This window comes from Hyperoodon ampullatus (genome assembly GCF_949752795.1).
Source record: "Hyperoodon ampullatus genome assembly, chromosome: 13".
Classification (NCBI taxonomy): domain Eukaryota; kingdom Metazoa; phylum Chordata; class Mammalia; order Artiodactyla; family Ziphiidae; genus Hyperoodon; species Hyperoodon ampullatus.
In genome coordinates, this window is record NC_136926.1 from 63,005,409 (window position 1) to 63,255,940 (window position 250,532).

The 250,532-nt window shown below is 45.8% G+C and overlaps 1 protein-coding gene across 3 annotated transcripts; it reads right to left on the reverse strand.

Moving 5' to 3' along the window:
- Positions 1 to 12,623: 12,623 nt before the first annotated feature.
- Positions 12,624 to 221,858, reverse strand: LOXHD1 (lipoxygenase homology PLAT domains 1; the record flags this gene model as incomplete). Of its 3 annotated transcripts, XM_079717300.1 has the most annotated exons (41): positions 12,624 to 13,104; positions 18,459 to 18,617; positions 19,986 to 20,118; positions 26,425 to 26,595; positions 41,702 to 41,887; positions 43,677 to 43,851; positions 45,013 to 45,130; positions 51,628 to 51,755; positions 54,534 to 54,719; positions 55,580 to 55,788; positions 79,677 to 79,812; positions 79,935 to 80,144; positions 84,163 to 84,317; positions 87,520 to 87,682; positions 88,416 to 88,532; positions 92,932 to 93,113; positions 94,166 to 94,330; positions 95,468 to 95,596; positions 99,377 to 99,481; positions 100,235 to 100,398; positions 110,142 to 110,275; positions 112,369 to 112,523; positions 112,983 to 113,451; positions 115,767 to 115,927; positions 119,775 to 119,967; positions 122,384 to 122,580; positions 124,765 to 124,841; positions 135,748 to 135,908; positions 137,315 to 137,469; positions 149,070 to 149,205; positions 149,635 to 149,721; positions 150,737 to 150,897; positions 151,425 to 151,560; positions 161,101 to 161,351; positions 163,719 to 163,842; positions 172,758 to 172,906; positions 179,086 to 179,184; positions 200,181 to 200,365; positions 202,268 to 202,348; positions 208,960 to 209,074; positions 221,729 to 221,858. In XM_079717300.1, the coding sequence occupies 41 exons, from the start codon at positions 221,856 to 221,858 to the stop codon at positions 12,624 to 12,626; spliced, it is 6,828 nt and encodes a 2,275-aa protein (XP_079573426.1). The 3 variants fall into 3 exon arrangements, with proteins under 3 accessions (XP_079573426.1, XP_079573427.1, XP_079573428.1); XM_079717301.1 differs by lacking the exon at positions 54,534 to 54,719; XM_079717302.1 differs by lacking the exons at positions 112,369 to 112,523; positions 112,983 to 113,451.
- Positions 221,859 to 250,532: the final 28,674 nt, after the last annotated feature.

Genomic DNA, 250,532 nt, shown 5'->3' on the forward strand with positions numbered 1-250,532 from the left:
GCAAAAAATTAACCAGATGCTAAAGATAAAGTAGCATAGGTGATGGACACCTGGTCTTGGCCAAAGTGCTCTCAGCTAGCACGCAAGGGCTGAGGTCAAACACCGTGGACCTCGAGGAGGACCTTGAGCTTCCTTTGGCATGTCTCAAATCCTGATGGAGTCCCTCAGAGATGGCCCTGGCCCAGAGACCACCTTGGCTGGGTTTGGGAGGCCCTGTGTTCCTAGCCTCTGGCTCTTTCTCTCTTTGATAACCTTGGGCAAGTCCCTTTCTTTCTCTGTGCCTCAGTTTCCTTCTCCTTACAGTGGGGAGAAACAACAGTGCATCCCCATTTCCACCTCTTCTACCTCACCTAGATGTTGTGAGGATTAACGCTCTCTGCCCAACGCATTCTGTGCTCTCCTGGGAACCTCCTTGGGGTTTAGGGATGGGGGTGGTGGGAGACAAGACCTGGAAGTTCCAAGTGACACCATACAGTGTGTTTTTCTGAACCACTCCATAACTTTTCTGAATCTCAAAGGGAGCAGAGAGATGGGAGGACAAGAGAATGGAGATGCGAAAGTCCACCAAATTCCAACCCCAACCCAACTTTCTTTGTCCATCTGTGGAAAACACCAGCTCAGCTAGAATTCTGCTCTCTTCCTCTGCCTCTCCTGCTCACTCCTTCTCTCTCTCAGTTGCACTGCCCTCAAAGCCTCCCCCTCCCCTCATCCCTTGCCCCAGTCTCAATGCCTTTATATCAAGAAGAGAAGACTAAGGGGAACAGGATACTTATCACATATATGAAGAACTACCACAAGGTTAAGAAAATTTGAGTCTGCATTGTTTCTTACAAAGGGTAAGACCAGGACCAATGGGTAAAAATGATGGGGAGGCAGATTTTGGCTTGAGGTAGAACCTTCTAGCACATGTGGAGCTGTCAGGTGGAGGGATGGCTGCTCTGGACACCTGCAGGCAGAGAGTGGGGGTCATGGCTTCTGGAAGGAGGGTTACTCAAGGATCTCACTCAGCCCAAGACCATCTGTACCGAGTACCTGCCAGTGCAGGGGCTGGAGGAGACAACAGCCAGGGAGACGACATCCCTGGCCTCCAGGAGCTTACAGTCCAGTTGAGGAGCGAAGGCGATAGTGCGCAAAGGGTGACTAGTCTGATCCCAGGTTGATGGCACGAGCATTATACTGTCCCATTCAGTGGTTCCAGCGTGTGAACGGTGTCTCCAGGGCCAACGGCTGGAGAGCCCATGAGTGGGAAAGTACTTGTCAGGATTTTGGAGAGAGCGAGTTACTAGCAGCCCCAGGAAGTCGGGAACTCTCCCTACCCTGCTTTGACCCAGAGGTAGGCAGGGCGGTCCAGGGAAGGTCACTCCCCACTTAGTCTCAGTCCTTTGTTCTTCTCTCCCAGGCTGGCTTGCAAGGCCAGCAGGTGGTGGGTTGGTGGGGAGGCCGGAGGCAACGGGAGCCGGTGTCTGGCTTCTGTCTTGGCTCTTGACCGACAAAGTGGGCAGCTCTAGAAGCTGCCTCCTTCTCTCTGGGCCTCAGTTTCCTCAGCTGCACACAAAGAGGTTGGATTGGATGCTTGCTAAATTTCCTTCCAACAATCACCTTCTCTGATCCTCCCTAACATCAACACATTTTTCAAGGTGGGAGAGCTGTGTGCCCACCAAGCTGTTGACAGCAACCTTCCCCAAAGGCACTAACGCCTATATCATAGGCTGAGAGTGGGATGGGTCCCCTCCTCCCCCCAGTTCTCTGCAGGCTCCCTGAGTGCCCCGGGCTAACGTTAGCCAGTGACTGGGGTGAAGGTCACCCAGAGGGGAGAGGTCAGCTCTGACTTTGGGGGTAGATCCTGGAGCCCCCCCATGCCCATCGCTCTGGGGCCCTCCTACCGTGCAGGTGGGCACCTCCCAGCCCCCCCGGCTTCCTCAGCAGGCAGCCAGGCGGGGTGAGAAGAGAGGAGAGGGGTCTGTGCTTCCCCTCCCTCGACGTCTGGGAGCCTGGGAAGACTGCAGAAGAGGCAGGCTTTGGCCTCGGCCCCCTGTCGTCCTCCTGCTCAACTCAAGGGACTCAGACCCCTTCTTGACTGAGACGCATGAGTGCCTTCTGGGGCGAGAGCTGCCCCAGGATTCCAGTTGGGCCTCCAGCCGCATCGCAGCCCTGGCCGCAGCGGGTCGCCATGGACGCCAATCTTCGAAACCCACAAACCCAGGCCACCTGGCGCGGCGGGGGCGGAGCCTGGGCTCCTCCTCCAGCTGGGCCCCCGGCCCAACCCTCGCCCCCTACCCGTGGCGGGACTCAAGCTCCTCTTCTGCAAATGTTTCCAGCCTCCGTGCAAGTATTCTTAACTCTTTACGCCTAATGAACAAGCACAGTTTTTTCAACGGTGAAGAAAAAGCACCAGATTTTTTTTTCCTGAAGAAACCCCCCAAGCCCCCGCCTACCGGCGGGACAGACACTCCCCGCGTGGGGCTGTAGCAACGTCTGTCAGGTCCCCCCCTCGTGTTTCATCTCCCGCGCGCGCGTAGAGCAAATGCTAGAGCGATTTCAGCTGATAGAAAAACAAAAATGAAAAAAAAAAAAAACACAAAAAACAAAAAACATGGCACGTTGCTAGTTTACAGGGTTTTGTGAGTTTAAATGCCTTATATTTAACAATCATAATTTATGACTAACTTGTAGATATCGTGGGTTCTTATTTAATTATTTTTATAGTTGTTTTGCATTTTTAATTATAATTTATTTATTTAGAAAGGATACTAATTTTTTTTATTACTCCTATTACCTCATTTTGGCGTTGTTTCTGGGAGTGGAATGCTTTGCATGCATTGGTACGATGACAAACAACTACGAATACAAAAAAAAAAACTTAAATAAAATTCCGCGAACTTTATTTCGTCCAGACTATCAGGGTGTGTGATTGCAAGCTGTCCTACTGTGGTGCTGGCCTCTTTGGATACATTCCATACGAAATGCAAACCTTTGATTCTGTATGCTGTGATCCTAGTGAAAAACTCCAATATAGTGACTGTATTTAGCACATATATAAATATAATTTGCACTCGTCAGCAGACTGGGGTAAGCCTTTCACTTGCTATCCTTGCCCGTTCTCCCCAACCCCCCATCATTAGCCTGTTTTTTTCCTCCTTCTCCCTGTTTCCACACCTCAGGCCACCCTGCCCCCATCCCCTGAGGAAGGTCCGGGGGCACCCTCTCCACCTGGGCTGCAAATCTCTCTGGTTCCAGAACTGGGCCCTTTAGACATTACCAGCAGGAGCGTCTGAGAGCCAAAAGCCTGATTTATTAGAACGAGCTCTGAACCGGGGTTCAGGAGGCTTGGGTTTTCAGCAGCTCTTCTGCAAACTTCCCCGTGACCTTGAGCAAGTCACTTGGCCTCCCTGAGTCTCAGTTTTCTGGGCTGGGGTGAGGAAGGTGAACTGGAGGGTTTCTCTAGGGTCCCTCAGACTTGGATAGAATATGACACAGAGCCGGTGGGAGCCCACCACGCTGTGCTCCCTCATCCTCTTAGGAGAGAAGAAAGGGAGAGTGCAGGGAAGGAGGGAAGGAGAGGTGAGGAGAGGAACAGAGTGGAGTGAGAATTTATTCAGCGGATTTGCTCAAAGAAGAAACCTGGAAGGATGTCTGTCCTTTTACATGCAGCAAGATGGGTGGACACATCCCTGGACATGCGCTTTCACAAGGTTTAGTGGTCATTTGGAGAGTGAGCTGAAATCTGTGTCTTGTTAGATATGGGGATGGGGTTGGCAGACTATAAGCCCCAGACTATGGCGTTTGGGATTGGCACCCCCATCCTACCCTCTCCAGGAGGCTTTGTTGTTGAGGCATTGCCCTTGACAGCAGATTGGGGCACAGATTTTGGACCCATGGTCTCTCCTCCCAGCACCTCCTTCACCCTCTGCCATTGCTCCAAGGGGGCTGTGGGCAGGAGGGACTGCTGTGGAGAACGGGTGTGGGCCTCCAATCTCACTGCCCCGCAGGAGGAGTGGGAGGGGAGAGTTTGAGGAAGCAGTAGCTTCAAAGCCTGGCACAGCGGTGAGCCCAGCAGTTTTTGAGCCGAAAGGAAAGAGGAGGTCCCTGTCCTCAGCGGCAGCCTCTGAGCTGCTCCGACTCTGCATGTCAGCCTCCTCCCGTTTCTTTCCAGCTCATCCTTCCCTCTTGCCTCTTGACATCACTGCCTTTGCGTGGTGGAGAAATCCACCCTCCACATGAGGCCCCTGGGATGGTGCTGACTGGGGAGGGAGCGGAGGCCCAGATTCACCACGCTGCCTGGCCAGGCTTGTAAGAGTGGCTGGGCTGTGCAAGGTGCCTAAGCCCAACTTTGCTCTGGCTGGACTGTGGGTCCCATTCCCTGGGCTTCCGGCCTGCTGCCTGCCCAGCTTCCCCTCTGCCTCCACCCTGGAGCCGTGCTTACCCGCTTTCTGTGAAGGCAGCCTGTGGAGTTGCCCACTGGGGCATAACCACCACACTGCCGGGCCTGGCGGACGCTGCCCCTTGGCAGGGTGCCTGGCGGATGCTGCCCCTTGGCAGGGCTCCTGGACAGACATGCCTTATGCTGCTCTGTGGGGTCGGAGTGGGAAGTGCCCTTTGTCCTGGCTGGCCTGTCCCCCGCCCTTCCTCACCCCAACCTTCCCCTTCCCCAGCCCCACCCCTGGCCTTGGCAGTGGCTCATTTCTCAGCTATGGAGCCAGCGACACCAGGCCCTCGAGGGGGTAATTTGGTTGCCCCTGGTAAGTGAAAGGATTATCCTCAGTGTTGATTGTCCTTTTTTGTAATCCTCCTGCTGTTCTGTTCTGTTGTGCTGTGCAACATTTTGCTACATAGACTATTTTATAGCAGAAAGCTAGAAGAATATTTATTATGAATATTAAAGCAATAGTGCATCAATGAAAAGGCGGAGACATTAGGATTGTGTAAATGCTTAGATTCACTTTTGGTGGATTTTTTGTACTTTATTTATAACTAATAAAAATGAACTGCATTGCTAACTACACCTCACTCGTGGAGGGTGCTTATTTCTGTGCACACCCAGGAAACGTCCAGAGAAAGCCGCTCACGGACCTGTGTTCATCCAAGACACGTGGCAGTGTCTGTTGTCTCCTCATCCCCTCCCTGTCTCCCACCTGTTTCCCTTCTCCCTCCCCCGCTTCAGCCTCCCCACTTCTCCTCCTCCCAACTCCCTTCCTCTCCCTCCTCCTCCTCTCTTATCTATTATTGTCTTTTACCTCTTTATCTCCCAAAGAATCTGTTCTATTCTGTGAAGAATCATCTCATTAACCTGTTCCCTGAACTTTATGGATCTTAAAGCGGAAAGTTCCCATCTTTGATCAATTTCAAATGTAACCGCTTGTGGTTTGAACTAGAGGCTCCTCAGTTTCTCCATAGGAGAGAAGGCATTTGATTTTTGAAAGTTGGAGTGGATTTTTTATTCCTTCTTAAGAGCCCAAAGTCAGACACTCTTTGTGGTGTCTAGAGTCTATTCTCAGAAAAGTGTGGGTCAGTGAGCTGGAAGATGGCTTTCTCTCATAAACTGCAAGCAGAACCCATATTAATGAACTCTTTTTTAAGTCAGAGACTTTATTTTTCAGAACAGTTTTAGGTGTACAGAAAATTGAAAATAAAGAGACTTCCCATATGTTCTCTCACGGCCACCCAGTTTCCCCTGTAATTAACATCTTGCCTTGGTTGGGTGCATTTGCTAGAGTGGAGGGGCCAATATTGATACATTATTATTAACTAAAGTCCATGGTTTTCATTATGTTAATGAATGTTCAGAATCCCCAGTTCTCCTTCCAGTGAGATGATCCAAAATGCTGTCTGTTGTTTTCCACGCAGTTCCATCTGTGTCTCTTCCTTCAGGAACCATAGCTTCTTAGTCCTTGCCCCGCCACTAGCCAGCCATGTGGACACTCCCTGCCCCTGGTTTGTCAACTGTAAGCATGTGGATGGCAGACCAGGCTCCTTCCCCCAACATCTCCCCGGACTACCTCTGTTGTCCTTGTCTACTTAATCTCTGTTGGGTCATGGCCTTCTGGGGCTGGGGGAGTGGCTCTCTTTCCTCGGATTTTTTGCCTACCCAACATGTGGGCCAACGGGCAGCCTTGCGAATCTCCACCCCTCTCCCACCTCCTATCGCAGTGCCCAGGAGGACAGACTTCTCAGAAAACACCCAAGCTCTGCCTGTGACTCCTAGTCTCCATAACCCTCAGGAGGTCAAGGAGGACAGAGTCCAGCTGTGATTGTCAGGGTTCTCCGGGGAAACAGAACCAATGGGATTGATATGATATATATAATATATCATATATAATATGATATAATATATCATATGTATATTATATATGTGGAGATTTATTTTGAGGAAGAATTGGCTCACATGATTCTGGAGGCTAAGCTGTCCCATGATCTGCCCTCTGCAAGCTGGAGACCCAGTACAGCAAACAGTATAATTCAGTCTGACTCCAGAAGGCCTGAGAGCTAGGGAACGATGGGGAAAATCCCAGTCCCGCTGGTAGGAGGAGACCGATGTCCAGCCCAAGCAGGCAGGAAGGCAGGGGATACATTCTCCATTCCTCTGCTTTTGGCTCTATCCAGACCCTCCAGGTATTGGATGAGGCCCATGCACACAGGGGAGGGCTGGTTACTTTACTGAGTCCACCAGTTCAAATGCTCATCTCATCTGAAACACCCTCACAGACACACCCAGAAGTCATGTTTAATCTGGGCGCCCCGTGGCCAGTCAAGGTGACCCAGCAAGTTAACCTGCACCCTGTCCTCGCCTCACTCCCAGGCCTCCCCAGCTGCTGCACCCCAGCAGACACTGCATGGCCCCAAGATGACACCTGGCCTCTGGCCCTGGCTTCTCCCCCACAATCTCCATTACCTGGAGGCAGAAAACCAGAGCCTTCCCCGCCAGGCACTGTCCTTTCCGCACTCCCCTTTGCCCTGCACGTAGCCTCACCTGCAAACAACGTTCCTTCCCACGGGGCCTGCACTTCCTGAGCGCTTTCTGTCCCAGAACCCTCCCTGCCCCCAACTAGCCACAGCTGAAGTTCTTCCACCTTTACATACCTCGAGCTTCCAGCTAACATTTCATTTGAGGAGAACCCCTGCCCTTGGGCTTCCTGTGGCACCTTGTTAGCTGTGTGACTTTGGGCAAGTTACTTACACTCTCTGTGCTTCCGTTTCTTCATCTATGAAGTGGGGATAACAATAGCACCTGCCTCATAGGTCTTTCTGAGGATTTAATGAGCTCACGTGTGTAAGGCACTGTCTGGAATATAGTCAGCACTCTATAAATATTAGCCATGTAGAAGATGATGATGGTGATGTTGTTTTGTTTTCTGTTAAATCCCTGCCTTCCATAGTATTTCTTCTCTTGTCCCTCTCTCCGTCTCCTTTTCCTGGAGAGTTTCCCAGGCCCCATCAATGTCTGCTCTTCCCCTCTGGCCATTCCACGCCATGGTCAGCCACTGGTAATTGTCTATCCAGTAGGAAGGCTGGTGGCTGAGGCCTCAACACCAAGACACCAGGAATCGCTGCTTCATTAAAAGTCTTTTCCACATTCAGCTGGAGATTCTAGAAGAAAAGCCACATTGAGTCCTCAAGGCTGGAAGCATCTTCCCTCCAGCTCATTAGCAACACTGCCTCCCACCCCCTCCACCATCCCAGGGCCCAAAGTTCCCCTTTTAAATTTAGGGTAAAATGTTCTTTCCTCCCTTAAAAAGCCATTCACTCAGGCCCATCATGTCAAATCTCCTTTCCTCTAGGCTCCACTACTCCCTTTGTCCAGGGCTGAGGTCCCCCACCTGTCCCTGGAAGCTTTATCTTGCCCTCACTCAGGGCATTTGGGTGTCTGTGGGTGAGTGATGCCTGGTGCCGAGCTCTGTCAAGGGGCTGGGACTAATGGGGGTACCTGTTCAGGACAGACACACAGCACCAAGGGTCCTCAGGAAGTGGGGCACCCATAGGACTTCTGACCTCATGCCGTTGGAGCCCACATAATCAGAATTCAAGAAGGGGTGTATCTGAACTGGGCTGAGGGTACTTATATCAAAATCTTGGAAGAAAAGTGTTGTTCAGCCAAAGAGCTGAGAAAATAAGATGGAAGGCTTTTGTTTAACCTGCTTAAGAGCAAGTGTTTCTTAGACTTCGGTGCAACAGTTCCTGGGTAATTAGCTTGTGCTAACTGCGAATGAGTCTTTTTTCTTTAATGTGGACCCCCGGGATATTTATTTGGAAGTACTTTGTTTGTATTAGTAGCATTACATTTAATGTGCTCTCCAAATATTCTTTAATGCCGACTTATCTCTAAATCAAGTGAGGAAAGATCACACTGATATAAAACCTTGGCACTCAAGAAGCCATCCTTATAAAAAATCTTTTGTTTTCTTCACCCAGAACCCTGGTGGGGGTTTGGTCTTGGCTGGAGGAGAGGTGGCATCCAGGGCCACCTGCCATGGTTGACCACCCCAATGATGACCAGGGGCCATGTCGGCAGCAGGGGCCTTAGGGTGAGAGGGGTTCAGGAGGGACCTTCCCAAGGGAAGGTATGTCATCATCTTCCCCATGGCTGGTTGCTGGGTCTCACTCTTGGAATTTGGACTGTTGGGGTACAGAGCTTTGTGGGGGCTTTGGGTAGACGACTGTCTTTCTTCTAGGGCCACGGCTGAGGGTTAGGCAAGAGAGATGCCCTGGGTGCAATGTTTAAGGAAGCCCCAGCTTCCGACGCCAGCCCTGCCTTTGCACAAGCCTGAGGTCTAGCTCCTCCCTCAAGTTTGCACCCTGGGCTGCCTGCTTGTTTCTCCCGATCCCAGCTTTCCTTTCTTTCTTTTTTTTTTTTTAACAGCTTTATTGGAGTATAATTGCTTCACAATTGTGTGTTAGTTTCTGCTTTATAACAAAGTGAATCAGTTATACATATACATCTGTTCCCATATCCCTTCCCTCTTTCGTCTCCCTCCCTCCCACCCTCCCTATCCCACCCCTCCAGGCGGTCACAAAGCACCAGCTTTCCTTTCTGCTCTGCCAAAAGGGGGATTCCTGTGCCGGCTTGCAAGGAAGAGGCAGGAATTGAGAGGTAAAGCCCAGCTCAGAGGCAGACGGGGTGAGATTTTGAGCGAGCCCTCCCCCGGGGCCTTCTCATGGGTGTCTGGCACTCCTTCCTCAGGGCAGAGGGCAGGCTCGGGGGCAGCAGCAGGTGGGAGCAGAGGGCAGCAGGGGCTCCTCCTTTCTCTACCCTTCTCCCCAACACCCTGGTAAGTGGGTCTCCCTCGACCTTTGCCTGCAGCCTGGGTGGAGGAAGGAGAAGTGTAGGGCCCCAAGGGAAAGGCAGTGCCAGCGCAAAGACGCAGGGCTGTGGGGATGGGACCTGACACACGTGGATTCTGCAAGACTTCCCGCTCCACCGATGTGCACGTCTCCCCCACCTCCTCCGCAGAGCGTGAAGGGCGTCAGATAGCCGAGTGCAAGTGCAGCTTTGCCCCTGTGGAACCCTTGGTGAGTCAGAGGCCTGCTCTGGTCCTCGGTTCCCGCCCCTACAAAGCAGGGAGGCTAGACTGGTCTAGTCTGTTTTTTGTCGTTGTTGTATTCAACAGTTTGTTTGTTTGCTTTAGATTCCACACCTAAGTGATGATATACCATATTTGTTTTCTCTGTCTGACTTTTTTTACTGACCATTATACCCTCCAAGCCTGGGGCCTCAGAACAGGGTGGGAGGGAGGGGTGGACGGTGGTGAGGAGACTTAAGAGCACAGGAACAGCCCCAGAGGACGCACAGCAGAGGGGACCGTGGGTGTGGCCTTGCTGGAGGGTAACATGCTGGACGCAGAGCTGTGGGCAACCGGCCCAGGTCCCAAGAACTTGGGGAACGAGGCAGGTTGGGGGGTGCCCTGTGTGAGATGAAGTGCACCCGGATGAACGGAAGGCATAACCGTTTCGAAGGGGCTTTCACAGCAGTAGTTTCATCTGATCTTAACAAGTCCCCTGTGAGGAAGCAGAGGAGGCAGGGAAGGTAAGGGATGGAAAGAAAGTTGACTCAGGTCACGGGGTATGTCCCCAAACCAGACCCGCCCCATCCCAGTAAGAGTGAGCCAACATTTATTGAGCACATCAGCAACTGGCAAAACAAGGGGCTTTTCCCATCCAATCTTGGCTGGTTCAACAAGACAATAGATGATACATTCCATAGTGAGACTGAGTAGCACTTGCCAGAGGACACAGCAGAAAGTGATTTTAACTTTGAGCTGAGCCTCGTCCTCCAGGTATGACAGAGGATGGAGAGCCTGAGAAAGGGGCCATGGATACGAGGGCAGGATTTTCAGAAAGAGCTGAGGGTGGGCTGGGAGTATCCCTTCCTCCCTCCCTTCCTCCCTCCCTCCCTCCCTTCCTTCCTTCCTTCCATTTGGCTGCCCTTTGCCCAAGGCTAGTGACTGGGGTTTCAGTGGGGCTATTTGGAGAGAGGGATGTGTCCAGAGAAATCGTGGGGATGAGGGATGGGCTGACCGGCCACTGATGGCAGAGACAAGTGGCCTGAATGCCCAGAGTTTGTCAGAGCAAAGGATGCCAGAAGACATCCTATTGGGTGTCTTAGATCCTAAGCAAGACAGAGTGGTGGGGGGGTGAAGGGCCTGAGATAGAACCCACACAAGTGCTCATGGGAGGAAGGCTCCAAACAGCTGCCAGTCCAGAAAGGACACTGACCACAGTAGCGCCCCCAACAGGAAGGTGTCCTCGTCACCTCTCCTCCCTCCCTCGACCCAGGGGTGGGAAACCAGGGTCAGCTAGAGCGGGGAGCAGGGGTAAACGGCAAGGTGGGGACGAGAGGTGAGGCTGACCCCACACTCATACACACACGTGTGCACACAGACACACCCACACGCTCGCTCTTCACTCACTCTCGTTACCACTTGTGATAGGACTGAACTAGGGGACGGGAGGAGGCTCAACTCTGAGTGGAATGTTTTGGCCTTTGTATTGGAGCCACACATTTAAATTACAGAACTGAGATGGACTTTGTGACTTTAAAGTGGTTGTTGGACGTTTTATTACCTATGAGAGTCCAGAAGAGTTATGAGGCTTGCCTTAATTTTCATCCAGGGACAAGGGAAGAACCGGCTCCAGAAAAAGATACAAATGAAGCCATTTAATGATCACTTCTCTCCCACCCCACCCCAGCCCCCTTAAGTCCTGCTTGTTTAACATGATGGACAAACCCTTCAGTGCAGGCGCTGAATTAACTGTCTGCATTTTAACTCACGTAGTCCTCATAGTAGCCTACAATGTTGGTATTATCATTCTTCCTATTTGACAGATGAGGAAACTGAGGCCTGAGAGATGAGGCAATGTGCTCAAGCTCTCCCAGCAGGGAAAAGGAAGAGCTGGGACTCAAGACTGCTTCTTGCTGCCTCCGGGCCTGTGCTTACTGCCACAGTCTCTCTCCAAGGGTCTCCGAGAGCTCAGAGCCATGAAGCCTCACCAAGTTTACACCTGTCTGGGCTAGAGGGTCCATGGTGACACAGCAGAAATCCTGGTACTGGGTACCACCTACAGGAAGACTTCCTGGCCTGATGCACCTTTCTGCTCAGTCCCACCCCTGCCTCCGCAGGAAACTCAGAAGTCAGGGGCTGAGTTGTACTGCACTCCAGCTGTGATTGTTGATCAGGATGTGTGTGTGTGTGTATGTGCACATCTGTGCACGCACATGAATATATGGTTCTCTTGCTGCCTCTCCATCAGGGTCACATCCCCCTTGAGGGCAGAGACCACATCTTTATTTTGTTCCAATCCCTTCTCAGCTTTCAGTCTACATTGCCCACAGCGATCCATAGCGCTAAACACCACCGATGCCCTCCTCCCCTCCAAGCCCGGGTGCAGCAGGGACCAGGCAGTTCCAGGCACTGTTCCAGGCACCTTTTCCCCCCTATTCCCCACACCCAATCACCTGCTCAGGTCTCCAGGTCTCAACTGTGTTATCACTGGCTGGGGCAGCCAGCCGGCACTTGGCAATGTGTCCTTTGTAAAGTGACAGAAAGAATCATGTACCTGTTCACAGGGTCATAAATCCTTCCAGCTAAAATTCTTCCTCCTGATGTTTTTCTCTGTTTGCCACTGGATTTATTGAAACTGGGAAAAAGGATGCATATCTAAGTGAGCAGATGCCCAGATGAGTCCTTTGCAGGGTGTGGTTGGTAATAATTTAATTAGCCCAGCTTTTCTGGGAAAAAAGTGTTAATTAGTTTTTGCTTAAAATACATCATCTTGATGGCCTCTTCTTCCCCACTTCTATCCCCTGGGTGAAGCCCCAATTTCCCATCCACGCCTGGCAGCAAGCCTCAGCCTGGTCACTGCTATTATTGAAAAAGAAAATGCAAAAAGTTATTTTTGTGCAGCAATGGATTATGACACAGGTTGATGGATTCATCTGGATCCAGGAGACCCGAGAGGGTGTAGGACCCCACAAACCGTTGCCTACAATGGCCTCTGAAGGACCATGGAGCTCTGGCCCCGAGTCCCAGCTCCAGGAGGCTTTCGGGAAAGGACTGCTGAAAGCCAAGGTGGGGAGTAGCAGGGGTGGTCGGGACACGTTGGTGGGAAGGGGGAGCGAGGGCCACTAGCCCTCAGACGGAAGGGAAGAGGTCTCTCCAGGTGAGCCCGTCGCCCCGCTTCGCGTCCAGCCACCTGCCGCAGGTGAAGATGGTGGCCACGCCGGTGCTGGTGTTGGTGACCTCCACCTTCTCCACCAGCCAGCCAGAGCTGTAGCCGCTGCTGTCGTGCTCCAGACGCACCTTGCGCAGCTCGCCCAGCTCCAGTGTCTCCAGGAAGAAGCGGTCAGTGCTGCCCCTCTCGAACAGGTTGCGCATCTTCTGCTTCAGCTCCCGCTTGCCCGTGTCACCGTTGGCCCCGAAGATGGTCACGAAGACGTTGGCGTCGGTGCCCGCCCCTGGCTCATAGCCCGTCGTCACAATGACCTCGTACTTGACCAGCACCAGGCTCTGGACCTTGCTGGCAAAGCTCTCTGTGGTCTTGGTGACCTCAAAAACCTTGAAGTACTTCCTCTTCCTCTTGAGGGGGATGAGGCTGTCGCAGTTGAAGAAGTACCTGGAAGGGGTGGGGGAGTCGGGGAGGTTAGTGCGCACCAGCCAAGGCTCACGCCCCGCCCCCCCCAGGACCCTGGGCATCCACAAGTGATTCCTTCCCCAGGTGACAGGATCTTAGGGCGGGAAATGTCTGCATTAAAATGTGAAGATGGGTCTCGTTTATCTGAAAATTGACAGTGAGTGACATCTCCATATTTTTAGTTGCTCCTTGATTTTCCTTTTCTTTTTCCCCTCACACTCCACATCCGATCCACCAGCAATTCCCAATGACCCCGTCTTCACAATAGGTCCAGAATCAGCCCACTTGAAAAAGTATGCGCTACCTCACTCTCCGCCCTGCTACCCCGCTCATCCAAGTCACCACCATCTTTGACCTGCAACGTGTCAGCTTCCTAACTGGTCTGCCTGCTTCTTGCTACCTATCGTGACGCCTCTCCACAGCATCCAAGTGATCCTGTGGAGATGTAAGCCCACGAATGTCACCCTTCTGCCCAGAACCCTCCACTGGCTTCCCAGAATAAATAAAAATCACCACCTTACAAAGGCCTGCAAGACCTTACATGATCCGACCCTCCTCCCAGCGTTTCCCTTCCTGACTTGTTGTCTGCCGTTCTCTAAGCTCACTCCACGCCAACCAGGCTGATACCCTTGCCCCTTCAAAGGGACTGATGAATGATTTTACCCAGTGTTGTCAGCTTCAGAGGAGCTATGGGATCCAGAACAACAATCTCAGGCAAAGCCAAGTGGAAAAATAGCTAGGAAATGTATGCTCCCAAATCCCTTGCACTTGGCTGAGTTGAACTATGAGTGTGTGTGTGTTGCGTGTGCACACACATACACGCATGTACTCATGGACAACATAGTACAAAGGGGTGCAAAGTTCTTCAGTACAAAGTACTGAAAGAAGCTGCCACAAGCAGAAGCAAGTCCAGGCCCAAGAGAAATGGTCTTGGACCAAAAAGTCCCTTCTCTACCCACCTCCCCCAATGTTAGCCTCTGGGTAATGACAGTGAGTCCAATAATTACCAAGGAAGAAGTCAGAGGGCACGGTGAGAAAACACTGCATAGGGTGTAAGGGGGCCTGGGGTCTGCCTCAGCCCTGCCACCTACTACCTATGCGACTTTGATTTTCCCATTGGCAGTACTAGAGGTTTGGACTGAACGACTGTCATGGTGTTTTTCCCATCCAAATTGCTAATATTTTAACAGCTTTGGAAATAAGCAATCCTGGCACTGGTTAATGATTTCAGGAACGCAGACCTGAAAGGGCGTGCCCAGTGGTGCAAAATCAATTTTTACATGAAAATACATAACAGCAAAAAGAACTTGGTTTTCTTCATGCTCACTAAATGCCTGGGCTTTGCATTCGTACATCTCATCAACTCCCACAACAACCCTGAGCCATACGTAGACTTCGTCTTCCCATTTCACAGAAAGGAAATGAAGGCTTGGAGAAGAGAAGTTACTGCACAAGTGACACAGAGCTGGGGCCCAGAGACAGCCTGCCTGGCCACCTGACGAGCCAGCCATTTAAAGACACTTCACAAGAAATCATTATTCTGTCTTGAGATCTCTCTGCCCCCAACTCGTCACTTGATAAATCCAGATTGTTGTTACATACCATACTTTCTAAGAGGAAGATATAATCGCATTCTTTGCTTAAACATTCACTTAAAATGTATTTCTTTATGCAAATGCCCACTAATATACATAATTCTATATAAATGCAAAAATCCTGTGATCATATGGGTGTTCTTCTAAATGCATTCTTTTTCTTTTCCTTTTTGCTTGGCTCTATCTCCTTTTTCTCTTTCCATACCCCTCCTGCATCTCGCCTTCACCTCAGATAACCCATGTAACAGCTCTAGATGTATCTTGCCAAATTTCCCTCCATTTCACCCAACCCTGCACAGACCCACATAGACACAGACACATTCAGGACGTCAGTGTTCCCTTTACAAAATGGCATCATATAATGCATTCTTTCCCATATCTTACTTTTCTCACTCAACAATACTTCCTGGGAATTGCTCCAAGTCTTCTGGTACATATTTAATTCTTTTTTTTTTTAAATAAATTTATTTATTTATTTTTGGCTGCATTGGGTCTTCTTTGCCGCGCTCGGGCTTTCTCTAGTTGCAGCGAGTGGGGGCTACGCTTCATCGTGGTGCACAGGCTTCTCACTGCAGTGGCTTCTCGTTGAGGAGCACAAGCTCTAAGCACGTCGGCTTTGGCAGTTGTGGCTTAAGGCCTCCAGAGTGCAGGCTCAGTGGTTGTGGTGCACAAGCTTTGTTGCTCCGCGGCATGTGGGATCTTCCCGGACCAGGGCTCGAACCTGTGTCCCCTGCATTGGCAGGCAGATTCTTAACCACTGTGCCACCAGGGAAACCTAATTTGTTGTTTTTAATGGCTGAAAAATATTCACGGGTGTAGTTATAAGGAAATGTTTCCTAATAGATGTAATTATAAGATCACCAAAATGTGGGACCTCAGGGCTTTGTGGAGTTAAGACTCCAGCTGCAGAAGAACATGCCAGGCTGTTCCCACTGGCAATGGGGGTAGGGTCATGGGTGAGAATAAAGGCAAGGCAGAGAATAACAAACAAAAAAATGAACATGTTAAAAAAACCAAGTAGAATATGATTACACTTCTGTGAACAGTGTGTGTGTGTGTGAGACATTAGAAATATGCCAGAGAGAACAGGGTCACCAAATGCTCAAGATGGCCATCTCTGATGGGTAGGGCTTTAGAGAATTTTTACTTTGTTTTACACACTTTTTTTACCTTATTTGAATTTTAAAATGATTATGTATTATATATGATAATGGGATAAAACAACGATTCCACTTTGGGTTTTAAAAAAAGAAACAAAAGCCTCTCTGTGTGTCCTTCCACTGAGGTCCTGAGGATATTTAGTGACAAAAAAGAGCTGGTCAGAAACGCTGAAGAAGCAGAGTCAGGACTGGAATCGGTTAGAACATAAAAATTTGAGACTGTTGTGTTTATGAGATTGAGATTAAATTAATTTGTATTTCATGGAAATCCAAATATTATGGTCCAACATGCTGTTTAGAAAGGAACTGTGGATCCATATACAGTGCTATTTAAGTGGTCTTTACATGACAGAATTTAAATGTGTTCTAGAATGGTGACATGAAAATAGCCACAATGATGGAACACCCCTGTACTGTCCCCTCTTGGTATAGAGGTGATATTTTTTTGGGGGGAGGTTCTCATACACCAGGAATCACAGGCTTGAGACCAGCGCAGGTAGGTAGGCTGGAGTATGACTTCTGAGAGCCCTCCAGGCTGGAACCCCTGCCATCCTTCCCCTCCCACCAGACTCTAGAGGGCATCCAGCTCTCTTCCCCGGGAGGTGCTGGGTTATGGCCTGAGGCTACACGGCTGATCCGTGACAGCTCTAGCATCTGGGTGTCTGCACTCCCTGCACTCACTTCCCTTTGGGAAGATCCCCCCCACCATGGACATCCCTCCCTCCCCTTCCAGCCCAAGCACCATGCTGACAAAAGGCCACACTCTTGAGAATGTAGGAAAAGATGCTTCACTGGGAGTGGCAGATTCTTTCCACTGGATGAAAAATCCTATAACGGCCCCAGGACTGTGGGATGGGAAATTCTTCACCCGCTTCCTCCTGACACTAGAAGGTGCCAAGTGGTGCTGAGATCTTTGGCTCTCTCTCTCACAGCCAACACTGTGGGTTTAAAGCTAACTCAGGTGGTGACTTATTATTGTATTGTATTGTTTTGTTTATTTTGGGCATTTGCAGAGGCGCAGTATCAGCAGCCACGCTCCTTGCCATAGGGAGACAGTTCAAGTTGCAGAAGGGGCTTTGACCTGGCCCTGGCTCGCTGGGTGAGCTGGAACTCTTCCAGGCCCCTGTATCCCAGCTCTCAAGTCCTTGTCAGTATTGCTCCTACAGGATTTACTGTTATTCTTTTCTCAAAAAGAGCAATAAATAACATTGCAGCCTGAGAGGGAAGCTGCTATGAACAGAGTCTTCTCCTCCCAAATTCACATGTTGAGGCCCCTAACCCCCAAAGTGATGGTATTTGGAGATGGGGGCTTTGGGAGGTAATCAGGTTTTGATGAGGTCCTGAGGGTGGGGACTCATGATGGGATTAGTGCCCTTATAAGAAGAGGAAGAGATGCCAGATCTCCCTCTCTCTTTCTCTGCCATGTGAGTACACAGTGAGCTAGGAAGAGAGGCCTCATAAGAACCCAATCCTGCTGGCACCCTGATTTCTGACTTCCAGCCTCCAGAACTGTGAGAAAAGAATGCCTGTTGTTTGAGCCACCCAGTCTGTAGATTCAGTTATGGCAGCCTGAGATGGCTAAGACAGAAGTTCAAATGTGAGAACCTTTCCTGCTTAATTCCCAAAGTGGAAGCTTGGTCAGAGGCAGCCAATTCCAGGGAGGTGGCAGGTTGAATGTGGACAGACATTTCTCTGAGAAGCTGGGCTCCTGAAGGCTGGAGCCTGAAGCTGGGACCCGCCTGGTCAGGCAGGGCTGCTGCTTCTGTCCCATGTGCTTCTTGTGAGAGGCATTGCCAGGAGCAGGGCCAGGCTTGGAGGGGCACGAGCGGAGCTCGGAGGGGCCGGCAGTGGTTCTGGGGGATGTCCAACTGCCTTAGTTGCTCTTTGGGCCTACCCTCCCCGAGGCATGCGCTGCCCTTGGCCTCCCCTTCCTCATCTCCTGATTCCTTCTTAGTGTCTTTCCTGCCTTCCAGAGCCTCAGGGCTCTTTCTGTCTTCCAACGGTGGTTACCAAGTAGTTTTAATTAGAAAAACTGATGGCTGTGAACTGTTACCCAGGTAACTAAGACCCTTAATCCTCCAGAAATGCCTGAGTTCCCAGAAGGCCTTGGTGGGGGAAATGTAAATCTCCTTATCTGGGGTCCTCAGGGCCAGGTGGCCCATGGGATTACTCCAGCTGGTCTCTACTCTGCCCACAGGAATGACGGGCTTTCACTCTGACTGTGGAGCAGCAGGCTTCAAAGCTGTATCTCTTTATCATTATACAGTGATAATGGGGGAAGGGAAGGACAGACTCAGCTGTCTGGTCCTGTCTGACTGGATCTTCTTTCCTTCCAAAGAAGCATCACTGGAGCACCCAAGGTCATCCCGTCTAGTCCCCTGCCTCTGGGGTAAGCCTCTGGTTCAGAAAGCTCAAGAACCAGTGTAGCTGCCTCTTCCCTTGCTGCCTCATATGCCTCCTGAGTGAGGTGACCTCAGCCTCAAAGGGGACACCTCACACCCTGCCATCTGGTCTGGCCACAGGCCCTCCCCACTGAGGGCGTGGCACTTCCTGGGGAAGAGGGCAGAGGCCCAGGACATACACGTTGCCGTACTCCATCTCCGTGATGGTGATGGTCTTGACGTGCCAGACCAGCTCTCTCTTGGGGATGAACCGGTCCTCCCTGGCGAGGTGGCCCACGCAGAGGGCGGCAATGTCTCCCAAATAGACGCTGTCAAACTCAAATATGTCTGTGGTCCCCCTGCAGGATGCAAAGATATGGCCAGTGAGAACAGCTCATGCCCACTGAAGGAAGTAAGCATTTACTGAGTGCCAACTGTATCCTAAGCACTGGTCTGAAGAACAGAGATAGAAGAGCAAGCAAGACCTGATGTCAGGTCTCCACTGCTTAAGGGTTCAGTCTAGTTTTGAAACAAGACAATCATAACCATTAAAAAGCCCTTCTGGCTTCTTGGTCCCGGAATCAATGATTGGTAATATCGGATGGTGTTGGAGGTGGGTGAGGTCCTGGGCCTTGGACATTGGGTTGAAGAGGCTGATGAGATTCAGAGAGCAGAGGCGGGGGAAGGGAAGAGTCCTCTGATGTAGATCTGACTTGGCAAAGTCAAGGGATGGGAACAGTGGGACTGGAGGTGCAGACGTTTCTGGGGGGAGTGCTGACTTGGCTGGGTGCATTGAGGGAAAGGGCAGTGGAAAAGAAGGGGGAGGGGCAGTCTGCGGCGGGGAGGGGGTCAGCTCCGACCATCCCCACTCAGAGGAGTTTGAATAGAAGGTAAAGTGGGGCTATGGCAGGGGGAGGCTTTATGTAGGCAATTCTGGAGGGAGCGGGGAGATGAAGGGGGCTTCTGAGCAGTTCAGAGGCGGCTCAGACGTGCAGGAGGAGGTGAGAGTCTCCGGCGTGTGGCAGGCAGCCGGGAGTGCTGAGCAGAGGCACCTATTACACGAGACCCAGTTTTGATTTTCCTATAAAGCATCTTAGAGGCTCTCCCCTCCCTCCCTCCTAAAAGTCTACGCTGTCTTATATGATCCTTCTGCATTCTTGTGGATGAATGTCTCCCTTTTCAACTAGACTGTGAGCTCCTCATCCGCACGGACACAGGATAATGTCTGTGTGATTCCCGGTCCTGCCGCATAGTGGGTAGGACCTGCCCAGCTTTAATTAATTTATTAACTGATTTTTGTTGTAGTTTTCCATTAACTTTTAAAAAATTGAAATACATTTGACATATACTACTGTGTAAATTTAAGGTATACAACATGTTACTTGGAAACATTTATATATTGTACTGTGATTGCCATTGTAGCCATAATTAGCACTTCTATCATATTACATAATTATCCTTTCTTTCTAGTAGTTGGAATAATATAGATTCTAGTCTCTTAGAGGGAGCTCTCTTTAAATGACAGTCCCCTCTCTTCGCTCTTCTAAATCTCCTTGTTTCATGCCTTGGAGCTCGAATGGGGTTGGCACACAGTAGGCACTCAATAAATTCTTGCTGGTTAGGCCCATTTGTATATTTATGGCCCCCACTAAAAGGGTTGGTTCTTGGGGTCCCTCTCTTACCCACCCCACCCATCCGCATTCCCCTGTGGGCACCCCTCTTCCTACTTCCTAAAGGCCCGCTGTCTAGAAGAATTTTCCACGAGAAACTCTTTGGATCGGTTCTTCCTGCCCTCCAGGATGAGCCAGACGTTCTCCCTGGTTTCGCCTCCATTGCCGGTTTCTATGACGATCTCATAGGCTGTGGTGGAGAAGGTGGGAGAGGGTCAGCAGAGGGGAAGCAGCACCCGCCATCAGAGCAGGAGCAAATTGGCCACTCCTTGCAGGTCCTACATCTGGTCTTAGATCACAGCCTTAAGGGGGTTGCGGTGGGGCGCAGGTTAAAATCGCTACAACTGAGGCACTATAAATAGAACCTGCCTCAATTTGGGGTCTAGAGTGGTGTCCTCATTTTATTTATAGTAGCAATCTCTTTGCCTGGCAAGCATGGGAGCCACTGGGAGTGAAGAGCCAAACGCCTCTGCCTCCAGGATCCATGAGGTTGGGATGAGTTTTCGGAGAGACACTGGGGCCTGGTTCTCAGGGATGGAAGAGTCTGTGAGATGCAAAGTGGAGATGGTGTGTAAAGAGAAGGGAGGAGAGGCGGGGCCCAGCTACGGAAAGGGGAGGGGAAGATCCAGTTGCCTCGAACTTTCTGTAGCAAGCAGTCTCGTTCCCTGTCTTGTCTCAGCTCTCACTCTGGTGTCATGCTCAGCATCACGACCTCCCTCCCCCGCAGTTCCCGCAAGCATGTCAGCATTTGCCAAGTGTCAGGACTGGGCTAGACTCTGGGCGACACTAGAACTCATCTCTAGCCCCAGACAGAAACACCGACTGCACCACAGGACAGAATAACCTTAAACGAAGGGCCAAAATAGCATGGGAGGGAGGGTAAAGCAGGCTCCCATTACCTCTCAAACCTCACCTTCCAGTACGTTCTCCCTTGCTCGCTCCGCTCAGCCTCTGTGCCGTTCCAGAACAGGAGGCACACTCCGGCCTTAGAACTCTGCCTTGAGCACCCCCACCCCCACCCACGTTGGCTTGGCTCACTCCCTCCCCTCCTTCCTCCCTACTCAGATGTCACCTTCTCACAGGGTCTACCAGACCACCCAAACCACGCTTCCTGCCTGATTTCCCCAGCACCTGCCCTACTGAGCTCTATTATCTTCTCTTATCACCTAGTACCTTCTAACATGCTAAGGAGTTTACTGATTATTTTATCATTTATTGTATTCCCCCCTCCCACTTGAATGTAAGCTCCATGAGGGCAGGGGTCTTCGTTTTGCTCACTTACAGATCCCAAGAGCCCAGAACAGTGCCTGGCACATAGGCACTCAATAAATACTTGTTGAGTGAACAATGAATGATTGGGCTAATCGCAGTAAGCTTCATGAAGAAGATGACGTATTGAGCTTGGCCTTGAAAAAGAGCCATGATTATGATCAGCAGAAAACCGAGGGATGCTGTAGGAGGAGGGAGCAGCATAAGCAAAGATACTGAGGGGCATGAGAGGGGCTTGAAATCCACATGATCCAGCCCCACTCCCCAGGGACCAGGCTGGGCTGGAGCTGGCACACAGGAGGACACAATATTTGTCTGGAGGTTTCCCTGTGCGTACAGCTCTTGCTGCAGTAAGTGAATCATTGAGGATTTGGGATTCTGGATCCAAAGGGATAGTTTGATCTCTGTGCTTTTACCTCAGAGATGTGATAAAGACAGTTAGAAGGGATGGCTGTGCCTACAGCTCAGTGTAACGTCGATCCCAGCCTCTCAGCAAACTGTTGCCTTTGTGACTTCTCTCAAGTCACAGGTAGAAGGAATCAGGGCAAAAATGTCCACGATAGGGGAAGAGATCCACAGCACAAGCCCTGGAAGAAGAGCGGGGCTCTGCAGGCCCGACCGCTCACAGCCCAGGGATGTGAAATGGCTGAGTCACTGCCCACGGCTCGAAGCCATTGCAGGGAGGGGGTGGTCCCACTGCCATTCTGCTTTCCCAGCAGCCGGTAAAATATTTCTGCAAACCAGACACCTGTGAATTCAAAGTGGATCCTGGGCATTGTAGAGGAAATGGCTTGTCAGCGCCCAGGAGAGGAGGCAGAGAGCGCTAGGAACCTACTTGCTCTCTACGATCAACTCAAGTGGAACATTCGAGAAGCAGCACATGTGGACCATAAGCAATCCTCTCCTCATGGCCCTGGGGAGAAGGTAGAGCAGGAAAGTGTGTAAGTCAGGACATTTAGACAGATTAGAAACAAATGTGGCCAGCTGCATCAACGGTCTTTCAATCAGCATATGTCCATCTTGGAAAGTCATTTCATCAATGGCTTGATAAAAATGTGGAAGGCATGACTCTCAGTTTTGTTTATAGGTTGCTGGGAGGAAAGGACAGAGGAGGACCAGGGACCTGAAAGAGTGGGGCCAGTAGGAGCCCAGCCTAGGAGGGGTCCGTGTGAGGCTTACCCCGGGGCCAACACCCACACAGGACCAACCCGGCTGGAGAAAGTGGCTCAGCAGCCACTGTGAGAGTCACTCACATGAAGGGGCCACCAGCAAAGCCGGTGATTGTGGTGAATGTGGTTCAGGTGGCAGGAGAGGAGAGAGGACATCTGGCCACCCTTGACATCTTGCCTGGGCTCTGGGCACGGCACCCTCAGAGGGAGATGAACCAGCAACCCAGGATGCACCGAGAGGATCCAACATCCCATCAGGTGAGCAGCTCCTGAACAGACAGGTGTTTGCCTTGAGGCCAGGACTGCAGGGGCACGTGATTCCATGGAGGAGCACCAGAGGACGCCTGGGCATCTGGTGGGCGTCAGGGACCTTACTGCTCCACATTGCCTTCCCCGCCTCATGTTGTCAGGACCCTTCTCTGGCAAGCTCCTACCATGTGGTTTGCATGGGGCTGAGAGTCCCGGGCCTGAAGAGTCAGAATTATTCCCTAAGAGACGCTCTCTTCCCTTCCACCAAAGCTGTTAAGTTAGAAGGCAGTGGGGTTGCGGGTACCAGCTGCCATCTTCTCATGATGTAGAGAAAGAAACAGTTAAGGGGAAAAGGGGGACAAAGACATACTAAAACCATTGTAGCCTCTGGAGACAGCCAAGTCCCAGCCAGCTCCACCTGAAACTCCCAACTTCTGGGAACCAATATGCTCCCTTTTTGCTGGAGCCGGCTTAGGGGTGGGGTACACCCTAAGCTGTACATGTACAACCAAGGGTCCTGACCACTCCTGAAATTTTCTGTTTGACCCCGTCCCATTGGGACTGCCAAAGGATAGAAACTTCAAGAACATAAATATAAAGATGAATTTTTTTTTAAACAGAGCTGCCTTGTGGAGCAGTGAGTCTTTCACCCTTGGGGAGTTGGCCATCAAGTTGCACTGTATTTGGGCTGGAAATGTTGCAGATAAGGCTGACTGAGCAGCCCTAAAAGCCTTCAAGGAGGGCTGTAAAGAGGGAGACATTGGTCTTGTTGGAGGATGTTCCAGAGTGAGAGATATTTTTGTCCTCCCAGGGGTGCATGTGTGTATGCATGCATGTGTGTGTGTGCATGCATGAGGGTGTGCATGTATGTGTGTGTACTGTGTGCATGTGTATGCACATATGATCATGTGATCCTACTGTTCAGGACTTAGCCTGGATTGATTACATCAAAATCTCTGGAGTGAGACTCAGCCATCAGTATTATTTGAAGGTTGCCAATGGTTTTCAGCTTTGCCTCCACATTGGAATCACCTGCAGAGGCGGATGCTTGCAGAGGATGGGGAGCAGTTTTAGGAACGGCTAACAAGAGTTGGAGGTGGGGCTTCCCTGGTGGCACAGTGGTTGAGAATCTGCCTGCCAATGCAGGGGACACAGGTTCGTGCCCCGGTCCAGGAGGATCCCACATGCCATGGAGCAACTGGGCCCATGAGCCACAACCACTGAGCCTGCGCATCTGGAGCCTGTGCTCCGCAACAAGAGAGGCTGCGACAGTGAGAGGCCTGCACACCGTGATGAAGAGTGGCCCCTGCTTGCCACAACTAGAGAAAGCCCTCTCACAGAAACAAAGACCCAACACAGCCAGAAATAAATAAATAAATAAATATTTAAAAAAAAACAAAAGAAAAGAGTTGGAGATGAAGGCAGAAAACTGGAGGCTAAACACGGTGGGGCAATGGATCAGTCTGGAGTACCAGCCAGGCCCAATAAGGCTGCGGTGGTGCGATGAGTCGTGGTCTAGGAATCAGGATATATGAGTCCTAATAGATATGGCTAGGCCTTAGACATGTCACTTCACCTTTCTGGTTTTGGTTTTCCTTACCTATGATATAGAGGGGTGAATGTGCCCCCTATCTAGCTCATAGGGTGGGAGTGGGGTGGTGAGGACCCGGTGAGAGCAGGGGATGTGTGGAATGCTTTCACACACGTGAAGCTCTGTTCAAGTATGAGAGCATGTTTATTCTCACAAGTCAAGTACCCAGAGGTGCCCCTGGGGACACAGACACAGAATGTAAGTGCCACAAGGGCAGGGTCTCTGCTTTATTCATTAGCGTGTCCCCAGAACCTACACTAGGCCGTGGCACTTGGTAGGTTTTCAATAAGTATTTGCCAAGTGGTTAAATAAAATTAGCTGAGGGTTGAAATGATTGGCTTGAACTGCGTCCCTGGCTCTCCCCAGGATAAGCCTCCACCTTAGGACATGGGTGTCACTGTCTCTCCCCCTGTGGGCAGCCTAGAGGGCGCCACTCTGCTCTCTGCAGGCTCCTAGTAAAGACGGACTGATCCAGGCCATCTCCTGGGCTCCGTGTCCCTGCCCTCCCATCTCTAGCCCACACACATCCTTCTGGAAATAATGCAAGTGCCGCTTCCCCTCTGCCAATCTCCCTGCCAACCCAAATCCTGTAGGTCTTAGCAGCTGTTTGGCAGGAAATCCGGGAAGGAAGCTCAGTGGTTATTCTCCCAGCCTCACGAATCTCTTCTCCCCTAAACACCAATGGTCCAAGGAGCCTCTATTGCTTGTGTTGGCATTTGTATATTAGCCCTCTAATGAGATTGTGAGGCTCTAAGGAAAACGACTGACTGCATCTTCTTCCATTTGCTGAGCACTAACGACTTGTGTACCTACTAAGTCCCAAAGCGTAGAGAGCTGCAGAGGGCTACAAACATGAGTGATTTTGTCCTTGACCTTTGGGAGCTTACAGCTGTGTAGGGAGTACTACACATGGACAAAGGTCAATACAAATAAACTAGAAATCACAAAGCAGTGTGCATCGCACTTAGCATCTAAAATAAAACTGGGCCCCCAGTAACTTCCCAGTAAGTGCAATTACAGAAGCTGAGAGTTCACTCTCTGAATTAGGGTAGGAATCCCCATGCAGTAAAGCTGATAGATGAGTAGTTGGCCCTTGTTTGAATGCTCCCAGGGACATCAGTGTTAACTACCTCCCGAAGTAGCTAAGTCCATCATTGGGTAGTATGGATGGCATGGTGGAGAAGGCTGAGTGGCTTTCCACCAAGGATCCATGCTTCCCTTGCCACATGGTGTACAGTGCTTGCCAGAGGGTGACTGTCCAGCCAGGTATGGCATTACCCAGATGCCTTTACATGTAGGTGGAGCTGCATGACTAATAGAATGTGAGTTAATATGTTAAGAAGGTAGGGGAGTGTGCCTTCTCCATGCTCTCTTTTCCCTCTGCAAGAAATGTGGGAGTCACATGTTGAAAATGGCAGACAGATGAGAAGAGCTTGGGTCCCTGAATCACAGTGTGGAAGGCCTCTTGCCAAACACTCGCACTGGACAGTTTATTATGTGAGTGAGAAACAAATTTTGTTGTATTTAGTCATTGAGATTTGGGGGTTTATGTCTTCATGCAGCTAGTGTTACCTTAATAACTAAGGTTGGAAAATCCTTTCTTCACATCAGGCTCTGTTATTGATAAGCCTTTGTCAAATCTGTTGGATGCAGATACTAGCATCTGTATTAAAGAAACACTTCCCTGGTCCTGGATGGCCATCCATGTTAGGGACCAATTTCTCTTTCCCTTTAAACATCCCCTGAGGAAGGAACCAAAGAGGAAGTGGTTGGTGGAGAAGCTGGCTACCCTGCACATTCTGTTTCCAGGAAGGCTTGATTTGGTGGCTGTTGTCATAGACATCAGTTGGCGAGAGTCCATGACAAAAAAATAAACCAGAGGGAGCATCACATCAAACTGCCCAGCCCAGCCCTCAGGGCAGAGTAAGCTTGTCCCCTGTGGGTTTTCCTCTACCTAATTAGTCCCTGTGATTTGGGGCCATGAGCTGGTACCAGTATCTTGGCTGTTCCAGGTCCATGAAACAACATTTAGGGTGCTTACTTATGCACCTCTCCAATATTATTTCCTTCATTGGGCATCTGATTCCCCTGCAGCTGTAAGAGTTCCTTCTTTAGATTTTCCAACATTGTTCCCACCTCCCTCCTGAGCTAACTCTCGTTTAACTGAAGCTTCAGCCCAGGCTGAATCTAAGCAGGGCCCACCAGTCTCCCCACGTACTGGTCTCCTCCAGCTCATCGTGGATCTCATTGTTGGCACAGGCAAAGTCACGGACTGTCTGCCTGTCGCCCTCATTCTTGGAGAACCAGCAGTCACATTGGAAACGGAAGGTCTCATCGCGGGAATTGTCCTTCACGTCGACATAGCTCAGGTGCCAGCCAGGAAATATCCCTGTAGGAAAGAGACATGGGGACTGGGAGCTGAACGTGCTCTCCCTCCCCTATCAGATTTCCACTCCCCCGGCCCACTGGCTGTGTGGCCCTGGACAGTTCTCTGTCCTCCTGGGCCTTTGTCTCCTTGTTGATGAAATGAAGGGTTGGGTTAGATTATCTCTGAGACACTTCTAGCCCAGAGGCTATAATTCTCTTTGCAAAATCCTTAACTTGGGTTCATGAACTCTTAGAGGGTCCGTGTATGTCCTTTAATATGTATATGTCCATAGTATGTCCACAAGGCAACCCTACAAGGAAGGCATGTATATATTCTAGTCTCACATCTTGCCTTCTCGTGCCACTTGGGGCCATGGGGGCAGTCCCACTGTCCCCACCAAAAAGCCATTATCTAGGATCAGACACTGCTCAAAGCAACAACTCTAGATCTTGCCATTGGTCTCAAGGGTTATAAATACAAAGAGACACACAAAGGTGGACACACACTTGCAGTCGCCCAGTCCGCAGGGAGTAGATATTAAGGCTCATGAATAGAGCATACATACTGGCAGTCCTAGTATAGCTTCATTCCCAGTGTAAAAAGTACTTCATATGTTTTAAAACATAGATCTTTACTGAAAGTGGAAAACAGCGAGTCCTAAAACAAGTTAAATTTTAAAATAGTTCTGTCGAGTTAAAAAGTGGTGAGTTATTTTATCAACAAAATTTTTTGGCATGCATATTTTAAGTTTTATTTAAATTCAAAATGTAAATAACAAATGGTTAGTAATGAATGGAAATAACAGAATCCGAAGCAAGATATCTGGATTCATACCCAGAGCTGCCATATACATGTTATGTGACCTTGGGCAAGTTATTTCACCTCCCTGTTCCTCATTTTTTCAGAATTACATAGAATATAAGCTCAAAAAGATTAAGAAATGATGTCAAAGATTTGACTAGTAACAGTCTGGGTATTCATTTAAGTGGATAAATGTGGTCATCAAACTGCTTGAGTGTTTACATTCTATTAGATACACTTAAGGTGCTTTATTTTAAAATGTCAGTATTTATGATAATCTTTTAAAAAATCAATAAATATATTTACTTTCCTGCATTAGGGCCAGTTCCATCTGTAAGTTTGTAAATTGGTTGCTTTCTGAGATGATTCCTGATACTATCATACACTAATTAAACTGCTTAATAAGGCTCGAAGTATTCAGTTTAGAGATGGTGCATGTCAGACCCATGGAAGCAGCCCTAACAGGCTTCGAGAGCGGAACATAGGAAGGAAGAGGGAGTGAAGAGGGAGGCAGAGGAAGAGAAGACAAATCGTTGGTCCTGTTGGAAGATGTCCCAGTGGAAGACATTCTTTGCTCTCCCCCAATCCCCTACGGTGTGTGTGTATGTGTGTGTGTGTGTGTGTGAGAGAGAGAGAGAGAGAGAGAGAGAGAGAGAGAGAGAGAGAATATGAATGAGGTGATTCCCTGTCCAGGCCTTACCCAAATCAACTACAACAGGATCTCTGGAGTACGACCTAGGCATCAACAGTCTTTAAAGCTTCCCAGGTGATTCCAGTGTATAGCCAAGGCTGAGAACTTGACCCTGCATCGCAATTACCTGGAGGGCTTTGTTAAAACAGATAACTGGGCCCCACCCCCAGAGATTCTGATTCAGTAGGTTTGTAGTGGGGTCCAAGAATTTCTTTCTCTAACCAGTTCTCAGGTGCTCCTGGTTCTGCTGGTCCCAGAGCCACACCTTGGCTTAATGTATCAGAGTCATCTCTTCTCCTCCAGAATGATGGTCTTTCTATGATATCATGGCAATAATGATCAATGGGAATCAATGAGAATTTTGTGTTAGTGTGTGCATAAGTGTGTGTGAGTGTTAGTGGAAGGGGGTGACATTAACCGGAGAGGTGGGTCATCATGAGATCATTTCTGTTGCTGGAATGAACTCTTCACCCTGCTGTATGTCCTGGGCAGGTTTCACTCCTGAATTACACTTCCTGAGCTCCAGGCAGGGTGGTGACAGAGGAAAGCAGTGGGCTCATGGGAAGGGTGGATTCTGGGCTGGCTTTGACTTCATCCACAGGCAATTCAGTGCCCCAGTGTGTGGCTGAAGACAACCAGAGGAGGAGCCTACCTGGCCCGGGTTGCCCTGGTGCTTCTTGGCAGGTTGCTCCCTTCCCTCTGCACCCCCCTTTCCTTTCTCCTCTGAAAGCATGGCATTGTCTCACCCCATCCCCAGTTCTCTTTCCAAGTTTGATTCTGCAAAGAAACTTCTTCCATGGTAAATAGCAGGCTAACCCCAACCATTCTGAGATAAAGAACCTTCATTCTCAGCTTCATGCTCACTGCTTATTTAGTTGCCTTGTTTTGGAAATGTTGGATGTGATTGACAGGGATCCTACTACAACTTTCTAGACTAATAACCTATCAAACATGGGAACAGGCAGCCCTGGGCAGGCTGATGCCATGTGTCTGGGTTCTGCTGATGAAGGCACCAGAGAAGTTGACAGATCGACAGTTATAGCATGGCTAGTTGTGTGGCCAGCACTACCTGGATGGTCTCCACCATAGGCCAATAGGGAACCATCTGAATCGCACCATTAGAGAATCCATTTCTTTACAAAGTCTCCTCTTTTAGAGTCCTACTTTATTTTTTTACACAAATATAACAAACACCCCACACTGCCTGACATCTTACCTTTTCACTTACAATCTATATCAGTACATAAATATCTTCCCATCCTTTTTCACAGTTGCATGGTATTCCATTGTATGCTCACAAAAGAAATTTTCTACCTTGTTCTTATTGATGGATTGCTAACCAGACTTTTACTTCTATATGCAATGGTATAATTACTATCCTTCTACATGCATCATAGTGATCCTTTAAAATCATAAATCGGATTTTGTGACTTCTCCATAGAAAACCCTTCAATGGCTTCCCAGCACTCTCAGAATAAAATACAAACAGTTCACTAACAACTCTAAGAATCAACATGACTTTGTCCCTTTCCATTCTGATTTCATTTCATGCTACTTGCAATTTTACTTACTATATTTCACTTACACTGGCCTTTTAGTACCTTAATATACGAAATCCAGTTTTGCCTTGGAAACTTTGCATATACTTTTTTGTCTGCCTGGAACAATATACCCCAGGCTCTGAATGCCCATAGTGTTTCATCACTGAGGTGTCAGATCAAATGTCCTGTCTTTGGGAAGACCTTTCCTAACCACACTATTTGCAGAGGTTTCCTCATCCTCAATTACTTGCCATCACATCAACATATACCCATTTCACAATCTGAAATAATTTTGTTTTTATTTCCTTGCACATTTTCTATATATTGTCTGTCTTTTACTAGGTTGTAAGCCCCATGAAAGCAGGGGTCTTGCCTGATATATCCACCACTATATTTTAGTGCCTAGAGCAATGCTTAGCACATTATTCAACAAATGTTTATTGAATGCATGAGTGTGCACTATTAGTGAATAGGGAAGAACAAGGAAGAAGGACACTGGTGGTAACATTCTGTGAGTGGAGGGGGAAAATAATTCAAAGCCCCACCAGGGAGCAGTGGCCTGCCCTAGTAGAACTGATTATTTTATCCCAAATGTCCTAAGGTTTACTCTAAGAAAAAAGCTTAGAAACTGAATGAGCATGGGGTCCCAATCTTTCCAGCCAAGAGAGGGCAGATTCTGAATGGGAGCGAGACTGACTGCTACATGCTTCCTGGATTTCATCATGCCATCTACTACCTGTGATTCCTCAGTGGCCTTCCATACCTGATGGGAAAAAAGGGCCCAATTCTGTGTTTTCATATGTAGGGCTTTCTTCACCCTGTCTCCATACACTTCATTCCTTACCTCAGTAAGGAAGACCCCTAAGGCAAATCCTCCACCCTAGTTAGATAGATTTATTCAGCACCACTTTAGCATTTCCTTCCTCTTCATTAAGGCTCCAAGCTATTTCCCTGCCCTAAATTCCCACCTATCCTCTGGACAACTTAGGCCCCACCTCCTCCATGAAACCCTCTAAACTCCCCAGTCCCATAGCATTCATCATCTGTCCATTCACTTGGCTATGAACACAGATGGCTTGGGAAATCTTTGCTATTGAGGTCATGAACATGAATTAACTCTTTTATTGATTTTATGTTGTATGTCTGACTTCTCCAGTTAGATTTTAAGGTGTGGGAACCATGTCTTATGACTTCTTGATTGCATCACAGGGATATTGACTTAATGCTCAATAAACATAGAATTGATAAATTATATTTACTTTCTATAGTGAACTCTCAGGTGTTTTTTTTTTTTTTTTTGGTCAAGCTAAGGTCTATGTGGGTAAACAAAATTTCTTAAACAAGATAAATAGATGGTTTGAAATGAGTTATGGAACCATCACAGTCCTAGCTATTAAAGAATACAAGAATCTAGTTATTATTCTCCCACAAACACTTTCACATGTACGTCATCCAAACTAGGATGCCCAAAATGACACACATGGATTTGGCAAATCTGGACTGCATTCTCAGCATACCCACCATACTAATCGTATTATAATATCTCCATGCCTCAGTTTCCTTATTTGAGCAATGTGACTGGGTTAAAATACATGATTTCTGTGGTCCTTTATATTTCTATGAATTTATATTATTCAAAAGAAAATATATAAATTCATTCTGTGATAAAAAAAATTCTTCATTTCATCAGAGTTTTCAGAGGAAGCAAGCAAGAAGAACAAGATGAATTAGAAAATAAACACTCTGTTATAATTTGTTCAGTGCTGTAAAAGCTATCTGGGTGATTGGAAGTAAGGGGAAGAATTAATCATTTATCTTGATTTTCATCTATGAACTATATTTCATGGTAATCAAATAGCCTGAGGGACAATTTTTTTACAGAGGAATTCTAGCTAATAAGTGGATAAGAAATAACAATTAGAAAATCATTTGTAACCCTCATTGATCATCACTGGGAGAAGTCATTAGATGAAGAGTGATGGGGGGAATTTTACAATGGAGGAATCAAGTAGACAGCCCCTGGATCCATCATTAGATGTGAGCATCAGTGAGACTGAGACAGCTGTGATGTAATATGAAGGACACAGGTCCCATTTTAAAGTAGCCTTGATACCACCTATAAGGCATTCTTGCCAAAGAATGTTGAACCTGAAGCTAATCAAGCCTTTAGAGTTGACCTCCAGATTGTAGGAAATATGGGGAATAAGGAAGCAATGATACCAAGAAGAAGCAAACAGGCAGGTCTGGAGTGTGGAAATTTTATAGATCATTGGACCCAGTTCCTTCAACAGTCAATGGCATGAAAAAATTAAGGGATTAGGTATGGCTCTTCATTAAAGGAGGCTAAAGAAGCATAACAACTAAATATGCTGTGTGGACCTTGTTTGCATCCTGATTCACATAAAACCAAAAGTACAAAGACATTTTTTATGTTATTAAGGAAATTTGCATATGGAGTGGAAATTGGATGACATAAATAAATCATTGTTAAGTGTGATAATGGCATTGAGAAAATATCTACTTTTAAAAGAGAAGCATACTAAATATGTTTGGGCAAGATGACATGAGGTTTAGGATTTGATTTTATATCTTTCAGCAACCAAAAAGAAGCCAAAAAAGAAAAAAAAGGGTAAAGCAGGTATGACAAATCATGTGTTGAATCCATGTGATGGGTATGTGGAAGCTCATTATACATATCTAGCTGTCTTGACTTATATTAAGATTTAAACTTTCATCTCTGGAAGAGAAAGTTACTATAAAGAAGAAGTTAGGCACAGAAACTTGTTCCTCTCCTGACCCTAGTATCCCAACCACTTGGGCTCAATGAAGACACAAAAATCTTTCTTTCCCTGCCGATGATAGGATCCTGCTTTCAGATCCAAAGTCTGGTTGGAGAGAAGGCCACTTCTCTGCTTACAAAGGGAAGAGATAACCATCAATGACTTGGGATTTCTTTAAGTTCAGAGCCATTATGGGGCCAAAGGCAATTAGTCTTGGGCTATCCAAGGGAGGCATCAAGTTCTTTGAAGAGCCAAAGTAGTAGCAACAAACAATCGTTAGTATGGCTTAGAGCTGTCCAAGGTGCTGAACTGCCTCCCTTTTCTTTCAAGGTTTTGACAGTGATGAGACAGATTTGAATGCAGAGTTTTTGCATAGAAGAAAAATGCAGAAAAATGCAGGTTTTTTTCTTGAGAAAACTGAGAAAGTCTAGATATGTGCATAGTGTCTAAGGAGTGGGGACAGCCATTATGAGAGGACCTAGTGATGACCCTGAGGTTCATGGCCAGTACTCAATTTTTGAAAGTACTAAGACACAAGGAAAAATTCTGATTTAGGAGAAATGTGGGTTCCCTATGGTGGAGGCATAAAAAGACAGGAATGATCAGAGGGACTGAAACAGAGGTATAAATAAATTCTATATTAAGTTCCTTCTATATTACAGGCAGTGTGATAAGCATTAGGGAAAGAGCAATGAATATGACAATGGTACTCATGGAGATGATAAGTAAGGGAGACAGAGACTAAGCATGTAGTTACAAATATAATGACTATTCTGGGGGACGGTTTAAGTAAGGTAAGGCAACAGGAATAACTTACAGTGAGGAGGTTAGTACATAAGAGAGTTTGTTAATCATAAACAGGGAGATGTAATCATGGCAGGGTGCAGGTTCAGAGTTAGGTCACAAGGCAGAAGTCTCAGGGGCTGGAATTAAATGTCAAGCACATAGTAGAAACAAAAGCTAGTCTGATGTCTTTTAGCTCTAGATTCTTCCTCTTTTTCCTGCTTAGAAGAATAGTTGGTTTCTGAGCCCCAGTTACCACTGAACTGCCTGCAGGGCTATGGAGACCCCAGCTGCAATAGTTAAGAGCAATGAGTTTGTCAAGCAGATCCCAACTTGACACCACCTTGAGAATTATAGCTCTGGACCACCCCACTGTACTCTAAGCTGCTGCAGTTAACCTTGCTGACTTCAGGCTCTCTGATGGGACTTCACTCTGATTTGGTGCATTTTATCTTGGCCCAATGGCCTTGAATATTTTTCTATCCAGCAGCAAATCCTGGGGCAGATATTTTGCTGCAGAGAGGTGATTCAATTGGAGCCCTCAGGAAGTCTACACTATTCCCTGGAAGGGCCTCTTTTTTACTGTGTTCAATTCTTAGGGCTGCTGTAACAAATTACCACAAACTTGGTGGCTTAAAAAAAATAGAAACTTATTCTCTCACCACCCTGGAGGCTACAAGTCTGAAAACAAGGTGTCAGTGGGGCCATGATCCTTCTGAAGACTCCAAGAAAGAATCCTCCTGGCCTCTTCCTAGCTCTGGGTAGCTCCTGGCAATCCCTGGCATTCAATGTCTTTGAGCTGTGTTCTCTATTTCCGGTCTCTGCCTCTATCTTCACATGGACTTCTTCTCCATATGTCTCTTTGTGTCCTCTCATCTTCTTATAGGGACAGAAGTCATTGGATTTAGGAACCACCCTAAATCCAGGATGATTTCATCTCAAAATCCTTAACTAATAAAGGCCCTATTTGCAATTAAGGTCACATTCTGAGGCTCTAGGTGGCCAAGAATTCAGGGGGAACATTCGACCCACTAAATCTGCCTTTGGAGAATTACAAATGCTTTGAAGGAGTGTCTGATAGGATGTGCTACATCTGGAGCTTCTCAAACACTTAGAGAGGAGAAAGAGACTTCCCTGGGAGTCCAGAAAAGGATGGCATTTGGAGTCATCCATTTAGGCTTAAGAAGCTGCTACAAGCTGATGTTTGACATGAATTTAGTCATTTGTTCACATAATTATTAAATAGCCACTAAGTGCAGGGCACTGAGAATTCAAAGTTGAATCAAACAAGTTAGAAACCTACTGTTTAGAGACTCAAAATCTGCCAGTTGTAATTAGCAAGACAATTACAATTCAGCTCAGTAAGCGCTATGAATAGAGATATAAACAGAACAGTTTGGGAGCATCGAGTAAGGAGCATCTAATTTCATTTCATGTAAAAAATTGTAGTTAATCTGGAGTTTGAAGGATGCATTAGAATTTATCAGGGGAAGAGAATTTCAGGAGAAAACTCATCTCTTAGGTATCTATTTATGAATAACTGTTAGCTTGGCCAAAGATGTAAGTTATTTCATGCCAGGTAAAATTTAAACAAGGGCTGGCCTCGAAGTTCAGAGAGCTAGGAAAGAGAAGAGAGTGAAGAGAAGAGAAAACCTTTTTAATGGAAGTTCATCTTAGAGATTTCTCATTGTTGCAAATTCATATGTACCACACCATTCACTGGATGGACTGGAACAGTCAGGAATAAAAAGGCAATTCCACATTACAAAAAGGACAAGAAACAGAGAGGGTGAAGCTAGGTGAGAAAGTTTCCCTGACAATTTGTGTGGGGGGGTGGGTGGGGAGGAGTACTTAGGAGGCAATGACGAACATTTTTGTCTTATAAACATGAATCCATAAATGACAGAAGGTTCTTTATCTTCCCCTCCTTTTCCCTTGTTACAGTGATTTAAATGTTCGGCTGCATAAAAAAATTTCTCATCAAGGGATTCTGGGAATTTGCTAGGGAGAAATAAACATTTTAAATAGTTTAAATTGCTTTGCTATTTGAAAACAAATGTGGTTTCATATTTCCTTTATTAAATTTATGCCCAGGAAACTATGACATCATGAACCAACACACCACTTCTTGGGATTTCATGGCCAGTGAATGATCCTCAACATTACATAGTTTCCCAGACAGGGTCCATCTCCCCAGACACATTCCCCTTTGGAAGTAAAAAATGTTAAAGCAATCCATTTTCCTCCTCTTTTCTTCCTCCTTCTCCTCTTCCTTCCCTTCTATTATCTAACCTCAAAGGTTAGAATTCTCAGGAAGCTGCTCTCGGCCACTTTTGTTTTTCTCAAGCTGCACTTCCTCCACAAATGCTCTTATCACTCTCATGGCGTCAGTAATGTCTCTGCACTAACAACTCTTAGATCAATATCTCAGGTCAATATCTACCAACTAGTTTTCCTCCTGAGCTCCAGACCCCACTGTTACTAGCTATCACCTCTTAGATGTCTTCCAGACCTTTAAGTTAAACATATCAAGATGAAGAAACTCCTCAAGCATCCTCACCGTTCTTGCTCAAGTTTCCTTCTTAGCCAAAGCTTTAATAAGTTTTCTGCCTTAAATATTTCTCAAATCTTTCTACATTTTCTCCATTCCCCACTGCTACCATCATTGTGCAAAGCATCATTACCTCCCATCATCTCTTAGCCAGTCTTTTGAAGTTTGTTTTCTTTTCCATTTAACCTATCCCCCACAGATACTATGATAATCTTCCCCATGTGACTACTGTTCTGAGATCCTTTGATGGCTTCTCAGGACAATTAGGATAAAGACCCAATCCTTGATATGGCTTATAATACCTTGCACAGCCTGATTCCAGTCTACTTTCTGGCTCCCAACCCCATTCCCTATTTTGTAGTCATTCTGAACTCTTCTTTCATTTCTGGAACATATCAATATTTTTTATATTTCAGGGCTTTTATGTTTTCTATTCATTCTGCCTCAAATATGCTTCATTTTTGGTAAACACCACACCTCACCAAATGTCTATTCCTATCAATACTTCAGGTCTTAGCTTAAATATCACCTTTTCAAAGATAGATCCAGTTGAACCTTATTATTTGTGTATTATCCATATGTACAAGTGAACCTACTTGCTAAAATGTATTTGTCACCCTAAAATCAATACTCACAGTGCCTTCACAGTTATTCATGGACATGTGCAGAGTGGCAAAAAATTTGAGCTGTCTGATGCACATGTTGCCAGCTGAGGTTAAACAAGACGGTGCCCTGCCTCCTTGTTTCAGCTCTCACACGATGAATAAGTGTCCTTTGTGTGGTCTATTTAGTGCTGTGGTTTTTTCTTTTTACATTTTTATGCTTTTTGTTGGTGATTTTGCTGCTTTAAATGACCTCCAAGCATAGTGCTAGAGAGCTGTCTAGTGTTTCTACGTGCAACAAGGCTGTGATGTGCCTTACAGAGAAAATAGATTTGTCTTTAGGCATGAGTTATAGTATTGATGACCATGAGTTCACTGTTAATAAATCAAGAACTCCTAGAGAAATGGAAATAAAAACAAAAATAAACGAATGGGACCTAATGAAACTTAAAAGCTTTTGCACAGCAAAAGGACACCAAAAACAAGACCAAAAGACAACCCTCAGAATGGGAGAAAATATTTGCAAATGAAGCAACTGACAAAGGATTAATCTCAAAAATTTACAAGCAGCTCAATAACCAAAAACAAACAACCCAATCCAAAAATGGGCAGAAGACCTAAATAGACATTTCTCCAAAGCAGATATACAGATTGCCAACAAACACATGAAAGAATGCTCAACATCATTAATCATTAGAGAAATGCAAATCAAAACTATAATGAGATATCATCTCACACCAGTCAGAATGGCCATCAGCAAAAAATCTAGAAACAATAAATGCTGGAGAGGGTGTGGAGAAAAGGGAACACTCTTGCACTGTTGGTGGGAATGTAAGTTGATACAGCCACTATGGAGAACAGTATGGAGGTTCCTTAAAAAACTACAAATAGAACTACCATATGACCCAGCAATCCCACTACTGGGCATATACCCTGAGAAAACCCCATAATTCAAAAAGAGTCATGTACCAAAATGTTCATTGCAGCTCTATTTACAATAGCCAGGACATGGAAGCAACCTAAATGTCCATCAACAGAAGAATGGATAAAGAAGATGTGACACATATATACAATGGAATATTACTCAACCATAAAAAGAAACAAAATTGAGTTATTTGTAGTGAGGTGGATAGACCTAGAGTCTATCATACAGAGTGAAGTAAGTCAGAAGGAGAAAAACAAATACCATATGCTAATACATATATATGGAATCTAAGAAAAAAAAGTGTCATGAAGAACCAAAGGGTAAGACGGGAATAAAGATACAGACCTACTAGAGCATGGACTTGAGGATATGGGGAGGGGGAAGGGTAAGCTGTGACAAAGTGAGAGAGTGGCATGGACATATATACACTACCAAACGTAAAATAGATAGCTAGTGGGAAGCAGCCGCATAGCATAGGGAGATCAGCTAGGTGGTTTGTGACCACCTAGAGGGGTGGGATAGGGAGGGTGGGAGGGAGGGAGATGCAAGAGGGAAGAGATATGGGAACATATGTATATGTATAACTGATTCACTTTGTTATAAAGCAGAAACTAACATACCATTGTAAAGCAATTATACTCCAATAAAGATGTTAAAAAAATAAATCAAGAATATATATTAGATGAAGTGTCTTTAAACAGGAACACACATAAAACAAAGTTATGTATTGACTGGTTGATGAAAATACTGTGACCAGAGGCCTGCAGGAACCTAACCTTGTATTTTCCCTAGGAGCACTGGTTCAGTGTTTGCAGCAACCTTAGAGTGCAAAACTATTGTGGATAATGAGAATTGGTTATATTTGATTTATTGACTGAAATCAATATAAAAACTTGTTAGGACTTGTTAGGAATCATTAGGACTAGAGTAGTAGAGGAACTGAAAGGCTCATGTTGTCTGGGAAGAGGACATGTCAGGTAGGAGGAGAAAAACAAGAAAGGGGGAAACATAGGCATCACTACAGGCAAACATTACCCCTGACTCCTGGAATGTTACTGCTTGACTTTCTGGAACATTTTTCTCAAATATGTGTGCCTTTGCTTTCCTAGGTAGTTTGGAAGTAGGGATACCACATGAAGCAGGAATGCCTAAGAAGACTCTGGAAAGTCTGTGATGAGAAACAGATGGGGATGGAAGGAGAAGGCAGACTTTGAAGGTGTGGTAGCAACAGGAGAAGTCATCCAAGGAACAAAGAACCAGTAGGGTTTCAGATAGTTAGTCAGGTGGAGTTAGATAAGATGGAGTTGAAGATAGCAGCCTTTGAAGGCAGGAAACAGAGATGAACTCCGATCTTGGATCAGCAATTATCTGTCTCTTATTGCTGTGAATTGAGGATGAGACGTATGGTAAGTTGAACCATTTTGGCAAGCTGAGGGAAGTCTGTAACAGTCCAGGCTGAAAATAGTCAGCCTCAAAGGTGGGAACCCTAGAAACAGGTGGCAGAGTCCAGAATTGAGAGAAGCCAGAGAGAAGTCAGTACCCTGGACAGCTACACAGCTCCAAAGGCTATAGCATGTTTACCCAGAACTGTGGTCTTTAACACGGGCATCCTCAGTCTTTCTGGTCATCCCCTCCACCCTCACAACCCTGTGAGTGAAACCTTCATATTAAAAATGGCCCTGACACTGTCTTCCCTTCTTGGAAAAGGGATGGAGGTCATCATGGTCTACGTGAAGTTCTACCATGCCCAGTTCTCTGACCTGACCAGGAGGCGATCAGGGAGCCCCTTGACCTCTGATCCCATCATGTGGTTGAACCCTAAGGGGATTGTTCAGACTGGCTGGGAATAATATTTCTTCCTTCTCAAGGTTCTAGTCCCTTTGCTTCTCTGTTGCTTCTGAGGTAGGGGCTGTGGAAGAACAGAATTAAAGGCCCTGGTATTTCTCAGCTCTCTCCTGGGAGTGGGGGAGGGGTGGAGTCTCAACTAAGCTAAGATTTAGTGAGTCTCCACTGTGCCACAGGCACCTTTGTAGGCAGTTATGAAAATAAATATGAATGAGCCATGGCCCCTGCTCTCAAGAGTAATGCCTTGCCAGGGTGTGTTGGCAGTCCAGAGATAAAATGTGCTTCTTTCTGATTAGGACAGGGACACACTTCCCAGGAATATACTTCCTAAACTATGGTTTGCCTCTGGCGTGGACACCGCAACAAGGAAACTGTATGCATGGATATTAGGGTAGACAAACCCCATCCCCACCCACCCTCATCAATCTGGTCTGTCAAATCACTCTAATTAGGCTTGTGGTGACACACACAATGGGGTTCAGTGCTTTTACTGAGCCCTTGGCATCTTGCTCAAACACTGAAGTGATGGTCTTGACTGAGTGATCCATTTGTGGAGTGTCATGGGCAGCGGCTCATCTTGATCTTATGAACTGTCTGGGGCAGGAGATGATCTTAATAATTTGGCTCTTGTTGTTAAGCCAGACTTTCGACCACCGGCCAACCTTCTACTAGTTCTAAAACAATCATAATGGATGATGAGAGAGTGAGAAAGAATTCAGGGGTCTTTGTTTTGTTTCCTTATTGGGAAAGAGTCGAGATTCATTAGGGATATTTTGAGAATATTTTGCAAGTATGTTTCTTTCCATAGACTTATAAGGACACTGAATGAACAGGAGAGGAATAAGCAGCCTCTTCCACTTTTCTGGAGAAGTCATCCTCCCCCTATACCCTGACAATAAACATGTATGGGGGAGAAGAGAGGTAGAAGAAGCTGTCCTCGTCTCCTCATCTGCTCTTTTGACCTGTTGGCACAGTGGCCGGTGAGGGTGCACAATGGAACTGGCAGGTAGGGCTGGTATCCCAGAACAGGCATCAGAAGACCTGGATTTGAGTTTTGGCTGTGTCTCTTTCTTGCTGTGTGATTCTGAGTAAGTTGTTCAAACTTCACAGGGCCTCAATATTCCTTGGTTGTAGAAAAGAGAGATAATTCAGTGCTTTTGTTGCAGGAATTCACAAGATTGTTGTAAGGGTCAAATGTTTGTATCTTTCATATTTAACAGAGCAGTAGGACCACAGTGAATGCTGTAAATGTTCGCTCAATGAATGACTGAATGGGTACACTGAGATTTGAAAATGGAGGGCTGTGCACATCTTCATTAGATTATTGCTCTGAAGACTGAGTACTTTCTCTGTGCTTAATCAGAGCTTATCCCATGGTATTGAAAAATTTTTACTGTTTAACCCATGTTAAAGCTGCCAAGTTGGGCTTCATCAGTTACCATGACAGACATATTGGTCTTCTGTCAGGATTTGGAAGAAGTAAGGACAAATGCAACACTCAGGACACCTCTGGGCCACTCCTGGGGGAAACTCAGGAAAGACTGGAGAAGGATTTGAGTGAATAGCTTTGTTGAGGCCAGTTTCAATGGAAGACAAGAGGGTGAGTTCGAACACATAAATTAAGAAAGTAATGTGTCTCAAGGAGGTGAAATGTAGTATTTAACAACTCTTTTCTAATTATATAATGTGTAACATAAAGACCCAAAGCCAGAAAAAAATGTTCAGAGTGGCCTGAAGACAACAAAAGGATAATGAAAAAATTCAGCACAATGACAGATATGACAAAGTATTCTTTAGGTATTTTGGAGTTAAAAATAAATTTCTTGCTTGGCTTATAGTCTATCCCATCATTCATATTTATAAGTGAATTTGACTAATTTTAGACTAGCTATTATAAATAAACAAACATAATCCTTTATAGAAAATCCTTGGGAAGTGAATTTGGTGATGTAGCCCTTCTTTTCTTAATTTTTATATCTGAACTAAGTAGAATTAATGCCCCAACATAACAGAAAATTAAGAGCTACTCAACACCCCGAGGGGCAGGGGGGAGCAGGAGGAACTAAAATTTGCCCAGAAACATTGGCTGTTCTAACTGATGGAACAGTCAAAATGGTGGCAATTGGGTCTCCCTGGTGGCGCAGTGGTTAAGAATCCACCTGCCAGTGCAGGGGAAATGGGTTCAAGCCCTGGTCTGGGAAGATCCCACATGCCGCAGAGCAGCTTAAGCCCATGCACCACAACTACTGAGCCTGCACTCTAGAGTCCGCGAGCCACAACTACTGAGCCCACGTGCCGTAACTACTGAAGCCCGTGTGCCTAGAGCCTGTGCTCTGCTACAAGATAAGCCACCGCAACGAGAAGCCTGCACACTACAATGAAGAGTAACCCCTACTCGCCACAACTAGAGAAAGCCTGCGCTCAGCAACAAAGACCCAACGCAGCCAAAAATAAATAAATTAAAAAAAAAATGGTGGCAATCAACTGCTTTCGGTTCCCTGTCACCCTGGGGTAGAAGGGTCCACGTGCTGCCAGGGAGACGGGGTGGGGCTCAGGTGGAGAGCTGAGGCCTGCCCTCCCTCCCACCCTGACCTTGAGCCTGAGCTACCTTTGTTGTCGTGCCAGATCCTCAGCTTGCAGAGGTGGCCCAGGCTCAGCATGTTGGAAAAGTTGAATGTGTCGGTGCTGTTCCGCTCGAACTTGTTCCAGTTGGCAGACTGCTTCAGGGCCAGGGTGCCGCTGTCCCCATTCTCCCCAAAGATGATGATGAACACATTGGCATCAGTGCCCGCTCCTGGGGTGCACAAGACAAGGGCTCTGGGTGCTGGACTTTGTGCATCATAGCTCTCTTGTTCTGGCCTCACTCTCGGGATCCTGGGAGGAGCCAGGGGGGCACATGGGCAAGTTCAGAGTCATCGAGGCCAGGGGTGAGGTCGGAAAGGGCTGGTCAGTGTCATAGGGCTCCCAACTCTATCCTTCATCTCACCTCTGTGGCTTGTAAATGCTGTTGGGCTAACTGGGATCCTGGTTACCAAGTGTGAATGGTTTGGTACAAGAACTCACCTAGTTTGGGGGAAATATACCCAATACTTAAACATGTGCCATGTAGACTGGCTTTACAGTTTAGAAATAAACTCCCTCCTGTAAAATGTGAAAGTTCCTTGTTCCCAAATCTGCCTCTGGTTGACATTCTACACTAGAGCTTCACATCATTTGCTTAAGCCAAATAGAGGTATTGACCCCAGTTGAAAAGAAAAGGCTTCTGGGAAAGGTCACTCTTTGAAGATTCTCTGATACACACCCTGTGGTTAAAAATGAAGTTATTGTTTTCTGAGAGCACATCATGAAGGGATGAGGGACTCAAAAACTGTGAACACTTGGAACTTTAAGCGAAGAGAGTGAAGGCTTCACTCTGAGGAGGAAAGGAAGAAGGGAGGTGCCAGAAAAACCTCTGCCAGCTGTCCTGAACCATCACGTATGCCGGAGATGCTTCATTTCTTTGGCTGAATGCTTCTCTGTTGAAAATGTAAGCTACCAGGGCCAACAAGGGGCTCTCTCACTAGCCATTTATAAGTAGTGTGAGTGAGTTTGCCAGATTCCTTGCACCAGCTGCTGGGGAACAGGCTTGGTATAGGGGAGGGGAGGCAGGAGGCATTGCTTTCCTCTCAGCTGCTGGCCTTTGAGCACGCTCGTACTTTTGCTTGGAAGGCCCCTCCTGTGGTGTCCCCTCTGCCTCACCGGCTTCTGTTGGTCTTTCTGGGCCAGACTTTGGCATCACCTCTGGGAAGCTCTCCATGACCCTTGCCTCTGATCTCAGGCTAGGTAAGGTGCCCTCCTCTGGGTTCCCAGCACCTGTGCCAACCTCTGTCACAGCCTCACTGTCCTTGCTGCCCTCGAATGTCAGTCACACACGGGCTCAGGGACTTATCCCATCCTAAGACCCCAGGCCAAAGCTGGCACACAGCAGATGGCGGCCAAGCACAGAGATGTGGGAAGGAACCCAAGGGCATCCAAGATGCATGGCACCTGGGTGAGGGGTGTCAGGAGGCAGCAGGAGAACAGAGGGCCTCTGAGCCAAGCTCCTGCACCGTTTTCAAAAGTGCTGACGGGGGGCTTCCCTGGTGGCACAGTGGTTGAGAGTCCGCCTGCCGATGCAGGGGACATGGGTTCGTGCCCCGGTCCGGGAAGATCCCACATGCTGCGGAGCGGCTGAGCCCATGAGCCATGGCCGCTGAGCCTGCGCGTCCGGAGCCTGTGCTCCGCAACGGGAGAGGCCACAACAGTGAGAGGCCAGCGTACCGCAAAAAAAAAAAAAAGAAAGAAAAAAAAAGTGCTGACGGTATGGCCTGATGACGTTCTCCCTCACTTCCCTGAGCCAGGAAGGACAGAGCCAAGTCAGTCACTGGGAGGAATACTTCGTTCAGGCAGGAGGCGGCACACTGTGGAAAGGAGCTGGCCTAACTTTTGGAAGGCCATCCAGAGAAAAATGTCTTGACCAGAGCCCAGGACCTGAGCCAGAATTTAAGGAGGGTCAGGGTTAGTGGCAGGTGGGTACAGGAGAAGGGAGGGACCCACTGACTCACCCAGGATGTCACTGGTCTTCACTGAGACGGTGTAGGAAGTCCACTCCATCATCTCCTCCCCGTCGATGACGGCACACATCTCACACACCAGGGTCTTCTTGCCCTTCCGCTGGGACAGCCAGTCTCCGTAGTAGAACATGGTCAGGTCTCCAGTGTTCATGTTTTTCAGGAGGATCTGGGAGACAGGGGCCAGTGTGGGGAGTACCTCCCTCACCTCTGCCAGCTGCCCACCCGCTACGCAGCCTCCTCATCTGGACCCCCAGGACCCATGATCCCAGACCTGAGATAAGTTCTCCTGATTTAGACTCGAGGCATGAGGAAAGGGTCCTCTCCAGGAAAAGACCCCGCCCCGTGGGCCTGGCACAGGGTCTGAAGCCCCTGTCATGACTACCCTCACTTAGGGAGTTGGAAATGGGCAATTCATCTAAATATATTTCCGAGAGGTGCCCATCACTGTGCATGAGAAATGTTTGCTGAATTAATGACAGAAGAACAGACCAACCAAACCACTGTCAGCCATAGACCCCTGGAACTGTGTACCCAAGTTCGCCAGATTGTCCTTGGTGGGAGCACCATACTGTTGGCTCAAGAAAAATCTGGGGGCGTCCCTGATGGCGCAGTGGTTGAGAGTCCGCCTGCCAATGCAGGGGACGTGGGTTCGTGCCCCGGTCCGGGAGGATCCCACATGCCCTGGAGCGGCTGGGCCTGTGAGCCATGGCCGCTGAGCCTGCGCGTCCGGAGCCTGTGCTCCGCAACGGGAGAGGCCACAACAGTGAGAGGCCCGCGTACCGCAAAAAAAAAAAAGAAAAAAGAAAACTCTGCTAAAGGCTGGACAGGGGATCAGAGCCTGAGGGGACTTGGGACAGATGGCCTTTGATGGATGAGGGATGAGAGGATGACTCAGAGGGGAGCACTGGCCCAAGATGGAAGAAGAGGCAGCCAGCTAACCGTGATCACAGGGGCACCGGAAGCCTGCTTGCCGTCGGTCTAATGTTCCCACCATTGGAGCTTTGCCGTCCCAGTTCCCGCTCCCCTCTCACCCCTCCCAACTCGCTTCCTCCAGGAAGCCCACACCCTGTCTCTGTCCACACTGCACTGACAGGGCAGGCTGTATTCCCTGGCAGCTGACTCCGTTTTGACTGGACTCAAATAAATAAAACTACGTTCTCTGATTAATTCACACCAAAGGGCGTATTGATTATCTGGGCCAGGTCCGCATAACAACCCTTTAAGGTGACATTTGCACTTTAATGCAAAGGCCCACTGACAGCCCAAAGGAGCAGGAAGAGGGGGTGGGCAGTGGGTGGAAGGGAGGGTGAGGGTCCAGCCATGTTACCCTCTCCAGGAACCACTCGGGCCGGCTGCCCAGGCCGTCAATTCGGATCCGCATCTTGGTGAACGGGGCGATGTCCAGAATCTCCATGATGAAGGTGTCATTCTGCTCCCGCTCAAATCTGGGGGTGGAGAGGAGAGGCATGAAGAAGGGAGGCTGGCCATGGTGAGAGGGTGAGGTCGTGCCAGAGACCAGATTCAGGGTAAGGAGAGAAGAGGCCTCTCAGCTCCCAGTGACTCCCCACTAGCCTGTCTCTTGTGCCCCAGACGTGTTCCCAAAAGACTGGGTTAAGTGAGTTGCTGGTAGATAGGGTCCTGAATCAAGAGGTACCCGTTCTGGGTCCTAATCTCATTCTGCTAACCACATGGGACAGTCCCGGCTCCTCTCTGGGACGTGGTTTCCTCATCTGTAGTCTAGGGAAAATGACACTGGCCCGGCAATCTCATAAAACTGTCATGAGGACCAAATGGATGTGAAATCAACTTAACATGTGAAAAGAATTCCATACCTGCAACGCTTTAAATGAGACTCTATGAGTGACCTGGCTGCCACGAATGGTGGGGCAAGTTGTGCACTGCACAACTCTAGAGAGTGCTGTTCACTTTTTTCTGTACAGAATATGCATAACTGAAGGCAGTGGCCCTAGGTTGGGTAATACTACTAATAACTGTAAAATGGCAGTTAACATTGCTTTTGTTGCTATTACTATTTTTCTACCGAATGACCGCATCATCTCAGAGACGCTCTATCTTTATTTCTTACTGCTCTTCCCACAGTGCTGCATGCAAAACGCGACCTTCAGTGCTGACATTGCTTGACTGCTCACTAATTCCAGATGCTCCTGCTGCTAAGCCCCTAGGGGTAACACAGGTATCACTGAAGATATGACACTGCATGGCAATTTTATGCTTCCTTGAACAAAACATACTTTTAAAAACAGAGGCCACAGCCAGTGGGAGCTGGGACTGCAAATGCTGCAAACTGAGAACTAACTACCCCTCGTCTTTAAGACAGCAGTGGAACAGAGGCCTCATCCCTTTGATAACTTGCTTATGTGCACTTTATGATTATTAGAAGTAAAAACACTCTCCCGGAAGTCTGCCCTAAGTCCCTCCCGCTCTAGTTTAAACTGTCTGTCCCTCTGGTCACGTGGGAACTGGAAGGCGGTGCTCACAAACTCCCCTGTCAAGCTCATCTCACATAGTGGAGATTCTCTCAAATAATCTTTCAACTCATGGATTCCTTACTCTTGCCAGGTGTGTAATTTTGCAGAACAAAGGAACTTTAGAAATCTGTGCTTTGTAGTTTTTTAAAAATGTTCGCCCTTTGAATTTAGCCAAATATCTCCCTTTTATGGAGATTTTATGGTGGGGCAGGTATAAGTAAAAAGGGAAAGAGAAATAAGCTTTTCTTTTAGAAAACCGAGGACTGGGTTACAGTTGCCCCCTAACCCTCCATTAAAGACTAAACCCCGATTACACCTGGATAGACCCCTCTCCTCAGGGTAAAAGGCCTGCATCCAAAAGGAAAGCCCCTCATTGGCCCTTTATTCTTCCACAGCTCACCAGCCACATTTTTCCTGCTGCTCCAAGCCCCTCGAGACATCCCAGTTGCCACGAGAGACAGCCACCACACTGAGGGGCCCCCGCTGGAGAAGTGGTCAGCCTCTGAGTCAGGTCCCCTTGCCTCTGGCTCAGAAGGATGGGGCTGCTGAAGTGGCCCGGGCTTTGCCCTGCTCATCCACCTGAAGGAGCTCAGCAGCTTTAGTTGCCCCTCACTCCCTTCCTGTTATCCCTTCTTTCCGTTCTCCACCCCTTCAAAGGCTGTCCTTGGGAAGGGGCCTAACGCCCACTCACTCACCGGTCTCTGCGGCAGAAGACAGCCTAAGGCTAACCAAACCCGAAGCCTTAGGCTGGAAGGGCCAGTATTCAATGGAAAAGGTTTAGACATTGTTAAGAAGCTGGGGAAGATTTATGGGTAGGGAGCCTGGGGAGGGGGTGGCTGGAAGATAGGGAAGAAGGTTATGGGGTTCAAAGCCAGCCTCCCTGGGGCAGCTGCTCAGGCACTTTGCCTCTGTGCATCTTAGAGGTAGGGCTGGGGCTCCCGGAGTTGGCTGGGATCAGAGGCTCACCTGTAGCTTCATGTTAGACCCAGCTCCTTCCAGCACCAGTGGCCATCTAGCCCATGTTCCATCCCACAGCAACTGGGGGCAGCTCTATCCCTCTAAGGACAGCATTGGCCAACCCTTAATAAGTCGGGCCCCAGCTCTGCCCCAAGAGCCAATTGTTTAATTGTCAACAGTTTGGCCAAGCTCGGTGCCTCTACTGTCTCCCCTCCCCAGGCCCTTGCAGTAGCCACCAGACCTCTCTTCTCCAGGCCCAAAGTGCTCATCAGCACAATGTTAGAGGATAAGTTTGCATTGTTTTAAGCCACTAGGTTTGTAGTAAATTTTTATCATAACCTCGGGAAGCTAATACAGACCCAAGTGGCAAGAATGTGCACTTCGGGACTGTAGGGGGTGCAGATGAGAGACCCAGCACAGAGAGAACTCCAGGCATTGGTGAGTAGCAGCAGGACTGCATCAGCGGTGGTGTAGGTGTCCACAGGTGCTGATGTGACTGAGGGGTAAAAGGCAGAGCCCACAGGCCCTGGCTCCTCTGAACTGGGCTCCTCAGGGACCAATAAGATCATTGAACTTGCTGCCCAGCAGGGAGCTGCATCAATCCATCTGCATCCATGTCTCATGAGCATCCTTGCCCTGGTTTGAGAGTAGATCAAAGTTAAAGAAATCTCAAACAGATTCTAAATCTCTACCATGCTCAAATGCCATGATCAGGCCCAGCACATGTTCGAATCTTCCAGTGTCCTTTTAAAGGACACTGTCTTTTTGACTCATCTTCTGAGTTGAAGATGATGTGTCAAGAGGGGTCACCCAGCAGTGGGTGCTAGAACTTTCCAACTGCCTGATCTTTCAAAGGCACCAGTCCCTGGAACTCAGCCCACTTGCCTCTTCTCTCAGACTACCACCATTCCCACTCAGCCCTGAGACCTCCCTCCAAGCCTGACCAACTCAGGAGCCTCCCCACCAGCTCCCCTGCCCATGAAGTCCCCAGAGATGGGCCCTTTTCATTCTCAGAGCTTTATCACTAACCAGGCAGTGTGAGACCTAAGTGAGAAAGATATGAAGGAAAGATTCAAAACTTACAAGCTATTACAAGCTAAGCCCAGGCCACCGCCACTGGTGGCTCCCAAATGCCTCCTGAAATGGCAACTGGAAAGCCATCTGGGCTCTGCCCTCCATTTGAGTTCTCTTGAGCTGAGTGTCTTCTCATCTTCTTTGCACTAGGGTGAGTGGAAGCCAGGGGGCCATCCAGAAGGGCAAAGCCAACAGGACTCTGAGAATCTGGTTTGCTTCCAGACCAAAGAATGTCCCAGTTCATGGTGTCTCCACTGGGCCTAGGAATGATTCCTTACAGGCACTTACTTCCCTCTAGAGAAAAACCACATCTATTTGCCTAAAAATAGCCCCTACATCCATTAGAAACTAATTGCCTCAAGTTCCACTGTTAGACAGTCATTCCTTGGGTTTAAGCATTACCTTTTGAAGGCATCATTTTTTTGAATGCTACATCCATTCACGACCATCTCACTGTGAATTAATTTACCAGAACAGTTTCCCCCAAAGTGGCAAGACAACAAGTTGGGGACTTTAGCTGGGGAGTGGGGTTGAGGGAATTGCTATCAAATTTGGACTCTGGGTATAGCATTTTACAACAGGGGCGCTGCAGCAGGCAAACCTACACAATGCTTTCTGTGTGACACATGCACGTTTCTGCCTCCATTCTGGTCACACACCATTTCTTGGGAAAGGCTCCCTTGCACAACACTAAGCTGTGTGCATGACACAAGCCCAGTGGGTCTTACAATCCAAGTCCCTGAGTCAAGATGCTGACGCCTATAATGAGGATTCCAAGACACAGGTCAAACTTCGGGCCACTTGCAAATGCAATGAAGCAAAATATGTCTTGGGTAAGAGCCCTGAGCTTGCCCTCCAGAATAATTAAGAAATGATGGCTCTCTTCAAAGAATAAATCTTAATTGGGAAAACCAAAATTCTTTAACAAGGTGCCTCGAAGCATTTACAATATGGTGTGACTTTCAAGCAACATTTTTGGAATTTAGATACTACCAGAAAGGAAGTATCTATCTTTCCCACCAGCAAATGTGTCTGCGTGTGTCTATAAAATAAGGTGGAATGTAGGCGTGGGATAATTAATCCAAGAAATTCCAGGAATCTGGGGTCGGGGTGGGGATTAGGGTCAAAGTATAGTGGTAAAGATTGTGAGAGATTGAAGATACAAACAGACACTAGCTAGACCAGAGATGATAACAGAACTCTGACCCACCACCTCTGCAGCAGCAGCCATCCCAGGCAGCCAGACAGCAGTGGGCCCATGAGGGTCAGGATGTGGGGAATGACTGCCAGCTTCCCTAATTTGCCCCTTCTCCCAACTCAAGACAATCAGAGAAACCCAGATACGTTCCCCAATCCAATCACATAAGATGCCCGATTCTAGGTAGCCCCCCTCCAGCTTCGCCATGCCCCCAGTAATGCTACACTCTGAAGCTTTGCCAGAGTCCTGACAGCCTTAGCCTTTGCCAAAGTGATGGTGGCTCACACCCTTGCTATAGCAAGCTCTAAAGAAATAGCCTCTGTTCTCACTCGGCCTTCATTTATTTCCACAATTTCAGGAGTTCGAACCTCAGCTCGCCTGCTTACTACCTGAGTGACCTTGAGGAGTTACTTCACCTTTCTGTGTCTCAGGCACCTTATTGGTTGTGAGTTAATATATCTTTAAAAAGGACTTACAATGGTGCCTGGCAGGTAGCAGGTGCTCATTGAATGTTAGCCATTGTTACAATCATCATCGGGGGAGAATTGGTCAGGGGAGAATTCCAGGAGGAAACAGGAGTTGCATAATGAGAGTGTAGAAGTGCTAAAGAAGACAGGCAAAAACTGTTCTCATCAGACACCCAGGCACGAGCTGCATAAGATGAGCATAGTTCCCGCTCTCGTGAACTGCTCTGTCCATGGGAAGAAACCTGTGCCTGGCTCCCAAGAGCTTCAGCACCGCCATCCTCATCCTCAGCATCGTCCTCACCATCCCCACCACTGCCACCATCCAGAAGTACTTACTGAGGCCTGCTACATGCAAGGCCAGAGTCAGGAGCTGTGAGGACTCAGAAAGGAGGCTTCTCTGGATCCTGTCCTCCAGCCTGGGGAGGCAGCAGTGTGGCCTCAGGGGTGAGTGGCTGTGGATGGGCTTTAGAAATCCTAGGCTTGGGCTCTGAGTCTCTCCCCTCTGATGCTTAAGATATCAGGGGTCAGGGATGGTTTGGGGGACAACGGCTGAACATAGAAAACCAGACAAAAGCCAGGACCAAGCTGAGGATTTGATGGAAGGCTCAGACAGGAAGCACTACAAGAGGTTCACCTTTATTGCCATTACAAATAACTATCTTAAGAGGCAGTAGAACCTAATGCTTAAGACTGGGGCCCCTGGGTGCAGTGCCCAGTGCCATAACTTGCTGGCTCTGGGACCTTGAGCAACATGACTTGACCCTGCTGTGCCTCAGTTTTCTTACCTATAGAATGGGGATGATAATAATGGTCCTCATAGAGTTGTAGGGAGGACTAGGTGTATCAATACATTCAAAGGGCTTAGAAAAACGTCCAGCACAAAATAAGCCCACATCAGTGTCCATGCTGTTGCTGTGGTTCCCTCAGGCGTTAAGCTTTGTTAGTTTGAACATCTTCTCTTCCCGGTTGTATTGTTTCGACAGTGTCTGAGACAGTGTCTGACACAGGTGTTCAATTGTTTTTTAATATTTAAAAAATTATTTTAGCCTTTTTGTAATCATTTTGAACTTGCAGGCAAGTTGCAAAATAGAAGAGGGTTTCTGTGTTCCCTTCACCCAGCTTCCCCTAATGTGAACAGGTTACATTACTACCATACAAAGAATGAAAGCAGGGCTTCCCTGGTGGCGCAGCGGTTGAGAGTCCGCCTGCCGATGCAGGGGACACGGATTCGTTCCCTGGTCCGGGAAGATCCCACATGCCGCGGAGCGGCTGGGCCAGTGAACCATGGCCGCTGAGCCTGTGAGTCCGGAGACTGTGCTCCGCAACGGGATAGGCCACAATAGTGAGAGGCCCGCGTACCGCAAAAAAAAAAAAAAAAAAAAAAAGAAAGCAGGAGATTCACAATGACACAACGCTATCAACTAACACAGACCTTACAGTAAACATTTTTGAGTGAGAGAAGGAAGGAAGGAAAGGCGGAAGGTAAGAAGGAAGGAGTGTTGTGGGCTGAGGTGATCAAGGAAGGCTTCCTGGAGGAGGTGGATTTGAGCTAGCCCTTGAAACAGAAGGGTCTTGAGACAGAGAGAGTGGATGAAGAGCATTCCAGGAGGGAGAAATCACACAGAGGCATGGAGGCCCCAGGGGATGAGGGGGAAATGAGGGGAGCAGTCTATTTTAAGGCAGGATGGGGCTGGATGGTGGAGGATTGGGTGTGTGGAGGGGCAAAGGGGCAAGCGGCACAGGCCACCTCCAGATACCTGGCCTTCTTTTTGTCCAGCTGCACTTCCTCTGTGCTGCCGTTGGTTCCGTAGAGGGTCATAAAGATGTTGGAGTCAGTGCCACCACCAACCACGTCACCCGTCCACACCGTCATTTCATAGAGCACCTGCCACGAGAGGGATGTGGGTCATGGGCATTGGTCGCAACCGTTAACCCCAGTGATTTGCCTCACTCTCACTGGGGCAAGACAACACGCCCTCCAAGCTCCATGGCTCTGAAAAGAGATCTCCCCCTAATCAACTGTAAATGTCTGGAGAGCAAGAGCTAGGCCTTGTTACTGTCTGTGTCCCTGGCTGTGTCCAGTTCAGTGCTGTAGAGTTCAGTTTCTGATAGAGAACACGCGCGCAGTAGGAATATGACCAAAAGCCCCAGCGTTAACCGATTTCTATGTCAGTTGAAATCTCAACCTAAGTCTGTTCATCCCAGCAGCGTGTGTTGGCCAGACAGTGGCTTTTGGAGCCATGCAGGGCGCCATTTGAGTCCCAGATCCGTCCCGTGCTAGCTGTTGACCTGGACAGAGGCCACACCTTCTCCAGCCTCCGCTTCCTCCCCCATAAAATAGGGATAAGCACTTTGTAGAGTTGCGAGAGCTGCAGACACTTCGCCTTGGGGATGGTTTTGAGGGACTCCCTCTTTCCTGCTGCAGCCAGCACACACCCTGCACATCGGTGAGTGGGAAGCCCGCCCAGTCTGATGGTTCAGGGACTTCTGCCTCCATTCACCTGTGAAGTGGGACAGCTGCCTATTGTACGTGGTTTTCACTTTAGATTGGAATTTTGCCCTTTTGCCTGAGGTTTGCTCCAAAGAGGACGTATTCCCTTTGTCTCTGCTGGAGGGGGAGGGAGCAGCCTACTCCTCCGAGGACGGTGCCCTCACCGAGGCCCCTGCCTTGGTTCTTCCTCCAAGAGGCAGCCTCGTGTCAAGAGGGGCCATCTTCACCCCTGACCTGGAAGGTTCTCTGGTCCTGGCTTCTTACTCCATGCCTCTCACCAGGTGCCCAAGGACTAGCAATTAGGTCTCAGAGGTTCAGGAGAGGCTTGCACACATGGCCAAGGATGTGCCAGGCTGAGCATCTCCTCTGCATATACCTGTGCCCGGCCCTTCCCTTCCCCAGTGTCTGCTGTCACTCGTGAAGACGCTAGGTCCCCATCACCCAGATGCCTTTGGACTCATAACCCCAGTTATTCATGGCAGTGATCATGCCCCTGATGTTGTGTCTTTTCAGGCAACATCTAGAACCTTCACCACGCTACTGCAAGGCTCGAAGTAGTATTTCAGGCCTGGCCAGGAGGACATGTTTGCCAAGGGAGTCATTGAAGAGCCCCTTGCTTTACCAGGAAAATCCTCTTAGACCACCTAACAGGGGCATGTGTGATGGGCATGGAGCTATCAGAAATGAAAGCAGAAGCCTGACACTATTTTGCTCTAATCCAGCAGACATAGAAACAGAATGATCAAAGTGAGTGCTCGGTGGCCCCATGGAGACTGTCCCTTTAAGGCTGATCTCTCCAGACTCCTGTGTTCTCTGTGTCCATCTTTCTCTCCTTTATGCAGACACATCTCTTTTTATGTCATAGGTGTGTTTCCAGAAAGAGACAGAGAAACAGGGCTTTTGTAATTCCAGTCTGATATCAGATGTCCTGGGGAGGTGGCCAGTCCAAAGAGCCCTACAGTTCTTTGTAAAGTGACAAATGTGTGTTCTTTTGTAACAGGAATAACTGGGGTGTGGGTCTGGATTTCCACAGACTAAAGGGCTCAGAGGGAGATGCAGCTGTACCGAGCGGGGTGTGCGTATGCACTGGGAGTGGCCCACACACACGCCCACGTGCGTGCTGGGAATTGGGTCAGGACGGAGGTCCCTGGGTGAGTTGTGTGCTCTCCTACACTGACTGTCTGGCCAGAGATGGAGATGGCTGAGCAAGGGAGGGGGGTATCGATGCCGTAGAAATTTCTGCTCTCTGGCTCTCAAGCAGGGGATGGCCTGGCATCCACACTCCTGCCTGGCAAGAGTTTTAGAGCCCATAACTCAGCCCTTCGTTCTGTCTCCATATACTATATAGGCAGGGCATGCTCAGGCCCAGAGCGATTTCTCCTTACCTTTGTGTGACGGCTTCTGACCTAAATCTAGTAGCGCATGGGTTTGGATTCAGGAATAGAGATGAGGGCTGGGACCTTCCGTTTACCCCACAGCTTTTCAGAGAGAAAGGGAACCTGCAGGGTCATGTGACACAGAGGCCTCTGCGCCACCAGCTGGTCACGTTTCCTTGGGCCCCAGCACCCAGGCATCCTGCTTCCTGCCTGACACCGACCTGTGACTTTATACAACTTGTCCCAGGTCATTTGGCTAGTTAGAGGTGGAGATGGGACAGGAGCTTAGAGCACCTGCCTTCCAGCTTTTTCCCCTTAAGGGGGTCTTGTGCAGACAGCACTCACTACGAGACCCAGAGGCTCACAGTCTCTCAAATGTGCCATCTGTCCTCATGACTGGCCTACTGGTGTTGTTGCAGCATCCTTTGGAGAATAATGACTGCATGTCTGTGTAGAGCATGCAAAGCTTTTCTGGACTGTTCATGGTCTCATTAGTTCTCCTCAAGATCTTACATGGAACAGGATAAGAAGCATTATTTCCATGTGCTGTGTGAGAAAACCAAGGCCCGGAGAGGCCAGATGACTTGTGCAAGGTTACAGAGCTGCAGACAAGAAGAGACTTGATTCTCTTGGCTCCTAGCAAAGTGGGTCTGGCTGGTATATAGGGCTGCAGCCCCTGCCAGTGCCCCAGGGATGAGTCTGCTGCTTCTCTCACTGCCATTTCCCCTGCTGCTCGCCCACCTCAGCCTGCACTGCCCTTAGCCACACAACGCACAGACACAGGTGCCCCCTATACCTTCACCCCGATGTTCACCACCATGGCATCCAGGAGGTCAAAGACACGGGAGGTGACTCCATCTCCTCGGTCCTTGGCGAGCCAGCAATTGCAGCGCAACATGTACTTGGTGCCCTGGGTGGGCACAGCCAAGCATAGCTCCTCCACCAGCCAGCAGCTCTCAGGGGAGGCCCCGTCGTGGCCCAGCTAGGAGGGGACACACAGGGGCCATGAGGACAGGGCGCAACTGGGAAAGAAGCCCTCCCTGCTCGGCGTCCGCTTCCCCACTCTCTGCCTCCTCCCTCAGCATCGCCTTCCAATGTGCTTCACACTCACTGACTTGTCCCTCCCGTGAAGGTGGAGAGGTTTTGCAGATGTAATTAAAGTCTCTAATCAGGCGACTTTGAATTAATCAAAAGATTATTCTAGGTGGGCCCGACCTCATTAGGTGAGCCCTTTAAAAGAGTGTCTAGACGTGAGAGATGGAAGAACTCAGAGAGATGTGAAGCAGAAGAGATCTTCTCTGAATGGCTTTGAAGAAACAAACTGCCTTATTTTGGAGAGGGTCACGTGGCAGGGAATGCAGGCAGCCTCTGGCCTTGGTCCTACAACTACAAGGAAACAGATTCCTCCAACAACCATTGAGCTTGGGACAGGACCCCAAGTCTCAGATGAGACCCCAGCCGTGGCAGCAACTTGATTTCAGCCCAGTGAGACCTTGAGAAGAGGGCTCAGCTAACTCAGACCTGGACTTCTGACTCAGGACACTGTGAAATAATACATTTGTGTGGCCTTAAGTTATTAAGTTTGTAGTAATTTGTTACACGGCAATAAAAAACGAATACACAGGCCTCCCCATTGGGTGGGTGGAAAACGGACCTGGAGGGGCAGGTGATGCAACCAAGGTCATCCAGCTAGTTGATGGCAGGGGCCAGGAGCTCTTCCTCTGCTGCCTGTTCTGAGTGGGGTTCAGGTCGGGCCCACTCACCCTCCCACCTGTGTACTGGTCAGTTCCTTGCTTCCTTCCCTAGGGGTGGTCACCATCCCGAGGCCCTAGGGCCCAGCACCTCTATTTTCTGGATAGCGCCCACATCCAAGCCTGCAACATAGAACTCCTCCACTGAGCCGCAGCTGAAGCCTTTCTTCCCTCGGGGATAGTCCAGCCAGATGCGGTTACTGCGCTCGTCATCCTCTCCGATGAGGAAGATGAAGGCCCGGCTGTCGGTGGCTGCGTCCTTGTGCTTCCCCGTGGTGACTGACACATAGTAGGGAATAACTGCAAGAGATCATGGGAACCCAGCCTCATCACGGGCCACGTGGACCAGGGTAGGCTCGGACACTTGGAAATGACCTCTGGAGGCACTGATCTCAGCTCCCCACCTCTGAGACAAAGTACAACACAGCTTTTCAGACTGGCAAGTGTCTGCCCTCCAAGGACTGAGGGAGCTGGTAACTCCCAAGAGAAGATCAAAGAGAGCATCGCTGCCACATCTAAAAGCCCTGTTGACCAATTATCTTCGTTGCACCGAGCACTCCCATGTGAAGTGGGGTGAGAACAATAATGGCTAGCCGAGTACAGGGGTTAGATGCCTGAAAAGCTTATCATAGATAAGAAAAGCTTATCACAGCAAAAATGAGGTGGGCAAAAGCAAGGTCTCACGGAAAGCAGGAATTTAGGGAAGATAAAAAAAATACCATTTATATATGTAACCTGGTAAATCAAAGCTCTAGAAGGCACTCATTTCCAAAACAATCCAGATTAAACAGCATAAAAACTTGCTCAGGTAGTACGGCATAGAGTTCTAGTTGCCCAGCCAGTTTCCATTCTCCTTGCAGCTAGAGGTGGTCATGATATATAAGATGTTGGCAAATTTCTTTTAAAGGGTCTGACTCAACTGGGAGGAGCACCTTTTTGCCTCTTACCCTTCCATTCATTCTGCTTGGAATGTGGATGTGATGTCTGGAGCTCCAGCTCCAAGTCATCTTGGAACCATGGGCAACCTTTAGGATGGAGGCCACTTGTAAGATTGCCAGAGTGGTCAGGTTGAAAGAGCCTAGGTCCCTGAATTCACTGGAGCTGCTATATCATTCCCAACTGCTTCTCTTTGAATTTTTATGTGTAAGAAAAGAAAAATTCCTTGTTCGTTTAAGACACTATCTTTAGGTCTCTTGTTACTTGCAGTTACTAACTGAAACAGGTTGGAAAACCTTCTCCTGGCTCATCTTCCTCAACAGCTTGGGAGACACTGCCCTGGGGTAGTAGATGTTAGGTTATGCAATCTGTAGACCTTTGAAAAATTTCCAGACTAGACCTTCCTGGCTGGAATTACCTGCATTGTTTTCTGCCCATGGCTGCATTTCATCTTTACAAGGAGAGCGCCACTGGCCTTTCCACAGTTGATCATCGTGCTTAAGTAAGGAGAAGCACTTTCTTGTAGGTCCTGTCTAAGAAGGTAGGGTATAAAAAGATTGCCTCTCTGCCCAATCCCACAGTCCCTCCATGTGGTCTTCTGGAGAAAAATATAGTGGTTGACATGCTCTTATATCTAAGAGAACTGAACAGAAAAGCAGTGGATTTAAATGTCCAACAGAAAAATATACAACTGCCTTATCTCAAAAATCTGGTTGGAAAAAATGAACTTCTCAGGGGATTACAATATTGTTTTAAGAAGCAGGAAAAAACTGAAGCTAAAAGAGTGACTTGTCCAAGGCCACGCGTTTTCTTGTCAGAGCCAGAAATGGAACTTAAATCTCCCAAAAAACAGCTCAGGACTTCTTCTTCCCATCCCCCCACACTGCTCATGTCTAAAATTTGCATGGCTGAGTCCTAAACAACATACAAGGAATTCTCATTGCTGCTCTTGATTTCTGTCTCATGAGAATTGTCCTAGGCTCTCTGGGCTGAAACTATTTCTTGGGAGTCTGGGTGAGGGCAGAGTTTAGGATGATACCCTCCTGGTGGTAGATCAGCAGATTACGGATATCATCATCCTAACTTCTCTTAGCCTTTGTTTCCCCATCTGTAAAGGAAGCTAATTGCTGCCCTCTGTAAACAAAATTAATAAACAAAAACGTCAATTAAATAGAGTCTGGAGACCAGAAGGGGGAGCTCTCACTCCCTATGAGGATGGCAGTGTCCAACAGGAAAAAGAAAGACTCCACTTCTCTCCTGGCAACAACTCAGTCAATGAAAAGTCCTGGACTCTTTCTTTACTACAACTCTCCCAACTGCCTTTTCCAAGAGTTCTCCTCCCTTGCTCTGTGGGAACTTGCATGTAGTTTGCCAGGGTTGCAGACTCCAAATTGCAATTCTCTGTTGATCCCAAAAAACCAATTTTGCTAGAGAAATAACTGGCAGTCTATTTGTTTTAGGTCAACATTTTGGTGGCCCGTACAGGGATCCAGAGAAGAGCCCCAACAGGTCTGGGGCTGGTGAGCAAACAGGTGAGATACCCACAATTGAGCCCATTGTGCCCACTGCTTTTCTTGTCAACCCTGGAGTTTGAAGGTATGTCTTTTTCCTGGATCTGAGCTCATACTCTCTTAGCATTTGAAGCTTTCCAGGCTTTATCTGGGATCTATTTTAAGGTTTTGTCCTTTCTGGTTAAGGCCTTGTTCTGTATACGAGTAATCATTTGCCACCTTGGTCATATTTTGAGATCAGACTCTTTCAACTGAAACTGGTTAGGTTTCAACCTGTTCCCTTTGGAACGGGGGCTGTTTCATTGCAACTGTGCTGTTTCAGCCTTTGACCCATTCCTTTGGAGCAGGGGTTGTTCTATGAGAAGTGGGCTGAGAAGCCTTTGGCCTGGCTCCTCTAGGACCAACCTGTTCCCTTAGAACTTGCTAGTATTAGGCCTGCAGTTCCTTTGCAAGCTGTTTGAGATATTTGAACTGTTTAAGCTATTGAATTGAGTTGTTAAAAATGTAAGATGGTTGAGTTTTTTAATCTGTTTAAAAATTATTCTTTTACTCTATAGGAAAACCTCTGAGAAATAGGATCCCAGTTATCTAAATATTTTGAGGGCACCCCTCCTACAGGGAATCTGGTCAATTTTATGTGTAAAAACCTCAGTTCTTCCTCGTACACATTTCTAACTAAATAGATCTACCTGACCAAAGGCAATTTAGAATATCAATGGCCAAATGGAACTTCTGAAATCCCCAAACTGAATTTTTTTAAAGCCAAATTGGAATACAATAGTGCTAAAATTTCTAGAACTGAATGGAATGTGTATTTAGATTGGTACTTTGAGGCTTCCAAATATTATCATAAGCCTAAAATTGCCTCTCTGCAAGTGAGCCTTTTGTAAGTAGCAGTACAGATGGGTCCTGTTGTTTTTAAACCAATCAGCCACCCTATGTCTTTTGATTGGTGCATTTAATCCATTGACATTTAAAGTGATTATTGATAGCTATGTCATTTTGTTACTTGTTTTCTGTTTTTTTGTAGTTCTTTGTTCTTTTCTTCTTCTTTTTAGTTTCTTCCCTTTTGGTTCGATGATTTGCTTGTGTTCCTTTCTCTCTAGCTTTTTGTGTATCTATTGTAGGTTTTTGATGTGTGGTTATCTTGGGGTTTGTATATGTTGACCCATAGCTATAACTGCTTTGTTTTAAACTGGTAGTCATTTAAGTTCAAATACTGCCTAAAAGATCTACATTTTTTTTACTCCCCTCCCCCATGTTTTGTGCTTTTGATGTCATATTTTATATCTTCATGTCTATCTTTTAGCTATTATAGTTATAGAATTTATTTGCCTTTACTAGTGGGATTTTTCCTTTCCTAGAAGTTCTTACTTCTTGTTGCAGCTTTTTTTTTTTTTTCAAACAGCATTATTGGACTATAATTGCTCTACAATGGTGTGCTAGTTTCTACTTTATAACAAAGTGAATCAGCTATACATACACATATATCCCTATACCTCCTCCCTCTTGGGTCTCCTTCCCACGTCTTCCTCCTACCCCCCATCCCACCCCTCTAGGTTGTCACAAAGCACTGAGCTCATCTCCCTGTGCTATGTGGCTGCTTCCCACTAGCTATTGATTTTACATTTGGTAGTGTATATATGTCTATGACACTCTCTCACTTCGTCCCAGCTTACCCTTCCCCCTCCTCATGTCCTCAGGTCCATTCTCTACATCTGAGTCTTTATTCCTGTCCTGTCCATAGGTTCTTCAGAACCATTTTTTTTTTAGATTCCATATATATGTGTTAGCATATGTTATTTGTTTTTCTCTTTCTGACTTACTTCACTCTGTATGACAGACTCTAGGTCCATCCACCTCACTGCAAAAAACTCAATTTTGTTTCTTTTTATGGCTGAGTAATATTCCATTGTACACATGTGCCACATCTTCTTTGCCCATTCATCTGTTGATGAACACTTAGGCTGCTTCCATGTCCTGGCTTTTGTAAATACAGCTGTTATGAGCATTGTGGTACATGACTTGTTTTGAATTACGATTTTCTCAGGGTATGTGCCCAGTAGTAGGATTGCTGGGTCATATGGTAATTCTATTTTTAGTTTTTTAAGGAACCTCCATACTGTTCTCCATACTGGCAGTATCAATTTACATTCCCACCAACAATGCAAGAGGGTTCTCTTTTCTCCACACCCCCTCCAGCATTTGTTTTCTGTAGATTTTCTGATGATGCCCACTCTAACTGCTGTGAGGTGATACCTCATTGTAGTTTTGATTTGCATTTCTCTAATAATTAGTGATGTTGAGCAGCTTTTGATGTGTTTCTTGGCCATTTGTATGTCTTCTTTGGAGAAATGTCTATTTAGGTCTTCTGCCCATTTTTGGATTGGGTTGTTTGTTTCTTTAATATTGAGCTGCATGAGCTGTTTATATATTTTGGAGATTAATCCTTTGCTGATTCATGTGCAAATATTTTCTCACACTCTGAGGGCTGTCTTTTCGTCTTGTTTATGGTTTCCTTTGCTGTGCAAAAGCTTTGAACTTTCATTAGGTCCCACCTGTTTATTTTTGTTTTTATTTCCATTACTCTAGGAGGTGGATCAAAAAAGATCTTGCTGTGATTTATGTCAAAGAGTGTTCTTCCTATGTTTTCCTCTAAGAGCTTTATAGTGTCCAGTCTTACATTTAGGTCTTGAATCCAGTTTGAGTTTATTTTTGTGTATGGTGTTAGGGAGTGTTCTAATTTCATTCTTTTCCATGTAGCTGTCCAATTTTCCCAGCACCACTTATTGAAGAGACTGTCTTTTCTCCATTGTATATCCTTGCCTCCTTTGTCATAGATTAGTTGACCATAGGTGTGTGGGTTTATCTCTGGGCTTTCTATTTTGTTCTATTGATCTATGTTTCTGTTTTTGTGCCAGTACCATATTGTCTTGATTACTGTAGCTTTGTAGTATAGTCTGAAGTCAGGGAGTCTGATTCCTCCAGCTCCGTTTTTTTCCCTCAAGACTGCTTTGGCTATTCGGGATCTTTTGTGTCTCCATACAAATTTTAAGATGATTTGTTCTAGTTCCGTAAAAAATGCCATTGGTAATTTGATAGGCATTGAATTGAATCTGTAGATTGTTTTGGGTAGTATAGTCATTTTCACAATACTGATTCTTCCAATCCACGAACATGGTATATCTCTCCATCTGTTGGTATCATCTTTAATTTATTTCATCAGTGTCTTATAGTTTTCTGCATGCAGGTTTTTGTTTCCCTAGGTAGGTTTATTCCTAGGTATTTCATTCTTTTTGTTTCAATGGGATGGGAGTGTTTCCATAATTTCTCTTTCAGGTTTTTCATCATTAGTGTATAGGAATGCAAGAGATTTCTGTGAATTAATTTTCTAACCTGCAACTTTACCAAATTCATTGATTAGCTCTAGTAGTCTTCTGGTGGCATTTTTAGGATTCTTTATGTATAGTATCATGTCATCTGCAAACAGTGAGAGTTTTACTTTTTCTTTTCCAATTTGTATTCTTTTTATTTCTTTTTCTTCTCTGATTGCCATGGCTAGGACTTCCAAAACTATGTTGAATAGTAGTGGTGAGAGTGGACATCCTTGTCTTGTTCCTGATCTTAGAGGAAATGCTTTCAGTTTTTCACCATTGAGAATGATGTTTTCTGTGTGTTTGTCATATATGGCCTTTATTATGTTGCGGTAGGTTCCCTGTATGCCCACTTTCTGGAGAGTTTTTATCATAAGTGGGTGTTGAATTTTTTCAAAATCTTTTTCTGCATCTATTGAGATGATCATATGGTTTTTATTCTTCAATTTGTTAATAAGGTGTATCACATTGATTGATTTCTTATATTGAAGAATCCTTGCATCCCTGGGATAAATCACACTTGGACATGGTGTATGATCCTTTTAATGTGTTGTTGGATTCTGTGTGCTAGTATTTTGTTGAGGATTTTTGCATCTATATTCATCAGTGATATAGGTCTGTAATTTTCTTTTTTTGTAGTATGTTTGTCTAGTTTTGGTATCAGGGTGATGGTGGCCTGATAGAATGAGTTTGGGAGTGTTTCTTCCTCTGCAATTTTTTGGAAGAGTTTGAGAAGGATGGGTGTTAGCTCTTCTTTAAATGTTTGATAGAATTCACCTGTGAAACCATCTGGTCCTGGACTTTTGTTTGTTGGAAGATTTTTAATCACAGTTTCAATTTCATTAATTGTTATTTGTCTGTTCATATTTTCTGTTTCTTCCTGGTCCAGTCTTGGAAGGTTATACCATTCTAAGAATTTGTCCATTTCTTCCAGGTTGTCCATTTTATTGGCATAGAGTTGCTTGTGGTAGTCTCTTAGGATGCTTGGTATTTCTGCGGTGTCTGTGGTAGCTTCTCCTTTTTCATTTCTAATTTTATTGATTTGAGTCCTTTCCCTCTTTTTCTTGATGAGTCTGGCTAATGGTTTATCAATTTTGTTTATCTTCTCAAAGAACCAGCTTTTAGTTTTATTGATCTTTGCTACTGTTTTCTTTGTTTCTATTTCATTTATTTCTGCTCTGATCTTTTTTTTTTTTTTTTTTTGCGGTACATCACATCAACCAGGGCACGACCAGGGCATTGACCAGGGCACGAACCCGTGTCCCCTGCATTGGCAGGTGGACTCTCAACCACTGTGCCAGCAAGGGAAGCCCCCCTCTGCTCTGATCTTTATGATTTCTTTCCTTCTGCTAACTTTGGGTTTCATTTGTTCTTCTTTCTCTAGTTCCTTTAGGTGTAATGTTAGATTGTTTATGAGACTTTTCTTGTTTCTTGAGGTAGGCTTGTATAGCTATAAACTTCCACCTTAGAGCTGTTTTTGCTGCATCCCATAGGTTTTGGATCATAGTGTTTTCATTGTCATTTGTCTCTAGGTATTTTTTGATTTCCTCTTTGATTTCTTCAGTGATCTCTTGGTTATTTGGTAACATATTGTTTAGCCTCCATGTGTTTGTGTTTTTTACGTTTTTTTCCCTGTAATTGATTTCTAATCTCATAGCATTGTGGTCAGAAAAGATGCTTGATATGATTTCAATTTTCTTAAATTTACTGAGGCTTGATTTGTGACCCAAGGTGTGATTTATCCTGGAGAATGTTCCATATGCACTTGAGAAGAAAGTGTAATCTGCTGTTTTTGGATGGAATGACCTATCAGTTAAATCTGTCTGGTCTATTGTGTCATTTAAACTTGTGTCTCCTTTTTAATTTTCTGTTTGGATGATCTGTCCATTGGTGTAAGTGAGGTGTGAAAATCTCCCACTATTATTGTGTTACTGTCAATTCCCTCTTTTAGAGATGTTAGCAGTTGCTTTATGTATTGAGCTGCTCCTATGTTGGGTGCGTGTATATCTATAATTGTTATATCTTCTTCTTGGATTGATCCCTTGATCATTATGTAGTGTCCTTCCTTGTCTCTTGTAACATTCTTTATTTTAAAGTCTATTTTATCTGATATGAGTATAGCTACTCCAACTTTTCTTTTTTTCTTTTTCTTTTTTTTTTTTTTTTGCGGTACGCAGGCCTCACACTGTTTTGGCCTCTCTCATTTTGGAGCACAGGCTCTGGACACACAGGCTCAGCAGCCATGGCTCACGGGCCTAGCTGCTCCGCAGCATGTGGGATCTTCCCACACTGGGACACGAACTCGTGTCCCCTGCATCGGCAGGCGGACTCTCAACCACTGCGCCACCAGGGAAGTCCCCAGCTTTCTTTTGATTTCCATATGCATGGAATATCTTTTTCCATCCCCTCACTTTCAGTCTGTATGTGTCCCTAGGTCTGAAGTGGGTCTCTTGTAGACAGCATATATGTGGGTCTTGTTTTTGTATCCATTCAGCAAGCCTGTGTCTTTTGGTTGGAGCATTTAATCCATTCAAGTTAAAGGTAATTATTGATATGTATGTTCCTATTACCATTTTCTTAATTGTTTGTGGTTTGTTTTTGTAGGTCCTTATCTTCTCTTGTGTTTCCCACTTAGAGAAGTTCCTTAAGCATTTGTTGTAGAGCTGGTTTGGTGGTGCTGAATTCTCTTAGCTTTTGCTTATCTGTAAAGCTTTTGATTTCTCCATCGAATCTGAATGAGATCCTTTCTGGGTAGAGTCATCTTGGTTGTAGGTTCTTCCCTTTCATCACTTTAAGTATATCATGCCACTCCCTTCTGGCTTGTGTAGTTTCTGCTGAGAAATCACCTGTTAACCTTCTGCGAGTTCCCTTGTATGTTATTCGTTGTTCTTCCCTTGCTGCTTTCAATAATTTTTTTGTGTCTTTAATTTTTGCCAATGTGTCTTGGCATGTTTCTCATAGGTTTTATCCTGTATAGGACTCTCTGCACTTCCTGGACTTGGGTGGCTATTTCCTTTCCCATGTTAGGGAAGTTTTCGACTATAATCTCTTCAAATATTTTCTCAGGTCCTTTCTCTCTCTTCTCCTTCTGGGACCCCTATAATGCGAATACTGTTGCATTTAATATTGTCCCAGAGGTCTCTTAGTCTGTCTTCATTTCTTTTTGTTCTTTTGTTATTATTCTGTTCCACAGCAGTGAATTCCACCATTCTGTCTTCCAGGTCACTTATCCTTTCTGCCTCAGTTATTCTGCTATTGATTCCTTCTAGTGTATTTTTCATTTCAATTATTGTATTGTTCATCTCTGTTTGTTTATTCTTTAATTCTTCTAGTTCTTTTTTTTTTTTTTTTTTTTTTTTTTTTTGCTGTCCACAGGCCTCTCACTGTTGTGGCCTCTCCCGTTGTGGAGCACAGGCTCCGGACGCACAGGCTCAGCGGCCATGGCTCATGGGCCCAGCCGCTCCACAGCATGTGGGATATTCCCGGACTGGGGCACGAATCTGTGTCCCCTGCATTGGCAGGCAGACTCTCAACCACTGTGCCACCAGGGAAGCCCTCTTCTAGTTCTTTGTTAAACATTTCTTGCATCTTCTCGATCTTTGCCTCTATCCTTTTTCTGAGGTCCTGGATCATCTTCACTATCATTATTCTGAATTCTTTTTCTGGAAGATTGCCTATCTCCATTTCATTTAGTTGTTTTTCTGAGGTTTTATCTTGTTCCTTCATCTGGTACATAGTCCTCTGCCTTTTCATCTTGTCTCTCTTTCTGTGAATGTGGTTTTTGTTCTACAGGCTGCAGGACTGTAGTTCTTCTTGCTTCTGCTCTCAATTTTCTTAAATTTACCAAGGCTTGATTTGTGACCCAATATACGATCTATCCTAGAGAATGTTTCATGAGCACTTGAGAAGAAAGTGTATTCTGTTGTTTTTAGATGGAATGTCCTATAAATATCAATTAAGTCCATCTTGTTTAATGTGTCATTTAAAGGTTGTGTTTCCTTATTTATTTTCATTTTTGATGATCTGTCCATTGGTGAAAGTGGGGTGTTAAAGTCCCCTACTATGATTGTGTTACTGTCGATTTCCCCTTTTATGGCTGTTAGCATTTGCCTTATGTACTGAGGTGCTCCTATGTCAGGTGCATAAATATTTACAATTGTTATGTGTTCTTCTTGATTGATCCCTTGATCATTATGTAGTGTCCTTCTTTGTCTCTTATAATAGTCTTTAAAGTCTATTTTGTCTGATATGAGAATTGCTTCTCCAGCTTTCTTTTGATTTCTGTTTGCATAGAATATCTTTTTCCATCCCCTCACTTTTAGTCTGTATGTGTCCCTAGATCTGAAGTGGGTCTCTTGGAGACAGCATATATACAGGTCTTGTTTGGTATCTTGTTTATACAGCCAGTCTATGTCTTTTGGTTGGAGCATTTAATTCTTTTACATTTTTAACATATTTATTGGAGTATAATTGCTTTACAATGGTGTGTTAGTTTCTTCTGTATAACAAAGTGAATCAGTTATACATATACATATATCCCCTATCTCTTCCCTCTTGTGTCTCCCTCCCTCCCACCCTGCCTATCCTACCCCTCTAGGTGGTCACAAAGCACTGAGCTGATCTCCCTGTGCCATGCAGCTGCTTCCCACTAGCTATCTATTTTACATTAGGTAGTGTATATATGTCCATGTCACTCTCTGACTTTGTCCCAGCTTACCCTTCCCCCTCCCCATGTCCTCTAGTCCATTCTCTAGTAGGTCTGCATCTTTATTCCAGTCTTGCCCCTAGGTTCTTCATGACCATTTTTTCTTTCTTTTTTTTTTTTTTAGGTTCCATATATATGTGTTAGCATACAGTATTTGTTTTTCTCTTTCTGACTTACTTCACTCTGTATGACAGACTCTAGCTCCATCCACCTCACTACAAATAACTCAATTTTGTTTCTTTTTATGGCTGAGTAATATTCCATTGTATATATGTGCCACATCTTCTTTATCCATTCATCTGTCAGTGGACACTTGAGGAGGTGGACTTTGGGAGCAATGATATATATATATATATTTTTTCCCTTTTTCTCTTTTTGTGAATGTGTATGTGTATGCTTCTGTGTGCAATTTTGTTTGTATAGCTTTGTTTTTACCATTTGTCCTAGGGTTCTGTCTGTTTTTAAAATTTTTTCCTTTATTTTTAGTATAGTTTTTAGTGCTTGTTTCCCTTGGTGGATTTGTTTTTTGATTTGTTTGCTCTCATCTTTCTTTCTTTTTTATTACTTTAAATTTTTTTAATAATTATTTTTTTTAATTATTTTATTTTATTTTATCTTTTTCATTCTTTCTTTCTTTTTTTCTCCCTTTTATCCTGAGCCATGTGGACGACAGGCTCTTGGTGCTCCATCCAGGCATGAGGGCTGTGCCTCTGAGGTGGGAGAACCAAGTTCAGGACATTGGTCCACCATAGGCCTCCCAGCTCCACGATCAATAACTACCTTAAATGTAAATGGAGGGCAGGTCCATGTCTGGTGGTGTGTTTCGGGGTGTCTGTGACCTTATTATGATTTTAGGCAGTCTCTCTGCTAATGGGTGGAGTGTGTTCATGTCTTGTTAGTTGTTTGGTATAGGGTGTCTAGCACTGTAGCTTGCTGGTCGTTGAGAGGAGCTGAGTGTTAGCGTTGAGATGGAGATCTCTGGGAGAGCTTTCACTGTTTGATATTACATGGAGCCGGGAGGTCTCTGGTGGACCAATGTCCTGAACTCAGCTCTCCCACCTCAGAGGTACAGGCCTGACACCCAGCTGGAGCCACATGGTTCAGAAGAAAAGGGAGAAAAAAAAGAAAGAAAGAAAAATAAAATAAAGTTATTAAAATAAAAAATTATTAAAAATTAAATAATTATAAAGTAATAAAAAAAGAAAGAAAGAAAGAAGAGAGCAACCAAACCAAAAAACAAATCCACCAATGATAACAAGTGCTAAAAACTATACTAAAAAAAAAAAAGGACAGACAGAACCCTAGGACAAATTGTAAAAGCAAAGCTATTCAGACAAATTCACACAAAGAAACATACACATACACACTCACAAAAAGAGGAAAAGGAAAAAGATATATATATGTCTATATATTAAAAAAAGGAAGAGAGCAACCAAATCAATAAACAAATCTTCCAATGATAATAAATTCTAAATACTAAACTAAGATAAACATAAAACCAGAAACAAATTATTTGCAGAAAGCAAACTCCAAGTCTACAGTTGCTCCCAAAGTCCACTGCCTCAATTTTGGGATGATTCGTTGTCTATTCAGTTATTCCAGAGATGCAGGTACATCCAGTTGATTGTAGAGATTTAATCCGCTGCTCCTGAGGCCACTTGGAGAGATTTCCCTTTCTCTTCTTTGTTCACACAGCTCCCAGGGTTCAGCTTTGGATTTGGCCCCGCCTTTTTGTGTAGGTCGCCTGAGGGCGTCTTTTCTTCACTCAGACAGGACAGGGTTAAAGTAGCAGCTGATTAGGGGGTTCTGGCTCACTCAGGCCAGGGGAAGGGAGGGGCACGGAATGCAGAGCGAGCCTGCTGCGGCAGAGGCCAGTGTGACATTGCTGCAGCAGAGGCCAGTGTGACATAGCCTGAGGTGCGCCGTGTGTCCTCCTATGTGTTCTCCCGGGGAAGTTGTCCCTGGATCACAGGACCCTGGCAGTGGTGGGCTGCACGGGCTCCCGGGAGGGGAGGTGTGGAGAGTGACCTGTGCTTGCACACAGGCTTCTTGGTGCCGGCAGCAGCAGGCTTAGCATTTCATGCCCGTCTCTGGGGTCTGCGCTGATAGCCGTGGCTCGCGCCTGTCTCTGGTGCTTGTTTAGGTGGTGCTCTGAATCCCCTCTCCTCATGCACCAGGAAACAATGGTCTCTTTTGTCTCTTCGGCAGCTCCAAACTTTTTCCCGGACTCCCTCCCGGCTAGCTGTGGCACACTAGACCGTTCAGGCTGTGTTCACGCAGCCAACCCCTGTCCTCTCCCTGGGATCTGATCTCTGAAGCCCTACCCTCAGCTCCCAGCCCCCTCCCACCCCAGCGGGTGAGCATACAAGCCTCTTGGGCTGGTGAGTGCTGGGCACTGATCCTCTGTGCGGGAATCTCTCCGCTTTGCCCTCCGCTCCCCCATTGCTGTGCTCTTCTCTGTGGCTCCGAAGCTTCCCCCCCGCCACCCCGACTCCACCATTGAAGGGGTTTCCTAGTGTGTGGAAACTTTTCCTCCTTCACAGCTCCCTCCCCGAGGTGCAGGTCCCATCCCTATTCTTTTGTCTCTGTTTTTTCTTTTTTTCTTTTGCCCTACCCAGGTATGTGGGGAGTTTCTTGCCTGTTGGGAGGTCTGAGGTCTTCTGCCAGCATTCAGTAGGTGTTCTGTAGGAATTGTTCCTCATATAGATGTATTTCTGATGTATTTGTGGGGAAGAAGGTGATCTCCATGTCTTACTCCTCCACCATCTTGAAGTCTCTGCAGTCTTTTCTTTTCCACTTAGAGAAGACCCTTTAACATTTCTTTTAGGGCCGGTTTAGTATTTATGAACTTTTAATTTTTTCTTGTCTGAGAAGTTCTTTATCTCTCCAGCAAGAATGATAATCTTGCTTGGTAGAGTGTCCTATGTTGTAGGTTTTTCCCTTTCAGCATTTCAAAGATATCATGCCACTCCCTTCTGGTCTACAAAGTGTCTGCAGAAAAATCAGCTGATAGCCTTATGGGGGTCCTTTTGTATGTGAATCTTTTTTTCCCCAGTGTCTGGTACTTTTTTTTTTTAATTAAAGTATAGTTGATTTACAATATGTGACTCTGTTTTTCTCTTGCTGCCTTTAGAATTCTCTCTTTGCCTTTAACTTTTGCCATTGTAGTTACATGTCTTGCTGTGGGTCTCTTTGGGTTCATGTTGTTTGGGACTTTCAGGGTTTCCTGTATCTGGATATCTGTTTCATTTATCAGGTTCAGTAAGTTTTCAGCCATACTTTCATTAAATACATTTTTGACCTTTTTCTCTCCCTTCTCCTTCTGGGATCCTTATAATGTGAGTGTTAGTGTGCCTGATGTTCTCTCAGAGGTCCCTTAAAGTTTCCTCATTTTTTTAAATTTGATTTTCTTTTTGCTGTTTTCATTGGATGATTTCCATTATTCTACCTTCCAGATCACTTATGCATTCTTCTGTACCACCTAGTCTGCTGTTAATTCCTTCAGGTGTTTTTCATTTCAGTTATTGTATTCTTCAGCTCTAATTGGTTCTTTTTTTATATTTTCTAGTTCCTTGTTAAAATTCTCACTGTGTTCATCCATTTTTTCCCCTTAGGTCAGTTAGCGTTCTTATTACTAATGCTTTGAACTCTTCATCTGGTAAATTATTTACCTCTGTTTTATTAGTTGTTTTTTCAGAGTTTCTGTCTTGTTCTTTCATTTGAAACACATTCCTCTGTCTTCGCATTTTGCTTAACTTTCTCTGTCTCTATGAAATTGGGTAAAACAGTTACCTATCCCAGTCTTGAAGGGGTGTCCTTGTGTGGGAGCAATCCTATGCAGTCTGTGTGTGCCCGATGGCTTTGGTGAGAGAGAGCTGGATCTGAAGTCAACACAAGTCTTGTCTTCCCCTGGGGTGTGCTGGCAGCTATCACCTTGGTGGGAAGTGGGGCTGGAGATGGAGAGCCTAGAGCCAGAGCTGGTTATGAGCCAGGGCTTCTGCTATGCTCAGTGGCCAACACCACCCTCTTGGGGTTGGGGTCAAGTCCCACGTTGCTGAGGAAGAAGTCCTGAGGGTCTGGTCCAAACTGGTTCCATTTCTTCTAAGTGGGTTCTCCCCACTCCCAGCATTAGCACCTTTGTCCAAGAGGGGAGTAGTGTTGGAGCAAGATAGGTCAGAGTGGGCACCCAGTGTGGGCCAGGGCATGCACTGGCTGGTCCTGGTACATCGGTCAGAGCTCCAGTGTGCTCTTGATCCACCATCTCTGCGAGTGCCAGTAATGGTCACACTCACCCTATTCAGATGAAGTGCCAGGTCCAAGCTGGCTCTGTCCCCCACAAAATTGCACACTCTCCTCGGCAATGACAGCCTTCACCCTAGTGGAGCTGCACTGGAGCTAGAGAGGTGGAGTGGGTGCTCGGTGTGGGAGACAGGCTGGAGTCCTGGGAAGTGTCAATCTGCTTCCTCTGCCTTGTTCCTGGGAGTAAGCAAGCCTATGTGCAGAGTCTAGGTTTCTTACAGCCTCCTGTTAGTCCCACTGGTTTTCAAGCCAGTTAAGGGAAATTGTCTCCTTGGCATCAGACCCCAGGGCAGGGGTGTCCAGTATGTGACTTGAACTGCTCACTCCCCAAGGAGGATCTCCGAGCCTGTGTAATCAGCCCCTCCTCTTCTGTGTCCCCTCCTAGGGCACAGGTCCTGACCTGATCGATTCTCTTCCCTTCCTGACTTCCACGTGGATCTTTCTTTACAGCCTTGGTTGATAAGTGTCTTTCTGCCGGCCTCCAGTTTATTTTCAGTGAGAACTGCTCCACGTGTAGATGTCTTTTTTGTTTGTTTGTTTGTTTGTTTTGCGTTACGCAGGACTCTCACTGCCGTGGCCTCTCCCGTTGCGGAGCACAGGCTCTGGACGCGCAGGCTCAGCGGCCATGGCTCACGGGCCCAGCCACTCTGCGGCACGTGGGGTCTTCCTGGACCGGGGCACGAACCCGTGTCCCCTGCATCGGCAGGCGGACTCTCAACCACTGCGCCACCAGGGAAGCTCCTGTAGATGTATTTTTGATGTGTTCATGGTGGGAGTTGAGCTTGGTCTCCTCCTACTCCACCATCTTGATCACCTCCTTCCTAAATCGTTAATTTCTTTTATTCCCTGGAATAAAGCTGAATTTTGAGCCATAGTCAAAGATTTTCCCAAAGTAACCAATGAACCTTACAGATTTGAGAAGGAATTTAATATAGTAATTCAAACTCATCAACCTGGTTTCTCTGACATATCAGCTAGTGGTGATATTCAGTTCAGTGAATATGCTTGGTGGTGAAGGCCAGGCCCAGCACTGAATGAAAACTGTTAATTGGGGCTTTCCTGGTGGCGCAGTGGTTAAGAACCACCTGCCAATGCAGGGGACACGGGTTCCATCCCTGGTCCAGGAAGATCCTGCATGTCACGGAGCAACTTAAGTCTGTGTGCCACGACTACTGAGCCTGCGCTCTAGAGCCCACGAGCCACAACTACTGAAGCCCTCATGCCTAGAGCCTGTGCTCCACTGTAATGAGAAGCCCACGCACTGCACCGAAGAGTAGCCCCCGCTCGTTGCAACTAGAGAAAGCCCGCGCGCAGCAACAAAGATCCAACGCAGCCATAAATAAATAAATAAATAAATTTATTAAAAAAGAAAACTGTTAATTGGGAAAATCCTGAAAGGTGTCTAGACTCACAACTGGGAAGCCATCCTGCTATCTCACTATAGAAGTACCTTGAGGACATTGCAGGTTCAGCTTCAGACCACTGCCATATGGCAAATATTGCAATAAAGTGAGTCACATAAATGTTTTGGTTTCCCAGTGGGTATAAAAGTTATGCTTATGCTAGACTGTAATCTATTAAGTGTGCAATAGCATTATACCTAAAAAAAATACATACCTTAATTTAAAAATACTTTATCGCCAAAAAATGCTAACCACCATCTGAGCCTTCAGTGAGTCATAACCTTTTTGCTGGTGGAGGATCTTGCTTCGGTGTTGGTGGCTGCTGACTGATCAGGGTGGTGGTGCTGAAGACTGGGGCAGCTGGGGCAATTTCTTAAAATAAGACCATAGTGAAGTTGGCCACATCAATTGACTCTTCCTTCCATGAACAATTTCTCTGTAGTGTGCAATGCCCTCTGATAGCATTTTACCCACAGTAGAACTTCTTTCAAAATTGGAGTCAGTTTTCCCAAACCCTGTTACTGCTTTATCAGCTAAGTTTAAGTAATATTCTAAATCTCATATTGTCATTTCAACAATCTTCACAGTATCTTCACCAGGAGTAGATTCCTTTTCAAGAAACCACTTTCGTTGCTCATCCATAAGAAGCAGCTTCACATCTGTTAAAGTTTTATCATGAGATTGCAGCCATTCAGACACATTTTCAGGTTTCACCTCTAATTCTAGCTCCTTGCTATTTCCACCACACCTGCAGTTACTTCCTCCACTGAAGTCTTGAACCCCTCGAAGTCATCCATGAGGGCTGGAGTCAACTTCCTTCAAACTCCTGCTAATGCTGATATTTTGACCTCTTCTCATGAATCACAGATATTTTCAGTGGCATCCAGAATGGTGAATTCTTTCCAGAGGCTTTCAATTCACTTTGCCCAGATCTAATAAAGGAATCACTATCTATGCCAGTTATAGCCTTATAAAATGTATTTATTAAAGAATAAGACTTGAAAGTCAAAATGACTCCTTGATCCATGGGCTGCAGAATGGATGTTGTGTTAGCAGGCATGAAAACAACATTAATCTCACTGTACATCTCCATCAGAGCTCTTGGTGACCAGGTGCATTGTCAATGAGTAGTAATATTTTGAAAAGAATCTTTTTTTTTTTTCCTGAGCAGTATGTCTCAACAGTGGGCTTAAAATATTCAGTAAATTATGCTGTAAAGCGATGTGCTGTCATCCAGGCTTTGTTGTTCCATTTATAGAGCATAGACAAAGTAGATTGAACATAATGCTTAAGGGCCCTAGGATTTTTAGAATGGTGAATGAGAATTGGCTTCAAATTAAAATCACTGGCTGCATTAGCCCCTAACAAGAGAGTCAGCTGTTCTTTAAAGCTTTGAAGCCAGGTATTGACTTCTCTCTAGCTATAAAAGTCCTAGATGGCATCTTCTTCCAATATAAGGCTGTTTTGCCTACATTGAAAATCTGTTGTTTAGTGTAGCTGCCTTCATTACCTTAGCTAGATCTTCTGGATAACTTGCTGCAGCTTCCACATCAGCATTTGCTACTTCACCTTGCATTCTGATGTTATAGAGACAGCTTCTTTCCTTAAACCTCATGAACCACCTCTGCTAATTTCAAACTTTTCTTCTGCAGCTTCCTTACCTCTCTCAGCCTTCATAGAATTGAAGAGTTAAAGGCTTGCTCTGGATTAGGCTTTGTCTTAAGGGAATGTTGTGGCTGGTTTGATCTTCTATCCAGACCATGAAAACTTTCTCCATATTTGCAATAAGGCTGTTTCACTTTCTCATCATTCGTGTGTTCACTGGAGTAGCACGTTTATAATAATTTCCTTCAAGAACTTTTTCTTTGCATTCACAACTCTTTGGTGCAAGAAGCCTAGCTTTCAGACTGTCCTGGCTTTCAATATACCTTCCTAACTAAGCCTAGTCATTTTAAGCTTTTGACTTAAAGTGAGAGATTTGCAACTTCTTTTCATTTGACCACTCAAGCGGCCATTGTAGGCATTAACTGGCCTAATTTCAATATTGTTGTGTCTCTGGGAGTAGGGAGGCCACAGGAGAGGGAGACAGGGAATGGCTGGTTGGTAGAGCAGTCAGAACATGCACAACATTTATTGATTAAGTTCACTATCTTATATTGGTTCACCTATCTTATATAGGCTTGTAGCACACCAAAACAATTACAATAGTACCATCAAAGATCACTCATCACAGATCACCAGAACAAATATAATAATAATGAAAAAGTTTGACATATTGCAATAATTACCAAAATGTGACACAAAGACAAGGAAATGAGCAAATACTGTTGGAAAAATGGCGCTGATAGACTTGCTCTACACTGGGATGCCACGAACCTTCAATTTGTAAAAAACGTAATATCTGTGAAGCACAATAAAGCAAAGTGCAATAAAACGAGGTATATGATCAGGCTCAGGCAATCACTAGGTGACTTCATCGGGTGATTCCTAAGGCTTTTCCAAAGCCTGTTGATTGCAACAAAATTCAGGTTTGCACACAAAAATCTGATAAACCTGTTCATAACTATAATAATTGACTTCAGATTATTGATTCCACCTGAGTAGCTTTTAACTCTGTGTTTATTAATAGCTAAACAGGAAACTTTCCCTTCAGCAAAAAAGGACCAGGATGGAATGGTAAACTGCGTCCACTCCAGGTTAGTTAACTTGACACACCAGCTCTCTCGCACTCTAGATGAGCCACCTAAAAGGAGGACCACCAAAATTCTTATTCTTCATCTCCAACAATTGAAGGCCCCTAAACAAAACCTAAACCCTTTAGTTTCTGCTATTATTGCGAACATACAGGACATTGGAAAAGAGATTGCTACAGATTTAAGTGCTTCAGGCACCTTCAGCCCTCCAACGTCCTCCCAGTTCTCAGTGACAGGGCTCACAGAAAATACAGGAGCCCTTCCCAATCCTCCCTCTTAAACAGCTTGGAGAAACATTTCTCCAGGTTGGGAATGAATCTCTCCCAGTCCTAACTGTCACGGAGCCACACTCCCAATGCTCAACCCCCCTACTCAAGCAGCCCCTGCCCCAGAGTACTAAAACACTTCAAATAGAGGGGATCTCTAATGAACCTCAAGAGGTTCCTATCTCTGAACCTATTCCCTTTTGTTTAGGCCCTTTGAGAAATACACACCCTTTTCTCCTTTGTTCCTCCACTCCCATTTATTAGGCCAAGACTTCTTAGAGAAGTATCATGTTGGAATTTCTCCCCCAAATGGGAAATAATTCTAGAACTTGACAGTAGTCATCAAAGCAGCCAACCAGATGAGTTAAATGACCCTTTGACATTTTTTATTTGTTCCACCTCTGACAGTACTAGAGATGATTCTGGAAACACTGATGATTTGTCCCTATTGAATCAGCTACCAGCTTCCTTAAGGGCAAAACCTCCAACCAATACTGGCAAAAATTCCCACCAAGATTCAAATAGATTCCCAGAAATCTCTTCTCAGAATTCATCAATATCGTATAAGTGAAGAAGCCCTTCAAGGCATAAAGTCAATAATAGAAGATTGCAAGGCTCAAGGCTTCATTATTTCTTGTACTAGCCCCTGTAACTCTCCCATTTGCTGGTGAGAAAACCTAAGGGTCAAGGGTAGAGGTTTGTCTTGGACCTCGAGCAATAGAAAAAATAGTTATCTCTCAACACCCTATTGTTCCTAAACCTCAAATGTTACTAATATTCATTCCCACTGAAGCAAATTCTTGACTGTAAATGATTTATGCAGTACATCAATTAGTATTCCAGTTGATGAAGCTAGCCAATACCTTTTTGCATTCACTTGGGAAGAAAAACAATTCCCCTGGACAGCAATGCTTCAGTATTTTTCTAGGAGTCCTTATTTCTCACAAATCCTAAAGCCTGATCTGGATGATATAAATTTCCCTAGGGATCTACTTTGTTGCAATACGTGGGTGATTTGTTTCCTTTCTCTCCTCAAGCTTCCTCATAGGAAGACAGTGTCTACTTGCTAAAGCTTTTAATCTTGAAGGGATATAAGATTGCCAAAGAAAAGTTGCAGTTTGTCCAAACCTAGTTTCAATATTTAGAGCATTTAATATCAGAACAAGAGCTATACCTAGTTCCAGATAGACTTCATGGTGTCCCAAGTTTCCCCAAACCCCAAACTAAGCACTGACTGCTCGGTTTTCTTGGGCTACTTTGTTATTGTGAAAATTGGATTCCAAATTTCTCTCTTATGGCCAAACCTCTGTATGTTTTACTAAACAATAACAACCCTGAACTAATATTATGGGAAGAACCAGTTACATAGCTTTTAAGGCCTTAAAGGAGAGTTTGATGAACCCACCTGCCCTTGGGCATCCCATATGGATATCAGATTTCCTTTTCCCTTTTTGTATATGAAAAGGAAGAGGCTATCCCTGGGGTATTTACCCCAAAACACAGGGACCACCATTGGCCCATAGGGCATTGTAGCCAGCAACTGGAGCCTGTGCCACTGGGATACCACCTTTGCCTTAGAGCCATTACAGCCACTGCCCTTTTGGTTAAGGGCTACTGAGAAAATCATCGTGGGATCTTCTTTAACCATTTTTTACCTCATGAAGTAGAAGCCCTCCTGAATTCTCATCATACTCAACATTTCTAAGTCAGCCACCTCACTTCCTATGAAGTCCTTTTGTTAACTGCTCCTCACATAACTTTTTTTTTTTTTTTTTTTTTTGGCTGCTTTGGGTCTTCGTTGCTGCACGCGGGCTTTCTCTAGTTGCGGCGAGCAGGGGCTACTCTTCGTTGTGGTGCACGGGCTTCTCACTGCGGTGGCTTCTCTTGTTGCAGAGCATGGGCTCTAGGCACGCAGGCTTCCGTAGTTGTGGCACGTGGGCTCAGTAGTTGTGGCTCGTGGGCTCTAGAGTGCAGGCTCAGTAGTTGTGGTGCACGGGCTTAGTTGCTCCGTGGCATGTGGGATCTTCCAGGACCAGGGCTCAAACCCGTGTCTCCTGCATTGGCAGGCAGATTCTTAACCACTGAGCCACCAGGGAAGTCCCCACGTAACTCTTTTACGTTGTAATAACCTTAACCTGGCTACTCTTCTCCTCTCTCTCTGTGATGAAGTCCCTCACTACTGCTTAATGCTGATGGGTCACCTCCTGACTCCTCTTGATGATCTTCAGGAAATTCTTTTGGGTAATGTTGACTTCTCATGGTTCATTGATAGTTCTTATTCAGAAGGTGACAAGGACAAATATTGTGCTGGGTATGCTATTGCAACTCCTTTTGATGTTGTTACCTATGGCTACTTCAGCCCTGTGGTTCATATGGTTACTCAAAAGTGATCTCAATAGGTTACAATCTTACACGAGCTCGTAATTTAGCCAAGGACAAAACTGTCAATATTCATACTGATAGTAGATATGCTTTTGGAATAGCTTGTGATTTTGGAATGTTGTGGGGAGAGCATGGCTTCTTTACTTCCAGTGGAAATAAAATTTAAAATGACCCCTATGTTCAGGAATTATTGGATGCAATGTTTTAGCTATTGATAAGGTTTTGAGGCATTCTAAACTTGACTCTTTGGAAGCTGAGGTAAATCACCTTGCTGACATTTCTGCAAAGAATGCTGACCTTAAAGGAACTGAAAGCAGTCAAACCTCTGTCATGGTCCAAAGGGATATTTCCCCAAATGATAACATAGCGAAACTGGCTAGAGAAGCCCAACAATTGGCCTCAGAAAAAAGAAAAACAAGATTGAAAATTCAACAGTTGTTGGTTTGATAAAAAGAGAAAGCTCTGATTTGGACCAAATAACAACCCAGTCCTACGAGAGTTCTAAAATTCCCACTAATCACCATTGTACATGCATTAAACCATTGGTCTACTGGCAAAAAGATAGCACCCATGAATCAATATTAGTGAGGAAACATTAACAAGGCCACAAAAAGTTACCTCACCATTCCACTTATCTGAAATACAACTCAGGGAAGCCTGTTTGTACTGCCCCTGGACATTTTAAACTTCCTAATGGACCATTTGAGGTCTGGTAAATGGATTTCATACAACTTCCTCTGTCTCATGGAGATAAATATCTTTCAGTCATGGTCTGTATGTTTCACACTGGACAAAAGCCTTCCTTTGCAGACAGGCTACTGCCTCTTCTGTGGCTAAAGTCCTTTTGGAAAAGATTATCCCTACCTGAGGAACTCCTCTCAAACTTCATAGTGATTGAGGAATTCATTTTGCTAGTCAGGTACTTTGACAAGTCTGCACTGTTTGTCTGGTTTCACTTCACGGTGCTTATCACCCTCAATGCTCTGGTTTAGTCAAGTGCACTAACGGCATTATTAAGACTCAGTGGCAACATTTGTAGAAACCCTCCACATACCTTGTCAAAAAGCTTTACCATTGATCCTTCTAAATCTTAGATTCACTCTTTTTGGAACTCACAAACACTTGCTCTTTGAGATAGTCACAGGACACCCAAAGCTCTTGGCTTCTGCTTTTTCTGACCCACAGCCAATAAAAGGAGAGATACTCTCATACTGCTTTTGTTAAAAATAATCATGTATTTTGTAGAGCAGTCTTTTCACAGCATGCCCTCTGGGGACAAAGACCTTAAGCATCACACCTTACAACCTGGATATTTTGTCTATTGGAAAAGATATCTCCAGAAAGACTATCTTCAATCTTTCTGGAGAGGCCCCTATCAAGTACTGCTAACCAACACTTGTGCTGCCAAACTCCAGGGAACAGACTCTTGGATTCATGTGACAAAGAAGGCAACCAAATCCTGATTGGACTTGCACATCATCTAGTGACATGAAAGTAAATATTTCCTGGAATTGAAGCATACAATATTTGATGAGACAACTTTCCCAAGATATCCAGATCAGGTCTGTCAGAAGTTTCTCTCCAAACCTTTGATGATGACATAACACTTCAGATAATCTCCAGAGTCTATTATCTTTGTAACACAGACTTTGGATTTAAAAAATGCTTCAGAGGTCTCTCTCCTACCGCTCCTTGTTACTCAAACGTGATCTCATTAGGATTCCAATCTGTGCACTTTCTCTCCAACATGGGACACTATACCCAGGAAAGGCCCTTCCTGACATTAAGGGACAAAAAGCTGCTGAAACCAGAAGACCTGACTCTTTTTTTTTTTTTTTTTGCGGTACGCGGGCCTCTCACTGTTGTGGCCTCTCCCGTTGCGGAGCACAGGCTCTGGATGCGCAGGCTCAGCGGCCATGGCTCACGGGCCCAGCCGCTCCGCGGCATATGGGATCCTCCCAGACCGGGGCACGAACCCGTATCCCCTGCATCAGCAGGCGGACTCTCAACCACTGCGCCACCAGGGAGGCCCAGAAGACCTGACTCTTGATCAGCGATACTTTCATAGAAAGGTCTTGATCAAGAGGAGAAAATGTAAAAAATTAATAAATAGAAACCTCCATTAAATAGAGTCAGGAGACCAGAAGGGGGAGCTCTCAGGCCTTGTGACAACAGACAGAGCTCAACAGGAAGAAGAAAGACTGCTCTTCTCTCCTGGCAACAACTCAGCCAGTGAAAAGCCACGGACTCTTTGTTTACTACAGCCCTCCCAACTTCATTTTCTCCTCTATAAAAGAGTTCTCCTTCCCTTGCTCTATGGGGAATTGCATGTAGCTTGCCCTGGTTTCAGACTCCAAGCTGCAATTCTCTGCTGATCCTGAATAAACCCATTTTCACTGGAGAAATGACTGCCAATCTATTTGTTTTAGGTCAACATCTCTCAGTTCACAGGGCTATTGTGGGGATGGAAATAGACAACATGTGAGGAAACTGTGTGTAAATTACAAAGTGTTAAATGTAGGTCAAATGATGATGGGGTCAACACATGGCCTGTCCAAGAACAGTTGGAACATATCCACGTGCCTGCTCCTCCTCTGATGAGCTCTCTGCTTGACTTACCTGGGCCCTCCTGAACGTAGTCCGCCATGGGCCCTGTCACGGTGGCGATGTCGATGTCGGCCATCTTGGAGCTCAGGGTGATCTCCCAGAAGTCAGCAGGGCTGCTGCAGTTGCTGCTCCGGTCCCCAGTGTACTCCTGTCCGGAGGAGCACAACACAGGCCCATTACACCTCGGGCACCCTGGGTTCCACTGAGCCACCCCAGGTATGAGGATAACAGGCCATGGCTGAACCAAGCCCCCGGCTGCCTTTCACGCACCTTCTCATAAAACAGCCTCTCGAGCCGCCCATCCTCCTTCTTCAGGGACAGCCAGCGCCCGCACAGGAACAGGAACTCGTCCTCGTTGGTGTCATTCCAGATCTCCACCTTCTCCACGTACCAGTCTGCACACAATTTGGTGTTGTCATGACGGAGCTTGATCTTGTAGATGACACCCAGGTCAGCAGCCTCGATGATGAAGGTGTCGGCCTGGGGAGTCCAGATGTGTGGACTTGGGTGGTGGGGCACTCCCCATCTCCACCCACTCCAACCCCATCCATCCAGTACCTTCCATCCCCCTCAATTGTTGGGCTGAACAGACCCTTTCTAGCCAGCAGCCTTCCAGGCCCAAATCCCTAACGCAGAGAGTTTGGTATTCCAAGGCCTCGCTTCCACAATGGCCCCGTTTTGCAGTCCACCTCCTCTTGGGATAAGCCCTGTGGGTGTTTGGAATATGGACCCTGACGAGCTGCATGAGTGGGGTGCTCAGCCTGGTACCTGGACATCCTTAGTTATGCTGAGTATTGGCTTGAGGTCAGGTGGGAGGCTGGACGGTAAGAGCTACGGAAGAGGTGAAATCTTTCTGAATAATGAGAGGGGGGCTTGAAATTCCCAGGGGAGGCTGGCAGCTGGAGGAGCCAGGTCAGGCTGCAGGAGTGCAGGCAGAGAGGGGAGAGGCTGTGGCGGAGGCCAGGCCAGGCTGGGGAGAGCACAGGGCATATCACCTGGACTGTGGGTTCATGAGGGATTTTGTCAGAGGTGTGACATTGGCCCTTCTCTGTGTCCCTGATTATATCTTTAGTGATGTGACATTGCACTCTTGGGGGCTTGCATTCTTTTAGGATTGCTCAGTGAGATGTGGAGTTCTAGGCTTTGGGTGAAGTGGGTTCAAAACACAGCTGGCAGAATCCTGGGGAGGGGAAAGAGGGAGAGGTGACCCTGAATGACACCCACTTCCCTTCTGAAAGATATGCTAAGTCACTGTGCTGAGTGCTGGGAACCCAGGGATGATAGGACACCCTGTGCTCCTCCTCAGGACAGCCCAGGTGGTGGGAACAACCACCTGCGTGAGGACTAGGGGCAGGGTTGGCAAGACTTGCCAGGTGGAGGCATTAAGCTGAAGTTGGGGGGCTGGGCCTTCTAAGCAGCCAGGGCAGGGCAGGCTGCAGGCTGAGGAAAGTGCAGGTGAATGGTGTGATGCTGATGGCGGGTGTGGGCCTGTGCAAGCCTTGGGGCACCGGCAAGTGGCTGAGACCATTAGAGCAAAAATGGGTACACCTTACGACACAGCAATTCCACTCTGCATCTGTCCTGGGGGGACACCTTCATATGTGCACAAGGATGCTTATTGCAGGATAATTTTTTACAGTGGAAAACTGGGACCCACCTCGGTGTCCACAGTGCTTAGGGAATGGTAAATAACCATGGCAATGTCGTGTGTGGAATGTTATGTGTGCAGTGGTTACAAAGAACAAGACAACAACATCTGTGTTGACTCTCCTGATGGATAGATTTCGACGATACCCCATTGCCTGCAAGAAGCACGCATACAGGATGACGCCTTTTATGTAAAAAGTTAAAACCACAGAGCAGCACTATGTATTTCCTATGTGCGTATGTGCACAGATGCAGAGAAAAGGCTTGGAAAAACTTGGAGACAGGAGAGAGTGTGGAGCATTCTGGAAACTGGGGCCCAGGGGGACATTCTATGCAGGCTGGCTGAGCAGACAGTGAAGGTTTGTGAATCCCATGAAAAGCTCAGACCAGATCTGGGATCGGTGGGGAGCTTGACAGGTTGAAGTGAGGGAGTGACTCGGCCACCTTTGGAAGGGTTAGTTGGGGAAAGCTGGAGGATGGATTGGATTTCAGGGGCCTGAAGCAGGGAGACAAGACTGGTTCACTAAGCAAGGTGCAATAAGGAAGGGCTGAGGGGTGACAAAGTTGACTGGGCTGATCTGAGAGTTATTTAGAAGAGATCCTCTCCACGACTCTCCAAGATTGATTGGATATGGGTGGGAAGGGAGTGCTGATAGGTAGAGGGGTGTCCACGTGACTCCTAGATTCTGGAGCAAATAAGTAGAGAAGTGGATGCTTTTAGATGCTCAGCAGTGAACTTAAAGTCCGAACTCATCAGTGACTGAGGCAGAAGTAGCTGCAGCTCCCCCAGTGGGACATCAACACAGGAGGGAAGGAAGAGAAAGGGATGAGGCAGAGACTTTTCCTGTGAAGTCATAATTGCTAAGAGAGAAAAAAATCTGAATCTAAATACAGAGGAGAATGGATTGCATCACCTTCATTTATACCTTCATTCACTTATTCACTCAAAAAATATTTATGCACCTACTCTGCTAGGCCCTGTGGATTTCGCCACGAACGAGTGACCCATCATCCGTATGGCGCACGCTGCTGTCTGATGGTGCATTTTCCAGGCACTGTAATGAGCTACAGGAAAGGTGGGCTCTCCCCAGCCTCAACAACAGCCAGCACTAACAAGGAGCTAACTTCATGCCAGGCATGGTTCTAGGCACTTCACATGTTTTAATTCAGTGAACTTATTTTATGGTGGAGGAAACTGAGGCACAGAGATGCTAGGGAACTTGCCCAGGATCACACAGCTGGTCAGTGTCAGAGACAGGAGCTGAACGCATGTGATCTGGCCCCAGCCGCAGGTCTGGGCACGCCTGCGCCGCATGGCATGGCCACGTGCCAGAGCAGCATACGTGAGTCAGCCTGATAATAACGTCTCTACTTCAGAGTCAGGCACACCACATGAGTCACTTGACCTCTTTGTCATTCTATTTTTCCAAAATGAATAGACCTCCTATTAGCTACCTTGTAAGTGTGGCAAACAACTGTATTGTGTGTGTGTGTGTGTGTGTGTGTGTGTGTGTGTGTGTGTGAGATAAATTTTTTCTCCCTGATACAAAGTGCTCTTCTATCTCTTGTCCAGTTTTTCAGTTCAGGGGTCTAAGTAGCTATTCCCATTCTAGAAGCAGTAAACCAAAGCTAAAGGTAATGGGTTCATATTCGGATGATAGAGCAAAGGCAGCCCTGGGGCCTGACTCCTCCCAGACCTCGAGGTCAGGCTGGGGCTCCTTCCAGGGGGCCTGGCTCCTGGGGTTACCCACCAGCTGCAGACCTGCTTAGTGACACCTGCTTTCCTTGGCCCAGAGCTACTTTCCTCCTCACCAAGTAGCGAATGTTTCAGCACTGAAGGTCATGCCTGGCTGGGGGTTAGGCTTAAGGAGACCCCTGATAAACTTACCCGCTGGTTGATGCGGGAATCTCCCCAGGCACTCGGCCACAGGGAGGGCCGCAGACTCAGTTAGGAGCCAATCACCTTGCTCTCATCCCCACAGCTGTAGCCTGGTCTGGGGGGATTCGGCAGATTTCCGTGAACGGAGGGGGAAGAGAGGCCGAGGGGCAGTGAAGGGGGAAGGCGGCAGGGCCACCTTCCAGAGAGGGGAGCTCTGGCGGGGAGAGGGAGGCCAAGCTGGCGGGACGGCAAGTTTGGTCGGATATCTTCTTTTTTGTAAAACCACTGTTAGGTCCGAGCTGGCAGGGCCTCGGACACCATCCAGTGGTGTGGTTTTCAAGGCTTTTCTGTAGCCACAGAGCCCCTTGCTTAAGAGAGGGCTTGCTTGGCACTCCAATAGCTAGGCCAGGTCAGATGGACCTGTGCGGGAGGAGTGGCTGCCTGTCTGCTGCCCCCACCCTTCTGTGGCTACCGTGGGCCTCGGTGCTGCCCGGAACTCTGCACAACACAGTTCAGCTGGTTCACATCAGCCTCCTTATTTCACAGATGAGGAAACTGAGGCCAGAGATGCTCAGCCATGTTAAGGTGTGGACGTCAGAACGAGGCCTCCAGACCCCTAGTTCAAGCCGCCGTCTGGGCCACGCCGCCGCTCTGCAGGCGCTCACCACTGCACGCTCATGACTCACTGCAGTGAGCTGGAGTCTTTGAAGGCAACCCAGTTCCTTACAGCCAGCAACCTGGGGCTCAAATGGCCTCTTGCTTGCTCAAGCCCCACCCCAACTCCACATGCAGGACCCTGCATGGGCTGAGAGAAGGAGAGCAGACTCCGTGGGGGGCAAGTGCCCACATAAGGGTGCATGACGTCCCACAAAGCTCCAGGACAAGAAGGGCTGGCCCCTTTCATCCCCACCCCCCATAATGATAACGCGACAGGGAGGAGAGGGGTGGGGTAACTCGGCGGGCTCCGCCTACCGTTCCTCTCTCGAATTTGTTGGTGCGGTTCTCTGACTTGCCGAGGTACCGCTCTCCCGTGTCCCCGAGGTCGCCATAGATGGTGATGTAGACCTTGGCGTCCGTCCCTGCCCCGGGAACGTTTCCTGTGAAGATCTGCACCGAGTACAGCACAACTGGGTGGGCAGCCGGACAAAGGGAAGAAAGGGATGGCGTTTAGGTTTGGGGGAACTGGATTTGTAGGCGGTATTCAGCTTGTGGCCCAGGACTCCAGGAGAACTCAGTGTCCTCCTTTTGTCTGTTCCCTTATGCACATTCTGCTACAGGTCGGAGTGGATTCACCAGTGGGAAGTTTACCTCTAAGAGACCCAAGGGATGGAGACTTTTCCAGCCCCCTCAAACCATCCACCCCTCCAGCTGCTTACAGCTTCTGGGGGAAAGACTCAGGAAACTGCCTTGACACACATGCACACCGTGGTCACTAAATCTATCTACCGTGACACACTGACAGTAAGGTGCTTTCCCATGTGAGGCTGACTGGTATTAATGCCAGATCCTTCTAAGCGGTTTATGGAAAAAATAAAATATTTTTGAAAGAATAGCTTCCCCTCAGTGTCTTTCATATTTTCATTTACTCTTCAACCAGCCTGCCCCCAGCACTCCAGGGAAACCCCCCTCACCAAAGCCACAGTCACTGCCACCCACTCCTTTATCTCCTATGGCCTTTGGAAAGGGCTCAATAAATACTGGTGTGACAGCTATTAAAAGTTATTCAGGGGCTTCCCTGGTGGCACAGTGGTTGGGAGTCCGCCTGCTGATGCAGGGGACATGGGTTCGTGCCCTGGTCTGGGAAGATCCCACATGCCATGGAGCAACTAAGCCTGTGCACCACAACTACTGAGCCTGCGCTCTAGAGCCTGCGAGCCACAACCACTGAAGCCCGAGCGCCTAGAGCCTGTGCTCCGGAACAAAGACAAGCCACCGCAATGAGAAGCCTGCACACTGCAATGAAGAGTAGCCCCCGCTCACCGCAACTAGAGAAAGCCTGCACGCAGCAACAAAGACCCAAAGCAACCAAAGATAAATAAATAAATAAATTTATTTTTAAAAAAAAAAAGAGAGAGAGAGAGGGTCTTTTGACAAAGCCAGGGTCCGTGGAGAAGCATTGCTGGCCATCCAGAGAGATGAAACCTGCATGTCGGCGGGGAGCAAGCAGCAGCAGTGTCACCGGGCGGCAGGAGACCACAGGTGTAGGCTGTTCCCACCTGGACTGAGGGCCAGGCCCCTGATGTGAGCCTCAGGATTTTTATAAGACCCTAGAAAAGGGGATGCCCCCTCCCTGCAGTGACTGAGATGGACTTTCTTACCAACCCTTGCAAGTGGGCTCAAAACCATATGTCATTAAATGTAGGAGAGTAAGGTGATGTGAGCTGCTCTTACCCGTTGGTATGGAACACGCTCACGCCCACAACACGGTTCCTATTATTATCCTCATTTTCCCTTGGATTCCACAGCATTACTCTTTCCTGCTCTCCTTCTGCCTCTCTGGCTGCTCCCTGAGTAGCCTTTAGGTTCCTGACCGTCTGCCTGCCCCTCGGATGCCCACGTCTCCCAGGTCAGTCCACTTCCCGCAGCTCTTACCCTGCATGCTCCGGGTGCTGACTTCTGTGAGCTCCCCGCGGCTGCATCTCCAGCCCAGTTCCCTCCTGTGCTCTGGACCCACGCCCCCATGTCCACCTTGACTGGACCACAGAGCACAAACTCACATCCAATCCTGAACTCCGCCCCCTCCCTATACCCCCTTTCCCATCCTCCCTTCTCTGCCGCCCCTCCCAGCACTCTGCTGGCTAAACCTCCTTGGCGCACTGGGAGAACTGCTCTCAGAGGCCTGTCCCCTCAAGGACAGGAACCAGCGCCCCCACCTTGCTCGGCTCAGCTCAGAATCTGGCCAGCATTTCACGTGTGCATTAAACAAATCCTCTCGTGTCGAAAAGAGCAAACATCACCCACGCCTGTCTGGCTAATACTGACATGAGGTAACATTAGGAATCTTGCCACGGTTTAGACACGACAGTCGACGGTCCCCACCCCCCTCATTTTCTCTCCCCATCCATCTGCTGGCTGTGCATTCAGCCCTACTTCACACCTGGGCGGGACCTCTTCTAGGAGCCCTCGTCCCAGAGTGGGGTGCTGTGTCCCCAGGGCTGTGATTAAATGGCCTTCCTGCCCCTTTCTCCCCACCCCCGCCCCCCCGCCACTCTCTCCAGTCCTTTGGGAATTAGGAAAACCGATTCAGCTTCTGGGAGCTGAGCAATGTGGTCACGCAGTCAAATCCTGCTCTTTCTGGATCCTCCTCCCTCCCTGTCCCACCAAGGCCACACAGCTCTCCGTGGAAAGATGTCTCCCTAGAAACACCACCCAGCACAGAGTGGGTTTGTGGCATGTTATTAATACAGAACAGTCCAGTGTGCCACCGGGCCAGCTTTCCTGGGCATCCTCTGGGATCCAAGTAGAAAAGGGAATTATCTGCCAGATTCAATAGCAAAGCAAATTTGGAGAAAGGGATATGGGTAGGGAAAGGCATGTTATTGAGGCAACACTTGTTTTTATCTCTTAAGCAAATGGCAACTCAGACCAAAGGAAATGTGAGAGCTATAGCAGAGGCTCAGCTGAGGCTGAGGGCTGAGCCTGGAGCAATACCACCTGGCAAGGGAAGGGAGAACGGCCCTCAGGGGCCAGCCCGAGAGGTAAGAAGAGAACCAGAAAATGGTAGCTCAAAAGCAAAGGAATGAGAGCAAGAAGTGTGTGGTCAGGCTGGGGCAAATCAGGCAGAAAAAACCTCATCAATGAGAACAAGCAAACTGGCACATACAGAAAAGAAACCCATGACCTTGGACACTGAAGCTGCACCTAGCCCCTGAGAACAAACACGCCACAGCTCCAGTTCTGTACAAAGCCAAGATGCTATTTGATTCATACTCGGTTGGGACAGCTGGATCCAGCAAGAGCAGAGAGGACCAAGCCCTGCAGATTAGTAGCCAAATTAACTAAGCAAGGGAGAGAACAAGGACCAGCATAGTCCAGGCACAGAAGAGCACATATTTGGATGTATGATTACACTGTCAGACCAGGAAAGGATCTGAGCACAAACCTTGGAGTGAGATAGCTGAGTACCTTTGAAGAATAGCCCTGCCATTTATTAGCTGAGTGAACTTCGGCAGGTTATGTAACCTCTGTGAGCCTCAGTTGTCCTCTTTATGGAGTGAAGATAATTATAGACTCTACCTCCTGGGTGCAAAGGCTCCGCCCAGCACAGGGCAGGTGCCCTACAAGGGAGGGCTCTGCGGACAGTGATGAGGGCGATCACACGACACTTACTGTCCAGAGGCTCTTCCACTTCCTTGTAGACTTGCCTTAAAGACCCATCTTTCATGTATTTCTCAGTGAAGATATCATAAGGGACCAGTTCTCGAAGGGTCTTCTTGTCGTCCTCTGAGGTGGCAAGCCATCGATCACAAGGGAAGGTCAAGGTCTCTGTGCCCTGGGGTGAGGAGGAAGGAGGAAACTGAGCCCTTAATGTGGAAACCGCCAACTTCAGTCATCCATCACCATGTCAACACTCATGGGGACCAACCAAGGACAAGGGTGATGGAGCCCCACTGATAATACAAAAGCCACAGAGGAGCCCCCCCCCGGCCTGCCCCAATTCCGGCACATCCAGTCTTACTTAAAGCACTTTCCACACCATGTCAGGGGCAGGCTCTTGAAGGTGGAGTTCCCTGAGTCACTTAAAAATAGATATCTGAATCCCATCCCAGAGACGCAGACTCAGCAGGCAAGGGGAGGAAGCTCCGTTTTTTTAAAACTGCTCCCAGCTTCCAGCTCATACCACAGTCATGACTGACAGCTGCTTCCTAGGTTTAGAATTTCGTGGTTTGGGAATGTTTTCCAAGTTGGTTGGGTGGGTTTCTTTCTCTGAGTTGACCTTGAGTTGCAGAAAGGGCACACTTGATCACTCACTGGTAGTATGGCTTTGGGGGTGGGGAGCAGAGCCATGGTTGCCCAGACCCTCCTTCTTAACCCATAAACCAGGTTCTAAAAGATTCTGCCTTGGACCTGAGTTCGTTCCTGCACTCGGAGTGAACTGGCTGAATTTTCCTTAGATGGTTTTATCTCAACTTAAAAAAGGCTACCGTTTCTTATAAAGAATCTGTCTTTAATCTCTTCTGAAAAGGGACAAAAGAAACAGCAGGACAGAGCAGTCAGAAACTCACGTCTTTATCTGGGAGGAGCCTGCGGATGTCCACGTGGGAGCAGTGCCAACCAGGATTCATGCCCGTGTTATCATGGCCAATCCGAATTTTTTCAATGATTTCTCCCACATCTTCTAACTTTGGGAAGGAGAAAATGTACCCGATGTTGGCTGAAAGGTCTTGGAAATTACAACTTCAGCAAAACCCTGCCTCCCCAGGGCATCCACCCTTGAGTCCCTTTGAACTTCCTGGGGTCACTTTCTCCCAGTATGTCCCTCCTGTCCAGTCAAGCCAGGCCCCGCCCTCCCCTACCTATGCTGTGCTCATACCTCCCTTCCTCCCCCCAAGCTTAACATCAGCCTAGACTTCAGAACTCAGTTCACTCAAGCTCTGGGAGGCTGCCCCCCACCCCTTTTCATGGTGGAGCCCAGCTCCTTGTCTTCTAGCAGTGGCTTAAGAACGGCCTGGGGGGCATCAGGAGGTGAGTTCTAGTTCTGCCCATGCCCTCTCTTGCCACCCTTACCTTCTCCTTGGCCCCCAAGAGCCCCCTTCATCTCCAGCCACTCCTCTTCTATATCCCTCAAATTCCAGTCCCTCAAACTCTACATTCTCTTGTCACAGGGCCTTTACACATGCTCCCCCTGCCCCTTCCCTTTTCTCTTCTTTACCTAAACCAGCGTTTGTTCAACCTCATCATTCAGGTCTCAGTTCAAGGATCACTTCTTCAGGGAACCCCCTTGACCCCCTTAAGAAAGTCAAATCTCTTCATGATAGGGTCTGACAGCACCCTATAACCACCCCCCACAGAAGTTCTCAGTTAGGAGTTTGCATTTACCTGTGTGTGTGATACCTTCTTCTCTACAACTGAAAGCCACAAGGGGTAGGCATCACATCTGCTTTGCTCATCACTGCATCCCCAAAGCCCAGAACCTAGGATCTCAATAACTATTGGCTGGAAGGATGAAAGAATGATTGTTTCCTCATTTGAAAAATGGGTGTGACAAAGTCAGCTGGGTTCTCTCACATGCAGTGCTGAACCTTAACCACCAAGGTATGTATGAACGTTCCCTTGAATGAAAAAGCTGATTACGTGCGTGCCACAGTGAGTCCCTGAAGTTCAGGGAGCTGTGATCTCCCGTCTCTCCTGCCTGGAGCCTATGGGCATAAGGTGCAAGGGAGGAACTCAGCCAGGAGTGACTGATCCCCAGATTCTTCCCTTGGAGCCCTCTAAGGAAGCAGGGAGGTGGCCAGACACAAGGCGAGGCAGCCACTCAGCTGGCACCTGCCTCCCCGGCTCTCTCCCTGCCAGGCTGCCCTCCATCATCCCACCAGGTCCCACTCCAGGGCCTCTCCCAGTTCTCATGTGTCATATTCTCTTCTGAAATGGTGCCGTATGTATCAGTTCACACCCTGCCTCAGCCCTATGGGGATCTGGGCAATCACAGGTGGATATAAACAAGGAAGTTGGGGTAAAGGGAAAACAGGGTAGGGAAATATGGTAATACCCAGGTGCTCTGGCTCATGGTTCGTCCATGGAAATCATGCCTTTTGCTTTGACAGTTGGGGGTTAAAGAGGGTGTGCAGACTTGAGTTTCCTGGTAGCAACTGTGCAAAGCTACCTGCCTGGCCTGCTCCATCAAGGTCTCAGCACTACAAAGAGATGGCTCCAGGATGGATGAGAGCTCCCGATGAGTGAATGGCATCTGAATGAGTGATTGAGTCATTCATCAAATGCAAAGCCTCTATAACCCTAGACAGATGTGACCTGGGAATGAACTAGAACAGCTCCCAACACTGCATACCCTCCGCACACACACACCCACAGTCAGCAGCCATGGGGAGGCCCATCAGCACTGCTTGAGACACCTCCCCCTATTCCCACCCCACCTCCATCCTTCCCAGTTGCAGCCCTACGAGCTGTGTGATCTAGACAAGGCACTTGACCTTCCAGGCCTCAGCTGCCTCATCTATCAAATAGGAAGATTGCTCAACTGAAGGCAGAGGCATGGGCAGAGCAACCCTTCGAGGTCACTCCTACATCTAAGATCGCAGATGTGCTTCTTTTTGTCAATGATTCTCTCCTTCCAAGTGACCAATATGGCGCCACATTGCTGGAGACGCCCTGAGTTAACAAGATGCTATAACTGTCATCGCTTCTGCTGCCCTTCAGCTCCGCTCCAACTCCCCGCTGGCCAGCTCACCCATGCATCATCAGAGAAGTGGTGTCCCCCACGAGTCCCCAGGCTTTCTGAGTCATTAAACAGAGACCAGAGACAGGGCCTTATCCTTTGACAACAGGAGAAACAGGAAGCTACGGGCGAGATCGTGGCTCACAAAATCTGCACTCAAGGACACTGAGCTGCCAGGCAGCTGGCAAATGGAATAATTTGCCAGCCTAACTCTTGGAATGGTGATGAGGACTAAATGAGTTGACACACACCAAGTGCTGAGGACAAGGCTGGCACGTGGGAAGTGCTCAGTAAATATTAGCTATTGTTATTTGCGCAGCCGATCCGTGTGTCTGAGGATGAGGCCACAGAGAGAGGATGGGGCTTGCTCATGAGTTAGTGGCTGAGCAGAACCAGAACCCAGGGTTATGGGCTCGCAATCCAGTGCTCCACCTCTTATCTGAAGATCAACTGGAAGAGAGAAATGGAGAGACAGGGACACAAAGCAATCTCATCTGTTTCTAAGCTCTCATACACCCAGCTCCCAGATAGATTTGAAAAGAAAAAAGAAATAAGAGAGCAACAAATTGCTGGCAAATTATAGCTGCCCATTAGGCGAACTTCATTGATAAAACTCCCCGGAAGCCATGCTGAGGTGTAATCACAGCTCGGGCCCCTGACGGCATCAGGCTTGGATGACGCACATGCCATGACATGTCGCGTGGGTGAGGTGTTGCTCTGTGTGTATAGATGAATCACCCTTGAATTTTCCTTGTTAAAAAACTCCACCAAGGTGGCGCAGTGGTTGAGAGTCCACCTGCCGATGCAGGGAACACGGGTTCGTACCCCGGTCTGGGAAGATCCCACATGCTGCGGAGCAGCTGGGACCATGAGCCATGGCCGCTGAGCCTGCACGTCCGGAGCCTGCGCTCCACAACGGGAGAGGCCACAACAGTGAGAGGCCTGCGTACCGTAAACAAACAAACAAACAAAACTCCATCAAGGTGACAAACTTCCCATAAGTGCTGACTGATCCCAGAGAAGGTGGGGAGGGGAAAGGGAGTCCCCCAGGGCAGACACAGCCCGAGGAAGAAGGAAGGGGCTCTGGACTTTGTTTCCCACCAGAAAATAAGGGGCACATCTGCAAAGGTCTCCACTACCTGGAGAGCCCAGGGTCCCATCTCTCGTCGTTCAGAGTAATCCCCTTTAAGTCCTGCTCCATCTCATCCTCTACCCAAATCGCATCACTCTCCTCCTATCCCCTCTGGCCAAACCTCAAACCACTTGCTGTGTCTACTTCCACCTCTGGCCATGATGTTCCGCTTGCTAGGAATGCCTTCCCTCCTTGTTCCCGCTTACGTCCACTTTCAGGTCCAGCTCAAAACCACCACTTCCAGGGAGCCCTCTCCCATCTCTGAGCACATATGGCACTCTCAGCCAGCCCCGCTGTTTGCCCTCATCACCATGGACTAGTCTACTACAGCGGCTAAGAGCATATATTCTGAGCCAGTCCTCCTGGCTTTGAATCCTGCTTCTACTATGCCTTGGTTGTATGAGTTCATGTAAGCTACTAAACTCTCTGTGCCTCAGTTTCCCCATATTCAAGCAGGGATAATTAAAGCGCAGAGTTGCTATGAGGGTTAAGTGAGTTAATATGGGTAAAGCCCTATGATGGTGCCTTCTTATCCCCAGGATCAGTTACTATGATGATTGCCAGACTCTCTCATTAGCCTCGTGTGAGATCTGGAGTTCCCCAGCTGGACTGCAAGCCCCTTGCAGGAATAGTCAGGGTCCTCTTCTTCCCTTGTCTCTCCCACCCCACCTGGCATGCAGTGGAGTGCACAGGGAGGCACGGGACTGAGTGCAGAGAATACCAAGGTGTGGATGTGGTGACATACATCCACAGTAACCGTCGAACAACTCTCAGGCCAGAGTTGAGGGGGAACCGAGGAATATACAGATGCTCTTTTGTATATGAGAGGATTGGCCATAGCTTAGCAGATGAACGGGAGACAATTATATGACGAGAAAGTCTGGAAGCCAGCTCTCTCCACGGGTCTCTTTTGTTGGTAGCTCTGGAGATGGCCCCAATGGAACCGGAATTGTGCATCTAGCTCCCTAAGCCCTATCCACTCATGATCACCTTTGATTCAGACACTGGTCCTGGAGGGCAGGTTCACTGTCCTCCTGGCTACTCAGATGTGCTGAGGCTCAGAGAGGTTGGATGGACTGCCTGTCTCCCTCACTCACAGCAGCGCATCAGAGGGAAGGCACACGTCAGACTCTGGACAAAGGGCTCCTTCTCCTTGTGTTCTGGCCCATCCCGCCCCCAGTCCTGGCTCCCCTGGCAGCCTGCCAGACCCAGGTACCTCCATTATGAAGCGGGAGGCAGACTTCCTCTCAAAGAACAGCTTCTGCTCCCTCTTGTTGGTGCATAGGTACTTCTGCTGGGTGCACACGGCATCACAGCCATAGATGATGATGAAGATGTTGGCGTCTGTCCCAGCGGCAAAGACATCACTGGTGTAGAGGGTGATCTCGTAAGGGACAACTAAGGGTGGGGGACAGAGGGCAAAGTCAGAGGGGAGGTGAAAACAGGACACAGGCAGGTCAAGTTCTTCACAAGCACCACCACCCCAGATGGTCCCTTCACTGGGAGCTGCTACCCAGGGACCTGAACCTTCACATGGTTGCCTAGCAACCACAGGGGGAGGGGAGGTGTTTTGTCATGCCTAGTGCCCACAGAAAGCTCCCGTCACCTCAGACCAGGGTCTCCGTGCCTCTCCCATCACAGAGCTAGTACAACAACAGACTGGCTGAAAGCACAGGCTCTATCTAGCCTATCTGTGTGACCTGGACGAGTCACCTACAAGCCTTGGTTTCCTCATTTGTAAAGTGTCCTCAACGGAGTCCTTGGCTCTAGACACTATACACAGGAACATTATGTTTCAGGGGACAACAGCCAATTGGATCAGCCAGTCTACAGTGGAGAGAGTCCTTTCTCTTCTCTTCCCACCCCTTGCTGCTCATCCACTGGCTCCACCTGGCCTGCCCCTCAACCCCTCAGCACAGACTTTCTGATGATGATAGAGGAAGGGAAGTGTCAAAACTTCACCTAGTTGTTCCACTTCCTCCTTTCCTTTAGCTGGTAAAGGAATTACATTTACCTTTTTTAAAGTTCTTTTTCCCCCCAGTCAGGATAAAGTCTTATAGTGGTGATTTCTTTGGTGTGTTAATGACTGGAATGAGGATTGGTGAAGGGGTTGACAATGATCCTTCACTGTTAGACCTTTATCTTTTCTTCCTTTTGGGTCTTACAACTATTCTACGTTATTATCTCTATTTTGTAGACAAGAAAACTGAACTCTAGAGAAGTCAGGCTTTCTGCCTGTTGTCACCAGCTAGTTTGGGGTGCAGTGTGGAACACATCCCATATTTCCTTTCCCTGGGTCCAGGGCTCTGTCCACAGCCAGCACAGGGCCAGGGTAATTTCCAAGGTGCTCCTGGCCAAGGGTCAACACCGGACGATGGGCTGGGACTGAGTTGGGGTGGTGAGCAATGGGGTGCAGGAGGAGGCCCAGCCTTGCTGTGCAAGATTCCTACATGGTGTATACAGCCTTGTCTGAAGTTCCGCGTGGAAGAGGTCCCTGACGATGGCACCATCGTCTTCATTCTTGGCCAACCAGCGGCCACAGGGGAATGTCATGCACTTTCCAAGGGATGGGGCGTCCACCTCTACCCAGTCTACAAACCAGCCTGGAGCCTTGCCTGGAGGGAAGGAGACACAGAACTCATCAAAGACCTCTACACAGATGGTTTCCTGTGAACAACTTCAGGGACTCCAAACATCCTTCCTTACTCGACGGCTGGTGCTTATAGCTCCACCGTGAACATGCCTTCCCTTTTGCTTACAGCATTACTGAACTGATTCCCCTGCACGCAGCTGAAGGTGGATCACACTCCAGCCTGCTGTCAGTGAAATTTGCAAGAGCAAAGGAGCATGGGGAGGAGATGACAGGAGGCAGAGAGTCTGAGGGGAGGGAAGCAAGGACACTGTCCAAGGTGGAAGGTGTTCCAAAGAGGGAGCCCAGAGATGCCAGAGAGAGCCTGTGTTAACGAGGACTCCATAGTTTCACCCAGTGATGGGGCGAAACACTGGGCTCCCTGGCCTCAGTTTGTGATGCATGAAGGCAAGGGAAACTAGTGAAGGATCGATGCTCCTCCCTGGGAAAATGAGTGCTCAGGTTTAAAGAAAGAAATGGAAGCCAGGCAGAGACCCTGTCCCTCAGTCCCAGAGGGAAGGAGGAAGGCCTCCTTCCTCAGGCTTAGAAGATATGGTTTGAAGACCAAGAAAATGAGTCTGCTTTACTGAGAGAGAACAAACTTGGGCACAGCTTTTGTCTGGCTTCAATGTCAGTGGGTTCTGGGAAGAACTGGCTCCATCAGTGGTTCTCAAAGTGGAGCCCCCGGACTAGCAGCCTCAGCATTACTGGTGAGAAACATAAACTCTAGGGTCCCACCCCGGACCTACTCCAACTAAAGGCTGTGGGTGGGGCCCAGAAATCTGTGTTTTAACAAGCCCCCAAACATGGCTCCGATACACATTCAAATTTGAGAACCACTGATCAGGGATTCTCAAATCTGGCTGCCCACTGAAATTGCTGAGAGTGCGGTTTTGGGGAAAGCTTTAAAAGTCACCAGCGTCCTGGCCCCTCCCTGATCAATTAGACCAGAATCTCTGTGTGCAGCCAGGACCCTACCAGACTGAAGGGACTGAGGAAGCTGTGTCATTATGGAAGGCAGATGACATCCAAGTCTACCTAAGATTCTTGCCTAGACATTCACGGGGACTTGCCCATGGTCCTCACGTTCTTAGCCAGGAAAAGAGAGAGGGAAGGCAGAGACCTGTGTTGTCATGGCCGATCCTGACTTTCCACAGATCTCCCAGGTCCAGGGTCTCCACTGTGAAGATTTCGATGCTGTCCCTCTCAAACTTGTCACTGTTTGTCTTGGAGGATTTCAGGAGGGTCATTCCTGCCAACCAAATGACCCCATCGTGACTGGCTGGGCCTGAGACCTTCCAACCTAGTCTGACCACCTTTTTTCATCTCTCCTCATAATGACCAAATTTCTGAACTTTCTTCAAATTTAGACTGTACAATTACCATCCACTAGGTGTCTTTGGCATTTTGTGTGTTGTGTGTGTGTGTGTGTGTGTGTGTGTGTGTGTGTGTATGTATGTCCTTTTATTAAGCTTTACAATAATCTTTTGACATACATATTTTTATTTCCAGTTTGCATCTAAAGACAAGGAGACACACCCAGAAATTAAGTGCCTTATTCAAGGTCATCCAGGAGGAAGTGGTGGGGCCCTAAGTCAATGTGTGCTCCCCTTTCACAATCCCCACGTTCCTCCATGGCTGGGAGGGAGCCCGTGACAGGACCACCCTCCCACGCTCCCTGGGGAAACAGGGCCTCCCCTGCAGGGATGGGGCATGTGGGAATTCTCTGGAGACTCTTCTCTGGATGACAGAAGGAGGGGTGGCTTCAAATGCCCCTGACCAGCCATCTCACATACATTATCTGCCCTGGGACTCTGGCTGCGTGTCAGTCTGAAATTTAAGGTGGTTTCAGCATCATCACCATCTCCTCCTGCCTCAGCTTTCAAGTCTCCTTAACCCTGTAAGTCCCACCTCATGTAGGAAGTCTTCTGATAATCTAGACTCATTGCAGACTGGTTTCAGCGCACAAAGAGTCAGACGGACCTTGGTTAGATGCCCGGCTTTGCCACTTAGCATCTGGATGGCCTTGGACAAATTACTTAATTCTCTGAAACTGGTTTCCTCGAATGTCAAAAGGGATGGTCTTCCCCCATAGAGCTGTTGTGAGTATTTAATAAGATGATGGCTTGTGTCTTCAAGAATGTGCCTAACACAGAGCAATCCCTTGGCAAATAAAAGCAGTTGTTAGGGCCCCTCAATTTCATTGACCATGGCTCAGTAACTATTGCAAAGACATACATTTATAAGTTTTGGCCTGATTCATTCATTATATCTGCATTACTTAACCTAGTAAATAATAATAATAATAAATGTTTTATTGAGTGTCATTTTGTCTCACATATTTTACATGTTCAATTTCATTAAATACACAACTCTATGAGGCATGTACTAATATAATCTCCATTTTACAAATGGGGGAAACTAAAGCACAGAGAGATTAAGGAACTTGCCCAAGGTCACACAGCTAATAAGTGGTAGAGCAGAAGTTTAAACCAATCAGTCAAGCTTGAGTCCATGCTCTATATCACCACAGTGCTGAATTAGAATATGAGCACCCAAAGTCAGGGATTAAGCTCCTTCATTCTTCAGCAATTCTTGGCATAGTGCTCTGGACCCACAGGGTTTTGAGCAAATATGGGATGATTACATATTTGAGGGACTGGTTCCTCTCTGAACTCAGACAGAATGGCTGGACACGTGGTCCAAGTGGATGGCTGACTCCAGCACTATATGCCACCTTCTCTGATTGCCTTGACAGAGGCTCCAGAATGACCCCAAGACTCCTTGAGCATTTCATATGGAGAGTAACATGGAACTGATTGGCTGAATCTCACTGGAGGTTGGGAAGAGCCACTGGTTCCCAGGTTGTTACTGAGGTAGAGATAGAGTTAGGGCTACCTCTGCCTTTAGAACAGAAGGAGAAAGCTGGCAAAAGGCACAGAGAAGAGATCACTCGCTGTTTGGACTGAGGAGCCCCTTTGCTACAGTTTTGAAAGGCAAACAGATTGACACCTCAAGGAACGGCACAGGAAATGGTAAAAACTTTCAGAAAGTCCTGGACAAAGAATTGGGCACCATTACTTGGGGAGAGGATACTGAAGGGAAGATGATTCACATGGCTTCCAAACACTTGTAGGGTGGTAGAGGCAGCAGTGAGGACCAAGAGAGGGCAGGGAGCTCTCTGCCCCCAGAGTGCGGTAGGCCTGACTTAGTAAGATTTAGGAAGAATTTTAAAAGAACTGGCATTCACAACCCAGGCAGACAAGTCATCTCACAGGGAGATTTTTAAGAAAAAAGGAATTGCCTTTCTCTGTTGGGGCTAGTTGCATGAAATCTTTCAAGAATCAGAGGCATGCAAGAATACACAATGGGGAAAGGATAGCCTCTCCAATAAATGGTGGAAATGGATGTCTACATGTAAAATACTTAATTTGGACCCTTATCTCATACCGTACATAAAAATCAACTCAAAATGAATTGCAGATTTAAACAGAAGGACTGAAACTGTAAAACTCCTAGAACAAAGCATAAAAGAAACACTTTATGACATTGGTCTTGGCAATGACTTCATGAATATGACACCAAAAGCACAGCAACAAAAAATAAAATTAACAAGAGGGACTACATTAAACTAAAAAGTTTCTACACAGCAAAGGAAACAACAGAGTGAAAAGGCAACATACAGAATGGGAGAACATATTTGCAAACTATATATCTATAAGGGGTTAATCACCAAAATATATAAAGTAATCTTACAACTCAATAACAAAAAAACTAAGAACCCAGTTAAAAATGGGCTAAGGACTTAAATAGACATTTCTCCAGAGAAGACATAAAAATGGCCAACAGTATAAGAAAAAAACGCTCATTGTCAGTAACCATGAAGTAAATGCAAATCAAAACCACAATGAGATATCTCACACCTGTCAGGATGGTTACTATCAAAAAAACAAAAGGGGACTTCCCTGGTGGTCCAGTGGTTAAGAATCTGCCTTTCAGTGCAGGGGACGTGGGTTCCATCTCTGGTCGGGAACTAAGATCCCACATGCCACGGGGCAAGTAAGTCCGCGTGCCACACTACAAAGCCCACATGCCACAACTAGAGAGAAGCCCTTGCGCTGCAACAAAGAGCCCGGGCACCGCAATGAAAGATCCCATGTGCTGCAAGTAAGACCTGATGCAGCCAAAAATAAATAAATTTTTTAAAAAACCCAAATAAACCAAAAGACAGCAAGTGTTGGTGAGGATGTAGAGAAATTGGAACGCTTGCACACAGTTGGTGGGAATGAAAAATGATGCATTTGCTATGGATAATAGTACGAAAGTTCCTAAAAAAGTTAAAAAGAGAACTACCATTCTAGGTATATATCCAAGAGAATTGAAATCAGATCCTTGAAAAGTATTAGCACTCATGTGTTCATTGCAGCACTATTCACAATAGCTAAGAATGGAAAAAATCCTAAATGTTCATTGACAGATGAATGGATAAAGAAAATATGGTATATATATATACAATGGAATATTATACAGCCTTGTAAAAGGAGATTCTCCAATATGCAACAATGTGGATGGTTCTTGAGGATATTATGCTAAGTGAAATTAGCCAGACACAAAAGGATGAATACTGCATGACTCTATTTAAATGAGGTATCAAAATCAAATTCATAAAATCAAAGATGGAAATGGTAGCTATCAGGAGCTGGGGATAGGAGGAAATGGGGGTTTAATAATCAACAGGCATAAAGTTTCAGTTTAGTAAGTTTAATAAGCTCTAGAGATCTGCTGTACACCACATACCTATAGTCAATGACCATGTATCATACATTTAAAATTTGGTAAGAAAATAGATTGCATGTTAAGTATTCATAAAATAAAATAAAATAATAAAGAGAATTAAAAAATATGGTTTCTTAAAATAAAAGACAGAAAGAGGGAGAGTCATGTCCAGTATTTCCTTGGAAAATTGCACTGAATCTCCCAGTCTCCCTGGAGGGGAACTTGGGTGAACCTCGGCCCTGCGTTGCTCTCTTACCAGTGTTATCTTGAGTGCCAAAGAGTGTGATGAAGACATTGGCATCAGTGCCCGCGTTCTTCTTGTCCCCGGTCTTTATGGTCACTGAGAATGTGGTAGATTTATCTGCCAGGAGAAGAGTGTGGAGAAGTGAGTGGTAGATTGCACCTCCCATGAAGGGAGGAGGAAGAAAACGTACTGAGCATGTTTATCTGCTCGTGTTGGCTGTTTTTATGAATCACTTTACTTGTAGCATGTGTTCTTCTGCAGTTGCCTTTAGTCTGGAAACTTCCTGAAGGCAGAGATGAGGTCCCCCCAGCCCACGTCCAGCTCACACAGGAAACCCTCAATCAGTAAAGTTGTAGGATGCTTGGGGAAGACTTGGGGTGACTGTGGGATTCAGAGGCTCATCAGCCAGGAGCCCTGGTCTGACTCCTTCAGGTTGGGAAGTTTTAGGGATGCATGTTTCAAGGAAGGGAGAACAAGCATCATAGAACTCTTGAAAGTTCTTTCTTTCCCTTGACAAAAATATTCATATTGAGAGTCTATAATGTGCCTGGAGGGGAGGACAGAAAACTAAGTCAGAGTCAGCTATAACTCTTCTATTCTATTCCATTCCATTCCATTCCTTCCATTCCATTCTATTCCTGACAATAACGCCATGCTAGGCCATGTACTTTATACCCAGCCGTATGCTAGACATGTGAGAATACGCCCCCTTCACCTCCCCATTCTTGCCATGGAGGAATGAGAGAACAGATAGATTCCCAGGGAAGGAAGTGTCCAGAGCCCATAGGGGAAGGGAAGATGGAGACCTAGTGGGGGAGAGACAGAGGAAAGGGGTGCTGGAGGGGAGAAATCAGCTCTAGGTTAGGAAACCTTTCTGCTCCAGGGTCAGGCGGTCGAGGGGGTTGTCATCTCCCCCACCCTCCTCATCCTCGCTTGGTGGCAGCACATAGGACTCATCCACTGGCAACAGCTCCCTGGACAGCTGGCCGTCATCCTCCTCCACTGCCAGCCAGCGCTGGCATGGAAAGTAGTACCTGTGGGGACGGGGGTGAGGAGAATTGGGGGATGTCTCTTTGGAAAGGTCTCATGAAACAGTAGTCATGGGCTGAGGAACGAGAGGCCATGATGGGGCCCAAATGCTCCCCTGTCTTCCCCCACACCCCCAGCATTGCCCTCCCATCCTACCTAGCCTGGGAGTCACCCCATTAGTCACTTGGCTGGAGTAGACAGCAAACATGGGATGTGGTTTCCATACAACCCCACTGAAAATGGCTGGGTAACAGTGCCTGGAGCACAGCAAACCCTCAATCAGGGTCCTATTGGAAGAATCTAGAGGAAAAGGGCCTTCTGGGGACTGTTCCAGCCTTTTCTAGAATCAACCTGTTAGCCAGGGCCACTTTGGCAGAGAATGTTGTACACATAGGAGGGGCTTCATACCCAAGGGCTGAATTAGTGGATTTTAATGGAATGACCCAATTATGCTTCTGGAAGGTGCAAAGAGTATGGCTAAGGAGCTGGCACAGCAGACAGCGGGCACCACCCAGGGAAGGGAGGTCCAAGGTAGACTCCTCAGTGGAGAGGCTGAACGCAGAGCAAGGAAGGCGCCTGGACAGAAGGGAAAGAAGGCTGGGGGGAGAGGCAGCAGGGTGCGGGAACTGAGGACTCGCCTCTAGAGCCAGACTGGGGTTGAATCCTGGCTCTGCTGCCTACAGTCATGTGAGCTTGAACAAGTTTCTTTACCTCTTTGTGCAAAGGTTGCCAGATTTAGCCAATAAAATCACAGGACTCCCAGTTAAATTGGAATTTTAGATAAGCAAGTAATAATGTTTCAATATAAGTATGTCCTGTCTAGTATTGGGGACATACTTATACTACAACATTATCCATTGCTTATCTGACATTCAAATTTAATTGGCCATTCTGCAGTTTATCAGGCAACCCTCTGTAGAATGAGGATGATAGTGCCTATTTCATAGGTGGTTGTGAGAATTTCATGACTCAAACATTTTTAAGTGCTTAAAAAAAATGCCTGGCTCTTAGTATGCTCTTGGTTAGGAATTTGCTAAAACTATTGTGAAGATCATGATGATTCTTCTTACGCTTCCTTTCTTCCTCTTCAGTCCATGCCTGGGATCTCTGGAGATTGAGGGCTGGACAGTTCCCACTGGGCCCCTGAGCTTACAGAACAACTCAGAGGGTTTGGGGATGCAGCGCATCTCTACAGCCCCATCTGCACCCCTTCCCCACCACTGTCCAGGTGCATAAGATGCATTCAGGGCCTGGTCGAGTCTGGAGAGGTGGGAGCAGTGTAGGCCAAGGGTCTCGTCCCTGTCTGAGCCCCACATCCTCCTACAGTCCTTACTGCTTCCCGACATCAGCATGGTAGGGGGGCAGCGCCAGAGGATGCCACCTCAGCCCAGGGGCTCGGATGGGGCACAGAGGGGCAACTGTGTATTGAGAGATGTGGATTTAAAGGGTGGGAGGAGCTCAACCTTGGGAGATATAAACCAAATTGCTATGAAATTAGTGTTTAAGTGGAAAATGTATATCGTTCCACTTCTCTGCCTTTCAAATATATGAGTGGGAAAGTTAAACTTTTACTAATTTATGAATAATAGGCTTTAGTTCTAAATTATGGCCGATCGGGCTTCCCTGGTGGCGCAGTGGTTGAGAGTCCGCCTGCCGATGCAGGGGACACGGGTTCGTGCCCCGGTCTGGGAAGATCCCACATGCCGCGGAGCGGCTGGGCCCGTGAGCCATGGCCGCTGAGCCTGCGCGTCCGGAGCCTGTGCTCCGCAACGGGAGAGGCCACAACAGTGAGAGGCCCGCGTACTGCAAAAAAAAAAAAAAAAAATTATGGCCGATTAAGGGAGAGAGACAGAAATAAAGAAAAGAGTGGGGTTGGGGCCGAGGTGGAGTCATGAGAGTATGGGAAGCTGGAGGAGGACAGGGACAGGGGGAGAGAGATGCATAAAGGAAGAGCTGGGGGAGACTGATGCTGGCAGAGAAAAAAGTCAGGAAGAGGGGAAGGCACAAGCCCTCCCACACCCGTGAAGAGCGCATGCGCGGGGAATCAGAGCCTGGCTTCTTGGCACCACCCCCGTGGCCCCTGAGATACTTGCACCATGAAGTTAAAGGCCGTTAGCACGCCTATGGCTGCAGCCTCCGCAGGCAGGAGAACCAGAGCCGGAGCCAGGATGGGCCTGAGCGCTGGACGTTTAGCCTCTATCCCCACAGCAACAGCGAGCACTCACAGGAGGTCTAGTGGAGGACTGCGCCTACTGGCCCCTCCCCTTCCTCCCACAGGAATAATTCCTGCTCAAGCAGGTCTGCAGAGGGGAGTAGGTAGGGATTTTTCAGGAGCGAAGGGGAAGAGAGGCATGCAGGTGTTCTGGCCAGGTATGCCCACCACTCCACTTAAGCAAGGGCCATGGAAGGAAGAGCCAGGGGTTGGGTCAGCAGGAGGTTTAAACTGAGCATTGGAACAAAGCTCGGGGCCACTAAAAGTACGAGTTTCACTTGAAAGTTAAACTGGAAGGAGTGGATCGCAAAACTGAACGCTGTAAAATGTATTTAATGTGTGGCCTTTCCCGTTTTGTGCATAAAGGCTGGAGCACATCAGGTATGTCAACTGGTGGTACTGGAAGAGCGGCGTAGCAACAGAGTGGGTCTGGAATTCCAGAACTCTGGGTTTGTGCCCCTGCTCTTCCCCTTACACTCTGTGTGGCTGCTGGGCCCCGAGTTTCATCACCAAGAAGGCCTCTGCGGGGTGTGAACAGAGGAGGGATGTGGCTTAAGGGCTGGATGGCTGTAGACGCTAGGAGGGTCTGGGTGAAGCAGAGGCACCGGCCAGGAGGCTGTGACCAGGGGGTGCTGAAGATGGGGAGAGGGGTCTGGCTGAGCTTTTCTGACACCGTGGCGATGGATTGGGGGTGGGGCATGAGCAGCAAAGGGGAGTCAGGGTGGAGTCAGTTTGCATGGAGACATGTGACTGGGTCCAGGGGCAGCTGAGGGATGAGGTCAGTGTTCATTTACCCTTCTGGCTGCAAAGGCCTTATTCCTGAGCTAATAAAGGTCATGGGAGGCCACAGGCACTGACGGGGAAGATGGTGTCTCTTCCAGAGAGAGAGGAGATTTGTTCCTCTAATTTTACTTCCTCTAAACGACCATGATTTTTTTTTATTTGAATTTTATTTTATTTATTTATTTTTTATATAGCAGGTTCTTATTAGTTATCTATTTTATACATATTAGTGTATATATGTCAGTCCCAATCTCCCAGTTCATCCCACCACCACCACCCCACCCCACCACCACCCCGCTTTCCCCCCTTGGTGTCCAGATGTTTGTTCTCTACATCTGTGTCAATATTTCTGCCTTGCAAACTGGTTCATCTGTACCATTTTTCTAGATTCCACATATGTGTTAATATATGATATTTGTTTTTCTCTTTCTGACTTACTTCACTCTCTATGACAATCTCTAGGTCCATCCACTTCTCTACAAATGACCCAATTTCGTTCCTTTTCATGGCTGAGTAACATTCCATTGTATATACGTACCACATCTTCTTTATCCATTTGTCTGTCGATGGGCATTTAGGTTGCTTCCATGACCTGGCTATTGTAAATAGTGCTGCAATGAACATTGGGGTGCATGTGTCTTTTTGAATTATGGTTTTCTCAGGGTATATGCCCAGTAGTGGGATTGCTGGATCATATGGTAATTCTATTTTTAGTTTTTTTAAGGAACCTCCATACTGTTCTCCATAGTGACTGTATCAATTTACATTCCCACCAACAGTGCAGGAGGGTTCCCTTTTCTCCACACCCTCTCCAGCATTTGTTTTTTGTAGATTTTCTGATGATGCCCGTTCTAACTGGTGAGGCGATACCTCATTGTAGTTTTGATTTGCATTTCTCTAACAATTAGTGATGTTGAGCAGCTTTTCATATGCTTCTTGACCATCTGTATGTCTTCGTTGGAGAAATGTCTATTTAGGTCTTCTGCCCATTTTTTGATTGGGTTGTTTAGTTTTTTTAATATTGAGCTGCATGAGCTGTTTATATATTTTGGAGATTAATCCTTTGTTGATTCATTTGCAAATATTTTCTCCCATTCTGAGGGTTGTCTTTTTGTCTTGTTTATAGTTTCCTTTGTTATGCAAAAGCTTTTAAGTTTCATTAGGTCCCATTTATTTATTTTGTTTTTATTTCCATTTCTCTAGGAGGGGGGTCAAAAAGGATCTTGCTGTGATTTATGTCAACGAGTGCTCTTCCTATGTTTTCCTCTAAGAGTTTTAAAGTGTCCCGCCTTACATTTAGGTCTTTAATCCATTTTGAGTTTATTTTTGTGTATGGTGTTAGGGCATTTTCTAATTTCATTCTTTTACTGTAGCTGTAGCTGTACTGTAGCTGTCCAGTTTTCCCAGCACCACTTTTTTTTAAAAAAAAATTTTCATTTATTTATTTATTTATTTTTGGCTGTGTTGGGTCTTCGTTGCTGCGTGGTTTTTCTCTAATTGTGGGGAGTGGGGGCTACTCTTCGTTGCAGTGCATGGGCTTCTCATGGCAGTGGCTTCTCTTGTTGAAGAGCACGGGCTCTAAGTGCATGGGCTTCAGTTAGTTGTGGCACACGGGCTCAGTAGTTGTGGCTCACGGGCTCTAGAGAGCAGGCTCAGTAGTTGTGGTGCATGGGTTTAGTTGGCCTGTGGCATGTGGGATCTTCCCGGACCAGGGCTCGAACCCATGTCCCCTGCATCGGCAGGCACACTCTCAACCACTGTGCCACCAGGGAAGCCCCCAGCTCTGTTTTTTTCCCTCAAGATTGCTTTGGCTATTCGGGGTCTTTCGTGTCTCCATATAAATTTTAGGATTTTTTGTTCCAGTTCTGTTCTGTCTGGATGATCTGCCCACTGGTGTAAGTGAGGTGTTAAAGTCCCCCACTATTATTGTGTTACTGTCGATTTCCTCTTGTATAGCTGTTAGCAGTTGCCTTATGTATTGAGGTGCTCCTATGTTGGGTGCATATATATTTATAATTGTTATATCTTCTTCTTGGATTGATCTCTTGATCATTACATAGTGTCCTTCCTTGTCTTTTGTAACATTCTTTATTTTAAAGTCTATTTTATCTGATATGAGTATTGCTACTCCAGCTTTCTTTTGATTTCCATTTGCATGGAATATCTTTTTCCATCCCCTCACTTTCACTCCGTATGTGTCCCTAGGTCTGAAATGGGTCTCTTTTAGACAGCATATATGTGGGTCTTGTTTTTGTATCCATTCAGAAAGCCTGTGTCTTTTGGTTGGAGCATTTAATCCATTCACATTTAAGGTAATTATCGATATGTATGTTCCTATTACTATTTTCTTAATTGTTTTGGGTTTGTTTTTGTAGGTCCTTTTCTTCTCTTGTGTTTCCCACTTAGAGAAGTTCTTTTAGCATTTTCTGTAGAGCTGGTTTGGCGGTGCTGAATTCTCCTAACTTTTGCTTGTCTGTAAAGCTTTTGATTTCTCTGTCGAACCTGAATGAGATCCTTGCTGTGTAGAGTAGGTTTGGTTGTAGGTTCTTCCCTTTCATCACTTTAAATATATCATGCCACTACCTTCTGGCTTGTAGAGTTTCTGCTGAGAAATCAGCTGTTAAACTTATGGGAGTTCCCTTGTATGTTATTTGTCATTTTTCCCTTGTTGCTTTTAATACTTTTTCTTTTTCTTTAATTTTTGTCAATTTGATTACTATGTGTCTCACTGTGTTTCTCCTTGGGTTTATCCTGTATGGGACTCTCTATGCTTCCTGGACTTGGGTTACTATTTCCTTTCCCATGGTAGAGAAATTTTCGAGTATAATCTCTTCAAATATTTTCTTGGGTCCTTTCTCTCTCTCTTCTCATTCTGGGACCACTGTAATGTGAATGTTGTTGCATTTAATGTTGTCCCAGAGGTCTCTTAGGCTGTCTTCATTTCTTTTCATTCTTTTTTCTTTATTATTTTCCGTGGCAGTGATTTCCACCATTCTGTCTTCCAGGTCACTTATCCGTTCTTCTGCCTCAGTTATTCTGCTATCAATTCCTTCTAGTGTATTTTTCATTTCAGTTATTGTATTGTTCATCTCTGTTTGTTTGTTCTTTCATTCTTCTAGGTCTTTGTTAAACATTTCTTGCATCTTCTCGATCTTTGCTTCCATTCTTTATCCAAGGTCCTGGATCATCTTCACTATCATTATTCTGAATTCTTTTTCTGGAAAGTTGCCTATCTCCACTTCATTTAGTTGTTTTTCTGGGGTTTTATCTTGTTCCTTCAACTGGTACATAGTCCTCTGCCTTTTCATTTTGTCGGTCCTTCTGTGAATGTGGTTTTTGTTCCACAGGCTGCAGGACTGTAATTCTTCTTGCTTCTGCTGTCTGCTCTCTGGTGGATGAGGCTATCTAAGAGGCTTGTGCAAGCTTCCTGATGGGAGGGACTGGTGGTGGGTAGAGCTGGGTGTTGCTCTGGTGGGCAGAGTTCAGTAAAACTTTAATAGGCTTGTCTGCTGGTGGGTGGGGTTGAGTTCCCTCCCTGTTGGTTGTTTGGCCTGAGGTGACCCAGCACTGGATCCTACAGGTTCCTTGGTGGGGCTAATGGTGGACTACGGGAAGGCTCATGCCAAGGAGTACTTCCCAGAACTTCTGCTGCCGGTGTCCTTATCCTCGTGATGAGACACAGCTGCCCTCTCCTCTGCAGGAGAACCTCCAATACAAGCAGGTATGTCTGGTTAAGTCTCCTATGGGGTCACTGCTCCTTCCCCCTGGGTCCTAGTGCACACACTACTTTGTGTGTGCCCTCCAAGAGTGGAGTCTCTGTTTCCCCCAGTTTTGCCGAAGTCCTGCAATCAAATCCTGCTAGGCTTCAAAGTCTGATTCTCTGGGAATTCCTCCTCCCATTGCCAGACCCCGAGGTTGGGAAGCCTGATGTGGGGCTCGGAAGCTTCACTTCAATTGGTGGACTTCTGTGGTATAATTGTTCTCCAGTTCATGAGTCATCGACCCAGAGGTTATGGGATTTGATTTTATTGTGATTGCACCGCTCCTACCACCTCATTGAGGCTTTGCCTTTGTCTTTGGATGTGGGGTATCTATTTTGGTGAGTTCCAGTGTCTTCCTGTCGATGATTGTTCAGCAGTTAGTTGTGATTCTCGCAAGAGGGAGTGAGTGCACATCCTTCTACTCCACCATCTTGAACCAGTCTCCCATGATTTTACGTCTATCTCCCAGGTCAGGCTTTGCTCAGAGTTGCTCTCTCCACTTGCAAGTGGTTGGAGCTGGCTCAGCACAGAGCCCTTACTGCTGCTTCAATACCAAGGAAACAAAGAAAAGAAACTGTACAGCACCAATGAGAAAGGATGGCAAGGGAAGAGGAGGAGGTGAGGGGAGCGAGTAGTGGAGGAAGGAAAAAGAGAAAGGGAGGGGAAGAGGAGAGAGGAGTAAAGGGAAGGTTCCATTCACAAGAGTGATAAAAATATAAGCCACATGAGCATAAATGTAACAAGAACATGTAGCCTATGTGTAGCAAGTGGCAGACAATGTGTAGAAAATGGCACTACTGAGGTACCTCAAAGAAACACTTGGATAGGTGGAAACGTGTGCTCGGGGGAGCACTTCACATTCTAAATATGCAATTCTCCACACATACATTTAACAGCAAAACAATTAAAATTCCAACAGGATATGTTTTTTAAATCACTTAATATTTTGATTTGAAAATGTAAGCACAGCTAATATTCTTGAAGAATAATGAAAGAAGACAAGTACGGACAGATATTAAAATAGATTATAAGGCTACAATAATTTAAAAATTGTTGGGCTGGCCTAGAAATGCCAAATCAACTGAACAGAGTTGATCCTAACCAGGCTTCAAGGGGAAGCCAGAATGTTCACAGTTTGTCCCTGTCCTTACTTTTTTTGCAGCACTTTATCCTTGTCAAGCTTAAATGCCTTAGATTTTGAGAACATCTTGAGAAGTTGGGCTGACATCTTTAAGCCCATTTATCAGAAGGGCAAATGAAAGCTCATAAAGATGGAGCGACTTCTCCAGGGTGACCTGGTGAGTTTCTGGCAGAAGACCTACCCCAGGTCAGGACCCTGGTTCCCAGCCATGGGCTAGTCCCACAACCCTTCTGTGCCACCATGATGACCTCATGGAAATCCATAACCTCAGGCTGTGTGTGAGCTGTGCCTCAGTGTCCCTGTCTGGAGTAATATCTTGGGCTGGTGGGGCAGGGTGGAGGTGGGAGATGGGGTGAGTCCCATCAGTCCCTGCCCTGAACAGAGGGGAGCAGCTCAAGAAGAGGGCATGTTTCAAGAGACACCGGGCTGCAGGCCAAGGAGCTGCTTAATTCAACAAATATGGACTTAAGTGCCTGCTATGTTCCAGGCACTGGCAGGCCCTCGGCAACCCCACAACCCCCTCAATATCTTGTCTGCTTTCTTCTCTGCATCCCTCCGCTCCTCCCCACCACATTTCCAGGCTTTTTTCCTGTCTATTGCCCTTTGGCCTCTCTTGCCCAAAAGGCAATGTGGCCTAGTGGTGGAAACACACCAGATTCATCTTTGATGGTCTGGAGACCTGGTCCTGGCTCTGGCACAAATTGACGCTGGGGCTGCGGCCTGGTCTTCCTGGGGTGTGGTTCCTTCACCCTTCCCAGCCTGGCTCCTGGGGCTAGTTGTGAATTTGAAGCAGGGGCCAGCAAACTATGGCCTGTGGGCCAAATCTGGCCCACCTGCTTATGTACATCCCACAAACTAAGCAGAGATTTTACATCTTTAAATGGTTGAGGGCTTCCCTGGTGGCGCAGTGGTTGAGAGTCCGCCTGCCGATGCAGGGGACGCGGGTTCGTGCCCCGGTAAGGGAGGATCCCACATGCCGCGGAGCGGCTGGGCCCGTGGGCCATGGCCGCTGGGCCTGCGCGTCCAGAGCCTGTGCTCCGCAACGGGAGAGGCCACAACAGTGAGAGGCCCGCGTACTGCAAAAAAAAAAAATAAATAAATGGTTGAAAAAAATCTAAAAACAATAATATTTTGTGAAATGTGAAAATTACTTGGAATTCAAGTTTCAGTGTCTATAAATGAAGTTTTAGTGAAACACAGCCACATCAATTCACTTAGCATCGTCTATGGCTGCTTTTCTGCAGCAAAGGCAAAGTCAAGCAGTTGTAACAGAGACCAAATGGCCCTGAAAACCTAAAATATTTGCTCTCTGGCCTTTACAGCATAAGTTTGCTTATTTCTAGTCTAGAACATTAAAACAATGTCCTGGAAGTCACTTTGTACATGGAGAGACTTTTGGGTTCTAAGTCTGGCCATGGAGATTGGGCCATGGCAAGGACAGAAAACCTGACTTTCTGAAATGATGGAGTCAAGAACTGGATTGGACATCCTACCAGACTGTGACCTGACAGGGCCAGCAGCTGAGGGGCTGCTCAAGGAGAGGGAGGCAATGCCCACCCAGCCAGCTCCATGGGCTAAACCTACATCCTAGACACCCTACACCCATCCTCACCCATCACAGCCACCCCACCCCCACCTTCACCCACCACAGCCACCCCACCCCCACCCTCACCCAGCACAGCCACCCCACCCCCACCCTCAGCCGCCACAGCCACCCCACCCCCACCCTCACCCGCCACAGCCACCCCACCCCCACCCTCACCCATCACAGCCACCCCACCCCCACCCTTTTTTCCATGACTACTTAGTGGCAGGCATGGCCTTCCCTCCCTCCCCTCCAGTCCCACTCACGTGATCTCGTTGTTCATGTCAGTGATGTCTATTCTGTCCAGGAACCAGCCTGGTCTGTTGCCCGAGTTGTCATGGCGAATCCGAATCTTGGTCAAGGGGCCAAGGTCAATGGCGTAGATGGTGAAGGTGTCTGTCTGGGAAGGGTCAGAGTAGCACACTGGGGGGCAGCCCTCCCCACCTCGCCATCAGCTTCCCCCTCCCAGGACCTGGGGCAGCCTGAGACCGGCTGTAAGACCCAAAGCATCAGGGGGAAGGGGGAATGGAAAATGTAGTCAGTTGTCCGGTGTTTGGTCTACTCTATTGGTTTTTGTTTTTGTTTATTGAGTTATCATTAATATACAATATTATATTAGTGTCAGGTGTACCACATAGTGTTTTGATGTTTTTATACATTATGGAACGATCACCACATAAAGACCAGTTACCATCGTTGTTACAACATTATTGACTATATTCCTTATGTGTACATTCCATTCCTGTGACTTACTTATTTTATAGCTGGAAGTTTGCAACTCTTAATTCCCTTCACCTATTGCACTATTGTCTTTACACCTGCCCCTACCAGGGAGGTCTCACTTTCACTGTGTCCCACAAGGTGGAGGGAGGAGTAGGAGGGTGACGAAGGTGACCATAAGAGAGGAGGAGAGGAGAAAACAGGTTGGCTGGGTGCTCCCAGTTGTGTTATGGGGAGTGTGTGTGTGTACGACCTGTTGCTTGGGTGCGTGCTGAGACCATGTGCTGCGTGTGCACATACGTGCATGAACTCCTTCAACCATAAATTTTAATTAAGTACCTACTATAAGCCAAAGTGCAAATCTAGAGTGGCTGACAGAATTCGGAGTGTAAGACTTGGATTGCTCACCGTTCAGGTGAGAAGAGAGACTGTGTACAATACAAGTATACACATACGCACTGGAGGAAGCAGATGATACAAGGACCCACTGAAATTTTGTATACCCTTCACTTAGATTTTGCAACATTTGCTTTCTCTCCCACACTCTCTTACCCTTTCTCTATTTTTTTTCTGAATCATTTGGAAGTATATGGCAGATATCATGATCCTCCACTCAAATTCTTCAACATAGATTTTCTAAGAACAAGGACATTCTCATATAATCAGAGTACAATTACCAAATTCAGGAAACTTAAGGTCAACACACTATTATCTAATATACAGTCCCTATTCAAATTTCATTAGCTGTACCAGTTACATCCTCTATAGCAATTTTCTTCCAATTCCAGCCATCATAGTGGCTATAATTTTTAAAGGAAAGTACTGAAACACAGAAATAAATCCTGATTCTCAAGTCATGGGAAGGCAGTGTTGAAGGAAAAAGCAGGGGATACCTGAAATAAATCAAGCAATGAGCCCAGAAGTATTTTTAATGGATTTGGTTTATTTCTGGTTTTCCTCTGTGTTGATAAGGGAATCTGGCTTTGGGATGGGGGTAGAAATGGGAAAGGTGAGAAGAGAGACAGTCTAGCCAGAGGATGTAGTAAAATCTCAAAGGACAAGAATGACAGATGTATTTTTCCATGCTTTTCCTACTATCCTAGAAGAGGGAGAGGTATGCATTTCTCTAAATGCTCAAAAGCCTTTGTGGCGTCACTGCCTCAGGATGCAGGTCGGGCTTCTCAGCCTGTCCTTCAAGGCTCTCATGCCCTCACCCCTTAAATTGGTCCCGTCAAGCTTCCCAGAGGCAGCGCCCACCATGGCTTGGCATTAACCACAGCATAGTGAGAAGACCCACTGTCCTCCAACTGGCCTTCCACACTTCCACCCCCACGTCTTTGTCATGTGGTCACATCTTCAGAGAACACCTCTCACTGTCATCTTTAGACATGGACACCATAGTCATACACCATGGCCCAGTTCACATCCCTCCTTCTCACTAAGTTTCCCCCAAAGCACCATCTTACAGTCAGCACTTCCTCCTTGAACCCCTGCCCCACTCACTCAGCACCTGAGCATCTGCTACCCATACCATCTCCAGTTAGTTGCTGTGGGCTTCCTGGCACTGACCCCCACATGTGTCTTTCATACGTCCCCACCACAAAGTGCCGGTGCTTACAGAAGAGGCACTTCCATTCTACCTGGCTGGATTGAACAGAGCACACCGCTGGACACAGCAGTGCTGTACTGGGTGGAGCTGCCTCAGGAATCACCAGAGGGCTCTCTCCATCTGGGTCCCACCCATCGCCTGGGGTCAGAGAGCCCGAGCCCTACCTGGCCCTGCTCAAACTTGTTGGACTTGTCCGACTTCTTTAGGGGCCGCTCTCCCGTGTCCCCATATTCCTCCCCGTAGATGGTCAGGAAGACATTGGCATCAGTGCCGGCCTTGGGCACACTCCCCGTGATCACCTGGACCTCGTAGGTGTTGGCTGGGGACACAAAAGACACAGTGTTGAGGACACCTGGGCCTCGGGGTGGACCTGAGGCTCAACCCGTCTGATCCAGTCAGATGGTGGGAGTAGGAAGGACCTCCGGGTACACCCGCGTCTACACTAACCTAGAATTGAACCCGTCCCTCCTCCCTACCCAAGACTTCCCTTTGCCATGAAGCCCAAGAGGCTGAGAGTCCTGGCAAAACTCACAGTCAGCAACCCTCCTAGCGATGTCCCCCACGTGGCGTTACAGCGAGTTATACCAGGGCTCCTTCCAAGAGTCTCAGGACAAGGGCAATGCCAACCCCAGTGCCAAAGAACTGTCCGTGGAGGCATTTCAGGAGAGGGCAGGTGAGGAGAGCCATGGGCCCCCCACGTGAGAGGAGAGCTGGACCCCTCCCCCTCCCTGGGCCCCCACCCCCGCCAGGGGACCGTCTGACACCTCCTCAGGCTTACGCTCAGGACCCTCTCGGCCCGCGGGCGCCAGCTCCACGACAAGTTCATTGTCTTCCTTGCCCCGGGCCAGCCAGCGGTGGGCGTCGAACTTGTACTCCTCGATCACCTCCTGCATCCCGGGTCCGAATTCCTCCTCTTCCTCCTCCTCGGTCTCCTCCTCCTCCTCCTCCTCCGACGAGGACTCCTCCGACGAGGACTCTTCCTCCTCATCCCCCTCGTCCTCCTCGTCGCTACCCTTCTTCTTCTTCTTCTTCCTCTGCAGCTTGGCCTTCAGACGCTCCTTGTTGAGCAGCTGCCGCAACTTGTCCTTCTCCTTCTTCCTCCGCGCCTCCTCCTCGGGCGTGAGGTCCTCCTCCCGCACTGCCGCGTGCCGCAGCCACACGGTGTCCACGAACCAGCTGGGGCCGAAGCCCTCGCCCGTGTGGCCGAGCCGGATCTTGAAGACCGGGCCCACGTCCGCCGCCTCCAGCTGCTCAAAGCGCGGGGCAGTGGCTGGGGGTCGAGGGTGGCATCCTCCCCGCCCCCTGAGGAGCCTGGCGCCTCTCGTGCCAGGAGCGTGGGATGAAGAGGCTGGGACCTCTGAGCTCAAAGATGCCACGGCTCCTCCTCTCGTGCCCGCAAAGCCTGGTTTCCCTTCCCGCCTCCCCCTCCCCCCAAGCGGGTGTCCTTCTAAACCCCTGTACAGAGGGCAAAGATGGTCTCCCTCCCTCTCTCTCTCTCTTTCCCCCCTTCACACACACACACACACACACACACACACAACACACCACGCACATCACACCCATTCCTATTTTTTTTAATTCCATACCTTCATCTTTGTTCCCTCACGCAGAATGCCTTCACATTCCTTCCTCTACCTCTAAAACCTATTCATTCTAATTCCTGAGCTTTATTATTACTTTATTTTTTTTAGTTTGTGCTTTTCTGTGTTCTCCTTCCGAACATTTTTTTTCAGCATTAATTATATATAAACTTTGCAAGAAGCAAAAAATAAGTGTTATTTTTTTAAAAAATGGAAGTCTCCCCCAGGCCCCTCCCACACACCAGCTTCTCCTCTCCCTGGGAGCTCAGAGGGGAGGGGGCCCAGAGCTTGGCCTGGCCTGGATGCCCTCTTTGCCCATGTGCGCTGGTGTCTGCACATCAAGTGGGAATTCCTGAGAGCAGGGACTGTTCGTTCTTGCTTTTCTCTCCCACTGGGCCTAGCACGTGGCTGGCTCAAAGGGCAGTGTCCGTGGATTTAGCTTTGCTTCAGAGGATCAGGTCCTTGACCTTCCATCTGCCACTCTGTTCTGAGCCTCATACTGAGGGGAGGTCTGGCCCCCGCAGAGCTCAGGGGACAGCTCACATGGAGTTCCTGCCGGTCAGGCCACTCTTAGGGCTCCCTGTGCTGATGGGCCCTTGCCTGGGTGTTTGACAATCCCCAAAGCCCAGTCCCACCAGTTCTCTGCTTGTGTGCTGGGGAAACTGAGGCCCAGGGCTGTCCTATGAGTTGTTCAGTGTCCCATAATTGGAGCCCAGGCCTAGATGAGAACTCGGGCCTTCTGACTCCCGGTTTATGAAGCCACAATGCAGCCAAAACCACCTTTGTGAGAAAATTATTAGCCAGAATGGAGCCCAGGGCCCCCAGGAAGAGGAATGTATTCTTCTCAGCTACACAGGGGATGGGTTCTGGATACGGTAAGTCCCTTCTTCAGCACATTCCATCTCCCCTCTAGTGCTTTCCAGGTCACAGCATCCTTGCAAGCCAACTCACTTCCTGTCCCCTCTCCCCCATCTGTCTGCCCAGCCGTGAATGCAGCCACCACCATATCCAGCCATGCAGTCTGTTCACATCCAGAAGATGCCCTGCTCTTACATCCCCATGACTTGATTTCCCAAGTACTTTCCCTGACTTTGACTATTTTGATCTTTCCAGGGGCTGTGAAGCAGGCCAGGCAGGTATTATGAAGCTAGGTTTGAGCTGATAAAGAAGCTGAGGCTCAGAGAGGTGAACCGCTCGGACCTCTGCATCCTCAGCAGTGTAATGAGGACTTGGACTCCAGGAGGCCCCCTTCAGTGCTAACATTCCAGACGCCTGTGACACTGGCCCAGCTCAGCCAGGACCCTCTCTGCCAGGCACTGGGTTAGGACTCTTTGCTGAGGGCCAAGCTGCTTGTGGCACACAGACACTCATAGACGAGCCAGCATGAATACGCTTCATGCACACACAGGTCTGCAGACACACACATGCACCCATGCACTCATGTCCCACATAAAACATTCATGGGCCGCCCCCAGGGGCACCACCCTTGCATCCTCCCTCCTCTCCTGCCAACAACATGCTCGCACTCTCATCTCTTTTCCTCCTCTACTCAAAGGGAAGTGAGGAGGTCTGGGGCCCTCAGAACACAGCTGGGAGACCCCAAGCCTCCCAGTATCCTGTTTGGGAGGCACAGCCCTGCCCTCAGGCTGAGTGAGTGGTAGAATCGGAGGCCAAGGCTGGGAATGAATGTAGTAACCAAGGGTCTCGTGCCGTATTTTGCTAAATTAGAATCACCTGCTCCAGCAGGTCTCAGAATTGGCAGCACATTAGTATCTCTGGTAAAGCATTCAGAAACATTCCCAGAAAACACATCCCACCCTAAAGGTTCTGATCTAACTGATGCAGGTGTAGACCAGGCAGCCTTTTTTTCTAAAGCTCCCCAGGTGATTCTAATAAGAAGCCAGGGCTGAGAACCAATCCCAACATTTTCAGACATCTGCTGGGCCCTCTGTTGACAACCCCACTGCTTTGCCCACACACACCTGGAATATGTCCTTGGATGCCCGCTCAAACACTTTTGAGCGGCTGGAGAGGAAGAGCACTTCTGTCTTGCCTTCCTCGCCGTAGATCTGCAAGTAGACTCGGGCAGTGGTGCTTGCGCCGCCCACATCCCCTGTCCAAATCTCAACCTCGTAGTGGATCACTGGGTGGGCACATGAGGGAGAAATGGGACATTTAGTAATAACAGTCGTAATAATCATTACAAAGCAAACACTTCACAAGCCTGTACCATGTGTCTGGTGCTTCTTAGGCATTATCTTATCCAACCCTCCCATCAATATCATAAGCCCCATTATTTCCATTTTGAAGATTGCCAGACTGAGGCTTAGAAGAATGGAGTAGGTGGTGGAAATGGCAAACTCAAGCCATCAGACTCCAAAGCTCAGTTATCCTCTGTGTCACACATGTCCTCTGGAACCAGGGACGAAGAGTAGTCAGTACACCAGCTGGCACCCTCTGCTGTGTGCCTACCCCTGGGCAGACACCACAGTGCAGAAAGAAGTAAAAGGCTGTGTGTTTGTTTCTTTTCCTTATTTTCAGTAAAGGAGGAGGGGTTGAAATGACAATTTTCATTTAAATATATGCACCTTTCAGCTGATATCAACAGATACAGCTACACAGAGAATTGTCTGTATTTTGAAGTAGTAATACTTGATCAAGCTGTTAGAGGGTGGAAATGTGTTACAGGTATTTACTCCTAGAGGGCACTTCCCATAGGAGAGCAAAATGTCTCCCAGAACTATGGGACCATATTTATTCAAAGTGACTATTACAAGACTTGCTCTCTCAGCAAAGTTATAAGACAAAATCATAACTTTTTTCAAGTTAAGACTGTTATTTTCAACAAGATGAGGGATCTCCCACTACCATAGCAATGTGAGAAATTGGGGGCTGAAAACAAGAGGACTAGCTGAGAGCCTGAAGAAGTTGAGCTAGAGATATTGGCCTCAGCTGGGAGTGAGGGTGGGCTAGCAGATGGACAACAGGGGGACTCAGGAAAAGCCGGCATTCTGAATGGAGAGAACCCTGAACCCAGTTCCCTCTCTCGGTTCTTAGAACAATAGCAGGCAGGATTATATAAAATTAGGATAGATAAAAATGAGCATTCAGAGAACGAGAGCCAGCTATTGGGAATGAATGTGGTAGCTGAAATAAAATATTCCAAAGCAAGGGTAAAGTCAAGGACAGTTCTGAAGAACAAAAAGGAAATTTCCCAAGAACAAATGATAGAAAGGTAAGAAAATCAGAGGAAGTCCACCATCTCACTAAAAGTTCAGTTCTAAAGAAAACAGAGGAAATAGAGAGGTGGAAATTGTCAAAGAAAGAAATACAAAAAAGGCTCCCAAAACTAAAAAATGCTTCGAGACTGAAGGAGCCCATGAGTTCCCAGAAGATTGGATGAAACTAAAATCACAAAAGGCAGTGAGGACATCATGAAATTTCAGAATGCTAGGGATAAAAATAGGATCCTATAGGCTTTTAGAGAGAAAAAACCCAAAGTGTTGGGTAACAGAATGGCATCAGACTTCCCAAATGCAGCCCTGGGAGCTAGAAGATGGTAGAATAATTCCTTCTAAACTCTGAGTTCTAACTCAGAATTCTCTAACAAGCCAAATTATGGATCAATGGTGAGAGTAGACCAAAGACATTTGCAGACATTCAAATTTTCCATTGCAGTGGAGAATGTGTTCCCTCTAAAATGAGGGAATAAACCAAAGCAAAGGAAGGCATGGAATCCAGGAAACAGGAGATTTGACCCAGATGAGAGAAGAATGGAATGTCCAAAAGATAGTAGAAAGGAAGTCTCAAAGGACAGCTGCATGGCAGCCTAGAGAACAGGACAGAGTTTCCCTTGAGACAGGGAGTGGGGGAGAAGAGTGCAGAGAGGAAATCAACAGAATTCCTGTTGGGTTTGAACATATGAAAAGAATTTTAGTTCTATTGGGAAGATGGAGATAAGATGGTGTAATGGCAGAATTGTGTACCCCCAAAATTCATATGCTGATACTCTAACCCTTAGTATCTCAGAATGTGACTGTATTTAGAGACAGGGCCTTCATAGAGGTAATTAAGTTAAAATGAGGCCATTAAGGTGGGACATTGGACACCAATCCAATGACTGGTGTCCTTGTAAGAAGAGATTAGGACACAGACATGCACATGCACACACGAAGACCCTGTGAGAGACAGTGAGAAGGTGGCCATCTGCAAGCCCAAACAGAGACCACAGAGGAAACCCAACCTGCTGACACCTTGATCTTGGACTTCCAGCCTCCAGAACCTGGAGAAAACACATTTTTGTTGCTTAAGCCACCTAGCCTGTGATATTTTTTATGGTAGCCCTAGCACACTAATGCAGATAGGTGGGTATACAGATGGGTATATAGAAATATAGATGGGTATATCGAAAACTCTGCTAATGAATAAATGAGGCTATTATTAACTCCAGAAAAAACAAAAAGTTGTATAAAAATTAAATATAATTGTTATAAGTAGGTGTCAGTAGTGAAGAATATTTACATGGTTATAATAATGTACAAATCAAATATTGATTATTGAAGGCTGGAAGGAGGGGATTGTATGTGTGCATGCATGTGCACATGCATGCACATGAGCCTGTGTTAAAAAAGCTAAATCCTCCTCTTCCATAGTAGGAAGTCAATAATTAATGTCTATGACTGAAAAATCAAGAAATTGGTAAGCATATTATTGAAAATATGGAGATACATTTCAGAGGAAAAAGCTAAAGTAATTAAAAACCTGTTACCTCTGAAGAAAGGGGATGGGTTGAGGGAAGAGGTAGGTAAGGAAACTCCTGCTTTTTCATCTTTATCTTGTTAACTAGTACCTGTATTACTATGATGGAAATCAAGTTTTAACTCATAAAAAGAGGGAAGGAGTTAATTCTCCATACTGGCAGGTACCATTACAAAGCATGTGTATATGCTTTGTATATATGTGACACAGCCCTTAAGGAATTTACAGGTTAGTTGGGGAGAGAAAATGCACTCAATGAAAAGACACAAGGAGCTCTGGAAGAGGAAGAGCTGAGTTTGTAGTGGGTTCTTTCTCAGAGAAGCTTCCTGTGGGAGTGAGCCTTGGATGACTGCTTTCAGGGTAGGTGCGGAAACGCACAGGTCCTCGGGAAGGGACATTGTCTGTACCAGGGTTGGTCCCACGGTCTTCCTGACCCTCTAGATAACCTCTTGTTTCTCTGACCCCTACCTAATCTATGGCTCTCACATCATGTGCAATGGTGGCCAGATCACCTTGAACTTCACCTCCATTCAAAGATGTCACCACCCTGTCCAAAAAGGTCCCTCACCCCCTGCCATTGCTAACCCTTTATCCTGCTTCCTTTTCTTCTAGCTCTTTCTTGGCATTATATTATGTATTTATTGTTTGTCTCCTCTGGTGGAATGTAAAGTCCATGAGGACAAGGGTTTGGTCTGTTTTGCTCATGGTTGCCTCTGCAAAGCCTAGGGCAGCGCTGGCACAGAGAAACATTCAACGTATATTTATTGAATAAATAAATGAATAAACAGCTTATCTCCTCACCAATCTTCCCAGGGGGAAGACTATTTCTCAAACTCCTCTTGAACACAGGGCTGACAGCTATATATTTTTTTTTGGCTGCATCATGCAGCATGTGGGATCTTAGTTCCCCGACCGGGGATGGAACCCATGTCCCTTGCAGTGGAAGCATGGAGCCCTAACCACTGGACCTCCGGGGAATTCCCAGAAAGTATATTTCTTAATAAAGTCATTTGCTGCCTTTATCCCCGAAAACAATGTTTTATCCATTGAGTCCTCAGTTTCCTCATCTGTAAAAGGAGCCCCATTTCCCTCCCAGAACCCTGGTACCAGGGACAACTGGAAGCTTCCCCCCTTTGAGACAAGACCCAAGTCGCCCACTGTCCCTCCTCCTTCCCTGCTGCCCCACCCTACGGGGAACATTGTTGACGGTCCCACCACGGCCACCTCCCTACGTTTCTGGATGTCCACGACATCGCTGGGGTACAGCTCCACCTCCAGGCGCCCATCGGCCTTGTTCTTGTCCAGCCAGCGGTTGACAGGGAAGATGTACTGCTTGCCTTGGCGGGGCACATGGATCTGGATGCTGCCCAGGAACCAGCTGGCGTGCATGCCCGTGTTGTCATGCCCGATCACCAGCCGGTTGATCTGGAAGGAAACCCAGGGTGCAAGTGAGCAAGGAGCCACTGTGTAGAAACCTTCATCACTCCATCCTTACCCACCCCCAAACACCGGCACAAATGGCCCTCCTCAACCCGGTGTCCAGTTCCTTGGGAGGCACAGACTTAGCAGGAGGAGGCTGGGTCCCAGGCTTGCCTGCCAGCAGCCAGCCAGGGCACCAGGGCACCACCTCTCCTGCCTGGAGCCTCTGTCCTCAAGTCTTTAGTCCAGCTCACCTCCTGGGTACATTGTGAGAAACAAGTGTGGGAACAGCTGTGGCAGGAGCTTTGAAAGCTCCAGTACATACTGAAAGTTAGGTGGTGGATTTCCTAAGAACGTGATGAATGCACAAGAAAGCAAATGTTCAAAATATTAACCGTCAGCTTCTGATAGCCACGTTGGTGATTTGGCTTTTTGTTTTGTTTGAAACCATACACTATTGGACATATTTTTGCATGTCTTCTTCGACACACCCATCCTATAGGTGACAGAATAGGCAGACAACCTCAGGGCTCTGTCATTCTGTGTGCAATTCCTCCTCTCTCAGCACTGAGGTGCATTTTTTCCCTATAATACTCCATAGTTCAGTTGCTTCACTATTTTATATTTTATGTTAATCTTTGCCCACAAGTAACACAGATGAGCGCATAAATGATCATGTTACCATCCTTAAATGTACCTAGCTCTTCAACATTCAAATGACTTTTATGGTTTTTTTTGAAATGCTGTATACAGGGCAATTCTAACCTCAGATGGAAATATCAGATGGCCTTTGAGATCCCTTCCAGCACCCCCTAGATTCTCTTTGTGGTCGTTTGGAGGAGCGACGCTTGCTGTGAGTCTGGTGCCCAAAGGCTAGATTTAGAAAATTGTCCCTGTAAGCCTTGCTCTCACTCTTGTGCATACTAAGTGCACCTTTGCAGCTGGTAACAGAAACGTTATCGCAGCTGAGTGCATGTAGCCCGATCCCCTGGAATTGTGGGAAGGAGACCAACTATATCTATAGACACAGCCTGAGAGCCTTTGGGGTGTGTGCCAAGGGGCATGGGAGAGCTTCGTTGTCTTTCTGCGGTGCTGGGACTGTGACAGAGCAAAGACTGGGACAGGTATTTTCTACCTGGTGTGACAGAAAGCACCTTAATGGCAGGGACTGCCTGTCAGTTCCACAACGACCAGCACCGGACGTGAGCTGACGTTCAGTCAATAACAGCTAGTGTTTATTGAACACACTACTGCATGTGGGTGTTACTAACATAGTTAATGCTATAACAACCCCATTGGGATCCCTTTTGATAGTAATGAGGAAACTGAGGCAAACAGAGATGAAGTAACTTGCACACAGCAGGTACGTGGAAACACTGGGCTTCAGACCCAGGCAGTCAGCAGCCTAAAACCATGCTCCCACCCTCTTGGCCACACTGTTTGTTGAGGGGGTTTCAGAAACACAAGAAGGGCCCAAACGCCCTCCCCCATCCCTCAGATGTCTCATTTATCTGTTGGCTGTTGCCAGAAATCCTTAGTAATGCAAACAGCGTTTCAGTCTACAATTATTAATTCAGCTTAAAATGTAAATACATTTTGATCAAGGAAAATCTTGATTTAAGCTCATTATCTTTAAGATATAAATGACTGACATGAGATCATTCCCCAGAGCACCTGAAATAAGGTGAGGCTCACCAAGAGGGGAAGGGGTTAGCAAAGGGGAGGTTGTAACCGTCTCAGTTTCCACAAGCCACCGCCTGAGACGGGCAGGTGATAACATGAAGCCCAGCTCAGACATTGCTAGAAAAGTCTCCAACACTTGAGTGCAGGCAGTCAGATCCACACTTCTCCAGGTGAAGTGCTCAGACCCCTCGCAGCAGGGCCACCTGGAGACATGATGGAGGGAGACTCTTGGAGGCCCCATCCTCTAAGGCAGAGTCTCTCAGGTGTGGCCTGGGAGTAAACACTGAAACAGGGTTCCTGAGCGTCACTCTGATACACACTCTAGTTTGGAATTGGGAAGTATTTTCAGCCCCTCTTTACAGCTTTTCCTCCTCTCTTCCTTCCATGTACACCACTGTCCCCTTCTCCAGTGTTTGGGACCCAGGTCCATCAGTCCTGGCTATGGAGGTAAAGGAAATGTTGGGATTACAGCCACTAAGAATACATCTTCAAGCCCCAAAGAGATTCTGGAAGCTTGACCACTGTTCACATGTCTTCTGCTGATCTAGGTCATAACTGGAAAACAATGTACTTCACTACTTGTGCCCCTGGGCATTTTTTTCCTTCAAAATGGGTTCATCTGTGTGTCTGCGAGTGTGCGTGTGTGTGTGTGTGTGTGTGTGTGTGTGTGAATCCATGTGCAGATACACACAGGTGAACGGGTAAGATGCCATCATGTGGTCTCAGGAAGAAGACTTACAGGTCCAATGTTCAGGGTCTCCAAGGTGAACTCATCCACCCGGCCACGTTCAAAGTAGTCTTTCAGGTTGTTGTCAGAGACAAGAAGAACTTGCTTGATGGTGTCAGATTTGTCCCCGTAGAGCTTGATGTAGACTCTGGAATCTGTGCTGGCCCCAGGGACGTCCCCAGTCTTCAGGCTGATGTGATAGCGGAAGTCTGAACAGCCCGAGGCAGGAGGCAGGAAGGGAGGGTTTAGTGCAGGGTGAGCGGGAGGGAGCATGGGGCAGGAGGCCGCTCCGCCAGGGCTGGGGCGCTCAGTTGGGGGTTGGGACCCTAGGGTCTTGCTCTCTTTACGTAACCCTGAGACTGGGGTTGTCTCTCGCCAGCCCCCCTCATCTCAAAATCAGAATTCTAATACCTGCTTGGCCTGCCCCACGGGGTGTGAATGCACTGGGAACAGTAAGGCTTGCAAAGAATACTAAAATGTAAGAGACAAGGATTTAAAGCAAACACCTCATGCAATTTCTTGTCTGATGGATGAAGAAACTGAGGCAAAGGGAGCATCTACCTCCCTGCAGACAGTGTGTAGCATGTTTACACGGTGTTAGCGCTGAGTGTTCTGACCTCGGCTTTACAGGTGAGGAATCTGAGCTTCAGAAGATAATGTATTTGGCTCAAGATGGCAACAGTTAAGAAGGAGCCAGCCTAGCATTAAACACTAGGCATTCAACATTAAGCATATTTGAGAGTTGTGTTTTACACAATCATTTAAGAAAGTAACCTTGTATTCATTTTTTAAAAATTGAGAAAATTGAGAAATGGAAGCTGAGTTTTATCAAATAAAGTTTCTGGCATGATATTGAAATAATCACAACTACTTTCTTTGAACTATTATGTATTGATGTTTATATATTAAAGTAAAATAGTTGGAGATATTAAAAAAAAGAAGAAGGAGTCAGCTATGAGTGAAACCCTAACATGGACCCCGTTTGGCCCTGTTCTCAACCGAAATGCCATGCTGATGTTACTCCATCTTATGACCTAGAAAGGTCTTCATTGTCTGTCCACAAGGGAGGATACAAATGCCTGGTAAAAGGCAAGTCCTGGGATAACCTGAGCCACGAGCCCAAGTCCTATAGGTTTGTTGCAGGGTATGGGTCTTGGGAATGAGGAGGGAAGCACTGAGAAGGCAAGTGATGCTAGTTCCAAGACCCGCTGTGCATGGCTGTCTCAGGGCCTTCCAGCACTGGCAAAAAAGACTCAGAGAAAGGCAGCTGAGCACAGCTGCTGCGGGGGCAGCCCTACAGACCCTCCAGGCCCTGGTAGAGGCCAGACCTGTGGGTATGGCCCAGCTCAGCTCCTCCAGGGACACCTGAGGGCACCAAGGAAGTGGCTTTTGTCCTTCTTGCTGTAAAGATATAGCAGGAACTGAGAAAAAAAGACCTCTTCTTTACACCATTTTCCATCTAAATCCTTTCAAAAGCTCTGACTTGGGAGTGGAGAGCCTGAAGGGTCCTATCCATGTGGTAAAGCAGGACTTGCTGGAGTGGGAAGGGCAAGGCAGGAAGGCACAGACTCCTGGGCACTGGTACCAGCTCCACTGCTGGGTGCACACCTGGCTGTACTAGGAGATTCCCTTGCCACAGGCATGTGTCGTGTATCCAATGGGGTCATTAGTTCATCTCTTAAGGATCATCCTAGTTCTTAAATTCTGTAATTCTTCATTCAGAGAATGTAGAATTCCAACACTTCAATTTTCTATCTGACCTTACAAAGATATTTAGCTCCTCCAGATGTGTCCCCATCTGACAAATGGGCATAACAACATCAGCTCTGCCTACCTTCTGGGGTTATCGCAGGGCTCACATGAGATAATAAATGATAAATATGAGGTCTTGTAAAAGAAATGAGGTGTTGGTGTTACTGAGGATTCTGGATATGTTTCTTTTAAACTTTGTCTAATGCTCATGATCAAACCAAGGCACTTGAAGAAATAACACCATTAAGGAAAGCTGTAAGGCCTCCAGGATAATTCTTGGCATTGAAAACAATGTTTTCATTGTACAGCCCCTTCCAAACGTGTTTATCCTCTCCAGGCCCTGAATGATAGGTACCCCCAGCAATGGGCAACATTAGCCTGTGTTACTGCTCTTGTTACTCTCATTGACAGAGGCCCACATGCGTCAGGGCCCCACACTGAGGGCCATAAAGTGGCTGTGTGCACAGCGCAGACAGACAGATTTCCAGATCCTCCCTCAGAGCCTCTTCCTCTCTACCCTGCCCAGTGCTGCCTCCGTGGAGTGAAGGGTGTGTGCTTTCTCCAACTGCCTTCTAAGCAGCAAAGGGAGGGCATCTGTCCTGCCCAGGGCACACCTACCACCTGTCCTCAGGATGACTTACTCTTCAGTGTTGCATTGCTGTCGCTGGGCAGCAACTCTCGGACCAACTGCCCATCATCCTTATCCTTGTCCAACCACCTGCTGGGCAAACGAGGGGCTGTTAGCTCTTTGAGTGGGGCAGCCTGACAACCAACCATCACACAATTCATGCAGAGTCACCAGGAGGCCAGAGCTTTGAACTCAGCAAAGGGAAATGGTTCTACCAGAGCTCAGAACAAAGGATCCCAACCCAGACTGGGGAAGGAGGGCTGCCTTGGGGAGGTGATATCTGGCTGAGACTGGAAGGATGACAAGGAGTTAACCAGGAGAGGAGGGAGGTGTATTCAGAGTGAACAACATGCTAGAATGGAGTGGAGCCTCCAGGAGCAGACAGCCAGCCAGTGTGGATAGAATAGAACGAGTGAATGGTGCAGTGCTGGCAGATGAGGCTGGAGAGGTGGCAGGGTCACTTGATGTGGAACTTTGGTAATCATGGTAAAGAGTCTTTCCTAAAAGCCATGAACACCTGTGTCATCATCATAAAAAAAAAAAAAACCCACCTCTTTTTCTAAGAGTCCATCATGTGAGTGGCACTGTGATGGGAGCTCTGGGGTGGGGAGAAGGCAGAGAACATGCACTATGATGAATAAGACACAGCTCAGCCCCTGGAGAACCTGCAGTCTAGTTAAGAAGGCAGATAGACTGGCTGAGGTACTGGAGACCAAGACAAGGATGGATGTTAAACCAAAGTAAGTGCAACAGAAGTGTAGAGAAGTGAGAAGGGCTCATGGTGAAGAGCCACTGATATGAGTCCTCAAGGATGAATGAGATTTGCCAACAAGGAGAAGCTGGGTCTGGACCCTGCAGGGCTGGGATTTGATGGCTATGACTCAACAATATGTCGGACTGGGCCGTGGCATCTGCCAGCGGAAAAGACATTGGACCAATTTGCCTGAAAAGCACTGCTCCCACAGAGCACAGAGACCCAGGCTGGGAAATCAGACTCTCGTGCAAGCACGAGTTATCCAGGCCCCAGTACTCGAGACAGTCTGTGATATGGGCTGATGGCAAGAGAAGAGACACCCTCAGTGTTCTCCAGGGCAATGGGGAAACTAAGGTACTTGCTTCTTGACCATTTGTCTACATCTTGGTGCTTGTCTTTGCAGCCCACTCCTATTATACTCCCTAGAGGGAGGCAATTCCTGGGCCACAGAACCTATCAAAGGAAGTCAAAGCACTGTCTCCTCCCCAGCATTCCCAGCATGGAGCTCAAGCTTCTCTAAACCACAGTCTTCTCTGCCAATATACTGCCCCCCTCCCCAGGGTCAATTCAGGCAACACTGTGGTCTCTCCCATCTTTTTTCTCTCACCCTTCCTCCCTAAGCACATGATCTTACATTTCCATGGGACCTTGCTTTCAGCTGGCTGTTAGCTACCATTGACTTCTACACATAAAATAGATAAGCAATAGGATCTACTGTATAACACGGGGAACTATACTCAATATCCTGTAATAGCCTATAATGGAAAGTAATCTGAAAAATATAATTGAATCACCACCTGAGGCTAACACAACATTGTAAATCAACTATACTTCAATTAAAAAAAAAACATTAGCTGACAATTAAGTTGTTATGCTTCCCATGAGCTTTCATGCTGTGAATCTAGAACAGCAAAAACCGTTTGAGATTATAAGACATGAAGGTACCAACTCATGGCTTTGATGACAGGGTAAGGGAGAGATTTTGGGGAGCAAGGGAGTGCTGGCTAGAGCTCCTCAATCAACCTCTGACTGTCCTGCTGAGGTCACTGCAGCATCTCCCACAGACTTGGAGACCACGGAGGAGGAGGCAGTGATGTGGCCCTGTCAGTGTGCTCACAGGGACAGGGAGGGTGGATAGTCAGCAAGCCATTGGCCTTTGCAAAATCCCATCTGCTCTCCCTTCTTTCTCTCCACCACTTCTCCATCCCCAGGCCCTCCCCAGCAGCAGAGGAAACCATGACTTGTCATTTCAGTTTCCACCTAAATACTTGCAGGATATTAATAGGTGTTTCCAAATATAGTCATTTTCTTTCAGCTTGAAACACTTCAGCCCAGTTTCAGAGTGAGATGTTGCTAAATGGATAAGCCAGTCTGCTGGAGATTTTATTACTCTTTCCCTGGGCTCACAAAAATGTGCAAGTATGCACATGTGTGCACACAGATGTACATATATAAACACAAACACATGTACACACATAAACACATGCACACACACATAAACACATGCACCTAAACACACATGTACACACGTAGGCACACACACACACATAAACACACACACACCTACCATAGCTAAGATGCTCACCACTCCCTGATCCTGGCAGAGAAGTTCTGATAAATAGGCCTGGTTTGTTCTCCTCTCCCAGGGAGTAAAATAATAGCTCAGGTGAAAAAAGAAGCAGTCTGTGAGCCCAGGTTCTACCTCCAGGTTCTTCAGAGTCCTCCTGGGTCCTGAAGCAGCAAATGCCATCACCACACACCTCAGCAAGATACCAGAATCCATTTTCTATGCCTCTTAGATAGCCTCATCCACCAGAGGGCAGACAGCTGAAGCAAGAAGAACTACAATCCTGCAGCCTGCAGAATGAAAACCACAATCACAGAAAGATAGACAAAATGAAAAGGCAGAGGATTATGTCCCAGATGAAGGTACAAGATAAAACACCAGAAAAACAACTAAATGAAGTGGAGATAGGCAACCTTCAAGAAAAAGAATTCAGAATAATGATAGTGAAGCTGATCCAGGACCTTGGAAAAAGAATGGAGGCAAAGATCGAGGAGATGCAAGAAATGTTTAACAAAGACCTAGAAGAATTAAGGAACAAACAAACAGAGATGAACAATACAATAACTGAAATGAAAAATACACTAGAAGGAATCAATAGCAGAATAACTGAGGCAGAAGAATGGATAAGTGACCTGGAAGACAGAATGGTGGAAATCACTGCTACAGAACAGAAAAATGAAAAAAGAATGAAAAGAAATGCAGACAGCCTAAGAGGCTTCTGGGACAACATTAAATGCACCAACATTCTCATTACAGGGGTCCCAGAAGGGGAAGAGAGAGAGAAAGGACCCGAGAAAATATTTGAAGAGATTATACTCAAAAACTTCTCTAATATGGGAAAGGAAATAGCCACCCAAGTCCAGGAAGTGCAGAGAGTCCCAGGCAGGATAAACCTGAGGAGAAACACACTGAGACACATAGTAATCAAATTGACAAAAATTAAAGACAAAGAAAAATTATTAAAAGCAACAAGGGAAAAATGACAAATAACATACAAGGGAACTCCCATAAGTTTAACAGCTGATTTCTCAGCAGAAACTCTACAAGCCAGAAGGGAGTGGCATGATATATTTAAAACGATGAAAGGGAAGAACCTACAACCAAGCCTACTCTACCCGGCAAGGATCTCATTCAGATTCGACAGAGAAATCAAAAGCTTTACAGACAAGCAAAATCTAAGAGAATTCAGCACCACCAGACCAGCTTTGCCACAAATGCTAAAGGAACTCCTCTAGGTGGGAAAGAGACTAGCAACTTAAAACAACCTTGTACATATATATACTGCTATATCAAAACATCATGGAAACAGCAAACCCAAAACTACAATAGATGCACACACACAAAAGAAAAAGCAACAGAAACACAACACTAAAGATGGTCATCAAACCACAAGAGAAGAGAACAAAAGAGGAAGGAAAGAAAAAAGACCTACAAAAACAAATCCAAAACAATTAAGAAAATGGCAATAGGAACACACATATCGATAATTACCTTAAATGTGAATGGATTAAATGCACCAACCAAAAGACATAGACTGGCTGAATGGATATGAAAACAAGACCCGTGTGTATGCTGTCTACAGGAGACCCACTGCAGACCTAAGGACACATACAGACTGAAAGTGAGGAGATGGAAGAAGGTCTTCCATGCAAATGGAAATCATAAGAAAGCTGGAGTAGAATACTCATATCAGACAAAATAGACTTAACAATAAAGACTGTTATAAGAGACAAAGAAGGACACTACATAACAATCAAGGGATCAATTCAAGAAGAAGATATAACAATTGTAAACATATATGCATGCAACATAGGAGCATCTCAACATATAAGACAAATACTAACAGCCATAAAGGGAGAAATCGACAGTAACACAAAAATAGTGGGGGATGTTAACACCCCAGTTTTGTCAATGGACAGATCATCCAGACAGAAAATTAATAAGGAAACACAAGCTTAAAATGACAAAATAGACCAGATACATTTAATTGATATTTATAGGACATTCCATCCCAAAACAGCAGATTACAGTTTCTTCTCAAGTGCACAAGGAACATTCTCCAGGATTGACCACATCCTGAGCCACAAAGCAAGCCTCGGCAAATTTAAGAAAATTGAAATCATATCAAGCATCTTTTCCGACCACAACGCTATGAGATTAGAAATGAGCTACAAGAAAAAAAACTATAAAAAACACAAACATGTGGAGGCTAAACAATTTACTGCTAAACAATTTGCTACTTAACAACCAATGGATCACTGAAGAAATCAAAGAGGAAATCAAAAAATACCTAGAGACAAATGAAAATGAAAGAACAACCATCCAAAACCTATGGGATACAACAAAAGCAGTTCTAAGAGGAAAGCTTATAGCAATACAATCTTACCTCAGGAAACAAGAAAAATCTCAAATAAACAAGCTAACCTTACACCCAAAGCAACTAGAGAAAGAAGAACAAACAAAACTGAAAGTCAGTAGAAAGAAAGAAATCATAAAGATCAGAGCAGAAATAAATGAAATAGAGACAGGGAAGACAATAGCAAAGATCAATGAAACAAAAAGCTGGTTCTTTGAAAAGGTAAACAAAATTGATAACCCTTTAGCCAGACTCATCAAGGACAAAAGGGAGAGGACTCAAATCAATAAAATTAGAAATGAAAAAGGAGATGTTACAACTGACACTACAGAAATACAAAGGATCACAAGAGACTACTACATGCAACTCTATGCCAATAAAATGGACAACCTGGAAGAAATGGACAAATTCTTAGAAAGGTACAGTCTCCCAAGACTGAACCAGGAAGAATTAGAAAATATGAACAGACCAATCACAAACACTGAAATTGAAACTATAATTTAAAAACTCCCAACAAACAAAAGTCCAGGACCTGATGGCTTCACAGGAGAATTCTATCAAATGTTTAGAGAAGAGCTAACACCTATCCTTCTGAAACTTTTCCAAAAAATTGCAGAGGAAGGAAGACTCCCAAACTCATTCTATGAGGCCACAATCACCCTGATACCAAAACCAGACAAAGATACCACTGGAAAAGAAATTTACAGGCCAATATCACTGATACTGATATTTACGGGCTGATGAACATAGTCCCAAAAATCCTCAACAAAATACTAGCAATTCGAATGCAAAAATACATTAAAAGGCTCATACACCATGACTGAGTGGGATTTATCCCAGGGGTGCAAAGATTCTTCAATATCCACAAATCAATCAGTGTGATACACCACATCCACAAATTGAAGAATAAAAACCATATGATCATCTCAAAAGATACAGAAAAAGCTTTTGACAAAATTCAACACCAATTTATGATAAAAATGCTCCAGAAAGTGGGCATAGAGGGAACCTACCTCAATGTAATAAAGGCCATATACAACAAACCTACAGCTAGCATCATACTCAATGGCGAAAAGCTGAAAGCATTTCCTCTAAGATCAGGAATAAGACAAGGATGCCCACTCTCACCACTTTTATTCAACATAGTTTTAGAAGCCCTAGCTACAGCAGTCAGAGAAGAAAAAGAAATAAAAGGAATCCAAACTAGAAAAGAAGAAGTTAAACAGTCACTGTTTGCAGATGACATGATATTATACATAGAAAAGCCTAAAGATGCTACCAGAAAACTACTAGAGCTCATCAATAAATTTGGGAAAGTTGCAGGTTACTAAATTAATACACAGAAATCTGTTGCATTTCTATACACTAACAATGAAAGATCAGAAAGAGAAAGTCAAGAAACAATCCCATTTACCATTGCATCAAAAAGAATAAAATACCTAAGGAGACAAAAGACCTAAGGAATAAACCTACCTAAGGAGACAAAAGACCTGTACTCCAAAAACTATAAGATGCTGATGAAAGAAACTGAAGAAGACATAAACGGATAGAAAGATATACCATGCTCTTGGATTGGAAGATTAAATATTGTGAAAATGACTATACTACCCAAGGCAATCTACAGATTCAATACAATCCCTATCAAATTACCAATGGCATTTTTCACAGAACTAGAACAAAAAACCCTAAAATTTGTATGGAGACACAAAAGACCCTGAATAGCCAAAGCAATCTTGAGAAAGAAAAATGAAGCTGGAGGAATCAGGCTTCCTGACTTCAGACTATACTACAAGCTATAGTCATCAAAACAGTATGGTACTTGCACAAAAAATAGACCTATAGATCAATGGAACAGGATAGAAAGCCCAGTAATAAACCCACACACCTATGGTCAATTAATCCATGACAAAGGAGGCAAGACTATACAATGGTGGAAAGAAAGTGTCTTCAACAAATGGTACTGGGAAAGCTGGACAGCTACATGGAAAAAAATGAAATTAGATCATTATTTAACATCATACACAAAAATAAGCTCAAAATGGATTAAAAACCTAAATGTGAGACTGGACACTCTAATACTCCTAGAGGAAAACATAGGCAGAACACTCTCTGACATAAATCGCAGCAATATCTTTTCCAATCTGTCTCCCAGAGTAATGGAAATAAAAACAAAAATTAAAAAATGGGACCTAATTAAATTCAAAAGTTTTTGCATAGCAAAGGGAACCATAAGCAAAATGAAAAGACAACCCACAGATTGGGAGAAAATATTTGCAGATGATGGAACCGACATGGGATTAGTCACCAAAATTTACAAACAGCTCATGCTGCTTAATATCATCAAAACAAAAAACCCAATCAGAAAATGAGCAGAAGACCTAAATAGACATTTTTCCAAGGAAGACGTATGGATGGCCAAGAGGCACATAAAAAGATGTTCAACATCGCTAATGATTAAAGAAATGCAAATCAAAACTACAATGAGATATCACCTCACACCAGTCAAAATGGCCATCATCAGAAAATCCACAAACTATCAAAGCTGTAGAGGGTGTGGAGAGAAAGGAACCCTCCTACACTGTTGGTGGGAATGTAAATTGGTACAGCTACTCTGGAGAACAGTATGGAGTTTCCTTAAAAAACTAAAAATAGAGCTACCGTATGACCCTGCAATCCCACTCCTGGGCATTTATCTGGAGAAAAACATGGTCCAAAAGGATACATGCACCCCAATGTTCATTGCAGCACTGTTTACAATAGCCAAGACACGGAAGCAACCTAAATGTCCATCGATAGATGAATGGATGAAGAAGATGTGGTACATATATACAATGGAATATTACTCAGCCATAAAAAAGAATGAAATAATGACATTTGTAGCAACATGGATGGACTTAGAGATTGTCATACTGAATGAAGTAAGTCAGATAGAGAAAGAGAAATATCATATGATATCGCTTATATGAGGAATCTAAAATGAAATGATACAAATGAATGTATTTACAAAACAGAAACGGACTCACAGACATAGAGAATGAACTTATGGTTACCGGAGAGGAAGGGTGGAGGGAAGGGATAGTTAGGGAGTTTGGGATTGACATGTACATGCTGCTGTATTTAAAAAGGATAACCAACAAAGACCTACTGTATAGATCAGGGGGGAAAAAAAGAATCCATTTTCTAAAAAATGTGCGAACTCTTAAGTGTTTGGGGGCATGGAGATCCCTGGGGTATGTCAGAGGCTTCAGCTCCTAGTCAGCCCTACAATCAGCAGCAGCAACAGCATCGCCTGTGTCATCAGCAGACTTGGCTCTTTTCAAAGTGCAACTGGATTTCACCCTCATAATCACCATAAGACACTTGCTGGTTGGGAAGGCACAGAAGACCAGAGAAGTTAAGAGCTTTGCCCAAAGTCACCTAGCAGGTAGGTGGCCAGATTCCTGGGCCTTGCACCACGCTCATGGCAATTCAGCCAGTGTGGACACTCAGACTTCTTCCTCATCCCCTTTTCACATTCCCCCTCTTCTTCCTCACCTGTCCCAGGGCTCAGTCCTCATTTTCTTTATCCACACTCTCCCTAAAGGATCCCCTCCATTTCCCTGACTTTAAATTACATCTCTATGCTCTCATTTCCTGAATTTATTTCTCAAGGCCTGACTCTGCCTACTTGATGCACAAGCATCTCAAAACTAACATGACCCCACCGGACCTGCAGAGTCCACCCATCCCCAACCCTCAGCCCTTGCTCCCCAGGCTTCCCATTTCGGTAGAGAGGGTGACCTCTGCCCACCTACTGAAGGCAGAGACCTGGGGTCTCCAATTCTCCTCTCTCTTAATGGCAGGTCCTATGAACTCCACCTCCAGGATCCACCTGTGGTGTAGCCCTTCCCCCCACCTTCGCTGCCACCACCTGGGGGCAGGCTGCCAAGTTACAGGCTGAATTGTGTCCCTCCCCAAGAAAAGATCTGTTGAAGCCTTAACCTCAGAATGTGACTTTATTTGGAAATAGTGTCCTCACAGAGGTAACTGAGTTAAAGTGAGGTCATTAAGGTGGGCCCTCATCTAAAATGACTGATATCCTTATAAAAAGTGGAAATCTGGACACAGAGACAGACACATGCAGAGGGAAGACAATGTGAAGACAGAGGGAGAAGATGGCCATCTACAAGCCCAGGAACGCCTGCGGTTACCACAAGCTGAGAGGCATGGAGCAGACCCTGTTCAGAGCTCCTTCACGGGAGCATGGTCCTGCCGACACCCTGAGTTTGGACTTCTGGCCTCCAGAACTGCGAGGCAAAATTCTGTTGTTTAAGCCACTCAGTTTGTGGTACATTGTTATAGCAGCCCTAGCAAACTAATACATACCGTCATGGACCCCACAACACCTCCTGCCATTCTGTTTCCTCTCTGAACTCCCTACCACCTGTCCTCCATGCAGAAACCAGAGGCAACTACCTAAAATGGAAGAGCCCTACCAAGCCCTCCTGATATGGGCCTCTGCCCACCTCTGACCCCACTGGGTGGCTTTCTCCTTTGTCTACCTGCTTTGGTCTCATTGGAGTTCTAGAACCCTCAAGCTCTTTCCCCTGGCACTCTCCTTTTCATCCTGCAAGAAGTCAGCCTAAACATCCCCATGAAGACAGACCCACCCACCTTCTCCATCTCTGACCCACACTCTCCATCTCAGTGTGGCCTCTCCAGCAGCTGCTGCCACCACTGTGCGTTTCCTCCAGCCCACTCCTCAAAGTTAGCAATTGTGGCTTTCTTAGTGTATTCATTTGCTCATTGTTTAGTTCCCCTCCAGACAACAAACTTCATGAGAACAGGGAGCAAGCGTATATAAATGCTTCATAAATATCTTTTGAGTGGATGGGAATAAAACAAGGAAGGCTGCTCCATCCAGCATCCCAGCCAGGCAGCCTCCGGGTCTAGCAGGGAGCAAACGGGTCAGTGTTGAAGAGAGACCAGAACTCTCCCACCCCCTCCTTCTTTGTGCTCCCTCCCCATGTGCCAGGCAGCCCTCACCAACCTCTGCGAACCACCTCCTCAGTGCCATGCCTCTCACCACTTCTCCAGCCTGGATGACCCACCCTCCCTTCTCTTCACCATCCATTCACTCTCCAATCTTCCTTCCAGGCCCAGGTCCTGTTCTGCCTCTCTTGGGAAGCCTTCCCTGGCTCCCAAACCTTACTCGGAGCCTCTTTCCGTCTATTAGTGCCACTGACTTGGAACTGCCTGCATCATTACCTATCTTTCCAGTGTAATCCTCTTAATACTAACAGTGGCCATACTTTGAAGACTGTAGATGCCTTTGTCATAGACAAAAACATTTCACAATCATTGTGCCCTGGGATTGCCCCAGTGGCCCTCCATAGCTGGGAAACTGCTCTTCCTGGGCTGGTGTGGTGGTAAGCAAATCAGTTGTAGCAAATGCGTCTGCATGCACATGTGTGCACGAGTGCGTCTGTGTGCCTGGTAGAGAAAGAGCAATGCATTCGCTGCCAGGCTGTTAGGCAACCTACCCCCACCCACTCCGAGGAGGGCTGCCCTTAGGCGAGAAGCCTGGGCCAGCCCTAAGGAAGTGACCTTGGACACACACGCAGCACCTCGTCCATAGGTGCAAGACTCAGCTTGGGACTGGGATTTGCAGAACCTAGTTGATCCAAAGCTCCAGTTAAGAGTGTACCTCCCAGACATTGCTACGGGTGAATGGGAATGGCCAACCAGACAGCACAAAAAATGCTGGTATTGCTCCTCATTATAGAAATGTCTCTATCAGGAACGTCTGATAGAGCCCAAACTGGCTGTGAAATAAATCCAAATGCTTAAGACAAAAGAGAAAAGAAACTTTACCTCACTAGTAAGCTGGGATAAGGAAATGAAAACAAAGTAAAATATCTTGACAAGATATTAAAAGGGAAAAGATGTGGTAGAAGGCCATCCAAATGGGGGAAAAAACCACCTTTAATTCAAAAGTTTAGTTCAGCATGTAACAAAGCCTCTGAGGTAACTCTCAGTTAAAGTCTGAAGTTGTCATATTTTATCACTGAAAAATGCCAACATTTTGGTAATTAATAGACTTAGTAGCAGCACCACACTGGGACACCCAATGCTGCTGTTCCATCACCTGTGTGTGTTGGGGGTGGCGGGGATATGAGGCCCAGGTCTAAGTGCCACCAGCAGGGCCACCTCTTTTTCTGGACCAACTATATCCTTAAGCTATGATTTTGCTCCCTGCACCTGGAATAGGCTGAGTCTTCCCAAAACTAAGGCCCATAACCTAAGCTGGAGAAAATCAAAACAGACAGGACTCATGTACCTGAGACAAGGGAACTCCACGTTGTCGCTCTCGGGCTGCCCCTCCTCTCTCACCAGCACCCGCTCCAGGAACCAGCCACTGCCGCTGCCTTTGCCATCGTGTCTGATCCTCACCCGCCTTACCTTCCGCATGGTGACGGACTCAATGGTGAACTCATCGGCCTTTGTGGGAAAGACAGCAAGGCCAGTTAGAGGTGGCTCCCCTGGGACCCAAACACCAAGGGAAGACACAGGCCCAGAAATCCTAAAAGCCATAGCCAATGGGTTGGGCTATTGGTCTTTCACAGGTGGGCCAGGGGCTACCCATAAAGAACGGATTGCACCTCTCCCTCAATTTCTCCCACAGGACTATGTTCGATGTCAAGTTCCCAACAACTGAGATCTGTATTTTTGGATAAACAATGGCCATTCCCTGTGATCTCCTTTTGAAAGGTAAATCCTCTAGGAGGATTAATATATTAAGCTGTTATCACTCACTAACCATTTATCATGAATTAATTCCTTGGTTAATCTCCTCTGGCTCCTTGCTACAGAAGGACACTGGCTCCCTTCTGAGAAAGGGAATGATTAGGGGGACCAGTGGTCTTATTAATTTCACAGTTCTGCCTGCCAGTGAAGCAGCAGGGGCTGCAGAGTTGCCAAGTCTACACAAGTGTACCTGGGGCCCTCTGGGAACAGGAACTCGAGAGTGGGATTCATGAAGGAAGGAATCAGAAGATGTAGAAAGAAAAGAGTAGGAAAGGGTGGAGAAAGACCTCCACTTGAATTCCAGGGCTTGCCCTGCCCTTGCTAAGGAAGAGGTGGCAGAGGAAGGAGAGGACCAAGGCTTACCAAATCTCTTCACCTGATGAGCAACCTTGGGTCTCACATTATTGAACTATGACTCTTAACTGAGCACCTACTGTGTGCTGAGGGTCAGGTCTGCTGGCAGGCAGTATATCTGTCATCTCTAATCCTCACAACAGCCAGCCACAGGTAGACATCCTTTCCCCCATTTCAGACACAAGGAAACTGAGGCTCAGAGAATGGAGGGTCTGGCCCCGATCCTCCTGACTCTTTCCCTATTGTTTCACAAAGCCTCCCCAGTAAATCCAGGTGATGGTTGGGGAAACCAAAGGGATCACCCAGCACATTTGTAATGAGGCTAGGAATAGAACCCAATTCTCCCACTTCCATGTTTAGCGTCTTTCCTGATTTCTCTTTCAAAAAGGAAACGAACAAGTTGCCACCAGTGGTCATGCCTAGTGGAGAAGCAATGTTCCTTCAGGTGTCCCAGCTTTCTGCATGCCTGAGACCTTCAGTCCACACATAAGGTGCCCAGCTTCCTTCCCTGCCCACCCCAAGTGTCCTCCTGCTCTGCCCTCTTCTCAAAGCTAAGGTGTGGGCCAGCTCCCAGCCTTAGGAGCCTGGTGGCTGTCATGCATGTAGTTCCCTGTGCGTGCACCCAGAGACAGCCTCTCTGATGGCCGAGGCACCAGTACCAGTGATCAGCTCTACTTAGAGCAGGGAAGACAAGGGAATGGGAAGGGGTGGGGCGGGGCTGACGGAGGTGCACTGCTGGAACTTACGTTGCCCTTCTCAAACAGGTCGGTGTTATTCCTACAGTTGTAGAGCAGCCGCTCCCCCGTGTCCCCCACGTCACCAAAAAGGCAGAGGTAGACGTTGGCATCCGTTCCCGCACCTTCAATTTCCCCAGTGCACACTGTCACGCGGTACCGGGCCACTGGCAGGCAGAGAGAGGGACACAACGAGCTGGCAGCTCCCTGCTCCCAACACTGGCCCTGCTGCTCCCCACCTCTGAGCACTGCCTCCTCCTCTCCCCCCGCTCTCATCTGGGCTGACATTGCTCATTCGGCCAGCTGCCTCACACCAGTCAAGGGCCAACTCATCTGCAAATCCCTTGTCCCAGACAGACCAGAGGTTCCCAATCCTGGCTAACTGTCAGAATGCCATGGGAAACTTTTATAAGAATTCAGATTCCTGAGCACCACCTCAGACTTCCCAAATCTTAGTTTCCAGAGTGGGAGCCCTAAAACTGCATTATTTACAAGCTCCCCCAGGGGACTCTGGTGGAGTTGGCAGTGTTTGGGGACCACGGGTCTAATTCAAACATTTTGGCACTTGATTCCATCCAACCCAGTAGACTTTTTGCCTCAGGTTGTCATCCAATTCATGAGTCCTGTCTTCTTAAGAAAAGTAAGATAACTTTTTTTTTGAGCCAGAACTGAGCCTTCCCTTCTCTTCAGAACTCCCCAGTGCTATGGACATGCCAGGAAGAGAAGCAGAGAGAAAGGCACAAAGTGCAGCTGCCATGGGAAGGGCAGCTTCTTCTTCCCATGTTGACAATGTACAGTGGAGCAGGCAAACCTGCATCTGGCACATAAGGCCTTACTTCCTAAGCTAAAAGTGAAATTCATTCATTCATTCCTTTGCCCAATATCTGTTTACTGAAGCCTAGTAAGTGGCAGGCATTTTTATAGGTGCAGGGATTCAGCAGTGAGCAAGACAAACAGACTCCTGTTCAATGGCACTTATATTAAAGTTGAGAATGGAAGGATGGAGAGGAGAGATGGACAGTAAAATCATAAATCATGAACAGGAAAATTTCTGAGTTGTATCTGTAACAAAGATAGTATAATGGAGTGACGCCACAGGGTGTGATGGAAGTAGGGAGGTGTGCAGTAAGGGGGTGAAGATGATTTAGAGATGCAGAAAAGCTTGCAGCAAGGAGACAAGGCTTGGACTAAAATGTTGGTGATAGGAGCCAGCCACAGGCATAGTGAGAGAAGAGGGTGCTGGTAAGTGTGAAGCCCCAATGTGGAGATGAGCAGCTATGTTTCAGGAGCAGAGAGAAGGCCAATATGGCTGGAGTGAAGGGAGAAGGAGGGGATGAGATGAGGCCCAGAGGTGGACAGGGTTAAGACCCGGGATGTGTGACAGGTCAAGGTAAGACACATGGCTTCCTTTGTGTTTTTGCTTTTAATACAACAGGAACCTTTATAGGGCTTTAGGCAAGGAAGTAACTTAGTCTGATCTATGTTTTAAAGAGCATTTGGCTGCCATGTGGAGAACTGATTGTAGGGGAAGAAAGAGTGAATCAGAGAGGCCGGTTAATGGAATAATTACAGTAGTCTAGAAGAGAGAGGATGCCTAGGACTGGGGGTGCAGTGGAGATGGAGAGAAGTCGGTAGATTAGAGATATATTTTTGAGGTAGAAACAATAGTACTTGATGATGGACTGGATAGCCAGTAATAGGTAATTGAGGGAAAGAGAGGAACCAGGGATGACTCCTGGGTTTCTGGCTTGGGCAACTAGGTGAATAGTGTTGGCAACAAGACTTAGGGACACTTGGGGAGAATGATGGGTTTGGAGATAAAAATCAATGGTTGTTTGTTCATTATAAATTTGAGATGTTTATTAGATGATCATAAAAAGAGATCAAGATGGCAGTTGAATATGTGTGTGGAGGGTCAGGAGTGTTGACCTGACTTTGGTCATCATAGGCATATAGATTCCATTGAAAGTCACAGGACCAGATGAGATCCCCTATGGAGAGGATGCAGACAAGAACTATAGAGGGATACCAACATTAGAGGTCAAGGCCAGGAGAAGCTGGCAACTCAGATGAGAAGCAGCAGTCAGTGAAGCAGAGGGATTTTGCTCCGAACCTAAAACTGCTCTAAAAAGTCTATTTTTTTAAAATGAAGGGAATATTAAGGCATTCCCAGATAAACAAAAACTAAAAGAATTCATCACCATCAGACCTGCTCTACAAGAAATATTAAAGGGAGTCCTTCACATTGGACATTAGACAGTACCTTGAACACACCCAAAGACATAAAGAGAACGAGGAAAAGCAATGACTTAGGTAAATATGTAGACAGTATACTTTAATTTTTGTTTGTAACTCTCTTCCTCTCAAATCTTATATAAAAGACAACTGCATAAAGCAGTAAATATAAAACTGCATTGGTGGGTTTATAATGTACAAAGATATAATCTGTATGGCAATATAGCACAAAGGAGGTGAAAAGAAACAAACCTACACTGGAGCAGAGTTTTTGTATATTATTGAAATTAAGTTGGTATTAATCTGAACTAGAATGTTATAAGTTAAGATGTTAATTGTAATTCCCTGGTATAATTCCCTAAGTGTAATTCTTCCTACTAAGAAAATAACTCTCACTATATATACATATATGTATATGTATATATATTAAAAGAAACAAGGGAACTAAAATGGTATCCTAGAAAATATCTATTTACCACAAAAGAAGGAAGAATAAAGAAACAACAAAAAAAGACAAGATATATAGAAAGCAAATAGCAAAATGACAGACATAAATCCTGCCCTATTAGTAGTTACATTAAATGTAAATGGACTAGGGCTTCCCTGGTGGCACAGTGGTTGAGAGTCCGCCTGCCGATGCAGGGGACACGGGTTCGTGCCCCGGTCCGGGAAGATCCCACATGCCACAGAGCGCTGGGCCCGTGAGCCATGGCCGCTGAACCTGCGTGTCCAGAGCCTGTGCTCTGCAACGGGAGAGGCCACAACAGTGAGAGGCCCGCGTACCGCCAAAAAAAAAAAAAAAAAAAGTAAATGGACTAAATATTTCAATCAAAAGGCAAAATATGGTGGTAATTCTGCAGAGACAGGATGGGTCTCCCTACTCCAAATTTGCTCAGCTGTCAAGGCTGATGATACCACGCATGTACCAAGAGTGAATATAAAATGATTATTCACATAATGAGCAGTTCTGGGGAGAGCATGATAGGCCCTCAAGCGGGTCCAAAAATGGCTGGAGACAGCAGAGAGGGGTGACTGGTTTGACATTTTATGGTGGTTAAGGGGTGAGAGTTTCTTCACATGGGTCCTTGTATGGCTTGAACTTTCCACAAGTGTGAAGGAAGGGAGCATCCAGGATTTCTTACCAAATTGCCCAGGCATGAGGCAGAAAGATACTGGTGTAACTGGGAAGCTGTCAGCAGTCAAATATGAAAAAGAAGTCATACTCCTTATTACACAGAGATTGGAAGAATAAATAATGCATCTAACTATCTGATATATGGAAGAGACACACTTTAGATTCAGACACAAATAGGTTGAGAATAAAAGGATGGCTCAAGGAGAACTAGACAATATGAATAAATTTATAACAAGTAAAAGATTGAATCAGAATTCAGAAAGCTACACATGAAGAAAAGCCCAGGCCTAGATGTCTTCTCTATTGAATTTTACCAAACATGTAAAGAAGAATTAATACCAATTCTTCTCAAGTAAAGTAGAAGGAAATACTTCTGAACTCATTTTGTGAGGCTAGCATATCCCTGCTCCAAAACCAGACAAAGATACCACAAGAAAAGAAAACTACAGACAATGTTATGAATACAGATGCAAAAATCCTCAAAAAAATATTAGCAAAACAAATCCAGCCCCATAAAAAAGAACTATACACCATGGCAAGGTAGGATCTATCCTAGGGATACAAGTTAAATTTCTGAAAATCAAGTAATGTAATATATCATATCAATAGAATAAAAAAAACAAAAATCACATGATCATCTCAATAGACTCAGCAAAAGCATTTGACAAAATTCAACACTCTTTCATGATGAAAAATCAACAAACTAAGAATAAAAGGGAACTTCATCAACCCATAAAAGTCATCTATGAAATACCCACAGCTGACATCATATTTAATGGTGAAAGAGTGGATGCTTTTCCCCTAAGATGAGGAACAAGACAAGGATCTCTGCTCCCACCACTTCTCTTCAACATGGTATTGGAGGTTTTAGCCAAGGCAACTAGGTATCCAGATTGGAAAGAAGTAAAGCTATCTCTATTCATGGATGACATGATCTTGTATATTGAAAATCATAAGGAATTCACTAAAAACTATTAGAACTAATAAGAGTTCAGCAAAGTTGTGGAGTACAAGATCAATATAGCAAAATCAACTGTATTTCTATTACTTTGCAATGAACAATCTGAAAATAAAATTAAGAAAACATTTCCATTCAAAATAGCATCAAAAAGAATAAAATAGTTTTGAATAAATTTTTAAAAACAAGTGAAAACCAATTAATAAGTCATGGAGATGTAATGTACAGCATGGCAACTATGGTTAATAATACCATATTGCATATTTGAAATTGCTAATACAGTAGATCTTAAAAGTTCTCATCACAAGAAAAAAATTATGTAACAACGTGTTGTGATGGATGTTAACTAGACTTACTGTGGTGATCACTTTGCAATATATACAAATATTGAATCATTATGTTGTACACCTGAAACTAAATATAACATTGTTAGTCAATTATACCTCAATAAAAAAGAAAAAAGTGAAAAACTTAAGCTCTGAAAACTAAAAAACTGTTGAAAGAAATTAAAGATGTTCACAGATTGGAAGACTTAATATTGTTAAGATGGCAATACTTCCCAAACTGATCTACAGACAAAATGCAATCTCTGTCACAATCTTAAATGATTTCTTTGTAGAAATTGACAAGTCATCTCTAAAATACATATGGAATTTCAAGGAACCCAGAATAGACAAAACAATAGCAAAAAAGAATAATAAAGAAGAATAACAAGTGTTGGCAAGGATGTAGAGAAATTGGAGCTCTCATACATTGCTGATGGAAATGCAAAGTGGTTCAGCTGTTTGAAAAATAGTATGATAGTTTCTCAAAACTCAAAACAGAATTACCATACAGCCAGCAATTCAGCTGATAGGTATATATCCAAGAGAACTGAAAACATATGTCCACACAAAAACTTTACGTGAATATTCATAGCCACATTATTCATAATAGCCAAAAAGTAGAAACAACCCATATGTCCATTAACAGTTGAATGTGGTATATCCTTACAGTGAAATATTATTCAGCATTTAAAAGAAATGAAACACAGATGCATGCTACAAGGTGAATGGACATTAAAAACATTATGCTAAGTGAAAGAAACAGATACAAAAAGTCATATATTAAATGATGCCATTTATATGAAATGTCCAGAACAAGCAAATCTATAGAGACAAAAAATAGATTATTGGTTTAAACAGATGGGTAAGTACAGAGATACGGAGTGAGGTGGGGGAATGGGTGTGACTGCTGATGGGTATGGGTGTGCAATGAAAATGTTCTGGAATTTGATAGTGGTCATGGATACATGATTCTATCAATATACTAAAAGCCACTGAATACTTTAAATAAATGAATTGTATGGAAAATGAATACCTCAATAAAGATGTTTTAAAAAATGGACACTACTCATTGGTGGTCCCTCTAAAATGAAGATAAAGTACATGAGGAATGAGACAAATCACCAGTAAGTTTAATTTAATTTTTCAGTAATATACCCATTTTTATTTGCAGATATGAAGACATCTGAAAATTAAATTTGACCTTTAAATATGTGGGTCTGAATATATAGTGTCTATAGCAAAAGCATTTGTTAGAAGAAAAGGTCAAGGATAACTGCTTATCCACAGACCTGCTTGAGTGGGGCTGGCAAAGGCAGCCACTGAAGTCAAGAGGGGGGAAAGGTCTCCTGCCCCCAACACTGCCTCTTCAGAGGGACAGCACCTGAAATTCAACCACTGCTGCCTCTCCAGTCAACTCTGTTAAAATGAAAAAGATAAATGTTTTAAACTTTTAGCCTTCGCATAAATAAAGCTGATGCTTTTGTGTTACGCTCCCAATGATAGGCTGTGTTAACAGTAAAAGGAACAAAAAGCATTAACTGGAGTGAGTGCTGAAACGTGGAAGCACAAAAGGGAAGGGAGGGCACCAGTCTCACTTCATTCTGACTTTTGATGAAGGTCGGTTTTGCCTTTTGGGGTCGTATTTATTAGGCCATTCCCAGAGGCAAGCTGATGAGAGAATTTAGAAATCTCTATGCCTGGGAATCCCAATCCCCTTTGTTCAGGAGCTCGAAGGTCCTATTGGCTGGGCATTGTCAGGGGTCCTAATTCTCTCTAGGGGCCACTCCCAGCCCACCCACCACTGAGGTTCTAAGCACCTTCCTGGCAAGAAGTCTGTGGACAATTAAAAATAATTATATTGGCCATCAGCAGTGAAAGACTTTAAACAGATGGGTAAGTACTAGAGCCTCTTGTACTTTAATTTTAAAATTACAGCTCAGCCTGATTAGCAAGAAGCCACAGTTTTCAGCACTTGAGTCCAGTGGTCTCTTGCCGGCTCATCAGTGGTATGTAATCCCTTCTGCTGGGCATGCAGTGGAGAATGCAGATCTCATTGGTTTTACTATCTCACGTAGCTCCTGAGGGAAAGACAAGGTGGAGATAAATTGTGGGCTGGTGAGTGTTTTGTCTGTGTCTCCTGGTCTGTGTTAATCAGTGCAATCACCCCGGAAGGCATCTTGGCTCTCAGACGTGGTGTTAATTGCTTGTTTGGCCCTTATTTTTTAAGTAAACTAGGAGTACACAATTTCAAACGTAGAGTATTGGTTTTAAATTGGCATTTACTCATTTTACATGAGTCCAAGACTCTCCACTGAAGGGATTTTCAGGAAGCCCTGCACATTATACCTTGGTATACCTTGGTACCAACTGGGGAAGTGAGATGTTGCCACCAGCTCTATTTACTGTTACAAAGAAGCATCCAGACCAGAAAAGGAGATCTGAGTTCCTGTAGAGGTGAGTGAGGACATAGGAGTGTTCCAGGAACAAGAGGAATTTATGTGGGCCAGAAAGAACAGTCGGGGAAAAGAAATTCGAGTTGATATGGGCTCCAAAGTGCTGCCAAGGACCCCCAGAAGGCATCAAACTGCCCTCATAGCCAGGACAGACAGCCCTTCTGTCACTGACCCGGGTCCTTGAACGCTTTAATCAATAGAAATTGATAAGAGGCCAGAAGAGACATTCGGGCAAGGCTTTACTGGGACTCGTGCCAGAGCACGAGAGAGTGAAAACAAGTAGCAGGTGCCCTTGCTTGCTCTCTGAGGAGGGCAAGCTGGTCCCTTAAACGGGGTGAGGGTGGGGGCGGACTGGTGGGTCAGGCTGGAGGGGCGGCTTAGGTGTCTGTTCACACCCTTGGTGGTGCTGTGTGCAGGGATAATGCTTTTGCTCCCGGTACCTCAGCAATGGCCGTTGGTTTGTGGTCTTTTTGTATCTTATAATTGCCCCCAACTGCAGTTATGTGTGCAGTTATTTTTAGTCCCTTATAGTTTCTTTGTATTCTGTTGCTAGAGATCCAAGCACTCCAGTAAATGGTGCCAGGTCCCAGCTTATCTCACTTCAATCCAATACTAGTCGTTAGAGAATTTTTTTTTAATTGCAGTTGTTCTTTAATAGTATCACTGAAGGCAAAACCAAACAAAAGACAGCTATGATAGCCCCATATCTTATACACTGTTTAAAATGTTTCAAGGGTGTTTTTGTACGTAACCTATAGAAATGCTCTTCCTCCCTGCCCCTCCCACCGTGATCTCTCCTTATCTATCAAATCCCGACCATGGAAGACCCAGCTCAAATGCCTGAACAATGTTTCTCCCATCTTCCTCAGCAGGAAGTTTACCTCCCTACTGTGTCTACAGCATTCATTCAACTCCTACCAGTTCCACCTTCAGAGTATTTCTTGAATTTATGTCCACCTCCACCGTCTACCTGAACCCTGCACAATTTCAGGACCACTTTTTCCTTCCCCTGGATGATTTCTTAATGGCTTGACCCTAAAATACATCCTCCACACACCCACAAGTCCTTGACGGAGCAGGAGAAATGTGGGGAGGAAGGAACTGGATGGAGTTCAAGTTCAAGGGTAGTGTGAGTGTCATCAAGGTCATGAGAGGCCTGCGAGGGCAGGAGCCTGAGTCAGAGGTGGGGACTGAGTCAGAGTTCAGAGGAGCAGCTTTGTGGGATGAGCCCAAGTGAAGTACTGAGAAGTGGCTGGTTGCTTGGGAGGGAGGTGGAGGTGAGCAAAGTGGATGAGGACCAGCATGTGGATGAATGGGTTTTCCACATGGACATTGATGGAAGCGGAACAAAAGCTCTCAGGTTTTGATATGTGCAAAAATTACTTGGTGTGCTTGATAAAAATACCGATTACCAGGCATAGCCCTCAGAGAGCCTAGTCAGTATATCTGGGATTGGGCCCAGGGATCTTCATTTTAGCAAACACTCTAGGCAATTTTTATATGAATGGGACCTTGAGCATACTTTCAGAGACACTATCTGTTGTGGGCTGAATTGTATTCCCCCAACAAATCCATATGTTGAAGTCATAACCCGCCAGTACCTCCGAATGTATTTGGAAGTAGGATCTTTAAAGAAGTAAATAAAGTAAAATGAGGTCGTATGTGTGGGCCCTAATCCAATATGATTGATGTCCTTATAAGAAGAGATTAGGGGGCTTCCCTGGTGGCGCAGTGGTTGAGAGTCCACCTGCCGATGCAGGGGACACAGGTTCGTGCCCTGGTCCGGGAAGATCCCACATGCCGCGGACCGGCTGGGCCCGTGAGCCATGGCTGCTGAGCCTGCTCATCCGGAGCCTGTGCTCCACAATAGGAGAGGCCACAACGGTGAGAGGCCCCCGTACCACAAAAAAAAAAAAAAGAAGAAGAAGAGATTAGCACATAGACATGAGCACACACACAGGGGAAAGATCATGTGAGGACACAGCGAGAAGATGGTCATTTTCAAGGCAAGGAGAGAGGTCTCAGGAGAAAGCCAACCTGCCAACACCTTGATCTTGGGCTTCTAGCCTCCAGAACTGTGAGAAAATAAATTTATGTTCTTTCAGCCCCCCAGTCTGTGGTATTTTGTTATGGCAGCCCAAGCAGACTAGTTCACTGTCCTAGAACAATGGTAGGAGTTGAGGGGTCTAGAGAATGACCAGGGGGCACCTTGCAAAACAGGAACATGTCCAGAGTGAACAGAAGATGGAAATGAGCTGGGGCAGAGGCCACATTGTGGGTGGTGTGAGCCTCAAGGCCGAAAGGGCAGTGGGAGTCAGGAGAAGGTCCCCCTCCCGCTAGCCCCACAGTTGTGAGGACGGAAAACTGGGTTTTGGGGGGAGGGGAGCCATGCTTCAGTCAAGGTACAGAGGAGATGGAGGTAAAAGAACATCCTGGGCATTTAAGTAAAAATGGCAGCTTTCTCTCTGAAAAAAACTCACTAAAACGATAGCATACAGGTATTTTAAAGATTTAACCAAACAAAACATTTTCACCAATAAGGCTCAGGGAAAGGGATGAATATAGACAACAGCAACCAAATTTCAGAAGCTGGAGCACAGCTAGAAAAGTGTGCTTTTCACAGTGCCTTAGCACAGTGGGTCCTCACCAGGAGCCCCTAGAAATTTGTTGAACAAATTCCTGAGCCCCCCACCCCAGACCTACTGAATTAGAAAATCTGTGGGTGGGCCCCAGCAATCTGTGTTTTAAGAAGCCCTTCAGGTGACAATGCTGAAGTTTGAGGTCCCCTGACTTAACAGACCAGAGAGAATTGATCAGAGCTATCAGCTGTGAAATCTGAGACGTAAGGTTGCAAAATCTCAGGAATGACAGCACCAGGTAACTTTAGAAATAGGGAGTGAGGAGCTAAAATTATGAGAACTGGTTAGAAGGATTTAGAAAGCAGTTAGATCCCAAGACCATCTCCTCAATTGTTCATACCTGCAGGCTCAATTCTGGCACATAAAGAGGGCAGATCAGGTAACAGCGGGTGTGTTTCTGCCTTGGTGGGATACATGTCACATAGAGTCCTAATTGGGGGGTGGGCAGGAATCATATGTTATTTATCATATTTACAGGGAGATGATAGCCTTGTTGCCAAAGAAAATACTGCTGAATGTGAAAAGGCAGAGTATAGTTTGCTGACCTAGGAGGCAGGAAATCTTGTTCTAGGTCTCACTCTGTCTCTAACTGTATAATCAGGGCAAGAACTTCCTCAGTTTCCTTATCTGCATCAATCTATTTTAAGGACCTTTGAACACAAATATTCCATAGTCCATTTTAATTAGTCCATTTTAATTAATTCCATAGTCCATTTTAATTAAAAATGAAGAAGAATCATAAAATAATACTAATTGCAAGCATTGCCTAATTAGACTAACAGGGTGATCCCTTTTTAGATATTTGCTGTTTGGGGTTTCTATGTTTTTGTGTATTTAACTCTGTTCAAATTGTTTAAAAATATATATATACAGAGCTTCTACTGGGTGCGCAAATGCCTGAGAAGTGACACTATCCAAATACTTAGAAGGACTACTGGAACTATGGATGACATTGTAATTTACTTTTTGTAATTTTGCAATGTTATTTTACTATTTAAAAAAAATTAAGCACAGCCACAAGGTTAGAAAATAGGTTAATTATATTAAGTGCCAATTCTGATCAATTGCTAATGTTTGCTTGCAGTGCTATATTGAGGGCTATGAAGCTCATTTCAGACTAAATGGGAGAGAATGCTGTGATTACTCAGTAATGTCTGCCAAGAGAAAAGGATAGGACATGTGCCGTGTATTTGCCAGCACTCTGGTGGTATAACCTAGAGGCAAAATGATCTCCTTTTCCCTCTTTGAATGTGGATGCTAGACTCCAGATTAAAAGCTCAGCTCTCGGGTTTCCCTGATGGCTCAGTTGTTGAGAATCTGCCTGCCAATGCAGGGGATACGGGTTTGAGCCCTGGTCTGGGAAGATCCCTACATGCCGCGGAGCAACTGGGCCTGTGAGCTGCAACTACTGAGCCTGCGCGTCTGGAGCCTGTGCTCCACAACAAGAGAGGCTGCGACAGTGAGAGGCCCGGGCACCACGATGAAGAGTGTGGCCCCCTCTTGCCACAACTAGAGAAAGCCCTCGCACAGAAATGAGGACCCAACACAGCCAAAAATAAATAAATAAATAAATTTATTTAAAAGCTCAGCTCTCTTCTACTAGCCACAAAAAGAAATAGAGGATTCATAAGGGAGCAGTCAAGTGTGGCTATGAGAACCCAGATCCAGCCTTCCTTTTTGAGGACCATCTTATGCATAATTTGAAGAGGATGTTTCCTTTAATTTCAGGGAGTGTGTGGAGAAATATTCTTGAGTGTGGATTCTTCTCATCCCCTCATAGCCAACCTGAAGACCCAGAAATCTCCCCATTCTCACCCATGCCCATCATAAAGCCTTAGCATCATGGAGATGGCTAGTACAAGCCGGTCTTGAGTCTAGGACCTTCTAAACTCATTCCTCATTCAGAGGAAGCCTGATGATGCATAGTGGACAAGACTACCAGCTCATGGGCTAGACACCCATTGGCACACCAAGTAAGAGTTCCATTACCTCCCCCAGGATAAGAGCCAGTCAATACTTACTGCCCATTATCCTCCGTACTGTTGGACCCTCAGCAGTCATTTCCCTAACGATCTCATTGTCATCCTCATTGGCATCCAGCCAGCGATTGCAGTTGAAGTTATACTTGTCCTTGGTCAGAGTGTTCATCAGGGTCATCTGGAATGAAGTCCTGGAGTGAGCAAGTGGGTGTACCAGAGATATTCATCCATGCCTTGAGGTTCCCGTTCTGCTAGTTCATCTCAAGGAGGACAAGGCCGTCCCCTAGGGATGACTCTTGTGGAAGATGGAGTGCCAGATTAATATTTATCCCTCTGGTCCCCTGGAGACCCACAGCTGCCTAGCAGCCAGGTGATTAGGACACAGTGCAAGTCTGCTGAAACCTAAGCAACTTCTTAGTCTACTTTGGAAGTCCTGTCCCCGTCAGGAAGTCCATGTGTCATGTGTCCAAATTTAGGTGTCACTACAACCCTTCCCCACCCACACTCCCAACAGATAAAGGCAAACTAACAAGACAAGGTCATTAGAAAGAGACCATTTTTGTTCCTCTCCCAACCACCTTCTAACCCCCAAGATGGTACATCTCACCCTCTCTAAATGCCATCCAGAACCAGGAGTCCTTTTATCATGCCATGCCCGAATCTTATAAAACCTGCCGAGGTCTGGGAGCTCAATCTATGGTGAAAAATAACAAGGCCTGAGCGGACAGAACCAAGTGAAATGTGTTTATTACCCTCACAGCTGACCCCCTGCCAGGAGGGTACCCACTTTGAGCTGTTTCTTCAGCATCAAGGGTGGGTTTGCTTCAAACCACCCTCATATATTCTATCTTCTTGTGCTCTTTTAACCAATGGCACATGAGGGAGAGACAGCCATGTAGAGAGCTAAGGTTCAATCTGGGCTGGTGAAACGGAACAAAAATAACTGACCCACAGTAGGATCCAGACTAAATAAAATCTTCCAAGCAATAAGCTTTCAATTACAAAATCCATATGGCAGCCCTGCAAATTAGCACAGGCCCACAGCCCCAGGACTCTGCTGGGCACTGAAACAGACAAAAAGATCAATACAGTAGTCATGCCCTTTCCCTAGGGGCTCAAAGTCTAGCCGGGAAGACAAATACATAAAGAGCAATGAACTGAAGGTATAATAGAAGCGCCAACAGGGTGCTCTGAGAAGAGAGCTGCAAATTACAAATTATTCTTACCTAAAGGTCAGAGCAGCACTTCCGTTGACAAAACAAGCCTTGCTCTGCTTATATACATACTGAACATTTAAAGCTGAATTTCTTTTTAAATGTTCCAAAATGTATACTTTCCTTTAAATTTGCTCCTCACTCTCTAATTCAGTCCACACTGGGCAGTTGGACACTGACTGTGCTCAGGGTCTCTGTTCTACAATGATTCCCCAAGTCATCAGGCTCCTGAATGTCCAAAGCCATTACATACTTGCTTCTCCTATGCTTGGTTCTGGACTGTTTGATTCAGATGAAGGACCAGATCTACACTGCACCCCATCTGTACATTGTCCGTACATTAAATGTGGCATTCCTTGCAGGGGCCTAGGGTCTCTATTTTACCTTTTTGTCTTCAAACTTGATCCCAACCTGGCTTAGAAAACCAGAATCCCACGACAAATGCTTCTTACACCCCTTTCTCTTTCTTCCCTCCCACTCTGTCACACTTCCTACCCTAAATTTCTCAATTATTCCGGGTTTGAACCACTTGTTGTTGGGATTCAGGAGAATCTCATCTGTCCTCCCCTTCTGCCCATAAATCTGGATGAAGATAGGAGAGTTGGTACCAGCTTTCTTCAAGTCGGTCGTCCAGACCCACAGGGACCATGGGAATTCTGCAGAGACAGGTCAAGTTGTACCATAAACTTCAAAAGTGAAGAGATTTTCAAGCTACCAGTGGGGAAGACAAGCAAATCAAAGGTGATCAGGACTGAAGTGCAGGTTGTATACGGGTGTGTCCTACTCTCAGAAACCCATTATAACAAATACTAAATTTGGGAAGCCAAGGATTCCTTGCTATTTGAAAGAGTGTGCCTTAATGTTCCTTTTAATGGTGAGAGTCTCTTAGTATGTTTTAAATAGGGGGAAGAGTTGACTCCACCCACCCTGTGGCCAGTACATTCAGAGTACACTGTGTTCAACCATTCAGTTTAACAACTAGCCCATCACAGCAGCTTAACGATTTGGGGCTGCTGGAGTATCAGCCTTGGTGCCACGTCTGTAACTCTGTGTGGTCTGTACCTTGGAGAACTGAGGTCCCTGGGGGACCCTTTCCCTTCCTTTCCAGAGGAGAATTGAGAAGAAGGAGCACCCAGTGCTTTGACAATCCTGGCCTTTGCTGGCTCTGGGCCCCTCCACCTACTTTTCAGCCTCTTCTTCCTGAGAGACACCATCTCGTAGAGCTGCCTCTCGATCAGCCCATCTGCTTTCTTCTCATCCAGCCAGTTGCTGCAAGGGAAGGTCTGCTGGATGCCAGTGAAGGGGCACAAAATCACCACCTGGGGGAGCAGATCACATCTCCTACAGTAGGTCCCCTGGCTGGGACTTCTTTGTAATGTTCAACAGCCTCCTTAGCCCCACATTTAGTGTTGTCTGCATTACTACCCTCAAGGAATGTCACTTTTCTTCCTACTGCCTATCTCATTAAATCTTAGATCAAGAAATACCTCCTCTAAGAAATCTTCCCAAGTAGGTATCATCCATATTCCAATTTACTAGCCCAAACCTCAAACATTTTTCTCTATACACATACCCTTTTTGAATACCATGTTTCCTTATGCACATTGTAAAATCTCCACCTGGACCAAATTAACTAGAATACTAAATTAATACTCTATATTTGTCTTGTGGAAAAAAGGTCAATCACATAAAAGGTAATTAATATCTATAATTTAATACAAAAACTAACTACCCTCTTCAGGACTTGATCCTTATTTAACCTTCTCTCCTACATCTTCTCCATCTCTACCCACATTCTGAACTTATGGGTTTAGAACATGGCATTCTATCTAACCCAGACACACCTAGATGTTTTGAAGAGAAGCATCAGAATGCCAAAGACAGAGATCTTAAGAGCATCAAGAGAGAAAAGACAGATGATGGCAATTGGACTAACAGAAGCCAGAGGATATTGGGGGGTGGGGGCATTAGAACTCAATCTAGAATTCTGTATCCTGAAATTTCTTTCAAGAATGAAAATGAAATAAAATAATTCTCAAATTAACAAAAACAGAGTTTACCACCAATAGACCTTACTTAACCAAAGGAACTTCTAAAGCATAGTACTTCAGGAGGAAGAAGAAAATTGACACCAGAAAAGAGGTCTTAGATGCAAGAAGAATTGGCAAGCAAACACACTGGCAAAGAGGTAGGTAAATCTGGACAAATATGACTCTACAAAACAACAGCATATAATATGTGAATTTAAAAATAATTTAAAGGAGAGCTAAAATACTCTACTTTCAAAATTGGCATGCAACCTAGATGCAGAGTTATTACCATTAGAAATTTCTAAGGTTCTTGATTTGTCTAAGAGGGAATTAGAGATGGTGGTTAAATTTAGGTCTTGTTACAGTAAGTATGTATGCTAAAATTTCAATAGTAACCACTAAAAAAGCCAGAAAGAGTGTATAATTTCCAAATCACTATCAAGAAAAAAACCCCACAACCAATCAGTTAAAAAAAAAAAAAAAGAAAGACATAGTAAAAGCAGGACAAACAGACATGTTAATAATTATAAAAAACAGAAAAGCCTAAATTTATCAGTTAAAAGCTAGATAGTATCAGATAAGATTGTGATAAAGATTCAATTAACCAGAAGGTTATACTAATTCTACATCTCACAATGTAGCCTAAAACTATATACAGCAAAAATTGTTAGTTCTACAGTAAGAAATTTAAATATCTACCACTGACATTGGAAATTTCAACACATCTTTCTTCGTAATTAATAGATCAAACAGACAAAACGTTATTAAGGAGATAGAAGATTCAAAAACAAAAATAACAAACTGAATTTAATAAATAAAATCAAAATCTTAAATTCAACTCTTGGAACATATATATAAATTGAAGCACATTGTAAAGTAAATGTCAAAAAATTTTTAAATGGTATCCACCATTGAGAAGACCTTAAAGATGGCAGAGGAGTAAGACGTGGAGATCACCTTCCTCCCCACAAGTACATCAAAAATACATCTAAATGTGCAACAACTCCTAAAGAACACAAATACATCAAAAGAACACCTACTGAACGCCGGCAGAAGACCTCAGACTTCCCTAAAGACAAGAAACTCCCCACGTAGCTGGGTAGGGAAAAAGAAAAAGAAAAAACAGAGACAAAAAAAAATAGGGAGGGGACCTACACCTCTGGGAGGGAGCTGTGAGGGAGGAAAAGTTTCCACACACTAGGAAGCCCCGTCACTGGTGGAAATGGGAGTGGGCTTGGGGGAAGCTTTGGAGCCATGGAGGAGAGTGCAGCAATAGGGCTGCAGAGGGCAAAGTGGAGAGATTCCTGCAAAGAGGATCGGGGCCAACCAGCCCTCACCAGCCTGAGAGGTTTGTCTGCTCACCCGCCGGGACAGGTGGGGGCTGGGACCTGAGGCTCGGGCTTCGGAGATCAGATCCCAGGGAGAGGACAGGGGTTGGCTATGTGAACACAGCCAGAAGGGGCTAGTGCACCACAGCTAACCAGGAGGGAGTCTGGGGAAAAGTCTGCAACTTCCTAAGAGTCAAGAGACTGTTGTTTCGGGGTGCACGAGGAGAGGAGATTCAGAGCACTGCCTAAAAGAGCTTCAGAGAGAGGTGTGAGCCACAGCTATCAGTGCGGACACCAGAGACAGGCATGAAATGCTAAGGCTGCTGCTGCAGCCACCAAGAATCCTGTGTGCAAACACAGATCACTATCCACACCTCCCCTCCCGGGAGCCTGTGCAGCCCGCCACTGCCAGGGTCCCATGATCCAGGGACAACTTCCCCAGGAGAACACATGGAGCACCTCAGGCTGTTGCAATGTCACACTGGCCTCTGCCGCCGCAGGCTCGTGCCACATTCTGTACCCCTCTCTCCCCCAGCCTGAGTGAGCCAGAGCCCCCTAATCAGCCCTCCTTTAACCCCCTCCTGTATGGGTGACGAACAGCTGCCAGAGTGCGACCTACATGCAGAGGCAGGGCCAAATCCAAAGCTGAAACCCAGGAGCTGTGTGGACAAACAAGAGAAAGGGAAATTTCTCTGTGCAGCCTCAGGAACAGCAGATTAAATCTTCACAATCAATTGTTGTACCCTGCATCTGTGGAATACCTGATTAGACAATGAATCTTCCCAAAATTGAGGTGGTGGACTTTGGGAGCAATTGTAGACTTTGGGTTTGCTGTATGCAACTGACTAGTTTCTGATTTTTATGTTTAACTTAGTATGGCTTTTAGCGCTTGTTATCATTGGTGGATTTGTTTATTAGTTTGGTTGCTCTCTTCTTTTATTTTAAATTACTTTAAAAATATTTTTATTTTAATAATTTTTTAAAAACTTTATTTATTTTATTTTATTTTTCTTTCCTTCTTTTTTTCCCTCCCTTTTCTTCTGAGCCATGTGGCTGACAGGGTCTTGGTGCTCTGGCTGGGTGTCAGGCCTGTGCCGCTGAGGTGGGAGAGCCGAGTTCAGGACATTGGACCACCAGAGACCTCCCGGCCCCACGTAATATCAATTGGCGAGAGTTCACCCAGAGATCTCCATCTCAACGCGAAGACCCAGCTCCACTCAATGACCAGCAAGCTCCAGTGCTGGACACCCCATGCCAAACAACTAGAAAGACAGGAACACAACCCCACCCATTAGCAGAGAGGCTGCCTGAAATCATAATAAGGCCACAGACATCCCCAAACACACCACTGGACATGGTCCTGCCCACTAGAAAGACAAGATCCAGCCTCATCCACCAGAACACAGGCACTAGTCCCCTCCACCAGGAAGCCTACACAACCCACTGAACCAAACTTACCCACTGGGGGCAGACACAAGAAACAACAGGGACTATGAACTTGCAGGCTGCAAAAAGGAGACCCCAAACACAGTAAGTTAAGCAAAATGAGAAGACAGAGAAATACCCAGCAGGTGAAGGAGCAAGGTAAAAACCCACCAGGCCAAACAAATGAAGAAGAAATAGGCAGTCTACCTGAAAAGGAATTCAGAGTAATGATAGTAAAGATGATCCAAAATCCTGGAAATAGAATGGAGAAAATATAAGAAACTTTTAACAAGGATCTAGAAGAGCTAAAGAGCAAACAAACAGAGAGGAACAACACAATAAATGAAATTTAAAATTCTCTAGAAGAAATCAATAGCAGAATAACTGAGGCAGAAGAACGGATAGGTGACCTAGAAGATAAAATAGTGGAAATAACTACCACAGAGCAGAATAAAAAAAAAAGAATGAAAAGAATTGAGGACAGTCTCAGAGATCTGGGACAACATTAAATAGGAGTCCCAGAAGAAGAAGAGAAAGAGAAAGGGACTTGGAAAATGTTTGAAGAGATTATAGTTGAAAGCTTCCTTAATATGGGAAAGGAAATAGTTAATCAAGTCCAGGAAGTGCAGAGAGTCCCATACAGGATAAATCCAAGAAGAAACATGCCAAGAAACATATTAATCAAACTATCAAAAATTAAATACAAAGAAAAAATATTAAAAGCAGCAAGGGGAAAACAACAAATAACATACAAGGGAATCCCCATAAGGTTAACAGCTGATCTTTCAGCAGAAACTCTACAAGCCAGAAGTGAGTGGCAGGACATACTTAAAGTGATGAAAGGGAAAAACTTACAACCAAGATTACTCTACCCAGCAAGGATCTCATTCAGATTCAACGGAGAAATTTAAACTTTTACAGACAAGAAAAAGTTAAGAGAATTCAGCACCACCAAACCAGGTTTACGACAAATGCTAAAGGAACTTCTCTTGGCAGGAAACAGAAGAGAAGGAAAAGACATACAATAACAAACCCCAAACAATTAAGAAAATGGTAATAGGAACATACATATCGATAACTACCTTAAATGTAAATGGATTAAATGCTCCAACCAAAAGACATAGACTGGCTGAATGGATACAAAAACAGGACCTGTATATATGCTGTCTACAAGAGACCGACTTCAGACATAGGGACACATACAGACTGCAAGTGAGGGGATGGAAAAACGTATTCCATGCAAATGGAAATCAGAAGAAAACTATAGTAGTAATTCTCATATCAGACAAAATAGACTTTAAAATAAAGACTATTACAAGAGACAAAGAAGGACACTACATAATGATCAAGGGATTAATCCAAGAAGAAGATATAGGAATTGTAAATATTTATGCACCCAACGTAGGAGTACCTCAATACAAAAGGCAAATGCTAACAGCCATAAAAGGGGAAATTGACAGTAACGTAATCATAGTAGGGGACTTTAATAACACCCCACTTTCACCAATGGACAGATCATCAAAAATGAAAATAAATAAGGAAACACAAGCTTTAAATGACACATTAAACAAGATGGACTTAACTGATATTTTTAGGACATTCCATCCAAAAACAACAGAATACACTTTCTTCTCAAGTGCGCATGGAACATTCTCCAGGATAAATCACATCTTGGGTCACAAATCAAGCCTCAGTAAATTTAAGAAAATTGAAATCATATCAAGCATCTTTTCTGACCACAACGCTATGAGATTAGAAATGAATTAAAGGGAAAAAAACGTAAAAAACACAAACACATGGAGGCTAAACAATATGTTACTAAATAACCAAGAGATCACTGAAGAAATCAAAGAGGAAATCAAAAAATACCTAGAGACAAATGACAATGAAAACACGACGATCCAAAACCTATGGGATGCAGCAAAAGCATTTCTTTTTTTTATTTCTATTTTTTTTATTAGTTTCTGCTTTATAACAAAGTGAATCAGTCATACATATACATCTGTTCCCATATCCCAAAAGCATTTCTAAGAGGGCAGTTTATAGCTATACAAGCCTACCTCAAGAAACAAGAAAAATCTCAACTAAACAATCTAAACTTACACCTAAAGGAACTAGAGAAAGAAGAACAAACAAAACCCAAAGTTAGCAGAAGGAAAGAAATCATAAAGATCAGAGCAGAAATAAATGAAGTAGAAACAAAAAAAGCAATAGCAAAGATCAATAAAGCTAAAAGGTGGTTCTTTGTGAAGATAAGAAAACTTGATAAACCATTAGCCAGACTCATCAAGAAAAAGAGGGAGAGGACTCAAATCAGTAAAATCAGAAATGAAAAAGGAGAAGTTACAACAGACACCACAGAAATACAAAGCATCCTAAGAGACTACCACAAGCAACTCTATGCCAATAAAATGGACAACCTGGAAGAAATGGACAAATGCTTAGAAAAGTATAACCTTCCAAGACTGAACCAGGAAAAAACAGAAAATATGAACAGACAAATAACAAGTAATGAAATTGAAACTGTGATTTAAAATCTTCCAACAAAGAAAAGTCCAGGACCAGATGGCTTCACAGGTGAATTCTATCAAATATTTACACAAGAGTTAACACCCATCCTTCTCAAACTCTTCCAAAAAATTGTAGAGGAAGGAACACTCCCAAACTCATTCTATCAGGTCACCATCACCCTGATACCAAAACCAGACAAAGATACTAAAAAAAAAGAAAATTACAGACCAATATCACTGATGAATATAGATGCAAAAATCCTCAACAAAATACTAGCAAACAGAATCCAACAACACATTAAAAGGATCATACACCATGACCAAGTGGGATTTATCCCAGGGATACATGGATTCTTCAATATATGCAAATCAATCAATGTGATACACCATATTAACAAATTGAAAAATAAAAACCATATGATCATCTCAATAGATGCAGAAAAAGCTTTTGAGGGCTTCCCTGGTGGCGCAGTGGTTGAGAGTCCACCTGCCGATGCAGGGGACACGGGTTCGTGCCCCGGACCGGGAGGATCCCTCATGCCGCGGAGTGGCTGGGCCCATGAGCCATGGCCGCTGAGCCTGCGCATCCGGAGCCTGTGCTCCACAACGGGAGAGGCCACAACAGTGAGAGGCCTGCGTACCGCAAAAAAAAAAAAAAAAAAAAAAAAAGAAAAGAAAAAGCTTTTGACAAAATTCAACACCCATTTATGATAAAAACTCTCCAGAAAGTGGGCATACAGGGAACCTACCTCAACATAATAAAGGCCATATACGACAAACCCACAGCAAACATCATTCTCAATGGTGAAAAACTGAAAGCATTTCCTCTAAGATCAGGAATGAGACAAGGATGTCCACTCTCACCACTATTATTCAACATAGTTTTGGAAGTCCTAGAAACAGCAATCAAAGAAGAAAAGAAATAAAATGAATACAAATTGGAAAAGAAGAAGTAAAACTGTCACTGTTTGCAGATGACATGATACTATACATAGAGAATCCTAAAAAAGCCTCCAGAAAACTACTAGAGCTAATCAATGAATTTGGTAAAGTTGCAGGATAGAAAATTAATTCACAGAAATCTCTTGCATTCCTATACACTAATGATGAAAATCTGAAGGAGAAATTATGGAAACACTCCCATTTACCATTGCAACAAAAAGAATAAAATACCTAGGAATAAACCCACCTAGGGAAACAAAAACCTGTATGCAGAAAACTATAAGACACTGATGAAAGAAATTAAAGATGATACCAACAGATGGAGAGATATACCACATTCTTGGATTGGAAGAATCAATATAGTGAAAATGACTATACTACCCAAAGCAATCTACAGATTCAATGTAATCCCTGTCAAATTAACAATGGCATTTTTTTTATGGAACTAGAACAAATTATCTTCAAATTTGTATGGAGACACAAAAGACCCCAAATAGCCAAAGCAGTCTTGAGGGAAAAAAACGGAGCTGGAGGAATCAGACTCCCTGACTTCAGACTATACTACAAAGCTACAGTAATCAAGACAACATGGTATTGGCACAAAAGCAGAAACATAGATCAATGGAACAAGATAGAAAGCTCAGAGATAAACCCATGCACCTAGGGTCAACTAATCTATGAGAAAGGAGGCAAAGATATACAATGGAGAAAAGACAGTCTCTTCAATCAGTGGTGCCGGGAATACTGGACAGCTACATGGAAAAGAATGAAATTAGAACACTCCCTAACACCACACACAAAAATAAACTCAAAATGGATTCAAGACCTAAATGTAAGATGGGACACTGTAAAACTCTTAGAGGAAAACATAAGAAGAACACTCTTTGACATAAATCACAGCAAGATGTTTTTTTCATCCACCTCCTACAGTAATGGAAATAAAAACATAAATAAACAAATGGGACCTAATGAAACTTCAAAGCTTTTACACAGCAATGGAAACCATAAACAAGATGAAAAGACAACCCTCAGAATGGGAGAAAATATTTGCAAACAAATCAACGGACAAAGGATTAATCCTCAAAATATATAAATGGCTCATGCAGCTCAATATTAAAGAAACAAACAACCCAATCTAAAAATGGGCAGAAGACCTAAATAGACATTTCTCCAAAGAAGACATACAGATGGCCAAGAACCACATGAAAAGCTGCTCAACATCACTAATTGTTAGAGAAATGCAAATCAAAACTACAATGAGGTATCACCTCACACCAGTTAGAACAGGCATCATCAGAAAATCTACAAAAAACAAATGCTGGAGAGGGTGTGGAGAAAAGGGTACCCTCTTGCACTGTTGGTGGGAATGTAAATTGATACAGCCACTATGGAGAACAGTATGGAGGTTCCTTAAAAAACTAAAAATAGAATTACCATATGATCCAGCAATCCCACTACTGGGCATATATCCCGAGAAAACCATAATTCAAAAAGACACATGCACCCCAATGTTCGTTGCAGCACTATTTACAATAGCCAGGTCATGGAAGCAACCTAAATGCCCATCGACAGATGAATGGATAAAGAAGATGCGGTACATATATACAATGGAATATTACTCAGCCATAAAAAGGAAGGAAATTGAGTAATTTGTTGAGACGTGGATGGATCTAGAGACTGTCATACATAGTGAAGTAAGTCAGAAAGAGAAAAACAAATATCGTTTATTAACGCATGTATGTGGAACCTAGAAAAATAGTACAGATGAACCGGTTTGCAGGGCAGGAGTTGAGACCCAGATGCAGAGAACAAACGTATGGACACCAAGGGGGGAAAACTGCGGTGGAGTGGGGATGGTGGTGTGCTGAATTGGGCGATTGGGATTGACATGTATACACTGATGTGTATAAAATTGATGACTAATAAGAACCTGCAGTATAAAAAACAAACAAACAAACAAAAGCAACTCATACTAAACTTTCTTTGGGTTATTTGTATGGAAATATATTAATATAAATGTTTCAGACGTTACATGAAATTTCTAAAAATCTTATATGTTCTGGTATAATGTTATAAGTCATTATTCTAGTTATTACTTTAAAATGTATATCTCAGAAATAACTAAATTTCCTTGTCAATTGCATTATTATGAACTTTCATCAAATCTTTAACCGTGGTCATTTTTAAGTCTTTTGTCATTTACAGACAGTTCTGGGTGTACTCTGATGCTTTCACAAAAATGTTCCTATAGACGGGTTTCATCTTTAAGGAATTCATGGAAAAGACTCTGACAAGTGCAGGTTTCTGGTAACTGACAATACTGCTGAATTGAATGAATAAGCATTTTCAGAACTCTAATGGAAAACTGATGAATTCATAAAAGTGCTAACAAAAGATCAAGATGAAAAAAATTAATTACATGGGACTGAGTGAACTGATGAGGATGGTTATAATTTTTGTGACTTTCTGTTTGAATAAAAAAAAAAATGGCCCCATGAGAGGGATTTCTCAGTACTTTGTAACTGGTGCAAAGGAAGTAGAACGTAGGATTCAGATTAGAGTTTGTATTTGCAAGTTAAAGAGAAGGGTTGAATCAGGGCAGGGTCCTCCCCGGCCTCCCTTACCTTCTCACAGTACCAGCCTCTATTGACTCCTACATTGCCATGTCCGATGGAGACCCGGCTCAATGGGCTGAGGAGGACAGCCAGCTCGATGTTGAAGATGTCTGTGCGGCCACGGTCAAACACACCGCCCTCCAGGAAGATTTTCCCACTGTTCTTATTCCCTCTGGCCCCGTACATGACCAGGTAGATTTTGGATTTGGTCCCAGCACCCCGGACATCCCCAGTGAAGACGGTGACAATATATGAGATGGCTGGTATGGAAACAACAGGGGGAAGGAGAGGGTTCAGTGCAAGCTGACAACAATATCCTACCCACCTTCTCCGCCACCTGACCACACCTCCCTAAGCCCTCCCTCTGCTGTACATCCCCATCTCCCTAAGTCCTCCTCCCCCAGACGACATCCAGTGCCCCTTTCCACTTCACTTTATCTTTTTTGGAGTTGGTGTGTCAGTGCATCTGAGTTTAGGAACAAACTGCAGGTTACAGGAAGCTGCCAGCCCCCATTACAGGAAACTAACAAAGAGAAGGAAGAGCTTGGGTTGGTTAAGAATAGTACTTATTATTAATGCTAATTACCATGTGCATATTATTAATAGCTGCCAGATGAATTCTATTATGTCTCATTTAATTATAATAGTCAACTCGATTAAGAGAGATTTATATTCAGGACTCTCTGATTCATGGAGCTTGCTCTTTTGCACATAACTTAAAAACATAACTCTTAATAGAGGGCACGAATGTCCTCCTTTACCACCTGAGGTGGTAGGATGCGGAAGATTGAGGGAGGGAGAGGACATTGTGGGTTGGGCCATTTGGGGTTTTGGTCAGTCAGAAGGCAATGTGAGGACATAACCTCCTCCAGCAAGAGGAGATTAAACTCTGAGATGAGACAGACTAAAGGAAAACACCAAAGACAAACATTTGAACAGGAAACTATAGGAAATTCTGCTAAGGTGTGGTCTGCCTTTTTTCACACTGTCCCAGAGTCTAAGGCAAGTGGTACGTTAAGCCTTGTTAGTCCCCCACCTCCCTTTCATCCTACCCACATCCCCTGATCTCAGAGAAATAAAATGTCTTTGGGAGATAGCACATGCAACTACATGGATGCATTATTCATTCATACATTCGCACCTTCCCTTGCTCAACAAACATTTACTGAGTGCTTACTCTATGACAGGTCTTGGGAGACTATGAAGATAAAAAGGAATAGCCACTGCCCTCAAAGAGTGTGTGTCCAGCTTTACTTCACAACACATGGACAGATGGTGTGCTCACACTAGACATACTGCCATAGCCTAGGTTGTCAGCAATTCCAGCCTCTCACTGTCATTTCGCCTCATCTACCACTGGAAGCAAGTAATAGTAACACAGTTAAAGGGGGCGTATTAAATCTGCTCTAGTGGATGTTTTAAGTAAATAATTTGCAAACTATAGAATACAAAGTCGTGACACACCCGACAATGTGGCGCCCCTCACTCAGGCCAAGGCGCCATGATGCCATGGTTGAAAAGCACTGGAACAGAGGGGCCTTTGGTTTCCTACACAATAGCAATCACGTTCCTCCCAAAACGTCTGGAGCAAGAGGAGGGAGAGATGGCCCTGTCTAGAGGGGGTAGGGGACGTTTCAGAGGAAGTGACTGGAAGCAGGAATTTGAGAAGCAGAAAGAAGAGAAATGGCACCACAGGCTGAGGAGAAAGCATATTCCGAAGAGAAAGGAGAGTAAGGCCAGCAGCTAAGGGGAGGGGAGAAGGAAGGCATGTGGGTGAGGTGGGGGCAACAGGGAGAGGGGGTAGGTGTGGGAAAGAGTGAAAGGTGTGCAGATCGGGGGAGGGAGAGGGAGTGTGTGTGTGGAAGTGGTAATAGAAGATGTTGAAAGATGCTGCTGAAATGGTCAATTGGAGCCCAATCGTGGAGCAATTTTATCTTATACCCCAGAGCTTGGACTCATTCTCTCTGCAGTGGGAGCCATGGGAGGGTCTGTCCCAGAGCGTGTTCTCAGCTGTGCGCGTTCACCAACATGGATATTCTGGAACATCTATGAACTTCCATGCTGGGAGCTTCAGGTTTTCCATGGAACTCACACAGGGTAGAGATTTAGGAGGCAGACCAAATCCTGGATTTGTCACTTATCAGCTGTGTGACCTTGAACAGGTCTCTTAACTTGTGACTCAGTTTCCTCTACTATGAAATGGGAACAGTAACCATTCCCATACTATAGGGCTGTTGTGAGTATTAGAGGGCATGACATGAGTCAGGTGCCTAGAGAGAGTCTGCCATATAGGAAGCGTTCAATAGTAGGAGGAGGTAAAAGTCGGTCAACATCCTCATAAATATCCACATGTGTCGGGAGTTCACATCCTGGCTCCGTCCTGTGGATAACTTCTCTTGCCCTGGGAAGTCAGTGTCTGCTCAGGGGCGCCTCCTCATCACCTCTGGTATCAGCAGAGCCCCCGACTCCAGCCCGGAGGGACAGAACACTTTCAGGGGCAGGAGGAATGTTGTCTAAAGACATGGCTGCTTCCCACTTGATTGCAGGCCTCCAGACCCACAGATGAGAACACTGACCCTCAGGCAGAAAGTGAAATATTAGCCAATTAGCCCTTTCTTCCGTTCTACCTGTGGTCTCAGCTCCGCCCACTAAGATATCCCTCTGAATTTTGCCATCGTCTTCATCCAAGGCCAGCCAGCGGTTAAGAGGGAAATCATATTTTCTTTTGTTCCCAATATCTTCAATGACAATCTGGGAAGGAGAAGAGAGGGAAGGAAGGTTAAGTGTCATTGAGGTCACACCTGGTGACTGAATCCATTCCTCCATCACTTGAGTGAACTCCAAGTATACTTTCTCATCTTCCTCGTGGCCCAAGGAAAACTTATCACAAGGACACACCTGTTGTCAGGAAAACCTTGCAAAGCACTGAGAGTCAAACAGGGATGACTGACAATTAACTCCTTGAATTACTGAGCCTTGTTCCCTCCTCTGCTAAGGATCATTAAAAAAATGCTATGCAAGAAACTTAGCAGGATGGACCCTGTGAGACTGGGGTGCTAGAACTGGAAGCCTGGATTTACACACAGCATCAAGACCACCATCTTCCTCACCTGCTGAAGGTTGGGATTCTGACCTTCTTGCTGAGAAGCAGAGTCCACACAAAGGGAACTACATGCCCTGAATCTGGCACACAGAATCCCAGTATCTGGTGACCAGGTTGGAAAAGGTCAGCCACTGACAGTGAAATTAGGAGAACTGAGCATCCATGAAGCCCCCACGGGGACTCACATGTGAGCTAGGTTGGCGAGGCTGAGATAAATGTGTTTTCTAGAGCTCACCAAGGAGCTGAGGGGCCCTCCTAAAATGTCCCAGGAACATCCAACTGAAAACTCACTCTTAGATAAGTGCGATCGTCAATAACCAGGCGGAGTCCTCCAGTCATAATGGGAAGGCAGATGCATCTGGTGACCGACAGGGTGAGTTGGAAAGTAAAAATATCTGCCCAGGTACTCCCAGGACTGCCTGACAGAGTGGGGCTCCGATTTTCAGTGAAAGACTCACTTCCTAAGATCAAAGTGTCTGTAGTGTGGAAACAGGGCATGTCTTGGTCTGCCTAAAGGCATCTCACCTTGTTCTAATGCAATGTTCATCAAGGAATCTTCTGGGCTGAGAGCTGAACTCCTGAGTATACCACCCACCAGAGAGGGGTCAGTGGCCTGAGCCAGTGGCCAGGACCAGCCGTCCCACCAGGGTTCTCTCTCCAGATACATCAGCATTTAAGCTCTGGTTTATAAATCAGTCCCTTGTAAGTTTGGTTGGTGTGAGTCAGCCTTCAGAGCTTGCTGATTTTTATCGAGTGTCAGTACTTTCAGAGCTGAGTGCCTGGAGACCTCTGTGGCCTCTCCAGAAGGGGTTCTGCCTTGAAAGGAAGTCCAGCCTCTCCCAATTCACATATCTGCACATTTCTCTATGTCTTTCCTCTCCCAGGGTTGAGGCTGTGGGGAGATTGGGGAGCCAAGGATCTGGGCTCTACCTCCTGACCCCCTTTACCCTGACCCTCACAGGGTTGGAAAAGCAAGGTGAAGAAAGAAAAGACTTAAGTTTATCAGATAAGCTGTCAAGTCTACTAATTGACAGATATACAGATTCACCATTTCTGTCTTTAAATGTTCTCAGACTGGTGTGCTAGCCATAATTCCAAGAGCACATGACAAACCACCCTCACAGTTCACAAAGATGTCATCAGTAAAGGGCCTTCTCCTGGCCTGATAGCTGATGGACATTCCTGGCTTGAGAAGTTCAGCTAATCTGAAAAATAGAACGTGTTGCCATTAAATAACTCTGTAGGACAAAACTAGCTTGCACAGCTGAACCACAAAGGGAAGAGAAAATATATGAATGAATATTTGAATAACCAACAAGATTCTAAAAATTAGACATTCCGAAATACCAAATCACAAAGAAAGGCTGAGACATAAACACTTAAGCACTGATTTAAAAAGTATAAAAGTCCAGGAACAGTTCTGGAAATTTTCCAAATGAGTATTGAAATATATAAACAATTACTGATGACATCTGTTAGTCCCAAGGTCTGCAGGATGAGGCTGGAGGAAGCTGGCTCCCAGAGGGTGGAACATTTTGGAACACATCTAGTAGCAAATGGTGAGCGCTGTAAGAAGGAGCAGAGAGGTGAGATGTGGAAGGCGCCTACGTCAGCACGGGAAGATTGTCCAGGGGGACGTGGCAGAGGGCTCTCCCTAAGGCATTCTGGCCTCTGCAGATATGGGTCTTGTTGCTTGGGACCCATGACCCCTGTTGCTTAAAGGATATTAGCAAGGGCCCCTCTGGGGGAGAATAAGCAGCTTTTCCACTTGTGTTCACAAGTTGCCCAGACATCCCTGAGTTTTCATAAAGTTCCTTTTAAGAATTCAAGACAGCTCAGGAATGGTTTTTGCTAACAGAATGAAATGGTGGTGCTCCCTCCAGACCACAGTTTCACAGTCTGTTGTTCTGGCAGAGACAACTGTAAAATAAGACTGGAAAGACAGAGTGGCCTTTATCATGAATGATAGAAGCACACACCTGGAGTGTGTGTGTGGGAGACAGACAGACAGACAGAAGCAATAACCTAATGGAAGACAAGAGCTGTTATCTCCTGGAGGAATATTCTCACCTGCAGACAAGCCTATAGGCTGGGCTGACCTTCTAAGAAGCAAGAGGGAAACCAGGGGACATGAGCCCTTGGGAGGCGAGATGGCAGCCAGACAAGGGGGGCTGTCCACGGTGGAGCCCGCCCTGTCCTGCAGCAACAGGGACACAGCAGTTACGTGGTGAGACCACCGTTACAAAAAGCCAAGAAGGATAAACCAACCGCGAAAAAGAGAAGGAAAAGATGAAGCTGCCAAACAGGGGTTCTTTCTTGTTCTCTCCAGATTGTTCACCAACACACCCAAACAGTCCAGGACATGGGGGCCTGCATTTCCTCCCACACAGGGTAAACATGTCTGTGTGAGCACATGGGGTTTGTCTTGGAGTCGATACCTTGCAGATCAGTGTAGAGAGTCAACCATGACTCACAGCAGCTCTCCCTCCTCCATATGGGAATAATTTCCACCAACTTTCCATAACCTGATTGGAGCGGAGACCCATTCTGGGCAGAAGAAACAAACCCCACACATAGGGCAATCTGGAGAAGCTGAAGAGTCTCCTCCTTCCCGCCCACGTGCCAAGGTGCCTGAGATGCACAGTCTGGGTGATCCACAGTGTTCCCTCTCTGTACTAGCCACGGGGTAAGACCTATTCCTGTTTCCAGTCATCCCTTTGAAAATGCATATCTGTTATCCAGTAAAGGTGGCCCTTGTTTGACTCATAAGCAGTCATTGCCACATTCCAGGAACCACTATTGAACTGTGGTTTACATTTGGAGTCCTTAGATTATAGGGCAAGGGACAGATAGGTTTTGACACAGGAGAAGATAAAAGAGGAAGACTTTGGAGTTTACAAACCTACTTGGAAAAAAATCTTGGCATCCAGGGCTTAGCAGGGGAGACCTGGTGTCATGGAAGAACAAGGGAATGTTCTATGGGGGGAACAAGGCTCCGCAAAGGAAGGGGGGTCGGTGTCCTCCTCCTTCCCCACACGCTCTGCACCTCGCTCATCACACTGCAATACTGTGTCAATTACTGGGTAACATACCACAAATGTGAGTAACGGTAAATGACAGCATTTGAATGGTGACATCCCCAGTGCTCTCGCCCTTTCCTCTACACTTCAGCCCTCCCCTCTGAGCCCGCCCACACACCCACTCCTTCATTACTGCCTCGGCTGCCTCATTCAATAAAGACCTCTGATGGCTTATTCTGATCAGCGCCTGCGGTGGTCCTGCCCTCACCTTCTCCCTGACATCATTTCTCAGTTCTCTGAGCCCTGTGCCCTGGTCCAGTTATTTAGTATCCCTGTGCCACCTCCCAGCTGCCCCTCATCTGTCATCCCCTCTGCCCAAAGGAGTCCTCCTCCTGGCAAAGCCCTGCCTATCTTCATGGCCCAGCTCCAACGGACCCTCCCTGAAGCCTTCTCTGCTGCCCAATCAGGCACAACTCACCCAACATTTTTTTTGTTCCTCACGTAAGACTCATCTCATCCTGCTTTGTATTAAAGTTGGGATGATTCTGTTTTCTGATTTTCAAACTGGGAAATTTGGTTTGATCAACACATGTGGGACACTTAGGACAGAATGTTTGTTCACTGAAAGCTGGACTTTCCCTGAAGTTTTGGAATATAAGGTTAAAGTAAGTAACCTGCCTTACAGTAAGGAAGTATTCAGGAACTCGTCTTGTCTCTTTTAGAAGCAGAACCATGTTCACTGCCACAGCTGCAGTTGGTAGCTCAGGGCCTAGGATATAATAATCAATCAGTAAATGTTTGTTGAATGTTGTGTATAAATTGGTGACATGAGGCCATGTTGGGCTTCCTGAGGTCCCTGAAATCTGTTCATTAGCCTCTGTCTCCTCTTCCTGTTAGAGCCAGTGGTACTGGTTGAACTTACGTTCCCTAAGGCATGCGGCAGGCGATCAATCCAATTCTGGATTTTCTAATGCATGGCACAGTGGAGAGAGTCCAGACTCAGAGTCCAGAGGACCTGGGGCAGGTCCCAGTACTGCCACTGAAGAGCTGTGGGGCCTCAAGCAAGTCCTCTACTGAAGCAGATGGGCCAAGGGCAAGGCCCACTGGCAGCGTAATGTTCCATCCTGTGACTCTTGCTCTTTTGTGGTGGTCATTGAGCTGAACTGATCACTTGAGTCAGTCACAATTGTTGGACTAAGCAGACACGGGGACCCAAGCCATGTGCAAAGCCTGGGGGAGGGAGGATGCCAGCCCCGGAGAGGGGATAAAGAACAGGGGGCTGAGGAACACACACGGGCAATTCACTAAGGAAGAAGAGGAGGGAGATGACTTATGAAGGGGTTAATTATATTGGCTTTCAGATTTATCCCACCAAGCCTTCACACATAAATACCAAAGGAGCAGTTGTCATGTGATGTCCAAGGCAACCAACTGGTCAACTTCAACAATGGGAGCACTTGCTGTGCAAGTGTCAAATTTGGAAATGCAGACAATTTAACAGCATTTTAATTGGTGTCTCTGTGGAGGTTAGGTGAGGAAGGGCAGCATGGAGACCCAGTCAAGAGGGAAGGCAGGAGGTTAGGGCTGGCTATGCACCGTGTAGTCACAAAGTGATGAGAGGCGGCCCAGGCTTTCCTCTAGCCTCTGGTTTTCAGCTTGAGCCCACGCCCACCCTGCCTGGGACCTAAAACCCCCCTTTCTCCTCTCTCATCATAATTCTTCCTTCAGGAAAATATCTAGTAAATCCAGGTGTTCTGACCTGCAAAATTCTTGAATTATTTTTGTCTTATCCCCAAGGAGCATTTTGGTTTGGCTTAAGTTAAAGGAACAGACTGTTAGGAGTTCTTCAGAAGCCAGTGAACCTTTGGAGGGACACCCACCTTGGCACTCGGGGGACAGGTGGGGACCTGACAACCAGACCCTGAACTTGCCCCTACACATAATACTGGCTCCAAAGAGAATAACCAATCTCACACTGAAAGTAGTCTGCTTGGGCTTCTGGTTGAAAATAGTGTCTGACTAGCAACCAGTAAGAAGAGGAAAAGAAGAAAAGGAAGGTGGGAGAGTAGGAGGGAGGGAGGAAGGAAACATCATCCTGAAGAATCAGAAGAAGAGCAGAACTCTAGAAAGGACTGGATAAAGGACACAGAAAAAGAATTCAAGAAACGGGTATGCTTAATAGAATATAAGAAGATAGAGTCTTTATGAACAGGAGTAAACATCTTTAAATAGAAAGGGCTGCAGTGAAAAGGCAATAAAATGATATGAAAAGAGAGCTAGATTACATGGGAAAGGTATCCAGGAAATCAATACTATACAGCAGCAAATACATCAAAGTTCTTACAATTCTGTATGCCCTTTAACCATCTCCTAGGAATTAATTGTAGGAAATAATCATAGATGCGTATAAAGATAAGCTACAAGAATGTTTGTTGCAGCACAATTTATAGTATCAATAATTTTGAGAAAAAAATTGAAATGTTCAACAAAGGGGAATTGGTTTAATAATTCATGGTATATCTGGGCAATGAAATATTATAGGCATTAAAAATTACATTGTGAAATATCAATGTTATTCTATTTCAATAGCATGGGGAAACAGGCATGTTACACTTGAAAGTAAAAACAAAGCAGTTTGTAAAACATCGTGCTTATTATGAACCCATTATTAAAAATGACATGTGTATTCATTCACAGAAAAATGTCTGGCGGATATGTAATTTCTCGGTGGTGAAATTATGGTGGTTCAGATTATCTTATTTTTGCTTACTTGTATTTCCTAAACTTTTTACAATAAATATATATTACTTTTGTAAGAACAAAAAAATAATTAGAAGAAACATTCAGAATTAAAATGTATATTAATAGGAGAAAGAAATGCAACTGGTAGTGTGAAAAAGCAAATCAATAATGAGGTGGAGGAGAATTTTTGACAAGTTGTTATGGAATGCAAAGAAAATAGAGATGAAAGGAATAAAAGGGAAGCTGAGATCTTTGGAAGACAGAGAGCGGAGATCCAATAAATGGATAACTGGTGCTCCTGAAGAAGAGACGCAAAAAAAGCCATTCAAGCAAGAATCTAGTATATAATAGGAAATCTTTTTTCTGAGCTATAAACAAACAAATAATCCTAGGCATCATGGAAAAGATTCATCTTGTTCCAGAGAAGTTAAAAACAAGGGAGGGAAGGAAGGAATGAAGGAAGGAAGGAAGGAAGGAAGGAAAGGAGGGAGGGAGGGAGGAAGGGTGGAAATGGGAGAGGAGGGGAGAGGAGGGGAGATGAATGAACTAACAAAGGCCGTACTCCTAGACTTTATCTGGCAAGAGTTAAATTATAAATAAAAAGAAAAAAATCCTATAAGCATCCTGGCTGAAAAACAAAAAACCACAAAACAGTTTGTCCAGAAAGAAATAAAAGTCTGCTTGGCTTCGATGTCAAATTTCAGAAGGTAACAGAACAAGATTTATAATGTTTTATAGGAAAAAAGTGTTCTCACCCATATATTTCACATCTTGCCAAGCTGCCCCGTCCTTTGAGCATGAAGATGACAAAAGGACCTGTTTCGGTGTGCAAACCTGCCTCCTTCACATAGCTTCCGAGAGCATAGGGGGTGAGGTCCCAGGTGATCAAGAAGGAAGCTGCCTTCACAAAGTACAGCGGCAACGACTACGTCAAGGCCTCCCTCAGGCCCTTGGGTGCCCTTTGCAGCTCCTTCCACTACACCTGTGTTTTCATTCAGTCTTCCCTCCCAGGATGAAGGAACTGGGCTGCAAGGTACCTGCTCTGTGCCCCATCCTGGCTGAGGTCCTAAAACACACCTGCCTCCTCTCCCTTGTCTGCCCTGAAGACACACCTCTGCCCGCGCATTGGCTCTTTGGGATCTGGACTCCTGCCTCATTTCTTCTCCAATCCAAGCAGCAGTTCCACTTAGCCTCCTGGAACCCTGTTCAGAATTAGGCTGGCTGCTCTTAGGGCCAGGCCAGCCCCCTCTTTCCAAAGGAAACTTGGCCATTCCTTGCTTCACTGATTCAGCACCTTGTCCCATGCCAAGAGCTGGGAGGTGCCCTCAAGGAACTTTGAGGCTAGTTATGGAGAGACGTGTGGCAGACACTCAAGGATGCTTACTCAACACCCTTTCCCATCACCTTCTTAGCCTACTTCTACTATGAGGGCTGGAAAGCCTACTTGAAGTCCCAGTTTCCAACGTAGTTCGGGTGGCCATGTGACACAGGCAAAAGTTCCAAAGAGAGTTTTGTTTCTCTCAAAATAAAGCAAGACTTGCCAGAAAAATGTCTTTCCCCTTTGGTCTTCTCTTTTCTTCCTGCCTCGAACACAGATAAGATGCAGAGAGCTTCAGCAGCCACCACGTGATCATGAGACAACAAGCTGGAGGATGAAAGCCACAGTGTTGAGGATGGTGACGCAGCGAGAGACCAGGTGTCTCAGAAAGCAGCTGCACCAGCCCTGAGCTGACCATATCTGTATCTCATGTGAGATGAGAAAAATAAGCCCCTGATTGGTTAACATTGCACTTCAATTTCCTGATACTTGAAGCCAAATATGTTCCTAACTGACACAAGATGATAAATTAAGGAATAACAAAACCTCAACTATCAGACAGCTTCATTCTAAATAGTCAAATTATTATAATCCGAGGGTTTTCTGTTTTTAGGCCATAAGACCTTTTCAAAATATTTTCCAAAATACGTTACACATCAGTCTTTTCCTATCATTCTGTGATGAGCTGAAATATATGGAGAGCTCGTGACTAAGGAAAATACATAGTCCATTTTCTAAATGACCTCAGACTTCCATAATTTTTCAATATTCTTTTGGCTTTTTATATCTTCTCTGACTCCCCATTACAGTTCTCAATACCCCTACCAATTACAGTGTCTCTTTTTCCTTCTAATTTTCTGCTATAGGTTTAAAATTACAGGTAGCAAGTTTGCTAGAAGGGATTATAAGCAAGCACTGAGTGAGAATCTGAGGGGTCTTGCCTTCAAAATCAGGGCAGGGCAAGGTAATGCCAGGAACATAAGCTCTCCTCATGAACTTTGAGCCAGATATGTCTTAGCTTCTCAGAAGCCTTTTTGCTTTCTTCTTGATTCTTCACTTTGTCCTGGGTAGGTGAAATTATGAGGACCTGAGATCCAGAAGTTTGAGGTACAAAGCAACAGGCCAAGACAAGTCACAACGTAGCTTATGATTAAGGTGAAATGAATGCTACAAGCCAGCGGGGTTATAGACATTCACGGGAGGAAGAGGTTCCGGTGGCCAGAGGAGAAACACTTCATGGCAGAGCCCTGAAGGATGATCAGACCCTGGCTGGGTTCAGATGACAGAAGTGGTCCTTCTAGGAAGGTGATAACACAGGCAAAGCCTTGGAGGCTACTGGGAGGGCAGCATGGTTGGCCAGTGGACTTAGGCAGAAGAGTGGAGACAGATCTAAAGAGGGAAGTTAGCGCTGAAATATAACTTCTGAAGAGCCAGAATTCCTGCCTCCCAGGCCAAGGGACCACGGACAGTCAGCTGAACCCACCTTGGACAGGAACCAGCCTGCAGAGCCCCCCTTGTTATTGTGGCCGACATTGATCTTCATGAGCTGCCCCAGATCCGGGGCATCCACTGTGAACTTGTCTTCCGCTCCCTTTTCAAAGTTGTTCTTTTCATTCTCCAGCCTACGCTCACCTGTATGCACAGACACATGAGAAAGTTACAAAGGAGGCCAGAGGAGGAGAGGGAAACAGCTCCAGACTTTAATGGGCTGCCCACTGAAGGATGGTTTCAAAAGTCACCACGGTGGGAGGTGGTGGGTGGTGACAGGCGGTATGTGGACACTCTCTGTACTTCCACTCGATTTTGCAGTGAACCTAAAACTGCTCTAAAAAATAAAGTTTATTAATTTAAGAAAAATGGGTAGCTTCACCCCGAGATCTACAGGCTCCCTAAATCCCTCCAGCCACCAGTCAAGGCCGAGGCTTGCCTTGTGTGTGGCTTGTGCCCAGGACCCACAACTGGGCTTCTGATTTCTGCCTTAGCCCAGAGTCCCCACCCTAGTAAACTGATTTGCACCCCCATCCCTGGACCTGAGGCCCTGCCTTGTTTACCGGCTGCTGGTCCTGAACTAGGAGCACAACCATGGTCGTTGGTCTACGGGATGTGGCTGGGACCCTGACATCAGCCAGCAGGCTTCCTTAGGCCTGACTCCTCTGGAAAACAGCGATGATAACTATCATCAGACACTGCTGGGTGTTTAACATGGTTTCTTCCCTCACTTATTCCACGGCACAATCTAGGAGGGAAGTATTATCAACTCTGTTTTGCAGATGAAGAAACTGAGACTTGGAGAAGTTAAACAACTGGCCAAAAGTCACACAGGTATTGAGCACACAGTTAGGACTTGATCTAACCTGTTCCTTCTACTTTGCAGTTTTCCATTATTACCCTCCGAGGTCTACCAGTCATATTAACCCTTACAACCCCACCTAAGCACCAGCCTTTTGCTTATGCCATTCTGTTTTCTTTCTTTTCCAAAATTTGATTCTTTAAATTTTTCTAAATTTTATATTGCCACAACTCAAACATATAGATAATAATAATAGCCATCCATGTACCCACCACCCAGATGTAAGAGGTATAACAGATATTAACATTTTGTGTAATTAACTTAGGCCTTTCTCTTTTTTAAAGGAAATTAACCATGACATGTAGGTCTAAAGTCTCATGATCCATCCCTTCCCCCACCACACCCTCCCACAAACAAACACTATAGTCAACTGGCATCCATTGTTCCCATGAATTTTTGCTTGCACATGTATGTATCCATAAAGAAAATATATTATTTTTGCATGTTTTAGAATTTTACATAAATAACATCATAGTGCACATCGCTCTGTCTTATAAGATCCTTGTCTGTACAATAGGGATGATAAGGGCTCCACCTCATTGGGGCTGCTGTGAGAATTAACTGAATGGACGTGTGCAAAGCCCTTAGAGCAGCGCCTGGAGATGGTAGGTGTTGCATAAGGGACGGGGCCGTTGCTATTGCTCCTGTTACCATCGTCCTATCATCACACACCCTTGTGCAACTTACTTTTTTTTAAGTTAATATCATGCTTTTGAGATTATTCTGTTGATGCTAGTAACAGAATTCGTCCAACTTCTGTATAATAGTCATTGAATGAAGAAAACACTATTATGTGTGCATTCTTTCACCAATGTACATTTGATTGTTTCCAGTTGATTGCTATTGTAAATAGCACTGAATTGGACTCTCTTGTACTTACCTTCTGCTGCCCATTTGTAAGAACTGATCTGAATAGACACCTATAGAGTTGCTGGGTCCTGAGGTGTATTTATCTTCAATGTATTAGGTATTGGAAAATTACCTTCCAAAATGGCTGTACTACATCAATTACCACCAGCAGTGCATGAGGGTTCCCATTTCCCATAATCATTATTAACATATATATTTAAAATTTTGTTTCAGTGTGTGTACAGTGGCATCTAATTATGGTTTTAATTTGTATTCCCTTGATTATTTGAAAAGGTTAAAAGATTATTTGGAAAGACATTCATATATATATTCAATACATACACTTGAGAGGTTGGTTCATATATATATTGGCCATTTAGACCTTGCTCTTCCATAATTTTCCTGTTCATGTACTTTATCATATTTTTCTCTTGTCTTTCCTTTGCCTATGGCTTTTAGCATATAGACATTTTTCTTGTTTTAATGGACTTTATCAATATTTCCCTTTGTTGTTTGTGCTTTTAATGAACTGTTCAAGAAACTCCATCCTAAATTGAGATTTTTAAAAAGACACTCAGTTTCTTCTAAAAATTTCATAGTTTGCTTTTTCACATTTAAGTCTCTAGGCCATTTGGAACCTATTTTTGTGTATGATGAAAGGTAAAAAGATCTACTTTTATCTTTTCTCATACGGTTAGACAATTGTTTAAACATCAGTAATTGAATATTTCATCCTCTTCCCTCTGATTTATACCACTTTCTGTGTGTTTCTAGACTCTTTGTTCTATTCGTTTATTTGTTTATCCTTCTATCCATATCTCACTGTTTTAGTTTTTAGAGATCTAAATGTTTTAATATTTGGCAGGGTAAATATCCTCATATTATTAATATTGTCAATACTATTTTCATTATTCAAAGTTATCTTGGCAATACTTAGCCTTTTGTGGACATGAATTTTAATAGCAGGTTAAGCTGTGGGATATTGCATTTGGGAATTTGACAGAAATTGCATTGCATTTATAGAATAATCTGAGAAATTTGGATATCTTACTGAACTTAAGTCTTTTCTCATCCATGAACATAATATATTTTTCCATATATTTAGTTATTCTTGTGTATCCTTAAGTAGAAATCTTTATTTTTTTCCAGAATGTGCTTTTGCTAGTTTTTCTTAGATATATAATTGCTATTGTAAACCATATATTTTTAAATTAAATATTTGCTTGCTGTTTATGTTAATATTTGTGTATTAATCTTGTATCCAACACCTTTATTAAACTTTCTCATTGGTTCTAATGATTTTTAAGTTCTAATGATTTTATAGATGGTCATTAGTTTTTATGAAAATTAAATTTTATTTCTAAATGGGTCCAGAGGTTGAAGTTTCTTCTAATTTTATTGACTTGTGATTAAAGAATGTTGTCTCTATGTTATTGATTCACTTGCATTTGTCATTATGCACTTGAAAAGAATGTGTATTCTCTACCAGTTGGATCTAGGAATCTACATACTTCCATTAGATCAAGGCTATTAACTGTGTTGTTAAGATCTGCACCCATACTAAATTTTTATCCTTTTGACTTATCAATTACTGAGAGTGTTGTATTAAAATCTTCCACTATGATTATGTACTCGTCAAGTTTCTCCAAGAATTTTATTATTTTTTGCTTCACGTATTTTGAAAATATGTTGTTAAAACTGTACAAGTTCAGAATTATCGTATCTTCCAGGTTTATTGCTCTTTTTGTCATTGTATAATATACTTATTTCTAATGAAGTGTTTTGTCTGAAAGTTTAATTTGATGGATATTAATATAGCAGCACCAGCTTCTTTCTTGTAGTTGATATGTTCCTGGTATACTTTATTCCATTGTATATATTCTCAGACATTTATGTATCATATATTTAAGCTGGATTTTATTTCTTTTAATTTAATATGAGAATATCTATTCTTTAATTGATGAGTTTAGTTTATTTCTACTTATTGCATTATTTACACACTTACCTTACTTTTTGCTAGTAGCCATGCTTTTTTTATCTTCATTTCCTGACTTCTATTTAGTTGATTGAGTCTTTATTTCCTTTTATTCCCTCCACTGGTTTAGAAATTATACATTTCTATTTGGGGGTGGTTACTTTTACAATTTTAATATGCATACTTGATGTATTTAAGTCTAAAGTTAATCAAATTCTCTGCTCTCCTAGGGTAGGGGAATAGGCTACAACCAAGTTATGTTTTAACTCTCATTATCTCCTTTCTTTCTCAAAGATCACTATCTTTTAGTGTTTAGGGTCCACATTTTCTCATGTCTTGATAATAGTTATTATTAGCATCATTTTGTATAGTCAATGCTTGCTTAAGTTCGTTATATAATTAACATTTTGGGGGCTCACCTTTGTTTCTTGCATCTCACACTTTTCTTCTGGGTACAATTTTCTTTTTCTTAAAGTATATCCTTCAGTGGTTGTTTAAGCGTGGGTCTATGAGTGAGTGGTCAGTCCTATTTCTCTTTGTTTGCTTGGAAATCCATTAATTTTGCCCTCACTCTGGAATGATAACCTAGTTAAGTACAGAATTCTAGGTTGATATATGTCCTTGCTCAGAAGATTGAAGTTTATTTTTTGTTTGTTTGTATTTTGTTTTGTTTTTGCTTTTTTTTTTTTTTGGCCCTGCCACACAGCTTATGGGATCTTAGTTCCACGACCACTGGACCACCAGGGAATTCCCAGAAGACTGAAGATATTATTCCATAAACTTATATCCTCTATAGCTTGCTGATAGGAATTTGCTATAAATCTAATTGCGTTTATAGAAGAGAATCCACCAAATCTGGTTACTTTTAAGATCTTTCTCTTGGCCCTTGGCTTCACTACAATGAATCTAAATGTGGATCTGTTTTTATTTATCATGTTCAGTGTCTTTTGTTACTTTAATCTGAAGATTCATATCTTTGCTTAATTCTGAAAAAATGTGATCAGCCATTATCTATTCAAATATCTCCTCTCACCTATTCTATATATTCTGTTTCTGAAACTCCTGTTCAACATGTCAGAACTTATTCTCTCCTCCACATCTCATGACCTCTCATTGATATTTTCCAACTCTTTATGTCTCTGCCACATCTGCATATGTTGTTTATACTTTTCTTACAGTTCAATAATTCTCTATTCAACAGTTTCTAATTGTGTTGTTTAACCCATCCATTAAGTGTTTATATTTAGTAACTATATTTTCATTTACTGTATTTCTGTTTGCTATATTTTTCATAGTGCCTTGTTGTTTTCCTTAACTGTTTCTTTCATGTCTATAGACAGTTTAAACATGCTTAAGTTATAGTCTTTCTCAGATTACTCTATTACCTGAAATTCTGGAGAATTTAATCTCATTGTCTGTTGTGTCTATTGATGGTTAGTCATGGTGGATTGTGTCCTTGAGTGTTTTGTAGTTTTGGAAAGTGAACTCATCTCCAGTACTTTATCTGTGGGAATCTCATGAAGTCTTGCAAGTGCTCCTGCCAAACACCGAAGGGTATTACTGGCATGGAACAAATTTTCTGTACCTGAGGGGGAGGGTTCCCAAATCACACTTGTACTGTAAAATCAGACCTCAAGCCCACATGTGTGTATGCCTAAGATATCAATTTCCCATCAACTGTCTTTTTAATCTAGAGTTCTTACAGAGATAAGTTTACTATACTGATGAGCAATTTTTTTCCTAGTCTATTTTTTCACTGAAGATGTTCCTGTGAACTTCAGGGATCCTGGCTTTATGTGTGGTTCTAATTTTTTACATATTTTGCCTCATACAGAGCCAAAATATCATTTTCTGACCCCAAATGTGTATGGAAACCCAACCTGTAGATCGTTGAACATAACGGCTCCCTGATTCCAAGATCCACAGCATCAATTCATAGCTGATACTTTGGTTTAAGTTCTTTCTTCATTTCTGACACCTGGAGATTTCTCTTTTTTCTTAAAATCCCAGCAATGCATTTTTAATTATTTAATATACTGTGTCCAAAATTCATGTCTTTGTAGCTTTCTGACTCCTATAGTATTCCCTTAACTTGGCAGAAGCAGGACAAGACCACCTGTCTCAGTTCTGCTGGCCTGAACTTCCTTCCAACACCGGCAGCTGTGTCTGTGCCCTCAGTTCCTGCTCCACCTATGAGGCCAAGTGTAATTCTATCCCTTGGCCCCATTCTTGTCTGCCCCAAATCACTGCAATAAATCAGGCCATGCCCAGTCACATCCCAAAATATAATTCAAGATGGGCATGGAGCCTAGGGAGATAGATAGAGAGTAAGTGAGGATGAGTGGCCTGGAGATGTGGAGCCTGGGTCTGTTCTAGGGTGCAGGACGATTTTAAATCAACCAAAAAACCAAGCACAACTTACTCTGAAAACACATCACACACATAAACTTGACAAGATGGACACCACGCTGCCTAAGGAAGGCCATGACAAACCACGTCACAAGAAGAAGAGAGAGGCTCAACAGGAGAGCCTAGAGGAGACTGGAGTTGCCTTCCTCGCCCAGGAGGGTGGAAAACAGCCCACTTAAGAAGTAGTTCTGGGCATGGCTTTTGAAGAAAGGATTTCAAACCCATTACCTGTGTCTCCATACTCTCCAAAGATATTGATGACGACGTCAGCATCAGTCCCTGCACCAATGACATCACCAGTGTACACCTTGACTTCATACTTGTTACCTGGAAATGAAGACAGAGAAAGTCTCAGCTCATTCAGGTCCTGAGTAGAGAAGAGCAGAGGCCAAAGTAGTTACCAACCATCCACCCTTCCCTCCATCAATGCATGAATTGTCACCATTACTTTCAATAACCAAGCAAGACACAAGTCGCCTGACGCTGGTTCTAAATGGTCATGACTGAACTGCGTGCAGAGCAGAAATCAGAGGTAGAGGGGACTTCTGTTTTTATCTACTAACTTGTTGCCTTGGGATGCATGAATCATCCCAAATACAACCAACCCACCACCAGCGTTTCTCCCCTGGATACTGAAATGACTCCCACTGGGTCCCCAGCCTCTACTCTGTCTTCTCCAATCTGTTCTCTATGCCGCATCACAGTATAAAAATTCATGGGGGAAAATTGATTATGCAAATAAAAATCAAATTTATATGTAAGTTTTCAAGGCCATAGCCAATGCAAAGACCAGAGGAACCAATAATATCTAGCAAATGCATGTTCAGGCATTACCTCATTTAAAGACCTATATCTTTGCTCCATTTATTGAACAGAAATCCATTCTCTGTAACCCCAAAATGCTTCAGCCTTGGCCATGGCCTCAAGTCAGGGGGTGGTGGGGCTCAAGGTAAACTTGACACATGTTGAGCCCTGCCCGGGTCTCCCCAACCAGAGCCTGCCTTAGGTTGGGAAAGCAAAAGCCAAGGGTTGCTATGTGGTGTGAAATGGAGATTCCTCTAGACTTTCTTTGGGTGCCAACAATTCTAAGGGCTGAGGCAACTTTCCCTTCCCTTTCCCCTTCCTACAATAGCTTTCTATTTTTCACGTACCAGAATATTTTTTTTAGATGTCTTATGCCTAATATATGAAGCTGATAAAAATTAGAGCTGTTTTAATTGAGGCCCAAATCAGAGCCCCTCTGCCCACCTCCTCCCTAGAGCCTTCCTTCATGTCCCAGCCCCCACGTGTCTTGCTCCTCTGTGCTCCTTGGCTCTGCCATGTTGTCTGTGTCAGTGATTTCCAAGCTTCACCATCTCCTCCTTGTGCTATTTGCTGTTTCCTGCAGGTGAGAATTCTATGTTCCTCAAGAACTTAAAAGAGGTCTGGGAGCAGGACTTCCTTCTCTCATATGGCTTCTCTCACAGCCCTTAGCACAGTGCTGGGCACATATTAGAGTCTCACTGAGTACTTTGAAAAGCTAATTGAACTGAATTTCCTAAATCTCAAAGTCTCGTGAAGTTGCTCAGGGCAAAGGACGGAGGTGGGGAGGTGAGAAGAAAACTAATTTCATCCCTTCCCATCTCGAATCCTGTCCAGCAGTACAGGGCTGCCTCTAGAGATGACACAGTGCAGAATCCTGCAGGGGACCCACGGAGGTCACTCCACCCACACAACCCTGAAGGCTGGCCTTTGACCTGCTGAGGACATTGAGCCAAGAAGGAGCCAAGTCTTCTCTTTCTCTCCTCAATCTTTACTTGGTGAAACCCATCCAGGGAGAGGGAAGACCCTCCAATCTTTGTCCCCAAATGAAGGCTTCAGTAGGACAGTTGTTCTCAGATTCCCACCCCTTCTTGCTTCACCACTAAGACTCTTCTGAGATGGGACACGGAGCCAGGGCCTTCAGAAGAGTCCAGACAGGCAAACCCCGGCTCAGTGACTTGAAACTTGGGTCGCATTCAGGCTCCCAGGGGAGCTTGTTAAGAAGACAGATTTCCAGGTTGCCTTCCAGGGACCCTTCATCAGGGGGTTCATCCAGTGAATCCTGTTCTTGATCATCCTCCAAGGTGCACAGGCCTCCTGCAGGGGTTCTTTCCTCCTCTGGCTGGCAGGGCCTCTGTGAGCCATTCACTGGTTCAAGTCCTTTCTCAGGTGCAGTCCAGGGCTCACTTCACACAGAGGCAAAACCCCTCTGCAGGGCCGGTGGTGCCAGGGTGGCATGGGGACTGGGAGAGGCTCTGAAGGCCACTGCTGAGCATCAGTCAGCGGAGCAACAGGACCTCAAAGGGAACTGGGCACAGTGAAGCAGGAGAAAGGATGAGGGGGCTGGGGAATATTTGTGGAAGGAGTAGCAGACACTCTGAATCATTCCAGAAGGCGGAATTTGAATTAGTGGGTTGAATTATAAAGAGGAATATTTTAGCTCACCAAAAGAAATATTTTCTAGTATGTAGGGCTATCCAACAAAGGACTGGGATGCCCTCAGGGGAATGAGTTTCCCAATCCCAGAGACACCTAAGTAGTCACTCTATGCCAAGCACATTGACGGGGAGCCACCTGTCAGGGATGCTGTGGAGAAAATGGCAGAGGTGAGGGATGTGAGAGCACTAAGGGTCCTCTTCAATCTGCAATTCCACAACATCTGACCAGGAAAGGCAGCCTTGCAGACTATGGAGGGAAGCCAGGAGAACAAGGAAGCATCTCAGAGGATGGGAGAGATACCCAAGACCCATGCAGACGAGGCCCGGGAAGCAGGAGCCCATAAGGGCTTTAGGAACACACATCCTCATCCTTGGAAAGACCAGAGAAGCAGAGTACCAGGGCCTAAGTGAGGCAGCAGGGTGATAAGCCAAGGGTCAGGGGCCAATAGGCCAGAGAAAGCTTCCAGGCCTTACCAGGTGAGGCTATCGGGGGCCCATGCCCAGGGATCAGGAAGCCAGATGAACAGAATGCAGGAGGAAGTTGATTCTGGAACAAGGCTAGACTGTCTTCTAAACTCTGTGGAACTTTCTACAGCAAGATGAGGCGCTGGGTCCCCATGTAGCTGGCTGGGTGGATAGAAGATGACCCTTGAGGAGCAGCCAAGAACTGCCTTTTAAATCTACTCTTTAAAAGGCCCCATAGACAGACAAAGGAGCTTCTTTTATTACTGTTCTCTCTCCCTTTTCCCATATTTCCTCTTCAGGCAGAACCCCATAATATCTGATTTGCCATTTTCCAAGCAAGCCCTAGGGCCCAGCGCCCATTCTAAGTTGCGATGAAGTGCGTATATTGATGAAAGAATAAAAGCAGGGCTCCGTCCCCTCACCATTGGCAAACAGCCAGCACAGTACAGCAAGGCTTCCTCTTAAGTGGTCACATGAGAGCCCCCCAATTTCCCGTGATCAGAGTTTCAACAAACGCAAACTTGCCTTTCTGGCACAGTGGGTGGTTCGGCCAGGGGAAAAGGGGAAGGGCTAGGAAAAATCCCTGCCCCAGAGGCCAAGGGAGCAAGGCAGTCTGGAGAAAGATGATGAGAAGAAAGGTGGAAAGAAGAGGCCAGGAATGACTCACCTTCCCTGGCAAATAATACTAAACCTTCACACAGGGGTTGCAGTTCACAAGGCACTTGCGTGTCCTTGATGGAGTCTGATCCATGCAAAGGCCACGTGAGGAGGGCAGGTACTGTGGACATTCTTACTGACAGACGAGGTACTGGGGCTCAGAGAGCAAGGTGGCTTAGCTGAGGACACACAGCTGCTAAATGTTGCCAGCAGGGCTCAAAGCCATGTCTCTTGTCTCCAAATCCAGGGCTGTTTCCAGAATACCTCATGGGCTCTCATGCTCTCGGCCAGAGGTCGGCAACATTTTTCTCTAAGTGCCAAACAATAAATATTCTAGGGCTTGCAGGCCACTTGGTCTCTGTTGCAACTACTCAGCTCTTGTGCTGTAGCACCAAAGCAGCTGGATACAATCCTATGTAAATACTACATAAGCATATGGGCCCAGCTGGAAAACTGGGTCCAGCCCAGTTTTCTTGGGGAAAAAAAAAGGAAAGTTTTTTTTTCTAAGAAAACTTTATTTATGGACATGGACACTTGAACTTCACAGAACTTTCCTGTGTCATGGAATATTATTCTTGTTTTGATTTCTTTTCAACCCTTTAAATATGTAAAAGCCTTTCTAGGCTCATGGTCCACACAAAGACAGGTAGAAGGCCGGGTTTGGCCACCCCCTGGCCTGTGTTCTCCCGTGCTCTCAGGCACCGCCCTGTGTGTTTCTGGCAGAGGACTGCAGGCAACTCTGCTCTCGGTGGCCTGGATGGGAATGGAGCTGCCTGGCGCAGGGGAGTCAGCTGCTGGTTGCAGGATAATCACAGCGCATCCTAACCACTAGCTAAGCAGCTCAGGGCTCTGAAGGTGGGGGAACTATTGCCCTTTCTCTGTGGGGGTGGAAGGGGTGAGAAGGAGCAGGTCCTGTGCTCCGTTTTTCCTGCCCTTACGATGTTGTGTGACCAGGCTGAGCCTGGTGTTCCCTTGAGTCCAGTGGAGAAGGGGGTCTGGTCTGGGGTTTTCTGAAGGTGGGGACGATGGCAGGTCCAGCTCTGCAACCTTAGGCGTTATGCCTTTCAGCTCATTGCCTGGTTGTGAATGAGCAAAGAGCAGAGATGGGGATAGGGGGGAAGGTCAGGCTGGAGGAGGGGCTGACAAGGAGTTCATCCCCCTTCCTGAGTGAGCATGGGAGAAACAGGGACTAGAGAGGGCCCACCCCAGCCCTAGAGTTGGCCTGTGGTTTACCCATTTGGCACATTATCTGTTATAAAATTCTCCCTAGAACTGATTTCTCTCTGGCCTTTCAGCAGGGTTACCGCTAGCCCAAAGGGTGCCTTTGTGCAAATTAGATAAAGGGATCCCTTCCTCAAGACACGTTACTGCCATCTGTTGGATAACTGTCATAATAAATGCATAAATCTACAAGCTCTATGATGTGAAAGCAGTCTCCTTCCATAGTTGCACTTGTGCAGTGCATAGCCTGTATATCTGAACCCGGCAACCCTACCTTTCAGGTAGTAACCTCCTTCCACTAAAGGTCAGCTGGAGCTCGGAGTGGACAAACGAATTGAAACATTGATCTGAACAATATACAACAGATACAGATCATGGTGCCGATCACTGGTGCCTTCCAAAGCCAAACAGCGTTGAGCTGGGGTCCTGTACAGATAGTATCATTTACAGCTTAAAGACAGATTGCTACCTCAAGGCCACATCATTGGGTTGTCTGTGTCCTTCTTGCATTGCCCAGGGGACACCCAAGTCCAGCCTTGCCCTTGTCCTTTTTTGCTTCTGCACGCCCCATTGCAGAGGCACAAGGCTACTCCTTCCAAAGAGGAAATCTGTCCCCTGCAGACCAGCCGGAAGCTGCCTGTGTGGGCTTCCAGAAAAGACAGGCGCTGGCAGGCCCCAGATGCCTCCTGTGCCGCCGGGCTTGCCAGTGGCTCCCACAGCCTCCCCAGCACGCTGTCTGGAACAGTCAGCACACAGCAGTGACGGGACACATCTCCAGAGAGCGACCCTGGATGACAGGGGGAGGCAGAGCCCTGAGGGAGCCGGAAGCCCCAAGTCCTGGTGCTGCGTGCACAACTGAGCCAGCTGAGTTGCTCATCGTGTACCCAACAGCAGAAGCCTAGCAAAGACCCCATAACTAAGCCTCTGTCCCACTTACCAAGGAAGAGACCATCCCATGCCCAACGTGGTTGGAGCCTCCGAGAAGCTCACGTGGTCCAGGCTTTTTCAGGAAGCAGAGAATCATGAATGAGCTAATGATGAGCTGACGGAGTCTCTTTCCCTGCCTTTCGCCCATCCCCAGATCCTGTTTAATTAAAAAGTGGCTTTATTTATTTTAGCAGGTGAGACTGGGGAGGAGGGTTGGAAGGAGGATGACGGGTCTTGATTTTACCCCACCCCCAACCGCATCTGCCAGGTTCACACCCTGACACCCGGCACTTCCGCTCACCCAGAGCCAGGATGCCAACACACAGAAGTGAGATCTCACAGGCGCTGCGTGGGAGGAGATGAAAATGGCAGGGAGAGAGATTGGGGTGGGGGGGCTGCCCTGGGGGCGGGAGCCGAGGGGGGACGTTCTCCCCCCAGCCAGGGAATGCCCCTAGCTACTCAAGCCTGCACGGGTATGGGGAGAATGTGGTCTGCAGAGCCCAAGGATGGGCGGCAAGGCTCCATGTCGAGAGCTAGGTCACGGCCACTGAACAGTGAATGCCCTCCCAGGCCCATGGGCTCGAATTCTCCCTCCCCCAGTGCTGTCCCCAGACAGTTTCCTCCTTCTTCCCTTGGGTCCAGAGACCCAAATCTGTCACCCAGATTCACCCTGTTCTTTAAGCAGGACTGGAACACCTCTGCTTTCTCTATAAGGCCCTTGACCTGGCTGCCCTTGCAGACACACCCACTAATCAAGATAATAAGAGCCTCCAGGGCTTACTGAGAACGCAGTGCGGGCCAGCACACCTATTATCTCCTGTAATACTCACAATGACCATTGTCACCATCTACTGATGAGGCAATCGATGGAAGCGGGAGGTTGAGACACTTAAGTTTTCACGGTTGGAAAAGACTGAAGCCCACACCTGGACTCAAGGGACCCAGACAAGAAGGCTCTCTCCTTAGCTGTCATTCCAGCCACCCTACCGGCTGTAGCTTAAACCCCAGATTCTCTCTGAAGGGCCCTACCTCCCAAGCCCTAAATGCTCCACTCCAGAACTTCTGGGGTCTGCATCACTTATTTGGCACTTAACACTTGCTAGAACACAGGCCATGGGTTGAACTCAGCTGGGCCTGGTTACACAACATTAAAATATCACTCAGTCATGAATTTCTGGTAATCAAGAAAAAATACTCTGCTCTTTTCATCCCCCCCACCCCCAAATAAATATACAGCTCATATATTTCCTAGGAGACTGTGATGTCAGCCTAACGCTATCAGGGGTTTGAACAGTATTGAGTAGATAAGCTTTTACTCCTCCTCGTGCTCACCTCCCTCACTGCCAAGGCTCATGGAGCTATTTCCACACGCACCCCCATTGCTTGCCTGCCCCACTCCTGCTGCGCTGCTGAAGGTCCTTCCCTTCCACGTGCACACTCAGCAACTGTGGCTGCATTTCCTCTCTTTCCAACCCCGATTCCACTCCATTGCTGGAGTTTATCTTCCCACAGTGCTGGGAAGCCAGCACTTCTCAGTTGCTGCCCGAGGTGAGTAATATGTGTCAAAAGACTTATCATTCTGCGAACCCCTTGAGCCAACAGTTCAATCCCTGTGCATAACAATTCGTTTATGCTAGGAAATAATTGTGTTCATAGATTACCTAAAAAGATGGCTATCACAGCACTGTTAGTAATAACAAGAAATTGAGAACCACTTAAAAATACCCAAAATGAGGGATTGTTGGGGGTGAATTATAGTATTCACTCATTCGTGGAATACCATGCAGCCATTTAAAATAATAGTTTAGAAGATTAGTCAATGCTATTAAGTGAAAAACACTGGTTATAAATCTGACTATAATATAATACCATTTTTCATCAATAAATAGTGTTTAATACATTCATGCACAAAAAAAGAATAGAAAAGAAATTCACCAAAATGTTAACAGAGGTGTCTCTAAGGCTGTCCTACACAGTGATTAAGTTCAAGTCTCTGGGTTCACTTTTGGCTCCATCACTTATAAACAAATTACTTAACCTTTCTGTGCCTTCGTTTCCTTCATCTGCAAAATGGGGATGTGATAATACCTCCCTATGTCCGAAACATACAAACAGCTTATACAGCTTAATTAAAAAAAAAAAAGAAAAGAAAACAAAGAAACCAATCAAAAAATGGGCAGAAGACCTAAATAGACATTTTTCCAAAGAAGACATATAGGCACATAAGGCCAACAGGCACACGAAAAGTTGCTCAACATTGTTAATTATTAGAGAAATGCAAATCAAAACTACAGTGAGGTAGCACCTCATTCCAGTCAAAATGGCCATCATCAAAAAGTCTACAAATAACAAATGCTGGAGAGGGTGCGGAGAAAAGGGAACTCTCCTACACTGTTGGTGGGAATGTAAATTGATACAGCCACTATGGAGAACAGTATGGAGGTTCCTTAAAAAACTAAAAATACAGTTACCATATGACCCAGCAATCCCACTCCTGGGCATATATCTAGAAAAGACAACAACTCTAATTTGAAAAGATACATGCACCCCAATGTTCACAGCAGCACTATTTACAATAGCCAAGACATGGAAGCAACCTAAATGTCCATCTACAGATGAATGGATAATGATGATGTGGCACATATATACAATGGAATATTACTCAGCCAGAAAAAAAGAACGAAATAATGCTGTTTGCAACAACATGGATGGACCCCGAGATTATCACATTAAGTGAAGTAAGACAGACAGAGAAAGACAAATATCATATGATATCACTTATATGTGGAATCTAAATAAATGGTACAAATGAACTTATTTATGAAACAGAAATAGACTTACAGACATAGAAAACAAACTAATGGTTACCAAAGGGGAAATCAGGGGAGGGATAAATTTGGGATTAACAGATACAAACTACTATATATAAACTAGATAAACAACAAGGACCTACAGTCTAGCACAGGGAACTATATTCAATATCTTGTAATAACCTATAATGGAAAAGAATCTGAAAAACACTTGATGCTCAGGAGAGGGGTCAAGTAGGAAACCATTGGTGGCTGGAATGGACACCCACAGGCCAAGGCAATATCTGTATCATAAATTCACATTTTCATGATTACATAATACAGCTCTGTGAAAGTGCAATTTCCAAAAATAGAAACAAAGGTTATTATAAACACCTATTTGAAAACCAAAATAACCAAGTATGGGGCAAATATACAATTCCATGCATTCCCCCAAAGGTTCTGGTTGGTTGGTTGAAAGAGAATGTTGCTGGCAGTGGTCCCAGGGAACCTGAGGCCACAGTGAAGCTGCGAATTTGAGGGTCTGTCCCCAGCTTTGTGAATGAGACGCTGTGCCACCAGGACCCATCAGTTCCTAAAATGCCCTCATTCTGTTTGAAAGCCTGGCGAACTCCTCACCCATGAAGTCACAGATTGAGCATCACCTCCTCTATGAAGCCCTCCTGATTCCTCCTTCCTCTGTGCTTCCATTGGCCTGGGTCATCCCCCACCTACAACATTCTATCCCTTTGTACTGTGATTATTTACTGGCCTGACCCTCTCCCCTCTAGACTCTAAGCTCCTACAGAGAAAAGGCCTTACATATTTACCCTGAGCCCAGGATCTGGTGCAGAGAAGACTCCCAATAAATGCGCACTGCCCACTGAATCACTGAATGACATCGGAGGAGCATGAGCTGGCCTCTTGAGCCCAAGGCTCTAGCTCTGCCTACAGTTACACTGTGTGACCAAGAGCAGCTTGCTCAACTTCCCTGGGCTTCTGAGCTCTTCTCTGTAACATGGAGGAGGGTAGATAAGGTCGTTTTGGGTACTGAAATTATCTGGTACTCTTCACTGGGGCCTCATTCAAAGCAGTTCTCTTCTTCCCACTCTTTCCGGAGATGACTTTCTGCAATGCTAGGTGGCAGCAGATGGGGTGGGTGGGAAGCTGCTGTGAAGTTCAGAGGAGGAGAGTGCTGCGGGGCTGGCCCTGCTCTCCCCACCCTGAAGCCCTCGTGGCTGTGAATCCGTGGGCCCAGGACCACCTCTGTAGGGTTCCAAGGAATCATAATTCCCATGCAGCAGCCACAGCAAATAGAGCTAGGGGACCCTGAGTAACATTTGAGCTGGGTTCATGGGAAATGTCAGGGAGAGGGAAGGGGTTTGGGAGGAGTGGTGCCCCTCGCAAGCTTTGGCTGCCGTCAAGGTCATGAGCCTATCCCCAGTTGTCTAGATGAGCCCGCCAGATTCTAGAGGGGATCCTGGCACTTAGCGCCTCCAAAGTCCTTTCTGAGTCTGAGAGGCCAGAATCTTGAGTCTGTGCATCTCAGTGTCAGCGCAAGCCTAGATGTGGAAGAAGCAGCAGGGGGAGAAACACTGGCTTTGTAACAACAGCGACAACCAGACTTGCCTCACGTACTGAGCATTTATTCTATGTTCTGCACTCCACTAAGTCCTTTAACGTTCACTCCCCTAATTAACCAGCTCAAGCACTTTCTGAAGTGGGAATTAATGTTGTCCCCACTTTACAGATGAGGAAATAGAGGTAGAGAGATTAAGGCATATGTTCATGCTTAACTGGTAGAAAGGCAGAGCCAGGTTTTGACCACAGAGATTGGGGGTTCAGAGACAGAGCTCTTGGTGGGGAGACGGGCATGTGGAAAAGAATAGAAAGTAGGGGGTGGGGATGAAATGGGGAAGAAGCATCCACTGCAGAAGGGAAGGGGCCAAAAGCCAATCTCCTCCTGCCTGCATAGAGGAAGGCTAGCCCCAGTCAATCCTCTGTTGGCTTGTGAAAATAAACACTCTACTAGTACTGAAAAGGCCCAAGAGGCCATCTAGTGCCCCTATTCCACAGAGGAAGAAACTGAGGACAGGAGAGGAACTGAGCTCTGCCCCATGTCCCATCCCTGCTGGGGGCAAAGCCAGAACTAGAACTCAGGGTGCACAGCCCATGTGCTTTCTGATCCAGAGAGCTATATTTTTAAATTAATGATCTAACTACTCTATGATATCATCCAGTAGAATCTGGGAGTAGGTCAGGGCTGCCGGTTTATTTGGCAGGGCTCTCACGATGGGTGTCTTTTGCATCAGTCACCCAGGCTGCTTGCATTTGCTCCTGTACCATGCAGTTCTCTGGCTGGTCCGTAATCCACTGCAGGTCAGCACAATCTGCACATGCCCCTAAGATGTTCATCACGATCCCTTTCTTGTGATGTCCTTTTTTCAAATGCACCCTGGGCACTGTGCCCAACACGGTCTTGCCAAGACCTGGTGCACACCCGGAGCTGTGTGATAATCACTGTGTAGCACGGCCTGGGCTGGAAATTATAACCCAGTTACCTGATGAAATAAACAGGAGTGGAAACAGTGATTGTGCCAGAGGAACGCAATGTCGTTGTCACCTGGTCCCCAGCTCTGGGCAACTTCGGGCCCCCAGCACTGGCTGTCTCATTTGGTAGAGCCAAAAAAAAAAAAAAAAGCCAGTCCATTTGCTCCAGACTGGGAAGCAATGAGAACGTCATCTGCCTCCCCGCCGCCTGCACACTGCATGCAGCCCACCTGCCCAAGCTGTTGCTCCTCCTCGTGGGCTCCCTTTCCTCCAACTACCAGCCCCTCAGTCTCCTTGGAGCACAACACAAAACTGGTTGCAGGCGTATTTATTATTAATCCACCAAAGAAGACTAAACACTCCTTAGAAGAAGGCTTGTCCGTAACGAACAGGTCCCAGCTGGGAGCAGGGGTGGTGGCTGGACCCAGCTCACTCCGGGCCCTTCTGAATGCAAGGGCCCTCTCAGCTGTCAGTGAAGCCTGGTCTGAAACCCTGATGAGCTGTTGTGCCTGGGCTCTGACAGCCCTGGGGTGTGCACAGCCCCCAGGCCAGCTGGAACTCAGCTCCTGGCTTCAGAGGCCTGTCTCACTGCCAAGCTGGCAGGCTCTCGTGTTGCAATGTGGGCTGGGTACTGATTTAAGCCACGTGATCAACTCAGTGCTTTTCAAGGTGGGAGGGTTTGTGGGTTGGCACCAGGACGGGGATAATTACTTGGCCAGCAGGCAGGAAATGACGTCATATTGGCAGTGAGAAGGCCATGTCTGCCCTAAACAGGTCTTGCCCGTGCCTCCCTACTGGCGAGAGCCCCTGGCTTATGCTCCTTCGAGCCCCAACACTGGGTCACCCCAAATCTACATCATCTTATCCTGCCTGTCTGCCTCCACGTCCCCACCCCTGATCTTTCAGTGACACCCCCATCCCACCTCCAGCTTCGGGTATGTGCCCTGAGCCTCCCTGGGGCCAGAAAGGCACGGGTAGCCCTGCATTCTCAGCCTGTGTGAGTCTGCAGTGTGCTTATCAACTGCATGTGGGTGCTGTGCCCCATGAATGTCACACTAAAGGTGACCCAGCATCAAGGGATCACTGGGTGGAGGAAACATGGAGCCAGGTGAAAGGGCAGAGAGATGCTTAGCTAGCAGAGTACCAGAGGAAGCTAGTGCCTCAAGGGACCTTGGACAACATCCAGGTTTTCTGGTAAGATGAAGAGGCAGCCCAGAGGACAAGTAACTTGCCTAAGGGGCACAATTACAGAGGGGCAAGTCTAGAAGCCAGCTCTCTGGGCCCCAGGAGAGCTCTTTCCACCCATCTCTGCTGCTGGTCTTCATGAGTGGGTGTGTCTGCACACAACCCATACACACACGAGCCCACGTCCTATCGATCTTCACCCAAGCCCCACTGAAGTGACCAAGTGCGCAAGCACAAGTGAAAGTGTTACCCTCAGAGAAACCTGAGCTTAGCTGGAGACACCAGATAGACACATATTAAGGAGTTAGAACCCAAAGAGGCAAATAGCGGTCCCTGAGATACGGTGTTTCTCAGCCATTTATCCATCTCAAAACTCCTGAGGGCTACAGCACACCCCCATCAGCCACAGTGGCTCGTTCTGGCTGTAGCTGATTCAGCCAGAATGTATCTGAACCTCAGGGAGCAGGTGGAAAAGTTCCTCCTCTCTGCCCATGAGATTCCTTACACATCCCCTAACTGCCTTTGGGATGGGGGCACTACACTGAGAATCACTGCACTACAGTGGAAGGCAAGACTTCAATTTCTCCAGAGTTTTCAGGGAGAGAAAAACCCAAGGCAAGGGCACAGGTGATGCTTTCCAGAGAGGCTGGGGCTTTAGACCCAATGGGGTTTGGGTGGCATGGAGAAAACTGAAGGAGAGGGTGAAAGAGAACAGGTGGAGGGGAAGAGGCACGGGCCCTGATGTTTCCTCTGACCCTGGTATATATTTTAGTGGGTGATCCACAGTTTTCTCTCTAACTGACTTGAGACAGATGTCTGGGAGAAAGGAGAAGCCCCCATGGCAACAGGCAGGCAGGCAGGCCCTGGGGCTCTGGTGAGAGCAGTCCTATTCAGTCCTTTTTGGGGTGGCTAAGGTGGGCCTGAACCCCAGAAACTGCTTTCAGTAGTCTGGCTTCCACTCCACAATCTGGGAGTAGGTGGGGAGAGGGTGTCTCATCGTGTCCCTCAGGCTTCAATCCCATTTCCCATGGATCCCTTGAAACTTCTTCATGGTTTATTAGTGCCGGAGAGAACAGCTTTCAGAGCGCTGCCTGCCAGACACTAGAGCCAACACAGTCTGAGCAAACAGGTTGAGAAAGGGGAGTTGCTGGCCTGAGATCAAGAAACAGAGGAGGAGACTACTCAGGGTCATGGATATTCACCCTGACCTTCGTTGTAGGTGCAAAGCGGAGATAATAATAGACCTTACTTCCTCGGGGTGTTATGAATTTTAAATAAGATACTATCTGTAAGGTATATGCACACGAAAACACAGTCTGAAGAAGGATTTTGTCCATAGCTAGTAGGTGGCATTGTTGGGACTTGAACCTAGGACTCTGTGACTTGAGATGGGAGCTCTGAACCATCATGCCCTCCACCCTCTTTGTGAATACCTTGTACTATGGCAATGTCTGTCCTCTCTTGGACTGTGAGCACCTTGAGGGAAAAGACCATGTTTTCACCCTGACCCAGAATCTAAGAGCAGCTCAGGGGGGCATCACCAATGGCAGTGGCTAATGATGAGGCTTCAGTTCGAGGTCTGGGAGACTGTCCTTAGATCCTGGCCAAGGGCTTTCATCAGTGTGTAAATGTCAATGTCCCTCTGGGTTCTGGGTGTCAAAAGCATGAGCCATTCCAGACAGGATGAAATAAATCCTCCAGGAAGGGAATCAGGTGTCCATGTCAATGGAGGTGGGGGAATGCAAAGAAGCAGGTGGCGGGAGGGAAAATTTGCCACGCTTCTGGAACGATTCGACAGTCAAGACTGTGTTTCCAGGTATAATCAACACAGATATGCTGAAAAAGCAGCTGCCAACCTTCCCCAGGCCTCAGAAAGTGCCAGGACCCCTGACCCCCATTCTAAGAAGGAAATGAGCATAGAGGTGGCTGCAAATTCCCTGTTCAGGCTGCATATATATCTGAGCTGCTTAATTAGGAGGTGTGATGTCTGCCTGGATCATTTTTTTGTTGAGATGTGGTGGAGAGCCAGCCAAGATTGGGACACCCACACCTGCTGACTCACGTGGGGATGAGTCAGGAGAATTCATAGGTTTCTCCAGCAGCCTCTAAGTCCTGGGCAAGGACTGAGGACTTGGGGTGGAGACAGCATTTTCATCTTTTCTTCCAGGTGATTATGGTGTAGTATCACTGTTAAAAATAGTTAATGAGAATTTAGGGTGCATTAAAAGAAGCAGGACATAAACCAAATGTCCATTAACCAATGAATGGATAAATAAAATGTAGTATAAATATAAAAAGGAATATTATTAGGCCATAAAAAGAAATGAATTACTGATATATGCTATAACATGAATAAACCTTGAAAACATGCTGTATGAAAGAAACAAGTCACAAAAGGCCCCATATTATATGATTCTGTGTATATGAAATGTCTAGAATAGACAAAACTATAAAGATAGAAAGTAAATTAATGGTTGCCTAGAGCTAGGGAGTATTGGGAGGGGTGTGTTGTGAGTGACTGCTAAACGGTATAGGACTTCTTTTGGAATGATAAAAATGTTCTAAATTTGATTGTGGTGATGGTTGCACAACTTCACAAATATACAAAAAACCATTGAATGTACACTTTAAGGGTGAATTTTATGGTATGTGAAGTATATCCCAATAAACAAAAAAAGTAGAAAAAAAGAAGCAGGACATCAAGGGACATTGAATAGCCAAAACAATCTTTAAAAAGAATAACAGGGTTTCCCCTGGAGATCCAGGGGTTAAGACTTCGCCTTCCAATGCAGGGGGTGCAAGTTTGATCCCTGGTCAGGGAGCTAAGATCCCACATGCCTCAGGGCCAAAAAACCAAAACATAAAACAGAAGCAATATTGTAACAAATTCAATAAAGCCTTTAAAAATGGTCCACATCAAAAAATCTAAAAAATGAACTAAAATAATAAAATAAAAAGAAGAACAAATTTGGAGGTCTCACACATCCTGATTTCAAAACTCCTACAAAATTACAGTAATAAAAATGGTGTGGTACTAGCATAAGGACAGACATTTAGACCAATGGAATATAACAGAGAGCCCAGAAATAAACCTTCATATATATGGCCAAATGATTTTCAACAAGGGTGCTAAGACCATTCAACAGGGAATTGTCTTAGCACAGTCTTTTCCACAAATGGTGCTGAGAGGGCTTCCCTGGTGGCGCAGTGGTTGAGAGTCTGCCTGCCAACGCAGGGGACACGGGTTCGAGCCCTGGTCTGGGAGGATCCCACATGCCGCGGAGCGACTAGGCCCGTGTGCACAACTACTGAGCCTGCGCGTCTGGAGCTTGTGCTCCGCAACAAGAGAGGCCACGACAGTGAGAGGCCCGCGCACCACGATGAAGAGTGGCCCCCGCTTGCCGCAACTAGAGAAAGCCCTCACACAGAAACGAAGACCCAACACAGCCATAAATAAATAAATAAATAAATAAATTTAAAAACAAAACAAAAAACAAATGGTGCTGAGAAAACTGAATATCCACATACAAAAGAATGAAGTTGGACCCTTACCTTTCACCATATACAAAATTTAATTCAAAATAGATCAACAACCAAAATGTAAGAGCTAAATCTATAGCACTCTTAGAAGAAAACATGGGACAAAAGCTTCATGACATAGGATTTGGCAGTGACTTCGGATATGACACCAGAAGCATAAGCAACAAAAGAAAAACTAGGTAAATTAGACTTCATAAAAATTAAAAACTTTTATGCACCAGCAGACACAAACAGTACAAAAGGCAGCCCATGGAATGGGAGAAAATATTTGTAAATTGTGTCTGATAAAGGGTTTATACCCAGAAATATATTCTGGATAGACTCTTACAACTCCACAAGAAAACAAACAACCTGATTAAAAAATGGGCAAAGGACTTGAATGGACATTTCTCCAAAAAGATACACAAATGACCAATAAGCACATGAAGAGATGCGCAACATTACTTATCCCCAGGAAATGCAAATCGGAACCACAGTTGAGATACCACCTCACAACCATTAAGATGGTTATTATCAAATATAAACAAATTAAAACCCCAGAAAATAACAAGTATTGATGAGTGTGTGGAAAAATTGGAATTGCTGGTAGGAATGCAAAATGGTGCAGCTGCTGCGGAAAGGAGCGTGGCAGTTCCTCAAAAAGTTAAACATAGAATTACCATATGATCCAGTAATTCCACTTCTGGGTATAGATCCAAAAGAACTGAAGGCAGGAACTCGAACAGATAGTCGTACACCAATGTTTACAGCAACATTATTCACAATAGTCGAAAGGTGGAAACAACACAAAGGTCCATTGACAGACAAATGGATAAATAAAATGCAGTCTCATACAATGGAATATTATTCAGCCTTACAAAGAAAGGAAATTCTGATACATGCTACAATGTGGATGAACCTTGAAGATACTATGCTAAGTGAAATAAGCAGTCACAAAAGGACAATATTCTATGATTCCACTTATATGAGGTTCCTAAGTAGTCATTTTCAAAGAGACAGGAAGAAGAATAGAGGTTACCAGCGGTGGGGGGAGGGGGAGGAGAATATGGAGTTATTCTTTTTTTTTTTTTTTTTTTTTTTTTTTTGCGGTATGCGGGCCTCTCACTGTTGCGGCCTCTCCCGTTGTGGAGCACAGGCTCCGGACGCGCAGGCCCAGCGGCCATGGCTCACGGGCCCAGCCGCTCCACGGCATATGGGATCCTCCCAGACCGGGGCATGAACCCGTATCCCCTGCATCGGCAGGCAGACCCTCAACCACTGCGCCACCAGGGAGGCCCGGAGTTATTCTTTAATAGGTACAAATTTCAGTTGGGAATGATGAAAGAATTCTGGAGATGGATTGTGGTGATGGTTTCACAACAATGTGAATGTACTTAGTGCCATTGAATGGTGCATTTGAAAATAGTTAAGATGGTAAATATTATGTATATTTTTCCACAATAATTTTTTAAAAGAAGCAGGCAATAAATATTATGTATATTTTTCCACAATAATTTTTAAAGAGAAGCAGGCAATGGAGTCAGGGAGGCCCTCTGCACGCTGTTCTGATGAGGCCCCATCTGAAACACAGGATCCTAGCTTGGGAGGCACGTTCTTGAGGGGCAATGATAAACCAGGGCTGCTCAGGAGCCAGGCTGGGGATGAGTCACAAGAGGGGAGGCTGAGGAACCTGGGGGTGCAATCCTGAGAGGAGAGAGCCCTGTCTTCCTACAGCCAAAGGGCTGACGTGAAAACCTCCTGTGCCGGGTGAGGGGGTTCTGAATCAGACTAGCAAACATCTCAGGGGGACTCATGGGGGTTTAATTTCAGGCTGACCCTTCTGACAACAAGTGCCGCTCAGCAGTGGGATGGGTTGCACTGGGAGGTTGGGCAGCATCCCCCACTCAAGAAAGGCTAGATTTAAACCGAAGCTGGAGAAGCTGGAGGGTGATATTCTTGTCCAGGGCAGCAGTTCCAGTGCACCTCGGCTTAGCTTCTGCACCAGGGAGGGCAAGCTCCTCTCAGGCACTTGTGTCTTTAAGCATGATATGTGAGATCCCCTGTAGAGAAACCATCTAGAAAACTAATCAAGGCCCAGTCCCCTCCACTCCACTATTGTCTGATGATCACCTTGGTCTGGTCAAAGGGTCGGTCGGTCAGCCTGGAACACCTACCTTCCCTGAGGAGCTGGAATGAAAGAAGTTTCCAGCTGATTATTAGCCAGAACTTTGGGAGATGGCCCTTGGGGGTGGGGAGGAGGGAACAAGGGGAGGAGGGCATGGAATACACACTGGAAATGCCCCCTTTCCTCTCTCCTCCTTCTATTGTGGCCCACATCCCACATTTTGAAATATTTTTACCTGTCAAACTACGAATAAAGAAATAAATATTTTCCCCATTTTGATGACCAAAGACCTCCGAACACCAAGTTAGTATAATTCCAGGTGAAAAGAAAAGAAACTTAACCTTTTGTTTCCAATGCAGTCCCTGAATATTTGAAGATCATGTTTTTCATTCCCTCTCCCAGAGTCTAGCCTGGAAATACTAAAAACCCAATGCCCCCCAGCCCATAAAGGAGCAGGGAGCCCAGTTAGGCAGCCTGATTCAGAGACTTTAAGAAAACACTACCCTGGACAGTTCTTGTGGAAAGTTGGGGAACCACTGAGTTACATTCATTCTTTCTCAAAGGTGATTTTCAGAAGCTCTTCTCCTAACAGTGGAGCAATGGATTTTCATGTGACCAAAGCAGAAGGTTGGATAAGGAGCTAAAAGGAGGGAAAAGGCCAAGAAAGGGGAAACTAAGAGAACAAAAGAGAAAGATGGCAAGCTTGACAATTTGCTAAGGATTGATCCTGATAAAGAGATTGGATCAAGGATTAAAGTGCTTAAGGTCTATAGGAGAATTGGTGAAATTCACCCCAATAGATAGGACAGGCACAGGGGACATGGGCAGGCAATTCACACACACACACACACACACACACACACACACACACACACACATACACACACACACACCACAAATGGCCAATAAACATATGAAGATGTTCAACCTCACCAGTAATCAAAGAGAGAACATTGAAAAGCTCCTTTTCCAGAATGGCCATCACCAAAAAACCTACAAACAATAAATGCTGGAGAGGGTGTGGAGGAAAGTGAACCCTCCTACACTATAGGTGGGAGTGTAAACTGGTACAGCCACTATGGAGAACAGTATGGAAGTTCCTTTAAAAACTAAAAATACAGTTACCATATGATCCAGTAATCCCACTCCTGGGAATATAACTGGAGAAAACCATAATTCAAAAAGATACATGCACCTCAGTGTTCATTGCAGCACTATTTACAATAGCCAGGACATGGAAGCAGCCTAAATGTACATCAACAGAGGAATGGATAAAGAAGATGTGGTACATATATACAATGGAATATTACTCAGCCATAAAAAAGAATGAAAGAATGCCATTTGCAACAACATGGATGGACCTAGAGATTGTCATACTGAGTGAAGTAAGTCAGACAGAGAAAGACAAATGTCATATGACATTGCTTATATGTGGAATCTAAAAAAAGGGTACAAATGAACTTGTCTACAAAACAGAAATAGAGTCACAGATGTAGAAAACAAACTTACAGTTACCAGAGGGCAAGTGGGGGGAGGGATAAATTGGGAGATTAAGATTGACATATACACACTACTATATATAAAATAGATAATAGACATAAAATAGATAATAAAGACCTACTGTATAGCACAGGGAACTCTACTCAATACTCTGTAATGGCCTATATGGGAAAAGAATCTAAAGAAGAGTGGATATATGTATACATATAACTGATTCACTTTGCTGTACACCTGAAAGTAACACAACACTGTAACTCAACAATACTCCAATAAAAAATTAATTTAAAAAAATAATAAAAGCCCCTGTTCCCATCCAGTTGGGAAATTAAAGAATACTACCAGCTGTTGGCAAGGCCGAGTGGAGTGGGTGCTCTTGCACAGCTGGTGGGACTGTGCACTGATGGGTTCTTTCTAGCACACTTTGGGAATACCCATTAAAAGCCTTAACCCTGTGTATTCTATCTGACCTAGAAATTCCACTTAGGAATTTATCTTAAGGAAAGAATCATTTGTCTGTGCAAAGATTTAGGTGTATTGTTCATAATAGTATTATTTATAATAACAAAAAATTTAGAGGGGGAGCACAGTATAAATGTCCAACTATAAAGGATTCAATGAATAAATGATGATATCTCCCTACACCAGAATGCTACAGAGCCATTACAAGTAGGGGTGTTGAGTGACATTTAATGGCTTAGAAATATACATGCTCTAAAACAGGAGATGTTGTAACAGCCCATCCTTTCAAACTATATATTCATAGAAAAGACTAGAAATAAGTGAGCAAAAATTTCACCAGTGATGTTTCTCCAGGTGATGGGATTATAGGTATTCTTCTTATATAATTGTGTTTCCATATTTTCTAAATTTTCTGCAATGATCAAATTTGGCTTTTGTAGTAAAAGATGGATAACATATCTTTAAAAAAAGAATCAGTGAAGTTGCAGGTTATTGTGATGGGGACAACAGAGGAATGGGGCAAGTGTTCAAGGTCTGCTGGGAGGTGGGAGATAAGAGGTAGACAGAGAAATGGAGAACTGAAGTCCATTGGAAGAGAGGATATGCTTATGTGCTCAGCTGGGGTGTAAGAGCCAGTGGCACTTGGAGACCACTGGGTACATGCTGGGAGGTGAAATGTATTCTACTGGGTGACTGTGGGAAAGTCACTTCTCTTCTCCTGGCCGCCAAGTTCCTTTCCCCTCCGAGGGCCCATGACTCTGTGCAAGCAGGCTATTATGATGATGGTACCCACATGTGATGTCCCCTTATTTGAAAAGACAAATATGTTCAATAATGGGGTAAGGTGATGTCAGGACTTTAGGTGACAAAGGAGTGATAAAATAGGACATGAGATACAACGTGTATTTTTACATGCTTTGATCCCCCGCCTCCCATTTTTCCTGTAGAGCTAAAAATGACTGAATTTAAGGATTTGGGCCAGAAATGTACTTGAAATAAGTTGTTTTACTCCTCATAAAATCAGGAGGAGTTGGGGGCAGCACAATGGAACTCTGGAAGCTGTAGATTGCGATTCACATACACCATGCCCCCCTGGCTGAAACTCACCTTCCTTGGTCATCAGAAAAAAAGCTAGGGAACAGGAAGACAGAGAAAACCGCCTTTGAACTCAGAGGGAATGCTCCGTAGATACATACTCATCAACAAGAGCTGTTGAAAACATAGGGTACACTCAGGGCTGTGCCCATTCCTCCATCATGGCTCCAGGACCTCCTGCATCTCCCACTTCCATGAGCCCCCAGAACTTGCTCTTGGGAGGGACCCAAGGAAAAGCTGGAGCTTCCCCTGGGCCCTAGCCAACAGGAAGAGGTGGCAAGGGGTGATGGGGCTGCCCAGAACAAGGCAGAGGCCTGGGTGAGCCCTGTGCAGGCAGGGAGGGATGGTGGGCAAGCCAGCCTGGGCACTGACCTCTGGGCACGTCCATGGGGTTGAAGCTGGCCAACAGGTCGCGACACCACTGGCGGTCACCCTCCACCTTGCTCAGCCAGTTGTTGCAGTTGAAGTAGTAACGGAGGTGAGGCCGCTTCATGTCGGTCACAATTACACGGTCCAGGTACCAGCTGGCGTTCAAGCCTGTGTTGTCATGCTCGATCCTGGTGCAGAAAGACACCCGCACCATCACTTGCAGAACAGAAACGACGCCCCTTCCATACTGAAATACCCCAATGTTTGTTCCAAAGAGAAGTTTAATCATTTTGATGTTGTTGTTACTTTACCTCTCCAACCTCAGTTTCCTTATCTACAAAGCGGGGACTCCTTGCAAGGTGGATGAGCTTATGAATGAATGTTGCATCGTTACATTGCCCACAAAGAAATATTGCCTTCCATGGAAAATCCAGGATTGCTAAGGCTTGCAGTGGGACCATCTTGAGCCTCCCCTCTCTCCCTGACTCCCAGACCCACCCCCCACCCCAGATACTCAGTCCCACCACCCAGAGGATCCCCCATGGCCACATAGACTGGTGTTGCCCCATAGAAATATCACATGAGCTTCATGTGTGAGCCAGATAGGTAATTTTAGATTTTCTAGTAGCCACATTGAAAAAGAAAGACACTGGTGAAACTAATTTTAATAATATATTTTGTTTAATCCATTTATCATTTCAGTGGGTAACCTTGTAAACATTTATTAATGAGCTATCTTACATCTTTTACTTCATACTAGTTTTTCAAAGACCTGGTGTGTTTTTGCACACACAGTGCATCTGGTTTGGGCTAGCCACATTAGAGTGATCAATAGCCCCATGGGGTCAGGGGCTACTGTGCTGGGCAGCAGAGATCCAGACTTTTCAAAATCTGGCCCCCATTATCTTCTGCCACTTCCTATAGTCCTCTTCATCCTTGGCAGTCCAGTTTTCTCTTTGAGGCCCAGTTTCTGCCCCAGAACTTGACCCTTGGATGACCTCACTTTGCACCAAGCATCCCATCACAGTGAGGCCTTACAACTTGCAGGTCCTAACAGGACAACCACAGTCCAAGACAACACACAGATGGATGACACACATGATATACACAAGGATGCATGCCTCTGCCTGGCATGGAGCCTGGCACATAGCGGACCTCAGCTTAGTGGCTGCATTTCCCACACACTGACACCTTCTTCCCGACCCTCCTGCATAAGAGCCCCTTCCGTGTTCATAACTCCCTTTCCCCACACAACCGGTTCCAGGGCCCTCATAAGTCCCTTATTTTCCCAGTAAAGAGAGTTCATGGCCCTATATTTTCTAGTGGGAGGAAAAAAAAAAACAAGGGCTGAATGGAGGCAGCATTTGCCTTCTGTCCAGGCCCTCTAGTCTGGGTACAGTCAGACCATAAGTGATCTTGACATGCTGACAAATGGGCATGACTTGATTGGGGGTGGTAGTAGGTGGAGGGGGGCAAAAAGGGGCAATTGAAGGCTGTTCCTCAGCAACCAGGCTGGCAGAGCTATCCCTCCCCACACATTCACAAAAACTCCACCAGAGAGAGCAAGATTAGGGGAGATCTCTGTCAAAAAGCATCCTGCAATGTGACCTGGCATCTCTAACACTCACTGGGCGCTTATTGTATGCCAGTTAATATTCTAAACACTGACTCATTGAGTTCTTACTAACTCTAATGGTGCCCTAGGAGCTGGGCACCATTATTACAGACAAGGAAACTGAGGCTTGGAGAGGAAACCTTCCCAAAGTCCCACAACTGGTAAATGGCAGGGCAGGAATTTGAACGAAGGCAATCTGGACTGAGTCTACTAACCACTTTGCTAGGGTTTTTCAAAGCATATTTCCCAAGTGTGTGAAAAATTGTCTCAAGTTGTCTTAACCCAAAGAAGTGAAACTCTAATGGGCAAATTTAGGGCACAATGACTCAGAGTGGGAGGGAAAGATTTGGGGCCTTTGGTCACCCCTCAGATGACATCAGGAGAGCAATCAACACCCAAAAGTGTCAGTAGTGAAATCAGTTCCTATTCTACTTGCCTTCCTCTCACCCAACCTGGTCAGGGGCCAGGTTCTCACCTGATTTTGTAAATGAGGCCCACATTATTGGTTCTCACCCGGAACACATCGATGTTGGCTTTCCCAAAGGCAGATTCGCTCCTGCAATGAAGGTATGCACAGTTAGCACAGACCAGCACTGGGCTCACAGGCCCTGGAGGAGAGCCAAAGGCTGGCATCCCCCTACTTCCTCCACCATCCCACTCCAGGAAGTGCTACTGGCAGCCAATCCCATTCGGAGATTCCTTTCTGACATGGTTTGGAGAGGTGGAGGGCAAGGATGGTTTGTATTCATTCCTTGCTTTCACGCCCAGGTCCTTATGGGATCCTTGCTATGTATCATTAAGGCAAGCATGGTGGGCAACATTAGCCCCATTTTACAAACAAGTAAATTGCTAGTTGGTAGCAGAGCTGGGACCAGAACCTGGCTCCCAAAGTCATGATCCAATGCTCTGTGGTTGCTCTGGGTTGGGAGAGTGGAGGAGGAAGGAAGGTGTGATAAATGCCATGGTGCTCTTGGGTCTGCAGGCCTCCTGGCCTCTCCTCCTCACCTGCCTTGCTCTAGCTGGGAAGAGTTGCAATGGCAGCCCCAAGTGGATGCAAACCTTGGGTGGTGGGCCGTGGTCCTGCCATTCCAAGGAAGGAAACACTCAACCCAAACCTGCGACCAGCGAAGTGGGGGCAGTGATGGAATGCATATCTGGCATCCCACAGACGGTGCAAACAGAAGCAAGTGCACCTGAGATGTTTCTCAATGAGATGCCCAAGCAAGTCCAGACTCGGGAGCATCCTAGCATCCATCAGCTTAGACACAGGAAGGCTGGAGCACCGAGTCCTCTGGGAGTAGAAGCCTGAATCTCACGTGGGCATCTGCTCTGTCCTCTGTGTAGGCCAGGACGCCCGCCGCTTGAGCCCAGGCCTACTTGCAGCTCTTCCTGCTACCACAGTGAAGGCCTCACAGGGCTGAGAGCTGTGGACCTCCCTCAGTGCTCCCGGCCAGGGCTTTCAGCACCAGCACACAGCCCATGGGAAAAGAAAAACGCAGAAGATATGTCTGTTCATTGGCCATCACGTGTTTCAAAATAAAGAGGGAGGTGAAAGGCCTTCTCCCCAAGGGAGCAAAGATTCAGACTCTCTCAGTAACAGAAGGCTTTTAAGGTTCTAGAGACCCAGAAGCTGTGATTCTGCAAACAGACCCACTCTGGCAAACAGTCTGGTCTGGGGAGATATTTCCTTATGGTGGGCACGTTATGAGACATGGGGCCCAGGGCCCTCCTAAAGCAGTGCAGAGCTCACAAAATCAGGTGAAAGTGTGCACCGAGGCCGCCTTGTCAGGGAGAAGAGCCCCCAGTGGTGTAGCCCGCGGAACAGAGCGGGAGGAGAGAGTGGCAGGAACTTCCGGGTTTTGCTGGAGTGAAAACGCCCGCCCCCAGGCTGGCGACATGGACCTGTCAGAATCTCACTTCCAAGGGTGAGTGACAACATACCCTGTATTCTGTTGCAGAATCAAAGCAGTTGTTAAATGACTTGCAAAACACATGAACATCGATTATGTGCGTCAGGACCGTGTAAATGGGAAACAAAGAAATGAATAAGAGGTTTTTTCTGTTTCAGTATACAAGACAAGGAAATCGATTTTTAGAATAGACAGGAGTCTCTATATCATATAAATACCCTACAAAGCAGTCACCCTGGGAAGCTCTATGATGGAATATTATGCAGCCATTAAATATCCTATTGTGAAAGAGTGTTTAATACAACAGAAACAGGTTTATGAAATAGGCTTAAAAGAAAAAACAGGTTAAAAATAGAATGTATAAACAACAACCAATACAAAAAGGACACCAAGTTCATTTAAAAACAATAAAGAGGGAGAGGATTTATACAAAAACATCATGTCTACATAATAAGACTATTATGAAGTGCTGGTTATTTATTCTTGTGTTCATTTTTTTTCAGTTTTCTGAAGGGAGCACATCTTGTTTTCGTAATTATGAAAAAAGCACAGTCCCCTGTTTCAGAAACCCCCACTCCATCCGGCCCACAGCTGCTTGTGGTGAATTCTTTGGAATGAATTTGAGGCTCGCTGGGCTTCATCTGCTGAGGGTGCATGGAATTTGGGAAACAACCAATGCCAATGAGTAGGGGAAGAGGAGGGTGATTTGGAAAAGAAAAGACAAGGTGTGATTTGGAAGGAAAGCAGCTGGCTTTTTAGGGTGTTTCTCATAAGAGTTCCAGCTCCAGCAGCTGCATCCAGCAAGGGGAGCTCCGCACCTTCAAAAAGGCCCAGCGCACGCGACCAGGTGGAATGTGGGTTGGCGCTTTCCAGTGTGTTTGTTAAATAATCGACCATGCTGCTTTACAGTCACTCAAGAAAGAAATTTTAAAAAGCGAGGTGGAAGAAGGGAAACGAGGAGGAAAGGTTTGCCAGGATGGGCAGAAGGCGTGCTCCACGCTGTCTCAGGACCACACTGGAGCATCCAGGGCATCACAGGATGTGATGCAATCATCCACGGTGTTTACAACATGGAGACCAATATCCTGGCGGACAAGAGCAAAGCCTTCTGCATTTCAGGGGTCTCTCTTCAGAGAAGGGAAAGCAAAGGACTGCAGAGACAGGGCTCTACAGACTCCCTCCTCTCAGGGAGGGGCCAAAACAATCCCAGATGAGCTCCAACCCCAGCCCACTTGGGGCCAGACTCCGAAATCCCCCCTTCCAATAAGTCAGAATGCAAATGTTGGTGGGTTTCAGAAAACTGACTGAAGGCGGTGTGGAAACAGCAAACGACAGAGGTCCCTGGCCAAAGAAACATCAGAAATAGACACTTCTTCACATTTCCTTGTGGGAGATGGCAGGTTTTCCACAGCTCCTGGTCAGTCCTCAAATGCAGGACACAGCTCCCTGCCTGTGCCTGCCGTTCCACAGGGATCCCACCCTTTCCAGGCAGCACAGGGCATTTTAGCTGCCCCCTGGGCAGAGCCAGCAGGCTAAAATGCCAGGATTCTACCACACTTGCAGTTGGTGAATTCTCAACAGGAGAACCGTGTTCCAGAAGATACATGAGATCCCATCCTTTTGCCATGTCCTAAACATGTAACTCATTGTTGGGGGTGGTCCTGGGTAACGGGGAAGGGGGCTTCCTCTGGGATCCAGAGCTGTTGGCACTTCGCTAGTGTGGAGGTCAGGGCAGAGGTCAGCTAGCAGGGGAATAGAAGTGAACATGTCCCACTCTTTGCTGCCTAAGAGAGGGTCCAATGTGTGCCGAGGAATTTAGACCCCAGACCATGAGGGTGAGAACAATCAGCATTTTAACATCAGGCACCGAGGTTCTTCTTGCAGCAGGAATTATTTTGTATTGGAGAATAAAAAATCCTAGTAAGCCACCCGGGAGTAGAAGGTAAAGGCCTGGGGCAGAGGAGAAAGGCCACAAGAAAGAGTGGAATTGATGGGAGAGAGAAGAAAGAAGATGAGGGAGAGGCAGGAGAGAAAGGTGGGGTGAGAGACATGGCCAGAGGCTGCAGAGAAAGGGGTTGGGGAGGACTTCCAGGAAGCGTGGTGGCTTAACTTTAAGACCCTGGTGCGGGCAGGCGGGTGGTCTATCTAGTATTCCATTTTAAGTTGTCTGTGTTGCTTCCATGTGAACTCTGGCACCCTGAGTTATCAGTGAAGTCTGATGCACACCAAAATGCCTTGTAGTTTGTGTGTGTGTGTGTGCATGTGTGTGGGTGTGCATGTGTACATGTGTGCTTGCGTGGATGTATGTGTGTGTGTTTGTGGGTGTAAAACAAGGAAAAGGAGCTCAGTTCCAGTTGACACAGGGGTGTGGGTGTGGGTTTGGGGTGACACAGTGTGGCCAGGAGGGAACAGCAGCAGACAGTGAGAGGAGAGGAGATTTCGAGATCAGTGGCATTCTGAGCCAGACCCCAGGGACTGCTGAGGGTGAGGGCTGGGCTGGGCTAACTGCATCTAAATCTCACAGAGCTCGGTGACCTCTGTGGCCGTCTGCATGTTGGTTACACGGCAACCTGGACTTCCTCGGAAAGCAGTGCTCCCTTCCCAGACTCGAGATCTCCATCTTGAATTGGAAGGGTCTCAGATGGTGAGGATTGTGTCTATGCGATTCTCTTTATAGACAATTTGTCGGTTCTTGCAGCAGCCGGACTCTGGCCTCCTCTTTCCCCGTTTACCCTGCTCACCACGGTCAGATTAACCCTTCTTGTCTGCACAGTACGTCAAGCCTCCACAAGGCCTTCTCCAGTCTGGTCCTCCCCTGCCTTTCCCACCTCCCTCCTCTCTGCCCCTGCATGCAGCCGGTAAGTCCCCATCCAGCCCCCATCGGTCTGCAGTGTCCCTTGTGGCCTCCATACTTTTTCAAGCTGTTCCCCCTCATCTAAAGTACCCTCTTTCTGCCCCTCGTCTATGAGTCCTTTTCACCTGTCGAGGTCCAGATCACATATCCTTCCCTGTAAAGTCCTATTCTAGCCACACTGATACCAAATCATTTAGTGAGCTCTATATGCAAAGCACTGCGATAGGTGCTGCAGGCACAAAACAGACCTCCCATCATCCTCTGGCTCCACCTATGCATCCCTCTATGCATCACCTCTCCAGCCTCTCCAAGGACATACAGCTGATACTGCAAATGTGCCTGTATCCCTGAAACTACCCATTTCCTGCGGGCTCCTGAAGAACCCTCTGGACCGCTGGAATGGGATCCTGGCCTAATCTGTGCCCCTGATGCCCAGCTTGGAGCAGGACACAGATACAGGAGAGACCCCTACCGGCAGACCCATGGAGTAATTGGGGGGAAGTTGATTCCTACATGCAGGCTATCTTGGAGAAGCTGGCTGCCTTTGTGTGGTTTCAGAAGCACCCGCAGACCTGCTGGCCCTGCCAGCTCAGTCATGCCTGAGACCCTTCTACCGTGACGCAGCTTTCCTTCGCATTGAGAAGGAAGGCTGGAACTCAGACTCCCAGGGTGAGGGGACACAGTGACAGACCTTCACATGGGGTTATAAAAGTTGACTCTGGGGACCTTGCTGAGAAGGTGTTTTGACAGAGGAAAAAGGTGAGCGGGGAGAGTCTGAGGGTCCAGGTGCATGAAAGGAGGAAAGCCAGTGAGGAGCCACCACAAGAGGGGAAATGGCTCTTTTTGTTTTAAAAAAAAAAAAAAAAGACAGGCTGGGGACTCCAGAAACGAAGCTGGCCAACTCCCCAGGGTCTAGTGGCTTCTCCCTAGAGGGGTGCACTCCGGGGAGAACACATGGCAGAGAGGATGGACATTTCATGTATTCTCTTTACCGTGCCCACAGCACTGGAGAAAAGGGCTTCCACAAGCGAGTCACTCGGCAGTGTAACCAGTACAAGAAGGCAGGTACCCTGTTCTGCGGAAATGGACAAAATAGGACGTTATGCTTGCCTCAATGCTGCCGCATTTACACCAGAGGCTGCCTTCAGGGTAAATGTGTTCCACTGGGCCTGGTCAGTCTGCTAAGCGCAGAGTTTGTGGATCTCCTGGCCTGTGGACCCACCTTTCTACTGCTTCGCCTGCCGCCCCTGGAGGTGCCAAGTTATAAATCCCAGAGGTCACACCCTGGATCCCCAGGAGGCCTGTAGGGGAGTCTCCCACACACCCTCTAGGGCCACGGGGTCATGAGCTTGAGGACATGTCTGCATCAAGACCCTGGGGTTTGAGGACCAGCTTTACCATCAAAAGCTCCATGACTCAGAGCTGCTCACCACTCCCCTCTAGGCCCCAGATTCCCCGTGAGCAGGTTGGACTACATTTAGTTGTTTTCAAATTTTTCTCGGCTACAGAGCTCATGGTGCAAAGAGTATCTGACTGAGAAACTCGGTGGATATGATAAGTATAAGTCAAGCTGCTCCAGGGGGAGGAATGCTAGGGCATTGGGAGCCCAAAACCAACAGACCAATCCCCTGTTCCACTCAGCACAGGGTCAAAAACAGCTGCCCAGGCCACCAGTGAGGTCCCTGGCCATCTCTGGAATTCCATGATTCCGCTAGAATGTAACTGTGTGTGCACATGTGTGGTGGGGGGGAGAGGATGGAAAGGAAGAGACAGCAGCCTCTGCTCTCAGTGGGACACAATGAAATGGAGGGTACAAGTGCGCACACACACACACACACACACACAAGCACATCTACACAAACACACGCACCGACTTGAGTGTGTGTTAGGGGGCAGGCAGGTTCAGTTTGATGCTGGTCCCAGGTGAGACGTAGGTGCAGAGCATTTAAGCTCATGGCTCCTCACATACATGACCTTGTCCCCTCTTCCCAAAAGTCCTATGAGTTTGGTAAAATGAGAATTATCACTCCCAGATGACATATGAGGAAGCCAAGGCTTTGGATGCCAAGAGATTTGACCAAAGTTATATGGCAACTAAATGGTAAAGCTGGGCCTAGACCAGGTTTCTTGATCCTGAGGGCTTATTCTCCCACATCAAAGGACAGCTAATATGAATTCTTGGGAATCCTGAGATCCAAAGTAAGCATTACTATACACAAAAAAAATCAAGAGAGGAGCTAAGGAAATCAGTGGGAGAGACCTGGCTGGCACGTGATTGGTTGTTAGCAAGGCCCACACCACTTAATACACCTGTGGACACAGCTGTCTTCTCTCATGGGTTCCAGAACTTTATCAACCCCCACTAACAGCCCAGGGCCCCACCAAGGCTGAGTTGGTACTCACTTGCTGGTAAGATGGAGCTTGGGAGAGAGCCCATTCTCTCCAAAAATGGTGATGAAGACATTGGCATCGGTCCCTGCACCACGAACATCCCCTGTGGCTGTGACCACCTCGTACACTGGAGGAGGAAAGAAGACAGACCGCAGGCTCAGAAGAAAGCCCAGAATCCTACGTGGACTCGGAGAAGCCATAGCTCCTGCTGGATCCACAGGGGGATTCTCAGCCACAGAGCATGCTCTGGACCCCTGCTGCAACCCACAAGCCTCTGAGCCAGGGTCAGACCCACACCAAGCCCTGCTGTGAGACCACAATCTCCCACTTAATGTTGCACATTCATTTTACAGGTAAGGAACCTGCAGGCAAGGGGACAAGCCCAGGTCACACAATACACAATGTCAACACCAGAGACCAGCCCAAGGCCTCCCAATGCCTGTCTGTGATCTTTCCAGCACAGCACATGGGTGTCATCCTAGCCAAGACCTTCTTCAGAGCCCGTCCCTGGCTCTCACCTTTCTCTCTGCCCTCTACATAAGGCTGCCTTGCAGGCCTCACTTCCTGTGACCTCCTGGGTGTTGCCATGGCAATCTCAGGATAACACATCTTAGTGGGGGGATGCAGAACTTTGCCAGTGAGTCCCTGTAGGCAGGGGCACTGAATTCCCCTCTCTTTGTCCCCTTGAAGCTTGTTCTGTTTGCTGTTGATGTCTTTTCTTTGGATGTCCCTGGTTCTGATGAAGGTCCCCGTGAGGGGGAGGAAGGAAGGAGTACATTTGCGTGACTCCCTGTCTCTTGTGATAACCAAAGCCTTCATCCTTCACAGTCTACACCACAGGGATTCCTGATTGGCAAACAACTCCTAGAGCCCTCCCTGAGATAACTCCAGGACCTGAAGTGTTGCCCATATGGTTTGCACATATACAAGGATGTTTCCAAACTGAGTGTTCATAGGAAAATGACCAGCAAGGTGGAAATTCTAGAACCACATCACATGAGAGAAGACATATAGGCCTGGAGATGCCTGGTTTAGAGAAAGGAGTCTGGGGTATGGGAGAGGGATATAGAAACTACCTCCATAGCTGCCCCAAGTGTACAGAGCTACTTCTCAAATAGGACACTAACCATTAAAAAATGATAAATTAGACAGTTAAAATTAAGACCATCAGGAGAATGAAAAGGCAAGCCACAGACTAGAAGATATTTGGAATGCACACACAGGCATCCCACCATAATACCTTGTTTTATCACAATTCCCTTTATTGTGCTTTACAGATATCGTGTTTCTTACAAATGGAGGGTTTGTGGCAACCCTGTGTCAAGCAAGTCTATCAGTGCCATTTTTCCAACAGCATTTGCTCACTCCTGTCTCTGTGTCATGTTTTGGTAATTCTCGCAATATTTCAAACTTTTTCATTATTATTATATTTGTTATGACGATCTATGATCAGTAATCTTTGATGTTACTATTGCAAAAAGATTGACTTGCAGAAGGCTCAGACGATGGTTAGCATATTTTTTAGCAATAATGTATTTCTAAATTAAGGTATGTACATTTTTTAGACATAATGCTATTGTACACTTAATAGACTACAGTATGGTGTGAAACATACTTTTCATATGCACTGGGAAACCAAAAAATTGGTATGACTCTCTTTATTGTGATATTTGCTTCATTGCTGGGCTCTGGAACCGAATCCACAATATCTCCAGGGTCTGCCTGTCGCCAAAAAAAGGACTCATACTCAGAAAATGTAAAGAATTCACACAAATCAATAAGAAAAAGAAAGACCACACAATTGCTTTAATGGGCAATAATTTGTTTTAAAGATAAACATACACTTACCATAAGACCCAGAAATTCCCCTTTTAGGTATTTACCCAAGAGAAATAAGAACATGTCCACACAAAGATCTGCACACAAACTTTCATAGCAGCTGTATTCAAAATAGCTCTAAACTGGAAAAACAACCTAAAGGTATCAACAAGTGAATGAATTTTAAAAAGTGTGGTATATCCATACAGTGGAATCCTACTCAGTGATAAAAAGGGATGAACAACTGACATATGCAATACGGATGAATCTCAAGCACACGATTTGGAGCAAAAGAAGTCAAACACAAAGCACTACACAATATGTAACGCCAGCTATGTGAACTTTAATCTATTATAACAGGAAGCAGAGCATGGTTGCCTAGGGTTGAAGTTAGGGGGAATTGCCTGGGAAGGGGCACGTGGAACTTTTGAGGGATAATTTAAATGCCCTATATATAAATGGTGCTAGTGGTTACATAGATGTATACATTTGTCAATACCCATCAAATGGCACATTTAAAGTAGATTCATTTTATTGTTTATTATATTTCAATAAAGTTGAAAAATGGGCAAAAGACTTAAATAGGCATGTCATAAAAAAGGATATCCAAATGGCCAATAAACATAGGGAAAAGGGCTCAGCATCATTATTCATAAGGGAAATGCAAATTAAAATTACCATGAGACAATACATATACCCACCAGAATGGCTAAAATTAAAAAGACGGACAAATACTAAGCATTGTCAAGAATGTGGAGCCATTGGCACTCTCATACATTGCTGGTGGGAGTATAAATTGGTACAAGCCCTGGTAACTAAACATAAGCCCACCCTATGACTCAGAGATTCTACTTCCAATTATAAATCCAAGAGAAATGAGTGCATGTGTCCATCCAAAAATGTGTACAAGATCTGTAGCAGCTTTATCCATAATAGCTAAAAACTGGAAATAACCCCAAATTCCATCAACAGTAGAATGGTTAAACAAATGGTGATATATTTATAAAATGCAGTAGTACACAAATAATAAGAAAGAGCAAACTATGTAACGAGTCACAACATGGATAAATCTCTTGGATATAATGTTGAGTAAAAGAGAAGCTAGACACACAAAAAAGTGTGTACTGTGTGATTCCATTTATATGAAGCTGAAGAGCAAAAAACTAATGTATGTGATAGAATCAGGAGGGCCATTACCTCTGGGAAGAAGAGTAAAGGAGCTTTCAGGAGGTTAGAAATGTTCTGTGTCCTGTTCTGAATGGTGGTTACACAAGCATGCACATGTGTAAAAATTCATCAGCTGTTCCTTTTTGAGTTTTGTGCTATATATATATATTACATATATAATATATATGTGCACATACATATTATATATATTCTATAATGTGCTGTATATACATATATATAATATGTATATTATTCTTCAATTTAAATTTTTTAACTTAAAAAGTTCAGACAGCTGAAGAACTATCTTAGAGAAGACAAATATCTCATGGAAGACACAAAACTCTGTTTGGTCCAGAGAGGAGGGTCCCAACTAGTAACACCCCCTGGTCAGCACAAAGAAGAACTGTCAACAGCAACAAGGGTTGCTCCTAGCACAGAGCATGACAAATGGGAGATGCTCGATAAATAATTACATGGATGAATGAATGAAAAAACAAATGAATGAATGAAACAATCAATGAAATGAATGTGGACTATGGAAATAAATTGACCAGTATGTAAATCTCAGTTCTACCATACTGGCTGTATAATTTCAACCAAATTTCTTACTGAGATTCATTTTCCTTATCACCGAAAGAGAGAGAATTTCTTCCTTGAAGGATTATCATAAGGATTAAATCAAATAAAACAAAGTTTTCAACTTTCATACTCATTGACCTAGCATATTTCCACTTCTGGGAATTTATCTTACAGACGCTCCTTCTCAGTTGGATGAAAGATATACATTCCATAAGTGGTGAACTGTTACCATCATCACATCACCATCATCACCACCATCATCATCTCCATTGTTGTCATCATCAACATCAATATCATCTTCAACATCACTACCATCATCTCCATTAACAACGTCCCCAAGAAGGAAGGCTGCCTTGGGAAACTGTATTCCAACAGACGCTGGGTAGCCCCCTATCTAGGATACAGGAGAGAAAAGGGCCCCAGGGCTAGAAGCTTGTGCAGGATGACCTCTGAGGTCCCTTCGGATCCCAGATTCTGGTAGGAGTTACTCTCTTCCCCTCACGGGCCCTGTATTAGTCAGGAGGTAGACCAGTGCACCAGCCTCAGCCTACCCTCAGAGCATGGAGGGAGCTGCTCTCCTTCCTCTGGCTGTTGGTAAACTCCAGGGTAGCCTGGAGGCGACCTGAGGAACAGAGAAGGAAACCTAGGCCTTCCTCCTCTTCCTTCTTCTTCTTCCCCATCACACTCATCAAGATTCTCCACATAATGCAAGAACCCAGTGCTCAAAGGGAGTAGGCGGCACATCGTTCTAGAACAGAGAGGGTAACAATGACAGTGCAGGTAAAGTTCAGAAAGTGACTACTGTCAGAATCATACACATTTATTGCCCAGTCCTGTAGCTGACTGCGGAGTCAGTGGGTCTGCGTCTCTTAGAAATGTCAGCATGGCACCCACCCTGGCTTGCTCTCCTCCAGCTATTTTTAGCAGAGTCAAGCTTGGACAGTACAAGAGTAAGGACCAGCCAGAACAGCAATATTCAAATCCTATCTCTGTTACTTACTAGCTTTGTGATCTTAGGCATGTTACTTAACTTCACTGTGCCTCAGTTTCCTCACCTGAAAAAGCAGATTTTAAGAACCCAACCCGGGATTAAAGCTCCACAATCAACTTGATGTACTCTGCATCTGTGGAATACATGAATAGACAACAAATCATCCCAAATTGAGGAGCCAGGAGTCAGTGCTGTGCCTCTGAGGTGGGAGAGCCAACTTCAGGACACTGGTCCACAAGAGACCTCCCAGCTCCACATAATATCGAACGGCGAAAATCTTCCAGAGATCTCCATCTCAACACCAGCACCCAGCTTCACTCAACGACCAGCAAGCTACAGTGCTGGACACCCTATGCCAAACAACTAGCAAGACAGGAACACAACGCCACCCATTAGCAGAAAGGTGGCCTAAAATCATAAAAAGTCCGCAGACACCCCAAAACACACCACCAGACGTGGACCTGCCCACCAGAAAGACAAGATCCAGCCTCATCCACCAGAACACAGGCACTAGTCCCCACCACCAGGAAGCCTACACAACCCACTAAACCAACCTTAGCCACTGGGGACAGACACCAAAAACAACGGGAACTACGAACCTGCAGCCTGCAAAAAGGAGACCCCAAACACAGTAACATAAGCAAAATGAGAAGACAGAAAAACACACAGCAGGAGAAGGAGCAAGATAAAAACCTACCAGACCTAACAAATGAAGAGGTAATAGGCAGTCTACCTGAAAAAGAATTCAGAATAATGATGGTAAAGATGATGCAAGATTCTATTTCCCAGATCCAAAATCTTGGAAATAGAATAGACAAAATGCAAGAAACAGTTAACAAGGACCTAGAAGAACTAAAGATGAATCAAGCATCGATTAAAAACACAATAAATGAAATAAAAAATACTCTAGATGGGATCAATAGCAGAATAACTGAGGCAGAAGAACGGATAAGTGAGGTGGAAGATAAAATAGTGGAAATAACTAATGCAGAGCAAAATAAAAAAGAAAAAAGAATGAAAAGAATTGAGGACAGTCTCAGAGACCTCTGGGACAACATTAAACGCACCAACATTCGAATCATAGGGGTTCCAGAAGAAGAAGAGAAAAAGAAAGGGACTGAGAAAATATTTGAAGAGATTATAGTTGAAAACTTCCCTAATATGGGAAAGGAAATAGTTAATCAAGTCCAGGAGGCACAGAGAGTCCCATACAGAATAAATCCAAGGAGAAATACGCCAAGACACATATTAATCAAACTGTCAAAAATTAAACACAAAGAAATCATATTAAAAGCAGCAAGGGAAAAACAACAAATAACACACAAGGGAATCCCCATCAGGATAACAGCTGATCTCTCAGCAGAAACTCTACAAGCCAGAAGGGAGTGGCAGGACATAATTAAAGTGATGAAGGAGAAAAACCTGCAACCAAGATTACTCTACCCAGCAAGGATCTCATTCAGATTTGATGGAGAAATTAAAACGTTTACAGACAAGCAAAAGCTGAGAGAGTTCAGCACCACCAAACCAGCTTTACAACAAATGCTAAAGGAACTTCTCTAGGCAAGAAACACAACAGAAGGAATATACCTACAATAACGAACCCAAAGCAATTAAGGAAATGGGAATAGGAACATACATATCGATAATTACCTTAAATGTAAATGGACTAAATGCTCCCACCAAAAGACACAGATTGGCTGAATGGATACAAAAACAAGACCCATATATATGCTGTCTACAAGAGACCCACTTCAGACCTAGAGACACATACAGACTGAAAGTAAGGGGATGGAAAAAGATATTCCATGCAAATGGAAACCAAAAGAAAGCTGGAGTAGCAATTCTCATATCAGACAAAATAGACTTTAAAATGAAGACTACTAGAAGAGACAAAGAAGGACACTACATAATGATCAAGGGATCGATCCAAGAAGAAGATATAACAATTGTAAATATTTATGCACCAAACGTAGGAGCACCTCAATACATAAGGCAAATACTAACAGCCATAAAAGGAGAAATCGACAGTAACACAATCATAGTAGGGGACTTTAACACCCCACTTTCACCAATGGACAGATCATCCAAAATGAAAATAAATAAGGAAACACAAGCTTTAAATGATACATTAAACAAGATGGACTTAATTGATATTTATAGGACATTCCATCCAAAAACAACAGAATACACATTTTTCTCAAGTGCTCATGGAACATTCTCCAGGATAGATCATATCTTGGGTCACAAATCAAGCCTTGGTAAATTTAAGAAAATTGAAATTGTATCAAGTATCTTTTCTGACCACAATGCTATGAGACTAGATATCAATTACAGGAAAAGAGCTGTAAAAAATACAAACACATGGAGGCTAAACAATACACTACTTAATAACGAAGTGATCACTGAAGAAATCAAAGAGGAAATTAAAAAATACCTAGAAACAAATGACAATGGAGACACGACGACCCAAAACCTATGGGATGCAGCAAAAGCAGTTCTAAGAGGGAAGTTTATAGCAATACAATCCCACCTTAAGAAACAGGAAACATCTCGAATAAACAACCTAACCTTGCACCTAAAGCAATTAGAGAAAGAAGAACAAAAACATCCCAAAGTTAGCAGAAGGAAAGAAATCATAAAAATCAGATCAGAAATAAATGAAAAAGAAATGAAGGAAACGATAGCAAAGATCCATAAAACTAAAAGCTGGTTCTTTGAGAAGATAAACAAAATTGATAAACCATTAGCCAGACTCATCAAGAAAAAAAGGGAGAAGACTCAAATCAATAGAATTAGAAATGAAAAAGGAGAAGTAACAACTGACACTGCAGAAATACAAAAGATCATGAGAGATTATTACAAGCAACTCTATGCCAATAAAATGGACAACCTGGAAGAAATGGACAAATTCTTAGAAATGCACAACCTGCCAAGACTGAATCAGGAAGAAATAGAAAATATGAATAGACCAATCACAAGCACTGAAATTGAAACTGTGATAAAAAATCTTCCAACAAACAAAAGCCCAGGACCAGATGGCTTCACAGGCGAATTCTATCAAGCATTTAGAGAAGAGCTAACACCTATCCTTCTCAAACTCTTCCAAAATATAGCAGAGGGAGGAACACTCCCAAACTCATTCTACGAGGCCACCATCACCCTGATACCAAAACCAGACAAGGATGTCACAAAGAAAGAAAACTACAGGCCAATATCACTGATGAACATAGATGCAAAAATCCTCACCAAAATACTAGCAAACAGAATCCAACAGCACATTAAAAGGATCATACACCATGATCAAGTGGGGTTTATTCCAGGAATGCAGGGATTCTTCAATATACGCAAATCAATCAACGTGATACACCATATTAACAAATTGAAGGAGAAAAACCATATGATCATCTCAATAGATGCAGAGAAAGCTTTCGACAAAATTCAACACCCATTTATGATAAAAACCCTGCAGAAAGTAGGCATAGAGGGAACTTTCCTCAACATAATAAAGGCCATATATGACAAACCCACAGCCAGCATCGTGCTCAATGGTGAAAAACTGAAACCATTTCCACTGAAATCAGGAACAAGACAAGGTTGCCCACTCTCACCACTCTTATTCAACATAGTTTTGGAAGTTTTAGCCACAGCAATCAGAGAAGAAAAGGAAATAAAAGGAATCCAAATCGGAAAAGAAGAAGTAAAGCTGTCACTGTTTGCAGATGACATGATACTATACATAGAGAATCCTAAAGATGCTACCAGAAAACTACTAGAGCTAATCAATGAATTTGGTAAAGTGGCAGGATACAAAATTAATGCACAGAAATCTGTGGCATTCCTATATACTAATGATGAAAAATCTGAAAGTGAAATCAAGGAAACACTCCCATTTACCATTGCAACAAAAAGAATAAAATATCTAGGAATAAACCTACCTAAGGAGACAAAAGACCTGTATGCAGAAAATTATAAGACACTGATGAAAGAAATTAAAGAGGATACAAATAGATGGAGAGATGTACCATGTTCTTGGATTGGAAGAATCAACATTGTGAAAATGACTCTACTACCCAAAGCAATCTACAGATTCAATGCAATCCCTATCAAACTACCACTGGCATTTTTCACAGAACTAGAACAAAAAATTTCACAATTTGTATGGAAACACAAAAGACCCCGAATAGCCAAAGCAATCTTGAGAACGAAAAATGGAGCTGGAGGAATCAGGCTCCCTGACTTCAGACTATACTACAAAGCTACAGTAATTTGGTACTGGCACAAAAACAGAAAGATAGATCAGTGGAACAGGATAGAAAGCCCAGAGATAAACCCACGGACATATGGTCACCTTATCTTTGATAAAGGAGGCAGGAATGTACAGTGGAGAAAGGACAGTCTCTTCAATAAGTGGTGCTGGGAAAACTGGATAGGGACATGTAAAAGTATGAGATTAGATCACTCCCTAACACCATACACAAAAATAAGCTCAAAATGGATTAAAGACCTAAATGTAAGGCCAGAAACTATCAAACTCTTAGAGGAAAACATAGGCATAACACTCTATGACATAAATCACAGCAAGATCCTTTTTGACCCACCTCCTAGAGAAATGGAAATAAAGACAAAAATAAACACATGGGACCTAATGAAACTTAAAAGCTTTTGCACAGCAAAGGAAACCATAAACAAGACCAAAAGACAACCCTCAGAATGGGAGAAAATATTTGCAAATGGAGCAACTGACAAAGGATTAATCTCCAAAATTTATAAGCTGCTCATGCAGCTCAATAACAAAAAAACAAACAACCCAATCCAAAAATGGGCAGAAGACCTAAATAGACATTTCTCCACAGAAGATATACAGACTGCCAACAAACACATGAAAGGATGCTCAACATCTTTACTCATTAGAGAAATGCAAATCAAAACTACAATGAGATATCATCTTACACCAGTCAGAATGGCCATCATCAAAAAATCTAGAAACAATAAATGCTGGAGAGGGTGTGGAAAAAAGGGAACCCTCTTGCACTGCTGGTGGGAATGTGAATTGGTACAGCCACTATGGAGAACGGTATGGAGGTTCCTTAAAAAACTACAAATAGAACTACCATATGACCCAGCAATCCCACTACTGGGCATATACCCTGAGAAAACCATAATTCAAAAAGAGACATGTACCAAAATGTTCATAGCAGCCCTATTTACAATAGCCCGGAGATGGAAACAACCTAAGTGTCCATCATCGGATGAATGGATAAAGAAGATGTGGCACATATATACAATGGAATATTACTCAGCCATAAAAAGAAACGAAACTGAGCTATTTGTAATGAGGTGGATAGACCTAGAGTCTGTCATACAGAGTGAAGTAAGTCAGAAAGAGAAAGACAAATACCGTATGCTAACACATATATATGGAATTTAAAAAAAAAAAATGTCATGAAGAACCTAGGGGTAAAAGGGGAATAAAGACACAGACCTACTTGAGAATGGACTTGAGGATATGGGGAAGGGGAAGGGGAAGCTGTGACAAAGGGAAAGAGAGGCATGGACATATATACACTACCAAACGTAAGGTAGATAGATAGTGGGAAGCAGCCGCAGAGCACAGGGAGATCAGCTCGGTGCTTTGTGACCGCCTGGAGGGGTGGGATGGGGAGGGTGGGAGGGAGGGAGATGCCTGAGGGAGGGGATGTGGGAACAGATGTATATGTATGACTGATTCACTTTGTTATAAAGCAGAAACTAATAAAAAAAAAAAAAAAAGAGACATGTACCAAAATGTTCATAGCAGCCCTATTTACAATAGCCCGGAGATGGAAACAACCTAAGTGTCCATCATCGGATGAATGGGTAAAGAAGATGTGGCACATATATACAATGGAATATTACTCAGCCATAAAAAGAAATGAAATTGAGCTATTTGTAATGAGGTGGATGGACCTAGAGTCTGTCATACAGAGTGAAGTAAGTCAGAAAGAGAAAGACAAATACTGTATGCTGACACATATATATGGAATTTAAGAAAAAAAAATGTCATGAAGAACATAGGGGTAAGACAGAAATAAAGACACAGACCTACTTGAGAATGGACTTGAGGATATGGGGAGGGGGAAGGGTAAGCTGTGACAAAGCGAAAGAGAGGCACGGACATATATACACTACCAAACGTAAGGTAGATAGATAGTGGGAAGCAGCCACAGAGCACAGGGAGATCAGCTGGGTGCTTTGTGACTGCCTGGAGGGGTGGGATGGGGAGGGTGGGAGGGAGGGAGATGCATGAGGGAAGGGATGTGGGAACAGAAAAAAAAAAAAAAAGAACCCAACCCACTTTGTTGGGTTGTTGTGAAGATTAAACCGATCCACATGGGTAAAGTGCTCAGCGTGGTGCCTGATGCATTAAATCCATGATTCTACTGAACAGCATCGTGACCTGAAGTGGGGACTTGTCTTGGGAACTGCTGAAGTCCTTGTCTCTCCTGCTTGTGACCTTGTTGAAATCACGTCATTTCTCGGAGCCTCAGTCCTTAACCTGAGACTAATCACACCTGCCTTGACTGTTCTCGGGGGTCTTGAAGATTCAAAGTGAGAATGGAAGTGAAAAGGCTTTGAGAAGGGTAAAAAGAAGAGGGAAGCTGTGAAGGATCATATAGTCACACGAAGGCAGGCAGAACCCATGAACAGAAGTGGACGGGATGGCGGCTAAGAGAGGTTTTCGAGTGCTCTCACCAGCATTCGTGTTGGCTGGGACAAGTCACCCCAAAGCTGAGAGTATTTGTTATGGGTGCTGCCCGCACATCTAGCCTCGATGCCCCTGGCCCCACCAGACAGAGCTTGGAGCACATGTGCTGAGAAAAGGCAGCAACACCTCACTTGTTCTAGGTCCTTCTTTCCACCCCACAATACCCACCTCCACCCCAGAAGGTGCCCAGGACGCCACGCCGGGAAAGGGGCCTCGGCAGGGTCACAGCCTCATAGTACCATAGCAGCAACCACCTCCTCTGAGCCTGGGAGCTGGGTTAGGAGTCAAGACAAATAAAGGAGCCCCCCCACCCCCTGCACAGAGGTCAGGATGGCTGAGGCCACAAGTCCAACAGAATCGGATATAATCAAGGAACTCCCAGCAGACAGGAATTAAGGAGGGCAAACAAGCCCATGGCAGGCACAGATCAAGCATTCGATACTTATCTGGTGAATGAATGGGGGAGTCTGGTGCTTACAGGGAGTAGTGAGACAGTTTAGAGGAAGCGCTGAGAATTTAAATGCCTTCAGGGACCAGGCAGGCAGCATTGAGGAGTAAAACAGACCTATGAGTGATAAAGTCCGCTGCCTATGGGCATTCACAGTCAATCATATTTTTTTTTAACTGTAAAAGTAAAACAACACCAACAAAAACAACAAAGCAAAAAAATAGTTCTCTGCAAGCCAACACTGGCTCCTGGGTCCCCAGTTCACCCCTTCTCTGGTTTACCTGACAAGAAGGTAGAGCATTTCTAAGCAGCTCCCATACACCCCAGAGGAAGGTAAGACTGGAAGGACTGGGCCCTGGGTCCAAAGCACCAACTGCCCTCCCCATATGGGCCAGGGCCATCGCCTTGCAAAGCCCCAGGCCCTCACCTCCATCGGCCGCAGTGGGCAGCGGCCCCCCACCCCTGCTCGGCACCTACTGAGTGACCAGGTCTCTTCCCACAGGCCTCTGCACAGCCTGATGCAGGCCACACCTCAGAGACCAGGCGGGAACATGGCTTCTGGGACGTGTAGGACCTGGAGAGTGTGGGCACTTCGGTTCTAGTCTATTCTGTGCCGATAAGACTCTGTGACCCTCAGTACAGTGGAGGCCCCAGTGTACCCCAAGGGGATGTAGGATAGACCCAACAGGATAATCCACGAGAAAGGGGTTGGGTTGGAACCTAAAGTTCCTCCCTCAAAACCAGGGACAGGGCTTCCCTGGTGGCGCAGTGGTTGAGAGTCCGCCTGCCGATGGAGGGGACACGGGTTCGTGGCCTGGTCTGGGAAGATCCCACATGCCGCGGAGCGGCTGGGCCCGTGAGCCATGGCCGCTGGGCCTGCGCGTCCGGAGCCTGTGCTCCGCAACGGGAGAGGCCATGGCAGTGAGAGGCCCGCGTACCGCAAAAAAAAAAGAAAAAAACAGGGACAGGATGGTATGGGCCACACTGCCCCTGCCTGTGCCCCCTCCCCGCAGGCCAGGACCCCGCACACCTTTGGCCTTGTAGTACTCGTGCTGCAGCTCCTCGTCATCATCTTCTGAGGCGTAGCTCAGCAGCTCCTGCTCATACAGGCCTAGAAAGTCGATGTCCTCCTTTCTCCTCTTTCTCTTCTGGGGCATCATTTTGCCGGCTGTCCCTTCCCGCCACTCACTGGCTCACGGTGCCCACCCCTTTGCACCTCCTTGGACCCGCGGCCCTCTCACCTGGAGCTCCCGTGCACAGGCCTGGGGGAGCCAGAGCCCACACATGCCCACAGAGCTGTCTGGTCCCCCCTCCTCGCTGGCCCCTGAGCAGAACCTCGGTGCTTTATCTCTGCCCTTCCTGTCTCTGGCCCCCTCCGCTGCACCTGCCGTGGGGTTCTCTTTGGGTCTCATGACTTATTCATGGGGACTGAGGACAGGTTATCCTCCTTACTCCTCCCTTCCCCACCCGCCCCACTCCCCCTTTCATGGAGAATCAGGTGACATCAAGCCCTTGGCATCTGTGTCCTACCTGGCCTCACAGCAGAGCCCCCGCAGGGGCAGGTGGGGCATCTCCCATAAAGATACCCCAGCCTCACAGCCCCAAGGGCCGTGAAAGATGCCCCCAGGGCCTGAGGTCTTTCTGAGGAGGACAGGGCCCCAAACCAGCCGGGCCCCCAGGACTCAGAGGACTCCATTTCTCTCTATTATTCATGACCGCTGCTCATCTTACGGGGCAGGCAATATTCTTACTGAATCCTTCTTGATCTCTGTGTTTCCATCTCCTCAAGACTGCCGGCTCTGGAAGTGGCCATTCAGCCAGGAGAGACCTGCTGCTCTGATGAGCACTCAGACCACCCACAAAGTGCTTTGTGAGTCATGGGTTCCTGCTGTTGCAGCCAGAACCAAGGGCACTGGGAAAGCCCATCGAGTCCTAGGTGACCCCCACAGTGCCCCGACAGGCCGGCAAGATTAACCAGCATCTGTTCTAACAAGAGCCCTCCATTTACCCATATTGCCCTCTGCGCTTGCAAGGAGATAATAGAAACCCTGAGAGCTCACCTGGATGCCCACCCCACTCAGCCCTTACCTTCCCTGCATCCCCACATGGGGATTCTGAGTCAGAGAGAGAGAACCAGAGGCCCCTCTCTACCCCTGATCAGCAAGAAAGTTTCCCTTAGGGCCACTGGACTCCTCTTCCTTGCTTATTTTATTAAGATTTCTTACAACCCGAATTTAAGATTTCTATGTAAATCCTGAAAGCTAGAAATTTTCAATTCACTTGGAACTCTCATTCCTCTGTCCTGGTGGCGTGAGGTCATCAGACAAAACTGGTCTGCCCACCACCTCCTGGCTGTGCAGCCTGGGCAAGCCTGTCTCCCCACCTATAAAAGGGGGAGAATGACTCATTAAAGCATATTGAGCACTTGGAGAAAATACTCAGTAAGCAGAAGCCTCTGGAAGACAGTAGAAGCTTAATAAATGTTCATGACTGAGGATTTCTCTCTTTCTTATTTTGTATGGCGGGGGCGGGGGTGGTGGGTTGTGTGTGATGCTTCGTTATCATCTCAGATTGTCCCAGAAGCCCTCCTTTGGGTCCCGTAGGCAAGGACCAACCGCCGGTGTCCTCCTTCCTCTGTGGGTCCTGACCCACACTAACACATCAGAGATACTAGTGAACAGATGAAAAATCCAGTTTCCTGGGAGGACTGTCTTGTAAGGCCCTGCTTACTTGTTACCCATCTCCTGCCTCTCCCAGCCTTGAGCTCTGTGAGGGCAGGGCTGGTGCCTCCTTGCTCACTGTTGGGTTCCCAGTACCTATAAGATGCCTGGCACACTGTGGCCTTCAGGACCCCTTTGTTCAGTGAATGAATGGATGCACGAATGAACAAATTGCAGCAGAGCTCTAAAGTACTACAAGGAAAACAGAATGGGCTGAAAAGCAAACACACTTTACAAGATAGATTGGTAAAGTGTTCCAGAACCAATATCGTTCTGAGCACATTTGGCCTGGAGAAGAGGACATTTCAAGGGTCTAAAAATGTGAATGATTGTCTAGACCAAGGCTGAAAGGGCAATCTTACACCCGCAGGTGGTGATTACGGAAAGGCAGGTTTCAGCTCAATCCAGGAAGAAGGATGGGAGCATTGCCTGGGGTGATAGTGTCACAAGAGATATGAGGGCTGGATAGCATTGCTTGTCTGCCTACAGCAGGGGGCGCTCCAGGGGCTTTTGTGGATTTGGACCTGGCAGACTCTCCATCAGGTAGCTGGGACATTCTATGACACTGAGTGGCAGGTGCAGGTGGACATTGAGGAACCATGACAGGCCACCCAGCTAGTGGCCACCGTGATGCGCCAGCTCTAGGCTCTGCTGCAGAACCTAGATCAGACAGAGGGGGCTCTGTCCCAAGACCACCGGGGACTGAGGAGGGCAGGAGGGCCTCTGCCCTCCATGCCTGGCCCCCCAGCCTGAGGTGGGGTGCAGAGAGGAGGAGGGAGCTGGTCTGCAACAGCCACAAGGCTTTCACGGTTCCTCTCTGTCATCTCTGTGCCTCACAATTTCTCTGCCCAGAGCTGAGCCCACCCACAGTGCCCTTAGCCCCAAGCCGCAGCGCCCAGGACCCCCTGGCACCACCTCCCCTTCTCTGTTCTCAGTCTCCTACCCTCTGAGATGCTGTCAAGGTCAATTTTTCCTAAGGTGGGATTCCAGGACTCTGGATTCGACTCTGCGGAAGAACTCATCAAAATGACAATTTCTGATCCCTTACCCCCAACCACTGAATCAAAATCTCTGAGGGGGACACTTGGAATCTACATTTTCAACAACCCCCCCTCTCCTCCCAGGGGTTTTTCTATGTACTGAAATTTGGAGCCACCGTGACCTATATGTCCCAGGTGAACTCACTAACTTGATCGGCTCACCTGGGCTATGGGGGAGGATTAACAAGCTTCCATCCCGGGGCGCACAGCCCCAGCTGCACATCAGAGCCACCTGGAGAGTTTTTAAATGGTGATGCCCGGGTTGTCCCAGAGATCTTGATTGACTCAGTCTGGGGCAGCCTGGGCAGGGGGAGTTTTCAAAGCTCCTGAGTGATGCAGGACATCCAAGCAGCAGTCAGCACTCACATCCCTCCCCAGAGCCTGGGGCAGCTTTGTGTTTTGGAGCCACCCAAGTCCCTAACAGGGGAAGGTATTTCTGGCCCTAAACGTCATCACTCAGAAAAGATCAACTTTACCTCCGCCTCTGTTCTGCTGAGGGATTGTGTAGGGTCCCCTCAAAGACTGAATGAGAAATAGGAGTGGAGTTTAAGTGTGGATGACGCACGCCCCCTGCTGGCACCATATGGTTTGACCTCCGTTGTTAATTGTGCACTCGGTTCTTCAGGATGGAGACCTTAAAAGATTACTGGGAAATCACTAGGGAAATATCATTTTTCATGAGGATCCATTCAGAGAAAAAAATGAAATAAAGTGTTCATTTTACATGAGGACCCATTCAGAGAAAAAATAATTTAAACTTTTATTGGAATTTTTTCAAAAAACTGAAATCAAAATACTTTTAGAGAATCCCATGGCCTTAGAACACCATGATTAAGAGAGCAGAGTCTGAAACAATACCAAGTGTTGATGGGGACGTGGAGCAACTAGAACTCTCACACCGCTGGTGGCAGTGTAAAATGGTACCACCACTTTGCAAAAGAGTTTGGCACTTTCTTATAAAGACCCTTCCCACACAACCCATAATTTCCACTCCTGGGTATCTACCTAAGAGAAGTGAAAATATATGTCCACACAAAAGCTGCATTTGAATGTTCATAGAAGCTTTATTCATAATAGCCACAAACTAGAAACAACTCAGATGCCCATTGACTGGCCAAGACTATTCAGCCATAAAAAAAAGGAAGAAGTGGTGATACTTGCCAAAACATGGATGAGTCTCGAGAGCATTATTCGTAGAGAAAGAAACCAGTCAGAATAAACTACATGCTGTCTGATCACATGTATTTGACATTCTAGAAGTGGTGAAACTAGCCTAGTGGTTGTAGGGGCTAGGCACGTGGGGAGGGGATTGACTGGAAGGGAGCATGAGAGGGCAGTGCTGGGCCTCAGGCTCTGCCCTGTCTCCCACTGGCCTGCGTCATCTGCTGTTTTCCACTATGAAAGCTTATCTGGGCCAGGCCCCTGGTGCAGTCCTGTCTGCTGACCCAATCCCCATCCCAGGCTCTTTGGTGTGAGGACCCTATACATGTTTGACTTGGGAAAAGGTGCTCAGGGCATGATTTGCAGACCTACCTTCCATCCCAAGCAGAGCAATGTCTGTGTCAGACACCTTGTCCAACCTAGGATTACCATGAGGCCCTGAACATGGACGTATACTTCTGCACACTGATAAAGCTGACACAAAGTGCAGACAGGATAATTATTGGGACCCCAAACTTCTGGTTAAAGGAGGGGCCTGTTTATCCCATTGACCACTGGCACGTGTGCACAAATGCATGCTTGCACACACATGCTCTCTCACACACACAAAACGATCTCATTGCCCCTGTCTCCTTCCCCTTTAACTACATCCCCCTGCTGCTGAATCAATTCTCCTAAAGCTTGCCTTTGGTCGTGTCACTCTCCAGTTCAAAAACCTTCAGTTACTCCTCAGTACAGCCAAATTTTATCAGCCAGGATTCTGGGTTGCAAGCAACAGAAACTAACATTGGCTAGTTTAAGTAGAAAAATTATTTATTTAAAAGTTAATGGGGGGGGCTTCCCTGGTGGCGCAGTGGTTGAGAGTCCGCCTGCCGATGCAGGGGACACGGGTTCGTGCCCCGGACCGGGAAGATCCCACATGCCGCGGAGCGGCTGGGCCCGTGAGCCATGGCAGCTGAGCCTGCGCATCCGGAGCCTGTGCTCCGCAGCGGGAGAGGCCACAACAGTGAGAGGCCCACGTACCGAAAAAAAAAAAAAAAAAAAAAAAAAAGTTAATGGGGGGAAGAGGGGTTTCAGGATTTTCCAGAGGGCTAAGAACCATGCTTAGGGGCTGCACCCTGGAAGGATGCCTGAGTTCATGTGGTTGGGTAAGGACCCCGCTGCCACCGATGCTGGACCAGAATGGACTCTGCTGCCTTGTGCCAATTCAGAGCCTGGGGCTTGTGCATCTGATTGGTTGAGCCTAAGTGGTGTGCCCACACCTTGCTGGAAAGGAGGCTGGGAAAGTGAGGATTTGGCATTTTCAGCTCTTACCCTGGGACCCGTGCTGTCCTCAAACTTTAGAAGGGCATTCAGATGTTGGGTTGCCAAAAAAAGAATAACAAATATCCCCAGCACTAATAGAATTCCATGGCATTGGAGGTCCTGTAATCTGACCCAACTTCCCCCTTAGGAAACCCACACTGCAATTAAACTGAAGAAGTTCTGTTTTCTAAACATAGCTGGTGCTTTCCTTGTGCGAGCCCTAGTCCACTCTAACATCGGAGCTAGTGTGTGCCTCTCCGTACCAGCCAGCTCCTGCGACACAACCACCACAGAAATCTCAGTGGCATAAGCATTATTTCTCACATGTCTGGGGCTCAGCTGGGGTGACATCTACACTGGGCTCAACCGCTCTGCATCCAGCTACAGGACCAGCTGGCTGTGGCTAGGGCAGGCCTGCGCTAATGGGTTCAGCTGCCCAGAGAAAGCTCTTCTCGTGGCCATGGTCGAAGGGCAAGGAGGGCCACCCTGACAAGGCAAGCACTTTCATCAATCTGCTAACATCCTCAACCAAGCCAAGCAATGCACATGTCCGAGCCCAGTGTCAAGGGCCGTAAATGTACACAGCAAAGGGTGTGGACACGGTGAGGGGTGAGAACCAGGGCAAAAACTCAGTCTTCCCCAATGACTTCTCTCTTCCACCAGACGCAGCTCCTTCCCGGAAGGTCCTGTGTATCCCCGGTGCCTAGCAGAGTGTGAGTGTGACTCAAGCAATGATGAGTGAGTGAGTGAATTACAGGTATGTGTGTTGGGGGTGTCTACAGAGCATATACAAGTGCAAAGAACAGGAGTGCCCGTCCTGGCAGCTCTGGCTCCCTCCCGTGGCTCCCTACCCACCTCGTGTCCCTAATTTCTCATTCAAGGTACCAGCTGGTCTGGTATCTCAAAATGAACCACCTCTTATTCTGGGAGCAGGACAGGTGATGTGGGATTGGTGGTTTTCCAGTTTCACTGAAATGTTAGTTCTCACAGACATTTTAGGCAAACCCTGTCCCTGTTCCTGCTACCTGGTGTATCAGGAAAGCACATCTTCAACCACTTCCGCCCCCTTCCTCCTATCCACTCTGCTCAGAGCAGCCCGAGGGATTTTACTTAAAAATAAATCAGATCATGTCACTCCCCAGTGTATATGTTTCCAAAGGCTTCTCATGCCCTTAGAATAAAATCCTGATCCCTCCTCAAGGCCCGTAGGCTCTCATCTCCTCACCCTTCCCTATCCTGTCCCCATTCTCCAGCCATGCTGGCTCCAACCCCTCACCCCTGTTTCCACCCACTCCTCTTCCTGTCCCAACCAAAAAAAGTGCACACACACACACACCCATTGTCAAGGGCAAAAACCCTTAGAGCACGTCTTTGCAGTCGACCCCTCCTCTCTGTCCCCTGTGCCACCTTCTTAGTCCCCACCTCCCTCCTCTCTCACTGGGACCAGGTCCCCTAGCTGGATGTCCAGCAAATCTCCGTCTGCCTCACTGCACTCCTGCCAGGTTGCTTTTCCAGAAAAATTATGCGGACACATTATTCCCTTGTTGCCCCGTCTCCTAGAAAACAAAGTACCCACTCCTTAGCTCCACTGACTAGGACCCCAAATCTGGCGCCGTCTACTACTCCAGCCCAGTCCCAGGCCCCTGCACCCCACCCCACCCCACCTGACCACACTCACCAAACTCATTCTTTGTGATTTTCACAAGGTCGGGGAAGTGGGGAGGTTTATTTATTTATTTATTGAAGAGGCTGTCTTTTCCCCACCGGATATTCTTGCCTCCTTTGTCAAATTAATTCTAATTAATTCAAATTCTATCTCTCTGACCTCCTCCCTCTCTTGGGGGCTGGAGGTCTGACCCCACCCTACCCCCACCCCCACCCCACTGCAGGGTTGGGCCCCTTGGATATTTAAGGCCAACTCTTCCTTGGGAATCTTTGTGTGTTTGCTCCCAGGACTCCTTCCAACTCAGCTCCCTGTCCCTCCTTTGGATGACAGTTCCTAATCCCACCTCAGCTTCTGCCCCAGCAGTGAATCCCCACAGCCCCCCACTGCCAAGGGTCCCTCCCCCTGGCAGGCTACCCTCTTCCACAGAAATCCCCTGTCAAATGACCTCTGGCTGACCTCTCTGCCGCACATCTCTTCCAGGACTCTATCGGAACTTTCCCCACTCGCTGGACCATGCTGACCTGGGCCACTTTACCTTCCCCAGGCAAGAGTGGGGCTCCAGTGCCCTGCATTCCAGGTGCAGGGAATCCATGACATGCTCCCCAGGTGGTCCATGGAAGCCCCTCTCACTAAGCCTGGGATTAAGAGGTAGCATTGACCCCCACCCCACCCCTTTATCTTGAGGGGGGGGGTCACTGGTCTCTACATTGGAAATCCTTCTCAAAAACCAACTATTCTATCAACTCTGCCACCTTTTTTGTAATCTTCAGTCTGCATGAAGGGGCCAAGACAGTTTAACTAGTTTTGAGCTAATTTGTCTAAAAATTGTGTACATGGTCGAGCACCTCCTGGGGAGGTGGCATCCATTGTTGGTTGGTGCCTCGGTTGAAACTTACGATTTGGTGACATGGTCACACTTGCTGATCTCTCTCCTCCACCGGGCAGTCCCGTACTCAAGGCAGAGCTGGTGTCTCAGCCTTCTGTGTCTCTGCTGAGAAAGTGTCATCCTTGACACCTCACTTCCCCTCCCCTGCCCCCACCCAATACATCTCTGAACCTGTTCCATGGTCTCCTCAGGAGCTCTCAACTCTGCCCCTTTGCTCTACCCTAGTCCTCATCACCATCAGTAGCCTCCTAGCTGGTCCCCAGCAATTCCACACTCCACACCACAGAAGGGAAAATTTTCCTTTTTTCCTTTGCTTAAAAATATTTTTTAATTGAAATATAGTCATACATATTATGTTTGTTTCAGGTGTACTATATAGTGATTTGACATTTGTAGACATTTTGAAGTGATCACCATGATAAGTCTAATAACAATCTGTCCCCATACAAAGTTATTATAATATTATTGACCATATTTCTTATGCTGTATATTACATCCCCATAGCTTATTTGTTATATAACTGGAGGTTTGTCCTTATTAATCCCCTTCACCTATTTTACCCATCTCCCCACCCCCTCCCTTCTGGCAACCACTTGTTTGTTCTCTGTATCTATGAGTCTGTTTTCATTTTGTTTTGTTTGTTTGTTTTATTTTTTAGATTCCACATGTTAGTGATATCATGTAGTATTTATCTTTCTCTGACTGACATTTCACTTAGCATAATACCCTCTAGATCCATCCATGTTGTCACAAATGGCAAGATTTTATTTTTTATGACTGAGTAGTATTCCATTATTTATCTATATCTATAATCTTCTTTATCCACTCATCTATCAATGGACATTTAGATTGCTTCCATATCTAAGCTATTGTAAATAACGCTGCAATAAATATTGGGATGCATATATATTTTTGAATTAGTGTTTTTGTTTTCTTCTGGTAAATACTCAGAACTGCTGAATCATATGGCAGTTCTAGTTTTCATTTTTTTGAGAAAACCCCATACTGTTTTCCATAGTGGCTGCACCAAATTCCATTCTTACCAACAGCCCACGAGGATTCTCCTTTCTCCACATCCTCGCCAACACTTGTTATTTGTTGTTTTTTCTTTATGATAGTTATCCTGACAGATATAAGGGGTACCTCATTGTGGTTTTTGATTTGCATTTACCTGATGATTAGTGATGTTGAGCATCTTTTAAAGTGTCTTTTGGCCATCTGTATTTCTTCTTTGGGAAAATATCTATTCAGGTCCTGAGGCCATTTTTTAATCGGGTTGCTTGTTTTTTGTTGTTAAATTATAAGAGCTCTTTGTATACCTTGAGTATTAACCACTTATCAGATATCTTCTTTTATTCAGTAGGCTGCCTTTTCATTTTGTTGATAGTTTCCTTCGTTGTGCAAAAGCTTTTTAGTTTGATGTAGTCCCATCAAGCACAATTGTTTAAAGTTGTGTTTTTGTTTCCCTTGCCTGAGGAGACAGATCCAAAAAATGTTGCTAAGATTGATATCAAAGAGCAAACTGACTGTTTTCTTCTAGAAGTTTTATGGTTTCAGGTACCTACATATAAGTCATTAATGCACTTTGAGTTTATTTTTATTCATGGTGTGAGAAAGAAGTCCAGTTTGATTCTTTTGCATATAGCTATCCTATTTCCTAACATCATTTATTGAAGAGGCTGTCTTTTCCCCACCGCATATTCTTGCCTCCTTTGTCAAATTAATTGATCATATAACTGTGGGTTTATTTCTGGGATTTCTATTCTGCTCCATTTATCTATGTGTCTGGTTTTGTGTCACTACTATGCTTTTTATTACTATAATTTGTATATATAAGCCTAATACCTACAGCTTTGTCCTTCATTCTCAAAATTGTTTTGTCTATTCATGGTCTTTTGTGGTTCCATACAAATTTTAGAGTTATTTGTTCTAGTTCGGTGAAAAATGCTACAGTTATTTGGATAGGGATTGCTTTGATCTGTAGATTGCCTTGAATCTGTAGATTGCCTTGAATAGTATGGTCATTTTAACAATATTAATTCTTCCAATCCATGAGCACAGTGTATCTTTCCATTTGTTTGTCTCATCTTCAATTTCTTTCATCAATGTCTTATAGTTTTCTGAGTACATGTCTTTTACCTTTTTGGTTAGATTAATTCCTAGGTATTTTATTCTTTTTGATGCAATTGTAGATAGGATTGTCTTCTTAACTTCTCTTTTTGATAGTTTATTTTTAGTGTATAGAAATGTAAAAGATCTGTATATTAACTTTGTATCCTGCAATGTTATTGAACTCATTTACTAGTTCTAAATTTTGGGGGGGGATGTCTTTATGACTTTTGATATATAGTATCATGTCATCTGTAAACAGTGACAATTTTACTTCTTTTCTAATTTGGATTCCTTTTATTTCTATTTCTTGTCTGACTGCTGTGGCTAGGACTTCCAATACTAAATTGTCAGTTGAATAAAACTGACAAGAGTGGTTCCTGATCTTATAAGAAATGCTTTCAGCTTTTGACCATTGAGCATGATGTTGGCCATAGGTTTGTCATCTATGGCCTTTATTGTGTTGAAGTATGTTCCCTCTATATCCGTTTTGTTGAGGGTTTTTATCATAAATGCATGTTGAATTTTGTCAAAACTTTTTCTGCAACTATTGAGATGATCATGTGATTTTTAGTCTTTAATTTGTTAATATGGTGTATCACATTGATTGAATTAGAGATAGTGAACCATCCTTGCATACCACTTGAAAGTGGTGTATGATCCTTTTCATGTACTGTTGAATTTGTTTTGCTAATATTTTGTTGAGGATTTTTACATCTATGTTCATCACTGATATTGGTCTGTAATTTTCTAATTTTTGTGATATCTTTGTCTGGTTTGGAGATCAAGGTGATGCTGGCCTCACAGAAGGAGTTCAGAAGTGTTTCTTCCCCTGCAACTTTTTGGAATAGTTTGAGAAGGATAGGTGTTAACTCTCTTCTAAATGTTTGGTAGAATGCACCTGTGAAGCCATCTGGTTCTGGATTTTGTTTGTTGGAAGTTTTGTTTTGTTTTGTTTTTTACTGATTCAATTTCATTAGTTGTAATTGGTCTGTTCATAATTTCTATTTCTTCCTGTTTCAGTCTTGGGAGATTGTACATTTCTAGGAATTTGTCCATTTCTTCTAGGTTGTTCATTTTATTGGTATATAATTGTTTGTAGTTACCTCTTATGATCCTTTGTATTTCTGTGGTGTCAGTTGTAACTTCTCCTTTTTCATTTCTAATTTTATCGATTTAGGCCCTCTCTCTTTTTTTCTTGATGAGTCTGGCTAAATGGTCATTCATTTGGCTTATCTTTTCAAAGAACCAGCCCTTAGTTTCATTGATCTTTTCTAATTTTTTTTTTTTTTTTTGGTCTCCATTTCATTAATTTCTGCTCTGATCTTTATGATTTCTTTCCTTCTACTAAGTTTGGGTTTTGTTTGTTCTTTTTCTAATTCTGTTAGATGTAAGGTTAGGTTCTTTGAGATTTTTCTTGTTTCCTGAGTTAGGCTTGTATTCCTATAAACTTCCCTCTTAGAACTTCCCTTTTGCTGCATCCCATAAATTTTCGATCATTGTATTTTCATTTTCACCTCTCTCCAGCTATTTTCTGATTTCTTATTTGCTTTCTTCAGTGATCCATTTGTTATTTAGTAGCATATTTTTATCCTCCATGTTTTTGTGGTTTTTGCCTTTTTTTCCCCCTTGTAATTGATTCCTAGTCTCATAGTGTTGTTGTTGGACAAGATGCCTGATATGGTTTCAATACTCCTTCATTTACTGAGATTTGTTTTGTGGCCTAGCATGTAACCTATCTTGGAGAATGTTCCATGTGCACTTGAAAAGAATATGTATCCCATTGCTTTTGGATGGAATGGTCTATATATATCTGTCACATCCATCTAGTCTAAGGTGTTATTTAAGGCCAGTGTTTCCTTATCAGTTTTCTGTCTGGGTGATCTGTCCATTGATGTAAGTGGGGTGTTAAAGTCCCTTATATTATTGTAGTACTGTCAGTTTCTCCCTTTATGTCTATTAATATTTGCTTCATGTATTTAGGTGCTCCTATGTTGGGTGCATATATATTTACAATTGATTGATCCCTTGATCATTATGTAATATCCTTCTTTGTCTCTTGCTACAGTCTTTGTTTTAAAGTCTATTTTGTCTGATATAAGTATTGTTACCCAGCTTTCTTGTCATTTCCATTTGCATAGAATACCTTTTCCATCCCCTCACTTGCAATCTATGTGTGTCTTTAGATCTGAAGTGAGTCTCTTGTAAGCAGCATATATATATATATATATAAGGTTGTTTTGTATCTGTTCAGCAACTCTATGTCTTTTAATTGGAGCATTTAGTCCATTTACATTTTATGTAATTATTAATAGATATGTACTTATTGCTATTTTGTTAATTGTTTGGAGGTTGTTTTTATAGTTCTTTTTTTCCTTCTTATTTTGTTCTCTTCCTTTGTAATTTGATGACTATCTTTATTGTTATGTTTGGATTCCTTTCTCTTTTATGCGTATCTATTTTAGGTTTTTGGTTTGTGGTTACCATAGTTTGTGGCTCATATATAACAACATAGTTAGCTAGCTAGATAATAGATATATATATATATATATATATATATATATATATATATATATAATTATTTTCAGTTAATGACTTCTTAAGTTTGAACACATTCTAACAACCCTACTTTTACTCCCCCCTCCATGTTTAATTATTTTGATGTCATGATTTAATTCTTTTTGTTTTATGTATCCCTGAACTACTTATTGTGGATATAGATTATTCTACTACTTTTGTCTTTTAATCCTCCTACTAGCTTTATAAGTGATTGATTTACTACATTTACTGTATGTTTGCTTTTACCAATGAGATTTTTCCTTTCATAATTTTCATATTTCTTGTTGTGGCCTTTTTTTTCTGCTTAAAGAAGTCTCTAACATTTCTTGTAAGACTGGTTTAGTGGTACTGAACTCTTAGCTTTTGCTCATCTATAGAACTCTTCATCTCTCCTTCAAAACCAAATAAAAGCCTTGCTAGGTATTCTTTTTTAAAATTTTTTATTAGTTTCTATTTTTTCAACATCTTTATTGGAGTATAATTGCTCTACAATGGTGTGTTAGTTTCTGCTTTATAACAAAGTGAATCAGCTATACATAAACATATATCCCCATATCTCCTCCCTCTTGTGTCTCCCTCCCACCCTCCCTATCCCAGGTGGACACAAAGCACTGAGCTGATCTCCCTGTGCTATGTGGCTCCTTCCCACTAGCTATCCATTTTACATTTGGTAGTGTATATATGTCCATGCCACTCTCTCACTTCGTCCCAGCTTACTCTTACCCTTCCCCGTGTCCTCAAGTCCATTCTCTACATCTGCGTCTTTATTCCTGCCCTTCCCTAGGTTCTTCAGAACCATTTTTTTTCTTTTTTTTTTTTTAGATTCCATATATATGTGTTAGCATACGGTATTTGTTTTTCTCTTTCTGACTAATTTTACTCTGTATGACAGTCTCTATGTCCATCCACCTCCCTACAAATAACTCAGTTTCATCTTTTTATGGCTGAGTAATATTCCATTGTATATGTGTGCCACATCTTCTTAATCCATTCATTTGTCGATGGACACTTAGGTTGCTTCCATGTCCTGGCTATTGTAAAGAGAGCTGCAGTGAACATTGTGGTATATGACTCTTTTTGAATTATGGTTTTCTCAGGGTATATGCCCAGTAGCGGGATTGCTGGGTCATATGGTAGTTCTATTTTTAGTTTTTTAAGGAACCTCCATACTGTTCTCCATAGTGGCTGTATCAATTTACATTCCCACCAGCAGTGCAAGAGGATTCCTTTTTCTCCACACCCTCTCCAGCATTTATTGTTTGTAGATTTTTTGATGATGGCCATTCTGACTGGTGTGAGGTGATACCTCATTGTAGTTTTGATTTGTATTTCTCTAATGATTAGTGATGTTGAGCATCCTTTCAAGTGTTTGTTGGCAATCTGTATATCTTCTCTGGAGAAATGTCTATTTAGGTCTTCTGCCCATTTTTGCATTGGGTTGTTTTGTTTTTTTTTGATATTGAGCTGCATGAGCTGCCTGTATATTTTGGAGTTTAATCTTTTGTCAGTTGCTTCATTTGCAAATATTTTCTCCCATTCTGAGGGATGTCTTTTCATCTTGTTTATGGTTTCCTTTGCTGTGCAAAAGCTTTTACGTTTCATTAGGCTCCATTTGTTTATTTTATTTCCATTTCTAGATACAGTATTCTTGGTTGTAGGTTTTTTTCCGTTCATAGCTTTGAATATATCATGCCACTTCTTTGGGTCTGCAAAGTTTCTGTTGAAAAGTCAGCTGATAGTCTTATGGGGGTTCCCTTGTACATAGCTAGTTGCTTTTCTCTTGCTGCTGTTAAGAGTCTCTCTTTATCTTTAATTTTCGCCATTTTAATTATAATGTATCTTGATGTGGACCTCTTTAGATTCATCTTGTTTGGGGCTTTCTGTGCTTCCTGGAACTGAATGTCTGTTTTCTTTCACAGCTTATGGAAGTGTTCAGTTATTATTTCTTCAAGTAAGTTATCACTTGCTCTCTTCTCCTTCTTGGACCCCCTATGATGTAAATATTATCATGCTTGATGTTGTCTCAGAGGTCTCTTAAACTACCCTCATTTTTTAAAACTTCCTTTTCTTTTTTCTGTTCAGCTTGGGTGATTTACTCTACTAGGTCTTCCAGTTCACTGATCCATTTCTCTGTATCATTTAATGTACTGTTGATTCCTTCTAGTGTATTTTTATTTGTTATTGTATTCTTCAGTTCTGTTTGGTTCTTCTTTTTATTTTCTAAGTCTGTTAAAATTTTCCCTGTGTTTATCCATTCTTCTCCCAAGTTCATTGAGCATTTTTTTGTTTTTACTTGAAATGCTTTATCAGATATATTGCTTATCTCCACTTTTCTAAGTTCTTCTGTGGTTTTATCTTGTTAATTTATTGGGAACATATGCCTTTGTCTCCTCATTGTGCCCAAATCTCTGTGATTCTTTCTATTTATTAAATAGACCAGTTATGTTTCCCAATCTTGGAGAAGTAGCTTTAAGTAGGAGATGTCCTATGAGGCCCAGCAGCATTCTCCCCTCTGGTCACCAGAGCTATATGCTCTAGGGACACCCCCTATGTGTGTTGTGTGGGCACTTCTTTGTGGTGGAGTCAACTACTGTGAGCATGCTGGTAGGCTGGGCTGGACTCTGGCCCAGTTGGCTGCCAGGTCTTGCCTTGCATGGTGGCTACCAGCCCACTGATGGGGAGGGCCAGGTCTTGGGACAGCTGGCTGTATGAACCAGGAGCATCTTGGGGTTGTTGCCAGCCCCCTAGTGGATGGGGCCTTGTCCTGCTGGTGGGTGGGTAAGCTCCCAGCACTTATAGCCTAGTAGAGCACTCCAAAATGGCGCTTGCGAGTGCCAGTGTTTTTGCAGTAGGACAAACTCAAAAGCTGGCTGCTGCTATCATTCCCATCCCCAGGGGGAGTCCAATTGCCTCCTGCCTCTCCAAGAGGCTCTCTAAGATCAACAAGTAGGTCTGCCCCAGGTTCCTTTCAAATTACTGCCTCTGTGCTGGGACTCAGATTGTGTGAGATTTTGTGTGCACCCTTTAAGAGTGGAGTCTCTGTTTCCTACAGTCCTCTGGCTCTCCCCTATGCAAGCTCTGGTGGCCCTCAAAGCCAGCCATTCTGGGGTTTTTTTTTCCCAGTGCAGGATTGGGCTGGGAGCCCACTGTGGGACTTGGACCCCTCAGTCCTTGAGGAGACCCTCAGCAATTGTGATTATCTTCCCCCATTTGTGGGTCACCTACCCAGGGATGTAGGTATTGACTATACCTCATCTCTGTCCCTCCTACCCATGTCATTGTTCCTTTTTTATATCTTTAGTTGTGGAAAATCTTTTCTGCCAGTCTTTAGGTCATACTCATAGATAGTTGCTCTGTAAATAGTTGTAATTTTGGTGTGCCCATGGGAGGAGGTGAGCTAAGGGTCTTCCTACTTGCTACCTTGGCCACACCTCTCAGGAATTTTTTTGGTGTAAATCTGACTATGTCCTCTTCCTCAAAATCTTTCAAGGGCTACTTCTCTTAGAATCAAAATCAGAATCATTAACATGACCCACCTCTTCCCCACAGAGTCTTGCCTCCATCCAGCCCTCCAGACTTATCTCCTGCCATGTACCCCCTCCCTACCCTTGCAAAATCGTTCCTCCAAGGTCCCAAGCTCTCTCCCCATCCAGGATCCTCTACCTGGACTTACTTCCCGTACAACTCCACCCTTACCTTTCACCTGGTTAACGCTTCCTCACTCTCCAGCTCTCATCTCAATTGTCCCTTCTCCAGCAGAGCGCTCTTTGTGCTCAACCTCAGGTCAGGGAGATTTGCCCAGCATCTTGTAGCACCACACACTCGTTTGAAGCACTGTCTATAATTAAACTTTGAACTGTGGAATTTTTTGATTACCTTTATTGCTCTGGCCAGATTCTATGTCCTGTAAATGCAGAGATGGCATGTATGTTTGCTCACCTTTGTATTCCCAAATCCTCAAGTTGCCTGGCCCAAAGTAGGGGCTCAAGAAATGCTTGTTGAATGAATGAATGAAGTGACAAATAGTATGCATCTATTAATTAAATAAATGAACTACATTCAACTTCTTTCCACAGTTCATTGGTTTATTCATTCATTTATTCAAAAATACATATTGAAGTCCTATTTCCCTGACCCTCAGCTCTTTTTCTTCCTATAATAGACAGTACCCAGGCCTCAGGGATAACCTTCAAACAGTATCCTTAGGTTCCATAGTTGCTTGCTTGAGTGTTTGGCATTTTACAATGGTAATAAGGAAAGTTTAAATATCTTCCAGCTGGCATGGAAATTCTTGTTAGGAGGAAGGTAAAAGGCGAGCTGAGATCTAGGCTCTGCAGGAAACCAAGTACACAGAGAATGTTTAAACAGCTCCAAAGAGAAATAGCAGAAATGTGTTCTCCATTGAGAGGGAGTTGGGGAGTAAGAACAGGAGGCCAAAGAAGGGGGAGGAGAGGAGGGCCAGATAGATGGACTGAGGCTGGGGCCACATGAAGTATCCCCATTGGGAGGTTGGCCAGTGGGTTAGCCAGAGGACACCCAACATTACATTTGAGATTGCTTGTTTGGAATGTTTTCCATCCCTTTCCCATCTCTTCCCACATCACTCTGGAATGCATTATATGATCACTGATGTCAAGGAAAGGTCTGCATCTAATCTAGGTGGTTAAGGGTTATAAAACAGAAACTTGCTCAAAAGCTCAAAAGTCTGAAGGCCAAGGGATCATGAAAATGTTAGCCCCTGGGAGCTTGCAGAAATCATAGGAAAGGCTTTGGACTTCCCAAAATGCAGATTTGTGGAATCCGAGCAATTTTATCTACATCTCATAGAGCAGGCCAGACCCAGCCAGGCAGTTTGTGCATGAATATTTTTTTTTATTTAATATAATCATATTTTAAACACACTCGTGGATATTGGCATTGAAAGAACTTTTTTTTGTTGTTGTTTAATAAGAGGGTAATTAGTGTTTAGATTCCTTTGCTGTGACTCCGGACCTTGAAAGAGCTAGTTTGCCTAGAGAGAGACAAGTCTATGTAGCTAATGGGTCTGTTTCCAGGTGTGAGCACATCTCAGATCCCACCTGCCCTAGCCCTCCAGCCCTCAGGGACCCTCCTTCCTTAGTGGAAGCCTGCGGTCCTCCATGCCCTCGTGCTCCCTGTATACTGTCAATTCAGCACTCCACCCAAATTAGTCTAGATCTGGTTTCTGAGCCCTTCCTGTGAGCCCCTGTGCTTACACTGCCACTCTTGTCAGACACAGACAGGCCAACGCTGCCCAAAGATGGGCCCCAAGTGGCCATGCCTTCTTCACAAGAGCTGGGAGCCTCCCCACATTGGGCTGTGCTGCATCAGCCTAGTCCAGCCTCATCCCCAAACACAGACACACACACACATGGCCACAGCCAGAGAGTCTTTGCTAAATGAGCCATTTGACTGGTTTTACTGGATGGAAATTGAGGGCTTTTCAAACACAGTGACAGATACAAATTACCCTGATTATGTTCTTAGGCATAAGTCACAGTCACCACTTCAGGTTCACTCAAGGACAGCCACATACATACAAGCTAGAATTATGCTGCAGGAGTTTGTATAAACCCCTGCTCAACAAAATTTGCATGAAAATAAGATAACGGCTGCAGCCCCATCTCCCCAACGCTTTGGAATGGCACAGAGTGTTTCTCTCCAGGGCGAACAGAGGGAGCAAATCAACCAGAGGAAGGGAGGGATTTTTTTTTTTTTAAGTACTGCTCCAGCTCCACGCCCAGATCGAGTTTCTCTACACCCCAGCAAACAACATCTCAGTCTCCCTTTTCTTCTCCAATAGGAAAGGCTCTACAGAACACAGTGCCATGTGATGCAGCTCTTGAGAGAGGAAAGCAAGGGAGGGACGGGGCTGAAGAGCACGTGGATGTCACGTCCGCATGGCCACTTTGTCTTCACACAGGGGGGGCCACTTCGGGATGAGTCCGTGCCACCAGCCCCTTGGAGGTACTCCACTGGCTGCCTTCACACGCACTCCTGGAAACTGCCGTCAAGCCTGGCTGAAAGCACGTGCAGGCGCAGGGCAGGGAGCACGCGGCTGCAGGGCCGAGGTTTCCTCAGCTTCCCTGTGGTCCGCCATCATCTGTCCTGGCTTCATTTGGGGAGCAAGGTGGCAGGGGTTTTTGAATCCAAACTGTAGCACTGAACAGTTGTACGCTCATTGAGTTAAAGTGTTAGTTTAAAAAATACATATGCATTTACATATATTTCACAGTTCAAAGAATACGGCTTTGAAGAAGAGTTATGGCTTTCTGAAGGGAGGTCAGTTGGGTCCAGAAAGGGAATTTGCAGGCCACCAAGACCCTGCTGCACCCCTAAAACATGTGTGCAGAGCATGGAAGCCTCAGGGAGGACCAGCTGTCCTCCAAACCTTGGGAAGAGGGACTGGCTCAGAAGCCTGCCACAGTGGGGGCCAGGGACCTGCCCGAGAAGGTGCAGGAAGGCTGGCAGGAGCTGTCACTTGGGATCCCAGCAGCGCCACCACCACCCCCCCGCAAACAGCCACAGCACCAGGGGGCTGCTTCGCTGTGTCTGCTGCTAACGCCCTCCACACTCCTGCTTTGCCGCGGCCTTGGGTGACCCTCCGCCAAGGGCAGCTGCCACCCTCCCCCCACCGGGTACAGCCCCCATGCTTGGGGCCCCGAGGGGAACGGAGCCCAAAAAGGCCCCTCCTCACCGACGCTGGGCAAGGCATGAGGCCAGGGGTAAAGCCCAGGCCTGAACCACCCTGCAGTCAGCCTGACAACCCAGAGGGAAGAAAACACAAGGGCTTCAGGGGTGAGAGCAAGACATGGCTGCCTCCCCCTGCCCCTTGGGGAGCTTGGGCACCCAACCGGAGCTCACCACCATTCCATGTGACCCGGGACACGCCTCTGCCACCTTCCTGGGCCTCAGTCCAGTCGGGATGCCACCACCTGCCTTACCCTCCTCCTAGGAACCCAGCGAGGGTTGGTGAGAAATTGGATGATGAAGATGTGTAGAAAGTAGAAGTGTTCACTTTCATAAGAATATGAAAAAAAAAATAGTCATAGTCTTAAATTCACAAATAAATCCAGGCCAAGTCACTGCAGAGCCTGCCCTGGCCCTGGCTGAGATCCGCATCCCCCTCCCACATGCAATAGAGGCACCACAGGTGGAAGCAGCGGTGCGGGAAGAAGGCACCCCGGCCACCACAACCAGCCCCGCTGCACGGCCCCTTTAAGACGGGAAGGTAGAAGGGGTGCCCTTCTCCCTCCTCCTGGGGGGGTGGGCAGCAAATGTCAGAGGGAAACTAAGTCTAAAAGAATGAGTTTGCCCATCTCATGAATCCTGTATTATCAGATAACGAACTAGTTCACCTACCTGAACTTCGAGATAACTAAGGGCTAATCCTTTAAGCACCAAGACATCTATGAATGTGTTTTAAGTGTTGGGGGATGGAAATAATTCCAAGTGGATAAAGCGCTTCTCTGCCTTCTTAAACACAGTCTACCGAACGTTGTTTGAGTGTTTTCGTACCTCTACGAGGTTGTGGATACCGCAGGATGGGCTGCTCTGAGGGGTCACTTGTTGCCCTTGGGGTTATTACTACATATTGGGCCCTCCACGAAACTACTTGCCCCTCCACTAAATAGCCTCAGATCACTTGGTATTTTCTGAGATGTACAGACTTGGTCTTTTTAATGCCATTATTATTAGTCTATTAGCTGCCACTTCTTGCTAAATCTAGCACCTGTTATCATTCTCTTAATTTGCTTTATTATTAGAAACCAGAATCAAGTTCACTAGATTTGAATTTAAAATTAAAGTGAATGCCATGAGGGATTTGCTGTGAGCAAAATATTTGGTCTTTGATACAGAGCTTTATAGCAGCTACTTTGGGGGCTTAAAATTAATTTTCCTTTACCTGAGTCCACAGCTGCCTGGGGCTGAGTGAACTTGCTGGGTAAGTGGCCCTGGGAGGTGAGGTGTGCTTTGACCTTGTTTCAATAACACAGTAACTATTTCCTCTCTTAACAAATTTTTTGCGGCTGAATGAGGAATTGTGAGCTGCCATGGGGATAAAGTGCTCGCTGGGACCACACTGCTGGGGGCATCTTCAGAGGGAGGGGCAGGGGACTTGTCTCCAGTTGGAGACAGAAGAGATTGAGGTAGGTTCCAGGCACTAGCTCACTGGTTGCAACTGGAGCCTTTTCCAGCAGAAGGTGGGAAAGGAAGGAGGAACATAATGCAGGTGTGAACCCTGGGTCACATCAGCCCATTTCTGTGAGATGTTTCCTCATCACCACCTTCCTTTTTTGTTTTCCACGGTCATGGTAGGCAGAGTGCCTGGTCCAGCTTTGTGTTAAAGAGAGCATTGTTGTGCTCTGATCTTACCCCAATATCAGTTACAGGGTGACCCTCAGCTGGTCACAGGCTGGTTCCAAGCTCCGGAGACCCAACCCCTTAGCTCTGATCCCCAAATGCATCCTGATCCTGGGCACAGACGAATTCTTAATTCAGGTACACTCTGAGCCTACTAACCCTGGGAGAAGAAATCTATGTAACTTTGCTTTAAAAAGATTTCATAATGTTTATTTAAATGTTGAAAATGTTCAGAAAAAGAGCTGTTTGGTACCTTTCAGAAATCTCAAGCGCGAATCGATGCTCCCAAGCCCTAACCAGGAAACAAATGCAGCAGAGCAGGGCTGAGCTTATTACAATATCATAGAGAGCAGGGCTCTTCAATGCCTAGTCCCAGGATCAGCCTCAGCACCGCTTAGGAACCAGCGAGGAAGCTCCACGCCAGGCTTGCCAAATCAGACTCCAGGGAGGGGCCCAGGAACCAATGAGCTCTCCAAGTGATTCTGCCACAGGAGCTGCTGACCTAGAACAACAGTTCTCAACCTCAGCTGCATAGTAGAATTATTTGGAGAGTCAGAAAAGCCCTCATACTCAGGTCACACCTCAGACCAACTGGGTCAGAACTTCTGGGGGCAAAGTTCAGGCACGAGTGGGTCTTCAAGCTCTTCAGATGACCCCGATGTGCCGCCAAGGCAGAGACCTTCTGCCTCAGGAAAATGAGCCTCAACCACTGCGCAACAGAGTCACTCAAGGAGATTTTTTAAAATAAGAATATGGGGTCCCATCCTCAGGCCAAGTGAATCAGATTCTCTGGGAAGATGAGGATCTGGCATGGGGGTGGTTTTATAAAGATCCCCAGGTGAATCCAATGTGCATACAAGGTTGAGAACCATAATTCCAGAGGAAATAAAACTTTTACCTCAAAGCTGAGCAAGTCATTTAGTTGAAAAAAATGAGTTACTTGGTTGCCAGGGGAACCATTCCCCTACTGGAAAGAGAGTCACTGATTTCTGGCTTTCGTGTCAAGAGCTAAGTCACAGTAATATATGTATGTATGTACGTATGTATGTATGTATGTATGTATGTATGTATGTTTGTCTCTCTCTCTCTCTCTAGTGAAAAAAAGAAGGTTCACTGAAGAGACCATGCAGGGGAAATATCTAAACACTTATAGAAGCTGCGCTGTTGCCTCTTAGGACACTGGCTGGCCAGCACAGCTGAGCCAAGCTAGCAAAGCAAGACCAGGTCTGTTCTGACCCTCAGCAAAGGATGCTGAGGTTGCCAGAAGCTAGGGACCAAGCAAGGGCCCTGGACAACTGCACCAGGCAAAAATCAAAATCAGAATCCTATTATAGGGACACTAAAAAGTTTATGTCATTTGAGAACAGCTTATATCTAAATGATTCTATATGAAATAAGCCAGTCGCAAAAAGTCAGATATTGTACAATTCCATTTATACGAGGTCCCTAGAGTGGTCAAATTCAAAGAAACAGAGTGGTGGTTGCCAGGAGCTGGGAGGAGGGGAAATGGGGAATTGTCCTTTAATGGGTATAGAGTTTGAGTTTTGCAACTAAAAAAGAACACGAGATTGCCTGCACAACTTAACACTACTGAACTGTACACTTAAAAATGGCTAGGATGGTAAATCTCATGTATATTTTACCACAGTTGAAAAATAGAAAAAAAAATCTGATAGTGTCGAGGCCAAAACAGATTTCATAAATGTTATAGTTTCCTGAGCAGTTAATTTTTGTTGCTAATTTAATAGTGGACTATATTTTATACTCATATTTCCAGAACTCACTGAAGTTGTGCCAGATTCTTGGTTTTGCTCTTTTATCACTTAAGACTCCAGTCTGAATATCAGGCCAGACATCACCACTCACCTGGCAGTAGCCACTGACCCACAAGCAGTGCAGAGCCCAGTTCTCCAGTGGACATGGGCTCCAAGACCACCCACCGGGAGATGTCACAGTGCTGGTTGCTCAGCATCACCACCCCTCCCCCAGGTTCTGAGTCCAGAGGCAGGGTTTTTTTGGGGTTTTTTTTTTTGCGGTACGCGGGCCTCTCACTGTTGTGGCCTCTCCCACTGCGGAGCACAGGCTCCTGATGCGCAGGCTCAGCAGCCATGGCTCACGGGCCCAGCCGCTCCGTGGCATGTAGGATCTTCCCGCACCAGGGCACGAACCTGTGTCCCCTGCATCGGCAGGCAGACTCTCAACCACTACACCACCAGGGAAGCCTCAGAGGCAGGGGTTTTAACAAACACTCAGGGGATTCTGATACAGGTGATCTACAGTCTACCCTTTGAAGAACACACTGCTTTATCAGGATGCCTTGTAGGATGTAATCAACCTCAGACTGTCCTGGCTTGACCAGCCCTCCAAAGAACAAGAGAACAGGGCACACCCTGGGCATCAGCACCCCCTAAGCCTGGCCTCACCTGGCTGTAAGCCACAGCCAGCCTCCTCCTAGAAGGGTGCCCTGGTTGCAGGGAGAGAGGCCAGGGTGTGTGTTGAACTCAGAGCAGCACCATCCCCTCCCCACAGGGAGACCCCCAAGCTTCTGCCTTCCACTGGGCAACTGGAGTGGACATTTTGCAAAGCTCAGCTCATCTGTTTCCCAGCCAACAAATAAAGCACTTTCCACTTGTTCTTGAGCCATTATTGATAAGTCCCTTGTATACTGCTACCCAGCCTGTACCTCAGCACAGCGATTTCAGATCCTGACAAATCTCTATGGTTCTGAAGGAGGGAAGGGAAAAAAGAAAATCTTTCCCTCTTTTGTTTAAACTAGAGAAAGAGGGTTGAAGAACAGGCAAGAAGCAGATAAGCAAGATTATAATGGGAGGAGGCAAAAGAAGGTAGCGGAGACTGGGTGATGGAACCGGCAAGCAACTGCAACAGGGACATTTCAGCCTCCTGCGTCCCAAACTCGCCAAGGGCAGGTGGGCAAGTCTTTGTATAGCTCAGTGCTTCCCACATAGAAGGTACCAGGCAAAAAAATAATCAGCAGAGTACTCTCTTAAGCTGACAATTACCCCAGGGTGTTACTCGGTTTATTAATGGGGTCTCCTGAACCACTGGAACCCACCAGCTAACCAGAGACCCCACTGCTATAGTTAACACATGGCTCTGTGCCAGTGCTGAGGGCACCAAGATGAGCCAGAAACAATGCATTCTCCTGGGGAAAGGACAGACCCTCGGCCAAGGACACATGTAGTATGCTGTGAGGACGTCCTAACAGAAGTCAGTGATGGTTGCTGCAGAAGCACAGAGAGTGCCCAGCCCAGCTTCACAGGGGAGAACAGGCGGGGACCATCACCTGACATTATCTGCAAAAGTGGTGGGTAAAGGGGAGGAGGGAGGAGGTTGGAATGTGGGGCCATTCCAGGCATTTCCAATAGCTTGTGCAAAGGCACAGCACCTAGAGGAGTATTAGAGGGATGGTGCTGGCAGGAGGGTCTCTGGAAAGGTGAGTGAGCCAGCTTGGGACATGCTCTGCACATCTGGGTAAGGAATCTGGACTATATGGTATAAGATGGCAATGGGCTCCACCAAAGGTGTTTCCAGAAGTTAATTCTCTAGAAGCAGAACGGTCAGTCAAAAGGGTTTGAGTTAGGGCAGTGGCAGAAGGAATTCAGGTAGGGAATGAATTCAAGGGATTCATCAGAAATGAATCAGAAATGATAAAATTTGGTGAACAAATAGACTTAGAAAGTGAAGGAGAAGGAAGAGCTAAGAGTGACCCAGGTTTGGGGCTGAAGGGCCAGTGATATGGTAGAGCCATTCCGCAGGAGAAGAAAGGAGGAAGAGGGAAACTGCTCTCTGGGTGTCTAGTTTGTGCCGGCACTGTGCTAAGGCATTGTGCAACTCTATTCCACAGCTGGTGAGGCTGGTGTCCTGGCCTCACCTCAGATGATGAATCAGAGCCTCCAGGGGCTTTGGTAGCTCCCCCAAGGTCACTAGTAAGTAGGGGTACATGACTTTGAATCCAGATTGCCCTTTTAACTGTACCAGTTGAGGACATGTTGAGGTCTGAGATGCTGAGCAGGTACAGACATTCAGACGGCCATGGCAAGCATGTTCCTGATGCTCCAAGGGAGAAATGGTCTCCAGGAGTGGGGTGTAAGATGCAAGGACAGGAGAGATTTGAGGCTGCGAACAGATGTGATTTCTGCAGAAATGCTCCTAGAAAGAGAAAAGGACCCTGAGGAAGCTTCACAGAAGATGAGTCAACAAAGAAGCCTGAGCAGGAGCATTCAGAGAGGCAGGAGGAAAGTCGGGGGAAAGTGGTTCCTTATAAAAAAATAAAAAGGAAGAGAGGACTCAAAAGACCAGTGTGGCCACCCTGTCACACGTCACATGGATGTTGAGGATGAGGCCTGATGTGGATCCACTGCTTTGACAATTACAATCATTCTGCCAACCTTCAGAATTCAGGACTGACCCCGGCATGGCCTGGTATTCCTCTCATGCTAACTGTCCCTGAGCCCAGACTTGCTCGCACTCAGCTCAGCTCCTACGTGTGCCTGGGGGACTCAGTTCAGCATCTGGACATGCCCACCGGACCATAAGCTCCAAGAGGGCTGGGGCTACATTCTGCTCATCACTAGTTCAACGGCCCCTCGCACGATGCCCAGCACAAAATGAGCGCTCAGTAACCATTTGCTGAATGCCTGGCTGAAGCCAGCTCTGTGCTGTCCTTCAGTTGTCAGGAAGTGCTGCCACTGCTTCCCCGCTTCCCCACTTACTCAGCAGAGTCAAGGGCAATGGGCTCCCTGCTCTCTGCAGCACCAGGTGATTAGTGGGCAGAGTTGCCGCAGCAGCATTGCTGAAACGTCTCAGAGGCCGCATCTGACCTTGAGCCACCTTCCTGTTTGCTCGGCTGAGCACAGAGTCGTTTACTTGTTTTTGCTGCCTTTCAAGCCTGGAGCAGAGGGCTTAGCACAAAGGAAGACACGATGGTTGTTTTGTTTTGGGGAATTGATTTCCCTTATACAAGAGTGTCACTGGTAGTCTGCATGGTAGGATGGGGGTGGAGTTGCGAGGGAAGTGGTGGGGTGGGGCTTCCTGAGTCAACGCCCAGGTCTCTTCGAGCCTTTGAAAAGGTGCATTGCCTACAAACACTGGCTGCAGGAGAAAAGTGTAGCCTGGAACTCAGGAGGCTGAGTCCCAGTTGAGTCACTAGCCAGCCATGTGGCCTTGGGCAAGTCCCCCAGCATGCTATCTTTTAATATGTACCCCTTCTGCAAAATGTGGAGACGGCCTCAACTCTCCTGCATACCTTGCACTGTGGGTGCATCTGTACTGCTGCCAGGGCCAGGGCTGGGTGGGTGGGGGAGCACCTACAAGCAGCCTCCCTCCTGGACCCATAACAGCCTCCCAGAGCACTGTCCCTAGAGCTGGGCCCAGCACCACCCTACAGTGGCCTCTCAGTCAGGATCCCTCTTGTTCCAGCCCTGGGGACACTGGCTAGGAAGCAGCTAAGACAGGTTTGGAGCACAGGTTTGGGGTTCTACAGACGCGGGTGCGGTTTCCTCCACCGGGTGCTTGGCCATCAGCTAGACACTGAATGGCTCTAAGCCTCAGTTTCCCCACCTGCCCAATGGAGCCTTCTTACCCAAGGGGGTTTTGTGATGATCACAGGAGACAGTGCAAAGAAAGTGCCCAGTGTAGGGCCTGACACAGAATGAGCGTGCAGTAAATCTTAGCTATTATAGTAATAAATATTATTTATGGCTTAGATCCATACATCATGAGTACTTCCAAAAACTTAAATAAAATTAAAGATTGCAGAGACCCTAGGGATATTTTTTAAGCCTTTAGTTGTAGAGATGAGGAAACGGAGACCCTAAGGGAGGGGAAGGGACTTGCCCTAAGACCCAGAGACTTAAATAGGACCGAGAGCAAGGAGTCCAGCTCCTTCACAGCATGGGTCATGATGCTCCATCCCCAGCCCCTACAAGGGACCTGGCTGGGGCAGGCACCAGCCCATGACTCCCTTGGCTGTGAGAACCGTGGTATTTGACTCACCAAGGCTCTTGCCCCCAAACACTGCCCCATCTGGAACATAAACAGAGGGCTTCTGGCAGAGGGTTCTATCCTCAGTAGGCACTCAATAGAGCCCCTGGCACGACTTGACCCAGGTCACCTCCCTGTTCTGGGCCTGTTTCCTTATGTGGGACAAAATGGTCTTTAAGAGCCTTCCAGTTCTGACATTCTGTAGTTGCAAGAAAGGGGCTCAATTAACCAAAAACAAGTGGCTGGAAACCTCAGTTAACTGGAATCTTTCCAGACGTTCCTTCCTTGGGAGAAACAGGCAGAGCACAAGGAAGCATAACCATCCACCGTCCTTAGTAGTGTTTCCTGGTTCGCCAAGTGCTTGGGCCTAATTTACCTCATTGGCTACTTCCTTGCTCTGCAGACAAGCAGACAGGCTCAGAGCAGCCCCAGGTTTTCCCAGTGAGGACCAGAGCTCAGAACCAAGGCCAGCATCTAGAGTAGTGTCGTGCATGGAGCACTTGCTCTATATTGGCCCACCAACATGAAATCCAGGCAAGAGGAAGGGGTTCTGCCCTGGATGGGGAGCCTGGGGGCCCGGGACAAGGCCTGTGCCCTCCTGTCCCTCACCAGCTGGGCCTATTGCTCTGCCTGTAAAATGAGGTGATCAGATGAAAGGTCCCGTTCCCTGCTGTGCTGCACTCTCACAGTCCCTCCCCCTCTGAGCACCCAGTGAGCGGGGCCAGAATTTGTCTATGGTCTGCCCTCCACTCCTAGAAGACAGAGATACTGCCTTTATGTGCCACCCTGTCTTCCCAAGCCCAGCCCCACACCAAAGCAGAATAGGCTTCTGGAAATATTTATGGGAAGGAGGGGAGAAAGGAGGAAGGGAGGAAGGGTGAGAGCAAAGAAGGGAGGGGGGAGGGAAGGAGGGAGGGGGGAGGGAAGGAGGGAGGGGGAGTGAAGAGGGAGGGGGAGGGAAGGAGGGAGGGGGAGGGAAGGAGGGAGGGGGAGGGAAGGAGGGAGGGAGGGAGGAGGGAGGGAGCCGAAGGTCCTTCAGGACTAATATTCTACGATCCCACAAAGCTAAATTCTAAGGCAGTTCATACCACGCAAAATTCTAAGGCAAAGTACCACAGGGGAAGCAAAGGGATGTGAAACGACACGTGATCCCCCTTTAGCCTAGGTACAGCTGACTTCCCAAAGCAGAAGCCCTGTGGGTCCATGCATGTGAAGGCCACCAGGCTGAGTGCTGTGGGAAGTCCCGCCTTTACGGTAGAACCTCAGTGATGCTGGTGTCAGAGACCGTGGCTCGCTTCCATCGCTAAGCTCACCAGTCACATGTCAGCGCTTTCCAGCCTGCAGCCTTAACGGTTCCAATTCAGGAACGTTATATAGCAGGATTCTGCAGTATTCAGGAACACACAGAGGGACAGATCTTATAAATAACTCCTGGTTAAAACAGAGCTGAAGATAGGGAGACAGAAGAGGAAGCAAGTCGCTAATTGAGTCGATAACAGTGGCTTGGAAACCTTAGTGCAAATGGCTGGTCTGGTTTGTTTCCTTCTCATCAAAAGATCAAACGCAGGATTGAACTTGGAGGCACCAAGACTTATGTGTGTGCCTGAGGATGCTTTTGAAGGGTGTGGCTCTCCTTGGCTGACGGTGTCTCGGCGAAGATCGGAACACACAGGCCTTACATCAGATCTCACAGTGCTGCTTAATGGACTCGGTTGGTGGAACCTTGGCTGGTAATCCCTGGACCTCTCTGAGCCATTGTCCCCACAGGAAGGTCTGGCCGCTGGGTTGGCCTCTAAGTTCTGAGGTTCTCTACAACAATTCAGGGCTGAGGCCTGGGTATAAGACTCAGGAACCCAAAATCCTGAGTTAAATCTTAACCGTGCTCACATGTCCTGTCTCCCTCTTTTCCGTTCCCGCTGGGGCCTTCCTTTAGCTGCAAAGAGGCCATACAGTTTGTGCTCTCTCGGTTGCTAAAACTGAGTGGAAATGTGCTTGATTCACTT